Consider the following 284,540-nt stretch of genomic DNA (forward strand, 5'->3'; position numbering starts at 1 on the left):
CTGTGAGGCCCTCCGGGCAACCTAGTGCGTGCCCCATGCCCGCACCACGGCATCACAACGCTGGCCTCCAGGCCGAGCAGTCAGCTGGTATGACTGCTGTCATTATCATGCCTGTATGAAGCTCTGGGGCCCAGCCTGCCAACACACACCCATCTCGGGCCCAGGCACACTGTATCAAGGTCTGTCATCCCAGTGACCCCAGTCGCGGCAGCCTGCCATCCTTGAGCCCGTCTACCTTGCATCCCTGCAGGCGCCCTGAGGCTATCCCCCAGACAGATGTCATGAGGATCTCAGCATGAACGCCCGCGGGAGATCCAGCTATGGCGGACTGAGGTCGCCCCCCCTGCGCCTCGGTCAGGTTGGCGCCCCTCTAGGCTCTGGGCAGCCCTAGGTGCGCCACCAGAGATGGCCGCAGGGCGTGGTGGCGTGGCTTGATGGCGTCATGGCGGCGTGTGGCAGAACGGCGCCGTGAGGGCGTCCGATGACTGCAGGGCCCTGCTGGCGTCGGGTCGGCCGCCCTGCTGACATCCCACTCGCCCCGCTGTGTACTGATACATATCAACGTCGGTCCGTAAGGCCAAGGAGCCCAAGAAGAACGCCGCGTTACTGCGCACTTCGACGTCGTCGTCCTTGGTGGCTTTCACGCCAAGCGGGAGCAACTGCTCGGTGAACGGACCGACGGCTACTCCGAGCCTGTTGATCACCTGTTTCGGTCCGTAGACGAGAAACAGGGGTCGTACTACTTCGAAACAGCCGGCAAGAATTGGTGGAAGGCTCGGGCAAAATCAGGCCCAAGCACAGTCGCAAAGGTGGCTGTCGAGAAGTCGGTTGCAACCGATGCAGTCTCGGAGCTGTTCGGGTACACCAAAGCCATTGCCAAAAAGGTCACCGCGAATCCTGTGACCCTCGATGATGCTTTCAAGTTACCCCAGGGGCAGGTGCGGGCCATCTTGTGGAAGGACATGAAGAAAGCCACCCACCCCCATTGGTAAGTTGCTGGGCTTTGAGCGGATCAAGAATATCATTCTGAACATGGAGCCGTTCTCAAATGAGAACGAGCCTCTGACACCCACCTCCAAGCTGAAACATTCCGTTTCCTCTTTGAGAAAGACATCATTACATTAGTTTTCATTGTGTTAGTCTGTGGATACTTCCAAACTCAAGATCAACTGTTTTGATTGGTGAAAACTACCATGTAATGAGCATTTATATCAGTGAACTTTAGTTCCATCTGCCTGTGCCATTGAATCTGTCTTTTGAGAAATGAGTGCATGTTGCACATATGAGTTTCTAATCAGGCACTGAAAATTGGATATAGATAGGCTTGTTTTTTTAAATAAACCATGAAGATAGTCTTATGCAACACATCAAGAAGAGACAAAGGAAACTTAATTTGCAGCAGGAAATGTTCAAATTGATAACTCAATGATTCTGATTCATATATAAATCATCACATCATCAAAACCTTTCATGGAACTTATTACCCTAGGGCTTTCATTTGTTCCAGAACTCACTGCTACTCCCTCTGAGAAATTGTATTGAATTTGACATCTTGACTTGTCTTCATGAGACTGAGTAAACAAGATTGACATAGATGGTGACTATACCAGTTTGCCATCACCTTCCTTGGTTTGAAAAATCATACTGTCAAAAACACTACATAAAATTTTGCCCTATTGTACAAAACAATCTTCTTGGCCCCATTTGCATTAAGTGCTGCAGCGGCGCAGCCGCCTTGAACTCTAGTCCTATACCAATATCTGTATAGTAAAGGCCCATTGTTGGTGGAACCAACGTGAGCAACAAGCCAATGTGGTCTCCACATGTTACAGGAGTGTGCTTCGTGGAACCAATGGGGAAAAGTGACAAACCCGTTGGTTCCATGGGGAAAATGATGTTCTGTGGAACCAACAAGCTTACCAAGCACTTACCCAGCCGATCCTTGTTGGTTCCACGGATCAACAGCTCCTTGTTGGATCCACAAACCTGCTTGCAAGGAAGTACCCCCGGTGTGTATGTATGACCCTCCAGCTGTGCCAAAGCAAAAAGCAAAAGTGGGCTGGTTGTTAGAGTAGTCCAGGAAGGCCCTAATCAAGTGATTAGTGGGCTCCCAGGGAGGGGGTAGGACAAAACTGGATCCCCTGGGGGAGACATCCTCTGGACAAACCCTCCTTAAATACCTGTCTTCATCAATTCATCCACCAGTTTTTTGACCTCTTGATGACTCAACACAATTTCAATCTTTTTGGACCATCCATCCTTATTGGGACAAGATTCACCACAACTATTAGCAGCATATTATGGGACATGCCACCCAAGTAGGGTTGGAACCTAGTGGTTCTTTTGGAAGGCACCAGGGGAGAAAGTGTGGCACTCTCTAGAGAGTGCCAGACCGTAACTTCCTTCAGCAACCCTGGCTGGTATCAAGCATGCAACATTTGTGCCACATACACAACTTAAGCTTGTGTCAATAGTGATGTTATGTTCAACTCAGGCTGATATCATCTTCATCCTAACCTCATGGCAAATTCCATAACTTCACCTCACCCAATGCTCAACTCCAGCTTGACTCAACCTGGAACACATTCCATGGGTGTTCCAGCTGAGGATCCTGAAATTCATGTGTCCATCAGAAGAGGCCAATCTTGGTCAACTTCACTGTGACCAGGCAGGCTCAACTGATCAAGCCACAAGGGGACCTCAAGATGTATGCATCTCCTGGTTATCATTTCAGGGTGGTACAATCCAACTTCTCTTTCAGATAGACCCAAAGTGGGAGGAGGTGGAAGAAACCATAATCATCTCTTACCTGCCTGGCGTGTTGCAAAAATTGTGTTCAGGCCAAACATTGTTCAAATGTGATGGAATGAGCATCAATTTTTCAAATTGCCTGACCACTGGAAAAACATGATCCCCTAGGCTCCACAGTTTAACAGTTAATCATCAACAGACCTGAGTAGTGGCTACCTTATCCAGGATTGTACCTTAATTTATAAAGTGCGTGGACAAGTGTGGTCTTGGAATCACTATTGTTACCAACCTCATTTGACAGAGTTTTGATGCCAGGGTTGTACTGGCCATTTGAGGGAGTGTCTCCTCAATGGCCAACACAAACCTGCCATCAAGAGGAATGTGCACTCTGTTTAATGGCAGAGTTGTACCAGCCTTTGAAGGGAGTGTGTACTCCCTTCAATAGCTGCTACAACCCAGCCAATGAAGGAAGTGTGAATTTCTCCTCATGGATGGTACAGAGGGCTGGTTAATTGGAGGCAACCTGCTTATGATGGCTGATTTATACCAGTCATTGATGGGATTGTCAACTCCTCTTGATGGCAATTACAACTTGGACATGAATTTCACCCTCAAATTTGGGCAAACTTTGGGGTAGAAATGGTTGAACAGGATCTTGTGAAATTTCTGGCCTACTTCACAGGTGGACCTGTAGGATGCACCTAGTGGGAAACTCCCTTTGATGGCCAGTTTTTACTGGCCATCAAAGTGATTGTGTCTCCTCAATGGCTGGTACAACCCAGCCATCAAGAGGATTTCCCACTCCCCCACTCCCTTTGATGGAAGAGTTGCACCAGCCATCAAAGGGGGAGTGTACTCCTTTTGATGGCAGATACAGCCTATCAATCAAAGGGAGTGTGAGATCCCCCCAATGGCTGGTATAGCTCAGAAATTGGATGCAGACTCCCTTTAATAGCTGTCTTTTGTGAAAATTCACGCCTAGGTGAACAGTACCTTTCTCATAAATTGAGAAAGGTGCTGGGAGCTAAAACAGCTGCGGCAACAGGTGAGCAAAGTGATCCTGTTCCGCAGTCCAAGCTGCGGCGTGAGGAAGAAAATACTGACTGAATTGTCACAATGAATGCAGATACTTCCTCCGCAACACGTAAGCTCAGATCAGTGGTAAATCCCGGTCCTCAGTCACTTAGAGATCAAATCTCAGCCATCACCAAAGGTGAGCAGCTTTGTCTTTCTTTCTCTATGGACTAACTAGACGTGTGGCTAAAAGCACCGTTCTCATTTCTCTAGACAAAGTTGAAGTAGAACAGACCAAACAAGCTGATTTCCCTAACAAAGAAGGAAAGAAAGTCGGTGAGTTGAAATGGTTCTGAGCTAAGCTCAAGAAAAGCAAAAGGCTAAAAAGGAGTTGTGTCGCTGTTATAGATAATATCACAATCCTCCTTCGTCGCTTTTCCAAAGCAAACGAGAAGGATCAATTTGATCTATAGACTCATCAAGGCAGACCAAGTAAGGAAGACAATGTCTGTCCACCCAGCCTCACGAGGAAACTAAGCTAACTGGAAATGTTGGAAACAGATCAGCTGCAAAACTCGCACGGTCAAAATCTTGATCAACTGTTTTCTTATTATTGTTATCATTCGAGTAGAGAGCGGTCAAACGTCTACTCCTAGGTAAATAGCTGTTTAACAGTTTCCCTCATTCTTAACTTAAGTACAGAATATTGTAGTTACAAGCAAAGCCTAACATAAGAAATAAATCCTAGTCTTTTGCATTCTTTCATCTTTCACCATACATTGAAGGGAGTTCAAAATTGGTTTGATGGCTGTTAAAACTTGGCCATCAAAGCCCTTAGATTCAGTGCAGTTAGATGGCTGAGTTGTAACAGACATTGACCAGGATGTGTACTCCCTTTGATGGCCAGTACAACCTGGCCATCAAAGGGAGTCTACCTCTGATGGCCAAGTTGTACCCACCATCAACTCCTCTTGATGGCGGGTACAACCTGGCCATGAATTTCACCCTGATGTTTGGGCAAACATCAGGGTGACAATTTTGAGCAGGATCGCCTATGTCACGGATAGACCTGTAGGATGAAACTAGCAGGCAACTCCCTTTGATGGCCCGGTTTTACTGGCCATCAAAGGGAGGGTGTCTCCTCAATGGCGGGTACAACCCTTCCATCAAGAGAATTTTCCACCCCCCCACTCCCTTTGATGGCAGAGTTTTACCAGCAAAAAAGGGAGCGTGTACTCCTTTTGATGGCCGCTGCATCCCAGCAACTGAAGGAAGTGTGAACTCCCCGCAATGGCTCGTACAGCGCGGAAAATCAATGAAGGCAGCCTCCCTTTGATAGCCGGGTTGCACCTTTGATAGCCGGGTTGCACCGGACATCAAAGGAAGTAAAAAATCTGTTTGATGACTGTTACAACTTGGCCATCAAAGCCCTTTGATGGCTGGGTTTCAACAGCCATCAAACAGGTTGTGTACTCCCTTTGATGGCCAGTGGAACCCAGCAATCAAAGGGGGTCTGCATCCAGATCAATGGCCAAGTTGTACTTGCCATCAACTCCTCTTGATGGCGGGTACAACCTGGCCATGAATGTCACCCTGATGTTTGGGCAAACATCAGGGTGACAATGTTGCACAGGATCTTCATGTGAAATTGCTGGCCTATGTCACAGGTGGACATGTAGTATGCAACTAGGGGGCGACTCCCTTTGATGGCTGGGCTGTACTGGCCATCAAAGGGGGTGTGTCTCCTCAATGGCCAGTACAGCCATGCCATCAAGAGGATTCCCCAATCCCCTGAATGAGCACCATCACCCACTCTCCAGGTCATCATGGCCAAGCAAAAGCTGCAGGAAACCACTAGGAGACAAACAATATGGGTCATAGGGAGAAACCAGATAATCCACATCTGCTTCCACAAAGCTCATGTGAATAAGGTGGCTGAATATGGTTCATGAGGAAGCCAAAGCAAAATCTTCACAAATCACGCAAATGGCCTGTAATGAGGACAGAATCAGACAAGTTTAGGTAAGTATCTGGCAGTCATCATGACTTATCTTCAAATCCAGATGCCTGAAGGATAGAATAAAATCCCAACTGATACTATCAGGAGTTACAGATGAGTTGCACTGAACTCATCATAGTCTTATACAATAGTTGCTCATAATTTCACCAACAAAGTTGAACACAAGTTACCCACCCACATTGAACTGACTTCTGACCAAGTCAAAGATAAAGTTACGGTCTGGCACTCTCTAGAGAGTGCCACACTTTCTCCCCTGGTGAGGGGGTTTGGAAAACTCAATTTTAAGCTTTTTGGAAAGGGGAAGGGATAAACGTGGAAGGGGATAGAAGATCTACAAAGGCAAATAGACAGGGAGAAGAAATGAAAATACTTTTTTATTTTTGCATTGTTTTTTTAGGATTTGAAGGTTGATGCTGATGGGTTGGAAATGTGGTTGGTTTTTAGTGGTTGAAGTTGAGTTTTTTTTTTTGAATTAGCACTGTGAAGGCTGTTTTGGTGTTTCCCAAAAAGCAAAACAGCTCACATCTTTCAATCAGGATGTTGTGCACAACAACATATTTATAAGATCAAGGAGTTGAGGTTTGCCCAAGGATCCATCATCTGGGAAGTATGAGCCTAGAGAAGATGAGCTAGGGTCACTAGAAGAAAGAAATCCTACTTCTTTATTAGACCACAGCAACATTGGGTGTATGAGTGAATCACCCAGAAGCTGCTGCAAGACAAAATTGAACTTGTGCTGTTGATTATATTGGTCCAACTCATGACTTGCAAAGGGCAGCTCATTCTGGAAAAACCAGGCAATCTCTGGCATGCTGTCATGCTGAGAGGAAGAACCCGGCTAGGGAAAGACAATTTTGTTGCGGATCCTATGGATCAAGCAGAACGCATTGGATTTTCTTGCCACAATGACGGACCAAAAGGGTTGCCACGCCGCTGAAATTCAACACAAGGGCCTTTTTTTTGGATAGACATACTATTTATTCCAGGACCCAAAACAAAGAAACAATAGCCAAACATATCTAGAATGAATTCGTGGACTAACTTCCAAAAAATAAGGTGATAAGACCACATAAACATGTCACTAAGAGGCAGATAACCTCATGGTAGTGCTGTAACTGGACATAACATTGAAAGATAAAACTGACTGGCCATGAAGGGGGAAACATTAAATAGCAAGCCAAATTGGATGTGATATTTGTGATAAATGTTGACATGCATACTGTGAATTTCACCAGTTTTTGAGAATATGAGGTAAATAGATATGTAGAATCTGATGTTGTCTAAGGAAAATTAGTATTCCTTGTTGTTCTTGTTCAAGATGATGTGAGAAACAAGCTGAATATTCAAGAATGGAAATTGCTTGCATTGTTTTCTTCAATTTCTTGGAAGGAATTTCTTTTTTGTTTCCTGAAGTGTTTCTTTATAAAAATCCATGGAGTCTTGGATTACCTGATTCATAAAGAAGGAATCCATGGGATTCATACTTTTTGAAATAATATCTTGATATTTTCTAGTAAGATTCTCAGCATATCCTTCAATGCATGGAAGAATTTTTTTTGCATGGCTATATCTGCTTTTAGGTCCAGATTCCAAAATCCAGTAATCTTTCTTCTGCTTATCGACCTTTTGTAATAAATAAGATTTCATATAACTAGAAATGTTGTTTATTTCTGCCATGAACTCAAAAACTGAAGCTGAAAATTCTAGTTTCTCCTTCAAATGATGATTGCTTATTTCTTGATCCTTGATTTCAAAGACATCTTCCCCAATGTGATCATGAAGAAACTGCAGCATAAAGAATGCTACAATTCTTCTTCCAGGTGTGATTTTTTCCATATTTGTCATAGGATCAGACAGAAAGGAGTTGATTAATATTTGATAGGCTTTGTCCATTCTTTGGATACATGAATAGTCTTCATATTTTATTTCGCCTCTTTTGAAACTTTGCAATACTTCAATTTGTTTCCAATTGCTGAATTCTCTTACACAAGCACTAAATTCAGGAAGATAGAATGACCTTCCTGAATACATGTGAAAGATTGATCTACTAAGAGAAAGATGTGAAAAAATCATCTGCCCCCTTTGGCTCAAAACTTTGCAATTGTTCCCATTCCAAGATGAAACAAAACTTAGATTTAATCAGTCCAAGAAGAGTATTTGGGGATAAGAAAATTTTCCTGACTCACTCTCTGTGAAAATGCTAAAATCTGAGAATTCCCCAGTTCCAGGCATTAATTTGCTGCTAGGAAAGCTATACAGTATATCAGTGGTACAAGCAATGTCAACAGCTCCATGTTTGATTACGTAGTTCATGACCATTGTTGTTGCACATATATCCAGGGTTTCCCAATCGTCAAAGTGATAAACAAAATCTGCTTCTTTGGTCATTTTATACTTGAGCATGTAATTAATCACAAGTATTATAATTCTTCTTAGTTCAAATTCTCTTCTGACTCCATCATGTTCGTAATCAATTGTACTGTCAAACTTATAAAAAGGTCTAAATTCTTCAAAGCTTAGTAAGTGTTTCATGTATCCAGCAACGAAATTCTGAAGTTCTTCTAAGGTTATTTCCGTCTCATGGGATGCAATCTTTGTTTCTGGAAGGTTGGTGGGTTGGTATATCTTGTTCTTTGCAAGGGTTCTGTAGATATTGGCCCTCTGTAATGGGCTCAATCTATTCAAAGAATGTTCATATGACTCTTCACCAGCTTGCACATCAAAGTAATCACGGCGATAAAAGTGCTTTTTTGGTGAAATTATTTTAATCAGTTTGAGTAGAAACTCAAATGTTTCTGATATTTTCTCTTTATTCTTCCAGCGAGTTTGTTCAAAATAATAATCAATTTTTGTTTTGACAAAATCACCGTTCCATCTTACCAGGATGTTGTGAATAAATTGGTAGTCATTTTTGATTGAACTCCCTTGATCTCCTTGATCTTCAATGTATTATTTATAAATCATGTTTAAGTGAGGATTTTTTTGGGGGGAGATTATGATAAAAAGAAGTAACACTTGTCAGCTCATTGAATCTTAAAAAATGTGCACTAAAAAATGTCAGCTTACCAATTGTAATTTTACCAAATTGTTTAGAAAATTGCCTGATAGGCTTCAAGCCGTTGGCAATTCTCTTCTCTTCTTCAGTTGAATCAAACACTAAACCTGTACTTCTGAAAGGTCTTGATATACTGCTACTGGTTGCTTCAAAATCCATACTTCTTTGTTTTCATCATCTTTGATTTCATTAAAACCACTGGAAAATGAATCTGTTTTAATTTTTTTGCCTCTTTCTGAGGTTCTGGATACTGAATTGCTACCAGCCAAGCGACTTTCATTGCTGCCTATTTTATCAGACCCTATTGTAGTTAGTCCAGTAACATCTGGAATAGTTATCAGATGTGTAAAGCAACATCAGTTTTTGTGTAGAGGAATAGGGGAGGATCAAAGTAAATTACCTTCCAGCTCCATGCATTGGATTAATTTGCAAAGAGAAAATATCCACAATCCTTTCTTTTGAAAGACTGAAAGAATCTTCATGGTATAATGGGGTTAGAAAATGAAGCAGTAGTTGAGTCAATAGGGACCAGAGAGTTATGTGTGGTATTTACTATTTCTTTTTACTTTGGAATAAACAGGGAGAGGGAGCAGAATTATTTGGCTAATGCCACAAAAACAGGCTGAATCTGCTAGAGGTGATATTCAAAATAAAAGAAGAATTTGCAGAGGTGAACCAGAAAGGAAATGAGAATGGAATGAAAACTCAGGAAAGAAACACGGGAGGAATTTAAGGCTTATAGATGCACAAAAATTGAGGTGAAACAATGAGATAAAACAAACAGAGAGCCACATCCATGAGCAAGCCTCATTGAAGGGATTCAGGGCTAGGAAGGATCAATGCTTGTTTTTTTCTGAAATGGCTAGGGTCTGAATGAGGTTGTTTTGTAGCAACTGTAAGCCATACATTTCAAATGAAATATCCACATCAAATAAAGTTGAAACAACAAAATGAGCCACACATGGAAAAACTGCCAGATGTGGATAAGGGACAGGCAGGACTGACTATTATTGATTTCTATAATCTTTGAAATGGGTGTGTTGGGGTGGGGGCTATGTTGAAAGGGAAGTCCACATGCCATTCTTTGATCCCCACATTCAAGACTGGCAGTAGAATTTGCACTTTGCATGAATTTGTTGAGTGGCATTGGCAATGCAAGGTTGTTTGAGATGGTGTTTATCCCTTTGATTCAATGAAACTCCTTTCCCCGTCACAAAATACAGCTTTTGCTACTAGTTTTAGAGGACATTGGAAAAGCAGTATGAGACCTTGGTGAGGAAAGTACACAAGAGAGGATTTACCTGTATGATGAAGCTTGGTGCCATGTATGCAAGCAAAGCCCCTTGGCTATACAACATACTGATTTATCAGATAGGGTCTAGACTGATGATTGCCAATGCTGTAAAAAAATGATAAGCAGAAATTGACCGATCCTAAAACCTTAAGCAGTTGTTGGTGGGACACATTCAACAATTTTTGGGGTCTGTCTGGGCTGAACTGTTTGAAAAACTCAGTTTAATGATGGCTTGGTACAACATTCTGCAAAGAGGTAGAGAGAAATTGCCAAAAAGTAGCAAAATTGCATGAAAGCCACCTTGTTCTACATTTTCTGTGCTGCTCACTAAATATATATTTGTCATTGCCAAGGGTAACCAAGAAAAGAAAGGATAACAAGGAACTTGGAAAGTTTATATTGGGTTCATATACGTTGTTCTTTTTTTCACAGTGACTCGAGGAAAGAAGAGAGGGAGGAAAGAGACAAGACGCACAAGACAAGAAGAAAAACAAGACCAATGACACAAAAACAAACATAAGATTTTTGTGGGGCAGGAACGCTCTGCCGTCAGGACAGGACCGGTCGTGATCAAACATGGAAACACATCACAGCACACACGTCACACCAATACATATATGTGTGTATCTAAGATATAGGACATATGCCTCGACTTCAGTAAAAATGAATAAAGAACATGTGGGAAGGTGGGGGAGGGGCGGAAAACGCATAGGCTGGGTGAGGTACTACTTCGAGTGTAAGACTAGAAAAGACGCTCAAAAAGAGAAATGGTACTTCAAAAATATATATAAAAATACTATGAGGGTTAGGGGGTGAGGACAGCAGAGCGATGATGGGCGATGATAGGGCGGGGAGGGAAATAGAAGAAAAAGAAGTGAGAATAATTAAGTAATGGGACGGGGGGATCAATATTCGTCGTCCTCGATTTCGTCGGAAAGCTCAGGCTGATCGTGATGCAATCCGCGGGGGACGTCGTCATCGAGATCCTCGTCCTCGAGCTCTGCGTCGTCATCCTGCTCGAGGTCGATGTCGTCCTCGTTGTCGAAGAAGTCCTGGACGCGGCGGGCGGCACGTTGGGCGCCAGCGGCGGTGGCGCGCTTCTTGGCTGTCTTGGAGGAGCTGCTCCATTCCTCGAGCTTGTCCCATTCGTAGCCCGTCGGGGTCTCGAAGGTGTATCGGTCCACAGCCCAATCACGGACGATCTCGCTCACTCGGAAAAACTGCATCCGCACAAACACATGAGCGTTGGACTGGGAAGGGTAAAAAACGAACGAGACTGACTTTGCGGGTGGCATATTTCTTGAACAGGTTGGCGTGTTCGTTGCCGCCTTCGTAGCTGGCCTGGATGACAAAGTTGGGGTCCAAGCCCATGCCGAGGTTCTTACACCCGGAGCGGAGGATGTAGTCGAGCATGAACTGGGCAGTCGGCAGGATTTCGGCCTGGTCGTAGCCGGAGTAGTGGCGCAGATTGGCGTCCCAGGGCCCCCGGCCGAGCAGTTTCCTGGCAAGCCAGATCGACGCCGCCGCCAGGAGAGAGGGAGGGGTGGCTACGAGCCGGTAGTCGACAATCGAGATCTCCATGAAGTACTGTGTGGAAACTCGTGGTTAGCAGCCAGACACTTCCGCCGTATCTCTATTGTATGAACAAACCTTGGCAAACGTGCGGCTCTGGATGTCGTAGTTGTCAGCCTTCGATACTCGGCGGAGAAAGTTCAACGGGTTGGGGTAACGGAGGTCCCATTGGAGCATCTCGAGCATGTAAGTCTCGGCCTTCAGGATCTCGTCGCAGTCGTAGCCGCCATCAGTCATGTACAAGAAGTTGGTCACGCTCGGGCAGATCACTTCTTCGTACTTGGAGGCCAGGAAGAGCGCGGTGACGCCGACGAGTTGGAACTTGATCAAAGCAACCGATCGCTTGGTCAGGAAGCGATCCATCAGATTGATCGCCAGGTACAGCGTTTCCGGGAGCAGGCGGAACTTCGAGTGCACTTCGATGATCCAGTCCACCAATACGCCGCGCATCTTCCAAGTTAATTCAACTTGTCGCTGCATGTATTGCGAGTCAGGAAGTGTTTGCATCTGGAGGGAAAAGATAGCCGGGTAAGTCACAGCCGAACGCGTGGGTATGTGGTAGAAACAAGCAGTACTTACCTCCAGTTCCTTCATGTAGTGGTAGATTTCAACAACGTACTCTTTGACCATCAGCGGATCTTCTTCATCGCCCTCGTCAAGGTCTTCCCAGTCTTGCTCAGCAATCTGCTGCTGGATGTGCGAGAGCTGAGATTTGCCAGCCCGAGTGGCGTCTTTTTTGGAAGGTTTCTGCTTGGCCAAGTTTTGCTCCGCCAGGTTCTCCTTGCAGATGTCGTCGGGCTCGCTGGTCCGGACTTTCTTGGCAACATGGCCGGCGTCGTAGGGTTCTAGCAGGCCGTTGTCAGTAGAGGTGGACGCGGCGGCCTTGTGGAGACGTAAAGCGTTGCGCCGGTTAGCTGCTGGTTTGGATGCTGCGGCCTTGCCCTGTCCGGAGGGGCCGGCGAGGTCGCCCAGGTTGGCGTGTTGCTGGGCGTCGGCGCCTGAAGCTCTGCGTGTGACTGGCCGAGTGGAGGATTCTTTTTTGATCGGCTTGATTGTCCGCTTGACGGAGACTTCAGCGGGTTTGAGCTCGTCTAGTACCATCATGGGCTTTTTGGCCGCTGCGTTAGAGTTCTTGCGCGTCAGTGGGGCGGCTTTGGTCGTCGGTTTGGCATTAGCGTTAGATGCTGTAGAAGTCATTTTGACGTTGTTGGTCCGGTCGTCTAAGATCCTCTTGCGGGTATTGGTTGTCGATACGCCCGAAGCTTTTGAGGTGACGGAGATAGCCTGGCAAAGGTAGTTGAGGTTTGTTAGAGAGTACTTCAGAAAGTACAAGAGGGGAAATACTTACTTTGGTTGAGCCATTGGTAGCCATCGAGGCCAGATCCTTGCGTGCTCTGAGGACTTTACCAGCAGGCTGGCGGCCGATCAAGTTTGCCCCCGCGTTTTCGTCTTCCTTGCCAGCAGTGGCCATCGCAACACCGCCTAAGCGAGAGGAGTGTCTTGTGGGAGGCTGAAAACAAATCTAAAAAACTATCAGTCGGGGGAAGAGAAGCCAGCGGGGGGAGTGTATCGTGGACTAACAGCCATCGATGCGTGCGTCTAAATTCCTGGGACCGAAGCGCGTCTAGTGCTTAAAAACGAGCCAAATCCAAGTCCACAGTCTCGGCAGACGCGACCAGGGGACGGGGTGAAGGGCGAGTGGGGGGAAAATCGACCGAAGCCCAGATGGTTGGAGATTTACGAATGGAATGGTGTGCGGTTAGGTGTTATCGTGCCTGGTTAAGGTCGAAGGAAATCAGCTCGGACAGACTCTCGGGTTGGAAAGGGAAATGGTACCTACTAACAAGGAGGGGCAAAGAGGATAGAGAGACACAAGAAGAGGACTGGGATTTGTGACTAAGGAGCCGAAGATGAGATGTTTTGAAAACAAAAGGCGAAAAAATAACTGGCTGAGTGTTGGATGATTAACGGAAAGCTTAAGTTTCAAGAAGTGGCACGTCAACCCTGAGCCAGAAGGCCGTGGGTAATATCCGGTAGACAATCCGTGTTACCCGCTTTAGCCCACAGATCAGGCCAGGTTTCTGCGGTCCGCATGGTTCGCACCTGCGGATATGGGTGAGATATGCGGATACCCGGGCATGTTTCCTGATCAGGCGGGCCCGCCGATGGGCCGCCCGAGCACGTGCCGGCTTTTGGGGGGAAATTTGTCTTGGCCCGACTCAACAGACACGCAACCCTAGTCGGGCGGGCGCGGCCAGCTAAATACCAGTACTGGTGGTCCAATTAGAAGTCCCAGAATGACTGCATGTTTGACGTTGACCACGGGGTTTTCCCAGCCAGCCTTAACATCAAGTCTCGGAGTCAACTCAACATGGCTGGTTCTGGTGATTATTTTGTACTTGAGCATGTAATCACATGAATGAGAGTTCAAAGTCTCTTCTGTGTCCCTCATGTACTAAATCAATTTCACCACACCCATCCTCTCCTAGCTCCATTAAAGCGGAGGAAAAGTTTCATGCAACCAGCCAAGAAGTAACTTGAGTTGATCTAAGGTAATTTTTATCTCATCATATGACATTTTCATTTTTAGAAGGTTTGCCGGCTTAATAGTCTTTCTTGCAAAATCTCTGTAGACATCAGTCTTCTGGATTTCACAAGAACTTTTTCCAGATTGCACATCAAATTAATTGAATCTACAAAAAAGTCAATTGATCTAGGGAATCCAGAAGAATCTCCAAGTTTCTGATGTTTTTTTTTGTGATATCTGATTATTTCCTCTAGGACTGCTAGAAGGACTTAACTTGTTCTCTTTTACAATAGCAATGGCATCATCAAAGACGCTTGGACCTCCAAAGTTCCTTGGCAAGATTCTCTGCTCAAACCTTCTCTATTATTCTTCTCACATATTTTAATTAAACTCTCTCTCTTTTCTTTTCCTTGCTGTATTGCCTAGGGGAACCAACAACTCACTTTGTTGTCTATGTTCCTCCACATTCAACATCTTCATTATTCAAAATCATTTTTACTACTGTTCCTCCACAATTCAACATCTTCATCACTGTCAGTCAAAATCTTCCTCAAAGAAGATCAATAGTGTCATTGACTTCATCAATCTTCTGAGCTCAGTTATCTCACTTCCTGTCCACTCATCCGCCAAAATTCCAGAGCAGAGTTCTTTTGTGATTCTTATCACTTCCCTCTCACTCCGACCATCCACCAATCCTTGATTTCCTGCTCTGACATATCAGTAGGTTCTTATTCAACAGTTCTTACTTCAACACAGATGGTTTATTGACTATTTCTTTTTTCCTATTTTGATCTTTGTGTGTTGCTATTTATTGTTTTGTCCATTGTCATTGTGTACTCTCCTTCTGTTCTCTTTGCCTTAAGGTAGCTTTTGTTTTTGTTTTTATCTTTCTCTCATATTGTGTATTCTCAATCAGATTACTTATAGGAGCTCAGTACCGGTCTTTGTTTCCTCCCAATGATTCGTCTGCACCAATCATTGAGAGCGTTTTGTATGTATGTACTGATGCACTTATTTCCTCAATGGCTGGTCTGTGCCGGCCATGGAGGAGATTGAAATGCATTGCACTCCCTTTTGAGTGCTGGGGTTTTCACTCCATCCCCACTAGAGCTGGTAAATTTGAACCTGGGTACCTGAAGCCTTTTTTGCCTAAAATGAGACACTCCCACCTGCAGAGCAGGTACCGGTGGTACCCGCGTGGGTATTTGCAGGTACCTGCCACTCTAGTGCCTACTTCTTTGGGATTTGCTCATGTGATCAAGGCATCTTTTGGGTGTTGGCTAGAGTGGACAAGCGCACAGCTGAGGCCTTGGAACCCATCAGATATGAGCCCCGACTGCGTCGGAGGATGGGTGGTCCGCAGCCTGCACAGCTCAGCTGTATCCATGAGCGGGTGTGGATGACCAATACCTGGGTACCCGCATGGTTTTTTTCAGAATCCCAGAAATCTGCATCCAAACCCACACATGTTGGCGGGTACCCACCAGAAGATAGCAGGTACCTGCAACGGGTTTGTTTCAACCAGCTCTAATCTCAACCTGGAATGCAGGGTTGTGTAAAAGGGCTGGGTTTTGAGTGAACCACATCCCACTCCAAATGTATTGTAGTGGTCAAATGTCCATGTACACTTTTTTTGGTGTGCATTTAGTAAGGGTTTGGTGTGCCTAAAGCCTGCTCCAATGAAAAAAACTCAGGGTGAGAAATTTAAGGGCCCATTTGGACATTGAGGGGCCTGAATCTCAGAGACCTCAGCACAAGTCACCCTGGCAGTTGGACATAAATTCAGCTGCAAGTACATTAAAATCTACTGTAAAGTAAAGAAAAATTGTAAGACAAGTAAAAAAAACATCTTCACTCTAAGACTCAATAAAGGAATGTTAGTCAACATCCACCACTATACCTGCTTTGGCTGCCACAGCTTCCCCTGGTTACACAAGCACTTGTGGTCCACAACCCCACAAACCCATCCCAGCATATTTGAGTCCCCAACCTGACTACATCACTACAAGAATTCAGCTTAGCTAAGTAGCCAGTGTCCCTCCTCCAATAGAGGTACTTAGTTTTAATACATGTACCATAATTGTTTCACCGTTGGGTTAATGAAACTGGAAAATTTGGAAAATTTTCCAAGCATTACATATGCAAAAGACAATACATGTTTTTTGCTACAAGATGTTGTTGGATTTCTGGTTAACAGCTTTGAAGTTGCCAGTCAGCACCTCAGCCTCCGTGTGGGCATGCAGCATTTGGCTGGTTGCAAAGTGACCCTGACTGCCTCGCATACCAAAACACCCTTCTGGTGTGAGCCAGATCCAAGGTTTTGATGGGAGTGTGTCCTTGTTTCCATCACCACACCTCCAATATGTTGCAGATCCTTTCTAGAATTGAAGATGTGATACATATATGTACATGTTCTTGTTTTTTTAGTATCTGTTTTACTACAAATTAAGCTTGATTGCATCAAGTGAAAAAAACTATTGAAGTTATAGATTTGAATTGTGATTTGGCTTGCACCTCATATGACAAGGACAGTCATACTACTTCTTGTTGTCAAGTTACAAATATGAAGGGGTGAGAATACAACAACAAAAAAATACAGAACAGTCCAGCAGATAGCAAGCTTCACACAGTCCCTCAAGACTTTGGGGGTGAACTTGCCAAGCAAGCCACCGTCAGGAGGCAGTTACCCCTTAGCTCGCTAAACTTGCGCACCAAGAATGGATTTTGAAGGTAGTTTGTTTATTTTTTCTACAGCTCACCTACCGCATCCAATCCTTGTTTATTAGCTCAATGTCAATGTAACATGCTGCAGAAAAGAGTAAAAATTTCATCTCTACACTCTGGTGGAGCGCAAACTGCGGAAACTGAATTGGTGAGCACAGACCCTCTCTGTGCAAAATCCTCACTTGATGCAAGTACATATGCAGATTTTTTTTGGACTGGAACTTGGAAGGAACATTGTCAAGCTACCCAAATTCTGTAGGTTGGACAGGCCCAAGCTTCTTACTGTAAGCTTCTCTGGTGAGGCTAGACCCGCGCTCACCATGAGTGGCTTTAAGCTCCAGGGCTCACAGCGTTGTGCTGGGTGGTGTGTAATCCCAGCCACAACGATAGTCTACTGACAGGCCTCCAGTTCCGCTGCTGGTGTCGACGCATCCGGACACCAGTTGATGTGATGGCTATGAATTCCCCCAAGACCAGTCTGACATTGAATCCCATCCCTCACAGGAACCGCTTCCGCTCTCAAGCCACAGACAACGCGGGCTGGTCTGTCCTGTTTGGTTTGAGTCCTCAGAACTCTGAACAGAGAAATTGCCCACCGCTGACCGTGTATATTGCTCGTCATTGGCATTCAAGCCCATGGGCCTGGGTCCTTAGCGGTCAAAGCGAGTGTACCACACAGCTGACTGCTAAGCTTATCCAGAAAAAATCGGAGTTCACCGTTTGGTAACAAAACAACGGCCGGGTTTGTCGATATGCTTCCAATTCCAGTATCACTTTCTCAGCAGCGTTTTTCTTCACATCCCACCCATTATCACAAAAGCTATCTGCCTTCATCAATCGATATCAGTCCATTAACACTTTCTTGAAAGCTTATCCTGTCACTTCCGGTATCCGAGCGAAAACTTCACTCGCCAATCCCTCCTCATTTGCTCTCAAACCTCGAGGAAACACAAAAGTTTGTCCCTGATACCAGCTGTGTTGTATAAGCGTGCACCTACTAACGCCGTTTGACCATCTGCTTGAAGCGCTTGAATCCTGCCCCATTGTACAGCAAGCTCTTTTGTCCAATCCCTCCATTGTACTCGTTAGCCAGTCACTCTTTGCTGCAGCTGGTACAAACTGTATGTGAAGTTACCTTATATAGCGGGGACCTAGTGCGCTCGTCGTCATCTGATTTTTGTTTTGAAAAATTCTACTTATCCAGGCTCTCTGAAGTTCCATCCACCAATCTCAGCTATAAAAATCATGCCTCGACCATCATCCCAGTCACGTCGGCACCGTAATCAATCCCTTACCTCGCCTCTCTTTCACTGGCGGCCCAGAGTGTCTTCGCCTCTTACCAGCGAAGTCACGTTCCCTAGCCTCGATGAGAAATGGCCGATATCTGATAAATCCGCTGCTGGCCTGGTTGAGGAGTTGACCGTCACCCGGCGTGCCAGTAGCACACAGATCGGCATGAGTCTAGTTGTGGATGCCTTGATGTCGGTATGGCTGTGCCGGGTCGCCATGGACAACTTCTTGACGCTTCGGTTCCTTCTTGCTGCCATCCCGCCCCCCTTCAACCAGCCTGGAACAATCCTATTCTGCAACTCAAACCACCATTATCACAATCCGCGAGATTATCCGGTACTCGCTCCCGGCGAGTCAGCCCTTAACTTAGAGGAGCTTCCAGCAAACTGTGTCTTTCTACCTCGTCTCATCGTGAAGATTGGGCAATCACAATCCCTGGCCGGACTCATTCCCCTAATTGTGGCTTGTGCAATCACCCTCAAATTGACCTTTGGCTATCTCCTACTCCGTACCTCTAAACGATCCAACGCGGCTTTCTACTACTTCAAATCCACCGCGGCTTTACATCTCTTGATCGCATACACCACCTTTGTCTACATCCACGTCCACATTGACTTACTCATGCATCAGTATCCTCGACTCGAGCAAGCCTTGCGGATCTCGTCCGAGTGCATCTTTTTCCTGGCAGGTGTCACAGTGTGTTTCTTCTTGCTAGCCATAGTAGTCGTTCCGCTTCTTTGGATCTGCAGCAGCTACACCCACTCACCAGACCCACGCTCAGCTAATGGAGGCGAGAGAAAATTAGACAACCAAGCCAAACAATTCAATCACCATCAGCAGAACACAAGGCACCTTCGCATTGGCTCTCCTCACAAGAAACACACCCTTTCTCACAAGTTCTAATCATCCCAACTGAAATTGGGAGTTCAATCTATCGGTGCAAACATTCACTACTTGTGCTGTAAGCGAGTGCGGGTAGAACCAAACTTACGCCTAGTCTTCATTATAGTTTAGTTCTTTTGTTTCTTCAGCTGCAAGCCGTCTTTGCCAGTATCAGTTACCTTTCACCCATGTCTCCAACCTCTTACCGAGATGTTTTTTTCGCTTTCAACCTATTACTTTCACCGTGTGCAGCGGGTGGTTCACACCTCTGACAAACTCACACATCATGTTCTTTATCTCTCTTTCTCTACTTGAAAATTTAATTTAATTATGATTATATGCCCAAGCTGGTTATGAGGTCCTGCTACAAAGACCCTCCCGAGCCTTTCAAATTGAGCTGCTTCAGCCACCTCTGGCCAAGCCTGATCAAACTGGAGGCTGGTCCATGTTCTTATTTAACAATCTGTGTGGATGTGCATTGTGCTGTGTCATTTGCCTGGAATTTGGGAAGTTTAATTCCAATTTAAAGGATTACTAAATGTACCTGGTTTTTCTACATTCATACCTGGTTTTTACATACCCCTTTTTACGCAGTTGTGCCTATTTTTTTGTACTCATTCTGCAATGCAAATGGGCTCAAAATTCACCTAAGACTGTGATAATAACTAGGAGCCGATATTTGTGGTTTTGCCACTGCAAATCTGAGGTGCAATTTTTAAGGAAAAAGTAAAAGATAGCACACTAACTGTCTCTTTTCCAGACCACAAGTGGGAATGGATGCTCACCCAATGAGCAGAAGCTATCTGGAAAGTGGGGAGATAAAACATAATATTGGGGGGTTTCAAGTGGCTAGGTGCCCCTCACAATGCACATCCACTTTTGTGAATTGATTTTCAAGTTAGTACTCAAACACTGAGGCAATTAAAAGCACATCCAAGCCAAGTTGTACTAAGTACATCCCCTGGGCAGCTTGATTTTCTTTTCCAACAACATTCTTAAGCACCAATCTGAAAAGTTAGATGCAAGCACTTTTTTATTGTCTGTGCTACATAAGCTATAGCACTTCCTTTCTCTTTTTTGCTGTGTTCCAAGGTATGGCCAGACTGCCGCTGTACCCACAGTCAACATGAGGCAAGTGAAGCTGTTTTGATATCTGTTCTCATCAACTGATTATCTGTGCATTCTCTGTTCACACATTGTTACTTCAAGTGGCATATTTAACCTCATGAGAAAAAAAGGAAGGGAAATTCATCTTTCAAAAACAAACAATTTGTTTAGAACAAAACATCAACTGCTTATTGGGTGACTTCCTGTCAAGATCTGCGGGTCTCCCAGAAGTGATCTAGAGCCCAAAAAGCTAGATTTCCCTGAGAAAATCTAGACTTTTTGGGTCTGAACCAACATCTGCAGGGGTCCCAGATTGCACAGGGAGTCCTCCATTACTGAAGATTAGGGATGCCAATCAGGCGGGCTCGGGCCGCCCACAGGCCAGCCCAAGTTGGGCCGCAATATTATTGGGCGGGTTGGGCCAGGTCAGATCAGCCAAAAGTGCTGCCCGACCCAAACCCGCCCAAACACGTTTAAGTGTTGGGTTGCCCATGGGCAGCCCGCGGGCCCAAGCCAAATCTTTGAATACATGAATTTTTAATTTTTTTTTGTTCAACGTTGGGTGATTTGAGCATATCAATTTCTCCCTACACCATTGTGAGGGAGTAGCTAGTCATAAATAGAAGGGAAAAAAGTGAATTATAAGAAAAAACAAGAGAAACGCTTTTAACCAGTCACTTATCGGCCACTAGCTTGCTTGCCTCAATCCAATCTTGAGTGCAGATTAGCGCCTCAACAGATTCATCACTCAAGCGCATCCAATAGTCGTCCAGGACCCGTCTGCTTGTTGAGAACACCGACTCAGATGCCACTGAGGTCATTGGAACCATCAGTAAACATCTGGCAAGCTTGGATAACAATGGGAATCTTGTGGCATTTGATTTCCACCAGTCAAGTATTTCAAACTGGGAACTGTTGGGGATGATGAGGTTTTGTTCCTATAGATAGAGATCTAATCTGGCTGCTGGCGAGTTAACTTGAGATTGATCACCCAAGCCAGCCATGTACTGATGGAAGGCATAGAGGTCTTGATTGACCATCATCACAGTAGAGTTTGCTTTGACTTGGCTTCTGACTGATGGTGTTGGAACATAAAGGTCGCAGAGATCCATTAAGGAAGACCTTACAATTTCAACAAGCTTGCTGACATCTTCCCCACCCGCCTGCTCAAGGCTGTATCGGAGATATTGAATCTTGTACCAAGGGTCAAGGATGAGTCCAATTGCCAGCAGGTGCTTCGAAGGCTGCCAGTATTGCTCAAATTTTTCTTGCATTGGTTTGATCATATTGGCCACAAGGGGCAGTGATTCACCTTCCTTTAGTTGCTTGTTGATTGCTGACATCACACGGTAGGCTTGGTTGATGGTTGGGTAGCAAGTTCTGCTTAACAAGACAGACACTAAATACAGGAAAAAGTCAGTGACAGCACAAATAGAAAAAGCCAACAGAGTATTAAACTTACCTTGGGAAAAAGGTGCAATAAAATTTTCCATGACCACAAGTTCCTCCCACTGAAGCTTGGTTGGGCAATCCTCAAACTTCTTGTCCTGAATTCAGTGAATAGCAAGCTCCTGGGAGGCCAACTTGCATGGCAGCAAGGACTCAATCATCTGATAAGTCGAGTTCCATTGGGAGGGGACATCCTTTGAAGGATGTTTCTTCCTGACGTCAATGTTAACTTCAGTGAGGGCCTTTTCAAAGGCATCCATGCAAGAAGGGGATCCACAGATCCAATGGACGCTGGAACGCAGTTGATCCACAGCAGCACCGGCAAACTTGATCCCATCTTTAACCACCAGGTTGATGATGTGGGCTAAGCAGCACACATGGAAGTAATTGGAGGTTGCAGAGCCCGGTGTGAGAATAAAGGCTGGTTGGTCAGTAGAAATATCCGCTAACGGCCCTCTTCAAGAATATATGTGTCTGACAGTCTGGGCTGAGTGATTATTGCCAATAATCACTCAGCCCAGAAAATTGGTGTCTTGGCTCTGCACTGCTACTTTCCGCTAGTCTTCAGCGCCTGATCTATAGTGTAATAATCTGCAAGTGAATAAAGCTCTGCACTCAGCTAGCACAGAATCCATAAGTAATCCATAAGTAAAGATAAGGTCACGTAAAACTCTCCTAATACTCTAGTATGTCCGTAAGTGTAAGTACAATAATGAGTGGCAAGTGAGAAAACTCAAAGAACTGGAAGATGTATTTCCATGAGATTCATTATCTATTTACATGTTGGAGTAGTATTAGATAATGAATGAGTGGAATTTCCTCTTTACCTGGAAGCAGGTTGAGGGCCGCTGTCTAGTTTTGTGTGCGCTTGGGGTTGACTTTTTGTCCTGCAGAGTTGCAGTCCGTCTGTCGCAGCATTCGCGCCTAGTCAGTTATTTCAGACTCTCTCAAGCTCGTACTCAAGTTAGGTCAAGCTTACGGAGCCGTGAGTCTTTGCTCTTGTTGGCCTAGCTAAGGCGCGATGCTGGGAACGTATTGCCGAGTTTATCTGCAGTTCAGATTCATCGGCGTTAGTTCTTTTCAGCACGCTTGTTCCTAGCTTGGATTGGATCAGGCTGCTCACCTCCTTCGGTTACTTTATGGTACGAGGCGGTGTCTGCTCTGATCTTACTTCCGGGCGTTTTGCCTGTTGAAGCGGGGAAGAGCATTTAGCTTCATCCTTGTCAGTTATCTGGTCGGGAACTCGAGTACTCACCTAGGGTGCCTATCGAGATCCTTTCCAGTAACGACGGTCGGCAGTTCTTGTCCGCTTTTTTGACCTTGCTGCTTGTGTAGTTGGTACCTGCTTTCATCCAATTGATGCTATCAGTTTTCCCGACTACGCGGGCAGCTGGGGCTGCGGAGGGAGGTTTGCTTTGCTTACCAAACTCTGCATCTGGTGTTGTTTGGAACACCCGCTTTAGAGCATTTCCACCGCGGGCCCTAAATCGGGGCCCTAGTTGGAAATTTCAGTAGTTTACCGTCTCAACCCGACCCACCGCGGGCGCTATTTGCGTCGAAAATTTACGGCCGTCCCTAAATATCGACCTCGAGTCCCTACATGTAGGGACTCCGAGGGACTCACCAGGGACTCATTCATCCCCACCTCAACTCCCTTTCACACACCAAACTCCTCGTGAAACTACAGCTCACACCCCCAAATGTACAATCCCTTCACATGATGGCCAAGTCAGGCCGGCCATCAAGAGGTACTCCCCTCGATGGCCCGTTTGTTCCGGTCATCGAGAGGAGTACATTCTCCCCTCGATGGCCGGTTCCTTCCGGTCATCGAGAGGAGTAAATACTCCCTTTGATGGCCGGTTCCTCCGGTCATTGAGAGGAGTACATACTCCCCTTGATGTCCGGTTCCTTTCGGTCATCAAGAGGATACTCCCCATGATGACCGGAACAAACTGGTCTGTTCTGATCATCGAGGGGAGTTGGCCGGTTCGTTCCAATTATCGAGGGGAGTATATACTCCCCACAATGACCGGAACAACCCGGATTGTTCAGACCTCATCAAGGGAGGTACATATTTACTCCCCTCAATGGCTGGTTCGTTCCAGTTATCAAGAGGGTATATACTCCCCACAATGACCGGAACGACCCGCTTTGTTCCGATCATCAACAAGAGAACTCCCTTTGATAACTGGGTGGATTTGACGGGGGAGTGGACCGGGGGCGACGCATGCCTTTCATGACTTTTTACAGACTCTCGCGGTGTATGCCGCAGCAGTTTGGGGCGCTAAAACTGGCTGCGCACTGCCAGAGATCATATTTTAGCGCCCCGAAAATACCGCCCGCGGTGGAAATGCTCTTAGCTTGTGGACTGGTGACCGGCTCCCTTGGCCTGGATTCTTACAGCCTTCTGTGCTTCGAGTCGCTAGATTCGAAGCAGTTTGCGAGGCTTGGACTTGGGTGACATGGATCTTCTCCAACGCTCTGCGGATGATGAGCCGGCCTGAGGGTTTTGTCAGAAAGTTGGTGGCATTATCGGATGTTTTCACGTAGAGTAGCTTGATCAGACCCTCGAGAATTAGTTCTCTCAGGAAGTGTAAGTGGATTGACATGTGTTTTTTCCTGAAAGAGTTTTGCGATGATTCGCTCTTGGCCAAATCAATGGCCCCTCTGTTATCCATATAGACTTTGATCCCTTTCAGGTCCGGAAATATGATTGTCTCGCTAGCCAGACTTGCAGTCCATGCCAGGTCCCTCCCAAGGTCGGAGAAGGCCTTGTATTCTGCCTCGGTTGTCGATAGCGAGACCGTCGTCTGTTTAATAGACTTCCAACTGATCAGATGGCCCCCAGCTAGGACAATGTAACCGGTCGTTGAGCGTCGCGTGTCGGGGCAGTTCCCCCAGTCTGAGTCCACATATGCTTGCACGCTGGTCCGCTCCTCCTTCGCAAAGGTCAAGCCCAGGTGCCTGGTACCGCTGAGGTAGCAAAAGACCTGCACAGCTGCTTGATAGTGTCTGATGCCCGGATTTTCAAGGTATTGCGAGAGGGTGCTGACGGCGTATGCGATGTCGGGTCTTGTCCATATGCTCAGGTAGTTTAGTGAGCCCACTAACGCACGGTAGTTGACACCAATTGCAGCGAACTCCTTGATTTCTGATTGAGTAGCCTTTTTTAGATACTCCCTTGGGTTGAGCGGGCATGACGCCAGGTGAAGACTTGCCAACCCAAATTCTTGCAGCTTGCGATCGATGTATTGCGTTTGGTTCAATTGTAGCCCGCTATCAAATCGGTCGATGTTCATGCCGAGCAAGAATTCAGCATCTCCCATGTACTTAATCTCGAACTCCCGCTCCATTTCCGACTTGAAAACTTCTGGGGCATCGCTGATTATTACCAAATCGTCTACATGCGCAAAGATCCATGTAGCTGGTTTACCGGTCGTTGCCGTCCGCCAGAATACGCAAGGGTCAGAGACTGCTGCCTGGAAACCGATTTTCAACAGATAGGTCGACAGCCTTTTGTACCACACCAGCGGGGCCTGACGGAGTCCGTATATCGCCTTCTTGAGCTGCAGCACCGATTTGGGTGGGAAATCGAGGCCTGGAGGTGGTGTTAGGATCACTTTGTCCTCTAGAGGACAGGTGAGGAAAGCCGACCGCACATCCAGTTGGTGAATCTTGAGTCCATGGTTCACTGCGAAGGACAGTAAGAAACGCAGCGACGACGGCTTCCCAGTCGGCGCATACTTTGCCTCAAAGTTTAGGCCGTGCGTTTGTTTGAATCCCTGCGCGCATATGCGGGCTTTGAATTCAATGGCTTGGTTCTCTGATCCCAGCTTTTTCCGGTACGCCCAGGTCAACGGAATTGGGTCGTCGCTTTCCACTCGAACGCGAACAATCCATACGTCATGCTTATGCATGTTGTTGATCTCCTTTAATTCGGCCTCCTTCCAGCGTTGGTGATCGGGGCAGGACATGGCCTGCTTGTGATTCTTTGGTTTGATGGACACTGACACCGTATACGCTTGCTTTCTTGCGCGCTTCCCCGTAACAATGTTTTGAGGGTCGATATCGCCAATAATCAGGCGAGGCTGCTTCTCTTTATCCTCAGCTTCCCATGTTTGGTCTCCTTGTGTTTCCGCGTTCCCCTGCTGCTCGGCGCTGGCCGATCGGGTACCTTGTAGAGTCGCAAGAATTTGCTTGATCTCCATTTGCTCCTCCGCCTCCGCCTGCTCTTCCGTTTGCAGGTTCTCCGTTGGCTCATCCTCAAAAGGCAACTCAGCTTGCGCGTTGAAGATTGGTAGACGGTTCGCTCCCGCCGGGATTCGACCGCGGTGCAGCGCTTGGCACTCCGGAAAGGTTGTTTCGTTGAAGTGGGCGTGTTTGGCTGTGATGACCCGTTTATCCTCTAGACGGTAGACCTTGTAGGACGAGTAGTCGTTCTCATATCCTAGGAGACACTACCAAGATGGATGAATTTGCGATGTCGTATATTGATCAATATTGCGTATATTGATCAATTTATATTGATCAATTTTTTTTTTATTGTTCTTCTTGATACCTTTGTCTGTTTTCCATGTCTCCTTAATACTATTCTATAATCTCTCTCCTTCCCCCTGTGTTAGCTTCAAGGCACAGGCATCTTGTTTTTTTTTGCCGGATAACATTCATAAATTTCTACATACACCATTCAATTCTTCCTGAAACAAGTTTTAGGATTAATCCAGGGTGGCTGAGGGTTGTCAATTTTTTTTACTTCCACCATTGATCTTTTATCCGAAGTCTGCAAATCAACTTTTTTTTCAAAATAGGAAAAACATTGACCCCTGACCTCTCTCATGATACCATCCTGCACACATTTTTAATTTGGTTGGTTGAACTTGCTCAAGATATTGCATATCATACTTGAAGTGCTACATGCATAGGAGGCCTTTTTGAAATTGGTTTACCATGGTTTAGCATATTTTTGTCAGGTTCTTTTTTTTTATCTAATTTTGTTTTCAACCACAGATTAATGAGGAATATTTCCACCTAAAGTTTCATTGGATAATTTTTCTGCATATAAAACCCAGAAATAATGTATTTGGGGTCACATCCATTATGCAGCAGCTACAATCTGATCAGTTGCCAAATCTCACTACTTTGTTAGTTTCTTGGTATTTCTGCAACTATATCTCAACACAGCCTGGGAATTTTTCCATAAAATTGGTAACAAAATGTTAAAAGCCCCCATAGATTCATTGTGTACCTTGAATGACCACAAAATCCCCAAATGTAGCTGCTAAAATCTGATCAATGGCCAAATATCACTAATTTGGTAGTTTCTTGGTGTTTCTGCCACTATATCTCAACACAGCCTGGGAATTCTTCCATGATATTGGTTTCAAGATGATCAATAGTCCCCAAGGATTCATTGCGTACCTGAAATGACCACGAAACTCCCTAATGTAGCCCCTACGACCTGATCAGTTGCCAAATATCACTAATTTGGTAGTTTCTTGGTGTTTCTGCCACTATATCTCAACACAGCCTGCGAGTTCTTCCATGATATTGGTATCAAAATTTTTACTAGCCCCCAAGGATCCATTGTGTACCTTAAATGACCACAAAACCCCCAAATGTAGCAGCTACAATGTGATCAGTTGCCAAATATCATTAATTTGGTAGTTTCTTGGTGTTTCTGCCACTAGATCTCAGCCCAGCGTGGGAGTTCTTCGATTATATTGGTACCAAAATGATCTAACAGCCTTAAAGATTCATTGTGTACATTGAATGACCACAATACCCCCAAATGTAGCAGCCACATTGTGATCAGTTGCCAAATATCACTAATTTGGTAGTTTGTTGGTGTTTCTGCCACTATATCTCAGTGCAGCATGGGAGTTCTTCCATTATATTGGTACCAAAATTTTTAAATGCCCTCAAAGGTGAATTTTATACCTTGGATGACCACAAAACCCCCAAATGAAGCAGCTACAATGTGAATGGTTGCCAAATATCACTAATTTGGCAACTGATCACATTTTGGCTGCTACACTTGGGGTTTTTCTGGTCATTCAAGGTACTCAATCAATCTTTGAGGGAGTTTGATCATTTTGGTACCAATATCATGGAAGAAATCCCATGCTGCGCTGAGATGAAGTGGCAGAAACACCAAGAAACTACCAAATTAGTGATATTTTGCAACTGATCACATTGTATCTGCTACATTTGGGGGTATTTTGGTCATTGAGGGTACAAAATGAATCTTCAGGGGCATTTGATCATTTTGGTACCAATATCAAGGAAGAGCTCCCATGCTGCACTGAGATATAGTGGCAGAAACACCAAGAAACTACCAAATTAGTGATATTTGGCAACTGATCACATTGTGGCTGCTAAAATTGGAGGTTGTGTGGTAATTCAAGGTACACAATCAATCTTTGAGGGCATGCAATCATCTTGGTACCAATATCATGGAAGAACTCCCTTGCTGCGGTGAGATATAGTGGCAGAAACACCAAGAAACTACCAAATTAGTGATATTTGGCAACTGATCACAGTGTGGCTGCTACATTTGGGGGTATTGTGGTCATTCAATGTACAGAATGAATCTTCAGGGGCATTTGATCATTTTGGTACCAATATCATGGAAGAACTCCCACTCTGCGCTGAGATATATTGGCAGAAACACCAAGAAACTACCAAATTAGTGATTTTGGCAACTGATCACTTGTGGCTGCTACATTTGGGGGTTTTCTGGTCATTCAAGGTACACAATGAATTTTCGGGGGCATGTTATAAAGTATGGTACCAATATCATGGAAGGACTCCCATTCTGCGCTGAGATATAGTGGCGGAAACACCAAGAAACTGCAGAATTAGTGATATTTGGCAACTGATCACATTGTGGCTGCTACATTTGGGGGTTTTGTGGTCATTCAAGGTACACAATGAATCTTCAGGGGCATTTGATCATTGTGGTACCAATATCATGGAAGAAATCCCACGCTGCGCTGAGATGTAGTGGCAGAAACACCAAGAAACTACCAAATTAGTGATATTTGGCAACTGATAACATAGTAGCTGCTACATTTGGTGGTTTTGTGGTCATTCAAGGTTCAAAATGAATCTTTGAGGGTGTTAGATTATTTTGGTACCAATATCATGGAAGAACTCCCACGCTGTGCTGAGATATAGTGGCAGAAACACTAAGAAACTACCAAAACAATGATATTTGGCAACTGATCACATTGTAGCTGCTACATTTGAGGGTTTTGTGGTCATTCATGCTACACAATGAATCTTTGGGGGCATCTGATCATTTTGGCACCAATATCATGGAAGAACTCCCACTCTGGGCTGAGATATGGTGGCAAAAACGCCAAGAAACTACCAAATTAGTGATATTTGGCAACTGATCACATTGTAGCTGCTACATTTGGGGGTTTCGTGGGCATTCAAGGTACTCAATGAATCTTCAGGGGCATTTGATCATTTTGGTACCAATATCATGGAAGAACTCCCACGCTGCGCTGAGATATTGTGGCAGAAACACCAAGAAACTACCAAATTAGTGATATTGGGCAACTGATCACAGTGTGGCTTCTACATTCGGCGGTTTTGTGGTCATTCAAGCTACACAATGAATCCTCAGGGGCATTTGATCATTTTGGTACCAATATCATGGAAGAACTCCCACGCTGCGCTGAGATATAGTGGCAGAAACACCAAGAAACTACCAAATTAGTGATTTTGGCAACTGATCACATTGTGGCTGCTACATTTGGGGGTTTTGTGGTCATTCAAGGTACACAATGAATTTTCAGGGGCATGTTATAAAGTTTGGTACCAATATCATGGAAGAACTCCCATGCTGCGTTGAGATATAGTGACAGAAACACCAAGAAACTACCAAATTAGTGATATTTGGCAACTGATCACATCGTAGCTGCTACATTTAGGGGTTTTGTGGTCATTCAAGGTGCACAATGAATCTTTGGGGGCATGTGATCATTTTGGTACCTATGTCATGGAAGAACTCCCATGCTGGGCTGAGATATAGTGGCAGAAACACCAAGAAACTACCAAATGAGTGATATTTGGCAACTGATCACATAGTAGCTCCTACATTTCGGGGTTTTGTGGTCATTCAAGGTTCAAAATGAATCTCAAGGGGCATTTGATTATTTTGGTACCAATATCATGGAAGAATTCCCATGCTGGGCTGAGATATAGTGGCAGAAACACCAAGAAACTACCAAATATATTAGTGATATTTTGCAACTCATCACATTGTAGCTGCTACATTTGGGGGTTTTGTGGTCCTTCAGGGAACACAATGAATCTTTGAAGGCGTTTGATCACTTTGGTACCAATATCATGGAAAAACTCCCATGCTGCGCTGAGATATAGTGGCAGAAACACCAAGAAACTACCAAATTAGTGATATTTGGCAACTGATCACATTGTGGCTGCTACATTTGGGGGTTTTGTGGTCATTCAAAGTACCCAATGAATCTTCAGGGGCATTTGATCATTTTGGTACCATTGTCATGGAAGAACCCCCATGTTGCGCTGAGATATAATGGCAGAAACACAAAGAAACTGCCAAATTAGTGATATTTGGCAACTGATCACAGTGTGGCTGCTACATTTGGCGGTTTTGTGGTCATTCAAGGTACACAATGAATCTTTGAGGGCTTGTGACCATTTTGGAACCAATATCATGGAAGAACTCCCATGCTGGGCTGAGATATAGTGGCAGAAACACCAAGAAACTACCAAATTATTGATATTTGGCAACTGATCACATCATAGCTGCTACATTTGGGGGTTTTGTGGTCATTCAAGGTACTCGATGAATATTAAGGGGCATTTGATCATTGTGGTACCAATATCATGGAAGAAATCCCATGCTGCGCTGAGATATAGTGGCAGAAACACCAAGGCACTACCAAATTAGTGATATTTGGCAACTGATCACAGTGTGGCTGGTACATTTGGTGGTTTTGTGGTCATTCAAGGTACACAATGAATCATTGGGAGCATGTGATCATTTTGGTACCAATATCATGGGAGAACCTCCATGCTGCGTTGAGATATAGTGGCAGAAACACCAAGAAACTACCAAATTAGTGATATTTGGCAACTGATCACATTGTGGCTCCTACATTTGGGCGTTTTGTGGTCATCCAAGGTAATCAATGAATCTTTGAGGGCGGTAGATCATTTTGGTACCAATATCATGGAAGATCTCCCATTCTGGGCTGAGATGTAGTGGCAGAAACACCAAGAAACTACGAAATTAGTGATATTTGGCAACTGATCACTGTGTGGCTGCTACATTTGGCAGTTTTGTGGTCATTCAAGGTACACAATGAATCTTCAGGGGCATTTGATCACTTTGGTACCAATATCATGGAAGAACTCCCATTCTGGGGTGAGATATAGTGGCAGAAACACCAAGAAACTACCAAGTTAGTGATATTTGGCAACTGATCACATTGTGGCTGCTAAATTTGGGGGTTTTGTGGTCATTCAAAATACACAATGAATCTTCAGGGGCATCTGATCGTTTTGGTACCAATATCATGGAAGAACTCCCACGCTGCGCTGAGATATTGTGGCAGAAACACCATGAAACTACCAAATTAGTGATATTTGGCAACTGATCACAGTGTGGCTGCTACATTTGGCCGTTTTGTGGTCATTCAAGGTACACAATAAATCTTCAGGGGCATTTGATCATTTTGGTACCAATATCATGGAAGAACTCCCATGCTGGGCTGAGATATAGTGGCAGAAACACCAAGAAACTACCAAATTAGTGATATTTGGCAACTGATCACATCATAGCTGCTACATTTGGGTGTTTTGTGGTCATTCAAGGTACTCAATGAGTCCTCAGGGGAATTTGATCATTTTGGTCCCAATATCATGGAAGCACTCCCATGCTGCCCTGAGATATAGTGGCAGAAACACCAAGAAATTACCAAATTAGTGATATTTGGCAACTGATCACATTGTGGCTGCTACATTTGGGGGTTTTGTGGTCATTCAAGGTACCCGATGAATCTTCAGGGGCATTTGATCATTTTGGCACCAATATCATGGAAGAAATCCCACGCTGCGCTTAGATATAGTGGCAGAAACACCAAGAAACAACCAAATTAGTGATATTATTTGGCAACTGATCACAGTGTGGCTTCTACATTTGGCGGTTTTGTGGTCATTCAAGCTACAAAATGAATCCTCAGGGGCATTTGATCATTTTGGTACCAATATCATGATCATGGAAGAACTCCCACGCTGCGCTGAGATATAGTGGCAGAAACACCAAGAAACTACCAAATTAGTGATATTTGGCAACTGATCACAGTGTGGCTTCGACATTTGGCGGTTTTGTGGTCATTCAAGCTACAAAATGAATCCTCAGGGGCATTTGATCATTTTGGTCCCAATATCATGGAAGCACTCCCATGCTGCCCTGAGATATAGTGGCAGAAACACCAAGAAACTACCAAATTAGTGATATTTGGCAACTGATCACAGTGTGGCTTCTACATTTGGCGGTTTTGTGGTCATTCAAGCTACAAAATGAATCCTCAGGGGCATTTGATCATTTTGGTACCAATATCATGGAAGAACTCCCACGCTGCGCTGAGATATAGTGGCAGAAACACCAAGAAACTACCAAATTAGTGATATTATTTGGCAACTGATCACAGTGTGGCTTCTACATTTGGCGGTTTTGTGGTCATTCAAGCTACAAAATGAATCCTCAGGGGCATTTGATCATTTTGGTACCAATATCATGGAAGAACTCCCATGCTGCGCTGAGATATAGTGGCAGAAACACCAAGGCACTACCAAATTAGTGATATTTGGCAACTGATCACAGTGTGGCTGCTACATTTGGCCGTTTTGTGGTCATTCAAGGTACACAATAAATCTTCAGGGGCATTTGATCATTTTGGTACCAATATCATGGAAGAACTCCCATGCTGGGCTGAGATATAGTGGCAGAAACACCAAGAAACTACCAAATTAGTGATATTTGGCAACTGATCACATCATAGCTGCTACATTTGGGTGTTTTGTGGTCATTCAAGGTACTCAATGAATCTTCAGGGGCATATGATCATTTTGGTACCAATATCATGGAAGAACTCTCATGCTGCGCTGAGATATAGTGGCAGAAACACCAAGAAACTACCAAATTAGTGATATTTGGCAACTGATCACATCATAGCTGCTACATTTGGGGGTTTTGTGGTCATTCAAGGTACCCAATGAATCTTCAGTGGCATTTGATCATTTTGGTCCCAATATCATGGAAGAACTCCCACGCTGCGCTGAGATATAGTGGCAGAAACACCAAGAAACTACCAAATTAGTGATATTTGGCAACTGATCACATCGTAGCTGCTGCATTTGGGGGTTTTGTGGTCATTCAAGGTACACAATGAATCTTTTAGGGCTCTAGATCATTTTAATACCAATATCATGGAAGAACTCCCACGTTGTTTTGAGATATAGTGGCAGAAAGAGCCAGAAACTACCAAATTAGTGATATTATTTGGGAACTGATCACATTGTTGCTGCGGCATAATGGATGTGACCCCAAATAAATTATATTTTAAAATATTTCTGGGCTTTATATGCAGAAATATTGTCTGATGAAATTTTATGTGGAAGTGGAGGACTTCCCGTCGGCATTTAGAGAGCTCCAGATGGCCCTCTAACTCCTAAATTAAGACCTCTACCAAATCAACAATCAATGCACATGAAAGTCATGAGCTGTAGGATTAGGAAATCATTTTCCCTTCTACCAAAAATTAAGAGTCTGGGTATGTAAATTGAGATCTGGGAGGCTCCCAGACTCGACGGGAAGTCCCCCAGTATTCCTCATTAATCTGTGGTTGATAACAAAAGTAGATAAACAAAAGAACCTGACAAAAATATGCTAAACCATGGTAAACTAATTTCAAAAAGGCCTTTTATGCATATAGCACTTCAAGTATGATATGCAATATTTTCAGGAAGTTCACCCAACCAAATCAAAAATGTGTGCAGGATGGTATCATGAGAGAGGTCAGGGGTCAATGTCTTTCCTTTTTTGAAAAAAAGTAGATTTGGAGATTTCTGATAATATCAATTGTTGAAGTAAAAAAAAAAGAAAAAAAAAATTGAGACCCCTCAGGTACCCTGGATTAATCCTAAAACTTGCAACGTCTTTTTTTCAGGAAGAATTGAATGGTGTATGTAGAAATTTATGAATGTTATCAGGCAAAAAAAAAGAAAGATTCCTGTGGCTTGCAGCTTATAACACAGGCAGAAGGAGAGAGATTATAGAATAGTATCAAGGAGACATGGAAAACAGACAAAGGTATCAAGAGGAATAAAAAAAAAATTGATCAATATAAATTGATCAATATACGCTATATTGATCAATATACGACATCGCAAATTCATCCATCGTGGTAGTGAGAATGCCTTCCCAGGATATTGGACCAAATTTGGTTCCTCGGTTTGCTTGAGGTTTCACCACCCAGACTCTGCATCCAAAAGGGCGGAAGAAATTCATGTTCAGCGCCGTGTTGAACAGGAGTTCGATGGGTGCCTTCTTGCTTTTTGACAGGGATGGTAGACAATTGGTGGTGGCCGTCGCCGTTCTCACTGCCTCTCACCACCATTCCGGGGCCATGTTGGCCTGCATCATCATGCACCGGGTCATGTCAAGAATGGTTCGATTAGCTCGTTCCGCCAGTCCTTTGTTTTGCGGAGTATACGGCAGAGCCACGTTGTGTTGTATGCCGGCCTCACTGAGGAGATCTCCTAGGGTGTGGTTGCAGAACTCACCCCCTCCATCCGTTATGAGCTTTTTCATGAGGCAACCGGTCTGTTGTTCAAACAGAGTTTTGAAGTCATTGATTGCCGAAGATGCTTGCACCTTATCCTTCAGAATGGCCGTGTGTATGTAGCCGGTGTGTTGGTCCACCAGCGTTAGGAAGTACCTTGCACCTCCGTTTGTCGGAGGGGTTATCGGTCCTACCAGGTCTCCATGCACAATTTCCAGCGCAGAGGTGGCTCCTTTGAAGTGCCCAGAACACGGTTGACGCGTTATCTTGCCCTGCATGCACGCGTTGCACGCGTGGTTTTTCTTCAAGTCCAGCTTTTCAGGGAAGGCTGTTGCTATTTGTGGCAAGCAGGCATGGTTGAGTCGATTGTGCCATTTGGAGAAGTCCAACAAGTGGTCCTTCTCAACGAGCATTCCAACAGATAGGTTAACTGGGTTGATGACTCCTCTGATTTCAAGAAGATCGTTGGTGATGTTGACCGCAAAGGGTTTTCCGTTGTCAATTCGCACCGCAAAGTCACCCCGTTTCTGGTGGATCAGCGCGCGTCGCTTCATCAGTTGCACAAACGAGACAAGGTTTTGTGTGAGTCGCGGTACGTAAAGTGCATCATGTAACGTGAGCAAGCCGCCGTGCTCTAGCAGAAGGATTGCAGTGCCTCTTGCTGTTGCTACTAGTTTGCCTGATCCGCTTCCTGTCATGATGCCGATGTTGACTGATTCCGTTTCCTGAAAGAATGCCAACGAGTTGAGCATATGGTCGCTAGCTCCTGAGTCCAGGATTGTTGTTTGCAACCGGGGTGCCGTGGCTGCGTTTAGGTGGTAGCTAAACAAAGGTTGAATGTTGGTGTCTGCCGCTTCAGTTGGTCTGTCTTGCGCGGTGGTGTGCAGAGAGGTTGCTGCTTCTCTTGCCTTCCTTTTGTCTTCTTGCTTTTTCTTCAGTATACCGGGGTTTAGGGTCCAACATTCTTCTGGCGGATGGGATGAGGCTGGGTTGTGTGTGCCTATACACCTTACTGGATTGTAAGGTTTCTTGCGCTTGGTTCCTCTGCTGGTGGATGCGTTGGTAGCCAAGGCGGTCGTCGCGGGTACAGGATCTAGAGGTTTGTCTTTTGCAGTCTTTTTGAACCTTCCTATCTCACGCAGTTTGACCAGCAACACTTTTGGTTTACCGAGTGCGTTGATGTCACCGAAGAGGTTTTGCATTAGCATTGGTCGCTTCTTTGTGATCCGACTGATGATGCTGCAGCAGATGACGAAGTCGGGTACGATCATGCCTAACGAGTCAAATTTAGCTAGGCAGTCTTCAATGCCCTCTATGTATTTCGCCATGTCATCGTGGTATTGAGTATCCTCCCATCGTGCCCAGACTTCGTAGCTGGCTAGAATTGAGTCCAATGCATACACAGATTTAAACATGGCCCATAGCGCGTAGGGATTGCTGGTGTTGTCCTTTTTGATGATCGTGTTAAAAACGCCATCAGTTACATTTTTGCATAGTATGTTGGCTGGTTTGATCATTTTTCGTCTCATTTTGCTGGAAGGGTCCGGCATTGGGGGATCATCAATGAATCGTAGAAGGTTGTGTTTGTCCAGCGCCATTCACACCTTCCGTTCCCAGATTTCAAAGTTATTGCCGTTGAATTTTGGAACTTTCATTGAGGACTTTCCATCATCGGTGGAGCTGTTTGAGTCTCCATCGGAATCGGCCATTTTTCTACCGCCTGCTTCCTGTTTTTCGAGTCTGTTGAGGTGCGAGCTCCGAGACTGTAAATCTGAGAAAACTCAAAGAACTGGAAGATGTATTTCCATGAGATTCATTATCTATTTACATGTTGGAGTAGTATTAGATAATGAATGAGTGGAATTTCCTCTTTACCTGGAAGCAGATTGAGGGCCGCTGTCTAGTTTTGTGTGCGCTTGGGGTTGACTTTTTGTCCTGCAGAGTTGCAGTCCGTCTGTCGCAGCATTCGTGCCTAGTCATTTATTTCAGACTCTCTCAAGCTCGTACTCAAGTTAGGTCAAGCTTACGGAGCCGTGAGTCTTTGCTCTTGTTGGCCTAGCTAAGGCGCGATGCTGGGAACGTATTGCCGAGTTTATCTGCAGTTCAGATTCATCGGCGTTAGTTCTTTTCAGCACGCTTGTTCCTAGCTTGGATTGGATCAGGCTGCTCACCTCCTTCGGTTCCTTTATGGTACGAGGCGGTGTCTGCTCTGATCTTACTTCCGGGCGTTTTGCCTGTTGAAGCGGGGAAGAGCATTTAGCTTCATCCTTGTCAGTTATCTGGTCGGGAACTCGAGTACTCACCTAGGGTGCCTATCGAGATCCTTTCCAGTAACAACGGTCGGCAGTTCTTGTCCGCTTTTTTGACCTTGCTGCTTGTGTAGTCGGTACCTGCTTTCATCCAATTGATGCTATCAGTTTTCCCAACTACGCGGGCAGCTGGGGCTGCGGAGGGAGGTTTGCTTTGCTTACCAAACTCTGCAGCTGGTGTTGTTTGCGACACCCGCTTTAGCGTGTGGGCTGGTGACCGGCTCCCTTGGCCTGGATTCTTACAGTAAGTAAGATGATAGAAAAGAAGAGAGAAGAGAAACCGCAAGCCTCCACGCGCATTGCCGTTCCCAACCGATCCCGCAGATCCAAAACTTTCCCGCACTAGTCCATCAGCTCCGCCTGCTTTCTGCACGTCATTGTCCCAGACTCTGCTCCTCTCCAACGCTTGACCTCCCACCGCCCTCTGTCTAGCCCCCACCAGCCAGTCTCTCACCACAGCCTCCGCCCCATTTCCACCCGCTAGTGGAACCCGCTTCAGCTGCCGTGGCTCACCTGCTAACGCGCCACTGCTACCAGTCCACGTGTGTAGTCTGCAACAGTCCAGTTCTGTCTTTCCGCTCCGGTCCCAATCCGCAATCCGCAATCCACAATCCGTGCATTCCATCTGCGCGCAACTTTCTGTAAGCTTTCTCAGCGCGCTTTCTGACATCATCCTCAGTGCTTATGTCACCGGAATTCACTCTGCCTGAGCCTCTCTGTGCATTCCCGCCTGCACTATCTCTGAGTGGACATTCTACCACACATGCCCATATGAATCACTACACCGGAGTTGTGCTGCGATCTTCAACAAAACTTTTCAATCGTACCATCACCACTGTATTTTAACCTACGTTGTCAAGTGTGACAAATGCCAAATTTCCAACAATCTTCCAGTCACAGATTACTTGGCTGAGACAATCGGAGATGACCGCGGCAGAATGCGGAGGAGGAAGCGGTTGGAAACCAAGGATAAGCTTGTCAAGATTCCAGTTCTTGTCAATGTAGTGGCCGGTCACAACCATGTATCCAGTAAGATCGGAGGAGGTCCATAAGTCAGTCGTCAGGGCTACATGTTGAGCCTGCTGTTTGACCTTGCGGATAAGAACTGCTTTTTGATCGTGAAAAATCTTGATGCAGTATTTTTGCACTGTATTTTTTCCAGGAACGGTAAACTGAGGCTGAGCCTCCTTCATGAACCGCATTAATCCTTGGTTTTCAACCACGGCAAAAGGAAATTTGTGTTTGATGATCATTTCTGCAATGGTTTGACGGGTTTGCTCTTGATTGTAAATTTAGACTCCGTGTCTGCTAGCAGGGTGACTTGACGAGCTGAAGTTTAAGAGGACTCGTTGGTTTCTGACAACACCTCTCTTTTTGGATAAGCACTTCTGTGCATGCCTTCAAAGATGATTGGTTCCAGCTGACAAGGCCCCCGTGAGTTTTGTATGGAAGTAGTTGCACTGCACATTTTCCTTTCCATCATCTGTTTGTTCAATGTCATACATAAATGAGAAAATGGATCTATTTCATGAGTTGTTGGTCTTGATGGGCTGAAAAGAGAAGATCTTACCAATAATCTTTGAGAAGTGCTCCCAAACACCGCTATTTATCTTTATTTTTTTGGATTGAGACTCTTCTTGTTCTTTGCTGACAGTGTTGGTGGGTTCTGGAGTTGGTGTCCCTGTATTCTGGGTAGTAGTAGCTTGGGAATTGGACAGGGGGACAACTTTGATATCTTTTTGCCCGGGGTTAGATGCCGGCATGTTGAGGGTAATTGCCAAATTGGGATGATGACCAGTTCCATTCAGGAGCTGAGAACCTTAGTGGCACAGTGTTCACCATTGGGCACCCCGGGTGGGGAAATGGGTGAGGCCCAAGTACAGGCACCTGACGGGCTGCCCGCCCCGGCCCAACTGAGGTCGCGGTTCTGATGGGCTGGGCCAACTTTGATTATTTCCCTCAAAAGCCGACGTGCACCTGCCGCAAACCCTGCCGGGTGTGGGCGGCCCGTTGGCAAGCCCGCCCAATTGGCATCCCTACTGAAGATGTTCACCAGAAAAGGTTTTCAAATTTGAATAGATCTGTGTGAGTCAGTGGGAGGCAGTAAGAGTCTAATGGAGAGTTGGCAGGATGATGAGGGTGTGTGGTACACTAACTTATCAAAGTCCCTCCCCAATCCATGCAACAGGTTGGATTTCAGAGCTCAGCTGGTGGTTTGGGTGGTATCTCAATGAATACTCAATTTGGGTTTAGTCCTAGGGTTAGCGGGGTCTACATTTAGACCTCACTAGCTCCAAATGGAACTACAGGTCAATTCAATCCCCAGTTAATCCAACCCAATGTAGTTGTGAGGTAAAACTAAGTGCCCTAATCCGGGTTAACTTGGTGCCTGATCAGTGATGCGGATGCTCTGAGTGATTGCCCATGTGCAAGCTGAAGAGGCTGCATCTCCCACGGTCCGGGGTTTTATTCACCAGGAAAATAAAATAGTCAGTTGATGACAAGTGACATCACACCAGCTCCAGCCAGCTACCCAACATCTATCCAATATCTATCCACTATCTACCCCAATCTCCCAACTGTCTCCTCAACTTCCAAAATTTACCAAGGAGGTCCTGTTCAGTTTTTGATGAGCCCAAATGATCCTTAGTTCTTTCCAGCTGATACTCAGCTTTGGTACCCAGCTCATACTCAGCTTTTTTGCTCAGCTCATACTCAGCTTTTTCACGCAGCTCACTCTCAGAATTGGAATAAAAAATTATTACCAGTCCTTGCCTAGCTGATTCTCAGCTTTGTACTAGTCCTGGCACAGCTGATGCTCAGCTTTGTACCAGTCCTTTCTCAGCCTTTTCCTAGTTCTGTCCCAGCTGATGCTCAGCTTTGACTCAGTCCTGGGCCAGCTGGCCAGGTGATGCTCAGCTTGCTGAGTATCAGCTGAGCCAGGCCAGGGAAAAATATGGGAATTAGCTTGAACAGGACCAGAGCTGAAAATCAGCTAGGCTAGGTCCAAAACCAAGCATCAGCTGAGCCACGTCCAAGGCTGGGCATCAGCTGTGCCAGGGTCAAAAATGATCATCATGTGGCCGGTGCCAAAGCTGAGCATCAGCTGGGCCAGGGCAAAAACTGAGCATCAGCTGAGCCAGGGTAAAAGCTGAGCATCAGCTGGGCCAGGGCCAAAGCTGAGCATCATCTGGTTTTGTCACATTGAGTGCTTTGATCCTGACATCTGACATGCAAGCCCTAGATGTTCTGTTGGAGAGGAGCAGCATTGGAGCAGTGTTGGAGTTGAAAACAAAGCTGTGTCATGTCACTTGCCATCAAGTGACTACTTTTTTTTCCTGGTGATTGGCTTGCCCCTGCAAGCAGATTTCCCAAACTGTCACTGATGTGTCACAGTAGTCAATATTATGGAGAGTTCATGCGGACAGGGGTGGATCTCAGGCTACCAATGGAGGACTTCCTGTTGCAATCTGGGAGCCTCCCAGAGTCCCAAAGCCTAGATTTCCCTGTGAGATTTGACTCTGATCTGGGCCTAGAAGGGGTTCCCAGATTGATGGGAAGTCCTCCATTCCAAATCCTAGATCTGCCTAGATTTCCCTGTGAAATCTGAGAAAATCTGTGTTTCCAGATGGACAGGAAGTCCTCCATTGGCTGTGGGCTACAAGTGTCAGACCACATTGCGGGGTGTTTCCCAGATTTTCCAGCAAAATCTAGGCAGATCTAGGATTTGAGACAATTGAGCCCAGATTTCCCCACAAAATCTGGAAAAATCTGAGTTCCCAGATTGACAGGAAGTCCTCCACTAAGTCCCACCTGAGGCTTTGCCGTAGGGATTTATGCCCTATCAGGAATTCTTGCATGAGACTTTTGGATATTTGACCCGTGAACTCATTACATTACTTGTCACTCCTCCAGTCCTGATCCCCTTGTCTTGGAACCTGTTTTTCCTGAAGCACCTCCTCATTCCCATATTTGCCATATTTTTCCCAATGTTGATATCTCAACTCAAATGTTTTTATAAAAATACTTGTAAAATTCTGAATAAAACACAAATAATTGCCATATCCCAGCATACCACTGGGATTTCAGAGCACATACAACGCTATCACATAGCGCCAAAAACTCGGCCGTTTTGAGGATTGACAAAAGTGAAAAAAGAAGGGTGCACATACGTGATATCACATTGTATCAGATCTGCCAATCGCGCACGGGCTTTGTTGTTTATGATTCGCTCCAAACCTGGGAAATTGTCTTTTGCAAAGTTTTCAAAAAATAAAATAAGCATGCAGAAGAGGAGCTAATGGTCCCAAACTGTATCAGAAGAAAGAGAAGATGTAGGCCTATCTTACATTAAATCAATGGTGAGAGGCTGCGCTGCGCTACCAAAAGCGCCGGTTTTAGCGCAGCGCAGCGGGTGACCGCTATGTGCCCGCCCCAAAAAGCTGTAGCGCAGCCTTTAAACGCTGCGCTACGGCTAAATGTAGCTCACTTGCGCTATTTCCTCAGGTGAAAAAGCGCAAGCGCAGCGGGAAAAGCTGCGCTTTTGAGCTAATATAGCGCAGCGCAGCTAAAGTAAGCTTTTTGGCACTAAAGTTGCGCTACATGCGCTTTTCTGCTAAGAAGGCGCAATAGCGCAGCAGCTATGATTTGTTTTGCTGTGGGCAGCATAGCCCACAGTCGAGGTCTTGGATATGATGGATCCCAAGACCTCCGCTGTGCGCTGCGAGAGACTCCGGAGAGGGTGGCCGCTGGCTTTGCAAATATCCTGCTGTGGTTTGGTCCCTCAAGTTCTACTTCTCTCCCCTTCCTCAGTCTGTCACCCCCATCATTTGTAACCCCAAATTTGGTGAGGCCGCAAACATGGCAAATCAAGGAACATCAAAATAGATTATTGGGATGAATAGCTTGTTTAATATCTCCCCCATTATATGTTCCCCCTCTATAAATTTCTTCCTCTTTCTCCATACTACCAAATCAACCATTAAAATAAAATAAAAAAGCTACTTCCTCCCTTCCCCCCGAAAAAAAGCGCAGCTTGCTGTTTAAAAGCTACTTCCTCCCCTCCCCCCAAAAAAAGCGCAAAAAAGCGCTATAAAATAGCGTAGCGCGCTATTTATAGCGGCAGCGTAGCGCTTTTGCACTATTTTATGGCTACAAATAGCGGCTAAAAAACAGAAAAGCTACAAGCTTGCGCCAAAAAGCGCAAGCGTAGCCCAAAAACGCTATGAAATAGCGGGGCGCACACGGGCCAAAAAGCGCTGCGCTATGCGCTACGCTGCGCTATCCGCAGCGCAGTGCTTTCACCATTGATTAAATTTTTGAACCAGTAGAAAATAATCTAGGTTGAGCTCTGGGCACTCAAAGTTGAGTACCACCAAAACTCAGAATAGTCTCACGCAAGAATTCCTGAGAAGGCACAAGTCCCTCCCCTCCGGCAAAGCCTCAGGCGGGGGAGAGACTTAGTTAAGGTCGATTGCGGGGCAATGGCCAATAATCATTATCCTAGGGTGTTGTTCAATGATTGCAAAGAGGTAGATCTGGACCTGGTGTGGGTATATATATAAGTCCAAAATTGGTAGAATCAATCCAAGCGAAGACGACAAAAATGAAACAAATGCATGTTTCCTAAACAACAGTTCAACTGAATAAAGTTCCTGACTGATACAACAAATTTGCGGATAAAACGAGGTTCTTTCGATCGAAAAAGGAATAAGAAAGACTGCGTCGCAGGACCAAATGGTACAAAGTATCTTTTTCTCATCCTGAGCGAGAAAAAGCTGGTCAACTGACAAAGAAAGACAAAGGGCGAGCAGAGAACCGTTGACGGGGCTCCCCGGTACGGTCGAAGAGTTGCTCAATGCTCCGATTCGCACACGTCTAAGTTTCGGAAAGTACCGAGCCGGCGGCTATGGGGATCAACGCCCAGAATCCAGGCGTTGAGAAACTGTTGCAAGTAATCCTATAAGGTACACGAATTATTAATATGACTTGTGTAGGATGGCGTGAGTGATAGAACGAGAATGGCTACATACCAAGTTTTGTTGACAGACACAGCATCCTTGCTTTCTAGCCTCCATCGCTTTATCCTTGGTAAGGCCTTCAAACCACCCTGAGGAACGATCAGCCAAGAAATGAATTAAGCTGAGTCAGTATGAGGACTGGTAATCATGAGTTCGTATCAAACACACCATTGTAGGCGCCTAAAGCTTGTAAGCTGATGTAGAAGAAAGCATTGAACAGACAATTAGGAAGGGTTCGTCTCAGCGACAATTCTGCTATAAATGACCTACACGTTTCCATTGGCCTCGGCAAGTCCATCAGCGAATGTTTTGGCGCCCATTTTAATGTTGTAGTTGGGATCAGACTGAAAAAAACACCACATTAAATCGTTGGGCTTCAACCATCTGCATCTGCAGGAACACAAAAGCTAATCAACCCTTACACAGTTTCCACCGGGCGCACCACCACATTTGTCTTTGGTTATTTGCATTAGTCCGAAGGCTCCACCTTGATCACCAAGGACGTCGGGCCTACAACTTGACTCCTGCATTGCAAATGCTGCTAAGAAGATTGCTGGTACTGTCGGCCCGAAGAAGAGATTGTTTTAGAGCTTGTGCGGGAGGATCAGGGAAAAGGCATTGGAAGTAAACTTACTTCCGTGGTCTTGACCATGTTTTTCAAACAAGGGGCGAAACTTTTGGCATGGTGCGAACGTGCTTTTGGCGGGCTCTTGATCGAGCGATATGTGCGTTAACATTGAGATGGTGACATGAGCTGGTTTCCAACCGTCTCCAGTAATGCCACAGTTCAGGAACCTATCCACGGCGTTAGCCGAAGTAAATCAGTAACCTATCTGGATTGTGGAATCTCATGGCGAAACCACCTACGATTCACTTCCGTTGGGGCCTGAACTCTCCGTGATCGACCGAGTTGGCTGGGCGCTTCCGCAAACTGAAGTAGCGTGTAAGATTGAGCCGAGGGCTGGGGGCTGAGTTGGAAGCAGGTATTTCTCTTTCTCTTGATTGAAGTTGTCCTTCGATTTCGTTTTGTGAGCTTTGGATTTTTTGGCATGCTGGGTCTTGCATGCCTTCTTGCCTTTTGCCTTCTTGTGAAATTGAGTATTTTTTCGATGGATGTTTTTCATCTTGTGCTTGGTGGCTTTGCGGTAGGTTTTGAGCTGATCCGTAACCGCCGAGTCATCGTTGCCTCTCGGCAGAAGCTTGGAAGAAGATAGTTGCGGCGTTCGACCCGGGTCTGAAGCCAAGGAGGATAACGATAAATATGAGACTAGCACCGTAAAAGTGAACAGCCGCAAAATTCGAGAACGAAAGCACATGGCTGATTGGAAAACAAGATGAGACGTTATGCAAGTTAGGAAAAATGAACGGGATTGGTTGCGACGTGGCCTTGTAGGAATTGGAGGATGAAAGGGGAGAGCGATATAACAAGAAGCGTGGCTTTAAATGGTGACTGGAGTGCCTTTGTGCTTCACAACTTTGGGGTAGACCCGTTGGCAATCGGACGAGGTGGTGAGATTAGGGTACTGGGCCCGTCTACATGTGATGTCCTGGTCCAAACAAGCCGTCAAAGGTCTGACCGTTGACTGAGCCTCGAATATCTGCCTTTGAAATTTGAGTGTACCACTAGCCTCAGTGTCAAGGAAATATGCCGGTGTTTGTGCTGGAAAAGCGATCCTAATTAAATATTTATATTGATACCTTGCTTCGGGAAGAATTTTCAAAAGTTAAAGCTTCCATGTCTGCGAGACAGCACTGAGTCTGCTCGTCTGCCTCAGTGCTCCTTGGAACATTTGAGGACTGCGGACCACGACCGAACCATCTTCGATCTTTGATCCCATAAAACCTCACGTGGTCAGACTCAGTCACCTTTCCTGGGGCCATAAGTTTGTTGCGCCCTACATAGGGCCTCCTATGGGACTCGGCACAGATGTGATGGATAAGATCCAAAGTTATCGCCACTCGCCAACATCGGTATTGATCATGTCATGACTCAGTGCTGTGCAAAACTATACTCAAATCCACCTGCAACAAGGGTGAGACTTCAGACGCAGCACATGGACGCAATCATGTCTGACGTGTTACATCATAGACAGTTCGAGTGAGTTCACGTTTGCTGACAATACAACATTTGCCAAGTGCCGGGGGCCACCGGGACTGGGGCGTGAAAGTGATACAGTGACCCCGCCATGTAAGCATAAGGATGGTGGACAAAAATCCTATGCTTACATCGCAGTATGCTTCTTATCGAGGTAAAATCCCAGCAAAACCAAGAGAATGGTCGCGGGAAATCTAGATTTATGCTATGCTCACATCGTGATTATGCTTACATTGTGAGAGCATCCGCATCCGTGGCTAGATTAGCCTGGGCTAGCTAGCTCGGATTACGATCGGAATAGGCTAATCCAATCGGCCATCCGCATGGGTGGGGATTAGCGGGTCCGAGGCTGTCGGAGGTTATGTGTTTAGGTGCCTATATGTTATGTGTTTGGCACCTAAACACATAAAGCTCATGCTAACAAGCATGATGAATATTCATTTTGGGATTAGTCCCAGGATTAGTGGGGGCTAGATTTATACCCCACTAGCTCCAAACGGAGCTCCGGGTTAAGTTGATCCCTGGTTGATCCAACCCGATGCGGGTGCGGGGTCGAGCTAAGTGCCCTAATCCGGGCTAACTTAGCGCCCGGTGCGGATGGTCTGAATGCTTACATGGCGGGGTCACTGTAGAGTGAGGAGCCGGATCTCTCGAACTCAGCATGTGCTGCCTATAAATATTGATTTATGACGGTTGACCCCTTCAGCCCGCCTATTCATCACAAGTCCTGTGTTTAGGGCAAGGGGCTTGGCCTAAGCGCCCTGGCGGCGCGGCCGGGCCCTGGCGGGATCCCTGGTTGTGCAGCATACCTATTGCCCAGGGCCTCTCCGGCTGCCCCACAGTGAAATTGTCCTCGCTGGCGATGTGCGGGTGGGGCGGCTTCTTACTCCGGATAGTACCGCTGCGCGTGGGGTTCAACCTTCTCTGGACCTTCCGTTTGAGGAGCTTTCTGTACATTTAGTCAAACAGGATCCATTATGCTCTTAATGTGTTTTAACTACGAACCATCTTGCCTCGTTTGTTAAAAAAAATGCTGTCATGTTATACTTGTACAGCAAAAGCAAAAAAGCTTGTGGTCCGGCAGGCCCAATTTTGGAATCTCAGCCACTGCCCTTCAAGCCTGTATAGGTCCTGTATGTCAAGCTGCATACAGGAATATCATCGGAAGAAAAATGCTATTTCCTTCATTATTAACATTGGGGTATTGAGGGTTGCACCGTTGGAATCCTGGTGCAATTTTTGTTACAAGTCAGAGCATGATTGCATACTACATAGGCATACTATGTACTTAGTCATCAAACAAACCTAACCTTGTGAGACAGCTAGACACTCAAACCTAACCTTGTATCTAGTCTATATGTATCCACCCGGCCCGGCTCCCTTCTCTCTCCTCATCAAGATTGGAGACCGGACCCGGGAGTGTGGAGAGCTTACACATAGGACTGTTATCACACAGGTTAGTTAGTACATATTTGCAATATCATCGAGATTGGAGACCGGACCCGGGAGTGTGGAGAGCTTACACATAGGACTGTTATCACACAGCCACCTTGAGCTTCTTATAGGTTAAAAGCCGGCTCGTCCGCTTCACACAACCGTTATCCCAAATTCTCCGAGTGAGCGTTAAGTTCGCTGGTGAAGATACTGCGACAGCAAAAGAAAAACTTAAATCAAGAGATATATATATATAAGAGAACTTTTTCAAAAATAAAAAGAGAAAGAAATCTTACTGCTGTCCGGACGACACCCTCTCGAGATGGCACAACCAAACCCCGCTGCCAACCAGCAACAACCCAACGCTGGCAATCAAAATGCTTTGGCCGTCCTGCAAGAGCAAATCAACAACCTTAACGCCCAAATTGCAGGTATGCTTACTGCTTGTGGCACCATCCGCCCCAATGCGCAGACGAGACAAGACATCATATACTCAAAGTTCTTGAAGACCCCAGTTGCGATGCATAAAGAACTGAACCCTTCACATCCGACCCTCGACTCTGATGGAGTTCGCTTCCAACCTTGGAAGAAGGCCTTGGACTGCACTTTGATGCATGCCTTCAGTCGGGTTGTATCTTTTGTCGACGACCTCAATGTTTTCGATAGTCTGGAAATTGAAGAAGCTACGACCGTTGACAGTCTCATTCGTAACACTCTTGAGACTGACCTTCTTTCCATTGTCAGTTCGACGACTCACAAGTCAACTCGTGCACTATATGAGTTCATCGTTGCGCAGTGTCAACATTCGGATCGGCGACACAAGATCGGTCTGCTTGATCAAATCTACGACTTGATGGCGGATCCGAACCCATCCAGTGATGCGACCCTGTCTGTCAGCCTTAGAGTCATCACAGCTGACCTAAAAGCTGCCTGTTCTACCTTTGTTACATATAAATTACTTTATATCTTTTTCATCTTAAGAGATAACCTTGTTTTGACTTCAGATTCTGTTTCCTCATGCAATTTTGACCCTAGTTACAACTTATCAATTCATTGTAACTATACTCCTTCCCTGAGTTACTGAGTTGTGGCGCGCTTGCGCAGTTGTGACGTGTCAGCACTACCTGGCGCGCCAAACCACATGTACATATGTAAATTACATAAGCAAACTGTGAAAATTTTCGTAGTCAGAATCCCCCTTGCCTGAGGCGGATCCACAGACTTCAGCACACCAGAACCACCACCCAGATAACCCCAGGATCACCACCAAAGAGCCTACTCTACTCCCAGTATACCTACCGTCACAGGCGCCTAGGATATTGACAGTAAGTAACCTCTTTCACTGAACCTTGATTATCTCAGAGGTACAACTCTGTGTCTTGTTTGATCTGCCTTTTCTTCTTGCTTTGCCTCCTCCTTGATCACAGGGCTGTCCCTCCAATTCTACAGGCCTTTGCCTCTATCTTGATCACAGGGCTGTCCCTTCAATTCTACAGGCCTTTGCCTCTATCTTGATCACAGGGCTGTCCCTTATAATCACTTGGCCTTTGCCTCAAAATCTAGGTTGCAGGGCTGTCCCTCAGGTTTCCCATTAAGAACCTTGACTGTCCAGAGAGAAGTCTAAAAAACTGTGGCTGGATTAAACTTATCTAATCCAGATACCCTCCTGAGAGGAAGCTGTAGCACTTCTAGCACAGATTAGCAGCACTCTTCTGAAGAGTAGCATTGCCAGTGGACGTGCATTCCCACTAGAATAACCTAGTACTTCTCTTCTATCTTATCCTGCTTGGTTTCTTTCTCTCTCTTTCTCTTTTTCTCTTACAGTTGTATTTTCTTTATCCCAAGAAATCAAACTGTTGTCCCCCATTTCTTGTGTCCTGCTGTCACTATAGAGACTCAGGCTCACACTGTCGAAATGGTCACAACTTGGTGCTGACATCAAACAACTGAAGATGTCCGCGGATGAGCTCCTTGGTATCTTGCTGCAGAACACTTTCAAACCTCCGGCCGGCACAGATAATCTTACCTTCGAATTCAGTGTCACTCAGACACTCGACGCGAAGAAATGTCCATCGCTCAAAGAGGTCGTGACTGTGATTCAGTACGCCATCAGCAAACATTGTCCTAAGGCCAGTGCTGCCGACGCCAATGCGATGGATCTTGACCGCATCCATGCGTTCCAGAACCGAGCGTTGGGTAAATATGTCAACCCGCACCGGCGACAGGACGCTGATCTCCCGAAAGCAAATCACCCGAGATTTTCAGTGGAGCGAGCAAACCACTTCCGTGGTAAAGGCCAATCCCCTGAACTCACCACCAAGTACGGGACGACCTGCGCCTACTGCTCAAAGAACGGGCATTGGTATGCCGACTGCCTCGACTACTGGCGTGCAGTGGCCACGGGGCAGCAAGAACAACCGCCAGCCGACTACAGGTCAAAGTCGTCCACCTATGTTCCGCCTCGCAAATCTGAACATCACGTGCGCAAGGTAGAATTCCCCAATGTCAGCGAAGGTGTCTTACTTGACTCCGGCGCATCCGCTCACGTGAGTGGCGACTCATCGCTGTTCATTCCCGGATCAAAGCTAACAAAACCACGAACCTTCTACCTGGCCGTCTCTGAATGTCATGTGACGGTTGATAGGATTGGGACGGTTCGGATTCCGACGCCAACGGGGACAATCACAATCCCTAATGTGTATCATGTTCCCGGAGTTGATGGTGTTATTTTGTTGACGGGACGCTTGCTTTCAGAGGGTTGGAAATTGAACTATGATGGGACGAAGGCAACCTTAATAGATCCCCGCTTAAATAGTTACTCCACCTTGTTTCATAATTACTGTTGGACCCTGAATACTTCTATCAACAATACAATCAAGAAAGTCACTCAAGTCCCTTCTTTTGACCCATATGTATGGCATGTGCGCCTAGGACATGCGTCCAAAGAAATAGTCAAAACTTACCTAAGAATCAATTTCCCTGAGTTGGAGCTTAAATGGTCGTCATTCTTCTGTGACCGATGCGCAAAGTCAAAAAGTATTGATAAGAAGGCGATGGTCCTTGGTACCCAGATCCCTTGAGATAAACCATTAGACTTCATGGTGTCAGATGTGGCCGGTCCTTTCGATTATGACATTAGCGGTCGCCGGTACATAGTAACCTTATGGGACCACGCTAGCACATACACCTATTGTACATCGATGATAGCGAAGTCAGATGTTCCATCAAAGATAATGGCCTGGATGCATCATCTCAAGAACAAATTTGGACGTTACCCTGCTTACCTCCGTTGTGACAACGCACCCAAATATGTTGAGTCGCTGAAACCAATGCTTGAGGAGGTTGGCGTTACGCTGGCACCAATTACACCCTACAGTCCTCAACAGAACGGTGAAGCTGAAAGGTTGAACAGAACCTTAGGTGACATGGCTCGTACTATGTTGCACGAAAGCGACTTACCTCAAAAGTTTTGGAGCTATGCCTATTCAACTGCCGCGTACATGCATAATCGGATACCTAACTCGAGGACTGGCAATCACTGCCCAATCCAGTTGTTCTATGGAACGGACCCTGATCTGAACTCTATATACCCTTTCGGCGCGAAAGCAATTGTCCATATCCCAAAAGAACACCACAAGAAATTAGATGAGAGAGCTCAGGAGGGTTTGCTACTGGGGTATCCCAATGCCGGGGTTGGTTGGTTGTTTTGGCTCCCACAAGAGAAGAGGATGGTTCATTCAGCGTTGGTCAAGTTTCCCGATTTTCAAGCTTTGCCGGTTAAGAAGGACATCAAAAAGTTGGACCTTGAGTTCATTTTGAATCAGATCATCCTACAACTTGGTGAAGAGAAAACCGAGGAGTTTGCGGCAGAAGAACAAAGGCAGTTAGCGCACTTGCATATCGGACCGGAACATGAGCTCCCGAAGACCATCAAATCAGCGTTGTCGGGGAGTGAGGCGAATGAATGGAGACTGGCTGCGCGGTATGAAATGGGCAAGTTTGGTGAATTAGGCGTCTGGGAGGCGGTCGAGGCACACAAGGGCATCAAAGTACTGGGGGCTAGGTGGGTTTTCTCGATAAAACGCAAGCCGGATGGGACAGTTGACAAGTTCCGTGCGAGATATGTGGCAAAAGGCTTTAACCAACGCATGGGAGAGGACTGTAACGAGACATACGCACCTACGGCTTCGTTGAACACATTGCAAATATTGATATCCATCGCGCTCCGCCACAATTTTCCGACAGCAACCTTTGATGTTAGTTCCGCGTACCTGTATAGTCCGATCAAGGAAGAAGTTTATGTTCAGCCGCCTGTTGAGATATGCCTCGAACTGAAAGGAAAAGTGATGTTACTCAAGAAAGCTATGTACGGCACTAAACAGGCCGCGCGTTGTTGGTGGAAATTCTTCAAGAAAACGGTCGAGAGCTTAGGATTTGTTGCGAGTGAAATTGAACCATCGCTTTACCTTTTTAAGAAGAGTGGTGGTTTTGTTGTGATTTGGCTCCATGTTGATGACGGATTCGCGCTGGCTTCCGACCCTGGATTATTGGACCAGTTGTGTGTTGGGATGACGAAAGACCTTGAAATTAAGTGGTTGGCAGACGTTGAAAGGTTGGTCGGTATTGATATCAAGAAGATTGGAAAGTCGGTCGAATTGAGTCAGAAATCCTTGGCACGTCAAATTATTGAGAAGTACAAGAGGCAGGCTTTCATGAAAGACTCACCGCTCAATGATGCCGACCTCAAAATCTCAGCAACAGATCCAATTGACCCAACCGAATACCGGTCTATCATCGGGTCACTCATGTACCTTTCCGGCGGCACTCGGCCGGACTTGTCTTTCCCGGTAAACCTGCTGGCAAGATTCAGCTCAAAACCCTCTGACAGGCACTGGGCGGCGTTGGACGGCGTAATTGGCTACCTGAAGAAAACGGTTGATCGGAAGCTTGTGTACAGGGGTGATGGCGAAGGAATGCGACTGTGGACCGATGCCAACTGGGGAGGGGAACATGAACGATCGACGACTGGCTATGTCATCACACACTGTGGGGACACTGTAGCTTGGGGATCACGGCGTCAAACGGTGGTAGCGCTATCAACCTGCGCGGCTGAATATGTAGTGCTGTCAGAAGGCTCTCAAATACTCTCGCACATCATTAACATTTTCGAAGACCTTGATTACCACATCCCAAAGTCAATCCATGTAGATAATCAAGCCGCGATACTAATTGTGACCGATAATGCTTCAAAGAAAAAAACAAAGTACCTCAAGAGGGCGTTTTATTTTGTAAATGATTTGATTCGCGAAGAAGGCATACAACTTTTGTGGACAAGCACCCTCGACCAACTAGCTGATGTCTTCACGAAGGCAATGGGACCAAAGAAGATGATCGGCGCGACACACAAGCTCGGACTCACCGGGTGAAGTATGCAATCGTGGGAGGGGGTGTTACAAGTCAGAGCATGATTGCATACTACATAGGCATACTATGTACTTAGTCATCAAACAAACCTAACCTTGTGAGACAGCTAGACACTCAAACCTAACCTTGTATCTAGTCTATATGTATCCACCCGGCCCGGCTCCCTTCTCTCTCCTCATCGAGATTGGAGACCGGACCCGGGAGTGTGGAGAGCTTACACATAGGACTGTTATCACACAGGTTAGTTAGTACATATTTGCAATATCATCGAGATTGGAGACCGGACCCGGGAGTGTGGAGAGCTTACACATAGGACTGTTATCACACAGCCACCTTGAGCTTCTTATAATTTTACCCCCATCGGCCGCTTCGCCTAGATTAGCTGCCCCACCCAACAGTCGGCCCGACACGCAAATCAAGCTCAACCAGTCGCCCGGAGGCGATGTGACATCCTGTACAGCGGAGCTGTACAGGTGGGGCTGAAATGCAGCAGGCAATTTTCGGCCTCCCGCACCCGCAAGCTTTTTCGCTTTGGCTGTAGATGATGATGAGGACTGAAAAATCCAATGATTGTTTTTATGATGGACTGGTATCAAATCCAACTGTGCTTTAACAACGGAGGCTTCCTCCATTATTTGTCTTTCAATCAACTAGCATATATATTCATGAAAGTAAGGGGAGATGGTGATTGGTAATATGGGCAATTATCATTAATATGGTAGGTCTCTGCTTCCGGGACTCGGTTGTCTCGTTGGCCAGATCTGTGGCAGATCAGAGAGAGAAGAGCCGCAAGCTGTACCCCGCAAATTTCAATAGTTAGGCTCCGTACATATCGAGTCTACCAAGTGAAACATTTCGAATACCAAAGAGTTTCGTAGGTTGTATATCAAAAAGCACAAATATCGATGAGCCATTACTAATTAGACAGTCAGTGCTCAATACAAAATGATGTTGTCATGCGCACAAGCCTCTACTTGTGCCAAGCATTGGTTCAATGACTTAATGTTACAATGCGAGATGAGTGAATGATCGTTTCTTGTTGGTGTGGATAACATGACACCCGACAAAATGACAAGCAGCTGTCCCGTGCTTGGGTGATTTGTCCCGATCAGAATGGAGTGAGAAAGTCCGTTCTTTTGAGATGCGGGCACGGGTTCAGCTGACGAACAAAGAGCTGCTCCCAGAACTGCCTTGCAGTATATTTGGTTCAGTCCGATTCAGGCAAGAGAGAAAAAAAAAGTCAATGACAGTAGAGCTAGTTCATTTCTTGTTCTTCTTCTTCTTCTGTTGGACTTGTTTGGGTTTTTGAGAGGAAAGATCAGTTGAGGGAGGAAGAACGGCCGAAACTGATCCTTGTGTGGCGAGTTTTTGTTTGGCCTTGTTATTCTTGGCAGAGCGTTTCGCAAATTTAGTAGTTTCTTTTTCCCGACGGGGGAGCCAACGTTCGGGGTCGGGAGGAGGTCTTGAAGGGTCGAGAGGTTTAACGGCTTTTAGCTTACGGGATTCCGTGGTTCGGGGGTGACGAGGGCCAGAAGATTGGGGGAAGTTCGGATGAGAGTGGAAGAATGAAGAGGTGATGGGCACCGCTTCCAGTTGATCTACATTTACCAAGGCAGCTTTGCTTGGAATTTGGTTTTCGAGAAAGTCGATCCGCGCTTCACAGGCTGCTAAGTTGGCAGTCAGGTCAAGATGTTCGGGATGGTTCTTAAGAAATCGCGATCCAGCCAAGGAGAAAGACAAAAAAAAGATTAAACGGATGATCTCAATCATGTACAGGCTGTAATGAGGTTCGTACTGACTGGATCGGAATCAAGCAACAGCTCTTCCAGATGTGCCTTAGCTTCCTGAGGCCGCCCGAGTTTGAAAAGCTGGAAGATCAATTTGAAAAATGAGTTTTCGATTTTCCTCTCCCTATCCGAGACAGCGCCAAGCTTACGATCTGGGACTCTAGGGCAAGTTTGGCACGGCTGATCTTTTCCTGATCGGCTATAATCGGATTCGCTAGAATCTTGTCGGCCTTATCAAACTGGCCGAGTTTGTAAAGACAATAAGACTCCAACAGCTTGAGTGCTGCGCTTTCAACGGCCTGATTGGAGATGAATTCAAGGGTCTCCTGGTATTGTTCGAGAACCGTAAGCAGCTTGGCCTTTGTGTCGATCAACGTATCATTTTCGGTGCCTCCCTGTTCCAGTACTGCGCAAAAAGAGAGCGAGTTTTGAGAAGATTGAGAGAAAAACAGATCAGTTATTGGGATGTTTCGGTTAAGTAAGAAGCATGTCGCATACGTTGATTGCAAGTTTTCATGGCATTCTGGTAGAACCCTTTGTCGAGTTGTTGGTACAGTCGGTTGCGGCGGGCTAGGAGAACTTGCTCTGGGCTTCTTCTCTTCCTCGACTCCGGTTTTCGTTTGACCTGAGGGCGTTTGGGGTGTGGTTTGCGGCTGGTTTTTGGTGCCATTGAAGAGTGTAATGAACGCTTCTTTGCAAGCTCGGTGCTGTCTCCTCTCCACGCCGGACACGGCGCCACCCCCGGAAGCCCCCGGAGGCCATGTAGGTACTCCCCGAGTCTTGATGTGGGAAGCAAAGCAATCCGCGGATCTGCGGATATCCACTGATGTCCACTGATTTGGAACCTCCGTAATGCACATATCTGGCGTCTACGGGATGCCTCGGATTGTCTACCGGATACCCTGAAGTGTCTGCCGGATAGCGCGCACGACATGTGCATGTCACGGGCCCCGCCCAGCCCGAGCCGAGCGCTGATCACGTTTCCTTCCAAACCCTGTCCAATCCCACCAGCATCCTCCTCAGCCATCCGACGACCACCCCCCACCGCCACGCTCCAGGACCCGCTAGTCACCCTGATCGACGCGTCAGCTGCACTGGCCCGCCCCCACCAGACTACTACCCACCCTGCTCGGTCTCCAATCGGTAAGATTGCGTCCCTGATCACATCCTCTCCAGCTTCGTCCGATTATATCCCCATACAGACCTTCTCCCCCATCCCCCCTCATCCACTTCTTGAAACTTAATAGCTTTCCGTTAATCATCCAACACTCCGCCTGTTACTTTTTCACCTTTGGTTTCGAAAACATCTCATCGTTGGCTCCTTAGTCAACACTGCTACTCCTTTTCTTGCGTCTCTCTATCCTCTCTGCCCCTCCTTGTGAGTCCCTTTCCGACGCGAGAGTCTGTCCGAGCTGATCTCCTCTGACCTTCAATCACTCACAGGCACAATAACACAACCGCAGAGCATTCCATTCGTCAATCTCTAGCCATCTGGGCTTCGGTCGACTTTCCCCCCTCTCGCCCTTCACCCCGTCCCCTGGTCGCGTCTGCCGAGACTGTGGACTTGAATTTGGCTCGTTTTTAAGCACTAGACGCGCTTCGGTCCCAGGAATTTAGACGCACGCATCGATGGCTGTTAGTCCACGATACACTCCCCCCGCTGGCTTCTCTTCCCCCGACTGATAGTTTTTTAGATTTGTTTTCAGCCTCCCACAAGACACTCCTCTCGCTTAGGCGGTGTTGGGATGGCCACTGCTGGCAAGGAAGACGAAAACGCGGGGGCAAACTTGATCGGCCGCCAGCCTGCTGGTAAAGTCCTCAGAGCACGCAAGGATCTGGCCTCGATGGCTACCAATGGCTCAACCAAAGTAAGTATTTCCCCTCTTGTACTTTCTGAAGTACTCTCTAACAAACCCCAACTACCTTTGCCAGGCTATCTCCGTCACCTCAAAAGCTTCGGGCGTATCGACAACCAATACCCGCAAGAGGATCTTAGACGACCGGACCAACAACGTCAAAATGACTTCTACAGCATCTAACGCTAATGCCAAACCGACGACCAAAGCCGCCCCACTGACGCGCAAGAACTCTAACGCAGCGGCCAAAAAGCCCATGATGGTACTAGACGAGCTCAAACCCGCTGAAGTCTCCGTCAAGCGGACAATCAAGCCGATCAAAAAAGAATCCTCCACTCGGCCAGTCACACGCAGAGCTTCAGGCGCCGACGCCCAGCAACACGCCAACCTGGGCGACCTCGCCGGCCCCTCCGGACAGGGCAAGGCCGCAGCATCCAAACCAGCAGCTAACCGGCGCAACGCTTTGCGTCTCCACAAGGCCGCCGCGTCCACCTCTACTGACAACGGCCTGATAGAACCCTACGACGCCGGCCATGTTGCCAAGAAAGTCCGGACCAGCGAGCCCGACGACATCTGCAAGGAGAACCTGGCGGAGCAAAACTTGGCCAAGCAGAAACCTTCCAAAAAAGACGCCACTCGGGCTGGCAAATCTCAGCTCTCGCACATCCAGCAGCAGATTGCTGAGCAAGACTGGGAAGACCTTGACGAGGGCGATGAAGAAGATCCGCTGATGGTCAAAGAGTACGTTGTTGAAATCTACCACTACATGAAGGAACTGGAGGTAAGTACTGCTTGTTTCTACCACATACCCACGCGTTCGGCTGTGACTTACCCGGCTATCTTTTCCCTCCAGATGCAAACACTTCCTGACTCGCAATACATGCAGCGACAAGTTGAATTAACTTGGAAGATGCGCGGCGTATTGGTGGACTGGATCATCGAAGTGCACTCGAAGTTCCGCCTGCTCCCGGAAACGCTGTACCTGGCGATCAATCTGATGGATCGCTTCCTGACCAAGCGATCGGTTGCTTTGATCAAGTTCCAACTCGTCGGCGTCACCGCGCTCTTCCTGGCCTCCAAGTACGAAGAAGTGATCTGCCCGAGCGTGACCAACTTCTTGTACATGACTGATGGCGGCTACGACTGCGACGAGATCCTGAAGGCCGAGACTTACATGCTCGAGATGCTCCAATGGGACCTCCGTTACCCCAACCCGTTGAACTTTCTCCGCCGAGTATCGAAGGCTGACAACTACGACATCCAGAGCCGCACGTTTGCCAAGGTTTGTTCATACAATAGAGATACGGCGGAAGTGTCTGGCTGCTAACCACGAGTTTCCACACAGTACTTCATGGAGATCTCGATTGTCGACTACCGGCTCGTAGCCACCCCTCCCTCCCTCCTGGCGGCGGCGTCGATCTGGCTTGCCAGGAAACTGCTCGGCCGGGGACCCTGGGACGCCAATCTGCGCCACTACTCCGGCTACGACCAGGCCGAAATCCTGCCGACTGCCCAGTTCATGCTCGACTACATCCTCCGCTCCGGGTGCAAGAACCTTGGCATGGGCTTGGACCCCAACTTTGTCATCCAGGCTAGCTACGAAGGCGGCAACGAACACGCCAACCTGTTCAAGAAATATGCCACCCGCAAAGTCAGTCTCGTTTGTTTTTTACCCTTCCCGGCTTAAGTCTGACTTGGTTTTTGTGCGGATACAGTTTTTCCGAGTGAGCGAGATCGTCCGTGATTGGGCTGTGGACCGATACACCTTCGAGACCCCGACGGGCTACGAATGGGACAAGCTCGAGGAATGGAGCAGCTCGTCCAAGACGGCCAAGAAGCGGGCCACCACCGCCGGCGCCCAACGTGCCGCCCGCCGCGTCCAGGACTTTTTCGACAACGAGGACGACATCGACCTCGAGCAGGATGACGACGCGGAGCTCGAGGACGAGGATCTCGATGACGACGTCCCTCGCGGATTGCATCACGATCAGCCTGAGCTTTCCGACGAGCTCGAGGACGACGACTACTGATCCCCCCCCCCCCCCCCCCCCCCGTCCCCTCACTTAATTATTCTCACTTCTTTTCTTCTACTTGCCTCCCCGCCCTATCATCGCCCCTGCCGTCCTCACCCCCTAACCATAGTATTTTTATACATATTTTTGAAGTACCGTTTCTTTTTTTGGGCGTCTTTTCTAGTCTTACACTCGAAGTAGTACCTCATACAGCCTATGCCCGCCCCTCCCCCACCTCCCCAGATTTTCTTTATTCATTTCTACTGATGTCGAGGTATATGTCTTATATCTTAGATACACACATATATATTGGTGTGACGTGTGTGCTGTGATGTGTTTCCATGTTTGATCACGACTGGTCCTGTCCCGACGGCGCAGCGTTCCTGCCTTGTTCTTGTGTCCCCTGGCCATGTTTTTCTTGTCTTGTGTGTCTTGTGTCTCTTTCCTCCCTCTCTTTCTTCCTCAAGTCACTGTGAAAAAAGAACAACATATATGAACCCAACATAAATCTTCCCAAGTTCCTTCTTATCCTTTCCTTTTCTTGGCTACCCTTGGCAATGACAAACATATATTTAGTGGGCAGCACAGAACGTGTAGAACAAGGTGGCTTGCACGCAATTTCGCTACATACTTTTTCGCCAACTTTGAAACTTCCCTCATAGAAGGTTGCACCAAGCCATCATCAAACTGAGTCTTTCAAACAGTCTGTCATGTGCACAAGAAATGGCTGAACTTGTCCAGCAAAATCTGTTCTACAACTGCTTGGGCACCGTTTTAGGAGCAGTTTCTGCAAAGGATACATCATATCATTTTCTACAGCATTGGGAATCATCAGTCTAGACCCTATCTGATCCTGCAGAGGCTATATGTTTTGCTTGCATACATGGCACCAAGGTTTATCATACAGGGAAACCCTCTCTTATGTACTTGTCCAATACTGATTCTCCAATATCCCCAAAACTAATAGCAAAAGCTGTATTTTGTGACTGGTTGGAAAGTTTTGTTGAAGCAAAGGGATATCCCCCATCTCAAACAGTGGTGTATTCCCACCGGAAGACGTCATGCAAAGTCCCAAGAGTAGTACTTGCAGCCTTCAATGTGAAGATTGAAGAAATAGGATGTGGACTTTCCTATTAACATAGCCCCCACCCCAACACAGCCACCCTTTTATGTCAAAGATTACAGAAATCAATGATAAGTCTTTCCTGTCCTGGATTCACATCTGGCAGTTTTTCATGCATATGGCCCATCTTGTTGTTTCACCTTTATTTGATGTGGTTATTTCACTTGACACACATGGCTGCCAACAATACAGTTACTACACAACAACCTCATTCAGACCCTGGACATTTCAGACACAAACAAGTATTTATCCTTCCTGGCCCTGACCCCCGTCGATGAGGCTTGCTCATGGATGTGGCTCTCCATTTGTTTCACCTTATTGTTTCACCTTATTGTTTCACCTCTTATCTATCTATAAACCTTTGACTTCCTTGCATACTTCCTTCCTGGGTTTTCATTCCATTCTCATTTCCTTTTTGGTTCACACCTTCAAATTCTGATTTTATTTTGGAGATCCATTAGCCAAAAAGTTCTTCTCTCCTATTTCCTGTTTATCCCAAAAAACTAGTACATACCACATATAAGTCTCTGGTCCATATTGGCTCAACTACTGCTTCATCTTATAACCTCATTATACCATGAATATCCTTTCAGTCTTTCAAAAAAAAGGATTGTGGATATTCTTCCTTTGCAAATCAATCCAATGCATGGAATTGGAAGGTAATTTACTTTAATCCTCCACTGTTCCTCTACATAAAAACTGATGTTGCTTTACACATTGGATAACTATTCCAGATGTTCCTGGAGTAACTAAAATAGATTCAGATAGAATAGGCAGCAATAAAGGTCTCATGGCTGGTAGCAATCCAGTACCTGGAACCTTAGAACAAGGTCAAAATATGAACAAAGATTCATTTTCAAGTGATTTTGATGAAATCAAAGATGATAAAAACAAAGGAAGTATGGATTCTGAAGCAACCAGTAGCAGTACGTCAAGACCTTTCAGAAATAAAGGTTTAGTGTTTGATTCAACTGAAGAAGAGGAGAGAATTGCCAAAGGCTTGAAGTCTATAAGGCACTTTTCTAAACAATTCAGTAAAATTACAATTGGTAAGCTGAAATTTTGCACTACAAATTTACAAAGATTCAATCAACTGACAAGCTTCAATTCTTTTATCATAACCTCCCCCCAATAATTACCAAATTAAAACTGATTAATAAATTCTACAATATAAGATCAAGGAGATCAAGGTAATTCAATCAAAAATGACTACAAATTTATTTACAAAATACTGGTGAGATGGTACCAGGATTTTTTGGAAACCAAAATTGATTATCTTTTTGAAAAGACTCACTGGAAGAACAAACAAAAAGTATCAGAAACATTTGAGTTTCTGCTGGAACTGATCAGAGGAATCTCACCAAAAAAACACTTTTATCGCCGAAATTACTTTGATGTGCAAGCTGCTGAAGAGTCATATGACCATTCTTTGAATAGATTGAGCCCATTCCAGAGGGCCAATATCTACAGAACCCTTGCAAAGAACGAGATTTACCAACCCACCAACCTTCCAGAAACAAAGATTGCATCCCATGAGATGGAAATCACCTTAGAAGAACTTCAGAATTTCTTTGCTGGATACATGAAACACTTACTAAGCTTTGAAGAATTTAGACCTTTTTATAAGTTTGGCACAATTGATTACAAACATGATGGAGTCAGAAGAGAATTTGAACTACGAAGAATTATAATATTTGTGATTAATTACATGCTCAAGTATAAAATGATCAAAGAAGCAGATTTCATTTATCACTTTGACAATTGGGAAACACTGGATATATGTGCAACAACAATCACCAGGAAAAATCAGTAGTCACTAGATGACAACTGACATGACACCTGCTCCAGCTGGCTATCCAGCCTCTAGTGCAATTTTCACAAGCTGATCCTCAGCTTTGTCCCAGGCACAGCTGCCTCCAGTCTTGGCACAGGACAAGCCACTGCTCAGCCTTTGCCTGAGCAAGAACAGGCATTGATAAATGCACACCTGTCCTCCGGGGGCACGCCCACGACCACGCCCTTTGAACAGGGCGTGTGGGACCGCGCACCCTTTATCAAGGGCGTGCACGCCCCCACATAGGCGTGCACAAGCGTGCACCGTGCCTGCTCGCCGAGAGCCCCTCGGTGGGCAGGCGCAAGTACATATACCTGCTCGCCGAGAGCCCCTCGGCGGGTATGGTGTATGTATCCCTGCTCACCGACAAGGATAACTCTCGGCGAGCAGGTATACAAACACCTGCCCGCCGAGCCTGCTCACCGAGAGCCCCTCGGCGGGCAGGTGCATCTATACCTGCTCGCCGAGAGAAATCCTCGGCGAGCAGGCATACAGATCCCACCTCCTCTCGGCGAGCAGGTATACATACACCTGCCCACCAAGCCTGCTCACCGAGAGCCCCTCGGCGGGCAGGTGCATAATTTATACCTGCTCGCCGAGATAAATCCTCGGCAAGCAGGCATACATATCCCACCTCGCCAAGAGCCTCTCGGCGAGCAGGTATAGTTGAACCTGCCCTCCGAGGGGCTCTTGGCGAGAAGGTATACTTGAACCTGCTCGCCGAGGGGCTCTTGGCGAGCAGGCTCGGCGGGCAGGTGTTTGTATACCTGCTCGCCGAGAGTTATCCTTCTCGGCGAGCAGGCAAGGCTCTCGGCGAGCGGGGATATGTATGCCTGCTCGCCGAGGATTTCTCTCGGCGAGCAGGTATACATGCACCTGCCCGCCGAGCCTGCTCACCAAGAGCCTCTCCGCGGGCAGGTGCAAGTATACCTGCTCGCCGAGAGGCTCTTGGCGAGGTGGGATATGTATGCCTGCTCGCCGAGGATTTCTCTCGGCGAGCAGGTATAAATGCACCTGCCCGCCGAGGGGCTCTCGGTGAGCAGGCTCGGTGGGCAGGTGTATGTATACCTGCTCGCCGAGAGGCTCTCGGCGAGGTGGGATCTGTATGCCTGCTCGCCGAGGATTTCTCTGCGCGAGCAGGTATACATGCACCTGCCCGCCGAGGGGCTCTCGGTGAGCAGGCTCGGCGGGTAGGTGTTTGTATACCTGCTCGCCGAGAGTTATCCTTCTCGGCGAGCAGGCAAGGCTCTCGGCGAGCAGGTGCATGTATACCTGCTCTCCGAGAGGCTCTCGGCGAGGTGGTATCTGTAACTGCCCGCCGAGGGGCTCTCGGCGAGCAGGTATACTTGCATCTGCCCGCCGAGGAGCTCCCGACGAGCCATGGTGCACGCCTGTGAACGCCCATGTGGGGGCGTGCACGCCTGTGAACGCCCATGTGGGGGCGTGCACGCCTGTGAACGCCCATGTGGGGGCGTGCACGCCTGTGAACGCCCATGTGGGGGCGTGCACGCCCTCGCACGCCCATACAGGGGTGTGCATGCCCTTTCGCCCTTTATCAAGGGTGTGCGGTCCCACACGCCCTTTTCAAAGGGCGTGGGCGAGGGCTTGCCTCCGGGGGACGGGTGTGTGTTCATCAACACCCGTTCTTGCTCAGGCAAAGGCTGAGCAGTGGCTTGTCCTGTGCCAAGACTGAGGGGCAGCTGGGCCTGGGCCAAGGCTGAGCAGCAGCTTTGCCTGGGACAAAGCTGAGGAGCAGCTTTGCCTGGGACAAAGCTGAGGAGCAGCTTTGCCTGGGACAAAGCTGAGGAGCAGCTTTGCCTGGGACAAAGCTGAGGAGCAGCTTGTGAAAATTGCAAGCTAGAGGCTTCAGCTGTGCCAAAATGGGCACTGAGCTGTGTGCCAGCCAGCCCTGAACTAGCAGATGGAGTAGCTTTGGAGCTGAAACCAGAGCTGTGTTATGTCAGTTGTCATCAACTGACTACTTTTTTTTCCTGGTGAATGGTCATGAACTATGTAATAAAACATGGAACTGTTGAAATTGGTCCTGGAACTGATATGCTGTATAGCTTTCCTAGCAGCAAATTAATGCCTGGAACTGGGGAATTTTCAGATTTTGGCATTTTTACAGAGAGTGAGTCAGGAAAATGTTCTTATTACCCAATTCTCTTCTTGGACTGATTGAAAATATACTTTGTTCTATCTTGGAATGAAAAAAAATGCAAAGTTTTGAGCCAAAGGGGGCAGATGATGTTTTCACATCTTTCTCTTAGTAGATCAATCTTTCACATAGATTCAGGAAGGTTGGGCTATCTTTTTCAATTTAGAATATGTTTAAGAGAATTCAGCGATTGGAAACAAATTGAAGTATTGCAAAAGTTCAAAAGAGGGGATATAAAATATGAAGACTATCCATGTATCCAAATACTGGATGAAGCCTATCAAATATTAATCAAATCATTTCTGTCTGATCCCACAACGGATGTGGAAAAAATTGCACCTGGAAGAAGAACTTTAGCATTCTTTATGCTGCAGTTTCTTCGTGATCACATTGGGGAAGATATCTTTGAAATCAAGAATCAACAAATAAGCAATCATCATTCGAAGGAGAAACTAGAATTTTCAGCTTCATGTTTTGAGTTTATGGCAGAAATAAACAACATTTCCAGTTATATGAAATCTTATTTCTTACCAAAAGTTTATAAGCTGAAGAAAGATTACTGGATTTTGGAATGCGGACCTAAAAGTAGACATAGCCATGCCAAAAAGATTATTCCATGCATTGAAGGATATGCTGAGAGTCTTAATAGAAAATATCAAGATGTTATTTCAAAAAGTATGAATCCCATGGATTCTTTCTTCATGAATAAGTTAATCCAAGACTCCATGGATGCTTATAAAGCAACACTTCAGGAAACTAAAAAGAAATTCCTTCCAAGAAATTGAAGAAATCAATGCAAGCAATTTTCATTCTTGAAGATTCAGCTTTGTTTTCACATCATCTTGAACAAGAACCACAAAGAATACTACTTTTCCCTAGACAACATCAGAATATACATATCTATTTACCTCATATTTTCAAAAACTGGTGAAATTTTACCTCATATTCTCAAAAAGTGGTGAAATTCACAGTATGTATATTGATATTTATCACAAATATCACATCCAATTTGGCTTGCTATTTAATGTTTCCCGTTTCATGGCCAGTTAGTTTTACCTTTCAATCTTATGTCCAGTTACAGCACTACCATGAGGTTATCTGCCTCTTGGTGACATGTTTATGTGGTCTTGTCACCTTATTTTTTTGGAAGTTTATCCACAGCCTCACTCTGGATATGTTTGGCTATTTTTTCTTTCTTTTGGGTCCTGGAATAAATCGTCTGTTTATGCACAAAAAAATGCCCCTTTTGTTGAATTTCAGCGGTGTGGCAGCCCTTTTGCTCCGTCATTGTGGGATGAAAGTCCAATGTGTTCCGCTTGATCCATAGGATCCGCGACAAACCCGTCTACCCTAGCTGGGTTCTTCCTCTTAGCATGCCAGAGATGGCCTGGTTTTTCCAGAATGAGCTGCCCTTTGCGGGTCATGAGTTGGACCAATATAATCAACGGCGCAAGTTCAATTTTGTCTTGCAGCAGCTTCCGGGTGATTGACTCATACACTCAATATTGCTTTGATCTAATAAAGAAGTAGGATGTCTTTCTTCTAGTGATCCTAGCTCATCTGCTCTTGGCTCATAATGCCCTGATGATGAATCCTTGGGAAAACCTGACTCCTTGATCTCATATGTTGTTGTGTGCAACATCCTGATTGAAAGACATGAGCTGTTTTGCTCTATGGGCAACACCAAAACAGCCTTCACAGTGCTAATTTCAAGCTGAGCCCCTACATGAGGGAACTGGAGGTCAATACTGCTTTCTCTACCATACGCCTACCTGTTTGGCTCTGACGTATCTGGCCCTTTATTGATCCTCCAGATGCAAACTCTTCCTGACCACTCACCATACACGCAGCAACAAGTTGAACTGGCCTGGAAGATGCACGGGGTATTGGTAGACTCAACCATTGCAGTGCGCTGATCAAAGTTCTGCCTGATCCTGGAAACGCAGTACCTTGCAATCAATCACCAATTCCTGACCAAGCAATTGGTGGCCTTGATCAAGATCCAACTTGTCGGTGTCACCACGCTCTTCCTGGCCTCCAAGCAGCAAGGGGCCACTGCACTACACTAACATTATTGGACAATAGCTGTTAGTGTAGCCATTTTATTGACTCCCAAATTCATGTTATTCGTTATCTCAGATACAAGTATCCATACCAACACTAACAGCAAATAACAGCAATAACAACAGTAACAGGCATTTTATTGCTACTAACAGGATACAATAACATTTATTGCTGTTATCCATCACTAATTCCTGGGCAAGTCCCTGTATTGCTAGCAACACAAAAAACAAGATAACAGAAATGTTGTTATTGTTAGCTGGTTTTTGCTAAAATACACTACACTAACAAATAACGTTAGTGTATTGGCCCAACGTTGCTCCAAGTATGAAGAAGTGATCTGCCCGAGCATGACCAACTTCTTGTACATGACCGATGCAGGCGGCTACGCCTGCGACAAGATCTTGATGGGAGGGAACCGGTGCGCAGCAAAGCGCAGCGAGGTCCCGTTGTCCATGGGCTGAAACCCATAGCAACGATCCTTGGGACACAGCTCCGAAACCTTCCACGCCCTCCATTCCCTAGGAAGAACGAAGCCTCAGCTGGCGAGGGAAACGCCCAAGTTTCTTCCAAACACCTAGACAGCCGTTGATACGGCGACTGGGGCGTTTGGCGCCTCGGAATCGCGTGGAAGAATGAGTGGCCCAAGGGCAGGCCCCAATGGGAGTACAGAGCCGGGAAGGCATAAAAGGAGCGCTGTTCACGCCCTTTCCTGTGGCCCCAGCTCTCGTCACTTCTCCCATCGCACCGAGCACCATTCCACGTTTCCATCCCCTTTTCCTTTTTAGCAAAACTAAAGCTACGTACCATTTTAGTGATAACTTTCTCGCTATACACGTCCAAAAATGTCCGACCGCCTATCCCAACTTGCTAACCGAGTCCGAGCAGCCGCCTCTGGCGCCGCTCCACCAGTGGACGAGGCACAAGCAACAGCGAGCACCCCGACAGCGACCAGTCAAGGAGACCCATCGGCAAGCTCCCAGGAGCTTGCCAGCGATCCAAGACAAGCCGAAGGCCCGCAAGGGAACCAGGCGTCAGCCACGGCGAAAGCACCAAGCTCGAAAAAAGGAGGCGTACAAACACGTAGTGCAGCCAAGATAGGGGTAGTCCCTGACAACAACGAACCAGAAACGTCAAACGCCGGTGCGGCGACAAAAGGCAAAACCAATGCCAACAAACCGATCGATGGACTACCGGAGACTATCTCCCTCCTAGGAGACAAGAACGGTAAGCCCAACACGGCATGATACCTTCATTCAAAACCTAAACGGTTAACTGATATGTACAACTGTCATGATCAGCGAATAAAGAGAAAAGCCGATTGACCAACAAAGCCGAAAGGACTAGCGATCGAGCTACCATCCTGGCTGAAGTGATGGCAGCGACCAAGGCGGGCGAAAAGGAGAAGGCCACCATGTTGTGGGATGTATACCTCTCGATCACGACCGCCTCGACGGAGCCCAGCAAGATCGTGCCATCCAAGCACGCTTGGGAGGAGTCTGTGGAGTTGCTCGAGCAGTCCATAGACCAACCTGCATCGCGGCGGGAACAAAGAGAAGTAGTGGTACTACAAGAGGGAGAGCTCGATTTTGGTAAGCATCCTTCAAACCGAAAATCTTCTCTCAGGTCGCATAGACCCTAACGTGTCTTGTCCGACAGCCGTCAATGAAATCAACTCCCATAAGGATGTAGGCTTTACGCCTTATTTCGACAAAAACCTGAAAGAACTTCAAGCACCCATCCCACTGACCATCTTCAACAAGAAATGGCAGGACAAGGCAATAATCCACTGGGTGGAGAAAAGACCTAAGAGCGAGGAAACCGGGTTAGTGCAATGAGATAATGAGTGTTACAACCACACGCAGAAACTAACCAGAGCAAACTGCAGATCGGAAAACCGCAATCGCTACACGGGCCTCCCATACCCCTCGGAATGGACCCAAACGTTTAGCGAGTGGACCACGAACCACCAAGGCTTTTACATCGCCTTGCGGGACGTCTACCACTTCCGCACATTCGCGGGCTGGGTTTTGGTGCACAAGAGCCACTGCGACAAAATCCTGGCTCGACACGGTTTCATGGCAGCCCTGCGGTACGACGTCAACGTGAGGTCGACGGTATTTGCACACCGGGTAATGGTAAACGGTAGGCCATCCGTGGCAGACATATCAGTTTTCAGGCAAGACATTGCAGAGGAGACCTACTCGGACGCGAGAAACTTTGGTGAAATCGGCATGACTGATAATCCTTACGCCGAGAACGGGACCAGAGCAGGATGGGACCCGCTGACAGGCGCCCAAAAACCGCAAAAGGCCTACAACCAGAAACAGGGCTATACGCGGGCTCCCGAGGACGGCGATCAGCCAAACCAACCAGGAGCAAAGAGCCAGAGGACCAGCGGGTATAAGGGGAAGAACTTCAACCCCAAATACAAGGAACAAAAGGCCGCTACCGGAAACGGAGGAGGGGGTAACACCGCTAAGGGTCAAGACAGCACGCCGTAAGTGGCCACTTTTCTGTTAGCTACACCCCAGAGCACCCCCGTGAACCCAGCCTACAAAGTATCTAAAGGCAAGGGAAACTCCTATTTTTCGGGCACAACAGGAAGCAAACCTGAGGGCGACACGAAAACCAAGCAGCACAGGAGTTGTTTTCTAATCTCCATGTTCCTGCATCTATTTTTGTACATAGAACCTTTGATTCTCTCATATGCGGAAATAACACAGCCTCTCAACCCCACGGGGTAACGAGCAGCAGTTTTAACATCAAGTCTTGGCCAGAGGCAGTAAAGTGCAAGATGATTATCCCAGAATGGGAAGACGCGCTCTCGAAAGCCAATCTACTCCCTGAATTCCAGGATGTATTAGATGGTTTTAAACATGGATTTCCTCAAGGGATTCCGCAGCATACAATAGAAGGAATCAAACATTTCACCCCTCCAAATCACGCGTCGGCTCTTTTAGCCAGAGACAAGATAAAGGAGTCAATCCGGAAAGAGGTAGCGGCGAATAGGATGTATGGACCATACACCCACGAGGAAGTCCACAAACATTTCCCGTTCTTCCGATCTAACCCCCTGGGAGCGGTCATCAACGGTGATGGGTCCTTAAGACCAATTAACGATCTATCTTTTCCAAGAAACGATCCAATTGTCCCGTCCGTAAACTCTTTCATCGACGCCGATAATTTTCCCACAACCTGGGACGATTTTAACCACGTTGCCAGTTTTTTCAGGGGACAAACAGCGCCATGCCTACTAGCTCTGTTCGACTGGGAAAAGGCGTACCGCCAGATTCCCACAGCCCAAGACCAATGGCCATATTTATTGGTACAAGACTTCGAGGACAATCTATATCTCGACACAAGGATAACCTTTGGTGGTGTTGCCGGCTGCGGCTCTTTCAGCCGCCCGGCAGATGCATGGAAAAATTTGATGATGAAGGAATTTGACCTAGTCACCGTTTTCAGATGGGTCAATGACAACCTCTTAGAACAGAATAACTCAGATTCGCGAATTTCAAACCCCGAAGAAGAAATTCTCTTACAACGAAGTCGAAGTCCTGGTGGGCAGACTCAACCACGTCTCTTACCTTTTACCCCAGCTGCGATGTTACCTCTGCGGGCTATACGCGTGGTTAAAGAGCTGGAGGAACAAGAAAGCCAAACGCCCGGTTACAACCACAGTACAGTTAGACCTGGAACACTGGATACTCACACTCTGCTCTTTTAAGGAGACCAGAATGATCCCCAACCCAGAACCAACTGAAATCGGATGGGTGGGAGATGCGTCAACAAGTTATGGCATTGGTGTACTGATCGGCCGCCATTGGACCCGATTGCGGTTGGCGGAGGGCTGGGAAGGCACGACAAAGCCAAAGAGAAATATTGCTTGGGTGGAGACCGTCGCGATTCGAGTCGGACTATGCATGCTCCAGAAACTGGGTGTCCGAGAAGGGAAAACATTCATAGTATGGACAGACAATACCACAACAGAGGCTGCTATCCGAAACAGAAGATCAAACGATCCGCATGTGAACGAAGAATGGAAGGCCATACAAAAACTCCTAGTAGATCTACAGGTCGACATCATCGGCAAAAGAGTAGTTTCAGCCCAAAACAAAGCAGACAACCTCTCAAGAGGAGACAGCTCGGGTCTAGAGGCACGGGACCGAGTTCTTTTGATGTTGCCGTTAGATTTAGACTCTTTCTTCTGGCAGTATTAATAACCCAACTGAGACCAATTGTGTCGATACGTGTAGCGTGTAAACATTTGTTTTAGATAAGACTCAGAAATGAAGCAGGTGTCAGAACTTGTAGGCAGGACGCAATTTATGTCGCCGAAGTTGAGGGGGAGGAGTTTTCAAAGAACCCTCCCACCGACCCATTACCACCGCACCCGTAAACCTACCACTAGCCATGGAGGTAGAGAAAATCTCTGATTTCACCTCAAACGGGACTACAAAACTCACGCCTTCCGAACAGGAGTTGCACTACCTTAAGGGGTACGCTTGGAATACACTGAAAGGGTACAATGCGGCAGTGAAGAAACTCAAGAAATGTCTTGCCCAAAAATACCCGCACGGTTTCGAGCTCCCCCTCACGGAAGACGACATCGAGACGTTCTGTTGTTGGGCTGGACGAGACGCGGATAAACCAGAGAGTCAGGATGTAGCGTCTACCACACTAGTGAAATACCTCTCGGGTTTGAAAGCTTGGCACCTATACCACAAGAAACCGTACCCCAACACATGGGAGGGAAGAATTGAAGTCTTCCTGAAGTCATCAGCAAAGGCGGACGCCGTCACACCAAACAAACCACGGAAAGAGGCGATCCACTTACACCAGATGGTCTTCTTAGCGGAAGAATTGATTTGCGGCACAGCGGAGGAACAAGCAGTTTTAGACCTAGCACTTGTAGCTTTCTGGGGCATGGCACGCTTAGCCGAACTCACGTACGACAAAGGAGAAGGAACGTTAAAGAAATCCTTAAAACTACTCACCTCGGATGTATCAAGGGAGGACCCAGAGCAAACCATCCTAACACTCCGTAGCGCGAAGACATGCAAACCAGGAGAGACTCAATTGATCAAACTGCCAAGCCTGCCGAACGCACTATGCCCAGTACTAGCGGTCAAACGACGTTTAGATGAGGCACGCAACGGAGAGACCTCGCTTTTTGGCTACAACGTCGAAGGGACACGCCGTCATTTAACCAGATCAGCGGTAATCTCGATCCTCACAAGAATCTGGGAGAGAGGAGGATATCATAAACTCTCAGGGCACTCCTTCAGAGTCGGAGGAGCGTCTTTACGGATGGCGATGGGAATCAACGTCAAAGAGATACAATCACTCGGGCGTTGGAAATCAGATTGCTACAAATTGTACATAAGACAGTACACGCCAACCCAGATCAAAGACACCCTCACACTGTTGTCAGACCTACAGGAGAAGTGGGAGAATGGAAGTTAAAGCACACAACTCAGTCAAAGACCGTAAGGTTTGGGGTATCGAGCAAGGCTCAGGCTTCTGGTCATCGCCAGAGTTGATGGGTCTAGCACCGATCCCCCAAGAGCGTGCTCCTTTTTCTTCTGCTCCGGGGGGTTTTTCACCCCTCTCGAGCCACCGAGACACAGAGTAGGATCTGGAGAGTCGTCGGAAGCTCGAGAGACTTGAAAGCCCCCTGACCCACACACGGCCGGCTTGGAACCCCCCCAAAGGGGTTCAGGCCGGCCTAGGGGAGCGCGGTAGCAAACTCACCGCGTCTCCCTGAACCTGTAAAAAAGAAGAGTGAGAAAAGAGTGGGAACCCCTCTCCAGCATTCAAGCAAAGAGAGGCCCCCACGATACCACCACAACCAAGGCCCTTGAGGGGCCTACGTTGCGGTAGGTACGTAGAATGGAAGGCCGAGACTTGCTGCTCGAGATGCTCCAATGGGACCGCCCCAGTGTTGAAGGCCATCAACTACGATATTGCCAAGATTTGTTTTGCGTACATACATGGTTGCTCCAGACCACCGAAAGTGGCTGCTAACCATGAGTTTTCACGCGGTACTTGATGGAGATCTCGGTTTTTGATTACCGGGTCCTAGCCAGTCGATCTGGCTTGCCATGAAACTGCTCGGCCGGGTACCCTGGGACGCCAATCTGCGCCACTACTCCGGCTACGACCAGGCCGAAATCCTGCCAACTGCCCAGTTCATGCTCGACTACATCCTCCGCTCCGGGTGCAAGAACCTCGGCATGGGCTTGGACCCCAACTTTGTCATCCAGGCCAGCTACGAAGGCGGCAACGAACACGCCAACCTGTTCAAGAAATATGCCACCCGCAAAGTCAGTCTCGTTGGTTTTTTACCCTTCCCAGTCCAACTCTGATGCGGTGTTTGTGCGGATACAGTTTTTCCGAGTGAGCGAGATCGTCCGTGATTGGGCTGTGGACCGATACACCTTCGAGACCCCGACGGGCTACGAATGTGACAAGCTCGAGGAATGGAGCAGCTCGTCCAAGACGGCCAAGAAGCGGGCCACCACCGCCGGCGCCCAACGTGCCGCCCGCCGCGTCCAGGACTTCTTCGACAACGAGGACGACATCGACCTCGAGCAGGATGACGACGCTGAGCTCGAGGACGAGGATCTCGATGACGACGTCCCTCGCGGATTGTATCACGATAGATCATGATGACCCTGACCTTTCCGACGAGCTCGAGGACGACGACTACTGATGCCCCCGTCCCCTTATTTAATGATTCTCACTTCCTTTTCTTCCACTTGCCTCCACACACTCTCATCACCCATCGTCGCTCTGCCGTCCTCACCCCCTCACCCTCATAGTATTCTTATATATATTCTTGAAGTACCGCTTCTTTTTTTGGGCGTCTTTTCTAGTCTTACTCTCGAAGTAGTACCGTTTCGTCGAGCCTATGCGTGTTCCGCCCTTCCCCCACCCTCCTACCATTTCATTATTCATTTAGATTCATTTCTACTGATGACGAAGTACACATATATATGTGTATTAGTGTGACGTGTGTGCTGTGATGTGTTTCCATGTTTGCCAACTTTGAAACCCCTGCTCGGAGCAGGTTGTCCCAAGCCATCATCAAACTGAGTTTGTCAGATATGCAGCCCAGAACCCAAAATTGCTGAACATGTCCAACCAACAACTACTCGGACCAGGTTTTAGGATCAGTCAATTTGTGCAGAGGTTACATTGTATCATTTTTACAGCATTGGCAACCATCAGTCCAGACCCTATCTGATACTGCATAGCCTATGTGATTTGGTTGCATGCATTGTACCAACCTTGATCATAAAAGTGAATCCCCTTTTGTGCACTTTTCTCACTAAGGCCTAATACTGCTTCCCCAAAATCCTCCAAAACTAGTAGTAAAAGCTGTATTTTGTGACGGGGTGAGGAGTTTCATTCTTGCATACATGGCACCAAGCTTTATCATGAAGGTGAATTATATGTATGTACTTCCCTCACCAAGGTCCATTACTGCTTCTCCAATACCCCCCAAAACTAGCAGCAAAAGCTGTATTTTGTGATGGGCTGAGGAATTTCATAGACTCAAAGGGATATGCCTTATGTCAAACAGTGGAGTATCACCACTGGAAGACTTCATGCAAAGTGCAAAGTCTACTTCCAGCCTTCAATGTGGGGATTGAGGAAATGGTATGTGGACTTCCCTTTCGAAATAGCCCTCACCCCAGCACAACCACCTTTGTACATCAAGGATTAAAGAAATCAATAATATTTAGTCCTGCCTGTCCCTGATTCACTTCTGACAGCCTTTACATACATTTGGCTCATCTTGTTGTTTCACCTTTATTTGATGTGGATGTTTCATTCAAAATACATGGCTGGCACCACAGTTGCTACAAACAACATCATGCAGACCCTCATCATTTCAGAAAAAAAAAACAAGTATTGATACTTCCTGGCCCAGACCCCCTCCAATGAGGCTTCCTCATGGATGTGACTTTGTTTTGTTTCATTTTATTGTTTCAACTCATTGTTTGTGTATAACTAAACCTTTAACTTCCTCACATGTTTCCTTCCTGATCTTTCATTCCATTCTCATCTCCTTTCCAGTTCAACTCTGCAAATTCTTCCTTGATTCTGAATATCATCTGAAGCAAATTTAGCCTCCTTTTGTGGCATTAGCCCAATATTTCTGCTCCCTTCCTGTCTATTCCAAAGTAAAAAAAATAAAAAATAAAAAATAAATAGTAAATAACACACATAACTCTCTGGCCTGTATTAGCTCAACTACTGCTTCATTTTCTAACCTCATTATACCATGAAGATCCTTTCAGTCCTTCAAAATAAAGGATTGTGGATATTTTCCCTTTGCAAATTAATCCAATGCATGGAATTGGAAGGTAATTTTCTGTAATCTTCTGCTGTTCCTCTACACAAAAACTGATGTTGCTTTACACATCTGATAACTATTCCAGATTTTCCTGGATTAACTACAATTGGTTCTGATAAAATAGGCAGCAATAAAAGTCTCATGGCTGGAAGCAATTCAGTATCCGGAACCTTAGAACAAGGCAAAAATATCAAAACAGATTCATTTTCCAGTGATTTTAATGAAATCAAAGATGATGATGAAAACCAAGAAAGTATGGATTCTGAAGCAACCAGTAGCAGTTTATCCAGGCCTTTCAGAACTACCCCTTCATTTTTTGAGTCCACTGAAGAAGAGAAGAGAATTGCTGATGGCTTGAAGCCTATCAGGCACTTTTCTAAACAATTCAGTGAAATCAAAATTGGTAAGCTTTAAGTTTGTAATACACCTTGTTGGAGATTTAATGAACTAACAAGACCTCTTTGTTACTATCCCAAAAAAATGCCAAACATTAAACTTTTAATTTAACCATCTTTCAAAGATCAAGAGAGGTCAATTAAAAATGACTATGACTTCATTCAAAAAATCATGAAAAAGTGGCATTCTGATTTCAATAAAACCAAAGCTATTATTTTGGTGAAGAGAATTCCATGGCATAGCCAAAAGCAAGTATCAGAAACTTATGAGCTTCTTCTAGATTTCATTGAATCAATTCCACCAAAAAACATTTTTGGTAGATACAATTGCTTTGATGTGCGATCTGGTGAAATCTCTTATGAAAATGCTGTCAATAGATTGAGCCCATTCCAGATAGCTGCTATCTACAAAGAATTTGCAAGCAAGAAAATTTACACACCCACAAACCTGCCACATATAAAAAAGTCACGCCGTGATATGAAAATTACCTTAGATCAACTCCAGAGTTTTTTGGCTGGTTACATGAAGAAGTTACTCAGCTTCAAAGGAGTCTGGATTCCTTGTGATGGTTGCACTAAAATTGATATAAAGAATGAGGGAAAAAGGAGAGACTTTGAACTCAAAAGAATAATAATTCATGTGATTGATTACATGCTCAAGTACAAAATAATCAAAGGAAATCATTTCAATAAACACTTTGAGAATAAAGAAACACTTGATATATGTGCAACAACAATGGTGATGAACTACATAATACAACATGGAAATCTTTTCATCTCTGACATTGATAAATGGTATCAATATCCTAGCAGCAAATTAATGCCTGCAATTGGTGAATTTTCAGATTTCAGGATTTTCACAGATGGTGAGTCAGGATGAGGAATTGATGATGGCCTTATTCCAAAATTATTTCCTCTGAGTCTGACTGATTTGAACTTCATTTTTATTATTTTTTGAAATCAAAATACTTGCACAGTTTTGAGCAAAAAGGGGCAGATGATGTTTTCACATCGCTCTCTTGCAACATCAATCTCTCACATATATCTTGATTTACACAATCTTTCTGAAATTGAAGAGCATTTAAAATATTTCAGTCATTGGCATATTGTTGAAGTACTGCAAGATCTCCAAAAAGGCAGGATAGAAAAGGAAAATTCATTGATCCAAGGCCTGGACAAAGCCTACCAAAAACTAATCATGTTATTTCTGTCTGAAGATATGTCACATGTGGAACAACTTGGACAGGGAGCAAGAGTTTTGGCATATTTTATGCTGCAGTTTCTCCATGAAAACATTGGCAATGGGAAGGAAATCTTTGAAATCCAGAATGAACAAATAAAAAATGAATTGCAAAATAAATTGAAATCTTCAGCCTCAATTTTTGAATTCTTGGCAGAAACAAACAACATCTCAACTTATATGAAATCTTACTTCTTACATGACATTTACTTGAACAAGCCAGATTATTGGACTTTGAAATCGGAACCTAAAGCTAGATATAGACATGCAGAAAAGGTTCTTCCATGTATTGAAGAATATGCTGAGAACCTGAAAAGAAAATATCACGGGACTATTTCTGAAAGTATGGATCACGCACATTATTTCTTTTTGAACCGGGTCATTAAAGACTCCACAGAACATTATCAAAAAATATTGCAGGAAGCTAAAAAGGAATTCCTTCCAAGTTGGTTAAGAAATCAATCCACATGATTTTCATTCTTGAATATTTGTCTTGGTCTTCTCCACTCATCTCCAAAAAGAATACTATTTGATCCTAGGAATCATCAGATTATGGAAATATGATAAACAAATGTAATATGATGGGAAATTAAATTCTCTACTATTTCCAGTTCTTGATTTTTTTTTCTTGCAGGGCCAGTTATTGCATCACCTGAAATTTTTCAGCCTTTTAGTGAATTGTTAAGTCAACAATTTTTTAGTTGGTTCACAACATCATTCTTATACATACATGTATGTTTGGTTATGGTGTCTCTATTTTGGTTTCTGGAATCAATTGTCTCTTGGTGGATAAAAAAGTGCCATTGTTTATTTTGGGTTATGGTTTCTTTATTTTGGGTTATGGTTTCTTTATTTTGGATTATGGTTTCTTTATTTTGGGTTATGGTTTCTTTATTCTGAGTTCTGGAATAAAGTGTCTGTTGATGCACAAAAAAGTTTCCTTGTTTGTGACGCGTGATGAAGAGCCCCAAAAAGTAGATTCCCCACACAAATCTAAAATTTTTGGGTCTCAATCAACATCTATGAGGGTCTCAGATTGGATGGGAGATCATTCATTGTGGTACATAACCCTCTTTCTCTCTTGATCTTGGTTGATGAGTTTGGATGCTCCCAAGACTTCAGCAAGCATGTAATACCATGAGTTTATCTGCCTCTTAGTGACATGTTTATGCAGTCTTGTCACCTTATTTTTTTGGGAGTTAGTCCACAGCCTCATTCTAGATATGTTTGGCTATTGTTTCTTTCCCTTGGGTCCTGGAATAAATCGTCTGTTTATGCGCAAAAAATGCCCCTTTTGTTGAATTGTAGCGGTGTGGCAGCCCTTTTGCTCTGTCATTGTGGGATGAAAGTCCAATGTGTTCCGCTTGATGCGTAGGATCCGCAACAAACCGGTCTAACCCTAGCTGGGTTCCTACCTAACTTAACTAAGTCCCACCCTCCTACAGGTGGAGTGGTAAAACACTGGTTTAGGATTTGAGTGTGGATGAGTGTTGGGTGACTTGTGAGTTCTGGGTGAGGAACTGGGGAGCAGGCCACTGGGGGTGGAGAGAGCTCCTTTTATAGACAAAAGTGGAGCCCCAAAGGGGCTTGTGGGTTAGGGTTTCAGCTAATCTAGACAACAGGGTGAGGGATTTTAGCTGGTGGGAGTAGATACAAATGATGTCATAACCCCTCAGGGGTGCATGAATGGTGTCAGAATATACCACAGAACATTCTAAATATGCCAGGGGTGCATACATGATGTCAGAATATACAAAAGAACATTCTAAAGCATGCATGAGGTGACAGTAGACTGCATGAGCTGTCATACAGGGGGAATTAGTGTATACACAAAGTCTGAGGCTGCAGAAACAGTGTAAATGATGTCATACTATGTATATAAATGAGTGTATTTAGCTACTATGTAATGAGTGTAGCCTGACAGGGAGATTTATGTTTGTATCCTGTGATATTTATAAGTTTACTACTGTGAAACTTGGGTTGAAGCAGGTGACAGCTGGGTTACTGGGGCTGGCCGTGTGATAGGTGTCCATGAGGTGTAACTTCCACACTAGAGGGGGTCCAGGGGTGCTTCCAGTTGTGACTAGGGGTGAAATTGGCCGTAGAATCCATTTTTGGGGTCCATTTGATGTTATCTTGAGGCTTAGTATGAGTAATTATGTGGCATAGAAAAAACTTTTTATTTTTCCACTTTTCCGTCTACCACAGCGCATGAATTCCTGAATAGTGGGAGGGGGGCAAGGCGCAAGGACAGGTGAGAGAAAGCGGAGAGAGGAGCACTTGGCGGGCAGGGTTAACATACCCTCTCGTTGCCGTGGTAATTGAACCGGCGGATCTGTTCCGCCTTGCTTGGGGCCGGTGGGCGCGGCCCCAGGCCGGGCTCCCCCACGTCCAATAAGGAACTGCAAGGAGGACATTATAATGACGGCCCGCTCCGTCTCAGTCATCTGCAATGGGTGTGGGGGAAGAGGTGCGTCACATCAGCGACGCCAGAAAGGATGGTGGAGCACCCGCTCCATTACTCACCAACTCGAGGGCCGCAACTTTGGCCTGCGGAAGGACTGGGACGCCAATACACTACAAGCATGGATGAATTTGGGAAGGCATATATTGATCAAATTATATTGATCTTTTTTTTTTTCAAAATTTCTCTTGAATTTGTTTCCTTCCTGCAACATCATAACCCTTCTGTCATCTCTATTTCTCTTGATTTCCTCCTTTCTCACTTTTCAACCATAGCAAAAGCTTCATTTTGTTGCCAGATCAAATAGGTCATTTTTACATACTCAAATGAATTATTCCTGAGAAAAAATAGTCTGTTAAGTTAGGCAGGGAGGGGGAGGGGGGAGGAGGAATGGGGAGGCATGAATTATTGTTGCATGAACCTTGCAGAAGTGTTGAAATATACTTTCAAAAAAAACAAAAAAACAATCAGTCTCAATATATCATGCTACATCAATTTTGTTCAAATTTAATGGCTTGTATATATGACTCATCATATCCAATATTGTAAATTTCTACTAGGCCTGAGATTGATTTAATGTTTGTACCAGATTTGAGTAAGGTGTCTTTTGCTTCTGTTGTTCAATCAAAGACTAATGGGAGGTGTTTCCCCAATATAATCAATGGGTAAACTGATTTTATCTCAGAATCTGAGGGTCAACATTTTTTGAATCTAAAGAGATTGATTGAGTATGGTTGGTTTGAAACTATCCCCTAAAATTATCAGGCAGTGTTTTTTGTGCTTCTGCCACTGTGTCTCAACCAGGGCTAAGATTTATTTCATGATATTGGTACTGTGAGGATCAGCAATATCTGAACAATAATCTGAGAAATTTTTGGTCCATGAAAGTCCCAAAATGTTGCAGTTACATTCTGATCAGTGTGAAATATTGCCTAATTGGTTGGTTTTGTTGTGTTTCTGAAACTATATCTCAACTAGCAATGGGGATGAATTCATGATATTAGTACCATCATGATGAGAAAAGTTGAAAGATTAATTTAGGAAGGCTTTTTGCCAATGAAAATCTCCCAATGTAGCAGCCCCATTTAATCAGTCACAAACTATTGCCTCATTTTTTGTGTTTCTGCCATTATATCTCAACCAGGAATGTTGATTATTCCATGATATTGGTACCAGAATGTTCATCCATTTGCAAAGAGTATTTTGGTGTAGCTTTCATGGATTAAAATCCCAAAACCGAGCGGCTAAAGTCTGATTAGTTTCAAAATATTGCCTAATTGGGTATTTTTTGGTGTTTCTGCCACTGTATCTCAACCCGCAATGGGCATGATTTCATGATATTGATACCATTATGATAAGATATTTTGAGAGATTAATTTGGATCAGCTATTGCCCATGAAAAATCAAAAATGTGGCAGCTACAGTCTCATGGGTCTCAAAATATCACCAAATTGGGGTTTTCTTTGTGTTTCTGCCACTATATCTCAACCGGTAATGTTGATTATTTCATGATATTGGTACCAGAATATTCATTCATTTCCAAAGATTATTTTGGTATATCTTTAATGTATGGAAATGCCCAAAAGGAGCTGCTATAGTCTGATTAGTCTAAAAATATTGCCAAATTGGGTATTTTTTGGTGTTTCTGCCACTTTATCTCAACCCAAAATGTGGATGATTTCATGATATTGATACCATTGTAACAAGCAATGTTGAGAGAGTAATTTGGGTCAGCTCTTGACCATGAAAATCCAAAAATGTGGCAGCTACAGTCTCATGAGTCTCAAAATATCACCAAATTGGGTTTTTCTTTCTGTTTCTGCCACTATATCTCAACCAGGAATGGTGATTATTTCATGATATTGGGACCAGAATATTCATCCATTTCCAAAGATTATTTTGGTATAGCTTTCATGTATGGAAATGCCCAAAAGGAGCTGCTATAGTCTGATTAGTCTCAAAATATTGCCTAATTGCTTTTGCATTTTGATCTTGACCATTGCCCGTTTCAAGGTAAAAGCGGCCGCAGTTAGAAATTGCTGGATTGAAGGGGTGTCCGTCGCAAGAAATGTGGCCATGTTTTCAAACACAGTGTAGCCTAGTATGTAGCACTGCCACTCGAGCTCGCCGGCCTGTTCCGCGGTAGACATGATGCGGCATATATTGAAGATCTGGGTATCCTCAAGGGCTTTGATCGCAGCCTTCTTGAAAGCCTGGATGGACCAGTTCGAGGAGGCTGCTAACGGTGGTATTCCGTCGTCTTCAACGCGCACGTAAGTGTTTTGCTCTAACTCAATCTGGGATTTGTCAAGCCATTGCTTTCGGACCCAGACGGAGTAAGTGAGGTGGATCGTGGAGGAGACGGAGTCGCATGCGGCTATGGGGTCTGTTCCGTAACCTGTGGCGCCGGTTTCAAAAGTTTCAGGGAGATCTTGCGAGTCGGGGATGACCACATCAGAGGCCAGCTTGGTCCGTGAATCCATAGTGGTTCCGGTAGAAGGACTTGCCAATAATCTTCAGTGCTGTCCCCCGGGGAGCTTAACAAAGCCCGCGAGCCCCGCCTCTCCCCGGGGATAAAAGCTGCCCGCGCCGCCGCGTGGACGGGGGCCTGGTTCGGGACCCCGCATTGCCGCGGGGGACTGTCACCCGCAGAGGAGAGCCTCTCCAAGTTAAGCTGAACATTAAATCGGGTTTGACCCGATAAGCACCCAGCATCACGCCTACGAATCAGCAGATGTTACCCGGATTCAGGTAAGTATGACCTTCCGTCAGGTTTCCCTCGGTACCGTTAGTCCCCTGTGCTCAAAGGCTCACACAGGCGCCCCCGTTATCAGTCCAGCGAGCTCCTCGACGCACATGTCCAGTCCGGATCCGCCCCCGCCTCGTGCTACTGGGCCAGCCGCTTGCAGCAAGAGGAGTAGGCAGTCAACTGAGGGGTCACCCACATTCGCGTCCCCTACAGCCCCATCCGCCTGCCAAACGCAACCGAGATGCCGAGCCCGACGAGAAGCTCTCGCACCACGACAGTGACTCCGATTGGTCTCCTGTTCCGGTGCAGTACGCACACTATCACCCGAGCCAACCACGAGCAAACCAGGCCCCCCGAATACTGGAGCCCAATGGCAAACTGGGTTCATAAGGGTGTCTTTCCCTGTCACCTACTCGATCTGGTTATCAACCCCTCGCGCGACCGACCAGACCCGCGGGCCCCGCCGAGACCGTGAAGTGTCTGCCTGGACCCACGTCAGCGAATCCGGCCCAGGTGGCATGCGCAGAATCCCACCACGGCCCACCTTCCGAATCGAGGGCCAGGTTGCGGCATGCACATGGGACACTTTTCGTCAAAAGGTCATCAAACGTGTCCGAGAATTCTGGCCAGTACACGCTGCAGAGCTCCGATGTTGCCATGAATCCGATGAACTAGTATGGCAGCTCATCAAGACCGAATGCGATCCAGCCCCCAGAATGCAGTTTGCGACAATTGCAAACACACAGACCCTGCTCGCGTGTCTCACGGAAATCTCCCAGGCCGGCGTGCGTGTAGAATACGAGCTCCACATCAGCACGGACGAACCCCCAGAGAGGAAGAAAAAGGTACGCGCCCCTTTGTATTCTCATATTATTGCTAGACTTGCTCACTGACGTCTAACCGACTTGACCCGTCCCCCATACACCAGACGATTAGAGATGGGCGCTTCGCATCCGGGTACCCGCGCGTGTTCGGATACCCGCGCGTGTTCGGATACCCGCGGCCAATTTTAGCCATTTCCTGGCATCCGCATCCGACAGCGGGTACCCGCGTGCCTGGGCGGATACCCGCGCGGGTATCTTCGGATACCCGCCCCTCAAAACGTGCTTACCGGTTGACTGCTGCATGTGTCAGTCAACCGGGAGGCACTTCTCCCTGCCGACTATTCCATATGGCTGTTGACCGGGAGGGACGCCTCCCGGTCGACTGCTCAATATATGACTGTCAACTGGGAGGGATTCCTCCCGGTTGACTGGTGTGTATAGTCGTCGACCGGGAGGAATTCCTCCCGGGCGACTGGTATGTCTAGTTGTCAACCGGGAGGGATTTCTCCTGGTGGACTGCTTGATACATATGCCTGTTGACTGGGAAGGACTCATCCCAGTTGACAACTAGACATACCTGTTGACTGGGAGGTATTCCTCCCGGTTGACTGGTGTGTATAGTCATCAACCAAGAGGTATTCCTCCCGGTTGACTGGTATGTCTAGTTGTCAACCGGGAGGGATTTCTCCCGGTTGACTGCTCAATACATATGCCTGTCGACCGGGAAGGACTCATCCCGGTCGACTACTTTATGTTGCTGTTGACCGGGAGCAACTCCCCCCGATTGACAGCAACATAGAACGGCTTTATGGCTGCCGACCGCCGCAGCTCCCACACCCTAGGGAGAGCGGATACCCGCTGGATTCTGCCGGAATCTCAGACATCCGCATCCGCTGGCGGGTACCCAAGGGCCTCCAGCGGATAGCGGATACCCGCAACGGGTTTCGTGCGCCCATCTCTACAGACGATTGCCAGCGCGTCATTGGCTCTGTCAGCCTTAGAGATACATCAAGTATCCAAAAGACTGCAATAACTTAGTAAATAATAATAATTAGTGAATTATTATTGCAGAATCAGATTCCTCATCATAAATTAAGGGGGGTCACCCACTCAAAGTACCCCCTTATTCCTATTCCTTCATGTACTAATTGTATAAATAAGAATTGGCCCCAGAAAGCGCCCAAAAATAGTATTACATACAAAAATTTAGTAAAACAAACAATGTACATAAAAATAAACTGTTGTACATTCATGAGTAATATTACTCGTGTAAAAATACCCCTTGAAAGTATTATGTAGACTTCTACTGAAGCTCTTTCACATGACAATTGGTTATAAATATGTCATGTGACAGAGTCAGGGAAATTAGTCTATTATAATACAAATAGTTTGCCCACAGCCAAGCTCTGTTCACAGCTACACCTCAGGATACTCCCATAGGGAGAAAAGGACTTAGTGTTTACACCCACTGAAGTCCCCTCTATAAATAGAGGCCTATTTGGCCCTCAGGAAAAGATCCCCCAGACCATTCACCGCCCATAAACTGTAAGTTTGCCGTGAATATTCTCTCTTGCTACATTTGTAGCCACTTTTCCTTATAAACCATCCCCAGCACGTAAAATCCACTGGATTAAACCCTTTAAATCATCAAAAATCCCTTATTAGCATATTTGAAGCTTTATCCTTATAAGTAGTTGCCGTAAGACCACCACCTCTGTCAAGCAGCCAATCAGTTTAAGCGCCTACCACCTACTTTTACGCCAAATTAATTCCCTGTAATTAATAATTACATAATTAATTCCTCCTCTGTTACAGAGTGTTAAAACCCTTGTAGTGGCCATATTAGACACGTAAAAAGTTTGGTAACTTAAATTACCAGTGTTTATATCAGTACAGTTGTAGTACTAGGGCCTAAAACCCTTATTTTGACGGGTTTTCTGCCCTAAGTTTCATAAACAGAGCTGTCAGGCTCCTGCCAAAGCCGCTAATACCCCCGTCGCGCCTCGGGGGACCACCGCAATGGCCCCCAGCACTTCCGTTGTGGTAGACGGAAAAGTGAAAAATCAAAAGTTTTTTCTCATACATATATTTACTCACCCTTGGCCTCAAGATACCACCAAATGGACCTCAGAAATGGATTCTACGGCCAATTTTACCCTTAGTCACCACTGGAAGTGTCACTGGAACCCCGCTGGATTGGAAGTTACACCCTCTTGGACCCTCATGGACACGGCCAGCCCCAGTCATCAACCTGTCACAACCCTCAAGTCACCTTTCCCAGGTATACACATACTCAGACCCAGCCAAACACATACTCTTTTCTATCCCTCTTATCTCCACTGCTTATGCAGGGGACCAACCCCATTTCTTCTGTATTTGATATTTCCCCGCTTTGTTTATGCACTCCTTGCATCAGTATGACATCATCTTTCATTTCTCACCCCACTTTCTGCCTGTATTTAGTATCTTCTGACACCACTTGTACGCAGCCCACCAGCTAAAATCCCTCATCCAGGGTACTCCTTGGAGCTAAAATCCCTCACATTTGTCTATATAAGGAGCTCTCTCCCCCAGTTGTTTTTCCCTCAGTTCAGTACCCACCAGTTGTACAGATATCACCCATTAGCCATTATCATCACCCTTACACTTTTATAACATACCCTATCATCCCTCTTATCTGCAATAACCACTGAGCTCACTCTCATATTCTCATACTCTCATATCACTGGTTGCATATCACGCACCTGTCACAAGTTACCTGGTTCTTGGTTCAACTCCCGACTGAGACATATACCCTTCTCAGCCCAGACACTCCTCTCAACTTCTTATATCACCCTCTTGAGGACCTGTGTTCAACCCCCACCGGAAACATCAAGTCAACTTTCACCCTTTCCGTCATCATAAACCCTCTCAACTCTCACATACCTGTCATTGAACAACTTCATCTGGAACTAGACCAGACCTATCACTTGATTAAAACTTGCCAAGCTTAGCTTGGTGGGTCTTGTTATCTGATAGTATAGAAGGGCAGAGTTTGCACCTCCATCATCCCCTTCTCCATTCAGCAAAAGGTTCTCAGGAACACTTTTGAGTCTTACACCGTGAAACCGGGGCACACGTTGACCTCAATGATCCATCACCCGCCCACCGCAGGGCAAAGTCATTGCCAAATGATTGCGGACCCAAACTTGCTCAAGATCCCGCAGTTTTTGAAATACTGCTTCATCTCCCCCAAGGACGCCCATGTCTTGAAGATCATCAAGGACAAGTAAATCGTGCACTGGCAGGCTCTTAGGGGGCTATCTGAAGAGCAGCTTGAAGCACTGGGTTTTGGGTGGGGCATTTGCCGCTTACTCTTCAACGGCCTCAAGACTCTCAAGAGCCCCTGACCCTACCACATATCAATGTATATAGTTTAATCCATGCTCCCAAGGAAATGTGAGACCACTACATTGCAATTTGAAAATGCGTGATGAGGAAGCACAAGCAATCACAACCAAGGCAATGAGGACACCTTACATGAGCAATTAAGAAAGGAAAACAATTGAAACACCTCCCTCCTGGGTGTCAGACCCTTCATCGGAGGATTGGTCAGATCTCTCACTGTCTGAGGAAGTGAGGTCATCCTCTGAATCTGGAATCCCATCTGCATTGGCTTCTGAATCCGTATCGCCCTCTGCATCCGCATCTGCCTCTGAGTCTGAGCTGATTGAGCCACATTTGTCATCGGAAACCACAGGTTGCCCGTCGGTCCACATTGCCAGCCCCTCCGCAATTGCGTTAACCCAGTTGGCCCCTGTGGGGTGATGCACTGGGAGATTACCCAATTTTTGGTGTAGATGGGGATCATGTAATGATGCCGCATTGATGATGTAGTTTTGTGTGTTGGTGTGAGCAATTTCCCACGTCTTGATGGCAGAGTCTGTTCGTTCCATGCGCACTGCCTTTGTCCTTTCAACGGGGCACTCGCCTAGATGGCAATTGTGTTGCACATTAATGCATCCCCAAATGTACTATGAAATCCCCCAAATAATCAGTATAATCAACTCTAGAGTGTGATTGCATGAATATGAGACCAGATGCACACCTACCTTTGCGTTAACAATCACACTCTCTGGAAATCTCACCAGTTGCCTCACCTAGTAATAGTCATCCACATCACCCAATTTGAAGACTGTCATGTCCGCAAAGAACGTGGGCACCCTACCGGGGGGTGTCACGGACCACAATGAATCAAACAACCCAACAACCAACTCCCCATTGATGGACCACCCAATCTACCAAATGATTCAACATTGAAGTCAGCCAAAAACACACGTACCGACACAATGCGGACCCTGTAAAAAAATCAAGCCACTAACTGCCACAAAGGAGCCATGGCTCACTTAGCCATGCTTGTTGATTTGTATTTGGGCAACCTGGGTGGTTGGATTTCCGCCATGCGCTTCTTGAAGCTTGATTGGGATCGGACGCTTGAGATTTTTGGCCAGAGCAGACCACCATAAAAATAAATTATTCAGTTGATGACAAGTGACATTACACCAGCTCCAGCCAGCTACCCACCATCTATCCAATATCTATCCACTATCTACCCCAATCTCCCAACCATCTCCTCAACTTCCAAAATTTAACAAGGAGGTCCTGTTCAGTTTTTAATGAGCCCAACTGATCCTCAGTTCTGTCCAGCTAATACTCAGCTTTGGTACCCAGCTCATACTCAGCTTTTCTGCCCAGCTCATACTCAGCTTTTTCACACAGCTCACTCTCAGAATTGGAATAAAGCCTTTTGACCAGTCCTTGCCCAGCTGATGCTCAGTTTTGTACTAGTCCTGGCGCAGCTGATGCTCAGCTTTGTACCAGTCCTTGCTCAGCCTTCTCCTAGTACTGTCCCAGCTGATGCTCAGCTTTGGCCCAGTCCAGGGCCAGCTGGCCACCTGATGCTCAGCTTGCTGAGTATTAGCTGAGCCAGGCCACGGAAAAAGATGGGGATCAGCTTGGACAGGATCAGAGCTGAAAATCAGCTAGGCTAGGGCCAAAGATGAGCATCAGCTGAGCCACAGCCAAGGCTGAGCATCAGCTGTGCCAGGGGAAAAACTGAGCATCAGCTGAGCCTGGGTAAAATCTGAGCATCAGCTGGGCCAGGGCCAAAGCTGAGCATCAGCTGGGCCAGGGCCAAAGCTGAGCATCAGCTGGGCCAGGGCCAATACTGAGCATCAGCTGGGCCAGGGCTAAAGCTGAGAATCAGCTGGGCAAGGGCCAAAGCTGAGAATCAGCTGGGCCAGGGCCAAAGCTGAGAATCAGCTGGGCCAGGGCAAAAGCTGAGAATCAGCTGGGCCAGGGCAAAAGCTGAGAATCAGCTGGGCCAGGGCCAAAGCTGAGAATCAGCTGGGCCAGGGCCAAAGCTGAGAATCAGCTGGGCCAGGGCCAAAGCTGAGAATCAGCTGGGCCAGGGCCAAAGCTGTGCATCAGCTGGGCCTGGGCCAAAGCTGCTCATCATCTGGTTTTTTCACATTGAGTGCTTTGATCCTGACACCTATCATGTGAGCCCCAGATGTGTTGGTGGAGAGGAGCAGCATTGGAGCTGAAAACAAAGCTGTGTCATGTCACTTGCCATCAAGTGACTACTTTTTTTTCCTGGTGGACTGGGTTTGATGAGGGAATAAACAGTCCGGGGATCCTTTGGCCAGAGAAGCATTGTAAACCATTGATGCCTGGACAGACCGGTTGTTTTTGAAAAACGCAGTGACTTCTGGTCCAATGTTGTGAGTGGTACCTGAAACCTCGTCATATATCACACTATCAGACATCACTAACCACAGTGAAGATAAATTTGCAAATGTGGTTGCTATGTCCCTCCCAGGTGCCAATTTATTTGAGTGAACCGAAGCCTTGCGTAACACTCCATTATAGGATTCAAATTTTTCAGTTGAGAATCCTGGGGCTGGGCCAAACCTTTCAATTGATTCAGGGAGATGGAGGAGCATGTGAAGCTTTGGTTTGTTCACCCATTGAGCTGTTGATCTGATCAAGTGATAGAGAAACTGGTTGATGTGTGCCTTGATGTTGACCAGGAACTTCTTCATGTCATTGATCTTGGTTTGGAATATGAATGGAGTCAACTTGCAGAGGGAAAGCCAGATAGACTTCTGTTCAGCACTCATATATTCCACAAACGCAAAGGGTGCTGCTTGAAGGAGAATTTTGAAATCCCTTCCAACCAAACTTTTGACGTGCTTGATGAGATACCTGGGCTTGAAAGACTTGAAATTCAGGCCTGACAAGTTGAAACCTTGAAGTCGCTCAACCAATTTGTTCTTATCCGGTTTGGAAACGCCTGCCAATAGATCACGCGCCAATTATTTCACCGCCCCAAGTAGAACCACGTGTAATACCTCAACAGGAGTGTCAAGGACCCCATCAAAACCTCACCACAGTCAACAGGAATTGTCAGCAGCGTACGAGATGATACAAGCAACTAGAAACTCATACCTAACAGCTCCAAAATGGGATTATACACTCTGAGTGAATTATCTGATGCCAAACTCATCATCTTACTTTTAAGTGTTGCATCCAACGCAGAATCAGTCACAAATTTTGTTGTAATTGGATCCTTAAGGCCAAATTTCTTCCCCCTGATTGTGAATTGGTTCAGGCTTTTTGAGGTTGCAATTTCAAACAATTTGTGGCATTGGCACCTGGTTTGACGCCAAGATCAATGCCTTCTTACAGCCTAAAGAGATTATGACCCATCAGCACATGAGACAGGCCACAAAGGAATGAATACACCCAGGAAAAAAATACCTCTTCACCCATAGGGCCCTGCTGTAAGAAGTGTTGGAGGAAAGTTTGAGTCTTCCTGAATTTTTTCATCCTGACTGACAGATGACACATCCTGCAAGGGTTCAGTGCTGCCCCAGGGTTTGGGGTGCATGTAATTTTGGCATGCATGGGAGAGTCGCCAAGGAAACAAAACACTGTTGAAGTCACCCAGACGGCCTGACCAATGCTATGATTGTATGCTTCAAACCCTGCAGTGGCCATTTTGCTAACAGAAAATCATCAAACAGCCAAACAAAATCAACGACAAATAAAAACCTTCCTGAGAAGTCATGAGAAAGCAAACACTTACTTAATTTCACTCACTATTTGTTCTCCAAGCTCACATGCACTAGCCAAATTTGAAGTTGCCAAGAAGTGGCAGTTGTACTCCTGGTTTGAGATGTGGGGCGGAAGGCCGGATAGGTTGAAATAGTATGAGATGTGCTTGTTGAATTGCTTGGAAACATTCCCTGAAGTGTCATCAGAATATAGAGTTATTGGAACGGTGCGGAGAATTTTATTGCCGGCTTTTTTCCTCCAAGGATTTGGAAACTTTATCTTTTCATTTTTGAAGGAGCTCTGTGCCACTGCAAAAATATTCCAGATGTATGAGACCATCAGCCCACAGGAATAAGTATTGTAAATTGGGTAAGAGTGCGTACCATAGAAATACCCATTGCATGCATCAACCAGGAACCGGCCATCCTCCCAGCGCATTTCAGAGTAGTTGCCAGCGAACTGATCAACCAATATAGATTGCAGACGGGTATCATGGAAATCAGGAACAAAAGGCATCCAAATTATCACACCAGTAGTTGTGTGGCCATCAGTAGTTTTGATGACATGTTCAGTCGCCTGGTTGAGAACCTCCCAGCATGTTGCTTGTAATGTACCTGCGCAGGTGAAGAAATGAATTGGTATTACAACCAGACCTGAGACAAGTTGAACTGGCTCAAAAATATAGAAATCCTTTTTATTTGTTTGGCACATTTGAGGTCGGTGTTCTCGTGACATGCCTGTCAGCCATTTGCCTAATTGCAAGAATTTGCTGATCATCAACCCATCTGTATACTCAGGATAATGGTCCATGTGTCCTGCCACCAGAGGATTGGCCAAATCCTTGCAAAGCACCAAAGTAAACTTCAGTAAGAGGATTGGTTGGATACCTCCCAGATCTAATGTGATAGTGGAAGTGATAACAAACATGACTATGGAGTGCTCACTTGACTTATAATTTTCTTGGCACTCAGAGCATAGCAAGGGATGTCAAAAACTGAATCAGCACATTGAACCTTGCTGCCCAGCAATTCACAAATCCTTTTGTGTGACGCGCGAACAGTATTCCAATATGGAAGGTTTAAACCACATAATTCCAGTATATCTTTGATCTTGGTGTACAAACTCCTTGATAGCATTGGGTGGGTGTGGCCAATCAAAAGGGATGCCACCAGGTCCTGTGAACAGATGAGATGGGCAAAACAGATGTCAGTGATGCAAACTTTCCAAAATAACCAAATAAGGGCCTAAATCCCATGGAGCCAGTCTTACCATCTTGTTTTTGAATGGGTACCATGCGCTCATGTCCACGCGGTCAGATCTCTTGTCAATACACATAATGGGGGGCTCGGGTGCCGCAGGCGTGTCTTGTCCACCCATCGGATTGTCCTTGTTGGCTACGATGGCAGTGGCCTCCGTTGCAATTATGCCAGGCCAACTTGAACCCTGTGCAGTCTGATGTCCAATGTTTGGTGCATCATCAGTTTGCTCCGAAGCGCTGGGCGGCAGAGCACGGTCGCGTGCATGCAAGGCCACGAGGTCGGCATCTAAAGACCTCGGATTGTTGTCTGGGCCAGGGAGCCCGTTGTTCAGCGACATCAAAGCGGTCAGCCATGCCCAAACACGCTGCTCGTATGCAGCGTCCTGATGACCTTCTTGAAGCTGTGGATGCGAGTCGTCCGGGTTTAGATCACCCACCGAAGCCGGCTGGGGAGGTGCGGGTGCGGTCCGTTGCCTCAACTCGTTGCGGCGCCGGAGGTTGGTTTGGTGGGCAGGCGTCCGGGCGTGCAGCTTCCAAGACTTCGCGCCTCTGGCTCGGGGCACACGTTACAGAAGTACAAATCACCTTTGAAGGTGTATTCTACACAGCGGGGCAAGAGACATCAGTTTGAATTTGAGGAGACGCCTCAAAAGAAGTGGGACACCGGACCTGATTCTGCTTGCTGCATAGCGGAGTTCTCGGGCTGGTCGGTTCGTCGGTAAATGGGCGTGGGGGCGGGTCAATCGATGGAGGGTGAGGCCCGCAAGTACGCCCACTTGTTGGCGCCATGGGGGCGGATGCGACCCCAGAACGCCGGAAAGCTGACGCCCCGGATTACCCATCAGCCCGCCCGGGCCGTCTTAGTGACACCCCACCGGGACGGCCCTATGGCGCCTAGCCTGGTGGTGCCCCCATGGCGTACATGAGGGGCCGTCCATAAACGGTGGCGTCCCAGTGTACGACAGGAAGGGCGCCAGCGTGACTGGGGGTCATCGTGACGCACTCCTTGGCGCCTGTACTGCGGGGGCGCCGTCTGGACGGTGAACTTTTATTCGATCTGCCCCGCTGTGTAATACTGCTTCCCCAAAATCCTCCAAAACTAGTAGTAAAAGCTGTATTTTGTGACTGGGTGAGGAGTTTCATTCTTGCATACATGTCACCAAGCTTTATCATACAGTTGAATTATCTGTATGTACTTCCCTCACCAAGGCCCATTACTGCTTCTTCAATATCCCCCAAAACTAGTAGCAAAAGCTGTATTTTGTGATGGGGTGGAGAGTTCCATAGAATCAAAGGGATAGACCTCATGTCAAAAAGTGGAGTATCACCTCTGGAAGACTTCATGCACAGTGCAAAGTCTACTTCCAGCCTTCAATGTGGGGATTGAGGAAATGGTATGTGGACTTCCCTTTGGAAATAGCCCTCACCCCAACACAACCACCTTTATACATCAAGGATTAAAGAAATACATAATATTTATTCCTGTCTGTCCCTGATTCACTTCTGGCAGCCTTTACATACATCTGGCTCATCTTGTTGTTTCAACTTTACTTTATGTGGATGTTTCATTTGAAATACATGGCTGCCACCACAGCTGCTACAAAACAACCTCACGCAGACCCTGACCATTTCAGAAAAAAAACAAGTATTGATCCTTCCTGGCCCAGACCCCCTCCAATGAGGCTTGCTCATGGATGTGACTTTGTTTTGTTTCATGTTGTTTTTTCACCTCATTTTTTGTGTATATATAAACCTTTAACTTCCTCACATGTTTCCTTCCTGATCTTTCATTCCATTCTCATCTCCTTTCCGGTTCAACTCTGCAAATTCTTCCTTGATTCTGGATATCATCTTAAGCAAATTTAGCCTCCTTCTGTGGCATTAGCCAAATAGTTCTGCTCCCTTCCTGTTTATTCCAAAGTAAAAAAACAAAACAAAATAGTAAATAACACACATAACTCTCTGGCTCGTATTGGCTCAACTACTGCTTCATTTTCTAACCTCATTATACCATGAAGATCCTTTCAGTCCTTCAAAATAAAGGATTGTGGATATTTTCCCTTTGCAAATTAATCCAATGCATGGAATTGGAAGGTAATTTTCTGTAATCTTCTGCTGTTCCTCTACACAAAAACTGATTTTGCTTTACACATCTGATAACTATTCCAGATTTTCCTGGATTAACTACAATTGGTTCTGATAAAATAGGCAGCAATAAAAGTCTCATGGCTGGAAGCAATTCAGTATCCGGAACCTTAGAACAAGGCAAAAATATCAAAACAGATTCATTTTCCAGTGATTTTAATGAAATCAAAGATGATGATGAAAACCAAGAAAGTATGGATTCTGAAGCAACCAGTAGCAGTTTATCCAGGCCTTTCAGAACTACCCCTTCATTTTTTGAGTCCACTGAAGAAGAGAAGAGAATTGCTGATGGCTTGAAGCCTATCAGGCACTTTTCTAAACAATTCAGTGAAATCAAAATTGGTAAGCTTTAAGTTTGTAATACACCTTGTTGGAGATTTAATGAACTAACAAGACCTCTTTGTTACTATCCCAAAAAAATGCCAAACATTAAACTTTTAATTTAACCATCTTTCAAAGATCAAGAGAGGTCAATTAAAAATGACTATGACTTCATTCAAAAAATCATGAAGAAGTGGCATTCTGATTTCAATAAAACCAAAGCTATTATTTTGGTGAAGAGAATTCCATGGCATAGCCAAAAGCAAGTATCAGAAACTTATGAGCTTCTTCTAGATTTCATTGAATCAATTCCACCAAAAAACATTTTTGGTAGATACAATTGCTTTGATGTGCGATCTGGTGAAATCTCTTATGAAAATGCTGTCAATAGATTGAGCCCATTCCAGATAGCTGCTATCTACAAAGAATTTGCAAGCAAGAAAATTTACACACCCACAAACCTGCCACATATAAAAAAGTCACGCCGTGATATGAAAATTACCTTAGATCAACTCCAGAGTTTTTTGGCTGGTTACATGAAGAAGTTACTCAGCTTCAAAGGAGTCTGGATTCCTTATGATGGTTGCCCTAAAATTGATATAAAGAATGAGGGAAAAAGGAGAGACTTTGAACTCAAAAGAATAATAATTCATGTGATTGATTACATGCTCAAGTACAAAATAATCAAAGGAAATCATTTCAATAAACTGTGAGCCTGGGTCTCTATAGTGACCTCAGGACACAAGAAATGGGGGGGCAATGGTTGGATTTCTTGGGATAAAGAAACTACAACTATAAGAGAAAAAGAGAAAGAGAAAGGGAAACCAAGCAGGATAAGGAAGAAGAGAAGTACTAGGTTATTCTAGTGGGAATGCACATCCACTGGCAATGCTACTCTTCTGAAGAGTGCTGCTTATCTGTGCTAGAAGTGCTACAGCTTCCTCTCAGGAGGGTATCTGGATTAGATAAGTTTAAACCAGCCACAGTTTTTTAGACTTCTCTCTGGACAGTCAAGGTTCTTAATGGGAAACCTGAGGGACAGCCCTGAAACCTAGATTTGTGGCAAAGGCCAAGTGATAATAAGGGACAGCCCTGTGATCAAGATAGAGGCAAAGGCCTGTAGATTTGGAGGGACAGCCCTGTGATCAAGAAGGAGGCAAAACCAGAAGAAAGAGCAGATCAAGCAAGACACAGAGTTGTACCTCTGAGATAAACAAGGTTCAGTGAAAGAGGTTACTTACTGTCAATATCCTAGGCGCCTGTGACGGTAGGTATACTGGGAGTATAGTAGGCTCTTTGGTGGTGATCCTGGAGTTATCTGGGTGGTGGTTCTGGTGTGCTGAAGTCTGTAGATCCGCCTCAGGCAAGGGGGATCCTGACTACGAAAATTTTCACAGTTTGCTTATGTAATTTACATATGTACATGTGGTTTGGCGCGCCTGGTAGCGCTGACACGTCACAACTGCGCAAGGGCGCCATAACTCAGTAACTCAGGGAAGGAGTATAGTTACAAGGAATTTATAAGTTGTAACTAGGGTTAAAATTGCATGAGGAAACAGAATATGAAGTCAAAACAAGGTTATCTCTTAAGATGAAAAAGATATAAAGTAATTTATATGTAACAAAGGTAGAACAGGCAGCTTTTAGGTCAGCTGTGATGACTCTAAGGCTGACATAAACACTTTGAGAATAAAGAAACATTTGATATATGTGCAACAACAATGGTGATGAACTACATAATACAACATGGAAATCTTTTCATCTCTGACATTGATAAATGGTATCAATATCCTAGCAGCAAATTAATGCCTGGAATCGGTGAATTTTCAGATTTCAGGATTTTCACAGATGGTGAGTCAGGATGAGGAATTGATGATGGCCTTATTGCAAAATTATTTCCTCTGAGTCTGACTGATTTGAACTTCTTTTTTTTTTTTTTTGGAAATCAAAACAATTGCACAGTTTTGAGCAAAAAGGGGCAGATGATGTTTTCACATCGCTCTCTTGCAACATCAATCTCTAACATATATCTCAATTTACACCATCTTCTTGAAATTGAAGAGTGTTTAAAAAAATTCAGTTATTGGCATATTGTTGAAGTACTGCAAGATCTCCAAAAAGGCAGGATAGAAAAGGAAAATTCATTGATCCAAGGCCTGGACAAAGCCTACCAAAAACTAATCATGTTATTTCTGTCTGAAGATATGTCACATGTGGAACAACTTGGACAGGGAGCAAGAGTTTTGGCATATTTTATGCTGCAGTTTCTCCATGAAAACATTGGCAATGGGAAGGAAATCTTTGAAATCCAGAATGAACAAATAAAAAATGAATTGCAAAATAAATTGAAATCTTCAGCCTCAATTTTTGAATTCTTGGCAGAAACAAACAACATCTCAACTTATATGAAATCTTACTTCTTACATGACATTTACTTGAACAAGCCAGATTATTGGACTTTGAAATCGGAACCTAAAGCTAGATATAGACATGCAGAAAAGGTTCTTCCATGTATTGAAGAATATGCTGAGAACCTGAAAAGAAAATATCACGGGACTATTTCTGAAAGTATGGATCACCCACATTATTTCTTTTTGAACCGGGTAATTAAAGACTCCACAGAACATTATCAAAAAATATTGCAGGAAGCTAAAAAGGAATTCCTTCCAAGCTGGTGAAGAAATCAATCCACATGATTTTCATTCTTGAATATTTGCCTTGGTCTTCTCCACTCATCTCCAAAAAGAATACTATTTGACCCTAGGAATCATCAGATTATGGAAATATAATAAACAAATGTAATATGATGGGAACTCAAATTCTCTACTATTTCCAGTTCTTGATTTTTTTTTCTTGCAGGGCCAGTTATTGCATCACCTGAAATTTTTCAGCCTTTTAGTGAATTGTTAAGTCAACAATTTTTTAGTTGGTCCACAACCTCATTCTTATACATACATGTATGTTTGGTTATGGTGTCTTTATTTTGGTTTCTGGAATCAATTGTCTCTTGGTGGATGAAAAAGTGCCATTGTTTATTTTGGTTTATGGTTTCATTATTTTGGGTTATGGTTTCTTTATTTTGGATTATCCAAGTTTATTCAAATCACAGAAACACAGAAGGCAAGATCAAAGTTTTTGCCTGTGCTCATTAACAAAAATCCCATAAAAGTTGAAATTAATCCCCAAACACCCAAGAGGGCACCTCGGATTGACCCTCCAGCCCGTGCCGGAGCAACGGGCAAAAGAAGGTCGGTCAAAAATGTCATCAAGGAGGCCCTAATCAAGTGATTATTGGGCTCCAGGGAGGGGGTGGGAAAAAACCACATCCCCTGGGGGGACAAACAGCTTCCCCCACACCCTTTAAGTATCCGACCCAGCTGCACATGACCTGGGCCTTCATGCTTTGCACCCTGAAGGTTGCCAGGGCCCTGCGCCTTGGCAGGCACAATGCTGGCCTGTACACACACTCATCCGAGTGGTCACAGGTCAGCTCGAGGGCCTAAAGAGGGGGCTCAGTATGTATTAGTACAGATGGTCTATGACCAATATGGACCACCGGTCTGTACTGGTCATATGGACTCACATCAACTCTTCTACCAGTCATCAAGAGGACTGACCACCTCTTCAATGACCGGCAAAGCCCGATGATTGGGAGAACTGACAGCTGAGGGGACTCACATCTCGGCTCCTCTCGATGACCGTTTAGACCGGTCATTGAGCTGAGGACTCACCACCTCTTGATGACCGGTGTGGTGGCCAGATGGGTACAGGGCCTCAAGATCATCAAAATCCAGAATTCATCAAGATCAGACATCTCAATAGCAAGACTCTTCAGCCTCAAGATTCTCATCAAGCCCCTCATTCTCAATATCCTTCAAGATCCCTTCCCCCTTCTTTCTCTTTATGCTCTTTTTCATGTTTCTTGGTCCTAACACATGATTCATGTGGGTTTCTTTCATCTTGTTTGTTTTATATCTTCTCTTCTGTTGGTTGTTGTTGTGTTGTGTTTTCTTTTCTCTCCTTGTGGTGTTGTTTTGTAGTTAGGGATGTGATGACATGTCCTGTGACATGTCACTCCCCAGAGTCCAAGTTTGAGTTTGAACTTGGAGGATGGGGCGGCATGGGACTTGCTCTGATCCAAGAGAAATTCCATCACCCTTTTCTGATCCGCTGGCAGTATCCCCAGCACTATTCTTGATCCTTTATCTCTGATCCTGATCCCTTATCATCATCTGATCCTTAACAAACCAACCACCGCCAACGGTATTCCATCCCCGTCGTCTCTCAAAAATCCCCCCCCCAACGCTATCACTTTCTGATCCTCATTGCTCTTCATCCAGACCACCACGAGGGCAGCCTCAACAGCACCTTTCCCCTCGACGCTCTGCCTACCGCCTGGCACGGTAGGAGTTCCACATTTGGTCCCCCGAGCCGGGATCGAACCAGCGACCTCAAGATTTACAGTCTCGCCCTTACGGATTTAGAGACGATCGGCGGTTGAGGCGCTCTCTCTTTTGATTCCTATCATTGATCTTTGCTTGTTCCTGCTCCGGTGCTCTTTCCCCCGATCTTCTTTTCCTTTTCGCCTCTCAGGCACTTCGGCTCAGGCGCAGTAGGCGCTTTGTGGTTTTCGTGGAGGACTGGAAGACTAGAAGTAAGTCCTTTCCAGTCGTGCACCTCCAAGGGTATCGCTACACATCGTCAAAGCATCACTTCAGCCACATACGTGAGCCTCGCCGCGCTCTCCTTCATCCTTGTCTAGGTTCCCGGGTTCTTCCTTCCATCCTCGCAGAGCTCGTCGTTTGAGGATTGGTCCGAGATCGTTTCAGGACCCGAAAAAACTCAGAAGATCAAGCCCAGGCCGATTGTTCAGATTGCATCTCTTTGATTTTGATCTCAATCTCTATCTGTTCTTCTGCGTGGTCAACCAATTGGAAAGCACGAATAGCCAGACCGGAACAATCTTTTGGCTCTCCTTCCTCCGCTGACCTGTAGAAGTCCACTTGATTGCCCCTAGACGGATTGCTCGCGGCCTCGCCCCTCACCTTCCTTTTGGTTGCAGGAACCAAACGACCAGATAGCCTGAAGACCTGCCCACCGGCCTCAGGAGGCAACCGAGCCCACAGATCATCTATCAAGCCTCGATTGGCCCTGCCGATCATCTCAAACGGCCTCTCGAGTCCCTCCCGTTGTTTGAAGGGCCCTCCAGCTGGTATACCTCCCCGGTGGGGGAATCTTGTTGTCGGAAGTTTTGGAAGTCGTCTACAGAGCCGTTCTGGCCTTTGTCCTTTCGTTCTGACGCCCGACAGAGCCACGATCGTTTTCAGACAGCCCACCCTCGTCTCAGAAGCGGATCTTCGCAGGATTATCGTTTTAGGACTCAAGTACTTTCCGAACTGATCTAGGGCCTCGTTTGATTCCGAGCAAGATCGATTGATCAACGGTTTTTGTACTTGCTTGTGCGTTGCCAGTGCGGCAGTGGAGTGTAGAGTTCTCCTTTGATTGAGCTGGTGATGGCGGACGTTATTCCACGACCTCGGATGGTCCGAATTGTTCCTCAAGACCGGGAACTTTGTTTTGATGGTACGGCCGTGGAAGAGTTTCTTGATTCGTACGAGACGGCCGCTCAAATCAATGGTGCCTCCGAGTATGATAAGGCGCGGCAGATTATTCTATTTATCCTCCGCAATTCTGACTTGAGAACAATCTTGGAAACTCTCGATGGCTTTGAATCAAAGGATTGGCCAAGGTTGAAAGCCGCGATGTTGTCTTATTGGGGTCGGAGCGAAGTGCCCCACATGCAAGAGGTCGGCAATTCAGCTCTGATTGCGTCAGTCAGGGACACCAACAAAGTTATGCCAACAATGGAAGCGGAGCCGTTTCCCCAGGACGTTCCGGCTTCTCCCCTCGATTCTGTTACCGTGGAAGAAGTCGCCAAGATGTTCAAGCAGTGTGAGGAGCGGCTGCTGAAGAAGTACGCCGTCGCTTCTGCTCCCACCTCCACCTCCGCAATTCGTCGGCCGTTGATCTGTTATTATTGCCATCTCAAAGGTCATGGTACAGCCAGCTGTCATCCACTTCAAAGGGATAAAGCCAACCGCCTTGTCAAGCAGACTGGGCAAAATTATCTCCTTCCAACTGGTGCCTTGATTCCCTTCGATCCTAGCCGACCGATCCGAAGAGTTGTGATGGCCTTTCAAGCTTCAAGTTCCTCCACCTCTGCTCATGCTCCCTATAGCATTAGTAGCGGTGCTCTTCATCCGTGGTATCCGCCAAATATTGATCAAATTTCATATCAAGCTGCGCCTGTTGCCCAGCCTTATCTTTTCCGCTCAATCCGCAAGTCGCCTACTGTTGAGACTACCCGATCTGAAGTACAGTCATCTGATCCATCCTCTCTGCCGCGTCCTGTCAAGTTCATCAATGCCTTCGATTCTGTTCTGAGGAAGATTGCCAATCTCATGGTTCCTGGTTTTTCCGCCTCCAAGCTTGTTCGTACTGCTTCCGCCAGTGCTGATGGCAGGAAGAAGGCCTCCCAAAGCTTCTCCAATACAGTATCAAATGTTAAACTGTCTGACCCGTCCCGTGGCGCCAAAGCCCTCCGAGACGAGGTTAAACTATCTCCAGATTCTTCTTCCAGCCCGATTTCAGATTACGAGTATATTGGCCAGCTCCACCCAACTGCGGAGCCCTTTGTGTCTTTTCCGATCCGCCTCCGCAATGAGGCTACACTATCCTCTCAATCCCCATCTCCTTCCATTAATCCTACCACCTCATCTGAGTCTAAATCTTCTTTGATTTTTCTTCGATCTCCCCCCGAATCTCAAGTTCGCCAATCTCTGTCTTCTCCGACACCGATCCGCCTCCGAGATGAGGTAAAACTAGATTCTCCAACACCGATCAGCCTCCGAGATGAGGTTAAACTAGATTCTCGATCCTCCCATTTGATTTTTCCTCAACCTCCCTCCAAGCATCAAGTTGATCAATCTAAGTCTTCTTGATATTTTTCTGATCATCCAACCAATTCTCGGGCTCTCTCCCCATCTCCGATCCGCCTCCGCAATGAGGATAAACTACCGTCAGCTTCGATCTCTGATCCCCTCCGCAATGAGAATAAACTACCATCAGTTGAAAGTTGTCTCCGCAATGAGGGTAAACTAGGTTTGTTGCATTTTGATGAGAATGAAGGATGGTATTTACAGGTTCCTTGTGGAGGCATAGGAGTACAGAAGTAAGTCCTCCCATGTGTATGCACCTCGGGTAGCTACTACCATTGTTTTGAAAACATCACATTTGCCACATATGTGAGCCTGGCGGGAATCTCTTTTCTTCTTCTTTTTTTTCAGTTCTTAGGCTGGCGTGGTGGAAGGAGCAGACTAGGGACAGTCTGCAAATGGTGGGTGGATGTGGTGGCCAGATGGGTACAGGGCCTCAAGATCATCAAAATCCAGAATTCATCAAGATCAGACATCTCAACAGCAAGACTCTTCAGCCTCAAGATTCTCATCAAGCCCCTCATTCTCAATATCCTTCAAGATCCCTTCCCCCTTCTTTCTCTTTATGCTCTTTTTCATGTTTCTTGGTCCTAACACATGATTCATGTGGGTTTCTTTCATCTTGTTTGTTTTATATCTTCTCTTCTGTTGGTTGTTGTTGTGTTGTGTTTTCTTTTCTCTCCTTTTGGTGTTGTTTTGTAGTTAGGGATGTGATGACATGTCCTGTGACATGTCACTCCCCAGAGTCCAAGTTTGAGTTCAAACTTGGAGGATGGGGCGGCATGGGACTTGCTCTGATCCAAGAGAAATTCCATCACCCTTTTCTGATCCGCTCGCAGTATCCCCAGCACTATTCTTGATCCTTTATCTCTGATCCTGATCCCTTATCATCATCTGATCCTTAACAAACCAACCACCGCCAACGGTATTCCATCCCCGTCGTCTCTCAAAAATCCCCCCCCCAACGCTATCACTTTCTGATCCTCATTGCTCTTCATCCGGACCACCACGAGGGCAGCCTCAACAGCACCTTTCCCCTCAACGCTCTGCCTACCGCCTGGCATGGTAGGAGTTCCACACCGGTTAGACCGGTCATTGAGGGGACTCACCCCCTCTTGATGACCGGTTAGACCGTTCATTGGGAGGACTCATCACCTCTCAATGACTGGCACAGACCAGTCATCGAGAGGACTCATCACCTCTCAATGACCGGTTAGACTGGTCATTGAGAGGACTCATCACCTCTTGATGACCGGTTAGACCGGTCATTGAGAGGACTCATCACCTCTCAATGACCGGTTAGACCAGTCATTGAGAGGACTCATCACCTCTTGATGGCCGGTTAGACTGGTCATTGAGAGGACTCACCACCCCTTGATGACCAGTTGGACCGGTCATTGAGAGGACTCACCACCTCTTGATGACCGGTTAGACCGGTCATTGAGAGGACTCATCACCTCTTGATGACCGGTTAGACTGGTCATTGAGAGGACTCACCACCTCTCAATGACCGGTTAGACCAGTCATTGAGAGGACTCACAGCTCTAGATGACCGGTTTGTGCCGGTCACCATGGGGAGTAACAGCTCTCAATGACCGGTCTTTGCCCGTCACCGAGAGACTCACCACCTCTTGATGACCAGTCAGACCTCATGATTTTGTGAATGAAGTCATAGTCATTTTTAATTGACCTCTCTTGATCTTTGAAAGATGGTTGAATCATGAGTTTAATGTTTGGCATTTTTTTGGGATAGTAGCAAAGAGATCTTGTTAGTTCATTTATTCTCCAACAAGGTGTATTACAAACTTAAAGCTTACCAATTTTAATTTTACCGAATCTTTTAGAAAAGTGCCTGATAGGCTTCAAGCCATTGGCAATTCTCTTCTCTTCTTCAGTGGAATCAAAAAATGAAGGGGTAGTTCTGAAAGGCCTGGATAAACTGCTACTGGTTGCTTCAGAATCCATACTTTCTTGGTTTTCATCATCATCTTTGATCCAAGTATATTAAATCCACACTTTTGTGGAAATTGGAATCATGGGTTCTCCCTGCATTTTTCTGAAAAGGGGCTAAAAAATTAGCCCCACACCCACAAATGGAAAATTGGAACTCCTGTCCAACCTCCAATTTTCTCAGGTACCAGCACATTACGCTTAATGCCGCAAGAAAATAAATTTAAAGTCCCCGAACATAAATGCCTTGTACTTGCCCCCCAATTCCTGAACCAGAAATGAAAAGGGGCAGGATTCAACCCCCTCGTGCCTGTCGCAAATGCAAGGGCAGGAGGGGGGCAAAAGTTAAATGTGCCCAGCGCCGAAATGAGTAAAAGCACCTCCCTTGGTCAATTGCAACTGCAAATGACGGGGGAGGGGCTGAAAACCTGCGCAAACGCGACAGGGAAGTAAAAGGGGTTATGTCCCCCCCGGGCCTAATGCAACTGCAGAGGCGGAGGGGAACAGGACGAGGTCTGCTCAAGCTGTGCAAATGCAACAGCGGAGCTCAACCTGTCAAGGGGAAAACAGTTGGCAAGGGGGGGGGGGGTCGATATATATTTGTTTACTTACTCCGCCGAAAAAATGTTTCCGGCAGGAAACTCTCCGTAGGAGCATTTCAACCTGTATTCTGTGTTGTTTGCCCAAACTGGGAACCAGGGGCTCCCGCTTCAGACCGCCCTCCCAACCCACAGTTTAATTAGCGGCTCCTGTTTCAATGAGCCCTTCAAACAGGAGTGCATGCGTGCAAACCTTCCTTAACCTGGAATATTCTTTTACCAGGAGTGAAACGCGAGGTCGGATTGGTCCACGGGGCCGTTACCCCGTACGAGCTGGCAGAAGTGGGTCCGAACACCTAAGCGCCGGTACAGCCAAGCACCAAGGCGGTTGAAGCATACAGGGGCATGCCTCGCCTATCTAGCAAGAGGCGGCAACACGGCGAGTACAGGGAGGTGCCTCCTAAGAGAGTCCAGACTCGAGCTTGACCAGGTCTCTCTCTCTCGTCCCTGCTCTCCTCCCTTCCCCTCCACTTGGCTCCAATCCACTCTACACTCCCAGGCTTGATTTTTCCCCCTTCCGATCAGATCGAATCCGAAGATGTATTTAGATAGGGTGAGGGTCTTACACCCTTGCCAACACACTGCCGTGTGTGCTGCTCCAGAGAGGAAGGTACCTCCGCTCCCATCTCTTCCCCTTGAGTTGCCACAAGGCGCTGGGCTTCTCTACCCGAGACTCCGAGCCCTCTTGCAACCTCTGGGTGGTTGAAAGAGAGAGGCGGAGTCCCTCTAGCCACCCACAAGCGACATTCCTCTCCTATGACCCGTAAACAGCGATCTCAGGGGGCCACTCCCGTTTCCCAGGATCTCCTAGAAACTGCAAGGTATCAAACATGTTCTGCAGCATACTCTAACCCCTGCACCCTGTGCACTACGCGGTAACACTCGCGCCTTTTAAACATAGGCCCGGGACTCCATGGCTCCTCCCGTCACCTGAGGCCAGAGTGGATTGGTCGCAAGACCGCTCTTTTTGGGTTTTAGAAGTGAGCCATACTCCTGCCGGCTCAACCCGGGGAGACGGTTGGGGGGACCTCCTCTCGTGTCAGCCACCCGGACCCGGGGAAAGGATAGGGGAGGCGTGGTTGTCGTACTATACTAGCAACTTCATCACCACCCCCTACACTCGCAAGCGTCGGCAGGAACCTCTTCAACGGTGCAAACCTATTTGAGTGAACCTCCGCGGAATGATGGTGCAGCATACATACAACTGACAGTCAAACCCCCCCCATTCAAGTCTGCCAGCAACTGACAGTCAAACACCCCCATTCAAGTCTGCCAGCAACTGAAAGTCAAACCCCCCCATTCAAGTCTGCCAGCGCCTCAGGCAAACTTCCCCTGTGGTAAGTGAAACTCTCAGCAACTTGGAATCATGGGACCATCATCAAATATTTATTGTGGGGCACCCCTTCCAACAAGGCGCCACGGGGAGCGTGGCATTAAGATTGTTGTTAAACCTGAGGGCAACGGCTGCTTGAGGAGGGTTTCTGCCCAACACAATGAGGTGGTGTGGTTGGTTGTTCAACTAATCTTATTGCCTTAAGTAGCTACCACCTTGAACCGCGACAAACACTGAGTACAATCCGTAGTCTGGCCTTCAACTTCAATACCACAAATCAGACTAACTGAATTTTAATCTTCTTTGCTTCAACCTCACCAAAATGCTCCTAAAGACAAAGATGATATTTGCCTCAAACGGTACGTTTACTGAGGAGAACAGATTACACTTTGTCAGGAAGTTCATGGCGGTCACCGTGGTAAGTCATCTTTATATTGCTCTCTCAAAAGAGACTACTACAATTTTTCAGGCCCGCCAATTTTTCAGGCTGCCCAATGGTAGTACTCCGCTTGCAAGTAAAAGCTACATTACTTTGTCGGGAAGATGGACTCGCAGGATAAAAGTTTGTCCTGTGAACTTGACAACAACGGACTACTTGGACACACCTCTCAAAACAGGCAAATTGTATGTGATTCAAGGGGAAATAAAAGGTGTGAACTTCATGCGGGTGCCTAAATTTATGTGAAGCGCAGGTGACAAGAGGCAGTCCAATCTGAGCAAACATCACTCTAAGTGGGAACGGGTCCGTGTTTCCGGTGTTGGCACGGTAATTAAGATTGAGACCAAAATACCTGGCCGGATAGAAATGAGATTTTGGTTGACATAACGGTGGAACATTTAGGCGGGGTGGGTGTTGGACTCAATTTGCTCAGGAATTGTACGCTGAGTTATACTAATAATTTGAATAGCTTGCCGACAACGGAGTCTTTTGCGTCCATTGTGTTTCAGGGTTGGCTTCTAAATTTTTGGCGAGGGATGCTTTTATTCAACAGCAGCAAGATCAAATATAAGGGTTTATTGGATGGGTTTGGCAGGAGATCTTGTCAAATGGTCATTGAGGTGAGTGACTCTCTTAATTGGTGAATCAGATGCCCATCCTCCGGTTTTAAACCTTCACTCCCTTCAGGTAGCCCATGCAACGGTCTTGTTGGAGGATCTACTCAACAATGATTCCAACGGCAGCTCCAGCTCATTGAACATTGATTTCTGACTGGCCCATTCAGGCACTTCTTCACCCGTAAATCTGTAGGCTGATTGATGAGTTGGTGTTTTACTTTAGGGTAGAAAGTCTTGGCTTCTGTTTGTGTAGGAATTTTTGTTAACTGTGTGAGGTTACTATGCAAACTGGGGAAAAGTGTCACATCCCATCCTTCATACATTTCTGGTAGCCTTCCCGCTCAGCGGTTGCAGTGCTCAGGCCTCTACCTACCACGCTTTGCACGTTGTGATCTACTGGGGGTGTGTATGAGTACCAGTAGCCATTCCTTTGAGGAGGGCTACTGGAGGGCTGTGTATGCCAAACTTTGTGGGTGCGGCGGCGAAGCCGCTTTGAACTCTAGTTTTGTTAAAATCACTGGAAAATGAATCTGTTTTGATATTTTTGCCTTTTTCTAAGGTTCTGGATACTGAATTGCTTCCAGCCATGAGACTTTTATTGCTGCCTATTTTATCAGAACCTATTGTAGTTAATCCAGGAACATCTGGAATAGTTATCAGATGTGTAAAGCAACATCAGTTTTTGCAAAGAGGAACAGCGGAAGATTAAAGTAAATCACCTTCCAATTCCATGCATTGGATTAATTTGCAAAGGGAAAATATCCACAATCCTTTATTTTGAAGGACTGAAAGGATCTTCATGGTATAATCAGGTTAGAAAATGAAGCAGTAGTTGAGCCAATACGGGCCAGAGAGTTATGTGTGTTATTTACTATTTTGTTTTGTTTTTGTACTTTGGAATAAACAGGAAGGGAGCAGAACTATTTGGCTAATGCCACAGAAGGAGAGGAAATGGTATGTGGACTTCCCTTTGGAAATAGCCCTCACCCCAACACAACCACCTTTATACATCAAGGATTAAAGAAATACATAATATTTATTCCTGTCTGTCCCTGATTCACTTCTGGCAGCCTTTACATACATCTGGCTCATCTTGTTGTTTCAACTTTACTTTATGTGGATGTTTCATTTGAAATACATGGCTGCCACCACAGCTGCTACAAAACAACCTCACGCAGACCCTGACCATTTCAGAAAAAAAACAAGTATTGATCCTTCCTGGCCCAGACCCCCTCCAATGAGGCTTGCTCATGGATGTGACTTTGTTTTGTTTCATGTTGTTTTTTCACCTCATTTTTTGTGTATATATAAACCTTTAACTTCCTCACATGTTTCCTTCCTGATCTTTCATTCCATTCTCATCTCCTTTCCGGTTCAACTCTGCAAATTCTTCCCTGATTCTGGATATCATCTTAAGCAAATTTAGCCTCCTTCTGTGGCATTAGCCAAATAGTTCTGCTCCCTTCCTGTTTATTCCAAAGTAAAAAAACAAAACAAAATAGTAAATAACACACATAACTCTCTGGCTCGTATTGGCTCAACTACTGCTTCATTTTCTAACCTCATTATACCATGAAGATCCTTTCAGTCCTTCAAAATAAAGGATTGTGGATATTTTCCCTTTGCAAATTAATCCAATGCATGGAATTGGAAGGTAATTTATTTTAATCTTCTGCTGTTCCTCTACACAAAAACTGATGTTGCTTTACACATCTGATAACTATTCCAGATGTTCCTGGATTATCTACAATAGGTTCTGATAAAATAGGCAGCAATAAAAGTCTCATGGCTGGAAGCAATTCAGTACCCAGAACCTTAGAAAAAGGCAAAAATATCAAAACAGATTCATTTTCCAGTGATTTTAAGAAAATCAAAGATGATGATGAAAACCAAGAAAGTATGGATTCTGAAGCAACCAGTAGCAGTTTATCCAGGCCTTTCAGAGCTACCCCTTCATTTTTTGATTCCACTGAAGAAGAGAAGAGAATTGCCAATGGCTTGAAGCCTATCAGGCACTTTTCTGAAAGATTTGGTAAAATTAAAATTGGTAAGCTTTAAGTTTGTAATACACCTTGTTGGAGAATAAATGAACTAACAAGATCTCTTTGCTACTATCCCAAAAAAATGCCAAACATTAAACTCATGATTCAACCATCTTTCAAAGATCAAGAGAGGTCAATTAAAAATGACTATGACTTCATTCACAAAATCATGAAGAAGTGGCATTCTGATTTCAATAAAACCAAAGCTACATGTTGTGTGAAGAGAATTCCATGGCATAGCCAAGATCAAGTATCAGAAACTTATGAGCTTCTTCTAGATTTCATTGAATCAATTCCACCAAAAAACATTTTTGGTAGATACAATTGCTTTGATGTGTGATCTGGTGAAATCTCTTATGAAAATGCTGTTAATAGATTGAGCCCATTCCAGATAGCTGCTATCTACAAAGAATTTGCAAGCAAGAACATTTACACACCCACAAACCTGCCACATATAAAAAAGTCACACTGTGATATGAAAATTACCTTAGATCAACTCCAGAGTTTTTTGGCTGGTTACATGAAGAAGTCACTCAGCTTCAGAGGAGTCTGGATTCCTTATGATAGTTGCACTAAAATTGATCTAATGAATAAGGGAAACAGGAGAGACTTTGAACCCAAAAGAATAATAATTCATGTGATTGATTACATGCTCAAGTACAACATAATCAAAGGAAATCATTTCAATGAACACTTTGAGAATAAAGAAACACTTGATATATGTGCAACAACAATGGTAATGAACTACATAATACAACATGGAAATCTTTTCATCTCTTACATTGATAGATGGTATCAATATCCTAGCACCAAATTAATGCCTGAAATTGGTGAATTTTCAGATTTCAGGATTTTCACAGATGGTGAGTCAGGATGAGGAATTGGTGATGGCCTTATTCCAAAATGCTTTCCTCTGACTGATTTGAACTTGATTTCTTATCTTTTGAAATCAAAATAATGGTACAGTTTTGAGAAAAAAGGGGCAGGTGATGTTTTCACATTGCTCTGTTGCAACATCAATCTCTCACATATATCATGATTTAGACCACATTCCTGAAATTGCAGAATATTTAAAAGATTTCAGTTATTGGGATGTCATTGAAGTATTGCAAGATTTCCAAAAAGGCAGGATGAAAAAGGAAAATTCATCCAAGTTTATTAAAGACTCTGAATCACAAAACAAAAATTCAAGGGTTTCCCCTACAAATCTTCAAAAAATCACAAAAACAAGGGTTTCCCCTTCACAACCTCCAGGAAAAAAAGAAGAAGGGTTTTCCCTCTACAAATGCCAAAATCAACAAAAAAAGCACAATATTACAACAACCAAAAACAGAGCAATAATCTGCACCCAGCCACCCAAAATCAGCAAGCTGATGCACCGTGGCCCACCATCCATCCCTGTCTAGCAGGGTTAAAAAATGGTGAGAGGATGACCCCCAGCGCGCCGCATTGAAGGCATTAAGCAAAGGGGGGCCACCGAGTAGAGCCCCTCAAAATGCGCAAGTGCAACAGCGGAGGGGTTGAGGGCGAACCGCACGCTGGAAGTACAGCGGCAGAGGACACCCTGGGGGTTAATCAAACCCACTGGGAGGACCAGCTTTTATATCCCACTTGATACCTGGGTAGCCTATCTCTTCCCCTCAACTCCACCTATTGTTGACAACCATCTGCGACTAGTAACCCACTGGGGCCTGCCAGATCCAGCCGCACTTGTTGCCACAGCTACGCCATTTCCAGCTCAACTTGACCCCACAATGCACCGTCTCCGCCGTCTTGGCCATCCGCCAATCAACTGTAACTATCCAGTAAGACAGGGTACAAATTGGATATCAATGCTGTATGGTAAGCCCCCTGCTTTTTTTTACCCGGTCCAACCACCTCAATCCTGAAACTCATTACAATCTGCTTGTCCACCACAATCCTGCTTCTTTCCCAACAGGGATGCATTTGCGACGGACTCGGAAGACGCCTTGTGCCGGCTGTTTGACCTGAGGGCTGACCGCGAGCTGAATCAGTACACACACAACAACATGCTCTGCAGGATCACCTCAGGCAGGATCCTCTTTGCGGGTATCCCAACAAAGCGCACGACCGCAGCAAGTCGGTGTGAATCTGGGTGATCCCTCGGCTTCCACTAGGGGAGAACGGCAACCGGCCAGGAAGTCTAAAACCCCGAAGCAAAGCATGAAGTAGATGAGCAAAGAGGAGCGGAGAGCCGTCCAGGACAAGCAGTGTGCCAACAAGAGAATGCCGTACGCCAAGTAAGTGATTGGAAATTCACTAGAAGGCTCAATCTTGCAGTTATCTCATTTATTTTTACCTTTTGGTGTGCTTCAGCTCGTCGATCATTCAGACAGTCCTTCTACAAGCCCCCCAGGAAGGAGTGAAATTATGGTGGTTTTAGTGGACTCACGGCCGGCTTACGAGGCGAGGAACTTTCTCAAGCTGCTGTGCAGCAAGGGCATACATTGCACTTATGTTCTCCTTGCCGCCATTGGTCCCATTCTCCGCACTGTGAACTCCGTCTTCCTCGGCGCCCATGCTATGCTCGTCAATGGCGCTATCTATGGCCGCGCTGGAGCGGCCATGATAGCCCGGGTCATGCTTGATAGTATTCTCAGTAACAAGATCAGTAAGTTCCTTTATTTTTCTGCTATGTTGGTGTCTGCTATTCAAAAGAGATCTTCAAACTCAACTCGGGAATTGACTGATTGTTATTTTTTTGGCTATGTATTGCAGGCACGTCCCAATCAAATATCCCGCCGGGTTCATACCACCATCTCTTCAAGTTGCTGTCTACGTTGCCGACTGCGCCCCAAGAAAATAAATAAGACACAGAGACCCAAGAGCTTTTGCTGTTATGTGATTTTACCCGGCTGGAAGACATCACGATGGTGATCAGGACGACTTCAAATGCAACGTCTGGGACACGCTGAAGGGCAAAAGAGTTGGTGTTCTGGCCAGCCATGAGAACCGTTTCATCTGTCTTGGTGTCTTTTCTGACCAAATGACAGTTTTTACAGGCGGCTGGAATAGCATACTCAAGGTCAGCACTTCTTGACATTGTCTGCCCGGCTTGTCTTGCTCACCTTGCTCATTCTCATTGTGCTCCCTTCTGTATAGGTCTGGGCATGAACAAACACATTGGCATTGAAACCCCACTGCTTTCAACCACACAGAACCAGCGCACCCCACCATCATGTTGATCCAAGAAAGCCTTGGCGCCTAAGCTCCTCCTCCGCCCAGTTATTTTCCTTTCACCACTCACACACACACATATATATATATCTATAGTATATACATACACACTCAGCCAAAGGCAGTCCCCCAGCCAGCAGCAAGCATTGGCCTACCGTGGAGTTGAACTGATTTATGTAGACAATTGTGGACCTGTTCATGCTGCTGACAGCCCAGTTTGGCCAGCTCAAGCAGAAAATTGAGGCACTTGTCCTCTCAGACAACCACTCACTCAACTCAATTGAAAGCTGCTACCTCCCCTTGCTCCAGCAGCACAAAAAATCTTCGGCCCCTCTTTGTCCTCCTCATCTCCCAGGTCTACGCACCCTCCACTCCCACCGCTTCCAGTCAGCCTCAACCAGCCACATCCTCAACAACACCAAGCCCACCAAGCTCCAATCACAACTTTCCTGGCTGGAGTATCTGAGTGAAGTACATGGTTTTATACACAGTAATAAAATCATCATTCCTGTGATCTATATCCTCAAAAAAAATGTGTCCTAAGGTTTTGGAAATTTCAATTGTTGTTAACCCCTCCTGCGTGATGGAAAAATGATGTTTGGCAATTGTAGGTAGGTGAAGTTGTTTATTGTTAGGGTATTTGGTTGTGCACCACATATGAATCAAACTGAATTACAAATATCTCAAGAATGTCTAAACATTCAGAATTCAAAAGCATGAATACATGAGCTACTGTGACAGAGTAGACAGTTGAGCTGGTAATTTGGGCGCTGCAGCGGCGCAGCCACCTTGTCCTCTAGTTGATCCAAAAACTGGACAAATCCTACCACAAACTAATCATGTTATTTCTGTTTGAAGATATGTCACTGGTGGATTGGCATGGACAAGGAACAAGAGTTTTGGCATTTTTTATGCTGCAGTTTCTCCATGACAACATTGGCAACGGTAAGGAAATCTTTGAAATCCGGAATGAACAAATAAAAAATGAATTGCAAAATAAAATGAAATCTTCAGCCTCAATTTTTGAATTCTTGGCAGAAACAAACAACATCTCAACTTATATGAAATCTTACTTCTGACATGACATTTACTTGAACAAGCCAGATTATTGGACTTTGAAATCGGAACCTAAAGCTAGATATAGACATGCAGAAAAGGTTCTTCCATGTATTGAAGAATATGCTGAGAACCTGAAAAGAAAATATCACAGAACTATTTCTGAAAGTATGAATCACGCAGATTATTTCTTTTTGCACAGGGTAATCAAAGACTCCATAGAAAATTGTCAAAAAATACTGCAGGTGTCAGCCCTTGGCTAGTCCAGACAGCGCCAAGGCTGACACGGCACGCACCACAGAAGAACTGTGTGCGCATAGTGCTGCCCCAACACGCGCCAAAGGCAACGAGTGCGCGCGCGTACGCAACTGAGTAGAATGCCTTTGAGTGTCATACCCGGCTGGGTAACACTCACGAGTTGTTGTGCTCGAGTGAGCACAATCCACGCGCATGTTCCACGCGTGGATTTAGTTGTCAAGCTCGAGTGAGTACAATCCATGCACGCGTGGATGTAGTTCAACAAGAAGCGTCGTGGAAACACGGCGCCAAAGTGCGGCCTTGGTATTTTGGCTATAAGAGACCTGGGGCCTCCGCCCCACGAAAGGTCGACCAGATTATTTTTTAGATTACAACGCCCGTCACCCTTGTTTGATACAAAACGACCGGGGCTTTCATCTAGCTATATCTCACTTCCTTTTACATCTTCAAACCCGTCCTTCTATCACCTTCCTCGCTTCCGCCTCCGCCGTCTCTTCCGCTACCACCTCTCCCTCCGCCGTTACCAGTTCTCTCCACCTTCTGCTTCTTTCCACTCGCTACCGTTCCCGGTAAGCTAGAGTTTCTTTTCACGAACCTTTTCAGGTTCAGGTACGACTCAGCTCTACCAGCCCCTCCACCGGAGGCGCGGCTTTCTCCTCCCGCTCCGCGGTCGAGTTTGAGCGTGTTTTCCTTTTTAGGAACTCACCATTTTTTCATTTCTATTCAGGGCGTCGCCACTTTAGAGACGCGCCCCAACATTTGGGGGCCTCATCGGGAAATTTTTCCCAGACCCTACAAGTATCCAAATACTGATACTCGTCCTTTTACATTGTTAGTTTCTTTGATAGAAACCCAGTTCGAAACCAACCTTTTTGCGTTGTTGGACAATCGAAAACTGCCCATTGTCATTAGTAAGCCGCAGTCTCCGCTAAGAACGCTCACCAAGGTGACGTTGCAACTGACAATCATCACTTTAGTGTTGACTCGTCAGACTTCCCTTCTTAATTTTTACAGTCCGAACGTAATCAAGCGGTTTCTAACCGCTCGACAAGAAGCTCGGCGCCTCCCGGGGCAATTAACAACCCAGGCCCAGCCGATCCTGCAGGTAGCCAGGCAAATAACGGTGTGGGCAATCTTTTTGATCGGCTTTTCCATCCCACAGGTGCCACAGCTCGCAACAGCACTCGCGCAGCTACCGCTCCAGCTCTAGGAGCTCCGATTCAGTTGCGCAACTCTGCGGCTTCGTCTACTGGTTCTAACGGGAACTCGGTTCTCCGGGCTAGCTCCGTCGTCCAGCGTCTCATAGACGACGTCCGTTCCAGGCCATCTCCAGGAGCCTCATCCGCAGCGATAGAACGACAGTTGGTTGGCGATAATCCTTGCGTTGGGTCCGATAATCTGAACCAAGAACAGCCGCAATCTGAGTCCATTGCTAGCATAGATATCATCACCATCGGTGAAGGTTTGTCCAGTCCCATCCATCATGACTCCTCCCAAGAAAACCAGTAGTAAACCCGTTTCTCGTGCATCCTCCACTAGGTCCTCCCAACCAGCCCTCATTCCCCCGGGTGAATTTAAACGCGGCGGAAGTACGCCGAAACTGGAGCCCGACAACGGAGTTAGTATTCCAAACTCACCTCAGATACAAGCAGGCGTATCTGGAAGCCCTGGCGGGAGCAAACCAGGAAGCCATGGGAATCTTGCGAGACCAAGCAACGGCGACCCACCAGACTCTGGAGCAGTTGATCGGCCGCGAAACCTTGCTGGTTCTAACCGAGGGTTGGACTCCTCCATCCACGCGCCCCAACCACCGGGCAGCGAGGTTGGCGAACCAACAAAACCGCGGCCGAAACCGCCATCAAGCCTATGCACGCCCCAACCAAGAAGCAATTCCACCGGGAGCGCCCCAGCCAACCCAAGCCCACGGAAATTGTCCGAGCAGAATGCGGGGTCGTCAGAACTACAAGGCGTCAATCTACGCGGAGTTGTTCTGCATGGGCAGGACGATCCAGGGAGGCTATCAGGCCATCGATCAGTCACGCTCCAGGAACCAAGGGCACAACAACTGACCTTATTAGAGGTGAGCAGTGTGTTGAACCGCATGTTCAAGGAGCTGGAGAAGATTACTGACGGTAATTCTCGTCTCATAAAGGATTGCATTGATATGTCTTTGACGTCCCTCTCGAAGCAAGGCTGAAACGCTGCGCTGCGCTACAAAAAAGCGGTCTTTTAGCGCAGCGCAGCGGAGAACCGCTGCGCGGTCAGCCCAAAAAGCGGTAGCGCAGCGCCAGTCCCGCTGCGCTACCGCTGCAAATAGCGGGGCCCCGCTTTTTCCCCAACCCAAAAAGCGGTAGCGCAGCGGGCGGGGCCGCTCCTTTCAGCGCCGCGCAGCGGCCACCAAACAAGCTGCGCTTCGCGCTGCGCTGCGCTTTTTTGGCTGGCAGCGGGGGAGCGCTACGCGGCCAGCTTAAAAAGCGCTAGCGCAGCGATGGTTCCGCTGCGCTACCGCTGAAAGTAGCGGGTCCCCGCTTCTTGCCAGACCCAAAAAGCGGTAGCGCAGCGGGCGGGGCCGCTACTTTCAGCGCAGCGCAGCGGCCACCAAAACCGCTGCGCTTCACGCTGCGCTGCGCTTTTTGAAGCGCAGCGCTTTCACCCTTGCTCGAAGTCCTTGCTCAAAGACATCTCTTCCCGTATCTCAAATAATGTCCAGATTGTGAAAGATTTTGTCAATGAGCAGTTTAAGGCTGTTAAATTCTCCCTTACAGTAATACATACTACTAGTAATTCCATATTGTCCAGTTCTACTTATATGACAGAAGTGCTTGATCGTCTGGCGGCGAGGATCCGCGCCATTGAGGATATTGTGAGAACTACGCGCCCAGATGAACCTAAGAAAGGCGAGAATGACTTGAGAAATTTTGTCCAGACAGCTCTTGACACCGCTGTAGCTCAAGTGATCAGTGGATTGCCTGATAACAGCAAGGTAATACAAGTGATACAGGAGGTCAGCGCCCGCTTGTCCTCTGTGGCTGATCAGAACAGGGCAATTCTGCGCGAGATTGAATTCTCCAGGGAGACGGCCGTTCTGGATGACATGTTATGCAACCTGTCCGCTATAATGTCAGCCCATATTGATAAGAAGTTCGCCAAATTAAAGCTCGTGGGGAGTCTTACTGCTACCATGCCATCCCCGCACATCCCTTTGGGTGCCTCCAGCGTTAGTGCGGAAGTTGAGCAAAAACTGGAGGAGCAGAGCGAGAATCAGCGCGCTGATTTTCTTAAGCTTAGTGACAAAATTGACCGTATGATGAGTCAATACTGTTCAGAAGGGGCTCGGCTTAGGGAAGAAATAGCCGCGCTTACCGACTCAGTCACTAAGCTACGCCAGTCTGATCAATACAAGCAGACACCGCCTCATTTCCCCCAGCCTGAACACCAATCTCCTAGATATGCGCAGGAGGGGATTGATCCTGAACTAAAGAAGAGGCTTAATAATGCCATTGCTAAATCAGACTGGCCAACGTTTTCTGGCGACGGCGAATACGACCACTTGCGGTTTGTACGGTGGATTGACACTGCTAAAAATGACAGCCATATAGATGACGAGGTTATTGTCCTCAAGCTCCTTACTATGCTCACTGGGTCCGCGCTGTCTTGGTATGAAACCATGCGCTTAACTCACCAGAATACTACCTGGGCGTTCTGGAAAGCCGAGATCTGTAAAAAGTTTGGGCACTCTGCCTGGAAACAAAAGAAACAGGACGCCTTCTCGGCAGACAAATTTGTTCCAGGAGAAACCACACCCGCCCAATGGGTGACCCGGCAGTATAATCGCCTACAATGCTTTGAGCCTGGCATCGACCAGGAGGCCATTAACTTCAAGCTCCTAAATCTTATGGAAAACAAGGTAGAATATGCCGCCAAGAATGCGATGCGACGGCCGGACGCAGACCTTAGCAGCTTTATAAACATTCTAGAGGATATCTGCGATAAGACTCGCCTAGGCAGGCGGCGGTTCCCCCCAAAACCCTTTTCCCCCCCAACCACTAAAAACCCCGCCGCACACCCAGACAAGGCCAAGCCTGCGATGTCAGACATCAAGTGCTTTTCATGCAAAGAGACCGGTCACACGTCGCGCAACTGCCCCAAGAAGAATGTTAATAATGTGGGAGACGGCGACGACGCCAGCCAGGGCGACGAAGCTGGTAGTGACCCTGAGAATGATGAATCCATCATTGGTGCTATATCCGATAGTTTGGAGGCCGGGGGACACGCGAGGGGCCGGAATAATTTGGTGCAGATGACGTGCTGTGACAAGGAATGCATGGCCCTGTTGGATAGCGGGGCCATGAGGTCAGTGGTGGGTAAAGGCTACCTTTCTCGATTTTGTCCGGGATGGGAGAAATTTATCCTCCCCGTGCAGGCCGGGAAGTTTTGTAGCGCATCAGGCGCTCTGATTTCACTCGGGGTGGTGAATGTTAGACTTGTTTTTAGTGGCATCAAGATGGTAATCAAGTTTGTTGTCATGGATAACATGGCAGCTAAGTACTTCATTATTGGTAATGACTATCTGCTTCATTACAAAATATCACTGATCAACTCGGAGAAGCAACAATTCACAATTGGGAAGCGGACCTTCGATTTCGACGAGACAATCAACGCAGTATCAGCTGATAAGGGTGATGATCTCACGTTTGAGGACAAAGTCCTACGAGACTCAAAGATTAGTGGGGATATTACCAAGGCACAGCGCGGCGAGCTGTCACGAGCCCTGGCCAATAACAAGTGCGCCTTTGCAACTGCTGATCAGCCATTTGGGTCAATCAGGGGGCACGAGGTTGAGATCACCCTCACAGTCGACAAACCATATCCATTGGCCCTGCAGAAGTCTCCGTACCCGGCCAGCCCGCGAACTCGAGCGGCCATAGAGGAACACATTGCCTTGCTCATCAAGATGGGCATACTCCGCAAAGTGGGTTCCAATGAGGGATTTGCAATCACAACTCCGGTGATAATTGCATGGAACGAGGAGAAATCACGGCTCGTTGGTGATTTTTGCTCCCTGAACACGTATACCACTCCAGACCGGTATCCCATGCCTAAAATCACGGAGTCTTTGACTAAACTGCACGGTGCAAAATACATCACGTGCATGGATGTCCTCAAGGGGTTTCATCAGAACACGGTCAGCGAGAACAGCAGGCAGTTCCTACGCATTATATCACACATGGGGATCCACGAGTATCTCCGCATGCCGTTTGGGATCAAAAATGCGCCATCGCATTTCCAGCGCATGATGGACACCAAATTCCGGCTGAAATTGAGCAAACTCTGGTTAATCATCTATATTGACGACATCATAGTATTTACGGATACATGGGAAGAGCATGTGGCAAAGCTTTGCATTATCCTCCAGCGTGTTATTTGCATGGGGATGAAGATCTCTCTCACCAAGTGCTTGTTTGGGTTTTCCGAATTGAAAGCTCTGGGCCATATTGTGAATGGTCTCTCCCTTGGCATTGATCAACACCGGGTGGCGGCAGTACTGATGAAGCCCATACCGGTCAATATCAAAGAGCTACAGTCCTTCCTTGGATTTGCGGGCTACTACCGGTTGCATATCAAGGATTTCAACCGTATGGCTTCCTGCTTGTATAAAATCTGCAGCCCTGACGCTGCTTTTGAGATGACCCTGGAGAGGATCAAGGCTTATAAAGCGCTGCGGGTAGCACTGACCACAGCACCCCTGCTTTTTCACCCTGATCCTAAACGGCCTTTCATACTGTATGTAGACGCTTGTATGGAGGGCATAGGCGCAGCCCTGCACCAAATCCAATTGATTGGAGACCAGGAGCAGGAAGGCCCTATTTGCTTTATATCTCGGCAGTTGAAAGACTCGGAAAAGCGGTATGGTGCCTCACAGCTTGAGTGCTTGTGTCTCGTTTGGGCCCTAGAAAAGCTGCACTATTATCTGGATGGATGTGTTTTCACCGTCATCACAGATTGTGTTGCGCTGAAGTCGTTGCTTAATATGAAAACGCCTAGCCGCCATATGATGCACTGGCAGATCTCCATCCAGGAATGGCAAGGCTCTATGACTATCATACACCGGGATGGCTTGGTCCATAAGAACGCCGACGGGCTGTCGCGATGGGCCCTTCCTAATGACAAAGACAATCCCGCGGCAGACAAGGAGGACTCTCCTAGGGAGGTGCCAATAATGGCTATTAGTGTAAGCGGTCTGTCCAATGAATTCTGGGACTCCGTAGAACGTAGCTATGAAGGTAATCGTAACACGGCGGCTCTAGTAGGAATACTGCGCTCAAAGCACACGCAACAGGATTTAGTGGCCCAGCTAGAGGAACCCTGGAAGGCGAATTTCAGCGCAGGCCGTTTTATACTTTTGGACGGTTTGCTGTATCACCGCACCGGAAATCACTGTGCACTGGTGTTAGTCGACAAGGACCATATACAGAAAATGCTGCATGAATGTCATGATAACATTGCCGCCGGCCACTTTTCCAAAGACCGCACGGTGGAGAGGTTGCGAGTCTTAGCGTGGTGGCCGGGATGGACCGTTAGAGTTGAGCAGTACTGCTCCAGTTGCAATCGCTGTCAAAAAGCGAATTGGGCCACAGGCAAGAGGTTTGGGCTCCTCCAGTTGATTGAGGAACCCAAGCAGCGCTGGGAAGTTATTAACATGGACTTCGTAACAGCGCTGCCTGCTGGAGGAAAGGATAGCTTCAATGCAGTTCTTGTAGTCGTTGACCGGTTCTCCAAACGCGCACGGTTCCTGCCGTGTTACAAGGACAATACCGCCCTGGATGTGGCACTTATCTTCTGGAATAACATCATCCATGACGTTGGATGTCCAAAAGTAATAATTACGGACTGCGATCCGAAATTTACTTTGGAGTTTTGGCAAAGCCTGTTCCAACTGGTAGGAACTAAGTTGTCATTCTCTACGGCCTATCATCCGCAGACAAATGGCCTGGCAGAACGGATGATTCAGACGCTAGAAGATATGATTCGAAGATACTGCGCGTTTGGTCTTCAATTCAAGGATAGCAAGGGATACACTCATGATTGGGTCTCCCTGTTACCCGCGCTGGAATACGCTTACAACTCTAGCATACACGCGAGTACTGGTAAAACGCCTTTTGAACTTGAGCGCGGCTGGATCCCGCATATGCCGCGTGATCAAGTGCTCAGCAAGGCGGTGACATTACACCCTTCAGCCGAGTGCTTTCAAGAAATGATGCTCAAGGCGGAGACACAGGCAAGCAATTGCTTGAATGAGGCAGTCGCGTACAACAAGGAACGCTGGGACAAGACCCATTGCGACCACGACATAACGGTTGGCGACCGTGTCTTAGTATCAACCGTGAATTTTCAGAACTTGGGGGGTAACCGCAAGCTGAAAGACATGTTTGTGGGCCCCTTCTTTGTGAAAGCTCTCCACGGGCGGAACGCAGTAGAGGTTATATTGACGGAGGGCTACGACCTCAAGCACCCCACGTTCCCTGTTAGCCTACTGAAAAAATATGTGGTCCCAGGAGATAAACGGGAGGCTCCGCCACCCGTGGTACCTGAGACGCTGGCGGAGCCAGATTCGGATAAAGTTGCTTTTTGGATCTTGGACGAGAAGATGACCCGTGTCCAAGGTCAAGATTGTTGTCTTTACCTGACAAGGTTCAAAGGATTGACGGCAGACAATGATAAGTGGCTCCGGAAGGAGGCCATTGCTAATGCCGATGTTTTACTGCGTAAATTTCGCGCCACAAAGCGACGCAACCCCGGCACAACTCCTATCAGAGCCGTGCTTTTTTGTGGGGGCGAATGTCAGCCCTTGGCTAGTCCAGACAGCGCCAAGGCTGACACGGCACACACCACAGAAGAACTGTGTGCGCATAGTGCTGCCCCAACACGCGCAGAAGGCAACGAGTGCGCGCGCGTACGCAACTGAGTAGAATGCCTTTGAGTGTCATACCCGGCTGGGTAACACTCACGAGTTGTCGTGCTCGAGTGAGCACAATCCACGCGTGGATTTAGTTGTCAAGCTCGAGTGAGTACAATCCATGCACGCGTGGATGTAGTTCAACAAGAAGCGTCGTGGAAACACGGCGCCAAAGTGCGGCCTTGGTATTTTGGCTATAAGAGACCTGGGGCCTCCGCCCCACGAAAGGTCGACCAGATTATTTTTTAGATTACAACGCCCGTCACCCTTGTTTGATACAAAACGACCGGGGCTTTCATCTAGCTATATCTCACTTCCTTTTACATCTTCAAACCCGTCCTTCTATCACCTTCCTCGCTTCCGCCTCCGCCGTCTCTTCCGCTACCACCTCTCCCTCTGCCGTTACCAGTTCTCTCCACCTTCTGCTTCTTTCCACTCGCTACCGTTCCCGGTAAGCTAGAGTTTCTTTTCACGAACCTTTTCAGGTTCAGGTACGACTCAGCTCTACCAGCCCCTCCACCGGAGGCGCGGCTTTCTCCTCCCGCTCTGCGGTCGAGTTTGAGCGTGTTTTCCTTTTTAGGAACTCACCATTTGTTCATTTCTATTCAGGGCGTCGCCACTTTAGAGACGCGCCCCGACAGCAGGAAGCTAAAAGGAAATTTGTTCCAAGTTGGTTAAGAAATTAATCCACATGATTATCATTCTTGAATATTTGACTTGGTCTTCTCCACTCATCTTCAAAAAGAATCACAAAGAATACTATTTGACCCTAGGAATCATCAGATGATGGAAATATGAGGGGAACTTAAATTCTCATCTATTTCCAGTTTTTGATTTTTTTTTTCTTACAGGGCCAGTTACTGCATCACCTGAAGTTTTTCTGCCTTTTATTCAAGTGTTAACTCACCAATTTTTTGATTGGTTCACAACCTCATCCTTATAGATACATACATGTTTGGTTATAGTGTCTTTATTTTGGTTTCTGGAATCAATTGTCTCTTGTTGGATAACAAAGTGCCGTTGTTTATTTTGGGTTATGATTTCTGGAATAAATTGTCCGTTGATGCATATTAAAGTGCCCTTGTTTGTGACGCGTCATGAAGAGCCCCAAAAGCTAGATTTCCCTCAAAAATCTAGAATTTTTGGGTCTCAATCAACATCTATGAGGGTCTCAGATTTGATGGGAGATCATTCATTGTGGTACGTAACCCTCTTTCTCTCTTGATCTTGGTTGATGATTTTGGATGCTCCCAAGACTTCAGCAAGCATGTAAGGACTGGCAGAATGTCCAGTCTCTTCTGATCCATCGCACGAGTATTTTGCTGCAAAATTATTAACTCAGGCTATACTGGACAGGGATTGAGAGGGGAAACTCTTTCCCCAGCTAGGTCCCGGTCCCAGCGCTGACCAAGTAGCTGGAGTCAGGACTATCCGCGGCAACGTAGTCTACCCCTCGGAACTACTCATAGCTCCTTCTTCCCCAAAGCATGTGGGGGAAGGTCGAGTTGGTCCTCAATTGGCTGCACTTGGTTACAAGCATTGCGAGTCACTTTGACCATCAACGGCTCAAGTTTCCTTTTGTCTTTCAACAGCTTCTAGGTGATTCACTCACACACCGAACCCATTATCGGCATCAAGCACCGTAAACAAATACCAGGATGTCTTCCTCTAGCGATCCTAGCTTCTCAGCTCTCGACTCCTCCGATCCTGGCCCCCAGATGATGAATCCTCGGGTAAACCTCGACTCCTCGGTTTATGTTGTCGTAAGTATCACTTTGAGCACTTGGACATGGATAATTCACAAGAGACAGCAGCTAACGTGCTTTTTAGGGCTTCTACAGCCAGCCTTTACTCTCCTGAGCTGTATAGCATTTGTGCAGTACGCCAACTTTTGTTTGAGACCTGCTTCAGAGCGCTCACAGCAGTCGTTCCGTCTGGCAACTGTTGGGATGTCAATACATTCGGTCCAAATTGCCTTGGACATGTGGGTGAGTAAAAACCACAGAGAGATCATGTCTGAATACTTCTGAATATTACTGAGGCAAGTGCGAGCCATTTCTAGTATATGTTTTACTCCTTCCGCTCTTACCTTTTCGGCCAGGACACCGTGATTTTCCTCTACACTTCTCTCGAAGTGTGTTTAGCTGTCGGCGTAGCCGCAACTGTTCAGTGAGGACTTTCAGTTTACCTTTTTCCCGTCTTGGCCTGACCCCCACTTTTATGATCAGATACCATTACTTTTGTCTCACTCAAGCCATGCCAACGCTTTCTCGATGGTGGACCATTGCAATTGGATTCTTTGCAATAGCCAGCTGTGTGGGTGGGTTGGGAACAGGCGCGGAGTTCGAAAATATGAGTCAAACACCACCTGGAGCCCCACCCGTAATCAGCGTTGTGTTCTTGGCCTTTTATAACATGTGGTTAATTGCCACTTGTTTGACGGATGGTACAATCAGCATTGCAATGATTTTAGCCGTCCATCACAATCGAAGCCCTATTCGCCATCAATCACTGGCAACTACTCTGCACCGGTTGCTATTTCTGACCGTCAGGTAGCCAAACTTCATATCTGATGTTGATCTCAACAGAGCGTTGAAGAGCTGATATTCTTTTGTCGACAGTACATTTGGACTGACCTTTATCGTAGCCCTGCTATCCCTTTTAGTCCCAGCCTGTGAGCTGCTTATAACATTTACTCCCTAACAGACCAGAACCTCGAAAGAACAATGCTGATTTTACTGGCTTTGTGTAGTACCCCACTTGATACCCGCAATGTCCATTCATGGACAAGAGATATGTCGCCTCGCATCATTCATTTTAAACGGCATCCTCCCCAGAATTTACCTCAATTCATTTTGTAAGTCAAGCAGCGCATCCAACTTATCTCAGCCGCTGACCGATTCTACTTGCGCGTCTGAAGTCTGTAGCCTTCAGTGTGCCCGGGGCACAAAGACGGACAAGGAAAATATACCACCAAAGTCTCATTTCTAGACTCTAGAGCCCACACCCGACGCCTGTACCAAAACCTGTTCTATAATTGACCCTTCAGTCCCAAACCAGATTTACGTCGCATTAGGACGACAGTACCCAGCTTGTTTATATCTTACTTTTACTGTTCACACTCTTACTGTTAAGATCCCGTTTGTTACCGGACGTATTCACTTTTTTTTCTTGTTGCCTGTTTGCATCCGCAAAAGATTGCTCTTTGCCTCTGTCATTCTAGGGTTTTACCTTCCAAACACTCCCTCATTTAATTTGTAGAGCCTACAAGATTGTCAAAACATTGGGTATTACTTTACACATCAAAGCGTGATCCGCCTGATCTTATTTTGAATAATTCCAGATGATATGTAGTCATAATCATTTAAGGATTTCATTCGTTTATCCTAATCATTCACAAACCTTTGATTGACATCGACAACTTGTATTGGCTAAAATTGAGACTCCAGCAAGTTACTTCCCTTCCTTTCGTAAAAGCTCTATGACAACCTGTCGAGCAGCATTTGGTGCCTTTCTTGAAAAAGTACATGGCAGCTGGCAATGTCCGAGTAGCACAGGGCGCTTGCGGCTAGGCGGCCCAGCAAGCTCTTACCATACTACAGTGGAATTATGAAGCCTTTTCACGTGTTTTTAGGAATGATGGGCCAGAATCGAATTCTGAAACTGGAGGTGGGCATGCAAAGTAGACTGACTGACACACACTGTATGATTACATATATCCCCAGAATGAAATACTTTTCATTTGAAGTCGATCTCCAAGCAGATGGCCTTCACTCTGTATAAAGATAGCGTGGACAGGATCTTGGGATATGAAGACAGAACTGAAGGGGTACAATTACAATTTTTTTCACAATTGAAGTGATGATGAGGATGATGATGATGATGATGATGATGATGATGAAAGAAGAAAACCCGAGGGAAGTCTTATTGATGTGCTTGTTAGTAAAATTTTGTTAAGCTGGCCGTACTTGCTTTGAGGATATGTGTTTTCCTCGTGCTCCACTTGAATGAGACAGACGACAGTATATACATAGATCTGTGAGGTGCGTGTAAGTAATTGGGAAAAAGAGCGATCAGGACTCCAAGCTGGGCATGATCCGGACGGTTTTGTTGGAGTTCGAAGTATGGATGCGCAATTGGTCGAGCAGATCAGATTTGAAGAACTCGGACTCCGAAGGAGGGTCTTGTTTCTTGACCAAGTAATAGTATAAGTCCCAGTCGGGTAGCATCAACAACTTGGAGTGATGAAAAAAAAAATGTTATGATCGTCAGTCAATCAAGTTTTTTTTCTTCATATCTTTGAGTCGAGGAAAGGCATGTATCGGTTGGTGAGCAGATGCTCACACGACTGTATTGGGTTAATTGCTTCAAATCCCAATCTTTCAGCCATCGTTGAGTCTCGATGAAAGTGGACAGGAGGAGCTCGATTTCGACGATTCCACGTTTACGGGATTGATAGACCAATCGAGCACGGAGCTTATCGATAGTGGATGCCGACAGACTGTCGTTGTAGGATTCAGCATGCTGGTCTTCGAGCTGTTTCAATTGGTCGATTTGGTGATAAATTTCCTGGTTGACGCTAGTCTTAGCCTCCTTTTGGGTGGTAGGATGGGCTGGATTCTGGAGGGGGATCGGGTATGGATCCGTCTTGAATGACGGTATTGGTGCTGGCTTGGTCTTCGAGAATATCGGATGAAGCTTCTCGTCTTGGTCAGTGGATGATGTTCCAGATTTCATTCGGCAGGATCCGGCCTGGTGATGTATGGCGACGCAGGTCGGCGGAAGTCGCTGAGAAAACAACCGATCTACCCGTTTTACGATTCGAATTCTGTGCATCTTTTCGTCGCCTCGCTGCAGAGATCTGCGTTTCTTTGTGTGCCGTACGGTTTGAAAAATGGCAGGGCGGGTAATTGGTGGCTTGCGAAGTTTTGGTTGAGATTAGAAAACAAATCGAGTTCGGGTGGGCTCGGGAGACTAACCCCTTCGGTCGGGGGTCTCGAAGGACAATTGGACTTGCCAGGGCAAGCCCCCCAGGAGGGTGCTGACAAAACCGGGATTTGCCCAAAATTTGTACCCTAGATGGGCCAATACCTTTTCAAGCGTAGGGTTCTATAGGTTTCAGGACAGAAATCCCTACACTTTATACAGCCTGCCGAGGGGGTGCAGACCACTAATGGCCAATTGCTGTCAAGGGGAACAGGGTATGATTAAGTATCAAGCAGTACCAAAGCTTGGAAAACTGGTGTAACCTGCAATTTACCTCCCTGCAATACAACATGTGAAAAGTAAGCTCAGAGCCAGTTTTCCCTACCATTTTTACCAAGGAATGATGTCTGAACCATTTAAGAAAGGTAAAGTTTGAAGTGCCATCAGCAGTTTATTTGGTACCATGCACCTGGCAAACTTGAATACACATTGCACAATTTTCATAACTTTACCTCCACCCCTGTGGTCACACGCACTGACCACTGTTCTATTTATTGATGTACATGTGTATGCTAACTTAACAAAGTCCCTCCTCTGCGGAGCAGAGTGCCGCCGACCGCAGGGAGGGACTTAGACCCAAAGCGGGGGTGCTCGCCTGAGACCATCAGGCAAAATCCTGGTTCAACTTTGAGAGCCTGTAGCTCGCTCGTTATGCGAGCTACATATGAGGTCCTGAGCATCAACAGAGGCACCTGCACCTCATCTTCCTTCCTGTCAGCTCAGATTTTCAAAGGAAAAAGCATAGCAGACAAGCAAAGCCAAAATAAGAGAAACAAAAACTTGACCCGCACAGGCCTGCGGGGCCAGGCACCGCCTGTGAAGACCGCCGTCTTGAGTCTGGGTGGGCTTTACAAAAATTTATCGAAAAAAACTTGGAAAATGTGATGTTGATGTGATGAGCTCAAAAAATCAACAAAGTATAAAGCAGCTTAAGTTCCGATAATGGGGGGGGGGGGCAGCATTGAAGCTGCAGGCTACAAAATTCAAAGAGTGATTTTCCATCACTTTTTGGTGGGTGGTCTCCCACCCAAACAGTTGCTTTAGCCGTAAGTCCCTCCCTGCGGGAGGGGTGGCTTCGCCACCAGCCAAACTTAAGCTCCACCCAAATGAGTCACCCCCCGGACCACCACCCAAACTCCGAACTCCAACCTCCCGCATGGGGAGGGACTTTGATAAGTTAGATGTGTATGTACCCATCCTCATCCACCCATCTGTACCCCGCCACCAAGCAAACATTGGCACCTGCATGCATGTGGTGGCAGGTACTGACCGTCCATCTAAGAACTTGTTACACATCATCAAAGACAATGAACGGCACAGACCGGTCATCAAGCAACCTAGAGATCGCCAAGTGGACCCGGGTACCCGCCGCGTGTCCGGGTACCCGCGGTGTTTTTTGTGATATTCAGACACCCGTACCCGTACACGGCACCCGCGGGCGGGTACCGGCGGTACTTTTTGCGGGTACCGCGGGTACTTCTGCTTTTTTTTATCCAACACCCTCACTCGATGACAGCTACAGACTGTTCATCGGGAGTGATGGTTCCTCCCGATGACCGGGCTCTGTCCCAGTCATCGGGAGGGTTGTTTCCTCTCGATGACCGGGGCAGATCCTGGTCATCAGGAGTGATGGTTCCTCTCGATGACCGGGATAGACCCCGCTCATCGAGAGGCTTGTTTCCTCTTGATGACCGGGGTCTGTCCCAGTCATTGAGAGGAAACAACCCTCTCGATGAGCGGGTTCTTTCCCGGTCATCGAGAGGGTTGTTTCCTCTCGATGACCGGGTCCTGTCCCGGTCATCAAGAGTGTTGTTTTCTCTCGATGACCGGGTTCTGTCCCCGTCATCGAGAGGGTTGTTTCCTCTCGATGACCGGGATCTGTCCCGGTCATCGAGAGGGCTAATTCCCCTTGATGACCGAGATCTGTCCGGGTCACCTAGAGAGTTCAATTCCTCTCAATGACCGGGGTCTGTCCCGGTCATCGAGGGGGTTGATTCCTCCCGATGACCAGGATCTGTCCCGGTCATCGAGGGAAAACAACCCTCCCGATGACCAGGACAGATCCCGGTCATCGGGAGGGCTGATTCTTCTTGATGCGGTCATCGAGAGGGCTGTACTATTCCTCTCGATGTCATCGAGAGGGCTGATTCCCCTTGATGACCAGAATCTGTCCCGGTCATCTCGAGGAATCAACCCCCTCGGTGACCGTAAAAGCGGGTACCCGGGTGCCATGAAGACCCGCCTGGCGCGGGTATTTTTGGCGGGTATCCGGGTACCTTGTGCTTTTTTGCCAGAAATCCCGCACCCGGACCCGTGCACGGCACCCGCGGGCGGGTACCCGACACTAGGTCGCGGGTACCCGCGCACGGGTGCCAGGTACCCGCCCGCGGGTCCTGACGGCGATCTTTAAAGCAACCCCTCTTGATTGGTGGAACTTCCACCAGCCATTGAGAGAATTCAACTCAACTCAATGACTGGCACAGTCTCAGAGCAGTCATCAAGAACACTAGGAACCCCTCTAAATGGGTGGAACTTGTACCAGCCCACTCACATTAATGACTGGCACATACCATTCATTGAGACAGGTACATACCTCCTGATGGCCAAAACTGGTACCAGCAATTGAGAGCAACTCACTCCTCTTGATGGCAGGCATAACTGGTCAGCAAGAGGAGTACACACCCCTGTCAATGGCTGGCAAAACTGGTCATCAAGAGAGGCACCTGCCATTGCTGGTAGGCAAAATTGGTTGTTGACATGGCTCCTCTCAATGACTGGTTGTGCCAGCCATTGAGAGGAGTGAGTTACTCTTGCTAGACAATACCTATTTCAGCCATCAAGAGGTATGTACTATCCTCAATGAATGGGCTGTACCAACAATTGAGGTGAGTGTGATGCTCCCAATGTCCAGCAAAAGTTCCAGCCATTGAGAGAGGTTTCTATTTCCCAGTGACCAGTCTGTTCCGGTCATTGAGGGGAGTTGGTTGCTCTTGATAGCTGGTACATGTGCCCGGCAACAAGTGCTGTGGTGAGCAAAAGTGGCCACTGCGCAGAATTGGCAGGACACCACCGCTACAAGACTGTTCCCGGATAAATTTGTTTGAACTGGAGAAATCTGTTCTGCTCTGAAAAGGAGTGGAGAGACGTGATAGCCATAATAAATCAAGTAAAGTGATGTATAAGTAACCCCAAGTACATAGAAAAACCCGCCGTAAATACAGTAAGAGAAAAACTCCACAAGTCAAATAACTCTGCTGCAAGTATGTGAAAATCCCCGCACGTAGAGAATCTGTACTAGAATAATAATAATCATAATGAATGTCCGTCAAGTAACTCCCTCCCCCCTCTGTAGAAAAGGAAAACATGAGAGAAAGAAACCCATCCTCCTCCGCCTGCCTGCCACGCACTCAATCTGCCAAGCCAAGCCACGCTCCCACAACCACGCGCATCATCTGTCCATTTGGTTCCCACACAAATCTGCTGTCAACTTTGCCGCACATCATTGCCCGCTGTTGGACTCCTCTTGCCATAGCTTCCCTGCCCCTGTCTAGCCTACAATGCCGGTATCCCACACGCTGCCTCCACCCCAGCTATGCCCGCTGACGTAGCCCGCTTTGGCTGCCACGGCTTCCCGCAGTCACCACCACTACTAGCCAGTCCACGCAGTCCAGCTCCGCCGCCGCCGCGCCGTGTACAATTGCTCCGCACTCCGCCTCAAAAAACATCCTTTGTGCCAGCCTTGCGGAACCGCAGTCCGCAACCGCATAGTCCCCAAAATCCGGGACTCCTTGCGCCCCCCTGTCACTTTGACACCAGTGGGCACCTTAAATCACCACAGTGCAGTGTGTACACCTCTCAAAGCAGGGTTGTGCTGGTTTTTGAATAGAGATGGCACTTGGCACCCGCCAGCGGGTACCCGCCACACTTCAGCACATAATTATGTGTGCTTGTAGGTACCCATTGCGCGTGTGCAGCTCCCTGTATGTATTTTTACTAAAATGGAACCCCTGGCACCTGCCATGGGCGCCTGCAAGCACATAGAAATATGTGCTGAAGTGTGACAGGTACCTGCCGGCGGGTGCCAAGTGCCATCTCTATTTTTGAAGGGGCAATAAATTTCCCTTGATGTCAAGAAATAGATTAGAGATTACTGTGTGAGAGTTGATTAACTGTGCATGCCGGTGTGGTGATCCAGATCTGTTGCGTGCAACAAAACTGTCAAAACCTCAACTTACAGCCTACAATACTAGCATATGATAGAATATTATTAGAGAAATAGATTCTACATACAAACTTAACCCTAGTCACTCACTTCAACTACCCAGCTAGCTCTTTTAGTTTAGAAGTTAGTTACAATTATAGGTTTAGTACAGGCCATACCCAGGTGGAAAGTCATATAAATCATAAAAGGCATGCATGTATAGAAGAGTATAGTTAGATTTACTAGTTAGGCAGGCCTCCACTATTAGCTACAGATCACCTCACGCAACCTGCGCGTTGGAAACTGCAGCAACTAGGCCTCCACTCAACAACTCAACAGATTTGCGCGGACCTTACATCGATGCATGCGGTCAGAAAGCCTCCACTTTGGCAGTGCAACCAACCTAGGTGGACTTTGCCTTAAAAAGTACAAATCACACATGGTCATGCGGAACATCAGTTTAAGTTATGCACCCCTTGCAGAAGGCAGTGCAATCCACAGGGTCACCACCAGCAGAAATGCCTCGAGTGCAGCCCTCACCAGCAAAAATAACTCAGAAAAGAATATATAAGGAGGCCCTCCTCCCACCATTTTTCCATCATCACCCAGGCACCCCAGCTCAGTGGTCAACAGTCATCCTTTCGCCATCAGCACGGAAACACAGTCATCAGGCATCAACATAGAAAACTCATATCACACTCCATCATCACTTCACTCTGCTAAAACCATAAAAACCAACAAAACAGATTCTCACTTGATTATATTCTTCACCCATCTCACCATATTAAGGTTGTATACACACCTTGTACTTGTTAAAACTGATCTAGGTCTGATAGAGACTACTACATACAAGTTTTCTCCATCATAAAGTCACACCACAACAATAAATAAATTTGTTGTCAGAATTCTGTGTAGTATAATAGAGGGGCAGGTCTTTCAAACCACCCGTAACAGTAGTATTACTTAGCCGGAATATCATATTGTTATTTCCCCCTCAAAGGACTGCCAACCCATCCCAAAGAAGTTCTCACACCGGCCATGGAGGGGACAAAATGTGTGTTGCCCTTCATTGCCGGTACTTTTGTATTCCACATATCTACAGATCTTATATGTGGTTTGTAGAAGTAGCTTCTCACGGTTTCTTGGTGACCAAAGAACACCCGGTGTGGTGATTCATATAGGCAGGTGTGGTAAAATTTCCACTTGGAGATAGCGCGGGCGGGAATGCACAGAGTGCATTCTGGTGACATAAGCACTGAGGATGATGTCAGAAAGCACACTAAGAAAGCTTACGGAAAGTTGCACGCAGATGGAATGCACGGATCGTAGATCACAGATTGGAAAGACAGGGCTGGACTGCGGCGGACTACACTTGTGGACTGGTCAGCAGGTGAGCCAAGGCAGCCAAAGCAGGTGGAACTGGGGCGGAGGCAGTGGCAAGAGACTGACTGACGGTGACTAGACAGAGAGTGTTGGAGAGGAGCGGAGTCTGGGATAGTGACAGCTCTGTTTATGAAGCTTAGGGCAAAAAACCCGTCAAAATAAGGGTTTTGGGCCCTAGCACTATAACTGTGCGGATGTAAACACTGGTAATATAAATTACCAAGCTTGTTACATGGCAAATATAGCCACTACAAGGATTTGAACACTCTGTAACAGAGAAAGGATTCATGATATAATTATTGATTACAGGGAATTAATTTGGCGTAAAAAGTAGGTGGTAAGTGCTTAAATTGATTGGCTGCTTGAAAGAGGCGGAGGTCTTACGGCAACTACTTATAAGGATAAAGCTTTAAATATGCTAATAAGGGATTTTTGATGATTTAAAGGGTTCAATCCAGTGGATTTTGCGTGCAAAGGGTGGTTTAAAAGGAAAAAAGGGCTACAATAGTAGCAGGGGAGAATATTCATGGCAAACTTACAGTTTCTGGGTGGTGAATGGTCTGGGGGATCTTTTCCTGAGGGCCAAATAGGCCTCTATTTATAGAGGGGACTTTAGTGGGCGCAACCACTAAGTCCTTTTCTCCCTATGGGAGTATCCGGAGGTGTAGGCGTGAACAAAGCTTGGCTGTGGGCAATTTATTTGTATTACAATAGTCTAATTTCCCTGACTCTGTCACATGACATGTTTATAACCAATTGTCATGTGAAAGAGCTTCAGTAGAAGACTACATAATGTTTTCACGGGGTATTTTTACACAACTAATATTACTCTTTGATATACTGTAGTTTATTTTTATGTACTTTATTTATTTTACTAAATTTTTGTATGTAATCCTTTTTTGGGCGCGCTGAGTGGCTCATTCTTAATTATACAATTTGTACATGAAGGAATAGGAATAGGGGGTTACTTTAAGTGGGTGACCCCCCTTAAAGCAAGGCAAGGAATTCATTTCTGCAATAAAATTTAAGTATTTACAATTATTTATAGAGTTATTGCAGCCTTTTGGATACCTGTAATATCTCTGAGGCTGACAGATAGTGACGTGAAGGAAAGCGGGCGGAGCTGACAGACTAGTGCGGGAAAGTGTTGAATCTGTGGGATCAGGTGGGAAAGGAAAATTGCATGGAGGGGAGGTACAAGGTTTCTCCTTCTTTTCTATCATCTAACTTACTACTCATCATTGTACTTACGCTTACGGACGTACTAGAGTATTGGAAGAGTTTTACGTGACCTGATCTTTACTTACAGGATTACTTGCGGAGTGTGGAGCTTTATTCACTTGCGGATTATTACACTATAGATCAGGCACATTGAGGAGCGCTAAAGGCTAGCGGATAGTAGCAGTGTGGAGCCAAGACACCAATAATCACTCAGCCCGGACACATATATTCTTGAAGAAGGCGGCTCATGGACATTTCTACCCACTGACCAGCCTTTATTCTCACACTGGTTGGAGTGAAAAAAGAGTTTAATCTTGTGCAAAACTTTTGGGATGCTCTAGGGGTGTTGATTATTTCTACACCCAGAAAGTCCCAGGAACTGGGTGAGGATCAGTTCATATTTGGCAGGAATTTATTTTCCTGCTCCTGGAACCTGATTTCAGTCCTGGGTGCGGTATCTGCCAACTTTGAAACACCCTGATGGTGGTGGGCTGAGTACCAAGAAAAACTCTGGGGGAAACTCCTTCCACAAAAGAGTCCCCTTACTATATGGGAGAAGGGAGATCCAAATTGCGGACCTCTCCTTCTTCTATATTCTTACCTGCTGTTAAGTGGAAATACAACTAAATCACAGAACAGCTGTGTAAGTCAGCGCTGTGATAACTGCTCTATTGCTGAATTGCCCGCATTCACTGTCTCCTTTCTGCCTGCGCTTCATGCCAGTGACAAAGGAGACACATTTTTGGCTCCTTGTTGGCTCTCTGTGCTGTCTGAACTAGCAGAAGGCTGACATCAGCTGTCTTTGCAGACATCCAGGAGAGAATTGTGTCACTCTCAATGGAAGGTACTGACTGGCCACTATGGGAAGTGTGTCATTGAGCAGAGGCATTTGATGCCCTGTCCCAATGACTGGTTTGCACCAGCCACAGACAAGCAGTCCCTAATCCCCTCAATGTCCAGTCTGTCCAGTCATCAAAGTAATTTTAAACTCCTCTCAATGTCCAGCTTGTGCCAGTCAGTGAGGGAAGTTGATACATACAGTTTTTATAGTGGTGCCCTACAAGAAAAACTTTAGAAACTGCCAGCAGTGGACACAACGGTGAAACAGATACAGTCATGTTAGAAAAGCTTGCTTTTGGGCAGGCCCAACTTTTGGGCTGCTGATTTCAGCCTCAAAGCCTGTATGGCTCCTGTATGTCAGGAATGCCATTGGAAGAAAAAACCTAGTTTCTTTGTTTTCCACTTTGGGGCCTTGAGGGCCCCACCATTGGATTCCTGGAGTGATTTTACTTTGATCCGGCCCTTCGCCGCCCCTGCCTCCCTCGCCCCTCGCCCGGCCCGGCACCCATGTCAAGCAAAACCGGCTGCCCGAACGGGTTTTGTCTGCCTGTACAGTGAAGCTGTACAGGCCTGTGGCTGAAACGCTGAAATCGTTTCAGCCACACGAGCCGGCAAGCTTTTCTAACATGGCTGTACTATACAATACAATATCTTCAGATACTTGTGTATTTTATCTGTTGAGAAGTACAAAATTGTAAATACAAATGTATTTATGGTGTTCAAAGTTGGTTTGCATAATTGCTGCATGCATAAATCATAAAATCATAAAAATATTTTGGCGAGGAAATGTTGTATTACATAATCAGACAGTCATATGCCCTGCAAAAAAGATTCTATGATTTTATGATTTATGCATGCATAAACTTATGCAAACCAACTTTGAACACCATAATTGTATCTACCTGAAGATACAATACCATAGTATTGTATCAATAAAGTATTAAAACCTGATTTTCTTTTTTTTGGCCACTGTGGACTGTAAACAGAAAAGGTATCAAAAAAAATTAAAAATACAGTATCTTGGATTGGGCTGTATTTGCAACAAGATACCAAAGTTTGAATAAATTTGTATAGTATTGGTCTTTGAATGTGATAAAAAAAAATAGTATTGGGTGCAAAACAGATACAAATACAGGCAGATACAGATACATGTATTGTATATTTTTCACCGTTGGTTAACATGTGGCATACTCTGTGTAACTGCCATTGTAAATCCACATAATTACATCATACTCTTTCATGCACAGTGACTGTGCATTCAACCAACAGTAGGCCAGCTACGCTAACCATAGCGTTAGCGTGGCGTAGTGTAGCGGAATTCCGCTAAATTTTAGCGTAGCATTAGCAAATTGCGTCTTCTCTGCGCTAACGCTACGCGCAAAGGGTGCGCAGGTAATTTAGCTGTTAGCGTAGCGTTAGCGCAGATGCGCGCAATTGCGCTAACGCTACACACGCAGGGCGCAAAAGAGCGCGCGCTACGGTGCGCCACAGTGCTTTTAGCTGAAAAAAAGGCCTTTTTTTCCGCTAAAAGCCTAAAAGCGCTGTAGCGTAGCGTCAACGGTGGTTCGCTACTTTACTCTACGATAACCAGGCCGGGAGAGTAAAGTAGCGACCTTCAGTTATTTTTTTCACAGTTATTGTTATTGCTAGCGCGCGGATAGCCGTTTCATGGTTATTGTAACTGGCCTTTCTTCATAAGGCTGTTGCTGGTAAATTAACAAGTTATTGTAATAGGGGGGTTCACATTAGGATAAAAATAAAACTTTAAAGCCAATTTTAAGGCCTTTATGCACAATTTTTTAAAAAGTGAAGAAACTCTGCTGATTGTCAGCGGAAACCCAATCCCATGTGTCTTGCCAGATTTTGCAAAAAAAAAATTTAAAGGCCTTAAAGTTGACTTTAAAATTTTACTTTTATCCTATTGTGAACCCCCCTGATGAAAGGCCAATTTTGCCCTAAAATGGCCCTTTCATACAGCTGTTACTGGTAAATGAACGCATTAATGAGCAATGAAAGGCCAAATTTGCCCTAAAATGGCCTTTTATTGCTCAATAACTGCTGCTCTGCGCATAGATATCGTAGCTTCCTTGAAAAAAAAAAACTCTCCCTGAGTATGTTATCAATATCACACCATATTTCACAGTGGTTACCAGTCCGGTTATCGTAGAGTGACCAAAAATTGCTACGATAACGCTACTTTACCAATAACTGTAAAGTAGTGACCCACCGTTGGTAGCGTATCGTAGTGACTGTAGCGGCGCGTTAAGACTAACAAACAATTGGCGCGCTGTTAGCGCCGCTGAAAATTAGCGCAGCGTAGCAGCGCTAACAGCGCGCTAACGCTACTCAAAATGGGCGGGCGCTTTTTGCCGCTACGCTAACGCGGCCCTGTAGCGTAGTGTAGCGTAGCGGCCCACCATTGATTCAACTATGGTTGAAATAAACTTTGAGAATAGCTTGAGTTTCACCGCAAGCCTCCTTTGAGCTTCTACATCTCAACTGCTAGCAGTTTTTTGAGTTTTTCTTGTAGTGGTGCACTTCCCTCACCAAGTTGGGTATGCAATTGGCTTCTTAGGTTGTTTCTTTTTTTGTTTGTGATTGTCCCCAATTGTCACAGGAGCAGTGTAGTGTTGCAATTGTGGAGTGCAAATTGTGTCTATTTTACTGGCTCTAAAGCATTGAGAACATTTTGAGCAGCAAGGCGGAATTCACCCCGGGAAAATTGGGGTCATGAGAGCTGTACAGGTTGCATGGTCCTGTATGCACATCAGGTCATGCAGGTCCTGTCACATATACATGACAAGCTGTCCGGATCATGACATGCAGCTCACATCTCCAACATATCACATGCACAGTGACTGTGCAGAGGCTTTCACAGACCTGTCAGCTACAGTTCACATACATGAAAGCCAGTCCTGCAAATGATGCATGACACAGGGCGCGGGAATTTTTTATGTGACGTGCAGGACTGTGCAACCTGTATGCCTGTCATGACCCCAGTTTGCCCGGGGTGATTGATCATCCAATAAGGAGAAATAATTGTCAAGAAAGCTTTCAGATACCGCAAGACTGGGCTGGGGATGTGTAGGCTCAACATGGAGGCGTAATAGATTTATGTTGTAAGGAAACGAAGATATAGATCGGTCCATGACCTCTTTGGCATGATTTTAATAACCAGTGGATACAAAATTCCCGCTAAGGATTGTTGATTGGTACCCGTGGCGGGTACCTAGTACCGCTTGGCAGGTACTGCTTGCACCCACCTTGCACCCGTGTAGTGGTGCCGGGTGTGGTACTAGGTACTTGGGTTGGTGCCCAAAAGCAGTGTGGTACCCTGGTACTGCCCACAAATACCACATGTGGAGGGTACCAAGTACTGCTTGGGGGGTACCGCTTGCACCCCCCTTGCACCCGCCAGGCGGTACCAGGTGTGGTACTAGGTACCCAATTTGGGCCAAAAAACAAGGGGGTACCCAGGTACCAGTTGGTACCAGGGTCTAGATCAACAATCCCTAATTCCCACCAGCATCTGTAATATTTAAGCCTTTGGTGACTGCGGATAAATGGTGCAGATATGCTACTTCAAGATGCACAAAAATGCCGGAACTCGGCAAGGAAGTGTAGAAACCAGCCGCAATTGGGATATGTGGTTGATACAGGAAGAGCTGGACCAATATAGGGGGGGTGCAAAAAAAAACTGTGGCATCATATCCTCATTCTCATACATTTTTGGTTACTACCCCCCTTGTCCCCCAAAAAACTTCATACAATTGGGGTGAGTACCTTATCCGCCAAATTTCCCATTCATACATCTGGGGTGCATACGTTTTTTGTTTTTTGACCAAAAATTCATACATTTTTGTTACTGTGTTCCATGGGGGCTTTCCTGGGTCCTGTAGGAATATATGAATCTGACAAAAGGTCGGCTCTGATAATATACGCTCGGTCTCGCCCTTCAATCTCGAGGATGAGGTCCCGGCCGCTCAGGCGAAACATGCGCAGCCGCAGTCTGAGCCAGAAATACGGTGTGGCTGAGCCAGCTTGCCGCCTGAGCTACGGCATTTTAGCTAAAAATAAAATAAAACATTTATGGCTTTAGTTTCTCTATTTTGGGTTCTGCATCTGGCGGAACTCACCTTGTTCCTTGGAAATACATAGCATGCTGGGGAAGGTCGAGCTGGTCCTGAATGAGCTGCTCGTGGCGACACGGGCAGCAGTGACACTGCAAGTTTTTTTTTGTCTTTCAGCCGCTGTCGGGTGCAGACCCTCGGTCTATGAGCATTGATGGTGTGGTGAGTAAGATTGCGAGCGCTTGGTCATTCGTCCCTCTTCTCTGCGCACACAGTGAGGCTGCTCTGCTGCTCCAGTGTTGCCGAAGGTTTTGGGATGTGAGCATCATCAGATGCATGCTGAGCCATGACGGAGTGACCAATACCCTGCACAGTCCGTCTGGTGCTGACTCCCTGCATACACCCTGCCAAGGGAAGGAGGGTCCGTCGATCGATGGCCACCTCTTCACCAGAGCAGGCGGAATCGGATCGCCACTCGACCCTGCCTCGGCTTGAATCCGCGCCTTAATTTAAGCCCGTTTCAGACGCACGCTTGTCCGCAATATTAAAGACAGCCTCATCTCTTCCCGCATCCCGAGCACTTTTATTATCCCAAGAACGCGGGGCCCGTACAACACCCAAGACCTCTCACCCAGAAGACAGCAGCAGGATGGGTGTCGGAGCTCGGTCGCTGACGATTGCGCTGTTCAGGAACGACCTGCGTGTGCACGACAACCCGATCCTGAGCCACGCCCATCTGGCGACGGTCAAGGAGGGCGACTCGGTGCGAAGAAACAAGGTGTCGGACTACGTCTTGCCGCTCTACGTCTTCGACGAGCGCCAGGTCGAGCTCTCCGGCCTGGAGGGCTATCAGTCGCAGGCCGGGCCTGCACGCACCGAGGTCTGCGGGTTCTGGCGGACTGGCTGTCATCGGCTCAAGTATGCGCTCCGCCAACCTCATCACCCCATCCCAATAATCACTGATCATTAATCCATCTTTCGCTCTGGGCGCTGCTGCAGTTTCTTGTGTCAATCAGTCTACGAACTCAAGCATCAGCTTCAAAAGAGGGGCAGCGATCTTCTCGTCAGGTTCGGAGTCGTCGAAGCCACCACCATCAAGATCATCGAGGAGCTCCAACGGAACGGCTTCACTGTCGATCATGTGTATATGGCCAAGGAAGCCGCGTTCGAGGAAGTCGGGACCGAGAAACGCTTGGCGGGTCTGTTGGCCAAGTTGGCCCACAAAGTCCCACTCACCCTGTTCCATTCACGATCTCTAGGTATGAATCTCTGCGTGACACCCCTAAAGAAAGTGTTTAGCATTCAGCCTTTTTTCCCGCATCTAATTTCAGTGTGTGTGTATTTCCTTAGTCCATCCGGATGATCTGCCCTTTACGATCAACAAGACGCCGGACGTATACACGCCCTTCCGATCGAGAGTGGAGTCATTACCGGCTGCCAAGCTATGTCGGCCGCTGCTCCCGCTGCCGGAAAAGCTGGTCCCGTTCCCGTCGCTTCCGGACAGTATCCTCAAAGCGCCGGCGGAGCGGGGATACTCGGGATCGCTCTGTGAGGGCGAGGGCATGGAGGCGGTGTTCAGGAAACTGGCCGCCCCGTTGCTCGCAAGCCCCAACATCCCCCAACCAGACTCCCAACAAGATCACGCCGAATACACGCCCGATCCCAGGTCGGCTTTCCCCTACCAAGGCGGCGAATCAGAGGCCTTAAGAAGACTTGATGATTACTTCTTCAAGGGCGACCAGCCCCCCGTTAGGACCTATAAAACCACCCGAAACGGCCTGCTCGGCCATGCTTATAGCACCAAGTTCTCTCCCTTCCTCGCCCTCGGTTGCATCTCTCCTCGGAAAATCATCCATTCGTTGTGGGATCATGAGGCTAAGCTTGGATCTAATAAGGATACTTATTGGGTATTGTTCGAAATCTTATGGCGAGATTATTTCATCTTCATCAGCCAAAAGTTAGTTGCCCATCTTGTTCTCTCGATCGGTCAGGGTCTACTGAGCTGATTTTCTATGCCGGCGAATGCAGGTTCGGCAGGACGTTATTCTTGCTGAAAGGCTTCGAGGGGCGAATGGATCCCAAAGGCGCGGCGCAGAAGCTGTCGTATTGGAAGCCATTCAGAGATGAGAAGATGAAGCAAGGATCCAAAGGCCAAGCGGCGGTGAACCGGAGTGCATTGGCCTGGCTGAAGGGCACAACCGGCGTCCCGTTCATCGACGCCAACATGATCGAGCTGCGCGAGAGCGGGTTCATGAGCAACCGGGGGCGCCAAAACGTCGCGTCGTTCTTGGCCAAAGACTTGGAGCTGGATTGGCGGATCGGCGCGGAATGGTTCGAGTCCGAGTTACTGGACTACGACCCCTGTTCGAACTACGGTAATTGGCAGTACGGTCAGTCTTCCCCCCATCCACCCTGCTCTTTCTCGTTGTCTTTCTCTTATTATTCAACCTGCATCTATTCTCAGTCGCCGGGGTCGGGAACGATCCGCGAACATCAAGACAGTTTAACCCCATCAAACAAGCAAAGGATTACGACGCTCAGGGCGAATACGTCAAGCATTGGATCCCCGAATTGAAGAACTTCCCAGCAAACAGAATCCATTGTTGAGTCATACCCTCATTTGACCCCTCACATAAGAGAGAAACTTGCAACCCGTTTTTCTCACCCGATTCTTTGAAACAAATCTTTGCTTCTTCGTAGCTCCGTGGCTTATGAACAGTCAAGAATGGGACAAGTATTTAGCCGGGCCTCATAAAGGAGACACTCACGAGAAGGGCGCCGGGCAGGAGTATCCTAGACGGCCGATCTTGGAGCAACAGGCGTGGAAAAAGCATTACCAAAGACGTTAACACTTCGTTTCCCTCATTTTGTTTGCTGACCTTGTATAACGTTCCTCAACCTTCTCAATAGATTTCTAATTTGCGGCCTTTTCTTCGTAAAGCTCTTAGTAGATTAAAATCATTGCCATGTAGCATTGAGGTGTTTTGAGACCTATTTCGTCTTTCATGTGTGTGCAGGCTGCTTGCAAAGCAAGGCTTTTCTGAACTTCTCCAAACTATGTATGCTTCTACAAAGCAGGCAACGCCCGTTTGGGACATTTGGATAGATGCTGCCTACACAGTAATACTACTCGATGCCTGATTTTTCACACAACTTTCTCACAGTAGACTTACACAGGTAGAGTACATGTTGAGACATACATGGATCATCGAATGATCCGACGACACAAATAAAACTACAACACACAGTAAGCAGCACAAATAAAATAAACATACATCTGCTGGTATTGACTGAGGTTAAAGTGTCCTGAGAGTTTAATGAGATGAGTGCAGTCCATCTTAGTTATTCAGCGTCGGGAGAAGCGTCCTTGGTGCGCTCGTTCATGTAGGCATTGGCCCAGTTAACATCCTGCTGCATTTTTATCCGATACTGCTTGACGTCGTTGTGGTACTGCTTGTATTCCTTTTGTGTTTGCAGTGCATGTTGCGCGATACCTTCTTTGATCGCTTCACTATTTCACCCATAAGAATTACAGTTAGCACCAAGCAGACTGTTTGAAACGGATCTCAAGTGATGAAAAGCTGATGGACCTTTGCTCGTCGAATTCTTTGATAATATTGCTGGCTGAGGTGAGGATACCTAGTTGAGTCGTGGCAGCAACACCTTTGATCTTCACTTGCTTATTTCTGATGCCCGCAACAGCCATCTGTCAAATCAAATCAATTATTCTACGGAACGAAACAATCAAAAATGAACGTAATACGATTCCATGGGTTCCCCTGCCTCACCTCTGACAACTGATTCATGTAGCTTGACGCATCTTCTTCCCATGCATTCACTTTTTCATTCCTGACTGGATCCGAATACTTGGAGGGAGACGCAGCCGTTGCTTTTTTCGACCAATCTACAAGCTATGGATCGGTGGCAAGCCAGGTTAGAGCTTTCATAAAGCATAAAATGCTCGAGTGAAAATCGCGTGCTCAACTTTTCCAGACGTGGATGAACTTTGGTATAATCCAACAGGAGCCTCCTGGTCGATTCCAAGTATAGACGAGCCGCGAATCTTCTGATTTTCTGGATTTGCTTGGAAATTTTCGAGGTTCGACCGAGCAGCCGCTCGAGAAGGCGTGCTTGTCTTCAGCGCAGACTTCAATAGGTCTTTGCTATCCTTCAGAAGAATGTCTGGTTGGGCCCTCTTTCGTTTAACGGAATGTAAAATTTCGTTTTCACCAGCACGATCTCCCTCGACGGGAGATGGAGTATCCCTTTGCGAAGTGTCCCTGTTGTTTGACCTCGAATGATTAATCTTTCGTGGTATAGGAGCGCTGCGAGGCGACTCGAACCTAATGCGTTTCGGTTTGCGCAGATTTTCACCCTTGCCCATGAATTCATTACTCCTCTCAGAGCCTTCCAAGCGCATTCTGGATAAAGGAGTGCTTGAAAGCTGATCCACGTCTATCGTTCTTCCAACACGCTTTGAGCCGCTGGCCTCGGAGCTCTTTATGGGTCTTAGGCTTGCCTCGAATGGATTGAAGGTTTTTTGAGCGGTCGAATCGACAGATGACGGGGTTTGAACTGTCTTTTTGATGGCAGATAAGATTGGATTGATTGAGTGTTCGGCTGATTTTTTGGGTTTCGAATCTTGAACCATCCTGAGATTACTCTGATCCGGCTGGAAGCATTTTTTCGGTCTTGTGATGAGATTTTTCCCCAGGTCAGAGATTCGAATTCCCCGCTTAGTTCTTTGTGTGTCTAACTCCTCTTGATCGGTATCCTCTTTTCGACGATGGAACTTCTTCAAGACATCTAGGCCAAAAGCAGTTTTACGGACGGACGGACGGGCTTGCTCGATGACATCAATTTCAGGTGAAAAAGTACTACGCTCGAGACGACTTTTGCTGGGTGATAGTCTTTTCAGTTTCGACCCCGGGTCGGTTTTCCGATTTTCGAGAAGCCCAGCCTTTTCAAGGTCCTTTGGAACTTTTTTTTGAGCTTGTTGGGGCTTGCTTGATTCGTTTTTGCGAGCCACTGATCGAGACCTACTCGCCATGCCCGTAATGCTGCGGTGATCGCCGTCCGCATTCCTCTTTCCCGGGAGATTCTGCGGCATCTTCATTTCCAAAAATTGAGCTGAAGATTTGGAAAATCTGGCGTCAAGGTCGTCTGAAAGGATTTCGTCTTCTACTTCGGGATCACTGTGCGGGATTGGTTCAGGTTGATTGCTTGTCATGATTTGGTCGGAAACTTCTTCAATCGAGGCAATACTCTCAGATCGAGTCAGATTTTTTTCATCTTCGGCGTCAGAGCATGAATCGATGATCTCTTCCGAGGCAAATCGAGCAGATGCCTTCATTTTTTTTCTTGAGAGAGTTGAATACTCGATCGTTTGGGGCGTATCCGATTTTTCCTGGGTATAATCGTGAGACTTAGCAGGCTTGAAGGATTTGAGCGAAGGTATTTTTGCCAAGGGAGATTTGGCTTTTGTTTCGCGTGCTTGACGCGTAACTGAGGGCGGGGCTTTCTTCAATTCGTTTCCGGAACCTTGCCGAAAATGGGACATGGGTGACGAACGGATTGAATCATCTGGCGACTCGATGATTCGAGTACGTTTAATTTTCTGTGATCGAGTGACTTCCTTTCTTGAACACGAGGCTTCAATTGGAGAAGATACTCTCGGATGGCCTTTTCTTTTTGGAGACATCGGTGTTCCGGTGTGAACAACGCTTGGGGAGGATTTGGAGTTTAATTCTACAACAACAGAAACAGAAGGACTTCGATCATTTATTCTGCCCAGATCGGTGGGCTGTTCGGAAAAGCTGTTTGAGTCTTCTTCTCGCGAGGAGTTGATTCCCGCTTCCCTCTGGACTGATTCAACTCTTTGACGCGAATTTGTATGCGGCGGATTTTCGGAAGAATGTTCAGCTTCCCAAGAGCAAACAGGTTCCTTGGAAATTGATATTTTCGACGTTTGTCGTGTCATCTTTTCACCAGGAACGGGCAGCGGTGGGTCGGAATCTATCTCCACTATCTTCGTATCCTCATCATCTGTCTGGTGAGATTCAAAGTAACTCCCAAAACGAGAGAATTTCTACATTGGATGGAGGATAAGCATATCTTGAATGAAGCAGTTCGTAATGATATACATATCATGTGTAAAACTCACGATTTTGCGCTGCCTCAATATACTTGAAATTGCATCGGCAAATTGTGGCTGCAATCTCATGTTCAGTTTCGCTCGCACGTCACTGTCATCTGGAGCGTAATAGACCGTTGGAGAACAGCTTTCGATAGGAGAATTACTGCTGAACTCTATGGATAAAGTCAATTCCTCGCATTCTTTTCTCAAATATCCGAAGTGTCAAAAAAACATCCCACAGAAACACATGTTAGAATCTTGATTGTAGAATCAGTTGTGATGTTTTTTGGTAACCTACGAGGTAACGGTGCCCTAGATTTCGATATTCCAGTGAGCTTAGCTGATGCAATTGCCTCGTAGCAAATTTCGGCAGTCTTTTCTTCATTAACAGTAACTGAATCGTCGCCCTTTCAAATAAATCAAGTCAACAATTCTGATGGATGTTTTGGAAAACAGGCGATAAAATTACCAGCTTGGAAACCAAGCTACTCCACGTCAAGGAATGCTTATTGAATTGGACCGTATTTTTCATAGGCGATGCTGCAAAAGTGTTAAATTGGATCTCCCTTTCCCCAACGGTCCCGGATTGGATTGGCACGGCGCAAGCCCTACAAAGATAATGAAACGAGAAAATTAATATTCCGACTTTTGCCGGTTTAGCTTGCAAACATCGCGTTAGAGTTTCTCAAACTGACCTTGATTCATCGTTCTCGAAAATTTTCTCCTGGATATCACCGAGGCCTGTCCAAAACTGTTGACTTGGCAGGGAAGCTAACCGGGAGACCATTTGCTCTTGAAAGCTTTTACCAAATTTTTCAACTGGGAAAATCTGCCTGAACCAATCTTTCCTAGCAGTCTTATTATCTAACGGGATCCTGGCGCTTTTAGACCCCCCTTTGCCGATTTTGTGAGGCGGCGCGACTCCGTAAGCTATTTGTAAGGCTATGTTGGCGGTGATAAAGTCTGCAAGACGAAAGCAACCACAATTAGCATTGATCCATCTCTGGCCTGGATGTCTCTGAAAGCCTACCCGAGTGGTTGAAGATGTTATGGGATAATATCGCACTTGAAAAGGAAAGGTTCAATACTCTTCAATTTCTTCTATGGAATCAAAGCGCTTCTTCGAGCTTACGGGCCAAATATGGTGGGATCTCGTATGAGGTCCTTGTTCTCAGCACATGTCCCGCTCAGAGATTCTCCGGCGTCTAAAAGCTGCAATCCAAAAATAGGTATCAGTCATACGTGTGCTTCTAGATGCGACTCAACAAATGTTAAAGATAATTTCTTACTGATCTCTTGGCGTAGTCGCTCAGCCTGTGTGGGTTACTTGAGTCCTGGAAGCCCACCACTTGAGCTAGAAAGGGATAAAAAACCTTTCCTACCATAACTTGGAATTGGCTGAGTTTTTTACCCTGTTGTGCGTTGATCATGAAAAGCTGGTGCGTAAAAAGTTAATGTTAGCTATCAAGTTTCGAATGACTAAGCCGATTCGGTTGTGAGAGTTTGGTGTGGACCCAAAGCTACCTGGGGAACGGAGAAGGCCAAAGTGAGAAGCTTCTTACCCTTATTCCGTCTCCAAAAGCGGCCAAGATACTCTCCCAGCATTGGCCGATATTTCTCCCGTCATCCTTCCAGGTCTCTGGAACAAGGGCGGGTGCAGCGCGACATTCTTCAAGTTTGACGTGATAAATGTAACTCATAAGACCCAAGATTGGCGAGCTCACGACCGGGAGCGTAGGTTTGATGGCGACGAAGATAATTTTGAGTGGCAATAAGCTGAAAGGAAAGCTCTAGTCAATTGCAGTTGTTCGCATTGTTCGGAAACAGATTAAAATTCACTATAGGGATGCGACCTGATGCCGGAAGAAATCACACAGCCGGGGGCACTCCTCGACCAGCCGAGCATTGTCTAGCCGGCTGTCTATCTACAAGTTAAAATAATCACATCAGTCATTCTTGTTCGCTGTCTGCCTGGAGAGGAGTAGCTAACTCACCTGATGGTCGATGATCGTTTTGAAATGCTCCATAAATCCTTCGAAAATAGGAAAGTACGTGGCGCCTGCGGCCCGATCGGGGGGCACGTTCCGGGATTTCTCCTCGACGGTCTGTTGGAATTTCTTCAGAACTTCATATAATTCCTTCAAGAGTTCTAGGGTACCAGTATGGTCAACGTTGACGGCGGGGACCTTTTTCTTGCGGGTAGGCATTCTGATGGGCTGATTGAAAGATTTAGATGAGGACAGCTCTCTTGGGTTGGTCAACAAGAGGACGATGAATATGGCGGCATGTACGGTCAAGGGAGTCAAGGTTTTGGTTGAGTGGAAGGCTGCCTGGGATTATGTATTACCTAAATTTTGTTGCCCGCTCATCTCGAGAGCCGACCGATTCCTCCGGTCATCGGGACGGATTTGGTCAGTCGGAGTGGTCAACAGGCGCATACATCCACTGTCGTCATCAAAACTTCAATCCACCCTGCCTCACCTGGCCGGGATCGAAAAAGGGGAAGGCCTAGCAAGAGAACAGCTTGGTCGCATGCTCTTGACTGGGCCTGTATTATCTGCTCCCATTCGCAAACATCTCTATCTATGGAACACGTTTATGAGACTCGCCGGAGAACTACTTACCGGTCCAAAATCTCAACGCAAGTGCAAGCTGAGGGCTATCCGAGCTCACTGAACTGCCGTGTCACCCACCACGTCTGGATTCCCAGAGGAGAAAGACTACAGTCGCGCCGGATAATGGCTCCTTTGGACGGAGAAGTCAAGTTGAATCTGTTCTTCAAGCTTGGTAGAAAGGGTCTAAAGCCAGAAACCTTCATCAACAGCAGTCTATTCGCTGAGGTCATCAACTCTTTGAATACGGTAATGTGCAGCTTTTCAAGTTTCTTTTCTATTTTCTATTCTACCAACTGACAACTTTGGCGCTTCGATCATATAACCAGCTTGGTACCGATGAGACAATCTCTATACAGGGAATCGGAGAGACCGAGGTAGTATCGGACATCTCAAGAGCCTATGCTTGCGGTTAGTACAATACCCGCCCGTATTTTCCGATCCGACTCCATATAGTTTTTGCAATAATTTTGAGCGGAAACTATGTCTTGTCTGAAAAGCAGTTCCGTTGAAATTGGTGCCTCTAGAAGAACCTCTGGAAAAGTCCCTGGCTCGTCGACCGATAGCAAGACTATCATCAATTGACTTGGAATTTCAATATACCCCAGCTAGAAAGGAATCTACTATGGACGCTCCGACAAGACCTTTTACGGCCACCGACTTCGACTCGCTCATTCATGTGCAACCTTTGGTGCTTCCGTTAAAATCGTCATTGCAAAACTTTATGAAGCGCTTTGTAAACCGCAACCTACGGCATGAACTCCCTTTAGTTTTCAACTCCCAATGGCAAAGAGTGAGCAAAAATACTCAAGCTATCCGGTTGTAAAATCAACCTACGTACATGTTTTCTGACGATGTGTCCGTCTACATGACTAAAAAAAGAAATTACAAGACGGAATACTAGAAGAAAGGAAATTTGCACGTATCCTAACGCGGTTTTCCAGACAATTTATCTCTGACGACGTTAGGGTTGAGATTAGTAATTTGTGCAAAGTAAGAGATCAAAGTTCACAGCCAAAGACTTCAAGAAGCTGATCGAATAAATATATCATGATCAATGGAGGACGAGGATGAAACTAAAAAGGCAAACGTGATACTTGAAGAAGAATGCCCGGAAGACAGAATAGCGCGCAGGTTATCCGATCTCCAGATAGACGTGAGCAAGCTCCCGAACACGACGGTTCCCCGCCCAGGTGGATGTAGAAAGCGCTCCTCCGGCTCTAGTCTCGATTTGGAAGCGGCCCCTTCAGATCAAGTGGCGGCTAGTGATCACGAGGATATGTGGGTAGATGAGGAGGAAGAGGAGCAAAGTCACATGGCGGACGAAGAAAGTAATTCGGATGTCTCTATATTCAAAGCCGCAGGGCTTAACAGCGATTCAAGAATGGACTTGTCCTGAAAAGCTGTAAGCGGGTTTTGGACGTGGCTTTGTTTCTCATAGGAACTGACAACGCTTGACTTTCACAAAAGTCAACAATGAATTTATTAATTTTTTTCTCATGTAACAATACTTTTTCCAAACTACCGCGTTCACCAGTTAATTGTAATCTGTTGATGATAATGCTACTAGTCATCTAGTGATTTTCAATCTATCTTTACCAAAATGACCCGAGTACTATGATTTATAATTCCTTTCAGAATGGTTCAGATAGGCTGGATTCCTCTTATTATCATCATCATCCGAAATGGAAGTAAAATAGGCGGAGCGATGATAGCTTTGCACTACATCTTTTTCAAATCAGGAAACGGCCTCTCATTTGCATTCTTTGGAGTTGATATATATGTTAATGCAGTATATATGCACAAACTAAAATAAATTTTACTCCCACTGAGGAAGGGCAGGAATAAAAAGTATGCGCCTGTATGCGCTCAAAAGAAGAAATATCTGAAATTCTCGACAAGATTTTTTTTGTAAAATATGAGTTTTCTAACGTTTTTTTAATATTTTCTATCTATGTTTTTTAGGGCTTGACTGGAGGACTTCCCGTCACTTTTGAACAGATCTGGAATTCCAGATTTCGCAGGGAAATCTGGAATCTGGAACTCTGGATCACTTCGGGGATCTTCGGGGACCCAGATTTCCCTGCAAAATTTGATATCTGGTGGCTCAGATCTGACTTTCCAGATCGACGGGAAGTCCTCCACTAGAATCTAAATGTGATAAAATTGATGAGAGTAGGACTATCTCTGTATTGAGATATCACTGATCTGATCTGAACAATTGCAATATAAACGTGTATTCTTCAATGAAAATGGTTTAGAAATAAGCAGGTAAATAGAATGAATTCTTGGGATAAGGGAATTTATCCCTCGAGCCCCACTGCGAGGCTGGCTCCATTCAAGCACGGATCTTCCTTTCAAACTCAATCCCATTAGCCCGGTTCACCTTGGCCGCTTTAACACTATTTATCAAATTTTACCAGTCATATTGCGTGGGGTATTCAAGATATATCTGAAAAATCTGACCAGTTCATAAAATTTGGAAAATTTTAATCATAAACGGGTGAAAGTTAGTGCCACAGTTCCACCGTGAACCGGGGTATTTGAATTTCGCCGCGGCAGTGTGTCAAACAACATTCGACCAAGGTGCCGCATGCGATCAATATCTTCTCTCTCTTTTAGCCAAAGGTATAAAGAATCTTTCGGTCCCCTCTTTAGAACTTCATCGCAGGTTGCTTCAAATTCCGGAAGGAATTTTGTTCCTTCTGTTATGAAATTACTCACAACCGATTCAAAGTCGGTGGGACTGATACACTTTTCCAAAACTTTAGCCCCTTCAGACCGGAAGGCGTAATAATTACTGATCATCCTGTTGGATTCAAAGATCTTCCAGTACATTGATGTCAACTTGACTTTAATTTCAAGATCTTCAGCAACTTCTGATTCCGCGTGTTCTTTTTGACCCTCTGGTATATATTTGCCGCGGATGAATTCCAGGACTCCGCAAATCGATGCAATTAGATCCTTTTCAGGACCATCGATCAAAGAGGGACCCAATGGATCAGATTTCCACTGAAGAAGCTTGAACAGTTTTGCAATGTCACCTTGGATTTCTTCCGCTTGCGGTTTACCGAGGTATTTGCTGATTGTGAATGAATTTAAAGTTTCCTCAAACTCTGCGGAGGGGATACCATGAACCTTCATCTTTTGAAATAAGAAAGACAAATCCAGAATCGCTGCCTGTTCATCACCCATGACTGGTGATTGTTTTAGCGTAGAATAATGCAAGTCAGTACAGCCCAATAAAAGCTATCTTGCTTTTTTACGGATTTCCTCCTCGCACGGGGGAAAGCACGGAGATTGCTACCGTAGAGGTGTTGCCACCCTCCCATGCGCCCCAAAAAAGGAAGCTCGCCTAGAAATCGGGTGAGGCTGTACCACTTTCCTGAAGCCTGCACCAGTTTTCCAAATTAAAGAAGCAACCCATCTCTGCGAGTCTGAGATGCAGAGGCGCACGGGAGCGTGGCAACGTCGCGACGACAGAAAGCCTCCTCGGGCAGTGTTTTCTTGTGTGCGCATGTTATTATTTTGAAACTTCAGAACCAACTTGCGTGTAAAAGATCGATGCAGTAATCTCAGGTACCAATGTTCAGTCAATTTTATATGCTCTTTCCAAATGTTCTCGGCGATTTCAAGCTTGAAGGACTTGGAAGCATAGGCAACCACTTGCCTGACCCGTTCTTCTTTTTGGAAGAGCTCTCGGAAGGTTTTTTCGACAGACATTGCGCGCACCATTCTACTTTTTACTAGGTAATCAATGTTTTCAAACACGTACTTCCACGCTAATATAGAATCAAATGAAATGGACCGTGTATCTGATTTGAAAAGATTGACTTGAAAGTTGTACTCGATCATCAACTCTTTCAATCCTTCCAAAAATTTTATCCCACGACTATGGACACCTTGTCCAAGATATTTTCCCTGTTTATTAATCAACGCAAATACCCTTTCAAATTTGTTAATGTCTTCATTGGTAAGGTTATTTTCAGAAAACCTTTCGCCTATCTGACGAGCAAACTTCGTTCGCAAAGTCGCCAGATCCTCTAATTCTTCACTTTCTGTTCAAGTAAGTCTCCCAATGTTAGCACTATTTGATCAATTTCATCAAAACATATCATATCCAATTTACCTTGAACATTGCTCGCTCGGTTTTCGCGCACTCCTAAATATTCTACTTTCCAATTGTCGTAAGGCAACCTCCTTGGTACAAGCATGCCTTGAGTGAATAAATCAGACATTTTTCATAATACTAATCAATATATTGGAGAACTTGTCATGGGGATCTATGAACTCATGAAAATGCATACCAGAATACCATCCAGTGCAGGATATGCCTGAGAAAAACCACAAGCACAAAAGAATGGATTGAAAATTCATCTTATGCGCGGGTTGGGAAAAGGACTGAAGAGATAAATTCTGATAGATAGAATAAACACAAAGTGGGAGATCCAGCTTTATATAACGCAATGCATCAGCCCATTCCTCACATTCAAGACCAAGGCGGCTTACTTCCGAAGTTGAAATATCACCCAAACCTAAAAAATTCGACATACGTGTCAATGTACAGTACCAAGTTCCACGTCGATGCCCCCATAGCTGAGACACGATGGTACCTTGCTCCAGAGGACTAGCTTACGTACTTGCCCATACTTGAGTTCCAACTTCCGTAAATTTCATAATTGTTTCAGATTTCCAAGAAAATATTTTTACCAGGCATTGCTTTCTGGTAGTATTGTACCGCTGAAAAAGATAGGGTATGTTACAGTTGCTTCGATGAGATCACAGACACTGTCGCGCGGCTCGTCTCACCAAGAGCATACAAAATGCGCTTGCATATGCATAGACCTTACGATGTAAGCTTGATTCTGGCGTAACGACATTCTGACCCTATCCGCAGTCGGCAAGGCCGCAACCGGTGAGCTCAACCGGTGTGAGAAACGTGTTGTAGTATGTCCTAGTATGATTCTTGGGAAGAGTAAAGAGATAGGTATTTCCATTTCCACAAACTGGTTGCCTCAGATTTATAAAAAATATTCCTACTGATTTCCGCACAACAGATATTTGTCTGGCAGTGCTTCGATGAGATCACAGACACCGCGGCGCGACGCGACTCCCCTCGCCAGGATTGTAGATCTGCATACGTTACACGTAGGGGATGTGCAATACTCAGTACAAGATTGGCATAACAACGTGTCCATCACATTCAATTCTGAAGGCGGAAGGGGCCACGGTATAACTGGTGTGAAAAAACGTACATACAACTGTAATGTATGATTATTGGGCAGAGTAAGATAAGTCTTTAGGGGGTCTACGGGTCTATGTCAGGTCTCTGTTGAGTCCTCCCTTTTTGTCAAAGGGGCACAGCCTCAGGGAGACAAGGCGGGAGGGCTGTTGTTTCTGCCCTAGTTCTAAAGTGGTGCTAAATTGCAGTTAGGACTGCAATAGAGAGATGAAGGGAGGGGCTGGGATCTCTCAATATTTAGTATGTAAAACTATATGAAAAGGGAGAAAAATATCTGGCCAATAAAGAGTTAGGAAAAGGGTCCGGGATCTCTACCAGCCAGGAGAAAGGGGATGATCTCAAAATAAGTACTCCTGTCCTATCACAATATTATGTAGTCTTGACATACTCTTGTGATATTCTTTGTGCTACCCAACCAAAGGTGGGAGCTTCACAGTCTACCAGCACTTCTTCCTGCTTGTTACACCATGAAACAACTTAGGGGACTAAGCCAGGTGACATGAAGCTAACTTAAACCTTTACTCCAAGAATACACTTTGGGAAAAGTGGTAGAATCCCCTGATGATGACAAAGGGACCATTTTTGACAGCTCTGTTTATGAAAATTAGGGCAGAAAACCCGTCAACATAAGGGTTTTGGGCCCTAGTACTATAACTGTACTGATTTAAACACTGGTAATTTAAATTACCAAACTTGTTACGTGGCAACTATGGCCACTACAAGGGTTTCACACTCTGTAACAGAGGAGGGATTAATTATGTAATTAATAATATGTAATTATTAATTACAGGGAATTAATTTGGCGTAAAAAGTAGGTGGTAAGCGCTTAAAATGATTGGCTGCTTGACAGAGGCGGTGGTCTTACGGCAACTACTTATAAGGATAAAGCTTTAAATATGCTAATAAGGGATTTTTGATGATTTAAAGGGTTTAATCCAGTGGATTTTACGTGCTGGGGATGGTTTATAAGGAAAAGTGGCTACAATAGTAGCAGAGGAGAATATTCGCGGCAAACTTACAGTTTATGGGCGGTGAATGGTCTGGGGGATCTTTTCCTGAGGGCCAAATAAGCCTCTATTTATAGAGGGGACTTCAGTGGGCGTAAACACTGAGTCCTTTTCTCCCTATGGGAGTATCCAGGGGTGTAGCCGTGAAAAGGGCTTGGCTGTGGGTAATTTATTTGTATTGTAATAGACTAATTTCCCTGACTCTGTCACATGACATGTTTATAACCAATTGTCATGTGAAAGAGCTTCAGTAGAAGTCTACATAATACTTTCACGGGGTATTTTTACACAAGTAATATTACTCATTAATGTACAACAGTTTATTTTTATGTACTTTGTTTGTTTTACTAATTTTTTGTATGTAATACTATTTTTGGGCGCTTTCTGGGGCCAATTCTTATTTATACAATTAGTACATGAAGGAATAGGAATAAGGGGTTACTTTGAGTGGGTGACCCCCCTTAATTTATGATGAGGAATCTGATTCTGCAATAATAATTAAGGGTGTTCAAAGTTGAAATCATAAAATTTTCAATGCATAAAATCATAGAATCATAAAACTTTCAAGTGATGATTTCATATGTACCATTCTAGAAATGTTGCTCTAATTTGAGTGCTTGGGTTCAACATATTTTTTCATCTTAGAATTTTATGATTTTATGGTGTTATGATTTTATGCAAGTCAACTTTGAACACCCTAATTTAATAATTATTATTATTTACTAAGTTATTGCAGTCTTTTGGATACTTGATGTATCTCTAAGGCTGACAATTTTTATTCAAGGGGAGGAAAGTTGGAGTTGCCACTGGATTTCAACATATGTTACTGAATTTCACCTGACAACTATTCACATCAATTTTTCATGGTATTTGCTAGAGATGGCATCAAAAAAACCATTGTGGGTACCCAACAGCAGATGCAGGTGTGGTTGCTGGTTTAGGTATCTGTAATACTTCCAAAAACAAAGTGAGTATTATAGGAGCGGTTATCTGGGGTGTGGTTCTGGTTGCCTGAAGTCTGTGCATCCTCCAGCTGCATGGGGGATCCTGACTTTAAAAATTTTAACAGTTTATGTAAGCTTACATAATTACATATGTGCAAGTGGTTGGAGGGCTCTGTTTCACCTACGCGCTGAGGGCGCCGCACGCATTGGGAAACACAAAACTCTATGAAGTAGTTGAGCTTTTTAAAAGTGAATAGTGTGGAGTAGGGCTAAAATTTCATGATAAAACAGAAGCTCAATTCAAAACAAAGTTAAACCTTAAATGTAAAAAGATGGAAGAGAGTTCAGGTAAAATTGATGATGAAGGAAGACTTTAGGTCAGCTGCGCTGACTCAGGCTGACAGATACTATGTGCCTCTGATTCTCATCATCATTTGGAATGAATTGAAGTAAAGGAAGCATGTCACTGATAGATTTGTACTGTTGCCTTGTTTGACAAGGAAACAGCTTCTCACTTTAATTGTTTGGGAGCACTGGATGATCAAAAAACTTCTTACTGAATTATGCAATGACTTCAAAATATCCACCTCACACTGACAAAATTTAGCAAGAGAAAACATTTTCTAAGAAGAAGGAATATCTACAATTGTCAAGAGGACTTTTTTTGTAATTGATATGTTTCATTTTTTTTTTTTTTTTGACGCTTTTTCAGGACTTGATTGCCATCTATATGTGATAAAATAAAAATGAGTAAAAAATTCTATTCATTGAGCTACAGCTGATCTGATATTTACAATTGGAATCTCTAATTTCTTTGGTAAAAGAAATTGTTAGAAAATAAACAAATAAACTAAAGTTTTAGGCCCCGTTTGGAGCCAATATAATTTGGGCAATATATGAGTTTTTTTGCGTGAAATCCTATGTGACATCTGATCAGGTCCACCAAAACTTGATCAGATGTCACAAAATTCCAGATTATATCACACAATTATATCGGCTCCAAACGGGGCCTTAGGTTTTAAAAAGCTAATATCTCTTGAGGTACAAGCGTGAAGCTTCATTCAGGTAGGGATCTGCCTTTCAAAATGACTTCTCTTTGAATTTCTCAGCTGCTTTTGAAGTATCAATTGTGTTAAACAACATTTTACCAATGCTTTGCATTCTAGTCATATGCTCTCTATCATTTAGCCAAATATATAAAGAATCTTTTGGTCCCCTTTTCAGAACTTCATCACAGATTTTTTCAAATTTTGGAAGGAATTTTGTCCCTTCTTTTTGGTATTTTTTCACAACCAATTCAAATTCTGGAGGACTGATAGGCTTTTGCAAAACTTCTGCCCCTTCAAACCAAAAGTTGTAATAGTCACTGATCATCCTGTCGGATTCAAAGACCTTCCAGTACATTGCTGTCAAATTTATCTTAATCTCAAGATCTTCAGCAACTTCTAATACCATGTCTTCCTTTTTTCCCTCAAGATTATATTTACCACGAATAAATTCCAGGACTCCGCAAATTGATGCAATTAGATCCTTTTCAGGACCATCAATCAATGACGGACCCAATGGATCAGATTTCCACTGAAGAAGCTTGAACAGTTTTGCAATGTCATCTTGTATTTCTTCCGCTTGCGGTTTACCAATGTATTTGCTGATTGTGAATGAATCCAAAGTCTCCCCAAATTCTACTGAGGGATTATATGTAATCCACTTATTACCATGAATCTTCATCTTTTCAAATAAGAAAGACAAATCCAGAGTGGCGGCCTGTTCATCACTCATGACTGAGGATTGGTTTAGCATGGAAACATTCAAGTCAGTACAGACCAATTAAAGCTATATATCCTTTGTTTTTTTCCCACTCTACACAGGGGAATCCCTGCGCCTAAGGAGATTGCTTCGGCAGACTAGTTGAAAGCCTACCATCTGCCCCCCCCCCCCAAAAAAAAAAAAAAGAAGAAGAAGAAATACAAGAAGTCTGTTGAAGCTGCAACCCTTTGCTGAGTAAGTTATATTATGTAGCTTCAGCCTGCACCAGCTTTCCAATAATGTAAACCTTATTGGGCAATTCTGGGTTGCAGCGGCGCACGGGAGCCGAGCGCGGCAACTTCGCGACGACAGAAGGCCCGATGCGCGAAGAGTTGAGTGCTGAGTGATTTCAAAACTGTAAAACTAACTCACCCTTAAAACAATCATTCAATAATCTCAAGTACCAATGTTCAGTCAAATTTATATGCTCCTTCCATATGTCCTCCTCGATTTCAAGCTGGAAGGACTTAGAGGCATAGGCAACCACTTGCCTGACCAGTTCGTCTTTTTTGAAGAACTCTTGAAAGGTTTTTCTCACAGATTTTTTGGTTACCATACCATTTTTCAACAAGAAGTCAATGTTTTGGAACACATACTTCCAAGCTAATATAGACTCAAATGAAATGGACCATGTATCTGATTTCAAAGGATTGACTTGGAAGTTGTAGTTGATTATTAATTCTTTCAATCCTTCCAAAATTTGGTTCCTACGCTTACTAATACCTTCTCCAATATCTTCTTGCTGTCTATCAATCAACGCAAATGTCCTTCGGATTTTGGGCATATCTTCTTCAGCAGGTTTATTTTCAACATATCTTTTGCCTATCTGAATAGTAAGCTTTGATTGCAAAGTCGCCAGAGCTTCTAAATCTTCGTTTTTTGTGAAGAAAACTTCAAGCCTCCTAATGTTAGCACTGATTGGTAAATTTCATCAAAAACAGAACACATTAAATTTACCATTACTATTACCACGCTGGGTTTTGCCTACTCCTAGATAATCTTCTTTCCAATTATGGTAAGGCAACCTCCTTGGTGCAACCATGCCTTAAATGAATAAAGTAGAGATGAGATAGAATAATGATCAATATATTATAGACCTTCTCATTGATATCTTTAGACTCATAAAGATGCATACCACCATATAACTGTTCAGTGCAAGATATGCCTGAAAAAGACCACAGGCAAACAAAAATAGATTGAAACTTCATACTATTTGTGGACCGGGAAAAGGAGTCAACTCTGCAAGATAGGAAAAACACAAGAAAATCCATCTTTATATATTGCAATATTTTGATCTATTCCTGACATTTAGGGATCTGAAAGCCAAAAACATCAAAACCTATTGTATTACAACATACTGCCTTAAATACCTTTGTTGAAGGAAAAGATTTGACAGCTTTTGACAGTCCCTCCAAATAAGGTTTTATGTTTTCATGACATATGCCTGCATGTCATAACTTTGAGAAACCTAATTCAAATTGAAAGCAGCTCACTTCTGAAGGTGAAATACCCCCGCCCCCCCCCCCCCCCAAACAATTTGACAAATGTGTCAATGTACAGTTCCCAAAGTCTCAATTTGATTCCTCCCTATCTGAGACACAATGCATTTTAACTATTTACTTGCTCCAGAGTGACAGTTACATACTTTCTCAAGAGTTCTGCCTACTGAATTCTGCAAAATTCATCTTGTCTCTGATTTTTCAAAAGAAAAATACATGGATCAGATTTCTATGACACTGACAGACAGATCTGTGACACTGACAGATAGATCTTTGTATCTGGCATTAAAGTGTTCAACAGTAAAGTGCCTTTTTATGATGTGTTCACAGACCCTGCTGTGTGGCTTGCCTCACCAGGAGGCCAATGAGCGTGTATACATAGAGGCAATGTAATGGAGGACTTCCTGACACCTAAATGATTTGATTTATAGGGAGCCACTAAGCCTTGTTTGCCAGTGAAAACTTGATCTTGATCAATTTTCACCAACCAGTAAGGTTTATGCTTTCCCGCCAGATCAAGCATTTTAGATCACAGGAAGTCCTCCAAATTGCAATGCATGTAAGCTTGATGCTGGCGTGAGCCCTGTCAGCATCCAGCAGGGGAAACAACCGGTGGGGTCAAATGGTGTGATACTTATACCACAGCATGATTCTTGGGGAGATGAAGAGCTATGAAATTTCAATTTGTTACTTGCCTCAGATTTCTAACAAAATACCAATTGTTTCATATTTCATCACAACAGATACATCTTGTACTTCTCTGGCAGTATTGAAGTTTTCAGAAAGACAGAGCCTGTCAGGGCTTGTCCATGCCAATTTGATAAGATTACAGACACTGCGGCTAGTGTGGCTTGCCAGCGCTTACCTCACCAGGATTCCAGTGAGTCTAAATATGTTACATTTAGGGGATTTGCAATAATTGTTACACTAATGGAATTAATAAAGAATCAACCACAACAAGATTTGTGGCCTGCAGGGTCCTGATAAACTGGCATGATATTTGAGCATAGCTTGGTAGTATTTGAGCCATTTTTTTTGGGAAATTTACTTTTAAGTGTTTTTGAGGTTTTTCCCCCATACAGATCCTGCATTGAGAAAAAAAGGCATTAAATTTCAAATTATTTGATGTTCAATTGATATTGAAGGGTATTTCAAGGCCAAAAAAAAAACAGGTCAAATACCACTGTGCTATGCTCTGCATGAGAAATGTACCACAGTACAATTCTTGTGTAGAGTAGCAGAGGTATTTGGGAGTCTCTTATTCATGTTTGCTGCTTGTTGGCAGAACCTGAAATCTGAATACACCATGTTGTTACCCTCATACTCAACTGTCTTCTGTGAGTGCTGTTTCTGAGCAATGTGAGGGACCCATTGGTTCATTTGCAGGAGGTCAACCAATATCACATGCATTCTCACATTTCCAGCCTCACAATCCAATTTTCTACATCAAAATTACTTCCAAAGGACATAGATATATGCTTGTATATAGGAGAAAATGCAGAAGCAGCTGATTCTAATGTTGCCAGAGGTAACAAGTGAATCATGCAGTTAGAGGGTGGTACATAATTTGGTTAGAAGGAAATTTCAGCCAAGCCAGCTTCAAGTTTCAACCCAACTTCAAGATATTTGATTCAATTCCCTCCCTCATACTATAGGAGGGTACTTGCGGCCTGCAAGCAAGGTGGGAATTGTGTTAAGCTTGGCTTGGGCCCCCACCCCACCTTCTGATAGGATAAATAAAAACTTAAAAGGTCCTAGTTGGAAATAGGGGGGTTGAGATTGCACCAATGGCAAAAATGTTTGCTAATTTTAACCAGGTGTGGTTGCTTATGCACAATTTTTATGAAGTAGTGGCAGAACGGAGGACATGCGGGTACGGTTCACGGGCGGCCCGATTGATACCCGTTGGTGAGAACGGGCGTCGGCCAATCAGGCCTGACTCGATCCGCGGTGCGCACCCAGCCGCACCCGCCCCCCTTAAACCAAGGAAGAGCTGCCGTTGGCATTTCAGATCACACAACATCATGGTCGCCGCTATCCTACCCGTCCATCGAGCAGGAACACTCAATCGACTCTCCCTCAGATTGGGTGCTCAACCCCGAAAACAAGGCTCTTGTCGGCAATCTTCTTCTCAAACTCCGCCGCCACCATCTGATCATCGGGTTCCTACTTCTCAAGCTCGGGCCCTTCGATCGATCATCTCCCTCTATCATTCCTCTGAAAATTTCGCTCCGCTCAATTCCAAGTTGAGTATCTGCAATTTCTTCTGGTTTTTCATGAATTATGAAGCAAAATAACATCAAACGGATGTATCTGTATTAACCTCGTTTGAAAAACAATGTTTTTTTTTCAAGTGAACGACTTGTCCAATTTATAGATGATTCGCTGCTATTCAAGAAACCGCCGAGTCCATATTCAGCGACACACAGTCCGAACTTTCTAAGTACGACGATCAGGAGTTTAACATTAAACAAGACAATTTTGAGGGCGGGAGAGACGGAACAGGATCTGAACCCGATCGTCTCATCGCATCGGATCCGAGCAGGAAACCAGCGATGGATGGCCCTCAAGGATGCACTTTGTGGAACCTGTCAAAGCGAAACCCTTCTCGACACCCCACGTCCCTCATCCAGATTCGCTTCTAAGTTTGGCGCGCATGATTGGTCATCTCCCTCATCTTCGACTCAGTCTTCCCTTCCTAAACCTAAACCTGGTCTAGAAGTTGTACAAGAAAATTGGGAGGACCTACAGAAAATTCCCACTTCTTGAAAAAAATGATATAATTTCCCCTTCAAAGGCACCTCCACGAGTCTTTTCTATCAATGACACCAGCCAAACTCGCATTCTCAAAGACTCGGTCCCTCTGTTAACTATTTCTTTTCTGATTATTACATGTGCCAAAGACCAAATAAGACCAAAAGTCACATAGCCCTCGGGATTTCCTAGTCGAACATATGGCTCACCCACCAAATGGCTCCCAACCTAGTTCTGGGGCCTATGGTAATATGAATTAGCTAGTAGTATTTATCCTTTACTATCTGTTTAACAATCTGAGACGGCAGGTTGCTAACACTACGGCGTTAGCGATCAAATAAAGAACTGGTACGCCAACGCTTTGTTGCGAAAAATGTAGCGTAGCGGCCTATCCTTTGTAAGAGACCTGGGAGCAACAATACTCGAACTCAATTACTGGGCGTGTGGTTGGACAAGAGGAAACAGAAGGAACAAAAGAAGTCCGATGATCTCAACTATTGCAATTAATTGACTATTTAGAAGCTCTGTCTGATCGTAATCTGTTTGCAAGGTAGTATGACGCCATGCCGGGAGGTGTAGCACTCAAATCCATGGCCCAAAAAAGAACACTCCCCGGGGGCGGGGCCTCTCCTTGCCGATAGAAAAATTATGTACACCGAGCGCTCGGTTTGGGCGGTGAAGTCACAGCGGCGATCAATTCTCGAATTAGTGGAGTTTCGACTCTTCATCTCGCCATACAATTGCAGATGGCAGCACAATTGTGGATTACAAAAAAGGGCACATTTGTTGGTGCACACTTGCAAAAGCCTGATCACCTGGCACCAGCGTTGCTTCGGATGGCATGTGTCCCCTATAAACATCTCGATGGAGTCTGGACCATTCTCTCCGTTATCACCTCGAGGACAAGATGCAATTTAAATTAACCCAAACGTCATCAAGTGACAAATAGGCTTTTAACAAGGATGAGAATGGATTCCAAAAAATCGGCTCACCGAACTTCGGAAGCTTGGTAGCTCGGTCTCCCGCGCCAATCGCTGTCGAATTTAAGGAGTTCCATTAGTTCCATTGAGTCATGGAATTTATAAGGTCAAGCAGCTTTTTCGTGCAAGCAGTTTGCACCAGTCTCATGACCGTTCATGACCTCAAGCTCTTCACTCAGTTGAACATTTGAGGAATCCCCGCGACTCGAGCTGACTGCAGTTTGGAATTTCCTAGTGTATCGACTTCTCCTATTTTGCTTCCGGCTTGATATATCGGTACAAGATGTCTCGCCACCAGCCCTCCACGAATGAGAGCAACACTCCAGCTCGTCAAGTTACTTCTGCAATCCCACTTGCTCAAGGCATGACAAAAAGCCAATCAAATGTACGTCAACGCATGCAGCATGTATGCCACACAAGACTTTTGAAAATCATTGCCGGTTTGCTCAATGCTCATGAAGTCGAGTTATCCTCCGTGGGATGTGGTAACATTTTCATTGCAGAAATCCAGTCATGGTAGGATTCGAACGCATCAGAAAACAGGCTGTCAAGGCCCACATATACGGACAGCCTCCAGCTCATCAGAGGTCGCTTCAAGTCATTCGAGCATCATACAAAAAACACCAAGAAGTGTGTTAACTTTTATACAAGATGGCCAATTTTTGCTAGGAATGCTGATAACCATCTGATACCTATGCAGTCATCTACAGCGATCATCCAACGGTCTGTTCTCCAGTGCCCTCAGTAATATCAATCCCAATAACCTTGAGTGATTGTGACACGGATAGTGATGATGGGTCCAACATGGAACAGTTCAGTGGTTTTTAATGTCTCTTTGTTAAAGCCGATCGCTAACGCTTGATGCATCAATTTGTCAACAGTGGCGTCTTGGACGCACCATCAGAACCGACCGAACGCGTCGAATTTCCTAATCAACCCTTGAGAATTTTCAATTCTTCAGATGATCGGATGGAACATAGCCTTCCGATGCCGCGAGCCATGAATCTGGGTAGCAGTGCTTCTACAGAGGTTACTGTTCCAGCTGATGCTCCGCTCGAAACAATGTATGGGAAAGAACTAACTTCTTATCCTCACCAAACTGCCATTGAAGAGGAGATGAAAGCGAGTCTACTCTCGTTATTAAGTCTTGAATCTTTCACGTATATGCTGTCAAAACCCGAGACTCGCAACGTTTTTCGAGAATGGTTGATCGTTCAACGAGGCGAAGAAAAGCTAGATCGATGGACTGAAGAGTCTCGGATCAACCAACTGCACACAGAGGCCCAACAAAGCGCCAAGCATCTACTGCGTAAGCAAAACTCTTTTTAATCACTGGATGCATCGTCCTGATCAACTTTTGTCACAGAAAATTATCACGAGTACGATGGCAAAGACGGCACCAGAACCAATCACATTGACATGCTCAACGACGATGCCATCAGGGAGACCATCAACCTGGCGCATTCATCACAGGTTTTGGTTGCCAGTCGGCAACACTTACTCGAGTCTTTGTATAATGATACCTTCAAGGTTTGCTCACTACTTAATATCGTCAACCCGTGTTCAAATCCAACTAACACAAACATTCCTAGCAATTCATAACCAGCAAGCTCCTGGAAATCACTAAAATGAAACTACGCAGCGGCGTAGATGAAAAAACTTGTAAAGGTTTAGGTAATCAACAAGTCATATACCTGCATAATGTTCCCCCGAAAAATATTGACTTGATTGCGATGTTCCTTGACTACATTCCAGGCGATTCATTTGTTGTGAGCAACCCACGTCTTAGGTGAGCTCTAAAACGGTTTCGACACATCATCTCGAAATTGAAAGAAGGGCATCAACATATTTCACGCTTTTCCTCAGGGACAATCCAGTGGTCATGGTTTCACCCAGCTTTAGGTTAGGGTTACCACTTGGTTGTTTGATATGCATCAATGTTACTTATCAAAGGGTTTTTATGATTGGGTGCGACAGCGCAACTACAGGTAAGTCTTTTTCTGGTTTTCCAGATCAGAGAAGATATTTGGTCTGAAATGCCGTTCTGAAAATATCACTGCAATAGGCCACGAAAGAAATTCGATTATTGGCATGAATTGTCGGTTCCTACAAGGTAAACGGTTTCGCATTTCTTCATCCTTCCACAACAGCGTGGAATTAAGCATGTCTTGCGTATGTGTTCCCCCTCAAATTCTTCAGGGCCTGGAACCAGTCCGCAATCAATTCAACGTCTTCGACAAGCCTTAAAGCAAGGCCTCCCTTGCGTGGAGCTTCTTCTCAATTATAAAGCCGATGGGACACCTTTCTACTGTCTCCTGAGTATCATTCCATTGTTTGATGGAAAAGGCTATCTCAGTTGTAAGCAAAGCACTTCGTCATCCCTTGACATGGCTTCTTTCCTGATTTCAATTTCGGCTCCACCAGATTATATAGGTGGACAAATCGTACGCGACATTCTTTCTAATTGACTGTTTGCGTCGCGTTGCTCAAATTTTGATTTGGGAACTACGTAGAACGTCACCGACGAACTGCGCAACAATCAAATAATGTCTTTGATTTCACAAACCAACTCTGCTCCCGAGAAAATCACATCGGCAGATTTTCAGCTTCCAACGCGTACACTAGCTCGCCAAGCCACATCTAATAAAATTGCTACTATCAACCCGAGGCTTTTAAATGCGCAATATGGCAACCTTGATTCTCGTGCTAGCAATCTTACCCTCAACGCGAAAGCAAAAACCCCCAAACCTCTTTCTCTCAGTTGGTTTAGTTCCAAGATCAAGCCGGACAAAAATAGCGAAGATGTCGAATTTACCAAGCCAGATGATAGACTTGAATTTAAGAGTTCGGACTTGCACCAGAGTCTTTCAGCTTTTCAATCCACGTATTCAAGGGTTAGCTACATCAATTATTCCAATATCTATTTAGTGAAACGCGCCAAGCTGACCCAACTTTTCACTGCGAATTGTTCATCAAGCTCATATTATTCAACAAGACCACTCGCTCGATCGTTTTTGTTACGCCCCAAGCGTTGGATTTTTTAGGTTAGATTTGCATTTCCACTGATTTCACTTGAGGAAAGGCTGTACTTAAATGTATATCAAGCCTATCGAATCAATGCGCCTTGCTACTTTTTTGCACTGCTAATCTAAATCAAATCCTCACCCTTTTGAACGTTTTTGATTACCCTGCGACGCCAGGTTTTCCGACTGAGACGGTCGAAGAAACTTACTCATCTGCACTCCTTCATCACGATTTCTTCGACTTGGTGGAAAACTGCAAGACTACTCGCAAAACCCCTATCACCAAAAAGGTCTTGAAAAATATAATTTCCAAGTACGTTTTTAGTGTTACTTGTCTTTTATCGCACAAATACCCTGCTAAAGTTACATGAAATCTCTCTCGTAGGGATGCTTCTGCATCCTTCCAATGCGAGTTGTGTTGGTCTTATACGTTGGATGACCAACAGTCAGCTTGCATGTTCTTTCGCATCATGTCACTAAGCCGGACATCCTTGAATTGACGCGCTTCTTCTGCTGCAGCACGCGAATTATTTTGAAACAAAGAAAAAAGGTTCAAGTTGTTGAAACCAGTGAGTTGGCTCGGTTCAGATTCCTATTTCATGTTCCCACTACTAACCACGTGATGTGCTTCTTTCCTCTATCTAGGTGTAGTCCATGTGAGTGTTTGGATTCCTAACTGACCACGCAGAGAACTTGATACTAATTCCCGTGCCTACATCGGCTAATGGGGAGCTTAGTTGACCCCTTTGATGGTGAGTTGGCTCATGAAGCAATCTACATGGCATAAGAAGACTAACTTGACCAATCATTCAGGACCGAACTGGCAATTGTGCCTCTTACGTTGCAATTCTGAGCTAATTGCATGGACCTTACACTTACAGTATCATTAAACCACTCTTCATTCTGCCAATGCTGCTCACAATGGAACACATCACACAGCAATCGAAGAGAGCACCCGTCAATCATGAAAATCAATGTAAAGTAATGAAGCACTACTTGGCGGGAAATTAATGAACGCCGCTTCCAATGGATTTCATTCCAGTCATCTATCCAAATGAAGATCTCTTCAATCAAATATGTATGTAGACAATTTTTTGTGCACAGTGTATAAATTAGATGTAATTTTTGGTATATTCGAAGCTTATCATAGTTTTCAAGACCCCAAAGTGACAATTATGTATTACAGACAATCTGCACCGTCTTACAAAAGTATTTGGCTACAAAATACACAGTGAAGGTAATGGTAGTGAGGGTTCGAACTTCGCAAAGTTCCCTGGTTTTTGTAGACAAATCAGATGATGAAGTGCGGATGAGAAGCATGTCAGATGACTGATCTCTCTTAGGGTTGACTTGGCGGCGGTCACCTTGCCAACACTTGCACAAGCCTTGAGTGCAATTGAAATAATACGTTGGATTTTTCACGTTTTCACAATATCAATAATCGCCTCTAAAAAGATGGTTTGCGAGTCTAGAAACAACCGGAAAGAATCATAATTAGTAAGTTTCTGCAAAAATATGCGACAAAAGACAATAAAATAGTAAACACTACAACCAAAACAACACTCAAATACTGAGATACTTCTAAAGATTAAAATAACAATATGTAAGGGGAATGTATACTGCATTATATTCAAAGAAAGATCTATACATTATATGTCAAGTACACACATACAAAGCGCATAAAGAAGCAAAAAGCAATGTAAAAAAGATAATTATACGTCGTAATATACCATGAAAACAACCAAGCGTTCAACAAGAGATGAAAAATTGAACAAATCCGAGCCGAGAGAAAGCTAGGTAAAGAGACGGAGATGAGAGAGGGAGAGGGAGGACAGAGGGGAGAGGAGGGCTGCGGGCGATAAGTCACGTCCTTCTAGGAGGACCTGGAGAGCGACTGAGGAGGCCCATGGATTTATACCTTTCCAACTCAACTTGAAGCCTGTTTTATTATTATTATTGTTATTTTATTTTCATCGGTTGCAAGAAGAGAAACACGTTCAGCTCTCAAATCTTGATGTCGACATCAAGAGAGAGAGAGAGCTAACCTTGATATCTTTTCTTGTAGATCGGCTACTTCGCGTTCAGCCCTTCGTTTAGCCAGCTGGGACTCCGTTTCAGAAGATTGCTACCAAGAGAAGACCGACAAGAGCAATTGGGTAAGCACAACCGTATTCGAGTGGAAAACCCCGTTGCGAAGAGGTAAAAAAACGAAGTAGGACTCAACCAGGTCTGAATTTAACTTCCTCAAGCTGAACAGCTTATTTTCGAAGTTTTTGATTTCGTCTAGGAGGCGATTTTTAGAGCGATCAGAGTCGACCAATTTGAACTCGAGATCTTTAAGGCTCCGTTCGGATTTCTTGGCGAGCTTGTTCAAGTTCTCTTTCTCCTGCTCGAGCTGGTTGAGCACTTCCTCGTACTGCTTCGGCTCGATCACGCTCAGATTGTTTCGGTTCTGTTGTGAATTGAGTTGGCGTGGGGATGAGGTCATCGAGCGGGTTTCTAGATCAACAATCTTCAGGTTCAATAACTTGATCTTCCGTTCCAACTCAGTCTTCAAGGCCAAGCAAAGATAAATTTTTGAATCCCGATCAGGTCTCTCTGCCTCCTGAATACAAGATTATAAGAGCCCCACATACATTGGCTTTCAACAATTCTGAGCTTTCGGACCTCTCTCGATTGGCTTCCATCTGACAACTTGAAACAAAATTCGGAGCAAAGCAATGGACTATTAGACTCGACTCGGGGCAGAGCAAAGAGGAGGACACATGAACTCGAAAAGAGGACTGACTCGTTCGCAAAGGCCTCGGCTTTCTTCTGGCGTTCAAGGGCCACCGAAAACAAGTCTTCTTTCTCCTCCAACTGTCTCTTCAGGTCGCTACGCTCCTGCTGCAGAGTCTGCATTACTCGATCGTTTGATAATCGACCTAGTGACGGCGCAAATACACAAAGGGTTTGATGATTTAGCCTTCGCAGGCCTGGATTGGGTTCATTGATGATTAGCATTACCTGAATTAGCCGAAAGGAATTCCGATCCGATCTCCTCCAAGCGCTGCTCTAAAGATTTCTTGGCTGTCACTAGGGCCGCCCGATCGGCTTCAGCCTCGTCTCTGGCCGCCCTCAAGTCGCGCACTTGGCTCATCAGAGTGACGATCTGAGAGGATTGCTCTGCTTGGGCCGCAACTGCCTCGTCGTAGGCTTTGCTGATATCTTGTACTCTAGTCACTCGCGAATCGTACAAACGGCGTATGTCATCAGTCCCATGACAAAGACTATACGAAAGTTGCAGAGTAACGAAGGAACCAACAGAGGTCGAAGAGTATAGTAAGATCACTCACTTGGTCTCTAGTCTTTCTTTTTCCTTACTGAACCCTCCTCTCGAGTAGTGCCTCTCGTCGTTACGGATCTGCAGCTCATCCCGCTCAGTACGCAGTTGCCGAACCTCCTCTCTGACCTTCATCGTTCGTTCTCTTTCCGATTCCAGCTCTTTCTAAAAAATAAAAATAAACATTTTTCCATGAATACCCAGGGTACATCTTCTTGTATTGCGAAGGATGATGGAGTTGGGCTAACTGCAAGATTTTCCAGTTCGTGCTGAAACCGCTGCCTGGTTGCTTCAACCGTATAATCTCGGTCATTCATAGCTCGATCATACTGGGCCTTGAGCTCATTCAACTCGGCAAGTGTCCGCTCGGTCTCCCTCTGAGCTTTCGTGAAGTCCCCGCCTTCGTCCTCCAAGTAGGCTTCCAACTCTCGCACCCTCTGCTCAGCCACTCGGGCTCGTTGCTCGGCCGCCTCCCTGTCTTCCGCCGCCTCAGCCCTTCTTCGTTCGCTGTCAGTAAGAGAAACCTTGGCAAAGGTCTGTTTTTTCCCCAAGAAGAAATAATAAAACCCTTATCAACCGACTGCAAGGCTCGAAACACTCTTTCAGGAAAAAAACACCCACTTCGCTTTTCTCTGCTTTGAGCCGGGCTACCTCAGCTGCCTCGACCCGATCCCGGTACTGATCAGCTTTCCTGAGAGATGATGAATGGTTTGACCCAGGACAAATAAACGTTAAGAAATTGTTCCAAAAATATGTCAATCGACTTTGTTTTTTTGGGCAAGGAAAGGTCTGAAGGAGTCGAAACCTTAAACCCACTGCTTCCAAGAAACCAAGGCGTTCTCGAGGTCGCCAGAGGAAGCCCTTTCGATCTGAGCCTCCTGTAACTCGGCCAGCATCTGTCGTTTATCCTCCGCTTCTTGCTCGATCATCTGAGCATAGTGTTCACATCTCTGCTTGTAATCCGTTAATTCTGTTTTAATGCAGTTTTTGAAGAGGAAGTAAAATGCGCTATCAATATTTTCATCCTAGTGATGAGATAGAGATCAGCCTGTACCTGTTTCTAACATGGTCTTAGTTTGTTGGAGTTCATTCTGTAATCAAACCGAAAAAAAGGTCAACGATGCGTAAGGAAGCGAGCTAATGTATAGGATGACGAACGATGCGGCTCTTCTGGTTTTCGAGTTCGTGAACACTGGCCCGGTTTTGAGAGAGGAGGTTAAATTGATTAGATTCCAGCTTAGAGAACCTATCATCCATGGAGTTAGTGAGCGAGTTTTGGATCTCTTTGAGGTTTTGACTTCCTTTCAAGCGGGACTGTTCAGCAAGACTTCTAGCCTCGATTTCTTCCTTCAAAAGTTCCTGTAGCTGCTCATTTTCGACGTTCAACTTGCGCTTGATCTCCTCGATGGTGATAGAAGAGTTGGAGTCCTCGCTATTCAGGATCTTTAACAGGCCGCTTAACTGGGACTCAAGATGGTTCCGGATGACGCCCGACTTGATCTGCTGGATACTCATCACCTGCAAGTCTGCCTGCAAGTCATGGTTGGCCCGCTCGTGCTTCCGGATCGTCTCCTCCAGTTGGATCATCTTGAAGCGGTCTTGCCCAAGCGCATTCTGGTCGATCTCTCGCGACATCCGGGCCACCGAGCCAGGTCGACCGTGGTTGCGCTTGAAAGCTGCCCCATTGGCGAAGCTTTTCATCGGTTCGATCACCGGTCGACCTAATGAATCAAGAGAGGAAGCCCTGAAAAAAGTAGAATGAGATCCTATTAGATGTAGAAAGGGACATTATAATCTTTTTATCACACAACATAGTGGATGGAAGGAGACTTACATCTCGTCCTCTAACTCCTGGTTAGCTTGTTGTAACTCTGCCAAGAGTTTGTTCTTGAGTTCGTTCTCAGTCTTATTGGGGTCGGACTTGACCATCTGAATAAGATCGGTATAACGTTGTTCGACCTGTTTCTTCACCCGGTCGATCGTTGCCTTGTTCAGAATCGCATCCCTTTCATGCAGTTGTCGTTCCAGATCTGCAATCCGATTCTCATACTCCTTCTTGGCCGTCCCGCTCATTTCGGTACTCTATGAAAATGGTTACCAGGGGGAGATGGTGGTTAAGGCTGGGGTTCCGAAAAATAAAATAAAAATAAAATGCTCACCTCCGCATGCGAACGTCGTCCAACATTACCCATGCTAGTGACCCCTTCTTGAGCTGACTTCAGCTCAGCCTGCAGCTTCCTCACTGATAATACGGGAAGGATTCACGCGACGCGTTATTAATAACAAACTTTGATTTGATGGACAGTGGGAGGAGATGATACTACGGACCATTAGCCTCAGCTTGAGTTCGAGCGACCTTTTCTTTGTCAAGGTTGAGTTTCAGAAGATGGACCTCGTTCTTATTATCGTTTGCCCCACTGACGCGACGATGCTGGGCATGAGATTGTCGATTTTGGGCCTTCTCCTTCTGCAGCTCTCTCGTTAGATCTTCAGCTTCTCCCTTCAATCTGGCAACCGTCCGATCAAGTAATTTCAACTGTCCAGTTTGATCTCTGAGCAATGCTTGGGCTTCACTTAGTTGTCGGTCGGTATATTTCTTGGCTTCTTCCAGGACGTGAACATGTTCGACGATCGTCTTATCTTGCAATAAGATGGCCTTACGTAACTCTTGATTCTTGAGCGTCAGTTCTTTCCGCAAGCTAGCCGAATTCTTCTCGTGGTCTGATACGGTATCTTTATGGACTTTAAGATCCTTCTCTAAAGTCAGATTATCATGTTCTAGTTCGACGCGCTTCGTTAATTCGACCTCCAACTTCGATTTCAGATCTTCGACCTGACGACTCCATGCAGATCTTTCCCTTTCAATCTTCAGCATCGCATCCTCCATATCTTGAAATTTCAAGACACTAGCCGACAATTGTTTCTCAAGGCCCTCTTTCTCCTTAATCGTCTTGTCGAGATAATCGGTTGCCTCTAAATGTTTTGATCGGATCTCTTGGAGCTCAATCTCGACTGCCTGTTTTGCTCGATCGGCTTTTTGCAATGTGAGCTCGAGATTCGAGATTTTCTGAGTTTGAGCTGTAATTCGCCTGAACACGGATAAATGAAATAACAAAAATAGCAATCAATCTCGGTTTTCTGTGGCTCAGGGTGAAAGAAGAAGAGGAAAAGAAAAACTACAAACTCGGTGGCTTCTTTGTGTGCTTGAGTAGCCGATTCAAACTGTCGCCGCACTTCGTCACGATCCGACTTGATGTCCGCCACAGCTTGGTTACCTTGCCGTTTGATCTCCGACATTTCACCCAACAGTTGATTCTGCTGTTCTCTGAACTTGGCCAGTTCCTCCTCTCGAGCTTTTGAGACTTGAGACATCATATGTTCCTCACTACACTTAGTCTCCAAGAGCGCTCGGGTCTCGTCAAGCTCTTTGCTGATCGACTGTTGATGGTGGATATGCTGCTGGATTTCACCTCTGGAATCGGCAAGTTGTTGGTCCAGGGATTCGACTTGGATCTCTAGTTCCTTGGTCCGCTTGAGGTTGGTTTCTTTTTCCTTGAGGACCATAGATTTCTGATTCTCCAAACCGACCGCTTCAGCCTCCTTGTGCTTCAACTTGGACTCGTATTCCATGATGGTCTTCTTCATCTCTCCTAATTGAATCTTCAAGTTCATGTAATCCTTTTCAAGTTGCTCAATCTTATTTTTGAGCTTGAGAGTCGAATCATTTTCGAATTCCAATTTGCCTTCCAGTTCAGCAATCACCATCTTGAGCCTTTTTTCGTTGCGTTCTAGATCTTCTTCGCTTTCCGCTTGTTGTCGTTTGAGGTCTTCATGTACTCGGTGTAATTCATCCTTTTCCTTCTCAAGTTTCTCGATCAAGTGTTGTTGGTCACTAATCGTGGACTTCAACCGGCGCTCATCATCGACCCATTTCAACTGTTGAGCCTCTAGCTCAGCAATTTGCTTACTGAGATCCTCTTTCCGATTATCCATCTCCTTGACGGCTACCTGAGTGACGTGGTGCAGTTTTACCTCGTTCTCGAATTGATCCTCAAGTGCCTCTAGTTCCTTTCGTGTTGCCTCTAGCTCCTCCACCAAAGCCATTTCCATCTCCTTGGAGCGAATCAGTTGTTCTTCTTTATTTAAACTGACCAGCCGCTCCTGTTCTAACTCGTTCTCGACCTTCTGCTTCTCCAACTCGACCGCGTTCTTCATCGCCTCAAGCTTCTCTCTCTCTTGCCTCTCTTTCTCATTCTTCTCCTTGAGTTGATTCAATTCATTTGCCTTTTTCCGCAGCTCATTGTCATCTCGAGTAGCCGCCAGTAGAGGTCTGACGCGGGTATAGAGCTGCCACCATGGCCAAGATTTCAACTCATTGTAGATCCTTGCGTTCCGTTGGATAGTTCGAATCGACATCGCCTTGTTCAAGATCTTCTTCATCTTTCTTTGGTGAATAAACGATCGACAGTTGGCCTGTAGATTGGTGAAGATCTCATATAGATACTCATCTCGACGTTCTTCAAGCTCGGCCAGAACGCCAGATTTGAAGAAAACCTTGGTCAGGCCGATCTTGTAAACTGATTCGTCCAATTCTAGGGAACCGAGCATCCGGATACAGGCCTTCCTGCCGTCCAGATATCCACTTGGGATGATGCCAGGCGTCAAGACTTCATAGCGTTGACGAAACTCGATGAACGGCAGACGATTGGGATAACCCAAACGAGCGATCCGAATACCCTCGAGGACACCGTTACAACGCAGCTGATCAAGTACTAACTTCACGTCGATCACGCCGGGCCGCTTGTCAGGATTGGGAACAATACATCTGACGAAATGAGGTTGGGTGGATTGGAGTTGGTTCATCAGCGAGGTGAGCTGCTCCTTGTGCCTTTGACCGACGGTCCGAAACGCGCCGCGTTTCACGCCGCGACGCTTTCCAGCACCTGCCATCTGTCCACCAGCCGCGTCGGGATTCATGCCACCCGTGGCAGGACCAGTTGGGTCGCTGCTAGGGTCTCGATACTCCTCAAATAGAGTGGCGATGAACTTATCATTAGAGCTTGCCAGTACGTTGGTCAAATTGCTGTTCAGCGGGTCCTTGTTCTTTTCCAACCAGCCTTCAGTACGATATTCGACTTGACCGGCGTAATGTTGAATGATGAAACCGGCGGTGGAATTGAAGCGAGATTTGATAAACTTTGGATTGGGGTTCTTCGCCACCAGACCCATCAGCTTTTCGGTGAACGTGAGATCGGTAGCCCTAGGCATGATACATTCCTCGTCAAGGCAGCTTAGAATGCCGATCGGATCGGATGAAGATTCGATCAAATCGATCGTAGGTTGAAGGTCAAGACCAAAGTTGACAAAGTCCCAGTCTATATCTTCCTTGGAATACTCTTCCTGCTCTAGTACAAACATGTGGTGGTTGAAGAATTGCTGTAAACGTTCGTTAGTGTAATTGATACAGAGCTGTTCGAAGCCATTGGTCTCAAAGATTTCGAAACCGGCAATATCGAGTACGCCAATGAAGGTCGATTTAAAAGAGGAGAGACTGTTCTGGTTGCCCTTGTTGCTCTTGTCGAGCATGGCGTTGATCTTGTCGATGAGCTTACCGAATGATTTCTCGTAAAGAGTGGTACACAGCGAAGAGAGTTCCTCCTTGACCTGCTTCGCATTACGTTGCTGAGTGACAAACTCGCGACCAGCCTTGATCTTGGGGCGAAGAATACTCTTCTTGAACTCCTCCAGATTGGGCAATCCTAACAGATGAAACGCCTGTTCGAGGTTTGCCAAGGATTCATTCTCTGTGCCAGTATGGATGTAAGCCACATCAGATCGATCGGACTGCACGGTGATGTTTCCGATGTGCAAAATGATCGAAATGATCTTAAACAGATTGACTTGTTCCTCGGGACTCAACCCGACCACGTTAAGACTCTCTCGAAGGTTCTTCCATTCCTCTAGATCGTCCATGCCATCGACTACTAGTTTGGTTTTGTTCAGATAGTCATAATCTTTGGGGTCGGTGCTGTTGAGCAATAACTTTTCAGCTAGCTCCTCGTCTCCACCGCCACCTGATCCCATCGAGCTACACCCGATCAAAAGCTGATAGAAGATATGAAACGTCCGTTCTTTCTCGCTGCGAGAGGTGACTCGGGATTTCTCGAGTAGATACCAATCTATATTTGCCCCTGAGATAGCTCCAAGCGCGTTGAACTCGATTCTGACAAATTTCCCCTGCGTGCGTACGAAAAGATCAGGGGGGATGGCGCGCATGTTTTGGCTATAGGTAGAACAAAGAACTACTTACGAATCGGGACGAGTTATTATTTCTAACCGTTTGAGCATTGCCGAAGGATTCTAAGATCGGGTTGGCTTGTAAGATTTGGCGCTCGAGTTTACCGAGTCTCTTACCGACCAGATCGACCACTTCGACCCGGGTACTGGTATTTGACCGGCTTCCCAGGGTAGGCCGATTGCTTTCAGCCATGCTATTCTCACTACCCGATGCTGGGAACTTGTGAGCACTGGCGATCGCGGTCAGATAGGAGATCACCCGTTTGGTGTTCTCAGTCTTCCCGGCTCCCGATTCACCGGTGATCAGGATCGATTGATTTTCGCGTTCGCCTAGCATGTGTTGCCAGGATCTCTCAGCGACGGCGTAGACATGAGGTGGGTTTTCTTCGCGTCGCTTGTTTTTGTACTGAGAGATCACTTGAGGGGTGTAGATTGGCAGTGGATGATATGGGTTGATGGCCACCAGGAAGAGTCCAGAGTAAGTCTTGAGGATGTAAATAATAGAATAGAAAAGAGCAAGTTGTCAGCATTGCGAGAGGGGACATAAAGGGGGTGATTATCGAGTAGACTGACATAGATCATCTTGGCTTCGTAGCGTTGTCTGAGGTTGTGGACGACGCTAGGTTCGTTGAGGAAGGTGAGGTCGGCGATATCTTCTACCTTGTCGAATTTTGGCGGGTTCATCTTCTCGAGTATGTCGAGTTTGACCGTCCGCGTCTTATCGTCGACACACCCCACCTCGACGAGTTGCTGGTCGTTAGATGTTGAGGCGAGATCTTGTGGGTCTTGATCGGTGCTGGTTGTTGCTGATGATTGATTATCCTTGATGATCCAGCAGGCGAGATAGCCCTTCTTCTCATGAGGTAACCAGAACCATCTCTTTTCGTTAAATTCGGCGGTCGCGGCTGCATCGGCCATGACCTGTCCGGGTTTCTTGGCCGTCGATTTCATGGCTGATGAGGCGAGGGTGGGTGACAGGAGCTGGTCCTGGGTGCTTGTTGAGGAGTAGAGACCGCGTAGGCTTTGGCCTCGATCGGTGTTGGCCATCTTCTGACACCGACCAGGGTGGATTTCGGATTATGTACGCGTCTCTTGCTGATGTAGCTGTTGGATTGGCTGGGTTCCTATGGTTCGAGTCCCATCCAGTGTCCGCCGTCTTCCAGCAGTTCGGTTGGTTGGGTTAAGGTTTCTCGTGCTTGCCTTTCCTCGGATTGTTGGCGGACAGTCTATGGGCACCACCAACCACCGGGGGATCCGGGGAGACGCTGGATCCTTCCCGGGGAGCCATCGAGCCAGGACCGAGGCACAGTCCCGAACCGAACAAGCATCCAAGCCGGAATCATCGCACCTATCCCATGGCAGCACCCACGACAAACCTAGTCCGGTCAGCACGAATCTGTCCCGGTTTGTTCCAAGCCCGAGATGATACTAACCGCCGAGGAGCTATGCTATATTCACATGAACCGGCAGGCTGATAGTCGAGGCAGGGAAAGCGTCGCCCTCTCCTCCCGTCGGTCCCGCGCTTGGATCGAGAGGAATCAAAGCAATGGAGTAAGCTCAGAACTTGGTCTTCAAACAAAGCACAACCCATCGGCCGGGCAGAGACTGATGGCCACTCGCAACCAACCAGTTTCTGTAAGCTGTTCAATGCACAGACGAGCCACATCGAACCGACGATCCCGATCCGAGTGAATATGACGATCAACGGGAAGGATAAGTCGTACAAGTTCAAACTGAACTCGCCAGCAACGACCTACTTCATCAAGAAACATCTCAACGCATCATCCTCATCAACACAATCCCCCTCATCCTCATCATCCCCACCCCCCGCCAAGAAATCAAGCGCCGCCAGCGATTCCAAGGCACATAGCTTCATCGGCTCCGAACTCAGCCTCAAGTTCATCTACCATCTCGCCCTCATCAAAAAATCAGTCGATCATGAGGACCTGGAACACATCCCTCTCGAATCTGTAGCCCGATCAATAGCCGCTCAAGTGAGAAATATGGGCATCAAACTTGTACCTTGACACTCAATTTATTTCTTTTCTTTTGCTTCTTCCTTGCACACTGAAGCTCTTAAAAATGTACATAGACCAGTTGCCCTTTGACTGGACTGATACCCTTGAGTGCAGACACCTTGCTATGTGCCTTCAACTCTTCCAAACCAAGCTGCCAAGCTAGACTCATGGGCTGATGACAAAACATCAGGAATTATAGTGTCCAGTCATTGGGGAAAGCCAGTGGCATCCGCATACATCTTTTTCCATACTCAGGCTCAGCAGAGGGTTCTTACAAACACTTTTGATGGAGACTAAGACTGGATGTGCCACATCACAAGCATTTGATTGGGTAAGGGTCTTGGCATTGCTGTCAAAGTGTAACTTGGCCATAGATTCCAACTCAAACTTAACTAAGTTCCTCCTGGGCGCCAAGTTCCTGCCTCCAAAGGAGGGACTTAGGAAGTGAGGAATTTTTTTGGTGTGAGAGGTACACAGAATTGCACCTTCTCTGTTTGGCCAAAAACTCATCCAAGCATCCTCATAGAACACATAATGAGTACCCAAGAAGCTCAGGTACATTGTACAATTTTTCTTTTATTCTTCCTCCATCTTGCACCACAGGTTTTCCAGGGGCTTGTGCAGAGCCTGTTTGAGCTTTTGTTGGCACCCAAAAATCACAAGGCCTGCATACACCCAAACAAAATAGACATCAGATATCACTGTTTGAAGGGTGTGACTGGAGGGGGGGACTTATGGCCCAACCAAGTGGAAGATCAGGTCAAGGACCTTGTGCAGGTTTATGTGTGTAAGATTAGCGGTCAACTCTTCACTTGAAAATACTATTAAGGCTTTGAAGGGGATCCTAAGACCAAGAAAATTTAATGATGCCAATCAGTCTTGTGAAAGTTGAGAAATCAGATCTGAGCCACCAGAAGATTTTGCAGTGAAATCTTGGTTCCTCAAGATCCCTGAAGTGATCCAGAGTTCCAAAGTTCAGATTTCCCTGCAAGATCTAAATTTCCAGATTTATTCAAAATTGATGGGAAGTCCTCCAATGAGCATATCAAAGATATATTGGCATTGATTCAGTGAGGAGGAGCATCTGAATCAGTGCTGAATTAAAACTAAGTACAAGGTATGCTTTTATAGAAGAATCTTGAGACCTTATGTTGGATGATGATGAAAATGATTCAAGAGGCCACCAGATTACTTGAACCATGCTAAATTGGAAGTTGAAAAAATCTTGGTCATTTTGGCAGTGGAAGACTATAGTGTACTAACAATTTTTAGCATTATCTCATCAAGGAGGGAAAACTCTCTTCTCTTCTTGATTACCAACACGGGTATCACCCACCGAGAAGGGAGTCTTGCCGCCTTGATGACCACCTGATTTGGTAATCAAGAAGGGAAAGCTCCCATGCCAATGCCCATTAATGTGTGTTGACCAGAGAAGGAGAGGTCTCTCCTTGGCGACTTTATTTTGATGAAATCCACGGCGTGTGTGCCGAGTCGTGGATCATATCGGCCCAGCGCTTGATCTCGGCCAAGCGGGACTTGGTTATGTGCCAAGGTCCGCCTGCCGCCCAACCTCCCCAATCAAGCCCCCTTGACACACCCACCATGGCACTCGGCCAAGCGGGAGTTCATGGGTGTGTGCCCAGACGGGCTTGATACCAAGTTGAAAAAAATGTTTACAAACACTTCAAAATGGGCTCTCCTTTGGCACCAATGTACTGCGCAATATAATTTGGATTCTTGTGACATATGACCAAGTTTTGCCGGACCCTATCAGATGTCACATGGGATGTCAGGGAAAACCCACACATTGAGGGCGAGGCATTCTTGGTGAAACCTCAAGTTTTGTGGAGCGCTTCCTGTGACAGGTTGAGGCTGGGTGGGTGAGTTGTGACAGGTCGAGTGAGATTGGTGGCAATGGCCGAGGATGGCCCGAATGACGCCACAAACTTCCTCGGTTCTCTCTCCACAACAAAGATGCCCTCGAGCATTCCCTCGACTTCTTCGCACAATTATGGTCTGGCCGCCTATGCCAGCCTGGCCATCCCCATCATCTCGATCTACCGATACAGACAGGCGATCAGCTCGTTCATCAGCCCGGACAAGAAGCACAGCCATCCTGCACCCCCACAGACGCCGGCCTATCTGACGACCCCCCAGTATGAGATCGCCCAACGGGAGATGTTCAAGTTCCGGAGCGACGGCCAACGCGAATTGTTGATCCCTCATCGCGGCAAACTCAGGAAAATCGTCCTCAGACCCACCGCCCAGTCGACGATCAAGTTACATGCGAAACACTTCATCCCGCCTAAAACCTCCATTCGAACCAACGGCAAAAAATCAGTCGGCGTCAACCGCGAATTTTTCAGACGTCAGTACTCGCATTATAATTGCTCTCTTTGGGTGTTATTTTTTTTCTCCTGTTCAGGCTGTTGCTGATATGCCTGCTTTCATCAGAATTGAAATGCTTGTTCATGATCATCATTCCCCGATCAACTTCCAAAGAAGTCTTCATGGTTCTAGTACACACCTTCTTCCTCTTAATGAGAACCTATCTCTCGTTTCTTGTGGCAAGGTTGGATGGGATCATCGTCAGAGATCTAGTCTCTGCTGATCTCAAAGGATTTGCAAAAGGCCTTCTCTACTGGTACTTACTCGCCATTCCGAGCACTTACACCAATTCGATGGTTAGACTCCTCCCCTTACTACTCATTCAAATGATATATTACAATCAAACTGAAGAAAAATGTTTGATTTCCGTTTTTGAATCAGATACGATTTCTGCAATCTAAATTGGCCCTCTCATTTCGAACGCGCTTGACGAGATACGCACACGACTTGTATCTCTCGTCGAACCAAAACTTCTACAAGTTAACCAACCTTGACTCGAGAATCACCGCAGCAGATCAATTTCTTACAGCGGATATAGCCAAGTTCTGCGATTCGTTATCATCACTCTACTCTAACATATCTAAACCGGCACTGGATCTGATCCTCTTCAACTACCAACTTGGTAAGAGCATTGGCAAAGTGGGCTCGATGGGCTTAATCATCAACTACTTGATCACCGGATGGATCTTGAGACAAATCACGCCGGCCTTTGGCAAACTGAGTGCCGTCGAAACCAAACTGGAGGGCGATTTCAGATTGACCCATGCACGGTTGATCACGAATTCTGAAGAGATTTCGTTCTACAATGGCTCCCGCTTAGAGAAAGATATTCTCAACCGAACCTACCTCCGCTTGATCAGACACGTCAACTCGATCTTCAAGATCAGGATCGCTTACAGTATGGCTGAGGACCTAGTAATCAAGTATGCTTGGAGTGCCGTCGGGTATATGCTCGTCAGTATCCCAGTCTTCTTCCCAAACCAAGCGAGCCAGCCATCCCGCGCTCCGATCGCCGCTCTCGAGAGCTCCACCGTTCATTCTTCAGTCGCCAAGCGCACCGAATGTATGCCCTCCCCATTTCCCCACCGGATCAGAAGTGTTTTTCCAAGTCTGACAACCGTGTTGATGATATTTTTATCATCCCGCCCGTCGTGTAGCTTACATTGCCAACAGACGATTAATGCTCTCTCTTGCAGATGCGGGAGGTCGGATGATGACGTCAGGCAAGGATCTGGCTGAACTAGCAGGCTACACGTCACAAGTGTACACCCTTTTAGCTACCTTACACGATCTCAACCAGAATCGATTCCAGTCCATCCAAACCGAAGCAGGCAACTGCCGATTCGACATGGGAAATTTCAGCAGTCAAATCATCGAGGGAGAGGAAGACGTCGTCGAATTCTCCCACGTGCCTATCGTCGTCCCGAGTTTGATCCCAGGCAGGGATGGTGAGCTCCTGGTGGACGACTTGTCCGTCAAAATTAGAAGGGGCGAACATTGCTTGATCACCGGTCCGAACGGAGGTAAGTCGACTCCCCTTCGGCTTGAGCGTGTCTGCTCTGACTAATCTTCTACATACGAAAACTCTAGTGGGCAAAACCGCGATTGCCAGGATCTTGGCAGGCCTTTGGCCGTGTTTTGAAGGCGTGATCAAGAAACCTCGTGCCGACCAAATCATGTACCTCCCACAGAGACCATACTTAAGTTTGGGAAGCTTGCGTGATCAGTTAAGTTTCCCCCGTTCTCTTTGCATCCATCCAAAAATTGCGAAGATATGCTTACGTGCCATATCACATTTCGTTCAAATAGAGTGATCTATCCCCACAGCTTCCCGGAATTCGAAGCCATGGGTGGCACCGATGAGGAGTTGATGAGGATCTTGGAGCAGGCTCATTTGGGATACATTCCTGCCCGAGAAGGAGGCTTCGATACTGTCAAAGAATGGAAAGATGTCTTGAGTGGGGGTGAGAAACAAAGGGTAAGTTTTGTTTTCTCGATCCACCTTTTGCTTAACTTTGTGACATAAAAAAAAGTGGATGAAAACCATTATCTCCAAACATTATTCAGGTTGCTATTGCCAGATTGTTTTATCATTCACCAAGGTTTGGGGTGATGGATGAATGCACCTCCGCGGTGTCGACGGATGTCGAGGGTTTGATGTACCAACACGCGAAGGAGCTAGGGATCACCCTGATTACGATCAGCCACAAGCCGTCCTTACTGAAGTACCACGACTATCTATTGAAGTTGGGCATCTCCACCTCCGACGGACAGAATGGGTGGGAGGTGAGCAAGATCGGCTCGGAGGCGGAGAAACTCGGGACGGTCGAGAAAGAAGTCGACGAGTTGAAGAATCGGTTGGCGGAGGTCGATGATTGGAAAAATCGCCTGCATCAGATTGCTGTCGAGCTGGCTTTCCAAAAATAATACATAGAATTCTTCCTTATCTTTAATTTTAGAAATCTCTCCGGTATTAGTACAACTGTCAATAATAAGTCTTCCACGCATGCATCTGCAAGCTTACTTAGACCCATCTACTACTAATCATTTTGTAACATCCCTCATGATCATTGCATTCATTTCAATATCTTCTTCTCCCTATCAGTATGTGTAGACGTCTGTATGTTGTATCACTCTGCTCATAGGCTTCAAGGCCATCGGCCCCTGACCTTGTCCACAGGTGGGTTAATTTCCTGTACAATTGTCTATCATGACATCATCTGCATCATTGTTTCTCCTCTCCTCCTTCATATTTATCTACATAGATAGTCTGCTTTCTAATTGTTCAATAGATCTATAATGTATTAAAACTTTTTACAGAAGCCAAGTCGTGCAAATATGTAAAGTAGATCAATAGTCAAGAGTTTAAAATGGGCCTTTTTGCACACCAAATTCCCCCGCGCACACCCAAGAAGGGCTGCACTCCCCTTAGGCTTGATGGCTGGTGCATAACAACTTTAAGGAACTAAGAGCATTGATTACTTTAGTATGTATATGCGGACAATCTGACATATTCAGAGACTGAGAAAAGGAAAGAACAATATTTCTTACTGGGATGCCAGTGATAGAGAAGCAAAAGAGAGTTTGAATTTTGGCCATCAAAGAAATGAAATTGAAACAATGAGAGAAAAAAGGGAAAAAAAGAAAACCTGACCTAACATACCTGGGATGCCAGTGATAGAGAAGCAAAAGAGAGTGAGAAAAAGAGGGATTACCACCACCACAGGAAGGAGTCTTTGAGAGAAGAGAGAAAACACACTACAAGCATATAACATACAAGTATGCCAATGATGAAATGTAACACCATACCACAACAATTAGTGGTTTAACATTAAGCAGACCAAAAGGAACACCACAAAATTACAGGTACAACATGTGTCCTGGACCACTTGGCTCTTTAAGCAATTGGCACCGAGCAAGAGCCAAGCGGTGACCTCCACTACTCCACACAGCTACTATTCATGTCAGCATTGCTTGACCCTGACTTACCACAAGTCCCTTTCTTTGGAGGGCCCTGGTACAGCCTGGGCTGGCGCAAAGTGCAACCTCCAATCCCATTGGGAATGGGAGATGTTTCGCATCGGGGTGCTCCGCACCCCCAGTCCCAGGAGGCTTAGTTAAGTCAGGCTCAACCTACACGCCGGGGTGCTTCCTGGCCCGCCAGTTTCTGGAGAAGACGGGATCACTGGACACGTGAAACCCACGTCAAATTCACTACTCCCCCCGTTGTCTCCACCCTCCCATGGAAAATGGGTGGAGACGACTTATGGTATTCAAAATTGCATAAGATTTTTTTACATAAAATCATAAACTGCAATTTTGGCTGGGAGATGTCACTTTAAGTTTTATGCACGCTGACATCTCCCAGCCAAAATGGGCTTTATGATTTTATGTAAACAGTGGCATATGCAATTTTGAATACCATAACTGGTGATTTCCTTGTCATTCCACTGGGGAAAATCACAACAATTCCACGGCCGCCTCTGGGATCCCAGTGGAAACGTCCCTGTGGGTTCCTTGTTGTTCTCAACAGCAAGTAACCCACGGATGCCATCACGTTGCCAGTGTTAGGGTTATTTCAGTTATATCCGCTGGCTCGTGTGTGTTTTGAGGACACTCAACGGCTCCCAAGGGAGGCAATCCCCGGCCCGCCACCCCGCCCTCTGACCCTTCAGTCCCACTTCCTCACGGCTCCCGGAGGCTCACCTTCACATCATCAACCCCACACACCTTTCTTCCCAACCCAATCCACACACACCCACCATGGCCGCCCCCTCGCCCCTCCTCCTGGGCCTCAGCTGGATCCAGCAAGCGTGCGGGAAGCAAATAACAATTGAGTTGCCGGCGAACGGTGCCGTCTTGCGTCCAGGGCAGCAGGCCAACATCATCCTCAAGCTGACCTGTGAGTGCCCCCAGCAGCTTGCTAAGGGCTGAGAGGACTGTCCGTGCAGACCGTTGCGCTCTCCCTCGGCCTCAAAGCCGCCGCCCCCCAGGCCTTGGAAGCTGCCCTCAGCCACCTCGTGCTCAAGACACTCTACGCCAGCGACCTGCACATTGATCCGCGCAACTACAGCTACCGCCTCTCGCTCATCCTCCCGCACAAGCCCTCTCTCTCCCTGTGCTGACATCTTCCCTGACCCGCGCCTTTTTCCGCGCATAGCTACAAGCTCGTGCTCTCCCAGTACCTCCTCCTTGGAGTATGCTCACTTGCTCCCTCTTTGTGCCGCTCAGCGCGCTGACCAGCCCTGTGTGCTTTGTGTTTTCCCCAACAGGCCACCCAAAGCCTGATGCTGTACAGCAACTCCACCATTGTCAAGCTGCAGAAGTAACACCCACTTCCTGGCTGTTGCTCTCATTTCTCTCTTTGTTTATTTTAATTTTTCTCCATCAATATCTTTTTTTTTTATGTTTTTACTTCAACAGCCACTTGAGATATGCAATTATGGTGTTCAAAGTTGGTTTGCATAATTTTATGCATGCATAAATCATAAAATTGTAAAATCTTTTTTGCAGGGGATATGACTGTCTGATTATGTAATGCAAAATGTGGTACCCTGGTGGTACCACATTATGCAATATTACCCGCGGATTTGATCCGCTCCGCCCCTCCCCCCCCGGGTTACCTCCCCGAACCACAGGACCACCGTTGGTGGTTCGAGGCACGTGGTGTACACGTCATCAGCTCAGGATGGCCTCTCGTGGGCTCGACCCGCCCGTGGGTATCACGGCGATTTCTCGGCGAGTCCACGGTTGAAGGAGCCGTGATCCACCCGTGGGCTCGACCTTCACGTCGGGATCACTGGGAGTCCACGGGGATTCCACGCGGAGCCGAAAGCTGCCGTGGAATCCACGGGATGATCAAGGGGTGGCCGCGTGATCCTCCCGGTGGTGACCCCATGTTTCCCTGGACCGAAAGCCGCTGGTCCGCGCACGGCTACAGTCCTCGTGGACTCCAAGTGATTTCCCCTTGGAGGGACTCCCCGGGTGTAACTTAGCTAATTCCCTACTCGGGGGAGCGAATTCGGAGGGTCCCTGCGGGAGGGCTTCCCCCCTAAAGTTAGGTTTGGCGACGTGGCTCAGATTGCGACGGGAAGTTCCCCATTTGTTTCCAAAACACCTTCCATCTGCCAAGCTTCCCGAGAGAACATGAACCAAATTCCAGCATGTATTCAGACTTGAAACTCGGGGTACCAAGTAGTATTCAGCGGTGCATGCAACTCCGCTAAAATCTTCCGGAAACATATATATATATTCACGTTCCTTGGCCCTAGTGTCATCCTCCTCCCGTTGAAGGAAATCCAGCCCAAAAAGTACTCTAGTAGAACCATCAAGAATGAATCGGCGTTGGGCTTTGCTTCTGATGTCCGTTTGGGATTTTGATCAAGTCACGTGTAACGACTTGCCTCCAGCAATCCGATTACCACTTATCGACCGGGCCGGCAGTACCTTTGACTTCATACCACTCTCGGGAACAGAGAGCCATGAGCAGGAACACTTTTCAATGGCCGAGCCTCTGCCACTGTTTCCCATTTCTGCTGGGGGAACAAAGGACGACCGGAATCGATATGAAGGCCATTTTCCAGACGCTAGTACAGGACCATCAACCACCCTTGGCGAACATCGTGCAAACAAGTATCTTCCAGATCTCTCCGCCAACAATGAACAGCAGTCAAGCCGTGAAGAGATTCTGTCACTGTTTCCTCTCGCTCCTGGGGGAGCAAAAGATCTTCGCGAACGAGTATGGAACACTCCCGCCGAGCAAGGCCATCTTCAAAACAGTCCAGGAGCAAGCAACCGCGAAAACCCCAGCTTACCGAGCTTGACAACTCGACGCGACACAGCCAGGCTGAATTTAGTTAACCACCAAGGACCAAGCCAGACGTCTGGGAAGGATCTCCAAACCGGCGCGCCTATGGATTTGATAGCTGAAACGCCTCCCCGTGATTCGAAAATGACGGCGTTCAACCCTCCACCGGGCTCTCCTGCAACGTCAAAAACGAGGGTTGAACAAGAAGAAACAAGACCATCTGTCCAAAGTCTCGCTGAGGCAGGCCATGTTCCGACCCCCGGATCTATCAACACCGTCGCCCCTGAGGAAGGAACAGACAGCCAGAAACGATTTCGAGATATAGTTTCTGAGGCAGACCATGATCGCAAACGTCTGAAGTACACCGGATCATTCAATGATCTGTGTATTGAAAATCTCTTCGCCGCAGATAGATGGTGGCCACCCTCCGATGGAAGCCGCAGCTTTTGGCCCTGGACCTCGGATTCTCGGAATCTAGAAATAGCTGGCGCGCCTATGAATTTAGCAGTTGAAAGGGCGCCTCCCAGCGATTCTGAAAAGACAGTCACAGTAAGTCGAATGATTGATCTGATCTTGAGAAATGTGGTCATGTTTTGACCCCCCCTCTCTTGCGACGAAATCTGTAAGTTTTGGAACCAACTGTCAAAGCAAACTCTCGAGTGGAAGCGGCCAATGGAGAGCGAACAAGCTAACCTTGCTGCGTATTTCATGGCGATTCACTTCAAACTAGCACTGTTGAACATTCCCAGTCAGTTTGAGTTGGAAAAATTACATGAATCCCATCATATCTTGATACCGTTCGCGTATAGATTACTGATGAAACCGCTGAGTATCGAGATCTGGGGAAGGATCCTTGTGGTGTGGCGCAACCTGTGGCACGAGGAAAGGGAGATTGTAAGGCCAAGTGCAACTAGGAAACGGTCGACCGATGAAGTCTTGAAGAAGTTTCTGTGGATCTCCAATTTCATCTGTGAAACAACAATCCCCGAACTATTTAGGGACTCATCCGCCGGACTCCCAGACTCGTCCCGTTTCCGACAAGCGACAAGCAAAATTATAAAGATATTATCGGACGGAAGAGTAGAGACCAAATCAGTATTAATTGGCCCGCGGGAATCGGGAATACACCACGTGAGAGGACAGATGGTTAAAGAGCTCGGTTTGGTGAATAGAAATTCGGAGGTCGAGTCGGAGTCAGAGCGTTTAATGCGGAAGTCGGTCCTGGATGCCATGGCGGCACAAGCAGATCCAATCACCCCCGATGCTGCGGCAGTCAAGAAGGTACCAACGAGTGACCTGTTCGACAAGAATAGCTGGACTACAATCATAAAGCTATCCAACGGAGTGGCACCCCATGCACCATGCCTCTACATGCGTAGAATGCCGCGAGAACTCAAGCCAAACCTCAAAACTCTCTTCGCAAGGGTTCACTTTGACTATGCAGCCGACCTTCGCGGGTCTCCGATTCCTAGCTTAAAAATGGACGAGCTCATCAGTTTTGATCGGCAGTTCGGTGTCCCCATCGGTCCTGAAAGTGTCCCTCAAGACCAAGTTGCACATCTCCCCAATCCTTCTCCTTTTTTGCCCCAAAGAATAAATCGTTGGTTTCATCATAAATTCGTCGAAATCCTCCAGGCTGAGAAATATGGAATGGTCATCAAGAAATCACAACCTCGGAAAAATTATAGAAGAAAATCTATTGCCTTCACCTCGCGGACATCTGCACCTAAATCTCAAGCATTAGGTTCCTCTTGATGGTTCATTAGTTTTTAGAGACCATGTGCTTGATTTAATCTTTATATGGTCTTGCAAGCCAGTTTGGGCACATGCCAAAGTTCGGCCAAAAAAAGGCCAAGCGCGCGTGGCCGATCCCAAACCCCAGAGTAGGATATTCATGGTTTCTGCTTCCGCCTCTTGAATTTCCAAGCTACAGCCTACATTCTTTTCTTTCTCTTTCCTTCACTGTTTCTCTTTACTCTCATTGTCTCCTGTCCAACGGCTTTCCTTTCTCTACTATCCTTTCCCACCCTTTGTGTCAGCCTTAGAGATACATCAAGTATCCAAAAGACTGCAACAACTTAGTAAATAATAATAAATTAGTAAATTATTATTGCAGATTCAGATTCCTCATCATAAATTAAGGGAGGTCACCCACTTAAAGTAACCCCTTATTCCTATTCCTTCATGTACTAATTGTATAATTAAGAATTGGCCCCAGATTCAAAAGCGCCCAAAAAAGGATTACATACAAAAAATTAGTAAAATAAACAAAGTACATGAAATTAAACTATAGTACATAAAAGAGTAATATTACTTGTGTAAAAATACACCGTGAAAACATTATGTAGTCTTCTGCTGAAGCTCTTTCATATGACAATTGGTTATAAACATGTCATGTGACAGAGTCAGGGAAATTAGTCTATTATAATACAAATAAATTGCCCACAGCCAAGCCTTGTTCACGTCCACACCTCAGGATACTCCCATAGGGAGAAATGGACTTAGTGGTTGCGCCCACTGAAGTCCCCTCTATAAATAAAGGTCTATTTGTCCCTCAGGAAAAGATCCCCCAGACATTTAACCGCCCAATAAACTGTAAGTTTGCCGTGAAAATTCTCCCTGCTACTATTGTAGCCCCTTTTCCTTTTAAACCACCCTCAGCACACAAAAATTCACTAGATTAAACCCTTTAAATCATCAGAAATCCCTTATTAGCATATTTAAAGCTTTATCCTTATAAGTAGTTGCCGTAAGACCTCCGCCTCTGTCAAGAAGCCAATCAGTTTAAGCGCTTACCACCTACTTTTTTACGTCAAATTAATTCCCTGTAATTAATAATTAGGGTCTTGAAAAATTGACTCCCAGAAATTAATCTTCCGACTCCCAAATGTCACGGATGTCGCGGAGACCGCTTCTGGACGTCTCCCGCGGGTCCTCAGAACCCAATTTTGGTCCTGGCCCATTTGGGAGTCGGAAAATTAATTCTGCCATCCCAAATGGGAGTCGGAAAATTAATTTTGCAAAAATTGACAAAAAAAAAAAAGAAAAAATTTGTATCTTCTCACTGGGAGGCCCAAAGCCCCCCAAATTTTGACAGCGCGCAGAATACACCCTGAAGCTCCCATGCTGAAATTTTGGGCATCACCCCACGCCATGAACGGTGTGTGCTACTGTGCCTCTAATTTGGCGGATTTCCTACTAAGGAAATCTACCAAACCCTTAGCTACGGCGCCCCAAAGTGAGCTATAATTTCACAGCACAGATTTAAATAACCTCTCTATAAATGGTTAGCTTATGGGCAGTACTCTACTAACAGAAATTAATTTGGAGGGGGTGGCGGCCTCCGCCACAGTTAATAGTGGCTCCGCCACGTTTGATAGTGGCTCTGCCACAGTTAACAGCGCCTCCGGCACAGTTAAGAGCACCTCCGCCACTATTAGCCGTAGCCACTGTTAACTGTGGCGGAGGCGCTGTTAACTGTGGCGGAGGCACTGTTAACTGTGGCGGAGGCGCTGTTAACTGTGGCAGAGGCACTGTTAACTGTGGCAGAGGCGCTGTTAACTGTGGCAGAGGCGCTGTTAACTGTGGCAGAGGCGCTGTTAACTGTGGCGGAGGCACTGTTGTTGGAATTTTTCCATTTCCTCTTACTTACACCTCTAAAAAAATGTTTCATGTCATTCTCAAAAGCATTGCCAGTATCCTTGTTAGTACAGATTTTATTACACCATGTAGTCATTGAACCGTGAGTAGTAGATAATATTTTTTCATACTTGTTATCACGCATAGTCTCAGAGATAGTATAGATGAAACTTGTCTTGATCAAAAGTTTTTCATTATTCTAGTGTTTTCCAACCACTTGTTGGCCGCTTGTTTTTAGTCTATTTAAAGCCAGCCTACAACAAGAAATTACACTCATTGGTTCTCCTCATTCTTTCTCCGCGCCCCGCTGAGCCGCATCGGGTGAGAGAGTCATCCTCACTGCCCCAATTCTTGAGTTTTTATCAATACTCATCTTAGCCCTTTTATTTCTCATGCCTGAAAGTTCTAAATTCTAACAACTGTTAACTGTGGCGGAGCCACTATTAACTGTGGCGGAGTCACTGTTAACTGTGCCGGAGGCACTATTAACTGTGGCACTAGAGTCACTGTTAACTGTGCCAGAGGCACTATTAACTGTGGCAGAGCCACTGTTGACTGTGGCGGAGCTACTATTAACTGTGGCGGAGGCCGCCACCCCCTCCAAATTAATTTCTGTTAGTAGAGTACTACCCATAAGCTAACCATTTATAGAGAGGTTATTTAAATCTGTGCTGTGAAATTATAGCTCACTTTGGGGCGCCGTAGCTAAGGGTTTGGTAGATTTCCTTAGTAGGAAATCCGCCAAATTAGAGGCACAGGAGCACACACCGTTTATGGCGTGGGGTGATGCCCAAAATTTCAGCATGGGAGCTTCAGGGTGTATTCTGCGCGCTGTGAAAATTTGGGGGGCTTTGGGCCTCCCAGTGGGAAGATACAAATTTTTTCTTTTTTTTTTTGTCAATTTTTGCGAAATTAATTTTCCGACTCCCAAATGGGCCCCAGACCAAAATTGGGTCCTGACGACCCGCGGGAGACGTCCAGAAGCGGTCTCCGCAACGTCTGCGACTTTTGGGAGTTGGAAAATTAATTTTCAGGAGTTGATTTTTCAAGTCCCAATAATTATACGGACCTACTTCACGCAGCAGCGAAAAACTCTTCGCGCACAGAATGGACCGTCCCCCGACGTCAAGCCCGCTGTGCGCGCAAGCCAAAAAATACTTTGCGCACAGCGACTTCTCCCAAAAGAAGGAGGGAGTTTTTCCATATTTTTTTTTGATGGATCAAAAGAGGGGGTCTTGCTTGCCCCCTCCAAAAAATCTTGGATTTTTTGGAGGTGTCCTCCATCATGTAATTTTTTTTATAATATTAATCCAAAAAATAAGCTCCCCCTGCCCCAATAACCCACCCCGGGGAATGTTGACCTGCCAAAACTCAATCGGTCGGGTATGCAGCCCCTCAAAAAGAAAGTTCGAGGGGCAGCAGCTCCGGCTAACTCCGAGCCGCCGTGCCGTGCCGATGGCCAGCACAGGCCATCGAGCGGAGTTACACGCTCCCCGATGACCGGCCAGCACAGACTACCGGCCATTGAGGGGATCATGTACTCCTCTCGATGGCCACTCTGTTCCGGTCATCGACAGGAGTACAAACTTCCCTCGATGACATTCCGGTCACGAGGGGAGTGTTCACTCCTCTCGACAACCGGAGCAACTGGGCCTTCAAGGGGAGTACGTACATACATACTCCTCCCTCGATGACTGGAACATTCCGGTCATCGAGAGGAATAAATCCTTCCCTTGATGACCGAGTCCGTTCCAGTCATCGAGGTGGGTGCTCACTCCTCTCAATGACCGGGTCCGTGCCGGTCATTGAGAGGAGTACATACTTCCCTCAATGACCGGGTCCGTTCCGGTCATCAAGGGAAGTGTTCACTCCTCTTGATGACCGGAGCAATCGGGTGATCAAGGGGAGTATGTAATCCTCTCGGTGACCGGGCCTGTTCCGGTCATCGAGGGGAATGTTCACTCCTCTCGACGACCGGAGCAATTGGTCATCAAGGGTGTACTCCTCTCGATGACCGGAACGTCCCGGGCATTCTTGGAGGAGTACGTACTCCTCTTGGTGACCTGGTTGCTCCGGTTGTCAAGAGGAGTGAACACTCCCCTCGATGACCGGAACGGGCCCGGTCATCGAGGGGGTGTTCACTCCTCTCGATCGAGGTGAACCGGAACGGACCCAGTACCGGAACGGACCCGGTCACCAAGGGAAGTATGTACTCCTCTCGATGACCGGGTCCGTTCCGGTCATCCAGGGGGTGTTCACTCCTGTCGATGACCGGGTCCGTGCCGGTCATCAAGAGGAGTACATACTTCCCTCGATGACCGGGTCCGAGTGAACACCCCCTTGATGACCAGCAATTTGTGCCACATGCACACAGGTGCTGGACGGTCATCGGGGGAGTGTGTAACTCCGCTCGAGGGCCTGTGCCGGCCATCGGCACGGCGGCTGGGGGATAGCCGGGCCCGGAGCTGCTGCCCCTCGAACTTTCTTTTTGAGGGGCTGGGTACCCGACCGCTGAAGTCCTAGCGGTGAGAAGTCCCCGGGGTGGGCTATCGGGGTAGCGGGTGCCTTTTTTTTGGATTAATATTATGATTTTTTTTTTACATGACAAGGACACCTCCAAAAAATCTAATATTTTTTGGAGAGGGCAGTTAAGACCCCCTCTTTTGATCCACCGAAAAAAAAACGGGAAAAATCCCCTCCTTCTTTCGGGGGAAGTCACTGTGCGCGAAGCATTTCTGCGCTTGCGCGCACAGCGGGATTGACGTCGGGGGATGGTCAATTCTGTGCGCGAAGAGTTTTTTGCTGCTGCGCGAAGTAGGTCCGTAATTATATATTATTAATTACATAATTAATCCTTCCTCTTTTAAAGAGTGTTTAAACCCTTGTAGTGGCCATTTTTGCCACGTAACAAGTTTGGTAATTTACATTACCAGTGTTTACATCAGCACAGTTATAGTGCTAGGGCCCAAAACCCTTATTTTGACCGGTTTTTAGCCCTAAGCTTCATAAACAGAGCTGTCACTTTGTTCCTTTTCTTGTTGTTGATCTCTTTAGCGGTTGTTGTTGATCTCTTTAGTTGTTGTTGCGGAGCATCTAGCGTGTTGTTGTTGTTGTTGTGCAGTTGTGGACGTGCGTCAGACATGAGGGTTTGGCGCATAGCAAGCTCCGCCGGAGTCAAAGTCCGGAGGGACTGAGACTTTTTTCCCCCATGCAATTCCATCCTGATCCAAGGGGGAAGACCATCATTTTCTGAGCATTCTTGATCCCTCTCCGGAGTTTTCCTGAGCCTTATTCCGCAATCCTGATCCCATTTCTGGCTGATTCCACTTACTCCGCACGCATTCCCTGATCCTCAAACCTTGCTTATCCCGCTCCGCAATTTTTTGCAGATTCTGCTCTGCATTCCTGATTCTTTCTCTCCCCCAAAACAACCGCCAAGGGTATCCATCCCCCTTGCTTTTCTCAACAAGTCCCCCACAACTCCACTATCATCTTTGATCCCTTATTTCCGCTTGATTCAACGGAACGCCACAAGGGCAGCTTCCCAGCACCATCCCCTCACAGCGCTGCCTACGGTCTGACACCGTAGGAGCTCCATACCGCCTGGTAAACTCCCAACCCCCGCTTGGCACATTGCAAAGCTGGCGGGGTTGGGGACAAATCCCCCGCTGGGCCGATTTCAAGCAAGGGTGCCACACACACCAAAAGCTGTTCCGGCCATCAAGAGAGAAGTTTCCCTTCTTGATGGTTTTCTGAAGACTCCCTTCCTGATGATCAATACAACTAGTGCCCGCCAAGAAAGCAGTCTTTACTCCCTGATGACCAGCCTACAGACTGACAATCAAAAAGGAAAAGCTCCCTTGTCAATTTCTGATGTGTGTTTTAGAGAAGGGAGAATGTCTCCCCTACTCAAGGGCAGGTTTTTCTTGCCTTTTGAGGCAGAGACAAGGGTCGGAGTCTGATGACCGGCATCAACAGTGAAACTGATACAATACATGTATTTGTATCTGTATTGGCAATAAATAGTTTTGGAAAAGTGTGTATTGTATCTGATATCAGATACATCAACAATACATGTATTTCAATACAATACAGAATGTATTTCCCCTTATACATGTTGTATTGTATTGTATTGGGCACCCAAATACACAGTTTTAGAAAACCATGTATTGTATCTGATAACCAATACATCCAAAATAAATCTATTTTGATATGATACACTCATGATACTATTACTGATACTTGTAAAGTATCAGTTTCACCGTTGCCGGCATGTTGCATGCCTACTCACAGATCCCATCAGCCCAGAGCTTGATCTTGGCCAAGCAGGACTTGGCTGTGTGCCAAGTCCTGCCTCCTTTTCATCCTGCCCAATCAAGCCCCCTGAGTACATACCAAACCCCCAGTGGCACTTGGCCAAGTGGGAGTCGGGTATGTGCCCAGACACGCTTGCAAGACCATATAAACTATTTGGGTTTTTACAATTTTGGGCATTCTCACAAGAATTTTCCTTTTTTTTTCTAATCAAATATACTCCAGATACTGGTCTAGATCATCCACTTCGGTGCCTTTTGTAGGGCATTTGAATGTTTCTGGTTTCCCATGGCCAGGTTTCTCATCAGATTTTTTGGGAAATTACTTATTAATAGAGCCTGACAAACAATAACTTAGATCATCTCCACCATGGGCCCTATATATACAACCAAATAGGGCCTGCGGGTCCCAAAACCACATCCACTACAGTCCTTATAATAAGGACAAGGGCCAGAAGTTTCAATTGAGATGCATATATACAGCTCAATAGGGGGTTTGACAATAAGGAAACCCAGGAAGAAGTTTAAGCACTTTAGAGTATTTTTATGAGGTTGCTTGGTGCAATTTCTTGCTTGAATTGCAGGCCAAATTTTAAGCAAGTATTTCAACCACACTAGAGATGGCCATTTGGACCTGGGTACCCGCAATGGGTGCAGGTACTGCCTGCAAATTTGTCACTATTTGGACATGTGCACCTGCCAAAGGGTACTGGCGGTGCTTGAGGCGGGTACCACCACTATATTTTGAAAGTGACAGGTCATCAAGTGGGGTACACACCCCCTCTCAATGGGTGGTACACATCCCTCTCAATGATCACACATCAAGCGGGGTACACATCCCACTCAATGACCGGTGTGGTGCTCCATCCCAAGCCACAAGTAGTATTTTTAGTATCTTCCCTTTAAATACTTGGATTCTATTGGATTTTGACACTGGACTCTGGATTTGGACTGCTACACAGGACTTTGGATTTCACCTTTTGGAGGAAGAACACTGGACTGATTTTTGGATTCAAAATTCTTCAACTCTTTCTGGATCAAAATTTTCTTTGTTGCATTGCCTGGGGACAGACAATAAGTTGGGGGAGGATGTGGTGCTCCATCCCAAGCCACAAGTAGTATTTTTAGTATCTTCTCTTTACATATCTTCATCATTACATTGCCCATTAACCCATAAAACTTCACAAATACTTCATTATTATTTCATATTCATATTCTACGCCTCATTTAACCTATAGTCACTCACACATAGTGCCCCTTTATCTTCAATGGTTCAATAGTTATAAAGGATATAAGATTTACAGAAAACTTACAATCTTCATTAGTTACAACATTCACCTCATTAGTAACTTAATTAAATCATTGTAGTACATTCCTTTCACAGAATGATTCCCACACATTAAACCCTTTACATACATTGCTCATCGTGTACTATGCCTATTGTACACATTACATCATTGGATCTGTGCTTACCTCTTTCAGTAGTGCTCATCATTACAAGTGTTACTTTGTTCACATCATCTTCCCCATTTGTACAGTCCTTCTTCCCATAGCTAGAATTTCTCTTGATTGCTCATCTTTCAGCTGAACATAAGACAAACTGTGTCAGCTGTGGGCTGCTCCGGGTTGGATTGAGTCCACTCGATAGAATTTATACCGGTCATCCTGATGCTCCTAGTCGTAGATGGGTTTGATCCAATGGAACTTACACCCAACAGATGATGAATGTGAGAATTTCAAGGCCAATGTTCTGAACAGTGATATGGTGATTTGATGAGAACGACAATCTTAGAAAGTGATGTGGTGATTTATCTTAAGATGAAGAGGTATGTAATTTTTGGTGAAATATTGTCTCTTCTTGAATTTCTGAGGAGGGTAGAAATTAAGAAGTACAGCTTATAATTAGAAAGTGATGAAGTAACTCTACTACAAGCATGAGATATGTTAATAATGAAAATGAATGTGAAATGTTTGTGAAAAATAGTTTTAATTAAAGATAACTATTACAGTCTGTAGTAAATTCAAAGCTAACTTGTGAAAGGTATGTTGAATATACTAGCAGGCTGACAAACTGTCTTCCCCCCCCACTAGTGAAGAATATGCAGAAATTATAGTAGAAATTCCTCATCAACCATTGCTTGTTGACATCATTACTATTGCTTCTCAATCCATTTCTATTGAACATTTCCCATTGCACCTCAGAACTCACTATTGCTATTGAAATATTGCCATTGCTTTCACTTCATAAATCATAAACCCAACCCTCTCACTTTCAGTAGTCAAACAGTAGTTAAAGCTCATAGTACTAGCCCCTAAGATCAAGTAGAAATCAGCCACACCTTTATTCTTTTTCTTAGTGTTACTCTCATCCCCTCAGCATTAGTCAGGAAGGCAGCCTCACCAGCACCCTTGCATAGCTTACATTAGTACTAGTGTTGCTATCCATCTCTCTTCCAAGCTCTATTCCCACCTCAAAGTAGTTCCACACCGGCCATCCAGTGGTATGTGCACTCCACCCAATTACCAGCCATCAAGTGGAGGTGTAGGCTGGTCATTTATCAGAGTAAGCTCAATAGCCAGCCATCATGATCACCCCTCTCAATGTCTGGTCATCAAGTGGGATGTGGGGGTGTGTACTACACTTGACAATGTCCAGTAATTGGGGGTGTGTACCCCAATTGATGAAAGGCAATTGAGTGGGGTGTGTACCCCACTTTATGGCTTTTCAGTGAGTGCAAATCCCACTCAATGGCTGGTCATTGAGCGGGGTGCAGTGTATCCCACCCAATGTCTGGGGGGCACTCCCCAAGGAGTGCCTTACCTTGAATTTTTTTTCATAAATCAGTGCAATGTATACTACATCATATGTATAATCAAACATGAAATGATATACAACTATATATTAAGTATCCATAACGCAGCTGGAACTCATCTTTAACTCAGTAGTAACTAAACTGGACCACTGAACACAAAGTGTCTGTAACCAAACTTTAACTCAAGTTTAAAGCACCACTCTAGGTTTGTCCCTCTTTTCCTTTTCTCTGTCCTTTCCTACGGCCTCAACTGTGAGTGGCCGGGAACAGGTCTGGAAATTGAAAAGGGACTCGGAGGGGCGCCTATGCATACTGGTAGCATGGTGTGTCTCCTCCCTAGGAACCTCTAGCAGGAAGGTCGCAAAAAATTTATCCCGTATTGGCGATAAACCAGCAGCAAGTCGTGATCTGTGAAATTTGGTGATTTTGCAGTTCCGGGTCGGATGCTGCTACTGGTACCGGTTGCCCTGAGGCGAACTAGGTTTCGGTATATTGCCGCGACTCTGGCTGCGGAGCAAGGTGCCTCCCGGGGGTAGTTACTCTCCCTTGCCGCGCTATAGCGCAGTGAACGCCCTCTCGGTTGGCGTGTCTCAGACTCTGCCCACATCCAGCTGCGCTCCCTGTAAGCGGACATGAAAAATGCAGTGCCAAAAACATTAGGGGGGTTCACAATTGAAATTTACAAAACTTTGGGACTCATTTTAAGGTGTTTATGAACATCCAAGTATATATATATTAAAGCCTCAGTTTTGTGGAAAAAAAAATTAGGGTTTCCCCTACAAATGACCAAAATACAAAAAAAAAAAATCAAAGGTTTCCCCTTTTACAAAATAAAAAAAAAAAGACTAGAAGGTTTCCCCTTTTACAAAATAAAAAAAAGACTAGAATACAACATGATAAAACAAGCCCACACCCTGCCACCTAATATCAGCAAGCTGATGTATCATGGCCCACCACCCATCCCTGTCTAGCAGGGTTAAAAAGTGGTGAGAGGAAGAACCCCAGCCCATGAGCACAGGGGGGTCCACGAGTATCCCCCGCCGGACTGCGCAAATGCAACAGCAGACGGGGGTGAGGCGACCCTGGGCTGGAATTACAGCTTGAGAGCCGCCTGGGGAAATATGGATGCCAGTGTCCTCCTATTTATAGGCAATCCTCTGGTGAAGCTCCATCCCACCCATCAAAACGGACTCACCGCTCACCTTTGAACTGTTGCTTTGTGAATGCCGCCACGCTGTACGACACACCCAGCTCCCTACCCACCGTTGCACCTTGTTGCGCCCTGGCCTTGACTCCAGGTGGACCAATTCCAACTCAACAGACAGCAACCCTCCAAGCAATCCTGGCCATGACAGAGACCAGCTTGTCCAAGCAGATGATCAAGTGCGCCATTGGCATCCCGCTCGAGTCCATCGTCGTTGTCGAGGGCCACCTCCAGGCGCCCGTTGAGGATGTCAAGACCTGCTCGCAGTCCAAGCTTGAGATCAAGCTTGAGCAGCTCTTCCTGCTTGCCAAGGCCCCCGCTAAGCTGCCCTTCCTGCTTGAAGACGCCAGCCGGCCCGTCAACCTGCTCCCCAAGGAGGTCAAACAGTTTGTGACCGTCAGCACCAATGCCCGCTTGGATAACAGAGTCCTCAACCTCCGAGTAAGTTATAAGCCAAAAAAAAAAAAAAAAAAACAAGTGAACTGACCAAGATGGTCCCCGCCCCAGACACCGGTCAACCAAGCCATCTTCAGGGTGCAATCACGCAAATGCAACCTGTTCCGCCGCTTCCTAGACGACGAGGGGTTCATTGAGATCCACACGCCCAAGATCCAGGGCGCGGCGACGGAGTCCGGCGCGAGCGTCTTCAAGCTGGGCTACTTTGAGCAGACCGCCTTCCTGGCCCAGTCGCCCCAGCTGGCCAAGCAGATGGCCATTGCCGCTGACTTCGAGTGCGTCTACGAGATCGGCCCCGTCTTTTGGGCCGAGAACTCAAACACCTATCGTCACATGAGTTGAGTCCCACCTCTGGCCCCTACACTCTGTGAGAGAGACTGATGGGTGTGTGTGTGTGTGTGTGTGTACAGCCGAGTTCATTGGGCTTGATCTTGAGATGGCCATCAACGAACACTACCACAAGGCCGTCGACCTGCTCAACAGACTCTTCCTGTCCATCTTCAGAGGTCTCCAGGCCTCCTCCGCCCTGGAGATCCAGACCATCAAGTCCCAGCACCCCCTTGGCGGCTTCACCTTCCTTGAACAGACCCTCCACTTGGCCCACAAGGAGGCCGTCCAGTTCCTCATTGACAACGGCATCAATATCTAGCTCGGTCAGGATATGGGCACCGAGCAGGAACACATCCTTGGTAAACTCATCAAGGAAAAGGTCCGTCCTTGTTCTTCTTTTTAGCAGCAGCAGCAATTGCTGAGCTCCTTCTTGCCGGGGAAAAACTTGCTCCTCAAATATAGTATCACACCGGTAAGCAGCCATTCCAATAATTAACATCAGCAAAAAAACAATTGCATACTGATCAACTCTTTCAACCACCAGATTACTACATAATTAATAAGTTTCCATTAGCCATCTGACCCTTCTACACAATGCCAGACCTGGTCAATCCAGTTGAGCTTTGTTCTCTCTGTTTTCTGCTTAAAGAGTTAACTAACCTCCAAAACCCAAAAATCCTGAATGTATTTGTCAGACATTGAGTAACAGCTACGGTTTCTTCATGATTCAAGTATCTCCCTCCCCGTTAGAAAGAGAGAAGAGAGAGGCTAACGAGAAGATGGGTCTGGCAAGCAGGAGGCAAAGAGATAATCTCGGGCGCCCAGCGGATCCACAACCCGGAGCTCCTGACGGCCTGGATGAAAGAAGCGGGGATCAATCCGGCGCAGATGAAGGGATACCTGGACGGGTTCAGACTGGCTTGTCCGGCCCACACCGGCAGCGGGATTGGCCTCAAGCGCGTCGTCATGCTCTTCTTCAGCCTTGGCAATATCCGCAAGGCTTGCTTGGCTGTGGCCAGTGTGCTGGAAGTCAAGGCATCCGCCTTTGTTGCTGTTGCTGCCCTCTGGATTCAAACAATTAGGGTGGACTTGTTTTAATGGATTTTTTCCATGAAATTTATCTTATGTGTGGGTGTAGACTGTGAGAGTTGTAGGAGAGTGTCAATGTTGAATGGAAGTTGGTAGTGCACCTGGTCTGTGACATGAATCTAGCTTGAATTATAAAGTAATTTCTTTTTCCTTTGCCTTTCATTTTCATGATTTTAGTATGGTAGTATCTGTGAAACCTTTTTCTTGACATGCCCATCCATAGAACCTCCTCCTTTGACCTCAAAAATGTTTTCTATGTATTATGATCCTTTTGCTTTGAAAGATAATTTATCAAAATTTTTAGGTTGTTTGCTATCACTGTGGAGCTGATCTTGATTGATAAATTGATTCTTGATTTAAATTCTGAGGGAAAGTTGACTGTAACCATCACAAGACCCCCACATTTCAACTTGTGTAACCAAGTTCAAATCACATTTTAAATTTTGAATTGCAGTGTATGATGCAACTACCTGTTTGCACAGATTTGTTTCAAGTATTCAAGGGGTAATTGTGAAAAAGGGTTGGAATATATTAATCTTGGATCTGCAGCGGCGAAGCCGCCCTGGCCTCTAGTTTGTTTAAAAAATTGACAATTTCACTGATTGATCAGTACAGCCATTCTCAAAAAGCTTGCAGTTGGGTAGGCCCAAATTTTGGACTGCTATTTTCAGCCTCAAAGCCTGTATAGCCCCTGTATGACAGGCTGCATACAGTAATGTGATTGTAAGAAAACCACTACTTTCTTTGTTTTTAACTTTGGGGCCTCAAGGGTTGGACCATCGGAATCCTGGACCAATTTTACACTCATCGGACCCTTTGCCGCATCCCCCTCCCCTGCCCTGTGGCCAGCCCGGCACCCTCATCGAGCCAAACAGCCGCCCAAAGAGATTTTGACTGCCTGTACAGTGAAGCTGTACAGGCCTGTGGCTGAAATAAAAAAAAATCTTTTTTTGGCCTCGAGCCCGCAAGCTTTTCGAGAATGGCTGTATCACCTGCTGCTGTGCATTTTCCCAAAATTTCATAATTTTGTTCATAAGGGCCTTAAATTTGGCTCCAAAGTTTAGTAAAATTCAATTGTGAACCCCCCTATTAGATGACCCACTGTACATACACATGTGTTTAAACTCCCAACTTGGGGTATGTACATACATATTTAGTGGATTGGGAATACAGGAATTTGGTTTCGGTATCAGGAATTCAACATTTACATAGGGCTTCGGTACGTCAGAGCCTTTTTTTAGAACCACTCAAACTCTTGTCGTCCGCCGCTTCAAGCTTCAGAGAGCATGAGACAGATCTCAGCTTGGATTCATAGAAAGCCCCCACTTCACTGGAAACCCCAGGTGAAGCATTCGGCAGTGATTCAATTGCTTCTTTGTTCTTTCGGCCCAACGGAGAGAGGTGTCTTAATACCCGCCCGCTGAAGCTCATTGAGGGGCAGCAAAACTTTTACGATAAAATCATCAAGAATGAAACTTCGGCATTGTGCTTCCCTTCTATTGTCTCTTGGGGCTTTCGAAAAAGCTTCATGTAATGACTATCCAGCGATCAACCCACTTATCGGACGGGACGGCAGTAGCTTGGACTTCATACCGCTACCGGGGCGAGGAAACCAAGAGCGCCAACACTTTACAATCACCGAGCCCCTGCTATTGTTTCCCCTCGCTCCTGGGGAAGTAACAACCGACCGCAAACGAGGTGGGGTCACTCTCGCTGAGGAAGACTTTATTTCAAAGCGTCCGCGACCAATCAACACCGACACACACTGTGCTGACTTTTACGCCAACGATGAACGCCAACTAAAATCCGACCCGCCTCTGTCAGCAGTTCCCTTCGCCCCTGGGGCAGGAACGGGCAGCCAGAAACGCGTCCAGGAAACTCTCGCGGATGAAGGCCATGTTCTCAATGTTCTAAAGCGTCCAGAGCCAGTCACCACAGGCACCCGTAACGTGCCTCCGCAAGTAAATCACATCGCCACTGGGGCAGGAGTAGACAGTCGGGAACAAATTCAAGCCATTTTTTCTCCGGAATGGCGCCCACGTAATTATTGGTATCATCACCATATTTTCGCAGACAATAGATGGAAGCCACCTCCTTCCGCGAGCCGCGGCTTCATGAGCTCCACAACTCCGTTCGACAAGACTAGGCTGGATTTACCAAATCACGAAGAGGCAAGCCCAGTGTCGCGGAACAATCCACCAACAACTGCGCCGACGCATTTCATAGCTGAAACCCCTCCCAGTAATTCGGAAAAGACCCTGCTTCTTCCTCATGTGGACTCTCCCTCCGTGCCAATGAGGAAGCGTGAAAAAGAAGTAAGTCCTTCTTCTTTCCAGAGTCTACAAATCGTTATTCTTATATTGTCTGCATGTACTGACCCCTGTGCAACCCAATCGCGTCTAGTTTTGGAATGAGTTGTCAGAGCGAACTCTGGAGTGGACACCACCCATGGTTAGCGAGCAAGCTATCCTTGCTGCACATTTCATGGCAATTCACTTTCTGAAAGCACTGTCGAACCTCCCCAGTAGAACAGAATTGGAAAGTCTACACCAATCAGATTTTATCTTGATTCCGTTTGCCTACAAATTATTGATGAAACCACTTGGAATTGACCATTGGAGAAGGATTCTTGTGACATGGCGTAACCTGTGGGCTAAGGAAAATGATACTGCAACTGCAACTGGGGCACGATCGACCGGTGACGCCTTGAAGAATTTTCTTTGGATCTCGAATTTTATATATGAATCGACAATGCCTGAATTATTTACTTACCCGGAGACCAAAAAAACATTGTTCCGGTTCAGCAACCATGAGAGCAGGATTATCAAATTTCTGTCAGATGGAAGAAAGATACCGACAGAAGTGTTTGATATCTTTCAGCGAGACGCGCTGCGTCACTTGAAAAATACTTTAACTCAGGAATGTTGTGAAGGAAAACAAAATTTGGTTGAAGCTGGTTCGTTGGAACCAACGCCTTGCTGGAAGTCAATACTGGCTGATTTGAATTTGCAAGCATCTCCAATCACTGCCACTTCCGAGCAACTTAAAAAAGTAGCCGCTTCAAAACAGGAGAAGTTCTTCCCCGCTCAGACCTGGTGCTCAACATATATGGATGGAGGGGCAAGTAAACCAGTCCTGTACCTCAAAGGATTCCCGTCAGGCCTTAGAGAAAACCTCCTGTTGCTATTTGAAACAATCAATTTTGATCATGCAGCAGAACTTCGAAAGTTTCCGCCGATTCCTAATCCACAATTTATAGAACTCATGCGAACTTATGATCAACATCTCAGCAAATCAACTACATCTCCTAGTAAAAATGTACTTGTACGCTTCTTGCCGGAAAGGATACATCAGTGGTTTGATGAAAAAATCAAGATTCTGATGCAAGAAGAAAAATGAAAATAAAGACAGAATGGAGAATTTTTGGTTGCGTCTTTATATAGCTTTATCTGCACATGCAACTTCCAAATAAAGCTCCTCTTGACTTTGAATTTTACATCCCTTCATTCTGATCCATAACTCTTTATGGCTTTTCTTATTGTGAGCGCAAATAAATTATTAGACTTACTTTGCATACTGCAAAAAACTCTATGTGCACTGTACAGTGCGCGCATTTCCAAACACTTTGCGCACTGCGGGGGAAGGAAGCAACATTTTCAAGGTTTTTTTTGATGAATCAATAGACAGGCCTCTGATGGTCCTCTGTGAGTTTTTGTGGATTTGTTTGAAGCTTCCTTGTATACTGAAAACACCCATTGAGAAAAATAACAAGTACAGTCATACAGGGAACTAGAATTCATGTTCCTGCATGCCAAAAATTCCAAATATTTTATTGAATCATGACAGATATATTTATATCAAAGTTTTTCAAAACCTTTTGGACACTTTGTGCCAGGATGATGCTTTGGTATAAATTAGGAGATTGCACCACATACTGGCACACTTTGACAGATTTCACACAAAACTTCTTGATTTTTCAAAGCCATATTCTTGTAAAAAGTGAACAAAAAGTTCTGAAACATTGAATATATCCAAGTTTATTAAATTCACAAAAACATGGCAAAAAGGATCTAAGTTTTGGTGTGCAGCTACATGATGGCCACTGTTGAATAGATTATCCCCAAACACTATGTGCCATGGATATACCCTCCAGCTTGTGACAGTGCAACAATAAAAAAGGGCCAGCATTTTCTAAAACAAGCAGGGGCCTATCCAAGCAAAGTAGGGGTCCAGCAGGGAGGGGCCAGGACACAACCAGAAACCCTGGGGAGACAATGGACACCAACCCACCCCTCCTTAAATATTCAAGCTCAGCACCCCTTTGTCTGAAGACTATTGCAATAGCTGCCTTGGCACCAGGCACACTGTATCCTTGCCAATGCCACGCCCAGCGCCACACCCACCATATCCTTGCCAGCAATATGTCAACCCATGCCACACTGGCACACCAACACCCTCAGCAAGATTCTCAAAACCTTGTCCGGGTCTTGGTCACATTGGTCCACTCTGTTGAGTTGCCCGCCCTCTCCCCCGCACTCCCCAAATCATCCCCAAGCAAAAAACAACAAGAGCAGCAGCAGCAGTATCTGGCCCATCTATTCTCACCCTGCCCCTTATAACACCGCCAGCAAGCCTAGCGATGAGGATGAATTTTTGGAAGTCAAGCTCTCTGAATCAGAGCAACAGTGGGCCAGCTACGCTAACCGTAGCGTTAGCGTGGCGTAGCGTAGCGGAATTCCGCTAAATTTTAGCGTAGCTTTAGCGGAATTGCGCCTTCTCTTTGCTAACGCTACGCGCAAAGGGTGCGCAGCTTATTTAGCTGTTAGCGTAGCGTTAGCGCAGATGCGCGCGATTGCGCTAACGCTACACACGCAGGGCGCAAAAGAGCGCGCGCTACGGTGCGCCACAGTGCTTTTAGCTGAAAAAAGGCCTTTTTTCCGCTAAAAGCGCTGTAGCGCAGCGTAGCGTAGCGTAGTGACTGTAGCGGCGCGCTAACACTAACAAACAATTGGCGCGCTGTTAGCGCCGCTGAAAAGTAGCGCAGCGTAGCGGCGCTAACAGCGCGCTAACACTACTCAAAATGGGCGGGCGCTTTTTGCCGCTACACTAACGCTAAGTGGCCCTGTAGCGTAGTGTAGCGTAGCGGCCCACCGTTGATCAGAGGAACAGTATATGAGTCAGATTGAGCTTGCAATCAACCACCTTGAGGACCAGCTTGGCCACTACCTGACTGCCCTGGCCCAAAACCTCTCTCTTCCTCCACCCGGCAAGAATCACTTCAGACCACCCCAGCCAGCGGCGCCGGCGGGAAACAGATATCAAATTTCATGCACCAGGAAAAGTAAATTGTCACTGGACTACAGGTGACATCAGCCTAAGTCCACTGAGCTACCCACCAGTTGCACAGTTGGCCCCATGTAAAGCTCCCTGTAGGAAACAAAGGGGCCATTGTAGCCTAGTTGTGGTAGTTCCAGAGCTGGAAAAAAGTGACAGCCATTGTTGCTTGATGTCACTTGATGTCTGGTGACAATTGATTTTTCCTGTTGATGTGGCAGGTGTTCTTCAAGGTTGGCAAGGATGACTTGCAGCAAAAAGGCAAGCTCCCATTTACTGGCCTCAAGCCTCAAGGGCCAACCATCCATTGCTGTCGCTGCTGCTGCTGCTACGTCTCCCTCGTCATCCTCAACAAGCAGCCCAGCCAAGCACCCACCAGAGACAATCAAGAGCCATCCGGCGCCTATGAAGCACATCCAGTCCGACAAGATTGTCTACTCCGTCGCAGCCGTTGGTGCAGCCCAGAGACAATGGCAGCCTCCAGCCCCCCTCCCAAGCCCATGCTGGCGGAAGACATTCCTACAATCACCTTTCCCCGACGCTATTGCTTGAACCCACCTTGCAATTTCTTCTCAGCCCTACCATTGAAGAGTCATCCAGCACCCACACACACAATTTGTTAGAGGAGGAGCTCTGACTGAGCCCCACGGACGCCAAGTACATCAACCAATGGAAGCCTGGTGTGGTGGACAGCTTGTTACACGTGGCAAATGCAAGATTTCTTTGCGTGTGACGAGCGCCAGAGTACTTCAAGGTCCAAGACAGCAAGACATCTAGTTCTCAGCTCTCAAGGTGTTTCATGGATCATCAGCCCGGCGTACATCACATCAACAGTGCAAGAGCTACGCTACTCAAAGCGGCAGCGTAGCAAAAGCGTAGCGGTTTTAGCCTTGCTTTGCTAAGCTTTTTGTAGCGGGCTTGGCGCTTCGCTATTCACTACATTTTTTAAGGGGAAAAAAATAAAGAAAATAGCGCGCTTTTTCTAGCAGAGAGTAGCGGCAATTTGCTACGCTTCTCGCTATAGTAGCGGAAAAAACGCTACTGTAGATAAAATGATGGAGGATTGATGTTTGTGTACTATTTCTGGCATCTTCAACCAAAAGGCAGACATGCCCGCTATGCTTTTGGCACAAAAGCGACCCGGTTCGCTACGCTTTTGGCGCTAAAAAGCGCTATTAGCGCCAAAAAGCGCCAAAAAGCGTCAATTTTTCCACTGCGCTATACTGTAGCAAAGCGGCAAAAAAAAGTGCTTTGCTACGCGCAGGCCAAAACTGCAGTAGCAGTTCTGGCGCTTTGCTACCGCTCAAAGTAGCGATTTTTTGCTAGTGCTAACGCTACTCTGGATTCAGAGTAGCATGTTTCCGCTTTGCTACGCAAAAGTGCCGCTTTTTGTAGCAAAGCGTAGCTCTTGCAGTGTTGAGATTCACATCCACAAGGTGTCTCAAGCTGTCCCTTCTTTTTATCCCCTTGTTATGTGTTGGTTTGTTTATTTTCTCATTTTTTGTTTCTTTATGTCATGTTCTTTTGCTTTTCATTCTGCTCCCATTGGATAAGTTTTGAATGGGGAGGGTTGGTTTTATTTCATGTTGTGTATTTGTTTTGTTTTGTGTTTTGTTTTGTTTTTTGTTTTGTTTTGTTTTGTTTTGTTTTGTTTTGTTTTGTTTTGTTTTGTTTTGTTTTGTTTTGTTTTGTTTTGTTTTGTTTTGTTTTGTTTTGTTTTGTTTTGTTTTGTTTTGTTTTGTTTTGTTTTGTTTTGTTTTTTGTTTTGTTTTTTGTTTTGTTTTTTGTTTTGTTTTTTGTTTTGTTTTTTGTTTTGTTTTTTGTTTTGTTTTTTGTTTTGTTTTTTGTTTTGTTTTTTGTTTTGTTTTTTGTTTTGTTTTTTGTTTTGTTTTTTGTTTTGTTTTTTGTTTTGTTTTTTGTTTTGTTTTTTGTTTTGTTTTTTGTTTTGTTTTTTGTTTTGTTTTTTGTTTTGTTTTTTGTTTTGTTTTTTGTTTTGTTTTTTGTTTTGTTTTTTGTTTTGTTTTTTGTTTTGTTTTTTGTTTTGTTTTTTGTTTTGTTTTTTGTTTTGTTTTTTGTTTTGTTTTTTGTTTTGTTTTTTGTTTTGTTTTGTTTTGTTTTTTGTTTTGTTTTTTGTTTTGTTTTTTGTTTTGTTTTGTTTTTTGTTTTGTTTTGTGTTTTGTTTTGTGTTTTGTTTTGTGTTTTGTTTTGTGTTTTGTTTTGTGTTTTGTGTTTTGTTTTGTGTTTTGTTTTGTGTTTTTTGTTTGTTTTTTGTTTGTTTTGTGTTTTGTTTTGTGTTTTGTTTTGTTTTGTTTTGTTTCTTCTGTCTTGGTTGTTGTAGCGTGCGTGTGTGCACTAGGTTGTGATGAGCTGTCTGCCAGATTCCACAAACACCAGAGTTTGAGTTCAATTTGGACTCAGACTTTGAGGGTGGCATGGAACTGGCACTGAATCATATTTTCCAGTTATCTGTACTCTCAGATTTCCCACAACTTCCAAGTTCTAACCCCGCATGAGGATCTCCCTCAGTTTTATGTTTTAGATCACATCCTAGCCGGCAGTATCCCCTGAATCCTCTTCTCTCAACAACAACACTGCCAACGTGCTTTCCTGCTATTGTAAAATCATCCCCCCCCCCCCCCCTCAACACTATTAGCTCCTTTTTCTCAACCCATCATCCCGGAGGGCATACGCAGCTCCCACTCTGAATTTACATTTCCCTTCCACCAGCTGCCTGCCATCTGACACAGTAGGAGTTCCCCATTTGCTCCCCTGAGCCAGGATGGAACCAGCAACCTCAAGATTTACAGTCTCGCCAATTTGGATGGTTTTGAGATGCTTGGCAGTCTTTGTTTTCTTTTAAAGTTTTTCTTTTCTTTTCTTAGGGTTCAGTGGCAAGGGCACAGATATTAGAAGGAAGTCCCTCCAATATTGAGTTTTATGTGAGGATTTGCGCTGCACATGTTTCTTGAACTGATGGGTCTACCTTATACACCCTCATACATGAACCCAAGGTCATGTGCAAATTGTATTTTTGTTTATAGTCAGCATTATTGGGAGGAAGGTTTACTGCAAGATTGGATATTGGACCTCAGCAATTGAGTTTACATTGACGTGACAGTGTGCATGGGCACGCAAGACTTCAAATCACTAACTGTTTCCTAAGATCTTGGTTAGGAAGAAAAACCATCCTGCCTGCTATTTAAACTTAATCACCTGGGATTAGTTGGAGCTGGTGATAATTTGAAAACCTTGGGTAGACACAACACTGGGTCGCTACGCTACGCTACGCCATTTCAGCGCTACGCGTTAGCGCAGCGGCAAAAAGCGCCCATCTATTTTGCATAGCGTTAGCGCGCTGTTAGCGCCGCTACGCTGCGCTAATTTTCAGCGGCGCTAACAGCGCGCCAATTCTTTGTTAGCGTTAGCGCGCCGCTATAGTCGCTACGCTACGCTGCGCTGCGCTACAGCGCTTTTAGCGGAAAAAAGCCCTTTTTTCCCGCTAGAGGCGCTGTAGCGCAGCGTAGCGCGCGCTCTTTTGCGCCCTGCATGTGTAGTGTTAGCGCAATTGCGCGCATCTGCGCTAACGCTACTCTATCAGCTAAAATAGCTGCGCACCGCGTGCGCGTAGCGTTAGCGCATATGCGTGCAATTGCGCTAACGCTACGCTAAAAAATAGCGCATTTGCGCTGCGCTACGCTACGCTAACCGCTATGGTTAGCGTAGCGACCCAGTGTTGGTAGACATTACTAATTTGAATGTTGGCTGTAAATTATTTTACATGAGAAATATGATAAATAATCCAATAATTTAGCCGAGGGTATAGGCTGAATATCATTTCAGGAAGTACATTGAGTTTCTTGGCCCCTGGGCCCTGCAGCGGCGAAGCAGCCTTGGCCTCTAGTATCTACTAGGGAAATCGCGGCTGCGCCGCGGAACATAGATCAAAACTGTAGAACGAGAAAAGGTCTGGCATAGCCAACAAAAACATACCAGAGATTCCCCTGAGCTATGATGGCTTGTAACGCACAGAATAAAACAGCCAAGGACCTGTCAGAACAATGTTGATCCCTGGTCTGGTAATGTGATCCAGTTTTTCCTGGAGTCCTGATTCCCAGATTCAACAGTGAACATAATTTTCTGTATGATGCCGGGCTGCTGCCCTGCATTGAGGACAATTTCTGTGTCCTGATAATAATAATTAAGAACCGGGGGGTGCGGATATTTCGGAGGTCTGGCAAAGCTTGATCTTATAGAGAGGATGTAGAATTGTTGTTGTGGAGGGATGGATAATGGCTGCGGATGTGGCATATAGAAGTAAGAGGAATTGGGATCAAGAGGAGACATGGCGGAGGGATGACAGAGGAAGATAGAAGTAAGAGGAATTAGGATCGAGAGGAGACACGGCGGAGGGATGACAGAGGAAGAATAGTGGTAACGGTAGGTGGAGGAATCGGCATAGCTGTGTGAAGATTTGTGATGGAAGACAATGGGTGTTCGTGCAGGTTGCAATAAAGCTTAGAAGTTTGGTATTTATGAGGTGAGAAGAGGATAAATTTTGGGACTTTTGAGAATTAGAGGCGGATTGGGTGTCAAGTAGTTTGCCTGGAAAAATTTGGCTGGGGAAGAGTCGGAGTAAGAAGCGGAAGCCGTAGAGATGATTGAATTTGGGGATGAGTTGTGGAAGAGTTTCCAATCCCAGTCATGATTGGGAGGAGGATTACGGACAGTAAAGTTGAGTTTAGCTTTCATTGTTTGGGGTGTTGAAAGAAGAATTTCCAGTCCCGATTTTGAAATAGAGGAGGATTCCGGATGGAGGAGAGACAAATTACTATGACTGGTTGGAATTGGAAGCACGAGAAAGTCAAATATCCGGATAAGGGGTGTGCAACCTGTTGGTTTTATCTGTAATGATTGAGGATAATGCATGACACGACTTCAAAAATCGGGAAAGGAATACACTGGATTCTTATAAGTTGAGGATTGTTGGATCAGGAAATAATAGCTAATGAAGACGTCAGGAGGAATTTGAATTGGGTAAAATTCATGATAGATTATGGTATTATTGGTTTGAATCAGATGAAACATCTGGGCATTAAACAAATGTGCGTGTAAAGAACAAGAAACAAAACAATGGGCTGAGGAGTACAATAGAAATGAGGGGAAAAATAGTGGGTGCGATGGTGTTGTTGAGCAAGAGGTTTCGAAAGGTATAAATAGAGGGTCTTTATGAGGAGAAATGGGCCAAGGCTCCGGAGTTCCAGACTCACTATGGAAGCCTTCAATATGGGGAAATGCTGCATTTTTTTTTTCAGAAACTGGTAAATCTCTGTTTGGGATCATGATTCAATAAATTATTTGGAATTTGTGGCACACAGGAACATGAATTCCAGGTCCCCGTATGACTGTACTTGTTTTGTTTCTAAATAGGTGTTCTCAGCATACAAGGAAGCTTCATAAAAATCCAAGGAAATTCGCAGAGGACCATCATAGGCCTGTCTATTGATTCATAAAAAAAAAGCTTGAAAATTTTGCTTCCTTCACCCACAGTGTCCAAAGTGTTTGGAAATGCACACACTGTACAGTGGGTTATCCAAAGTTTTCACCTCCACAATTTTCAATGCAGAAGCTCAGGCCACAGACTTTGATTCATTAAATTTGCCACAAGGGTGGAAAAGAAGTTCCCAAGAATGATTATGAAATAAAAAAAAGTAAAAAAAAAAAAAAAAATGAAAAATGTGAAAATTATTCAAGGGCCTTACTAAAAAAACCCGGTTTTTCCGCGTTTACACGCTATGGTTAAAATTGCTGGCCCACCATTGCCTGTAATCCATAGCAGTGGGGTGGCTTCAGAACATGAGATACATGGGATGTGTTGCGGGGTTAATAGTACTAGAGGCCAAGGCGGCTTCGCCGCTGCACTATCATGGGATATAGTGTTGGAGCCAATTGCAAATTATGGTACCACAAATAGGTTTGGGTTTTTCAAAATTAATTAATTAACACTTGCTACAGATTCAAAAAGATACCCATGAAGAGAGCATGAATTATGAGGCCAATGGACATGTTACCATTTATATCTTTTGGATACCAAACATATGCACATAGAAGCCAATCAGCAGTAGATTGATTCACAGCTTTGTATAATGCATTCTCTCCAGAAGCTTGATTTTGCTTTTTGAGACCAGTTATCCAGCCACTTATCCAACCCTGGAAAAACTGAAAATGTGTATGGTATATTGAATTCCTCACAAAAAAGGTGAAATTTTCATTACAGCTGAGGAGGTATTTATGTAAGAGGAAGAAAATTATGAGAAACTTTCATTCTTCTGAACATCTCCACAAAATGATATGGTGTGAATTTGAATGCTAATTACAGATGAAAGATAGATAGAGATAAGAAAGGAACACTGTAGACAATTGTGGTGGGGTCTGGGCCTCCACAACACAGTTGGCAAGGGCCATGCATAGGCACTGAGGATGGAACTGTGTCTGTGAACAATGATTTAGGTTATGTCTATGGTTTAGGCAAACACATCCCTTTACCCTAACACACTCAGGACATGCCTTGAAGTCCCGGAGCCGCACACTTTTGCCAAGGAGCAAATCCTTAGCAACAAAAGAAACAAATGTTTGGGGGGGGGTTTTATAATGGCAAAGATGTTGAAAGGAAAAGCTTCATGTACACTGACCCCCAGGAAACCTTGTAAATGCTGAGGTTCTGCTACCTATTGCAGTTGATGCTTGTCTGGAGCTGCTTGAAGAGGGTCCTGAAGGTCTTTCTGTCCAGCTCCTGGTCATATTTGTGCACAAATATTTCATGGAAATGCCCTGGGATAAGCTTGTCCTGGAAAACATGAGTGTTGGTGAGGGCCTAGGCTGACCCTTTGTGAATGGTAACTACTGGGTTTTACCTCAGTTTGATGGGAAAGATGGGATCAAACCAATCACCCCTCCCATTCTGGCAACAAAGCTGACTTCCAAAGATGCCAAAGGCTGGTTAACGTTTATACAGAAGGGCCTAGCTCTATACAACCAGGTGCTTATGTTAACAATGTGATATTGCTTACTTTGGAGCTGTTTCTTGTGTTCTTTATTGATTGTTAGTATAGTAATAATACCTTCAAATTCTTTTGATGATCTACACTCAAAATCTACTTTTTTGTAGTTGTTTTCTTTGCACTCCAAAGTTTCTGGAGTGAAGCTCTCTGCACTCCATCAAGTGTCATCATGTGTACTCCAAATTCCGGTTGTGTAGAATAAACTGGGAGTGTAAGTGGAGTGCACAGTCTGCCACTCCAAATTTATTGGAATGGCTTGCTCAGTACTCCAAAGACCAATGACTCTGGAGTGCACAGTCCACCACTCCTGAATCTTTGGATTGGCGGACTGTACACTCCAAGGAATGATGGAGTGCACTCCATTTTTGGAGTTCACATGGTAATTATTGGTAGTGCATGAAGGATGACCCAAAAAAGTGGCCTGTTACATTAATTTACGTGTGGTTCTCCTGGCCAAAGGAAATCAGAAAAAACTTCACAACAAAATCCTTGGATGATCAAGACCATGGCTGTATTTGAGAAAAAAATTGTTGATGATACCCAAAATTCTAAACCCAAATAGTTAAAAAGAAACAAAGGTTTGTACAGCTTTCTGTAAGTCAATTGAACATCAAAGAGAACCTAAGCAAATCTTGGGACTCAGAGGTGGAGATGTCAAGGGCGAGTCAACTGATTCAATTGATGATTTTTAAAAGTTTTCCTTTTCTTGATCATCTTTCAATTTTCTTTAGTTTGGATGATTTTCATGTATTTTTCATTAAACCAAACATGCAACCTGTCATGCAGAAAACCAGATTGTCTTTTGATTTGAGGGGATTTCTTGTGATATCCAAGCTCCCTATCAAATCTGATGAGGAGCTCGAGCAAGCCTGAACTAGGAATTGGAGAATCTTGGAGGTCGGCTGCATGGTCAAACTTAAAGTCAAGCCTTTTGAACAGAGTCTTGATATTTGACTTGACTTCTGTAGGAAAACTGATCAGGTAGAGGCATGCCTGATGGGGGTCCACTCCGTTTGATTTCTTTTTGATTTTAGCCCAGGTATCATTGGCTAAAAGATCAATCGTTGGTGCTACTTTGCTAACTTCTGCAGATTCGGGCTTGAATAGATCTGCTTGTGCCTTCATGGCATCCAGGACCGACTTCTGTACTAAACGCGCTGATTCCGACAACACGGCTTCCACCTCCGTCCCTGGTTCTCGTAATCCTAGTTCCTTACCCATCAGTTTTCTCAAGTGTTGCATTGCGTGGTTTCGATTGCGATTCAATGGATTTCTCATTGATATTCTTCCATCCGATAATCGTTCTATAATCCTGCTTTCTGCTTGTGTCAAATGGAAACTTTTTAATTCTGCAGTAGATACACCCCTAAATAATTCAGGTCGTGCTGATTCACAGATGAAATTTGAGATCCACAGAAACTTCTTCAAGACTTCATTGGTTGACGATGTCCTAATTAAAGTATCGCTTGTAATCTCCCTTCCCTCGTGCCACAGGTTGCGCCATACCAGCAGGATCCTTGCCCAGATCTCGACCTTCAGTGGTTTCATCAGTAATCTGTAAGCGAACGAGAGCAAGATATGATGTGATTGGTGTAAATTTTCCAATTCAAGCCGACAAGGAGCGTCCCACACCGCTTGCTGAAAGTGGATCGCCATGAAATGTGCAGCAAGCTTAGCTTTTCCGCACATCTTCGGGGGCTCCCACTCTAGAGTTCGCTTTGACAGGTTGTTCCAAAACTTATAAGTTTCGTCGCAGAGGAGGTGGGTCAGAATATGCACACAATTCTCAAGAAAATTGGTTGGACTTACCTCAGGTGTTCCATCATCACTGACAGGCGGCCTCTCAGGGATCATGTCCATCGGCGCAGTCGTTTGTAGGGTTTTACGAGACACGGGGGTCCGACTGTGATTGCTGCGGCTTCCATGAGGGGGTGGCCCTCGTCGATTTTGGGCGGAAATAGATTTCACATACCGATTATGATCTGGTCCACTGTATATGAGTCGGTTTAGGGCATGGCTTTCCGCAGAGAAACTCTCTCGAGCTTGTTTCTGACTGTCTGTTCTTTCCTCAGGGGTGATGATAGCTACTGGCTGAGGGGTGTCACGGGCGTCGGTTTTGATTGGCGCTAGAGAAGTGCCCGATTGAGGATTAGACGTTGTCTTTTTAGATTCAATGGGAGGCGTTTCAGCTATCATATTCATACGCGACGCTGTTTGTAGATCGTTCTCAGATACCGGGCCTGGCTCCTCGTGGTTCTCTTCCAGGTTCGGTAAATTAAGCCTGGGCTTGCCGAAACGGGGTGTCGAGCTACGAAAGCTGGGGCTTGGGATACTTAAGGTGGACTGCTCTAAATCTGTGGCGGAAAGATCTTGATCGTGCCCATCATTGTATGGTCCGCTTAGTCTAGGACGGGTGAGAACGTGGTCTTCCTCAGGTAGAATCTCCCGAACTCGTTTTCGGCTGTTCGATCCTTCCCCAGGGGCGATGATGGCGACTCGAGGAGGCTCTTCAGAGGTTGACTGCTGTTCGTTGTGGGCGAAATGATCTTGAAGATACTCGTCGGCATGGTGTTGGCCGAAGATGATTGGTCCTGGACTGTTTGGAACATCGCCTTCCTTAGCAATGGTGTTCCAATCTCGATCGCGCTCGGCTCTTGCTCCCCCAGGAGCGAGGGGAAACAGTGACAGAAGCTGGTCATGGGCTGACTGCTTGCAGTTCGCGGAAACAGTTTGAGGGTACTCCTCTCCACGGTATCCGCCTGTCAGTCGTCCTGGACTGGTCGGAATGTGGACATCATCTCGATTCCGGTCGTCCTTCGCTCCGCCAGCAGAGAGGGGAAACAGTGAGAGAGGCTCGGCGATTGCATTAAAGTTTTCCCGTTCATGGTTCTCTGGTCCCGACAGCGGGATGAAGTCAAAGCTACTGCCGGCCCGGTCGGTAAGTGGTTGGATCACTGGATTACAGGAGACTTGGTCAATGGCCCAAACGGACAGGAAAAGTAAAGTGCAATGCCGACGTTTCATTTTTGATGATTTCATTGAACGATTCATGCTGGAGCTGGGTGCAGCAGGCAGAGGAAGGCAGCCCACTCTACTGGGCCAATGAAACTTGAATACATATATAGAACATTCCAGCTGAGATGCATCTGTCCTGTTTCCGGTGGAGCAGGGTTTTCCCCTGGATCCAAGCTGAGATCTGTTTCATGCTAAGCTTGAAGCCGCAGAGCATTGGATGAGAAGAGTATTGGAGACCATTGGGCTATTCTTGTACTAAGACGTGAGTCAATTCCAGACCGGCAACTTGCCGCCGAACGTCGCAAAGGTCGACCCAACTTTGGGGTCCGGCCCCATGCTGCTCATTGCTTACACTTCACCCTGTGTTCCCAATGAAGCGTATAGATCCAACATTTTCTCCTTGCTCTCTAGTGACGGTTGAATAAGTAGATGAGAACTAGATCAGGCTTGGAAACCATTTGGTTGTTCTGGTGGAGGGGCTCTGAATATCAGGTGAAGTCATGAATTGATTGGTGCCAGCAAAATTTGAGTTTGTCAATTATTGAGAGCATTTCCACCGCGGGCCCTAAATCGGGGCCCTAGTTGGAATTTTCAGGAATTTACCGCCTCAACCCGACCCACCGCGGGCGCTATTTGCGTCGAAAATTTACGGCCGTCCCTAAACTGGGGGTATGGTTCTGGTTGTCTGAAGTCTGTGGATCCCTCTGATGCGTGGGGGATCCTCACTTCAAAAATTTCAGTTTGCTTATGTAATTACATATTGTGATTCCAGGAATGCTTGGACAGATTTTTGAGCTGTGGACTCAAAATCATGGAATCCTGACATTTGATTCCAGGTTTTCAGTGTTCCTGCTGGGCAACAATAGGGGGCTGACATGCCAAGTTTGCAGCTGTGTTGGTCAGAAAACCAAAATTTTACCGGTGCTGTGGCTCAAAGGCCATAGCTTTAGCCCACTGAAAATCTTGAATTGTTCAAGCTTAAGCGGAATCACAATATGTACAAGTGGTTGGCGCGCCTGGTACTCTGGGGCCTGTACCATACAACATCTGTTTTTTTGGTGCAGGTAAAATATATATTTTTTGTGCTTTTCCGTTAAATTATGTTGAAAAACACATCTGAAAAAACAGGATGTGATAAATGTGTACCACAAACATCCCCAATACTCCAGAATTTCCACAATCAACCACCACCACCAGGAAAAAAAAATAGTCACTTGATGGCAAGTGACATGATGCAGCTTTGGTTTCTGCTCCAGAGCTACTCCAGCGCTGCTCCAAGTCTGCTCCACCAGCACTTGTAGAGCTTGCAGGACTGCACCAGAGCACTCAATGTGGCACAGTCAGCTGATCCTAATTTTTTCCCAGGAACAGCTGATGCTCATCATAAGCTGAGCAGTAGGCATTGACTGAGCCTGGGCCAAAGCTGAGCATTGGCTGAGCCTGGGCCACAGCTGAGCATTGGATATTCCAAGCCTGAAACAAATCCAAGTGTCAGCTGGACCAAGAATATTCCAAATCTGAGCATCAGCTTAGCCAACAATGGTCCAAAGCGGAGCATCATCTTGGAAAAGGCTAGTCCAGAGCTTAGGATCAGCTGGGACAATACTGTTCCAAAGATTAACACCAGCTGGGCCAAAAATTTTCAAAAGCTGAGCATTGGCTGAGCCAATGCTGGTACAAGCTGAGCATTGTCTGAGCCAAGGCTGTTCCAAAGCTGAGTATCAGATTTTTTGAGACTATTCAAAAGATTAATATCACCTGAGCCAAGGTGTTCCACAGCTGAGCATCAGCTGAGCCAAGGCTGGTCCACAGCTGAGCATCAGCTGAGCCAAGGCTAGTCCACAGCTGAGCATCAGCTGAGCCAAGGCTGGTCCACAGCTGAGCATTGTCTTAGCCAAGGTTGTTCCACAGCTGAGCATCAGCTGAGCCAAGACTGGTCCACAGATGAGCATAAGCTGTTACAGGAGTGGTCAGACTCAGAATCTGAGCATTGGCTGGGCCAAGATTTATCCAAAGCTGAAAATCAGCTGAGCCAATACTGGTCCAAAGCTGAGCATTGGCTGGGCCAATGATAGTCCTAATCTGAGTCTAAGCTGAGCCATGACTGGAATAAAGCTGAAAATAAGCTGGGCCAGGACTGGTTCTGATCTGGGCAACAAAGCTGAGAATGAGCTGGGCACCAAAGCTGAGCATAAGCTGGGAGCTAAAGCTGAGTATCAGCTGACCAGAAATGGGGATCAGTGGTGCCCAGCAAAAACTGAGGATCTCCTGTGGAAATTCTTGGCCTGGTTAGATGGTGGGTAGATGGTGGGTAGATGATGGGTAGATGGTGGGTAGATGGTGGGTAGCCCGCTGGAGCTGGCATGATGTCACTTGTCATCAAGTGACTATTTTTTTTTCCTGGTGCACCAGTCCGCATCCACATCATCAAACAGAGACCCCCAAACAATTGCTAAAACAAAAAAATTGACCAACATGGCGCCTCCATAGATAAAGAAATTTGAGAAAGCAGTTAACAAAGGAAAATTCATGAGGGTTCCCAAGATCACAATGCTTTAATAGTTCAAGTTAAAAAACATTGTTCTAGCATCCTAAAACCATCAGAAGGAACTTGACTTGGGATTTGTTTATGGAGCTGAAGTCAAGTCATTGTTTTTCTTTTTTCTCTTGCTTGCAGTATTTCAGCTTCTTGTTTCAGCATTATCTTGATTTTTTCATCAAACCATAGATGTAACCTTTCGTGTAAAAAATGAGCACGCTTATGTATTGAAGGAGCCAAAATCCGACTATTAAGCTGATTATCCAAAAGTGAAATAAGTGAGTGCAGATTTGAAGAAGTAGGGAGCGGAGAAGTTCGGACTTGAAGGTCCGCTAAATGATCAAATCCAGTGCATTCAAAGAGATTTTTAAGCTCTGTCTTGAGTCCTCCGGGTAATTTGATGAGGTGGCAGCATGGTCTGCTTATAGGTAGCAGTTGATCTGATGTCCCAACTATATGACCCCAGGTGGCTTCGCCGAAGAGATACGTTGGCTCCAAGTCCTGGACTACTTTCGCAATATCCTCAGGTTTGGGAGTGATTGGAAATGCTTGCGTCTTCAATTCAGTCAGTACCAAGCTCCAGACTGAAGGCTTTGATTCCCACGACGCAGCTTCGACCAAATTTTGATTTCCTTCGTAGCATTCCTGAACTAGGAGTTTTCTCAAGTAGTCCATGTCGGTTTGCCGATTGCCATTGATTACCGATACCAAGTTTGTTCTTCCATCCGATAATATGTTCACAATCCTACTTTCACATTGTGTAAATCGGAACCTGTGTGATCCTGCAGTCCTTGCGTACCGAAATAATTCAGGCAGTGTCGATTCACAGATGAAATTCGAGATCCAAAGGAACTTCTTCAAGACTTCACCGAGTGATTGCCTTCTAATTCTAGTTGCAATACTATCCGTTTCCTCAATCCATAGGTTACGCCATACCAGAAGGATCCTTGCCCAGTTCTCAGTCTTAAGCGGTTTCATCAATAATCTGTAGGCAAACGGAATCAAGATCTGATTTGATTGGTGTAAATATTCCAATACAAAACTCCCGGGAATGTTTGACAGGGCTCGTTGAAAGTGAATCGCCATGAAATGTGCAGCAAGCTTAGCTCCCTCGCTAATTGTTGGTGGTGTCCACTCTAGAGATCGCTTTGACAATTTGTTCCAAAACTATGTAGATTGGGTCGCACAGGGGTCAGACGATGCGCACATTTCAACATTAATGTCTGGAGAAAAGGGCTCACTTTTGCTTGCTCAGAGGGAGAGCCCAAACGCGGATCAAATGTGGTCTTTTCAGAATCACGGAAAGACGTTTCAGCTAGCAAATCCCGAGGCGCAGGTGCTTTCCGAGATACCGAGCCTGGCCCTTCGTGATTTTGTGAATTCATCCTTGTCGAGATCGGAAATTCGCGGTTTGCATAAGGGTTTCGTCTATTGTTGGAAAGGAAATGTTGAGGGTATGACCAAACATTGTCATGGAGTTCAATTGGTCTTGGACGGTTTAGAGCATGGTTTTCCTGAGAAAGAATATTCCGATCTCGTTTCCTACTGTTCGTTCCTCCCCCCGTGACGATGGCAGCTACTTCAGAGGTTCCATGCTGTTGGTTGTTGGTGAAAAGATCTTCTGCATGTTGTTTGCCGGTGTTGATTGGTCCCCGACGATTCGGAACATGGCCTTCCTCAGCGAGATTGTCGCAAACTTTTTTCTGGCTGTCTTTTCCTCTCATCGGCTCGTTATGGGTTGACTGCTGGTCATTATCGTCGAGAAGAACTTGAAAATTATTGTCTTCATGTTTTTCGGCGAGGATGATTGGTCCTAGACCGTTTGTAAGATGGCCTTCCCCAGCGAGAGGGTTGCAGCCTCGTTCGCGCTCGGCTTTCGCTCCCCCAGGAGCGAGGGGAAACAGTGACAGAAGCTGGTTACCGGTGGACTGCTCTTCATTGTTGGCGGAAAGATCTTGACGATACTCGTCTGCACGGTTTTTGCCGAGGGTGATTGGTCTTGAACTGGTTGGAACACGGCCTTCATCTCGTTTCAGGCCGTCTTTCGCCCCCCCACTAGAGATCGGAAACAGTGACAGAGGCTCGGCAACATAGTCCTCTGGTCCCGATAGTGTTATGAAGTCAAAGGTACTGCCAGACCGGTCGTCAAGTGGTTGGATCACTGGATCAAAGTCGTTACAAGAGACTAGGGCATAACCCCAAACGGACAGCAAAAGTAAAGCGCAATGCCGACCCTGCATTCTTGATGATTTTATTGAACGATTCATGCTGGAGCTGGGTGTCCGTCAGGTAGCGGAAGGCAGCCCAAGCCAAAACAACTTGAATACATGTATTTAGCTGAGTTGCATTTTTCAATCAATCCAAGATGAGATCTGTTTCATACTCTCTGGAGCTTGAAGCAGAAAAGTTCAAAACAATTGGTTTATCTATAGCAGGCAGGGCTTCAGGAATGTTACTATTAGCCAGTTCAGGGGTTTTATGCCGGTAAATTGCCGGCCAGGGACCGGCGAACTTGTGAAGTCCCTCTTCTGCGCGGGGGCGGGCAGCCCGGTCGCGGAGCGACCCCTTCCGCGACCTCCGAAGGAGGGACTTGAGTCTATGTAAAACCAAACTTAACCCAAGGCCCTCGCTGCTGCGGGCGTGTGTCTCGCGAAGCGAGCCTCCGACAGCCCTCGGCAGGGCGCCCTATCGCCCCTTTTTGCGGGGGCTAGATTCTAAATTTAGGTGGCAGGAATTTTCAACCCTCTATAATTCCTTACTTCCTTAACTTTATTTGCAATAAAATTGCTTAGGTTGAAGACTAGCTTGTGCCTGTCAAACCTAGAGAATTTGGGTAACTTCTCAACATTCCTTCCAGTCCAAAAAAAACCTTTAAAAACACTCAAAACATGGATTTTGCACGGAGAGGGTCTGTGTTCCCCAACTCAGCCTCCACAGTTCGCTCTCCACCAGCACACAGAGGGGATCATGGGAGGTAAAAAAATGTGTATGCTTTTCTGCAGCATGTTCCGACAACATTGAGATAATCAAATTGGAGTGGATGTGGTAGGTGAGCTGTAGAAAAAATAAACTAGCTACCTTGAAAATCCATTCTTGGTGTGCGAGTTCGGGGAGCTAAGGGGTAAGAGCATTTCCACCGCGGGCCCTAAATCGGGGCCCTAGTTGGAATTTTCAGGAATTTACCACCTCAACCCGACCCACCGCGGGCGCTATTTGCGTCAAAAATTTACGGCCGTTGTGGTGGTCAAACTGGTACAGGGCCTCAAGATCAAGATTTCAAGATTTTAGATCACTCATCAGAAAATCCTCAAGAGAAGAATTATCCAGCCTCTCAAGACCCTTCAGCCTCAAGATCCTCAAGATTCATCCTCAAGATGATCCCCTCCCTCACTTTCTCACTTCCTCAAGATTCTAAATCCCTCCCAGATTCTTTCTTTTCCTTTCTTGGTCCTAAAACATGAGTCATGTGGGTTTTATTTTGTTTCTTTTGTCTTGTTTTGTTTTCTTTTTTTAGATTCTTTATTATTTGATTGTGTGTTTCTTTTCTTCCTTATTCTCATTGGTGTTGCTTTATCTTTGACTGTTGTGGTGTTTTCTTCTCTTTTCCTGTTTGATGTTTGTAGTTAGGGATGTGATGACATGTCCTGTGACATGTCACTCCCCAGAGTCCAAGTTCAAGTTCAAACTTGGAGGATGGGACGGCATGGGACTTGCTCTGATCCAAGAGAAATTCCATCACCCTTTTCTGATCCGCTGGCAGTATCCCCAGCTCTATTCCTGATTCTTTATCCCTGATCCTGATCCATCATCATCACCTGATTCTCCTCAAAACCAACCACCGCCGACGGTATTCCATCCCTGCCGTCTCTCAAAAATCCACCCCCAACGCTATCACTCTTTTCGATCCTCATCTCATTTCTCGGACCACCCATGAGGGCAGCTCAACAGCACCCATCCCCTCGACGCTCTGCCTACCGCCTGGCACGGTAGGAGTTCCACACCGTCCCTAAATATCGACCTCGAGTCCCTACATGTAGGGACTCCGAGGGACTCACTAGGGACTCATCCATCCCCACCTCAACTCCCTTTCACGGAACAAATGTCTTGTGAAACTACAGCTCACCCCATCGGTCACACCCCCAAACACAACATACAATCACTTGATGGCCAAGGCAGGCCCGCCATCAAGAGGTACTCCCCTCAATGGCCCGTTTGTTCTGGTCATCGAGAGGAGTACATGATCCCCTCGATGTCCGGTTCCTTCCGGTCATCGAGAGGAGTACATACTCCCCTTGATATCCGGTTCCTTCTGGTCATCGAGAGGAATAGTACCCCATGATGACCGGAACAAACCGGTCTGTTCTGATCATCGAGGGGAGTACATACTCCCCTCGATGGCCGGTTTGTTCCAGTTATCGAGGAGTATATACTCCCCACGATGGCCGGAACAACCAGGTTTGTTCCGACCTCATCGAGGGGGGTAAATACTCCCCTCAATGGCCGGTTCGTTCCAGTTATTGAGAGGAGTGTATACTCCCCACAATGACCAGAACCGAGCTTAACTAAGCCTCTCCGAGGAGGCGCAAAGCGTCTCCAAAGGAGAGGCTTAGGACTAATGTCCCATATTTGGCCTGAGGCTGACAGGTTTTTTCAATGAAAATGTGTGATTTTGTGTTTACAACTCTCCTACAACTTGGTATCACCTCATAATGCAAATCCCAGTTGGCCATGTCTAGCCCTTGATCTCAGCTGTCTTGTACATGTTTTTTCAAGTAAATTCATCAAGAACTGGCCGCTCAGCAGCCATTCTTGTAAGGGCATTTTCTGAGCAATGTGACAGACCCGCCGGGCCATTTGCAGGTCAAGTACAGACACTTTCTCACGGTTTCAGCCTTGCAAGGCCTTGCAAGCCATGCTTTTACAACAATTTTTTTTTCAAGGGATGGGGGTAGGTGTTGTGTTAAACACACCAGAATATGTAGAAAGAAAATCTGATTCTAATGATGCCAGAGGCTGTGAAGAAATCCAATGGGTATACGGTGATATGGGGGATATAAGGAATTTTTAGATGTTTGGCTGGGCAGCCTCAGGCCAAATATCCGACATTAGGCACAAGTCCCTCCCGCAAGCGGGAGGGTGCTTGGGCCCCGCAAGCACAGGGAGGGACTTGTGTTAAGTTCGGACTGGAACGACCCGGTTTGTTTCGATCATTTCATATGATTGACGGGGGAGTGGAACGGGGGCGACGTATGCCTTTCATGACTTTTTAGAGACTCTTGCGGTGTATGCCGCAGCAGTTTGGGGCGCTAAAACTGGCTGCGCACTTGCAGAGATCAAATTTTAGCGCCCCAACAATACCGCCTGCGGTGGAAATGCTCTAAGTCCCTACTGACGGAGGCTCGCTTCGCGAGTCCCCCGAAGTCTCGAGGGACTTTGTTAAGTTCAATGTAAAACTGACTTACAACCGCGTCACGGTTGGCCTTTTTTTTTTGAGTTTTGGACGGCTGCACCTCCTGTCCATCCGTCTCACCGTGGGCAAAAAGTTAGGTTGGAGATAGAGGAGAATGGTGCAGACCTCCTCATCCAATTTTCAAAGGAAAATATTAAAAATTGGACCAGCAGGAATTCTTGCAAGATCACAAAAATCTGAAAATCTGACTCTTTAAGATTGAACTGAAGTTGATTCTTGGCTTCTCAATCAGCATTCCTCCTTCATAAAATCCCTCCAAAATTTTTCTATTTACCATCCTGGGATGACAGTCTTGTCCTCTATTGATTACATCAGGAATGGTTTGGTTTAAAGAAAAAAAAAAGTCATGTTGGACTAAAATTGGCTTGTAAAAAATCCTACACATACAATTTTTGAAAAATTCAAAATCCTTCTTGATGGGGATGAAGGCCCCCATCTTAGGCACACCCTGCGCAACATTATTATCCACTGGGTGGTTGTGTGTATTTTACATGATTTTTACAAATGAAAAGGACCTCAGAAGCCCAACCATGACACGCGAGCATGTGCGTTTTAGACACAAGCCTCTCCTGCACTTTGTGCGGTCAACGGAGAGGCTGTACACGCTTGAGGGACCGGTTAGTTTCACTACCCGCGGGCCACCACCACCACCACCTCTGCCGCCTCCACATAATCAAATGAAGACCATGTAAAATATCAACACTTGCATTTTAGCATCTCCTGTCCTATTAAAAATGTAAATCAAACAAGATATGAATGGGTACTAGTAGACAAGTTGTTTCACTATAGACTTTTTTTTTTGGATTACAAGCCAATAGCCCCCAAATTTGGGGCTCCAGGGAGTGTTAAATCAAACGGACTCAGGGGCACAGGCCATAGGCTGAAGGGTTGCAGGTTGTTCATGACCATGTGCAGTAATTTTTGGTTAATACAAAAGCATGGCATCAACACCGGTGTTATTTGCATGCCAATGTTGGTGTTGCTCTTTTTTTTAGTGAAATTTGGCCTATGGCATTGCACACTATGAATCTGGGTAACATCTACGTGACATGGGGCGGACACAATACTTTGAATAACACAACTACAGGACTGCTATTGTTTTGAAAAGAAGGCTGGCGTTACTCGCATGACAGATATTTTTACTGGTTTGTTAGGCCCCCAGGGGCTATTTCTTTAGTTGCATGTAGATAGTGTGATATGTGAAATCAATCGCACTTTTTTTTAAAAAAAAGAAAAGAGGTGGCCCTACGTGTACCCAAACTCTGGCCTTTGCCCGTGTTCCAAACATACCTGCACCTAATCACTCTACTACAGCAGTTTTTGTGGGGGTACCCACCGGGATACCCTAGCACATGAAAAAATAAACATCCTCAGTTCTAAAAAACAATATGCTCAAAATCCTGTCCTGTAAGCCTTGCCTGGGTGCACCACCCTTTTACCAGCCAATGGTGCACCCCTGTTTTTTAGGCGCCCATTGGTACGCGCCTTGCTTTACAAGTTCAGCCTACCCCCAGGGATCCCAAAGTCTTGAGGGACTTTGTTAAGAGCATGCTTACTGGTCAAGCTCAGTTCTTGCAAGGTTTGACTTGCAGCTAATATTGCTAACTAAAGTAGCAAGGTTTGATTTGACTTTATTGGTGTGTCAGCTTTGTGATATTTGGGGGTAGATAGCTAGCTTGTGAACTAACCATTGCTATATGTAGTGAGGGTTAGCTCAAATCATAGCTTCTTGCTAATTTAGCTGAGGCTTAGCTCATCCCGGTGTGGTTGAGTTTGATTGCTAAACTAGCTAGCTCCAAGCTAAACTAGCCACCGGTAAGCATGCTCCAAGTTTGAACATATCACCATCGCTCTTTGTGGCCCTATAATAGGGACAAGGTTGAAAATTCCCTGTTGAGCTGTATATATGCAGCTTGATAGGGACCAGCCCTATTTCCCTATCCCATGTGATACCTGCCACCTTGGGTGGGGGTCCTTTCACTGTGACAGTGGGTAGTTACTGAAAAGTTACTCAACTTTCATCTGGTGATATCTCATGCAAGAAAAAGTTTAAAGAAATTCTGAGTAGGCCAAAATTGCTGTGTAGAGTTGTTTTATGATGTACAGACCAATTTTCATGACTTGAGAGTATATAAAATACTTGTAATTCCTAATTTTGTGACAAAATTCCAGTTACTAGTAACTAGTTTTGAATTCCCTATTTTGTTACTAGTAACTAGTTATCAGTGACTGCAATTTTGTCACAAAATAGGGAATTCAAAATGTGTAATCCATTCAAAAGTCAGAAAAAAGGTATTTGAAATAATAAAACAACCTTCAATAAATAATCGGGTTTACTTCGCGCACGGAGGGAAACTCGTTGCGCACGGGAATTTCCGTTGACTCGACGTCACGTGACGTCGGGCCCCCCTCCGTGCGCGCCACCAGCTCCCCTCAAAAAACTATCCGCACACGGGGGTGCCGTGCGGTGACAGGTGGCCGGGGTGAAGCACTCCGGCCATCCGGAGGAAACAATCCCCTCGATGACCGGCACAGACCGGTCATTGAGAGGGTATATCACATCTCTCTCGATGACCGGCATTCCGGTCATCGAGAGGACTAATCCCCCTCGATGACCGGTACAGACCGGTCATCGGGAGGCTACATCCCTCTCGATGACCGGTACAGACCGGTCATCGGGAGGCTACATCCCTCTCGATGACCGGTACAGACCGGTCATCGGGAGGCTACATCCCTCTCGATGACCGGTCTGTACCGGTCATCGGGAGGCTACATCCCTCTCGATGACCGGTACAGACCGGTCATCGGGAGGCTACATCCCTCTCGATGACCGGTACAGACCGGTCATCGGGAGGCTGCATCCCTCTCGATGACCGGTACAGACCGGTCATCGAGAGGACAAATCCCCCTCGATGACCGGTACAGACCGGTCATCGGGAGGCTACATCCCTCTCGATGACCGGAATGCCGGTCATTGAGAGAGATGTGTTCTCTCGATGACCGGAATGCCGGTCATTGAGAGAGATGTAGCCTCCCGATGACCGGTCTGTACCGGTCATCGAGGGGGATTTGTCCTCTCGATGACTGGTCTGTACCGGTCATCGAGAGGGATGCAGCCTCCCGATGACCGGTCTGTACCGGTCATCGAGAGGGATGTAGCCTCCCGATGACCGGTCTGTACCGGTCATCGAGAGGGATGTAGCCTCCCGATGACCGGTACAGACCGGTCATCGAGAGGGATGTAGCCTCCCGATGACCGGTCTGTACCGGTCATCGAGAGGGATGTAGCCTCCCGATGACCGGTCTGTACCGGTCATCGAGGGGGATTTGTCCTCTCGATGACCGGAATGCCGGTCATCGAGAGAGATGTGATATACCCTCTCAATGACCGGTCTGTGCCGGTCATCAAGGGGATTGTTTCCTCCGGATGGCCGGAGTGCTTCACCCCGGCCACCTGTCACCGCACGGCACCCCCGTGTGCGGATAGTCTTTTGAGGGGAGCTGGTGGCGCGCACGGAGGGGGGCCCGACGTCACGTGACGTCGAGTCAACGGAAATTCCCGTGCGCAACGAGTTTCCCTCCGTGCGCGAAGTAAACCCGTAAATAATTTGGCCTACTAAGAATTTCTTTAACCTTTTTCTTGCATGAGATATCACCAGATGAAAGTTGAGTAACTTTTCAGTAATTACCCACCGTAAAAACTTTCACCAATCAAAACATTTTGGGGCCCTATCCAAGCCATATAGGCCCTGAACATATATAGGGCCCATGTTGGAGATGCTTTAAGGTTCCATATTAACCACCACACTGGTTGGGCTGTTAATGTGGGCATTGTTAAATTGCTGTGTATTAACTTTTCTACCTTTTTGCCAGTGAAAATGGGCTCGAATTCCCCTGATTATCTTGCAAGAGGACCCCAAGAGCCCCCGCTGGTGCTATTGATTAACCGTGTGAAACCCCAATGTTACCGCCGTATCTACTAAAACAAACTCTGTGTGCAAAGTGCTTTTTGTGAATTATGTACACACAGCAGTTATTGACATCACATCTACAGGACTTCACAGTGAGCAAAGGGTTTTTTTTCTTGAGGCGCAAGGTAAATCCGTATATGAATATACCTCCACTCATTATGTTTGCTATTTTTCCTGTTGTGAATACTTAACACTGTGTTTGATCAGTTTAATCACAACACTTAAATATTACTGCATAGGGTCACATGAGCGAGGAATTGATTGGTCGAGTAAAGAGAGAAAAAAAGGCCAAAAAAATTGCTTGGAAAAGTTATACGACCAGTCTATGTATTAGCTGAAGAGAGCGTGCCCAGTAGTAGGGCACCTTCCACGCTCAAAGCATTGTGGGCGGGTGCACGACGAGGTCGGGAAAAAGGACAGGCGCATGGAACGGCTGCCGGCTCTCCGGGCGTAATTCGGATGAGGGTTGGCTAGTTCACTCGGACTCCGTTGACAAGTCTCCACGTTTTGGGGGGAGGTCTGACGGGAGGAGGATAAACGACTTTTGAAGTTGGGCTGAAAAAGATGTGATCTTCGTGTTCTTTTAAGATTGATGAAGGGATACTCAAGCTGGCCACATACTCGCCGGAGCGAATACTTGAGAACCTTCGAATCATCGTTGGTAATGGTGTTGCAGCCTGTACTTTCACGACTTGGTTGGCGTTTTCTTCCGTTGTGTCGATCGGTCGGCCAGCGGTTTTCGTGGAACCTTTTGCTTTGCCAACCTGTCCCTTCAGTAGGCGATTGATAGTTTCGGTTTTCTGTTTATAGATACATGCAAGTTGTGAGTATGGTCATCTAGAAATGGTGGCTCAGATGGCAATCAAATAACGCAACTTCATCCTCCAATTTCTTTTCGTTTTGATGTTTTCTTTTCCGCGACTTTTCAGCCTTTTCCATTGCCCGATCGGCCTCAGTTAGTTCTTTCTTCTTCTTAGAATCAGCTTGAATTGAAAAAAGGTCGGTAGGTCGATGATTAACGACTCAAATAATGATCGATTGATCCAGAAGATCGAGACTCCAAGAAATGTCAAGTCGTGCTCACTCATCGGTAGTGACTGAAGTTCAGTGACTGGTTCGCCATACTCTTTGGCACGTTGTCGCACGGTGAGTTGGCCAGCAGTTGGCATCGTGTCGTCGCCTGAAGAAGCTCCATCCGATCCATTCGATGCTTGATACGCGCCCGCTTGATTACCCGCTCGATCTTCGTCGCCATCGCTGTATCCAAGTGATTCTTCCGCAAGCTCGTCATCTTCTTCATCTAAAAATCTCATCCATTGGGTATCAATTTGCGTCAATACTTTTGTAGAGTCTTTCTAGATTGAGAAAAAGTAACGGACCAGACGCAGTACTTCGGCGTTTGTTGCTTGAGTTGGCTTTCTTATCGTTTGTAGAACGAGAGCGACCGGAGGGTGATTTAGAGACAGGGGCCTTTCTGACATATTTCCGCTTGGCAGGCGGACGGGAAGCGGCGGGCTGAGTTGCAAGCTTGAGCTTGAGCTTAAGAGGCTTCTTGTTAGACTGCGAGCCATGTTGATGAGGTTGATCAGAGAGTCGTGAAGGCGGTGAGGGGGGTGGAGAGGAAGCGTTTTCGTCAAGGTCCATCTCTTCACCACTGTCGTCTTCTTCCTCCTCCTCATCCTCGCCATCTTCATCTTCGTCTTCTTGCCCAGACTCATCGCCACCATCTATACGAGCTCCATCGACATCCTGCTGCTCATAACTGTAGTCCATCGCGTCATCATCTTCGATTCCATCTGCATCTGCATCAAGGTCATCTGGCTCTCCCTCGGCATCTGCATCGGGATCTTGCGCCTCAGATAAACTGGAAGTCGATGAGGCTCTCGTAGGACCATCGAGAGCTTTGCTGGTTCCTATCGTAGTGGTAGCAGGCGCTTCGTCTTCCTCGGAGTACGGGTTTTGTGGGTTTGCTGGTCCATTGGAGTTATCTGCCATTTCAGGGAGCTGCTCGGCAAGATGGGAAAGGTGATATGTAGTGTTAGAGTGTAGGGGTGACACGTTTGTGATATGTTCAGATCTTATAGTCATACGCCGCAGCACCTTGTACATACATGGCGGGGGTACTTCCTGCCCCGCCCGTTTGTGGAACCGACCAGAGGAGGGTAATCCGTGGAACCCCTCGGTAAGCTCGTCGGTTCCACGAAACGCTATTTTTCCACGTGGAACCGATGGGCTTCACACTTTTCCCCGTCGGTTCCACGATGTGCCTTCCTGGCACGCGTGGAGACCACGTCAGCTCGTTGCTCACGTCGGTTCCACGGCATTTTTTTTTTTTTTTACTTCCAGCCAAGACCACCTCAGGCTGGTCCTGAGGTTTTGAAAGTCCGACAAAACTCGATTTTGAAGAGAGGAAAAAAAAACTTGAAAAAAAAAACTTAAGAAAAAAACCTGTCGCAAACACGATCGCAAACCATTGTTTAGGGGGTTGATATCGTGTAAAAAAGCGGGATACAGGAATGTGAAATGGCTGCGCTGTGTAGCACTCCCTCTCACCCAGGCTCCCTGTGCTCGGTGTGGGTTCGATTCCCAATTATGGCAAGTTTTGTCGGGCTCCTCCCGCTATAGTTTTCAGCCCCGCCTACGTGGCCACGTGGATTCCACGGGTACACATCTGTAAGTATCCGTGCAATCCTTGGGGCCATCATGTTAGAGTAGTCATGCACTTATGCACGAACTACAGCTTAGAGACTATGTACTTACTTAACATGTACATAGTTTCTAACCTTGTCGGTGACAGGCACCGAACCTAACCTGTCACCGACACGCGCCTACAGTCCCGGCTCTCACCTGCCCGGGCTCTCCTCTCTTTCCTCACCGAGATTGGAGACCCGGGTACCGACACGTGAGAGCTGACACCACCGCCGGACTGTATCGCGCAGGTTAGTCAGTATGATAGCAATGCACCGAGATTGGAGACCCTGGTACCGACACGTGAGAGCTGACACCACCGCCGGACTGTATTGCGCAGTTTCCGAGCCTTTATAGGTTAAAAGCCGGCTCACTCTAGGATCACGTTTTGTCGTAGGAAAGGGTTTGTAAATCTTCGGGAGGTCGGATTAACAAATTTACATTAGGATCTAGGATAACACTATAACTAGGATCATAAACAGGCTTTACAGGTTTAACTCACTCCAAACATCCTGTACCGACCGGTATGGCAGCAAATCAGAATGATGTACTTGCCAACCTTCAACGCCAAATGGCGGACATGACGGCGGAATTGAATCTTCTCAAGGCAGCTCAGCCTCGTGAACCTCGGGAAGAAGACCCTGTTGCGGCCGCCGTCCGGGCCCAGGAGCATCGTCAAGGCGTTATCCTTGGAAGCTTCTTGAAATCACCTCTCAAGCTCCACAAAGAGGTGAACCCGGATCACGTCGTCCTCTCCTTCAACTCGGCAAATTGGGCACAATGGGAAGAGTCGATCGATGGGACCCTCCAATACGCTTTCTCTCTCACCAAATCGATGATAAAGAAGTCCAACAATTTTTCCGACCTGGCAACCGAGTATAATCATGCAATCACGAGTTTGATGAAGAATACGATTGAAAAATCTTTGCTCGGGATTATCAAAGCGGCTGGACACAAAACCGCGAAAGCCGTTTTCAAAGCGCTGAAGTTAAAATGCAAGAGGTCAGACCGTCGTCACAAGATTGATCTCTTGAGTAACCTATTGGAATTGGCGAATGAGAATGGATTGGCAAATGAGGTCACCATGTCAGCCTGGGCGAAGGTCAATACCAAACTCGAGGCAGCAAAACTCACCGTCGACGAGCTTGTTGGGATCTTACTGCAGATGAGCTACAAACCAGCGGTGGGAGTCGAATTGACCAAGTTCGAATTTACCGTGGATCAAAACCTCAACGAAAAGAAATCACCCTTGTTTGCTGATGTCGCCACCGTAATCCAGTCGGCCTGCGGAAAAGTCAATAAGAAACAGGCCGACCATGTCCCAATGGACCTCGACCGGATCCAAGCCTTCAACCAGCGCCCGAAAGGGAAATATGTCACTCCGCAAAGACGCAGTTCAGTAGACAGGTCCACAAAGCTCAGTCATCCGCGCTTTGCTGTTGAACGAGCTGAGTACTTCAAAGGAAAAGGTCAAACGGAGGAACAAGAGAAACGTTACGGGACAGAGTGTGCTCACTGCGGCGAAGACGGCCACTGGTTTGCCGACTTTTCAGAATACTGGCGAGCGGTGGCACTGAAACAGATTAAACCACCACCGGCGGACTTCGAGTCGAAAGGCTCGAAATACATACCTCCGTGCCGATCCGAACACCACGTTTGGAAAGTCGCCTTCCCTAACTTAACTGAGGGCGTTTTGCTTGACTCGGGGGCCTCTGCTCATGTGAGTGGGAAGTCAACACTCTTCGAGCCAACCCAAAAACTAACGACTCCTCGTACCTTCTATCTTGCCGTCACCGATTGCAATGTATCTGTGACCGATGTCGGTAGGGTAACGATTCCGACGCCAGCCGGGAAGATCATGATTGAAGACGTTTATTTTGTGCCTGGGGTTGATGGCGTTATCTTGTCGACTGGAAGGCTGGTTGCATCAGGCTGGAAGCTGGAATATAAAGGGACCGAAGCTACTTTATTAGATCCATGTAATAACCGTTACCCCACCATCTTCCACAACTATTTTTGGTCCTTGGAGACGGTTCCCAATTCCATTAAGATCAACAAATTTTTGCAAATACCTTCTTTCAAACCGTACACTTGGCATGTTCGCCTGGGCCACGCGTCCGATGAAGTCGTCAAACAATACCTGAGAGCCAATTACCCTGACGTGAGGATCAAGTGGTCCGCTTTCTTCTGCGATCGGTGTGCGAAGTCAAAGAGCACAAATCGGAAGTCGACAGGTGTTGAGTCACAGATTAGCCGTGAAAAGCCATTGGATCTCATGGTTTCAGATGTTGCAGGACCGTTTGAGACGGATCTACACGGGATGCAATATAGTATTACGCTCAGAGATCATGCAAGCACATTCTTGTTCATTGGTGCTATTGAGCGGAAATCGGACGTACCTGACAAGATAATGTCGTGGATTGCGCACATCAAGAATTACTTTGGGAAATATCCCGTTCATGTTCGCTGCGACAACGCCCCGGAGTACGTTCATAGCCTCCATAAGCGTCTTGATGAGATCGGAGTCAAGACTGCCCCAAGCGCCCCGTATACGCCTCAACAAAATGGCGAAGCTGAGCGGCTCAACAGGACGATTGGGGACATGGCGAGAACCATGTTGCATGAAAGTGGTCTTCCTCGACGTTTTTGGAGCTATGCATGGTCGACCGCTGGGCATATTCACAACAGACTGCCAAACTCGAGATCAGCTGGAAAATTCCCTGTCAAGCTTTTCTATGGAGTTCGGCCGAATCCGGACGTACTGTACCCATTCGGGGCAAAGGCTCTCATCCACATTCGCAATGAACGCCGCAAGAAACTAGACGAGCGCGCCCAAGAAGCCGTTTTGATTGGCTACCCGGACGCCGGAGCTGGTTGGCTGTTTTTCTCACCAAGGGAACACAGAGCAATTCATTCGACCGCAGCAGTTTTTCCTGATTTTCAAAACCTGCCAGTAGAAAAGAAAGTTAAGAAATCAGATCTCGATTTTGTATTGAATCAAATAATGCTGAAACTCGGAGAAGAACGGACTGACCTTATTGCGGCGGAAGAATCAAAACAGCTACGGGACCTGGAAATTGGGCCGGAGATTGACTTACCAAAGACCATCAAGATGGCGCTTAACGGTTTGGATGCGGATTCGTGGAGGGCGGCGGCGAACTACGAGATGGATAAATTCGGGGAGCTGGACGTTTGGGAGGCGGTTGATCCGTTCAAGGGAATGAAGGTTCTAGGAGCTTGTTGGGTTTTCTCCCTCAAGAGGCAACCTGATGGGTCAATCGAAAAGTTCCGCGCACGATACGTGGCAAAAGGCTTCAACCAGCAGATTGGAGTTGACTGTAATGAGACTTACGCGCCCACCGCCTCGCTAAACACGCTCCGTCTACTAATCTCAATGGCAAATAAGTTTGGACTGCCGTCAGCAACATTCGATGTCAGTTTGGCTTACTTGTATAGCCTGATTGAAGAAGATGTTTATGTTCAGCCGCCGGTCGAAATCCTACCCTGTTTGAAAGGAAAAGTGATGAAACTAAAAAAAAGCACTCTATGGCACCAAACAGGCCGCAAGGTGCTGGTGGAAATTCTTCAAACAAACTGTAGAAAAACTGGGATTCGAAGCGAGCGAGATTGAACCTTCACTGTACCTTTTCAGGAAAGACTCTGGTTTCGTCATTATTTGGCTCCATGTCGACGATGGTTTCGCGCTGGCGTCAAATAAATTTCTCTTGGATCAATTGCGGGATGGAATGACGAAAGACCTGGAAATAAAATGGTCAGCAAGAGTTGAACGTCTAGTAGGAATCAACATCGAACAGCGATCAGAGGGCGTTTTCTTGGACCAAAGCTTGATGGCGAACAAGATTGTTGAGAAATACAAACGGAGCGCTCACCTGAAGACCAGCCCGCTGACCAATGATGTTTTAGAGATTTCGACGGCGGACCCCATTGACCCAACCGAGTTCCGCTCAGTTATTGGCTCCCTCATGTATTTGTCTAGCGGTACGCGACCAGATATCTCGTATGCGGTTAATTTGTTGGCCAGGTTTTGCTCGAATCCTGGTGAGCTGCACTGGAAAGCCCTTGATTGCCTAATTGGGTACGTGCGACAGACAATCGGAAAACGGCTGGCGTATAGGGGGAATGGTGACGGACTTCAACTGTGGACGGATGCGAACTGGGGGGGGGAGCACGAACGATTGACAACGGGATATGCGTTGACTTTCTGCGGTGATGTCATTGCGTGGGGTTCTCGGCGACAGACGGTGGTGGCTTTGTCTACTTGTGCCGCAGAGTATGTGGCTCTCTCAGAAGGTTCTCAGCAGCTTGCGCATTTGATGAATATCCTTGAAGATCTCAATCATTATCCTCAAACTTCAATCCATGTCGACAACGAAGCGGCAATCTTAATTGCGACGGATAATACATCAAAGAAGAAAACGAAATATCTACAACGGGCATTCTATTTTGTTAATGATTTGATCAGAGCGAACAACATCAAACTCGAGTGGACCAGCACAGTCAATCAGCTGGCGGATGTATTCACCAAGAAGCTTGGCGCGACGAAGATGATGGAGGCAAGCAGGAAATTGGGTTTGATTGGGTAGTTTGTGCATGCGTGGTGTGGAACTACTCTGAGGGAAGAATAGAGCTTGAGAGGGATTTGGTGCTTGAAGGGCTGCCTCTCAGGGGAACAAGAAAAAGAATATAAGAGTATGGACTCTTAAGGAAAGGTGTGGCTATGGAGATTCTTGAGGTATGTCTAAGGGTTTACTTTCTACTAATCTAATAGCAAGGTAAAGGTAATGTAAAGTCTGTCCAACCTGATATATTTGGCATAGACTTATCAAGCTTGTCCACTCTGATTTAATGGCATAAGCTAGGCTAGTGAATGGTGACCAGTTATCTGAATTTCTGGGGCAGGATCTGATGGGGAACAAAAGGTAGGGCCAAAGAGGGCAGACTATATACAAAATATTATGGGGCTGAGTTGTGGTTGGAAGAAAAGATGAAACAGTGAAAATTCTCAATCAAGGGGCTGAGGCTGAAAATGCTATGGGGATGGAAAGTTCTGGAATGAGGCTGGAATGTGGAGAGACAATGAAACATCAGAAGAAAGGGATTACATATCATATCAGTGGCTGAAAAGGGAAGGGCTGAAACCAAAGGGGACAAGGGGTAACCAAGATGAAATCTCTATGGTTATTACATGTGTGGCTAATGCCAAGATGGGGTTGTTATGCTGGATTGGGAAGGGAGGAAAAGGTGATGATTATTCAGGGTCTTTCCTAATAGTCTGGCTCTGTCTGATGGGTGACTTTCTCCCACTTGTGCCTAGCTGGGTGCTTGAGAAATACTGAGTTGGTGTAGGTGGGTATCCAGAAGGTGGGGAAAAAGGGTTAAGAGAGAATGGGGGGCCTGTTGATGGGTATGAGCTGTCCTGGCCTTGATCCTTAAGGGAGGTGGGTGCTTGAGTATTCCAGAGAGGTTTATATTGAGGTGAAAAGACTTTTGATTTTGGTGCCATATTCAGGATTGGCTTACCACATCCACCCCCAACTTTGATGATGTCCCCATCATCCAAGCCAAAGAAAAAGCCAAACTGGATATGGGAGGAAAAATAAAAGAAGAGGAAAAAAGGAATATGTAGCAGAAAATGAAGCAAAGAAGGTAAAGCATAAAAAGCCAACAAATTGAGGGTAGGAAATTGTTTTTGAGATAAGGGAATGTTTAACTAATTTTATTAATGGTTTTTGTGCTTTTTGAGTGTCTTATCTGTAGATTTTTTTTTGTTTATATGTGTGTGTTTAGTAGTTTAATGATTTTCTGAACTTTTAGCTATATTTATATGATTTTGTTCACCCCCAACTTGGGTGAATGATGCTGGGTTTCTAAGATGTTTTTAGAAGGAAAAATGGCTTAGAGAAATTCAGAGAAGAAAGATTTTTTTTTTTTGGAAATTTATGGTATGCTGAGGAGAGGCGATTTTTGAGGCTAATAGATTTCCTAAAGCCTGCAAGTAGTATCTACTGGTGATGTGATTTGTTTATTCTTGATCCTAAGTTGTGCAAGGGTTTCGTCGCCCGCGCGCCAACAAGGCTTGCACATAAGGCTTCGGCTCGGAGGGGATTGAATTTATTAGAAGGGACAAAAGCCAAAGGCGAGGTAGCTAGCAAAGCGGCTCATCGCTATTGAAGGTCGTCTGACCGTCTTGATAGTTTGTAGCTCTATTGACTTCGTATTTGATTGTATATATTAGGAGAGACCGCGACGAGGGCCTTTGTCAGTTATGTACTGGTTTGGTTCAAGGCGGGATGACTCCAAAAAGTCTCTGATAGTGTCCGATTGATCACATTGACCCAGACGAAAAGCTGCTTTGAACCTGATTGCCTCGAGGATTGATTTTGTACGAGTTCCTCAATTCCAGCATGTCCTCCAAAACGCCAACTCGGCGGCCTCGATCCGGGATGTAAGAGCTAGAGATCGAGGTAGAAGACTTTAAAAGAGCCCGGCTGAGCCCGACCGACCAAAACAATCCCGGACGGTGTATTTGACCGCGTCGGATGCGACCGCAAGAAGGTTGATGTAATGATAGTCTAGGCGAAAGCCAACGCACTGAGGGTTTGGGAACTGTAGAGTGTCTATAAAAGAGAATCCCTTGACCCTGACATTCCCCTGTTCTTCGTAATTTTATGTTCCATTGCTGCTTCTATTTGTTTCGGAGTTTTACAACGACAACACCAGCCATTGATCCAAGGATAGGTGTTCCTTTCAGCTCGTGAAGACAACCACTTTCCTGCTCTCTCGGCGAGGTTGCAAAGTTCCCCGATTCCTGTTCGCCCTTTTCTAGCCTGTTTTACGACGCCGACGCCATTCATTAACCCGCTGTCCACTGCCCGTCGAGTCCAAACACCTGCGCGGCCTCCTGTCAACAATATTCCGCACGGAAAACTCCAAACAATCCGTTTCCAACGTTGCGAAAGAAAACCAGTCGGCCTCGTGCCAATGGATCCTTTGATTCTGTCTTCCTTCATTAGTTTCTTCTTCAGTTTAGGTATGAAATTTCCTAGATTATTTGCTTTAGGAATTTCAGAGAAAATTGAGCTCCAGGGTTCTTTTGGCTGGTGTCAGGGGGTTTGAAGGGTGGAAAATCAGGATGATAAGGGATAAATTGGTGAGTTGGAGGATAATGGGATTCATGTTGATTGTTTTTTAGAGATGCTGATTCTAATTTTCTTTTTGTGGTTTTACCAAGGTCTTTGTGAAAAATATGTCCTCCCAAACTATTTAATGGAGGCAAAGTTGGGAATAAAGTTTTAAATGGTTCTGAAAAAGCCCAACTGTAGTATATGAATAGAGATGAGTGAGGGAGTTTTGAATGAAGTTTTTATAAGGAATTAAGTTAAAAAAATGAAAAAAGGTATGTGAATGTTGAACTGACTCCCCACTTCTACTTTTTTTTTTTTTTTTTTTTAAGAACAGCAGGCCTATACTCTTGAGAAAAAGGGCTTCACATGTGAAGAAGCAAAACTTCTTTTTAAACTTGTTCCATCCAGTTCATCCAGGTTGTATGAGCCTCCTTTTTTCTGCTTGGTAATTCTATATGGACCATTCCATTTATTTTCAAACAACTTTCCATGCTGAGAATCCAGGGTTTTGTTGTAAGCAAGGACAAGTTGGCCAATTCCCAAGGGTTTTCTGAGATTCTTTTTCTGGTATTGATTTTCCAAAGACTGGGATCTGGACTCCTTTAATTTTTTTGTAAGCTTCCTGTAAAATTTCCTCTCTTCTTTCCAGTTGGAGGACTCTTGCTAATAATAATTCTTCTGTTGTTTTAATATCTTCCCAGTTGGTTCCAAGATATGTTTCTAGTTCCAGTTCCAAAGGTAAAATAGCAGGTTGTCCAAAGAGTAATTCATAAGGGGAGTATCCAGTTTTCCTTTTAGTTGAAATTCTGTCAGCAAGCAAGACCAGAGGGAGGTAATGTCTCCACTTCTTTCCATCTGTTGCACACAGCTTGACCAGAGTATCCATAAAATAATTGGTGGCTCCTTGGGGTAATCTGGTGAGTTGAAATCTTCCAAGGGGGTTTTCAAAAGTAGTTAAAGGTCTTGATTCCATGGCTAACTCCCTCTCATCATATCCTCCCATTATATCACCCAGACCATAGCAGGCCCTTCCAGTGAAAGATTCAATGAGTTCTTCAGGATTTGGTGGGATTCCAGAGTCTTTGATGGTAACCTTGTTAAGTCTTTGTAAGTCATGAACAACTCTGAGTTTTCCATCATGCTTTTTGACACAGAAGACTGGGGAGGAGTAAATGGAGCAGTATTGTTCATAGAGGCCAGTTTTGACTCTTCCTTTTACTAATTCCACAAATTGGTCCTTAATTGCTGCAGGGATGGGGATTGGTTTATGTTGCCAGGGGTTATGTTGGATGACTGGGATTCTGTAGGGTTGTCCATAGGTGTGTTTGGGTAGGTCTCTTCCTTTAGCACAAAAGTCAAGTCCTAAATAATTACTTTGGGTGGTTGCTGAATGGGTTGGGAAATCTTTCTCCCATTTTTGGTGTTCTGGATGAGCTATGGGTACCAAGTAAGTTTTACCTGCTTTCATAATTGAAAGACTTTCTGATCCTTCCCTGTTGAATCTGATGGTTGCTGATACATCTTTGAGCCAAGGTGTTCCTAAAATTGGCTGGATATCTGCTGCTGAAACATAAAAGTGAGTGTTCATTGACATATTACCTAATTTGATGGTGACTCCTTCTGCAATTCCAAGGATTTCACTCTTATGGCCTCCAATTCCTTTTAAGTTCATGTTCCTTTGGGTGACTATTAATCCCATTCTTGCTGCAAGATTCCTGGGAAGTAAGTTGACTTGTGATCCATTATCCAAGAGGGCCTGAAAGTTTTTTCCATTTATAGTGGCATCTACATATCCAAGAGGGCAAGCATAGTGGGGTGATTCTGGTTCCAGTTCTTCTTCTTGGTCCTGGTCTTCTTCTACATCTCCAGAGTTGGTTGTTTTGGAAGGGGGTTCCAGAGGTATCCTTCTAGGGCTGATCTTCTTCTTTAGGACATCCACAGCTCCAGGGGAAATGGCCAAAAGTTCTGCATATGATAGTTCCAATCTGCCATCAGTGAGCATCCTGCTAACTACCCTTTCTTCTGCCTCAGGGTATTCCTTAGCTAATGGTTTCTCTACATAGGTCTTCCTAGTTGGTTTTTCCTTGGGAGTTTGGGAGTCTTCAGGGGTTTGGATCTGGACTTTCTTGGCTGGGGATTTTCCTTGAGAGGTTGGAAGAGTGGGAAGGGGGATGGGGTCCTTTTTGGCATATTCCAGAGGTTGGTCCATATCCATGTGGTCTTCCTTTTCCTTTCTGACCTTCTTGTTGGTAACTACCTCTTCTGGGTATTCCATACCACTTCTAGTCCTTTTCCCAATATCACAGTCATAGGTGGATAGGTCTTCAGTTGGGTCTATTTCTTCCAGTTGTCCTAAGGAGGCTTGAGGTTCAGTAGAGCTGCCAGTTTTGAGGGTTCCAGCAGGTAAGTTTAGTATTCCAGGTTGTTTCTGTTCCTGGTGGTATTGGTCTACAGCAAACTTGTAAGCTCTGTTCCTTTCCCAGGGGACTATATTTCCATCAGGCAGTCTTACATTATTACCTTCTTTTTTGAATTTTCCATTGAGTTCATCCAGATTGGCCAGGTTGCACCTAGAAAAAGAGTGGCCCATTTGGTGGCAGTAATTGCACTTTACAGTTGTCCAGTCCTTATCCTGCTGGGCTGGTTTGTATGGTACATGACTTTTCATGAAGAAGGGGGAAGGTTTCTGGGTATGCCAGCTAGATAGGGTTTTAGTGAGTTCCTCAACTTCCTTTTCCTGTGTTTTGTATTTGGGAGAAGCATTGTTAGTAGTAGGATTGACATAGTCAATGCCTTTCCAAACCTTTCTCCTAGACATTACAGATTTCTGATGGACTTCTTTATGGATATATGAGAGAAGAACTTCAGTTTCAGGCAGAATGTCACCACCATCCTTGGAGGTAAGCATCATGTTGTTTCTGACCAGCTCCTTTGTGACAGCTTGCTCTATTTCCTCACTAAGGGCTTCTAGCAGGTTATCTCTGAATTCTTCAATACTGGAACTGTATCCCATTCTTACCAGGTAGTTAGTGATTGCTGCAAACTTGGTCCTAAAAATTTTAAAGTGTTCAGTAGTACTAATACCCCCTCCCTTAATGGCAGAGTGTACTAGGTCCTTAAGATCATGTCTGGTATATCTGACTAAAGGAAGTGAAGATCCAAACCTGTTGAGTAACTCCTTTTTTAGCAATTCCCAGTCTTGGTCCTCATAGCCAGTCATTTCTTCAACTTCATCCTTCAGATCCATGCCTTTGATAAAAGGAGAAATTTGGGTGACCAGGTCTAAGTGAGTGGCTCCATCAGTTCTTCCAGCTGCTTCATATCTTCTGATAAATTTTTCTATGGGCATGTTGGATCCATCAAAGCATAGGTCCTTATCCAGTGGTTTAATCTTGATTGCTTTGTGATTTCCCCCGGAGTACCTTGGCATAGCAGGTTCTCCTTCCAGGTAATGACTAGTAGTAGGTATATCTGATCTAGAATAAGATGGTTGATTTATGGGAGCTGATTCTGAGTGTCTGGGCATAAAAGGTTCAGGAAGAGGATCCAAAGCAGGGCTTCCAGTAGTAGAGGGACTTCCATTTCTCATTGGTCCAGGGTTTGCAGGTATGTTGTTTCTTCCAAAGTGTGTGGGATTAGGCTGATTGAAAAATCCTCCAGTATGGGCTTCAGGTTGTTGAGTTGGTCCAAGGTTGGGTTGTCCTCTAGGTTCCATATTATTTGCTCCAAAGTTTGTAGGTAAGTTGTTTCCTCCAAAGTGTGTGGGGTTGGGCTGATTGAAGACTCCTCCAGTATTGGATTCCAAGTCAGGTCCAGGTTGTTGAGTTTTTGGTCTAAATGGAGGGATGACCATTTCTTCCAGGGTCTTGATGATTAATCCAGTGTGGGAGCTACTTCTGGCAGGTCTAGGCATGGTTAAGGGTTGATTGTTAAGTGAGTGGATAGAAGGGGTTGGGGAGTTGTTCTGTAAGCTGATGATATGGTTGTTAAAAGTAGATAGCCTAAAGGTTTGTTCTGAAGAAGTTGATGAAGGTATTTTGTTGAAAGTGGTAGGTTTATAAGGTGTTAAAAGTATGTAGTTTAAGGTAAGTAATTTGTTAAGTATAAAGTTTTTATGAGTTCACTAGCTAATCCTGTAACTATATTAGACTAGGAAATAAAAGTAAGGACTGAAAAATAAAGATCTTCAGGCCACTGTTGGGACACAACTTGTGGAACTACTCTGAGGGAAGAATAGAGCTTGAGAGGGATTTGGTGCTTGAAGGGCTGCCTCTCAGGGGAACAAGAAAAAGAATATAAGAGTATGGACTCTTAAGGAAAGGTGTGGCTATGGAGATTCTTGAGGTATGTCTAAGGGTTTACTTTCTACTAATCTAATAGCAAGGTAAAGGTAATGTAAAGTCTGTCCAACCTGATATATTTGGCATAGACTTATCAAGCTTGTCCACTCTGATTTAATGGCATAAGCTAGGCTAGTGAATGGTGACCAGTTATCTGAATTTCTGGGGCAGGATCTGATGGGGAACAAAAGGTAGGGCCAAAGAGGGCAGACTATATACAAAATATTATGGGGCTGAGTTGTGGTTGGAAGAAAAGATGAAACAGTGAAAATTCTCAATCAAGGGGCTGAGGCTGAAAATGCTATGGGGATGGAAAGTTCTGGAATGAGGCTGGAATGTGGAGAGACAATGAAACATCAGAAGAAAGGGATTACATATCATATCAGTGGCTGAAAAGGGAAGGGCTGAAACCAAAGGGGACAAGGGGTAACCAAGATGAAATCTCTATGGTTATTACATGTGTGGCTAATGCCAAGATGGGGTTGTTATGCTGGATTGGGAAGGGAGGAAAAGGTGATGATTATTCAGGGTCTTTCCTAATAGTCTGGCTCTGTCTGATGGGTGACTTTCTCCCACTTGTGCCTAGCTGGGTGCTTGAGAAATACTGAGTTGGTGTAGGTGGGTATCCAGAAGGTGGGGAAAAAGGGTTAAGAGAGAATGGGGGGCCTGTTGATGGGTATGAGCTGTCCTGGCCTTGATCCTTAAGGGAGGTGGGTGCTTGAGTATTCCAGAGAGGTTTATATTGAGGTGAAAAGACTTTTGATTTTGGTGCCATATTCAGGATTGGCTTACCACAGTGGGAGGGGGTGTTAGAGTAGTCATGCACTTATGCACGAACTACAGCTTAGAGACTATGTACTTACTTAACATGTACATAGTTTCTAACCTTGTCGGTGACAGGCACCGAACCTAACCTGTCACCGACACGCGCCTACAGTCCCGGCTCTCACCTGCCCGGGCTCTCCTCTCTTTCCTCACCGAGATTGGAGACCCGGGTACCGACACGTGAGAGCTGACACCACCGCCGGACTGTATTGCGCAGGGTAGTCAGTATGATAGCAATGCACCGAGATTGGAGACCCGGGTACCGACACGTGAGAGCTGACACCACCGCCGGACTGTATCGCGCAGTTTCCAAGCCTTTATACATCACGAGGTGCCCCCGTGATCCACTTGGTGGAGGTCACGTGAACGTGTGGACCAGCAGCCGCTGGTCCAACCTCGCGCAGGGGCACTACGGGGAATCCACGAGGATTCCTCGAGATATCCTCGTGGAAGGACTCCCCGGGTGTAGTTTATCAACACGCCGGGGGTACTTCCTTGCGAGCAGGTTCGTGGATCCGACAAGGAGCTTTTGATCCGTGGAGCCGACGAGGATCAGCTCGGTAAGCTCGTCGGTTCCACAGAACATCATTTTCCCCGTGGAACCAACGGGTTTGTCACTTTTCCCCATCGGTTCCACAAAGCACACTCCTGTAACTTGTGGAGACCACGTTGGCTTGTTGCTCATGTCGGTTCCACCACCACAACCTTTTTTTTCACTTCCAACCAGGACTAGCTCAGGCTGGTCCTGTGGGGAGGGCGTTAATCAAGTGAACGACTTCGAAATAATACGACTGAAAAACGTGAAAATCATGGATTTCGAATCCGAATCTACGAGCAGCGAAGCATTGATCGACTTTGTTTACAGGGACATTGCATCAGTCCAACTAAAGCCGCGTGAGGAAAGGGTGAAATACCTCAACGAGCTATGTATCCTTGCGCCCCTCAATCGGGATGTCAAGCAAATGAATGACGTGATAATGTCAATGCTTCCTGGTAAAGCTGTAACATTGAAGTCGGTTGATACCCCAGACCCAGATTTATATGATAGCCTGCCAGAAGAGTTTCTCAATAAATTGTCTCCATCTGGCCTACCTGAGCACATCCTTAACCTCAAAGTTGGGATGCCAATTGTTGTGACGCGGAACCTCAGAATTGGAAGCGGAATCTGCAACGGGACCCGTATCTTGCTCACGGAAGTTGAACAGAATTACCTATCGGGAGTTTTGATGGGTGGTCCGTTTGCGGGAGACGAAGTCACTTTGCCAAGGATCAAACTTCAAAACCGGTCGTCCCCGGGGTCTGGCCATTCATTTTTTCGACTTCAATTTCCGGTAAAACCAGCCTACGCCATGTCAGTCAATAAAAGCCAGGGACAAACTCTATCGCGCGTTGGTGTTTTCCTCCAAACGGACATATTTGCTCACGGTCAACTATACGTAGCACTCTCACGAGTATCAGATGTTGAAAACTTGTTGGTAGCGAAGCCGAAAGCGCGAGACGGGATAATTAATGTGGTTCACAAAGCTATCTTCAAGTCTAAGAGGCGAAAGAGTAAGTCAGTTTGAATTCTCTGGGTTAAGTGGGAACCTGACAATTGGCAATTGCAGATAAGAAACGGGATGCGCTAAGGTTGAGGAATGGCGACGGTTGAGGCTAGCTTTGCGGGTTGGGGTGTGGCACCGAACTTCAGCTCAAACGGGAGTTGAGAGGGTAGACGTGTTATGCGTGGCGTCTCTTGTGCGAGCAATTGAATTATCGGGTCTTGGTATGATCTGAGCAGAGGCTAAGTTGATGGGGTTTGGGGCCTCTCGCCGCGTATTTGGTGGTGGAGAAGCTCAATCCCTAGGTTTCAATTTGAGCGTAGCGGTCGCCTGGTGGACGGCTCTGCAGGGTAATCGGAAGGATAGCTCAAAGTGTTTAATCCCTTTAGTTGCCCAGGGGGGCCAGGTTAATGTAATGGGACTCATTCACAGTTAATCTTATGCCTGACATTGGTTTGATTTATGCGATTAGCGGGTCAATGAAAGTCTGAATTTGCATTATGAACATGATTTACACGGTTCTGTGTCTTGTGTTCAGTGTTCGGGGCATGAAGGAGAATGAGAGTTGAAATGTGAACAATGTTTTGGGGAGGGGGGGGGGAAGGAAGGTAGGTCAATAGAGGTCGTTCAGCGGACTGTAGCCCCTCTCGCTCCCGATGAAGCTTGAGTTGTCGTAAGCAACTGTTGCTTTTGAAACCTATCGAACTCAAGGGTAATTGTTAGTTTAATATTTCTGCGGTGGGAATATAGGCTGTGACTTGCTTTGATTGCCATGCAGCCCAGGTCACCACCAAATCCATCCAAAATGCCCTTGTACGCGATGCGGCTTCCGGGCAATAGTTCCATGCCTGGTTGCAACTGGGCGTACCTTGATCCCATCAGGCAACGAACCAAGAATATTCCTCCAGCGCGGATCTGGTAAACGGTGGTCAGCAATTTCGGGATGGCAAATTATTGGTAAGGTTTCTTTTTTTTGAGGGAAGGCATACTTCACCAATGTGTTCGACCGTGACTTCCACGAGTGGTGAAGGGGTAATTGTCGGGCTACTTTGAACTCGGACGTCGATGATGGTGCCGAGGCCGGAAACGGAAATCCGGCTCCAGTCGTGAAGCCGGGTCTCGAGGTTTGAAACTCTCTCGTCGCCGGCGGTCCAAATCAAGTTTGGGACTCCCATGAAGTTTGCCCCGGCAACGTGTCCCTCTATCACGTAAGTTTTTCCTATACGGAGTGGGCTATTGGATGAGTCAGAAGGCCTCATGTGGATGGGGAACACGGCCTTGCCGTTAGTCCAAAGTCCAGTCGACCGGGCGAACGCCTTGCTGGCAAGTTGCGTGCCGCCGTTGGGGAGCCTGAACGTGCGGGGAGCCTGGGAAAATCAGCGGGGGTTGGAGTATTTTGGACGAGGTGTACTCACTGGTCCAACTGCCTTGAACCTCCCGTGGAATCTTAAAATTTCGTCGCCGGTGAGTAGGGGTGAAGCCGGGTCCATGACAACGGGCATCGTGGTGGTCGCGGGGGGGAAGGGAGGGGGTGGGGTCGGTGTATGTGGTGGTTGGTGAAGCTGGTGGAGTGGTTGTGGCAGCGGTTGAAGTCTGAGGGGCGGTGTGGTGGCCAGATGGGTACAGGGCCTCAAGATCATCAAAATCCAGAATTCATCAAGATCAGACATCTCAACAGCAAGACTCTTCAGCCTCAAGATTCTCATCAAGCCCCTCATTCTCAATATCCTTCAAGATCCCTTCCCCCTTCTTTCTCTTTATGCTCTTTTTCATGTTTCTTGGTCCTAACACATGATTCATGTGGGTTTCTTTCATCTTGTTTGTTTTATATCTTCTCTTCTGTTGGTTGTTGTTGTGTTGTGTTTTCTTTTCTCTCCTTTTGGTGTTGTTTTGTAGTTAGGGATGTGATGACATGTCCTGTGACATGTCACTCCCCAGAGTCCAAGTTTGAGTTCAAACTTGGAGGATGGGGCGGCATGGGACTTGCTCTGATCCAAGAGAAATTCCATCACCCTTTTCTGATCCGCTGGCAGTATCCCCAGCACTATTCTTGATCCTTTATCTCTGATCCTGATCCCTTATCATCATCTGATCCTTAACAAACCAACCACCGCCGACGGTATTCCATCCCCGTCGTCTCTCAAAAATCCCCCCCCCAACGCTATCACTTTCTGATCCTCATTGCTCTTCATCCGGACCACCACGAGGGCAGCCTCAACAGCACCTTTCCCCTCGACGCTCTGCCTACCGCCTGGCACGGTAGGAGTTCCACATTTGGTCCCCCGAGCCGGGATCGAACCAGCGACCTCAAGATTTACAGTCTCGCCCTTACGGATTTAGAGACGATCGGCGGTTGAGGCGCTCTCTCTTTTGATTCCTATCATTGATCTTTGCTTGTTCCTGCTCCGGTGCTCTTTCCCCCGATCTTCTTTTCCTTTTCGCCTCTCAGGCACTTCGGCTCAGGCGCAGTAGGCGCTTTGTGGTTTTCGTGGAGGACTGGAAGACTAGAAGTAAGTCCTTTCCAGTCGTGCACCTCCAAGGGTATTGCTACACATCGTCAAAGCATCACTTCAGCCACATACGTGAGCCTTGCCGCGCTCTCCTTCATCCTCGTCTAGGTTCCCGGGTTCTTCCTTCCATCCTCGCAGAGCTCGTCGTTTGAGGATTGGTCCGAGATCGTTTCAGGACCCGAACAAACTCAGAAGATCAAGCCCAGGCCGATTGTTCAGATTGCATCTCTTTGATTTCGATCTCAATCTCTATCTGTTCTTCTGCGTGGTCAACCAATTGGAAAGCACAAATAGCCAGACCGGAACAATCTTTTGGCTCTCCTTCCTCCGCTGACCTGTAGAAGTCCACTTGATTGCCCCTAGACGGATCGCTCGCGGCCTCGCCCCTCACCTTCCTTTTGGTTGCAGGAACCAAACGACCAGATAGCCTGAAGACCTGCCCACCGGCCTCAGGAGGCAACCGAGCCCACAGATCATCTATCAAGCCTCGATTGGCCCTGCCGATCATCTCAAACGGCCTCTCGAGTCCCTCCCGTTGTTTGAAGGGCCCTCCAGCTGGTATACCTCCCCGGTGGGGGAATCTTGTTGTCGGAAGTTTTGGAAGTCGTCTACAGAGCCGTTCTGGCCTTTGTCCTTTCGTTCTGACGCCCGACAGAGCCACGATCGTTTTCAGACAGCCCACCCTTGTCTCAGAAGCGGATCTTCGCAGGATTATCGTTTTAGGACTCAAGTACTTTCCGAACTGATCTAGGGCCTCGTTTGATTCCGAGCAAGATCGATTGATCGACGGTTTTTGTACTTGCTTGTGCGTTGCCAGTGGGGCAGTGGAGTGTAGAGTTCTCCTTTGATTGAGCTGGTGATGGCGGACGTTATTCCACGACCTCGGATGGTCCGAATTGTTCCTCAAGACCGGGAACTTTGTTTTGATGGTACGGCCGTGGAAGAGTTTCTTGATTCGTACGAGACGGCCGCTCAAATCAATGGTGCCTCCGAGTATGATAAGGCGCGGCAGATTATTCTATTTATCCTCCGCAATTCTGACTTGAGAACAATCTTGGAAACTCTCAATGGCTTTGAATCAAAGGATTGGCCAAGGTTGAAAGCCGCGATGTTGTCTTATTGGGGTCGGAGCGAAGTGCCCCACATGCAAGAGGTCGGCAATTCAGCTCTGATTGCGTCAGTCAGGGACACCAACAAAGTTATGCCAACAATGGAAGCGGAGCCGTTTCCCCAGGACGTTCCGGCTTCTCCCCTCGATTCTGTTACCGTGGAAGAAGTCGCCAAGATGTTCAAGCAGTGTGAGGAGCGGCTGCTGAAGAAGTACGCCGTCGCTTCTGCTCCCACCTCCACCTCCGCAATTCGTCGGCCGTTGATCTGTTATTATTGCCATCTCAAAGGTCATGGTACAGCCAGCTGTCATCCACTTCAAAGGGATAAAGCCGACCGCCTTGTCAAGCAGACTGGGCAAAATTATCTCCTTCCAACTGGTGCCTTGATTCCCTTCGATCCTAGCCGACCGATCCGAAGAGTTGTGATGGCCTTTCAAGCTTCAAGTTCCTCCACCTCTGCTCATGCTCCCTATAGCATTAGTAGCGGTGCTCTTCATCCGTGGTATCCGCCAAATATTGATCAAATTTCATATCAAGCTGCGCCTGTTGCCCAGCCTTATCTTTTCCGCTCAATCCGCAAGTCGCCTACTGTTGAGACTACCCGATCTGAAGTACAGTCATCTGATCCATCCTCTCTGCCGCGTCCTGTCAAGTTCATCAATGCCTTCGATTCTGTTCTGAGGAAGATTGCCAATCTCATGGTTCCTGGTTTTTCCGCCTCCAAGCTTGTTTGTACTGCTTCCGCCAGTGCTGATGGCAGGAAGAAGGCCTCCCAAAGCTTCTCCAATACAGTATCAAATGTTAAACTGTCTGACCCGTCCCGTGGCGCCAAAGCCCTCCGAGACAAGGTTAAACTATCTCCAGATTCTTCTTCCAGCCCGATTTCAGATTACGAGTATATTGGCCAGCTCCACCCAACTGCGGAGCCCTTTGTGTCTTTTCCGATCTGCCTCCGCAATGAGGCTACACTATCCTCTCAATCCCCATCTCCTTCCATTAATCCTACCACCTCATCTGAGTCTAAATCTTCTTTGATTTTTCTTCGATCTCCCCCCGAATCTCAAGTTCGCCAATCTCTGTCTTCTCCGACACCGATCCGCCTCCGAGATGAGGTAAAACTAGATTCTCCAACACCGATCAGCCTCCGAGATGAGGTTAAACTAGATTCTTGATCCTCCCATTTGATTTTTCCTCAACCTCCCTCCAAGCATCAAGTTGATCAATCTAAGTCTTCTCGATATTTTTCTGATCATCCAACCAATTCTCGGGCTCTCTCCCCATCTCCGATCCGCCTCCGCAATGAGGATAAACTACCGTCAGCTTCGATCTCCGATCCCCTCCGCAATGAGAATAAACTACCATCAGTTGAAAGTTGTCTCCGCAATGAGGGTAAACTAGGTTTGTTGCATTTTGATGAGAATGAAGGATGGTATTTACAGGTTCCTTGTGGAGGCATAGGAGTACAGAATTCTTAGGCTGGCGTGGTGGAAGGAGCAGACTAGGGACAGTCTGCAAATGGTGGGTGGATGTGGTGGCCAGATGGGTACAGGGCCTCAAGATCATCAAAATCCAGAATTCATCAAGATCAGACATCTCAACAGCAAGACTCTTCAGCCTCAAGATTCTCATCAAGCCCCTCATTCTCAATATCCTTCAAGATCCCTTCCCCCTTCTTTCTCTTTATGCTCTTTTTCATGTTTCTTGGTCCTAACACATGATTCATGTGGGTTTCTTTCATCTTGTTTGTTTTATATCTTCTCTTCTGTTGGTTGTTGTTGTGTTGTGTTTTCTTTTCTCTCCTTTTGGTGTTGTTTTGTAGTTAGGGATGTGATGACATGTCCTGTGACATGTCACTCCCCAGAGTCCAAGTTTGAGTTCGAACTTGGAGGATGGGGCGGCATGGGACTTTCTCTGATCCAAGAGAAATTCCATCACCCTTTTCTGATCCGCTGGCAGTATCCCCAGCACTATTCTTGATCCTTTATCTCTGATCCTGATCCCTTATCATCATCTGATCCTTAACAAACCAACCACCGCCGACGGTATTCCATCCCCGTCATCTCTCAAAAATCCCCCCCCCAACGCTATCACTTTCTGATCCTCATTGCTCTTCATCCGGACCACCACGAGGGCAGCCTCAACAGCACCTTTCCCCTCGACGCTCTGCCTACCGCCTGGCACGGTAGGAGTTCCACAGCGGGGTGAGTTGAGGTTGGGTAGTGCGATGGTGTAGCTTATGAATTGTTGTTCAGGGAGGCTTGGGGGAGTCGTGTGGCTGGTTGAGACTGGTCTTCTCGTCTCCGGATTCGGCGATTGTGCCTGTGGTGGCTAGGGTGCAGGGCCCTGTGGCGTCCTGGGGGGAGAAGCCGTGGGGGTGGTTTTGTGGAGGGTGTCGAGCTGTGGCGTTGGGGAAGATGGTGGGGGCGAGAGACGTGGTGCGAAGTGAATGTCCGGTTAGGGAGCGGTGTGAGTTGAGTCGGGAGCGGGGATGGCTCCTGCGGTGGGAGGCGTTGTGTATTGGTGGAGGGGGTTTCGGAGGCGTCGTGGGTCCTCAGGGCCGAAGTCGGGGCGGGGATGTCTGGCGCCTCGGTGACATACTTCATGGCACGAGGGGGTTGTGCCCAGCTCTCCGCTGAGGGCCGTTGCGAGGGTGGCAAAGGGTCCAGGGCTTGTTCGGGACGATGGCCTCCGCGCGTGGTTGGCCGATTTGGCGAGAAGGGGTGAAGTGAGGGTTTAAGGGTGGGGTGTAGGTCTATAGGCGAAGCGCTTTGCAATTTCCTTAGGCCTATAATCTTGACGTCAACAAGGATAATAGCTCGCCAGCGCTTAAACCAGGGATGGGGTCGATTGTTTTCGCAGCCGGGTTAAAATATCCATCCGGACGGGAGCAGTTGCTGTTTTTGGGCAAGTTCCAAGCAAAGTCGCGGGTAAGTGGTACTGGAGGCTGAATTTTTGATGATAACATAATCCAATTGCTTCCTTCGATTGTAGGTAGTCATGGATCAAATGGCCCAGTTGGATAAGGCGATCACGAGGTCTTTTGCGATGCTAACGAATCACTCCGGTCACTTAGTCCCGCGGATGGCGGTGAGTTTACGGCCGCACTCGTCTACCTGTGAGTCGTTGGACACCGGCGAGTTCTATGATCTTGAGGGCGAGGTGTTGGTCGACGACGATCGAGGGAACCAGCTTTTCGACTACTACAAGTCGGGATTTAGGAGGAGGCGTTATACGAGGGCAACAGCGGGCGAACTGCCTGTTTCGATGGATGGGTTGGGAATAATACGGCGAGTTCGAGTTGGGGCGAGGCGAGGGGATTTGGCCGATAGATGGATCGAATTAACTGTGGGGCACGGAGGAAGTGTGAGTTTTCGGAGCCCAATTGGAGTTGTTGTATATCACTAACTGTTATTTGCAGTCAATCGTTGGCCAGGAGTTGTATGCGAAATATATCATTGATATAGGGCTGTTGATCATCGAACCGAGCATTGCGTTCAAGGCCGGTGTGCGGGTACAACTGAGGGGATTCCTTGCGGGTTACTGTGCGGAGTCCGGGATGATGATTATTGACGTGAGTATAGTGTTCCCGCGTGATCGATTGGTTGTGTCCTACTGACTTTGGGTATAGGTGCGCTCCGGTGCGGTCGGGCCGAGGCCCGACTTTTCCAACGGTCCGAGGCGAGAAGTCATTTCATTGTTGGGGGAGTTATGACGGGGTTTTTGGCGTGTGCTTTGGGTCGTTGGGTGGGTTGGGTGATCATGTCTGTGGCCTGCGGGTTTTGTGTCCCGGCGTCTCATTGGGGGCGGGTGGAATGGCATTGAAGTTGTTTGGTTTTGTGGTGGTGGAGTGATCGCCGACGTCAAGTAGTCGGGGGCGTGGCCCGTGGCTTTGATTTTCCACGGGGTCAGACCTTGGGAGTGTCCCTTGGCCCCCGGGGATTCAAGGAGTAGGCCACGTGCTGCCCGTCCCGGGGGGTCGTACCCTGGGGGTGCGGCGGCGTAGCCGCCTTGTACTCTAGTAAGTAATTGAAAGGAAGAAAAAAAAAGTTGAAAAAAAACTTTGATGGAAAATTGACTCGCAAACGGCTTCCTGAGTGGGTGGAATATTTGGAAACAAAGGCTGTTCAAACTTAGCACAAGTCCCTCGCCTGCCGGGGGGCAGGGGCACAAAGCGCCTCGCACGAAGTGCGACCTCCCGTCAGGGAGGGACTTGCGTGCAATCCACAATTCCTGGCATGAGAGCCCCGCATGCAGTTGGTGTTTTTTGCAGGTGGCCAACTTTGTGCCCCCAAATCCCCCACTTCCCAGAGGGCATGTTGCCCGCCTCTTGAACCGGTGAAAGACCTGCATCTCCTCTGCAAATTGGTGGTAGGCCTGCCACCATTGCCCTCCTCCCATGAGCTGGAGATTGGCTCAAAGGAGCTCACTTTCCGAGAATCCTTTGAGATGACTAATAGAGTTGTACAGTTCTGTACAGTAAATCTCACTCCCTACACAGCCACTTTTCCTCCATGATTGGAAATTTCAACCGGGAGGATCAGGCCTTATATTGGGAGCTACAAGGCTCAAATTGCATCAAAAGAAGCGCAATGCCGAGCACTCCTTAAGTCCCGAGGGGCGACTTCAACAGATGAACGTTTGATTTTTAAAAAAGGAAAATGTGAAAAAAAGCCTAATACAGGCGGATATTCCTGGGGCTCTCAGGCCAGGTACAGGTTTTTCCAGGTAAGCCTCTCTGTGAGACAGAGACCCTGCAGGGCTCTCACAGTGAGGCTTTGTTAAGCTCGAAGGCTGTTACGCAATCTGGAATAGCAACATACACAGCGGGCAATCGGATGTCGCACGCAGCCCGCAGCAACACCCAAGCCAAGGGGACCCCCTTTATGCGGGTGTTGCTGCGGGCTGCGTGCAACACCCGATTGCCCGCTGTGATAGCTGCTAATTAGACCAACACTGTTGAGTATGCCCTGCCACACAGGTCAGGTTCGAATCCCAAAGGCATCATTTTGTTGGGCAGGCCTTTTTTCACCAGCTTGGTACCGTGCTCCATGTGGATTTCACGGCGGTCGAACCCAAAGGCATCATTTTGTTGGGCAGGCCTTTTTTCACCAGCTTGGTACCGTGCTCCATGTGGATTTCACGGCGGGCGGAATTGGTATCCTCGGATGATCATCACGAGGTGCCCCCCGAACTTAGTCAGTCCCTCTTCTGAGGGGCGGGCAGGGGCCCCTTGCGCAAACATCCGAAGGAGGGACTTGGGACTAAGCGGCGAAATTTGGCGTGAGTCCTGAGTACAGCTTTCACCTATTTGGCTGGTGTGAAAGTTTGGCACCACTTTTCTATAGCATCCTGGTGGCCAAATGGGCCGCCCAGATGCCAAATTGAAGGTCTGCATCTGGCCTTCAAGACTAAATAGGCCACATGTTGATGCCTTGAATGGCCTTAAAGCTACAAGGATGTAAAGTCATGGAATCATGATTCCAGGATTGATCTTACACCATACTATTGGATAAGTACATGAAGGTTTCAATTACTTATAATAAGTACATGAAGTATGTTTATTGTTTGAATTCAACAATGAACTACATTTGGTATGCAGGCCAAACATAAAATGTGTACAGGAGTTGAAAAGAACACGCTCTGCTCGCTGGGACAAGATTGGCATGGTTTTTGAAAGCATTTCCAGCAGCTCTACAAGGGGCTTGATGGATGGTGGATGGCTGGCTGCCAGCGCAAGAAGCTAGGCTTCAATGCCATGCCACTCATGGGCCTATCCCGGCAGTGGTTGATGTGTAACAAAGGATTTAATGAAATTTGGGTGTTGGCCAAGCCTCGGGCCCGTCAGGATTCACACCAAACCTTGCCGCTTGGGGGCAAGCCTCTCTGTGAGACAGAGACCCTGCGGGGCCCTCCTCCAGAGAGGCTTTGTTAAGCTTGGGTGCCCCCATGATCCAATTGGTGGAGAGCACGTGAATGTGTGGACCAGCAGCTGCTGGTCCAACCTTGCGCAGGGGCACTATGGGGAATCCACACGCAGCGGTAGCTAACCGCCAGACACGGGACATCTGCAGTGTTGCCCGTTTACTTCTTCACATATGGATGTTAGCTTCAATCAATTTTGTAGATGTGGGAATTGGTGATTTTGTACATGACCAACCCAGCAACCACGTCCCAACAGGTTGAGCCCACCCGGCTATGGCAACAGTCTTGACTGAACCAAGACCGAGGGATGCTGTCCCGCAGGGGCCTTTGGAAGGAGGGACTTGAAGTATTTTGACCCTGCACAAGTAGAGAATTAGCCCTTTTGGTGGGGACTCTTTTAAAATCAACCTCACAAAGTGTCTGCTACTATGTTTTTCACTTCTGGGATGGCTAAAGCTGTGCCCACCTTTATGCCTACTTCCCCCGCAGATGTTGGCTTAGACCCAAAACGTTGAGATTTTTGCAGGAAAAGCTAGCTTTCTGGACTCTCAAAACTCTAGAAGGACCTGAACTTAACACAAGTCCCTTGCTGCTGTGGGCATCTGGTCTTGCGAAGCAAGCCTCCAATAGCCCTCGGCAGGAGGGACTTGCGCGCTATCACCCCCTTTTGCTGAGCCTAGAATCTCAGTTTGGCTGGATGGTTTTTTCAAACCATCACAGTTCCTTGCCCTCAATACTTAAAACCTTAAACATTTGCTTGGCACAAAGCCTTGCTTCTTGTGTGTCATCCTGTAGAATCTGAGTTATGTCACACCACTTCTTCAAGGTGAAATAAATTATCAAAGCAAATAAAAACTTGGATTTTACTGAAGCCGAGTAACAGAAGAGGTCTGTGCTCAATGACTTAGACACATAGTTTTTTTCAACTTACAGTCCAGCCTCTGAGCCCTTGATCGCCGGCACAGACCCGCCATTGATACCATATAGCTCTCTGGATGACCGGTAAAGACCGGTCATCAAGGGGATATATACAACACCCTGGATGACCAGTACAGGCTGGTCATTGACTGGATATGTACAACCTCTTGATGACCGGTATGTTCCGGTCATTGAGAGTATACAACCCTCTTGATGACCAGTCTGTGCCGGTCATTGAGGGGACTTGAAACTTCTGATGACTGGTATTGACCGGTCATTGGGAGGACTCAACCCTCTCAATGACTGGTACTGTGCCATTCATCAAGAGGGTTTCATCCTCTCAATGACCGGAACATACCGGTCATTGGTCATTGAGAGGGTCAAGTCCCATCAATGACCGGTTGATCCCGCTCATCCTCAAGCTAGCTGGGTGTCAAACACGCTATGTATTGACCAGAGAGTCCGTGCTGTCATTTCATAATTACTTTCTGCAGAGTTGGGCTATAGGCATTTCCCCGCAAAAATTAAGGCCCCCTTTGGAGCTGATATAATTGCACAACATAATCTGGAATTTTGTGACATCTGATCAAGTTTTGGCAGACCTGATCAGATGTCACATAGGATGTCAGGCAAAAAAACTCATATATTGCCCGGATTATATCAGCTCCAAACAGGGCCTAAGGTTTTCTGGATGCAGATCTGCTTCTGCAGGGGGCTGCAGATTGACGGGAAGTCCTCCACTGGGCAACTTCCCATAATTATGGAGCCCCAAAAGCTATATTTCCCTGCAAAAATCTAACTTTTTGGGTCTATATCCACAACTGCAAGGGTCTCAGATGTAAAGAGGAGTAATCCACTACAAAATCATAAAGTTTTAATCTGAAAAAAATATGTACCACCCAAAATTGTATGGTACTCAATTATCACTCAAAAGTGTTATGATTTGATGATTTGATGATGAAAATTTCATGATTTCAAATTTGAACACCCCAATTTTAGATTCTGTACAGTGCAAGATGTGTAATTTTAGGACACAGGAGAGCCCCTACTAAGACAACTGATATAGCATGTATCCTTAGGGCCTGTACCATAGCTTCCCCTCAAAAATATTTTCCACCAAGTTTTTTTTCTGGCTTGGTTTCCCTGCATTCATAATCCAAGGTGTGCCACAGAACTGTGGATTCATGAGCAGCCCTGGAAGCACCACTCCCCTTGGTTAGCCAGCACTTGCACACTGGCCACCAGGAGCAACATATTCCCTTTGATGGCTGATCCATTTGGTCATGGGAGGGAGTACCTACTCTCCTTAAGGGTCAGCCTGTTTGGTCATTAGGAGCTCCCATTGATGGGCTGTCCTTTGGTTCATTGAGAGGAGTATGTACTCCTCAAGATGACCAGAACAAACAGTACGTCATTGAGAGGGGTATGTACTTCTCTAGATGACCAGAACAAGCCGGTCATCAATGGAATTGATTACTCCTCTCAATGACCGCAGGAGTACATAATCACTTTGCTCAATGACTGGTTTTTTCTGTTCATCAAGAGGAGTACATACTCCCTCAATGGCCAGCCCTTTACGGTCATCAAGAGAAATAATCACTTCCCTCAACAACTGTTTTGATCCAGTCATCCTGAGGTGTACTTACTCCTCTCAATGAACAGTTTTTTCCAGTGATTGAGAGGAACATACTTCTCTCAATGACTGGTTTGTTCTGGCAATCAAGAGTAACATACTCCTCTTGATGACTGCTAATTTGTTCCTGTAATGAAGAGGACATACTCCTCTCAATGACAGCTTCATTCCAGTTATCAAGAGGACATACTCCTCTCAATTACAGCTTCATTCCAGTAATCAAGAAGACATACTCCTCTCAATGAATGGAACAAACTGGTCATTGAGAATGTGATGAGTGGCTGTTGATGGCTAGTACAGACCAGCAATCAAGAGAAAGAAAGGTGTAATACTATTGATAACCAGTCTGTACCAGCCATTGAGAGTGAAGAACAGCCTGACCAGTCATTGGTGGAGTTTGTGTGTACTCTGCTCAATGAATGTCTTGTGCTGGCTATCAAGGGTGCAGTGAGCTGCTCTCAATGAAGGGTACTCACTTTTATATATAGGAAAGATTATGCAAAGGTATGTTTGATAGGGGAGGTGGAATACAAGGTGAAAAAATAGGTGCAAATTGTTTTTCAAATCTGATGAAAACAGACCTTTTTCCTTGGATTATGAGGATCTCAATTAGGCACTGCGGTAAGCTGGATCTTGGGTTCTGTGAATGTTGAAGAAATTTGGGAATCCCATGTGAGATCCTTGGAATCTGCGGGCTATAGTACAGGCCCTAAATGACTTTTTTATTTTGCAAAATGCTTCTTATTTAAATCCCTGGCTTTTTATTGGATTTTCACCAGGGGAGATATGTTCCCACTCCCCAGGGAGTGCCTTACCATAACTTTTTTCCATAACTGTGCTGGAGGCCTTTGGTAAAGAAATATTGAATAGGTATGAACAAGACTGGAAGTCAGCTTGAAATCAGTTGGAAATCATCCTGAAATAAACCATAACTTGCCAAGGAATAATCCAGAACTCATCTGGAATTCATCCAGAACTCATCCAAAATATAGGCCTTTCTTGGCTCCATGACCAGTGTGTCCTTTTCATGGGGATGTGAAAGGCGCAGTATGTCCTATTGTCCCCCTCATGTACTCGTGTACATCAGGGGGACAATTGTTGCCTCAACACAAAGTTTTTACTTTTCATGTGGCTGTGAAAGGCCCATCCTGTGATATTTCCACCTCAATGTACGCGCGTACATTAGGGTGACTATTAGCAAAGTGCAAAAAAGTTCACTTGCATGTGCACATGTGGATTTTGAAAAGCAAAAAAAACAAAAAATCACACAATCATTTTTGTGAAGAGGCCAGGATATGTGGCCAAACTGGGGTGGCACTGCAATTCAACCTTGACTTACCTCAGACTTTTACCCCAATACAATAGTTTATTACCATTTCTTTAGCCAAATTCAAATTAATTACAGCATTTCCAAGAAAATGGGTTTCACTACTTTTACTGCAACATTACCACATTCCAAAATTCTAAACCCGATAATAACAAGTTGACTTTTACTTTAATTTTGTACATGAGGGCATATAATGTGAATTACAAGAAAATCGTTTTTTTTACAGGAATTACATTCAAGAATGGCAATTTTGCTTTCCTCTCCTTCGACATCATCAAACAGGAGCAATTGATGAGTTGGACTTGGGTTAAATATCATTTTATCATATTTTTTCCTCTAGTTGTACCTAGAAAACAAAAGAATTCTACACAACATTGTGTTGACTCCCAAATCAATTCTGACTGACTTTTGACTCACTTCTGCATACACTTCAATTCATTTAGGGATGAGTTACTGATGCACATCAGGCTCACATCTGACCAAAACTCACATCAAATTCAGCTCTGGCACTCCCTGGGGAGTGGGAACATGTCTCCCCTGGTGTTTATTCCTTTTTCCAAAATTTTCCTGATGTGGTTTGTATTTTTATTTTAGGTTTGCTTGAGAACAAAAAGCAAATGTTTAGGTCTTGGGTTCAATTCCCACCCAGAAAGTCTTTTTGTGTCCAATTTCCCTCTTGTAAAAATTATCCAAGCCCTGTAGGGCCTTTCTTGTAGAACATATTCCTTATGTACTATGTATCCAAACCTGATCTGATTGGGAAAAACCCCATTTCCTCATGTATCAAAAACCCATAAAGCCCAGAATTTCAATCAGTAGGCTTTTAGCAACGGTGAAACAGATACTATACAATACAGTATCTTCAGATACTTGTTTATTGTATCTGTTGAAAAATACAAAATTGTAAATACAAATGTATTGTATCTGCCTGAAGATACAATACCATAGTATCCAAGTTTATTAAAACCACAGTTTCACAGAAACTGACTTCATGGGTTCATGCTGCATTTCATTGAAATTGCAGGCAGAAGAAATTAAAAGTTTGAAATTGGTGTTCCTTAAGTTTAAAAAGTTTAAGTTTTTTTTTTTTTTTTTTAGTACAGAGTTTATGGTTTGTTTGAGTTTAAATTATTGTTTTTGTGTGTTTTGATTGTGTTCAAATTTTTTTGTTTTGTGTGAGTTCAAAGTTTAAATGTTTTTGTGTTGTGTGAGTTCAAAGTTTAAATTTTCTTGTTTTGTGTGAGTTTAAAGTTTAAATTGTTAAATTTTGGTTTGGGTTTGGAATTTTTGTTTTTTGAAATCAAGAAGGGGCCTACTCAAATGAAATAGGGGGCCTTCAGGGAGGGGGTGGACAAAACCAGATCCCCTGGGGGGACAAACAGCTTCTCCCCAGCCCTTTAAGTATCCAACCAAACTCACACACTGGGCCCTGACATCCTTCAAACCAAAACTTGACAACTTGGTTGTCAGGGCCCTGCGGCCTGTACAGGCCTGTACACACTCACCCAAGTGTTTACAGGTCAGCTTGAGAGCTTTAATCCTCAAGATGACCAGTCAGGTGGCTGTGAGTAGTTGTGTCCCCACTTGCCGGGGAGGTATCCTCCCCGAGGTCTCCATCTTGTCTCGATGCCGGTCTGTAGTGGTATTGGGCTCACACCTCTTCACAACCGGTACAGACCGGCATCGAGCAGATTCACTCCTCCTCTCCGATGACTGGTCTGTGCCGGTCATCAAGGGGAGTCATAGCTCTTGATGACCGGTCTGTGCGGTCATCGAGGGAGGTAACACCTCTTGATGACCGGAACAGCCCGGCATCAAGGAGATTCATACCTCTTGATGGCCGGTCTGTACCGGTCATTGAGGGGATTCTGCAGTATATTACCCGTTGATGGCCGGTCCGACTGGTCATCAAGGGGTCTCACACCTCTCAATGACTGGTCGGACCGGCCATCAAGGGGTCTCATACCTCTTGATGACTGGTCGGACCGGCCATCAAGGGGTCTCAAACCTCTCGATGGCCGGTTGGTACCGGTCATCGAGGGGTCTCACACCTCTCAATGGCCGGTCGGTACCGGTCATCTGGACCGGCCATCGAGGGGTCTCATAGCTCTCGATGGCCGGTTGGTGCCGGCCTGTGCCGGCCATTGATCTCTCACCTCCCAATGACCGGTTGGACCGGCCATTAAGGGGTCTCACACCTCCCAAAGACTGATCTGTACCAGCCATTGACAGGTCGCACGCTGCTCAATGACTGGTCTGTACTGCTCATTGAGAGAGTTGCACATTATAAGCTGGTCATCAAGTGGGGTGTGCCCTGCTTGATGACTACTCCAGTTCATATTTGAACACTGGAGTGCAAAGCCAAAATCAGGGTGGAGTGCATCCCATTTTGGTGTATTTTGGAGTGCCCAGGCATGTGCTCCAACAAACATGGAGTTAAGAGTAAAATAGGCCCTCCAGTTTTTTTGGAGTACCAGCTTCCTAACCCACCCCCCCAAAGCCAAAAGTTAGTACAAGTTTGGAGTACATTTAGGCTCATCCTATTGTTAATTCAGAGAATAATTTGACATCAATACAAAGGTACATCTACAGTTGCGCGCGGCATTCTACTGTACAGAGCTACCCTCAAAACTTGAAACCCCGACTAGGTCGGGGGTGCAGCACTCTAACAGAGTATATTTTTGGAGTCTACAGAGTGTGTAGATTCCAAATCTAAAGTGGCAACCAATTTGGTCCAGCCAATTTTGTTTTTTTTTGTTTGTTCAAGGCCCATATTTTGGGACCCATCTCCCAAATACGGGCATAATACATATGTATGGGCTCCTAAACCAATACTTATGCCTTCTGGTTGGGCACTAAACCCACACTGTCACATAAAGGCAGAAACTGTCATGCAGTTCTTTCAGGAGTATCTGGTGGGTCTAAAATCATAGCTAGGACCATGTCCCAGCCGCCCAAAAAAACGTGAAAAAACTGTATTTTTCAGGTTTTGGGCCCCAACATTTGGGACCAGCCAGAAAACTTGTACAGTGGAATTCTGCGCGCAACTTTACAGCCTAAAGACCAGTCTGAGAGAACTTGGGGATCTCAATCATAGAAATATATTCCACCTCCTTGTGGATTAAATAAAACTTTGAAAACAGTACTCTGGTCAGATCAATGTCTACAATCAACCAATCTCTTTCCAAAGTATGTGTGTATATCCTGAGGAAGAGGATTTCAATTTTCAGACTTAGGCTAGGAGTATAATTGTGGCATCATAATAAATAGACAGTCCAGAGAGTACTCCATGAGTACCACAAATATTCCATGAAGCTTAGATACTGGGACCTGGGAGTGCAGCGGTGAAGCCGCCTTGGCCTCTAGTTGTATCAATAAATTATTAAAACTTGATTTTCTTGTTTTTGGCCACTGTGGACTGTATACAGGAAAACTATCAAAAAACATAAAAATACAGTATCTTGTATTGGGCTGTATTTGCAACAAGATACCAAAGTTTGAATACATTTGTATAGTATTGGTCTTTGAATACAATACAAATAGATAGTATTGGGTGCAAAACAGATACAAATACATGTATTGTATTTGTTTCACCGTTGCTTTTAGGGGACTCTCTGGGGTCCTGTAATTATACAATGAAGTGGGGCACATGTTGGTCACAAAAAAGGACCTCAAGAGCATGGTTCAGGTTGTCAGTGCCAGGGGTAGGTGCACGCCAAAGTGCACCGGGCGCGCACCCTCGCACCTGGTGTGGAACTACTCAAGGGGGAGAATAGAGCTTGGAAGGGAAATGGATAGCAACACTAGTACTAATGTAAGCTATGCAAGGGTGCTGATGAGGCTGCCTTCCTGACTAATGCTGAGGGGATGAGAGTAACACTAAGAAAAAGAAGAAAAAGGTGTGGCTGATTTCTGCTTGATCTTAGGAGCTAGTACTATGAGCTTTAACTACTGACTACTGAGGGTAAGAGAGTTGGAGGAGTGATGAGTGTGGGGAATGCAATGGCAAGGTTTAATGGCAAGGGGTTGATGAGAATGGGCACTTATAATTTCTGTATCTAAAATTATATATAAATTCTGCATAAGGTACAAGTGAGGGGGGAAAGACAGTTCTTATATGAAGGAAGGATGAGCACAGACAATAAGGAGTTCTGGCTATGAGAATGAAGGTTGTACAAATGAGGAAGAGTGATGTGAACATAGTAACAGTATGTAATGATGAGCAATGCTGAAAGGGAAATGCTGGTTATGGGAATAAAAGAATGTACTAATGGGGAAGAGTGATGAGAACATAGTAACTACTTGTAATGATGAGCACTACTGAAAGAGGTAAGCACAGATCCAATGATGTAATGTGTACAATAGGCATAGTACATAATGAGAAATGTATGTAAAGGGTTTAGTATGTGAGAATAAATATGTAAAAGGAATTTACTGTAATGATTCAAGTAGGTTACTAATGAAATGAGTATTGTAACTAATGAAGAATGTAGGTTGTCTGTAAGTCTTATATCCTTATATAACTACTGAACCATTGAAGATAAGGGGGTACTATGTATGAGTGACTATAGGTGAAATTTGGCGTAGAATCTGAATATGCAATAATAATGAAGTATTTGTGAAGGGTTATGGGGGAAATGGGAAATGTAATGATGAATGTATGTAAAGAAAAGCAATAAAATACTACTTATGGTTTGGAATGGAGCACCACATCCTCCCCCAACTTATTGTCTGTCCCCAGGCAATGCACCAAAGAGAAGAGTGATCCAGAAAGAGTTGAAGAATGTTGAGTCCAAGAGTCCAAAGTTCCAAAGTCCAGTGTTCTTCCTCCAAAAGGTGAAATCCAAAGTCCTGAGTAGTAATCCAAATCCAAAGTCCAGTGTCCAAAGCCAATAGAATCCAAGTATAATCCAAGTCCAGTATATCTGAGTCCAAGGTATCCAAGTCCAATCCAAAGTCCAATAGTCCTATGTATCCAGAGTATCCATAGTCCAGTATCCAATCCAAAGAGTCCAGTATCCAAAAGAAGGTCCAATTATCAATGAGGGGTGAATGTTTAAGAAGATCTAACTCTGCTGAAGGCAATATCCTTGAGACAGACACATATTAGACTAATTTCCACTCTGAAGGATACAATAATTTTCCTGCCTAACTGAGGCCAATGGAAGAATGCAATGATTGATGATGAATGATGGGGTTGATAATTGTAGTTTCTGAAGGTTGTGAATGATTTGGGGTTGAATGGCTGAATTTCTGAGTATCTGAGTATATAATGTAGAGTTCTGTGAAGAGAATTTGAAGTCCAGGGAGGCTGATAAGCTGTCCAAAGAATATTCTTGCTCAAGTTGGGTGGCTTCTGAGCTGCAATGTGTTGGAAGAAATTGATTATAATGGTGAATGAATGAAAGGTTGGTTTGTTGGCTGAAGAATACCTAGAATACAGGGTGAAGATGATGATGGAGGAATGATTGACGTTCAGGAATTAATGAATGATGATTTTCCAGAAAGAATGATTTAGGATGATGATGATGATGGAGGAATTGAATGAATGACTGGATTATTCGATTTCTTCATGGAGGAGTCAATTGAGTTGGGGTTCAAAATGAATGATTGATGGCAGGGAATAATGATGGGTGCTTAGATTCCTTTCATGGAGGAGTGAATTATTGATGGATGAATGAATGATTATTTTTCAGAAAGAATGATTTAGGATGATGATGATGATGGAGGAATTGAATGAATGACTGGATTATTGGATTTCTTCATTTTGTCCAGACGGGGAATGGAACATGTGTTTGTTGTGTGTAATGTCGAAAGAGGGGTCCTGTTGTCTGAGCGGGGGCTCCAAGCGGGAAACGCGCGTGCGGAACGTCAACAAAAAGAAAAGGAAATGGTCGACCCGTATCTTCGGAACGGCTCGATGAATTTTCTTGAAACCAAGCTCATTCGAAAGAGCCGATTCTCCAGATTAAAATGGTATATACTGATTATTTTTAAGGGTTGATTTTCGGTTGTGTAGGGCCGATTAAAGATCCAAGCGAAATCCGCGGGCGCGCATAGTAGTAACACCGCGTAAATATAAGGTAATATGTTTTCGGTATAACTTGGATTTCCTTCGATGAAAAGTTCTGATTCCGGGCTCATTCGAAAGGCAAGAAGGAGGAGATGAATGGACAATCGAGCAATATTAAAGATTAATTCGGCCGATGGGCCGCCGTGGACGCTAAATGAAAGCCGTAAATGAGGCCGCGTAAATCCTAAAAGACTTCGAGCGCTTATAATTCCAAAACCGCTCGATAGAATCGGCTGAAACCAAATTCAGACGAAAGCCAGGATCGGAAAGGTGAAACTGGAAAGGTGTAATATGTATTTTGAGGTCGGCCGAATCGTTATTGAAACACTCCAAAGTTTCATTACAATTTCCGCGGTTTCCACCGCAAAGAAGTTGAAATCCAAGGGCTACATAATGAAATAAACCAAAGGTACCGCCGAGGGACTGCCCAAATGAACTCCTGCGTCTGAAAAGGGTGTTTAGATGAAATGATTGCGGTATTTACGCGCCAGGAGATATCGGAAAAGGGTAGATTAAACTGGGTCGAACACCAGAGTCAAAAATTAAAAGAATGAAAGAGAATCCGCGCCAAACGTCTTCAAAAGGTGAAGGCGTCCATGACGTCATAGAATGAAGAAGAATGAGTATCTATAAGGCCCCAGGTCGTCGGCCAACGGAAAAGTTCCGTTATTGCATTCGATATCCGTAATGTTTGCCTCCAGCGCCACTTCCACGCCCTCATCGCCGAAAGGTATCATTGAAAACTCGATAGATTCTTCGTCCAATACGTCCATATCATCTTCGCAGCTTGACAAAGAGGCCGTCATTAGAACTTCCTACGAAATACCCTTTTCTATTCGCAGAGCGCACTCGTTTGTTGACAACATTCACGCGTACAACGCCGGTATGAGAGATTCTTTTAAACCTGAAGAAGTCGATGCCTTGCGCCACTATATCCAACAAGGACTCCTTGCCTTCGCTCGTGAGGACCTTGACGACCCGGTTGCCGCACGAAACGCACGCCTTAAATTGTATAGCTGGTTCCACGACGCTTTTACACATGTATGTCGAATGGATTCCGTATGTATATGAATAAGAATTTGAAAAGAAAGAAGATTGATTATAATACTGATATTTTTTCCCTGTTTCTATTTTGATTTTTAGATGGATACTCATTCCATAATAGATGCCATGATAGAGGAAACTGAGGAGAGGAATGCCCTGGAATTATTAAGGATGAGGGACCAAGTGGAAGAGGAGGAAGATGGTTGGAGAGTAGAAGCAGAAATGGAGAGGATAAGAGCTGAGGGTAAGTTCTAATATATTCTATTTTTTTTTTTTTTTTTTTTTTTATTCTTTATTGAAGACTTTTACTAATGTAATTATGCTTTAATTTTCTTTTTATGTCTTTTGATTTTTATTATTTTTTTTTTAGATAAGGAGAAGGGAAAAGAGAAGGAGAAGGAGAAGGAGGAAAGTGAAATGGAAGAGGGTGATGTAGTGATAAAAGAAGAAGAGGTGAGCTTTTGATTTTATAATTAGTTATTTTATTTGAGAGTGTTTGAAAATGATTTTTATTGATTTTATTTCTGATTTGTTTATAGATTTGATTTTATTTTGTTTTTATGTTATTGTGTAAGAAGATGAGAAAGAGAAAAGAGAAGAGAAATGAATTGATTATTCCTTATTTATTGTTTTCACCTGGAGTGGTATTCCTTGACATGAGTTGCAGCAAACCTTCTGGCCAATTCTGTGCCATCCAATTCTTCCAAGATGTAAGATCCTCCTGGGTTTTGAGCTTTGATTCTGTAAGGACCATTCCATTTATTTTCAAAGAGCTTGCCAAATTGAGAGTCCAGAGATTTGTTATACACTACTACTAATTGACCTTTCTTTAGTGGCTGCCTTGATGTTTTCTTTTTGTTCCAATAATCCACAGAGTTTTTCCTGGAATCCATGAGCTGCTGGTGTGCTTGCTGCAAGATGGTATCCCTGTTTTCAAGCTGCTGAGTCCTAGCCAATAAAAGATCCTGAGTTGATTCTACCTTTGACCAATCCACTCCAAAGAAGGTTTCCAATTCTAAATCAATGGGTAAGATGGGGGGCTGTCCAAGAACTAGCTCATAAGGTGAGTAACCAGTTGATCTCTTGGTGGAAATTCTGTCTGCAAATAAAACTAAAGGTAAATAATTCCTCCACTTCTTGCCTTCTTTTCCACAGAGCTTGACCAAGGTATCCTTAATTGCCTGATGTCCTCTTTCTACCATACCATTTGCTTCAGGATAATAAGGGGTGGTGACTTTGATTTTGATTCCAGATTCCAGAAGGGATTTTTAAAATTGTTGTCCAAATTCAGAGCCTCCATCCACTGTGACTGACCAAGGGGCTCCATATCTGTAGATCCAGTTGTCCAAGAACCACTGAGAGATTTTCTTTGCCTGAATCTTTTCTAGTCCAACTGCCTCTACCCATCCAGAAAGGTCATCTCTTGCAATTACCAGGTACTTCCATTTGCCAGCTTTGATGTGAACTGTATCCAAACTGACTCTTCCAAAGATGGTTGCTGCTCCTGTAGGTTTCTTGGGTTCCATTGGCAATTTTGAACTCCTCTTCTGGCAAGCTTCACAAGACTGGACCCACTTGGTAACACCTCTCTTGAGACCTGGCCACCAAAATCTGAGTTTAATTCTTCTGTAGGTTTCAGCAATACCTCTGTGGCCTAAGGATTCATGAAGGGAATTGAGGATGGATTTCTGAGCTGAAGGAGAGGTGACTACTATCTGGGAGAATGGTTTGTTGATCCTGTGCAAGACTCCATTGGAAAGGAAAAAGTTGGCTGATTTGTGCAAAATTTGCTTGAATTCCAGGCTGCTGCATCCTGGAGGTTTGTTCATGGTTGAAAGGTATTCCTGGAGATGCTTCCAAATTCCTTGCTGCAAGTTACTTACCCCCTCCCCCAACTGAGCTGATGTCCCCAGAAGCAGGCCAAAAGAAGAATGTTTAGTTCCAAATCCAGGGTGAGGTTTGATCCAGGTTTCATCTTCATCAAAGCTAGGACAATCATCTTCATCAGAATCAGGGGGTCTTCTTGAAAGTCCATCAGGTAAGGTGAAATTTTTTCCAGGAGTGTGAACAAGGTCATAGGAGAATAACTGAATAAATCCAATCCATCTGTTCATAGGGGCATTGGGAAGTGAAGGGTTGTTGATCATTCCAATAAGGCACTGGGCATCCACTCTGAGTTGAAAATGTTGACCCCACAGTTTGGTTTGAAGTTTCTTGAGGATCTTGGCAACACCACAGAGTTCTAATTTGGATTGTGAGTACTTTGATTCCCTGGGTGAAAAGACTACTGACTCATATAACACAGGCCTATCCAATCCATCAGAATCCTGTTGAGTAAGAACAGCACCTGCAGCAATAACACTGGAGTCCACTGAGAGTTTGATTAAGCCAGCATCAGGTCCATAGTCCAATTTCTTTAGGGTGATATCAGTTCCAACAATCCTTTTAAGGTCCTCAAAGGCATCCTGGCAATCTTCAGTCCAATCCCAAGAGGAGTCCTTCCTGGTGAGTCTTCTGAGTGGAGCAGTAATGGTTGAGTAATTTTTAATTAACATTCTAACATATACACAGATACCTAGGAATCCTCTGACATCTGAAGGAGTGGTGGGAGTTGGCCAGGTTTCAATTTTGTTGAGCTTCTTGATGGATATCCTTCTGCCTTCCTTACAAACCACATGGCCAACCAGATCCAGAGCAGGTACACAGCAAGCAAATTTCTTCCCAGAGATGGTGAGTCCAGCTTCTTCAATCCTGAAAAGAATCCTTTCCAGAGTAATGGCATATTCATAGATAAATCTTCTGATCTGGGGGTTGTCCTTTAGAGTTTCTTCATTGTAGTCAGAGGTTGGTCCCTTTATACCTCCATCATCCACAAAGATTCCCATATGTTGAGGTAATTCATCCTGGAGTATCCACATCATTTGGGCCTGGTAAACTGCAACTGAATTGGTGGCTCCTTGGGGTAATCTGGTAAGTTGAAATCTTCCAAGGGGTGTTTCAAAGGTGGTCAAAGGTCTGGATTCTGGAGCTAATTCTCTTTCATCATATCCTCCCATAATATCACCTAGTCCATAGCAAGCCCTTCCAGTGAATGATTCAATGAGTTCCTCTGTCTTTGGTGGTAGTCCAGCGTCCTTAATGGTGACTTTGTTGAGTTTCTGAAGGTCATGTACAATTCTGAGCTTACCATCCTGCTTCTTTACACAAAATATAGGGCTGGAATAACTGGAAAAGGATTTTTCATAGAGGCCAGTGCTGAGTCTTTCTCTTACCAATTCTATAACCTGGTCTTTGATGGGTGCAGGGATTGGAATTGGTTTCTGTTGCCAAGGTTCATGGGGAATGACTGGAATGATATAAGGCTGTCCATAGGTGTGTTTAAGAAGGCCTCTTTCTGTTTCTACAAAAGCCAAAGCACCTTGTCTAATCACAATTACCCATACCAGCAGGAGATATTCTTGAGGAGAAAGCCATCCAGGAGTTCCAAAATTGATGAGGTCCAGCCTTTCTTGAGTAATCTTGGAGGTAGGAGTGAATGGTGGAGGAAAAGGGCTTAAAGGAGTGAGGTAAGGATCTCTTGAGAGTGGTGGCCTTGATAATGGGGGATTGAGAGATAATGGCATTGGTTGGTTTACTGGTTTTATTTTTTTTAGAGTTGATTTATACTTTGCTGAATGAGTGACTACAGTGTGTTGCTTTTGGTTGTTTTCCAGGGTTGCAGTTGTAAGGGAAGGGAACTGAAAACCTGGTCTCAATCTAAAAAATTTACCAGTCCAGAATTGGAAGGTATGCTGGTTTCCCACTTCTGATTACTGGGGAGTATGATTGGAACCAAAAAAGTCTGACCAGCTGAATCCATGATTGAAAGTGCTTCTCCTCTGGCTCCATTGTAGTTGATGTTAGCTGAGACATCCATCAAGAAAGGCTTTCCAATAATCATCTGAACTGGTCCTTTGGCTACCCAGAAATGAACTGTCCTGACTACTTTCCCAATGGTTACCTCCACATCTTCAGCAATTCCAGGTATATCAGTAAGGTGACCTCCAATTCCTTTGAGCTTCATAGATTTAGCAGTGAGTACTAATCCAAGTTTATGTGCAAGAGTTTCAGGAATAATGTTGACCATAGAGCCAGTATCCAAGAGTGCTTGATGTTTCTCTCCTCCAATAGTGATGGTGATGTATCCAAGGGGGCAGGAGTAGTGACTAGTGGGTTGCTCCTGTGCTGGTTCTTCTCCATCCTCCATGTCTGTGAAGTTTGCTGATTTGACACCATCCAATGGGACCCTTCTGTTGGTTATCTTCTTCCTGATACAGTCAGTAACTCCTGGTGATATAGCAAAGATTTCTCCAAAGGCCAACTCCATCTTTCCTGCAGTCAACATCCTACTAGCCACTTCCTCCTCAATTCCTGGGTACTCCTTGGCCAAAGTCTTTTCCAAATAGGTCTTCTTAACTGGTTTGTCCTTAGGTGCAGTGGTTGAATCCTTGTCCTTATCCTGGAATCTGACTTGAGGGGAGCCTTTTGAAGTAGGGGATTTGGAAGCACTAGGAGTAGGGGGCTGTGTCATGTGAAGTAATTCCTCTGTATCCATGTCCATTAGGTCCTGTTTCTCCTTCCTGATCCTTTTGTCTGACTTGGCTGGTTCCTCCTCATCCTGATCCTTAGAGTTGTTTCTGGTCCTCTTTCCAAGGTCTGCTTCATAACTGTGGGTTTGATAATAGGCTGGGTCCTCCTCTAGTTGGCCAAAAGAAGATGTGAGCTTAGTTTTAGAGTACTCTTCCACTGGGGTTCTGATTGGTCTGCTTGGAATCCAGGGAATAACTGATTTTTCTGGAAGTCTGTAATCTCTGCCATCCTTGATAACAGCACCACTAGACATGTCCTGGGCAAGTTGAGAGCAGCTGTTGGTTCCATGGGTTTCCTGATGACAATAATAGCATTTGAATGGCCAGGTCCTAGCAGGTTTGTCCATGTGGGGAGGTAGTCCTTTGCCAGCAGTGAGGGATGCAAGTTGTTTGGTAAGGAGTTCCACTTGTTTGTCCAGAGAAATAGAAGCAGTAGGAGCAGTTCCCTGAGTAGCAGGTGTGGGTTTGAAGGTCCTAGGTGAGTTGTCCAAAGTGAATTTCTCTTCTGCCCTCCATTCAGTCCTTCTGTTGACCACTGATCTTGAGTAAACTTCCTGGTGAATGTAGGTAAGAAGAGTTTCAGTGTCTGGCAAGATATCACCTCCATCCTTTGAGGCTAGCATTTGATTGTCCCTCATCAAGCTCCTAGTAACTCTTTGATCCAGATCCTTGTGAAGAGTTTCCAAAAAAAGGTGTCTGAATTCCTCCAGGCTGGTACTGTACCCCGTTCTTACCAAGTAGTGAGTGATGGTTTCAAACTTGTTTCTGAATGTGTTGAAGGTTTCCAAGGTGCTGATTCCTCCATCCTGGGCAGATTTGTAGACTAGTTTCCTGAGATCCTCCCTGGTATATCTGACCAATGGCTGAGAAGTTCCAAACCTGGTGAGTAGCTGTTTCTTCAGGGTTTCCCAATCCAAGTTTTCATGGCCTGACATGTCTTCCACTTCATCCTTAAGGTCCAACCCTTTGATAAAAGCAATGATTTGTCCAGCCAGTTCCTTAGAGTTAGCACCATCATCTCTTCCAGCACTTTCATACCTTCTAATGAACTTCTCCACAGGCATGTTGGTTTCATCAAAGAAGAGCTCTTTGTCCATGGGTTTGATCTTTACTCCTCTGCTGACAGGATCCTCATACCTAGGCATAGCTGGTTCCCTATTTAAAAAGTGAGTGTTGGACCTGGTAGAGTGTGTTGAGTCATCCCTTTGGCGCTGGAACCTGGGAAAGCGGGGTGGTGGTGCATTTAAATCTTCTGAATCTTCTGAAAGCTGATTGGTATCTCTATATCCTGTGTATCTAGGGATACTGGAAGTCTGAGGTCCAGGTGGAGGTCTGTAAGAACTGGAGTTGACTTGTGGAGTAGAAGAACCCTGGGGATCTGGAGCATTGGAAGAAGGTTGATAACCTGGACCATTGGGAGGAACCTGAGTCTGACCAGTGTTGGAAGTGGTGGAGTCCTGAACTGCAGCATTACTGGATGGATCCACTGGAGGGTAAAGACTGGGAGCAACATTGGTGTTGGGAGATCCTTGGGCAGACATGATTGAAGCAGATAAGTTGACTCTAAATCTGAAGGGTGTTGAAGGTTGATAGTGGAGATGCTGATAGTGTTACTGTTGGTTGAAGTTGATTCTAAAAGCAGGGAGTTGATTTGTAAAGAAAGGAGTATGAGGAGTGTAGGTGAAGTAGTATGTAGCTGATGGTAAGAGTGTTACTAGAGCTGAAGATATCTGAAGTATAGAAAGGCCACTGTTGGGACACCACTTGTGGAACTACTCAAGGGGGAGAATAGAGCTTGGAAGGGAAATGGATAGCAACACTAGTACTAATGTAAGCTATGCAAGGGTGCTGATGAGGCTGCCTTCCTGACTAATGCTGAGGGGATGAGAGTAACACTAAGAAAAAGAAGAAAAAGGTGTGGCTGATTTCTGCTTGATCTTAGGAGCTAGTACTATGAGCTTTAACTACTGACTACTGAGGGTAAGAGAGTTGGAGGAGTGATGAGTGTGGGGAATGCAATGGCAAGGTTTAATGGCAAGGGGTTGATGAGAATGGGCACTTATAATTTCTGTGTCTAAAATTATATATAAATTCTGCATAAGGTACAAGTGAGGGGGGAAAGACAGTTCTTATATGAAGGAAGGATGAGCACAGACAATAAGGAGTTCTGGCTATGAGAATGAAGGTTGTACAAATGAGGAAGAGTGATGTGAACATAGTAACAGTATGTAATGATGAGCAATGCTGAAAGGGAAATGCTGGTTATGGGAATAAAAGAATGTACTAATGGGGAAGAGTGATGAGAACATAGTAACTACTTGTAATGATGAGCACTACTGAAAGAGGTAAGCACAGATCCAATGATGTAATGTGTACAATAGGCATAGTACATAATGAGAAATGTATGTAAAGGGTTTAGTATGTGAGAATAAATATGTAAAAGGAATTTACTGTAATGATTCAAGTAGGTTACTAATGAAATGAGTATTGTAACTAATGAAGAATGTAGGTTGTCTGTAAGTCTTATATCCTTATATAACTACTGAACCATTGAAGATAAGGGGGTACTATGTATGAGTGACTATAGGTGAAATTTGGCGTAGAATCTGAATATGCAATAATAATGAAGTATTTGTGAAGGGTTATGGGGGAAATGGGAAATGTAATGATGAATGTATGTAAAGAAAAGCAATAAAATACTACTTATGGTTTGGAATGGAGCACCACACCGGGCGCGCCCGTTTTCCCAAAAAGGGGGGGGGGGGGGGGTGGCGCGCACCTTGTAGCACAAAAGTTTGCAGGGGGGGCGGCGCGTAGCCTAGAGCACTTTAGCTTGAGAATTTATATTTAGATACCCCTGGTTGTAAGGACTCCAATTAGGAGTCCTTCACTGTCCGTTGAGTGGGGGCACAGAGAGGGGGACCTTGAGACAACATCTAGTTCACAGGGCTGTATATTGCAGATGGAGGGGACAATCTGGCTCAGAGAGAAGGGGAATCAGTTCTCTGCTAAGTACAACTAGAAGAAGGAGAGAGTAAAAAGGAATAAAAAGGCTTACCTGGCTCAGAGAGAAGGGGAATCAGTTCTCTGCTGAGCCAGGGAAGGAAGGGGAACTGGCTATGTATCTAAGTGTGAAATGTCTTGTGTCACCTTGTGAACCCCAAGTGAGGGAGGGGGTTTACACTGGAATTTTTGATATTCATTCAACTGAGTACTACTGACGGGGGGAATGCAAGAATCAATGAGAGTATCAAAAAATTCTTGTGCAGTTTGCTTTTCACATCAAAACTCAGCCCTACTCATACCCAGTCCACCGTGATTGGAGTCAAGAGATCTCAAGCACCTGATCTGTAGACCAGTTCTCCTTCCCTTCATCTTTTTTATTCTTAGCTATCATTATTCCACCAACTAGAACCTGGAGTCAAGGGACTGTTTTCAATGATGATGGCAATGAAAACCAAAACATGCAATAAAATTTTGCCAAAAACTTTGAAGATGATGGCTCAAATCAAATTACATCTTCTTCAAAGTGACCCCTTATTAGGCTCCAGAAGAATGAAAAGCAAAGCTGCCTTGAATTCAACCAAAGATAGCTTGGAATATGAAAACATTTTACAACTTGTTTCTAACACCAGCAGAACTTAAACTTGAGTCTCTGCAAAGAAGGAATATTTACCAAGAGCCAGAACTCAACACTTACTTCAAGAGAAGATGCCTCCATGGACACAATATTTGACTCTGATTTGATGGAAAATCCTCCTGAGCAGCACAGAAATGTAATTTACATTAATGCAATTGAAGACAACATGTTGAGGTGGAACAGGCTAAGAGAGGACTGAAAGTCACAGACGCTGGGTCTTGTGACAGTGACTGGACACAAAGATAAAGTGGTGTGGTATGCTTTATGGTTACCCATCTAGCCCATTTCAAAATTTCCTTTTTTCTCATGTGTACACTCTCAAATCAACCAATACGGCAACACCAATGGATTCTACGGCCAAAACTACACAGTACACCATGGACAACACACCTTACACCCCTCTGGATCAGAAGATGCAACCCCTTCAAGACACCATGATTCAGTTACATACACACAAAACACCATACTCAGGTCATGTAATCCGTTACATGAACCACACTTAATCAGGACATGTAATCAGTTACATGGACCACCCTGACAGCTTGTGTACCCTTTACATGTACTTTACCTCATCAGCTGCACTCATTACATTGTGCTATGCACATGTCATGCAGTGTCATGCAGTGTTCTGCACAATTGATGCAGGCTTATGCAGTCTTATGCAGGTGCATGCAGACTAGTGTAATAGGGGCTGCAGTCTGACAGTTGACAGATGACATTAGGCAGATGTCAAGATAGCAAAAACCCCTCATGCAGCTTGCAGATGACATCATTTGATAGGCCAGGCCTGCTAAAACATCTCACCTATTATCTCTCACTAGCCAAATTCCCACATATGACCTGTCAACTACCAGCCAAAATACCTCATTGTAGCTTTCAGGGCAGCTAAAAACCCTCATTTTCTTGCTCCCCTGGAGCTAAAATCCCTCACTCTTTTCTATTGAAGGAGGCTCTCCTCCCCCCCCAGTTGTAATTTCTCTCAGCAAACTACTTGCACTCAGCTTACCCCATAACAGTACAATACTTGCTCACTCTACAGTATTAGCCCCACTCTATATTGTGGTTTTACACCCTTACATACAAATTACAACTTCATTACAACACTTACACATCAGCTACATCACCATAACCCTTAAGCCACCTGCTCAAAGTAGGCTATCTTTTGATACACCTCCACTATCACTACATAAACCTTCCAATTGTAGATTGGGGGGCTTGTTTTAGTGTCTAGTGACCCAGGAAAGGCAGAGGTAACCTCATTCATCCCTTTCCGCACTCAGCAAAAGGTTCTCAGGAACACTTTTGAGCTTTACAGTGATTCTGATTCAGTGAGGAGAGCACCTTGGATCTGAGGCACCATAGACTAGATACAATGTGTAGTTTGGATAGAAGCATACACTAAGTATAAAGATCTCAACACAACAAAGCTTAGGAATCCAACTGGGATCCACAAGATCTCTGGGTCTCTCAATCTCATTCCCTATCATGTTCTCTCCCTTGTGTTGCATGTACCTACTTAGAACAGTGTTATGAAAACAAAAATATCATCTCTTCTCTCTAAAAAGAAAAAAAAAACACCGAAACTGGGGCCCCGGCGCGCCCGGGGCGCCCCCTGCCAAAGGCGCCATGTTTTGGCACCAAAGTGCGCGCCCGCAGGAGCGCACTTTTTCAAATGTGGCGCCAACAACCATACTCAAGAGGCCCTCAAGGCCCCAAAAAAATTGAAACATATTTAGAGAGACACTTCATTATCTTGTGCATCTCTTTTCCCCCCAAAACTTTATCACTTAATGAGATATTCAATGCATGTGGCCAGAAAGGATTGAAAATTCTGTTTTTCTTATTCTCTACCCCTGCAGGGGTGTCTTAGAACATAGATCCCCCCTTCAAAGGTTCTCTGCAGGACAGCCCCCCCCCCCTTCAAATATGGTCAGGCCTAGGGAAATATTACTCCCACAGGGACCCTGTGATAGAGATAACAGTGTTTTACCACTCTGTAGCAGTGTTTCACTTATTGTACACGGCACATGCTGTCTACCAAAAACTGCTTGATTGCACATTTTCCCTTTTCACTACACCCACAGTTTTTTTCTCCTGCTTTCTCTCCATCCCAAATCTTCTAACAAACTGATCATCTCATTCAACAAGATCAGAACTCGCCATAAACCATTCCAATCATAAAGAAAAATACCAATGACTAAGGCCCACCACCTTCTGTTCCTTTTGGGCATCATTATTGATTGTCATGCAATGCAGGATTTTCTTGAAAGTGTCAATACTAGTACTCATCCATCTGGGCTTAAAATACACTCCCAACAGAAAACAAGCCAAGATAATAGTTTTAACATTCAGATCAAAGGACAAGAAGATATACGTCAAACACCATTGGCCCAGGTCAATGATGACATGTGCTTACCTACACCAATAGATCACAGAAATAACAAAATGAAGCTGATGGCATCTCCATTTTCAACTGTAAAAACCCATCCAAATAAGGTTCCTACTGAACTGGGGGCCCAAAAGCAAGTAGATCATCAAGGATCTGGAATTATTTGTGACTATCCTTCATCATTTTCAGCACAAAGGGGTACTAGAAATCTTAACATTCCTCTTGATCATAAAGGCAAAATCAACCAGCCAAGCACCATTTCAGAATCCTATCCACATCATGTCACAGAAATTCAACCCATTGCTAACAAAAAACCACTGGCTGGCTTAAAAAATTGTATCACTAAATCACAACTGCACAGTCAAAAAAATAAAGATAATCTGTTAGGTAATTTTTTAGAATCTTCCTACATAGAAGATGCACTTGAGAAAGGATTGGGAAATAAAAGGAAACTATCTTCCTCCAAAGAGCAGGGTACATCAAATCAATTGAATTTCAATGCAATGAAGAAAATTGAAAGCCCAATAGAAAGATGTAGAATGGGGGGAGCTCCTGAAAATCAACTCTATAGAAAAGTGGGCTATAATCCTACCAATATTCAGCCTTTTCCAAAATATGGAGTGAAAAGAAAATTTTATGATGACATGGTTTTGGAGAAATCAAAGACCAAATTTAGTTCTCTTGAACATGCAAGCACTTCTGCTTCCAAACAAGGAAAAAAAATCAATGGTGCTTCCTTGGATACTGAAATTCATTCTAAAAAGGAAATAGGATCCATTTCAATCCAGGTAGATAAATCAAATCACTCAAGACTCATGAATTATAACAGGAAAAATTCTTACAGTATGGGAAATGACAAAATTAGAAAAATTTCTTTTAATCAGGATGAAGAAATAGTTGCAAAAACAATAAAAACAAAAGGACCACTACAAGCTTCACAAAAACAAATAAATCACAGTAAAAGTTATGACATGTGTTCTTCAAATAAACCATCAACTACATCATCATCAGTCCCTCCCAAAGAATCAATCAGAAATAATTGTGCTTCCATGGCTAGATTCATGAATTCAGAGGATAAAATTTGGTCTGATTTCTTTCAAGAAGTTGATAAATCAATTTCTTTGAAGAATGTGAGATCCCAGTATCCTAACTCTAAAAAAAGGTCTCAATATAAACCAAATTTGAAACCTGCTGGTAATCAGATTTTGCCTACTTCATTGAACAATCAAAAACTCAACAGGGATTCCACAAATCTTGGCACAAAATCTCAATCAAACAACCATCATGATACAACTGGTCCTTTGAAAAAATCAAGTGCTATCAAAACCTCATCTACAGAAATTGAGAATACATTATGCAGACAAGGTGAGCTGGAAGAAACACAGAAATTGAATTCATTACGGAACACCAAGTCGACTAAGGTAGTGGATTCCAGCCATCACACTCCCACACTTATGGATTCTTCTCCAAACAGCATGAAGATATCTGATGAAGAGCTTGTGAAAAAACTAAGGAAAACTCACATGTCTGCCAATGAAAGGTTAAGAGCCATTTCATGTTCAATTCTCCGCAATAAGAAATTGCCTCAATTTCAGCTTAGGGATCTTGCAAAGTCAAAGATGAAAATTTTGTATTTCAACAAGTACAGCATTGTTGCTGAAGACCCATACAGGCATGTTCAAGATGAATTTCAGAAAATTCTTTCTTCAATACCATCTGGTCCTGGAACAATGGGAAGTATCACGTTAAATTCTGAAAATTTCTCCATGCTTTTAAGTGCTGTAAACTCAGTTTCTCGCCATATAGTTTTGACTGACCTTTTGGAAAGTGGATTAAGTTGCAGGAATAACCTCAGCCAGCGGATTTGCTTGCTCAAATTTGATATTCTCCTGAAAAACCAACAAATATGGTTCAAATTCTGGGAAAGACAGACTAAAATTAACTTTAATAATGAAATGGAAGATCCAATATTCTCATCTGAAAGTGTGAGGGACATATTCATATGGTACCTATTCCAGGTCCAAATGATTGATCACATCATGAATCCTTGTCAATCCTTGAAGGATAAAATTGAGAATGTTCCAGGCTTGATGAAAAAGGCAATTGGAGATTTCAAGGCTTCTGCAATGAATGAGCAAGTTCACCAGAGCTATGTTAAATCATCTTTTACTGGTTGGGTTTGGAACCTAGTTAAGTACTGGATCAAGAGCTCATGCACACCAGAAATGAATGATATTGCTTTCCAAGGATCAGAAGATTTATATATACCATTCAAAACATTTTTCAACCTAATTATGCTATCATCATCTGAACAGTTGACCAATCACCTAAGGTTTACTTGCAAATTTCAGATGGAAAGAATGTATTTTAATGAACACAGCTTTTCTCTGGAATTTGCAAATAAAAGCATTCAGGAGAAGTTGAATGGTATATTTGAAAACATGGGAATTGGCCCACAAGAAAGTATCAGGCTAAGTTGTAAAACTGCCCCCAAATGGTTCTCTAAATTGAGACATGCTTTCACATTTGAATATGAACTTGATGAAAATGGTAAATTGGAAACCCAGAAAAATGGTGTGAAAGCCCTACATAGATTCAATGACAATGCTTTTGATGAATTTTTGAAAAATGAAAGTCTGTGGCTAGCCTTCTGGGAAAGTCAGAACAAAATCAAACTTGATCTTGAAATTGGAATAGAGCTGTTAGGAATAAGAGAATTCCCATTAATTCTGGTGGAGAAAACATATCCATTGTTTCTATTTTATGTTCAGATGATTGATACCATATTTATACCACTTGGATCCATCCAGAAAGATGAAAATTATCTTCCAGATCTTTTGAAAAATGCAAAGAAAATGTATAAAGAGTTTGTAAGCCACTCTTTGAAATCATACAGAAGGACTAACAGAACCAGTTTGGTCCCCCATCTGACATGGCATTCTTTGGAGTACTGGATCATGAATAACTCACAGAATGATGCATTGAGGAGGATTGCTTTAGGAAAAGATGACAAAATAACAGTAAATTTCAAATTATTTTTTAACACAATCTTCAGAGCCTCAATTACCAAGTTGAACATTCACTTGAATATCTTTGAAGTTTAGACCATAACAGAATATATTTTCCATTCAATTTACTGGCAAAGCTCACTTGCATTTTCAAACTATGTATTCTTCACTCCCTCTGATCATTGGTATTGAAGGCTATTGTAAACACATCATTTTATTATGTAAAGTTTTCTACATTTATTCAAGTTTATCAAAAACAAATTTTCATAGTGTGAAGCCTGCATGCACTGTGGAGTTCACAAATATATCACAGATCTGTCCACACATCTTTCACTGCCAAGGGGGTTGTATTTGTGACAACCCCCTGCAATAAGATTGACCAGGGGCAACCAATGTAAGATTGGCCATAGCATATTGGTTGCCCCTGGTCCACCTCACCATGCTGATGCAACCCCTTTTGCAGTGTCTCCTGTGCTGTGTTAGTGTAGTTATGTAAAGTGGACCCTCTCCCCCCTATCTAGCTTGGCAGAGAACTTGAGTAGCACTTCTCTCTGGTGATGCTACTCTAGGTAGGTCCCCATTTCCTAAAAGGTAGAAAAGATAGAAAGACCAACAGTTCTTGCCTTGAGTAGAAATCATAAACAATCATATCCTTTGGAGGTGCTGGTACCAGCCAGGTGGTGGTGCCAGCCCAGGTCTAATTTAACATTCTTCTGGTACATCAGACTGACATCCAGCTGTTGACATGCCAAAAAGATGATTAGACTATAAATTGCCTTAAAGAAGAGAGACAAAGAGGGAAAGATACAATAACTTAAATAGTACAGATGATAAATAGTAGGGATGAGGGGGGATGGGACAGAATGAGGTCTCCACAACGACCAAGGGAGGATAAACGCTAGCGAAGAAGAGACTACAATACGTCAAGAGGATAGAGTGATGTGTGTGTACAAGTTATGTGATATCCTTCATTTGATGAGCTCGATTCGGGGGAGTTTTTTGTGCTTGCGGGTTCATCGTGAGATTTCTTGATGAAGAAAGAGAGCGCGCGTAGATTGGGAAGTTTAAGAGACGGTCTGCATGCTTCTGTGTGTGTATTAGAAGTCGTGGGTGGAATGAAATAGTTGAAGATTCAAGAAATCTCTGAATTAAATTTTCTTCTTTGGTTTCTCTTCGGCTGAAGGAGACGAAAGGGCGGTCCTTGCTTGTGTGGTTCTTGTTTCTTTTGGGAAAGGTGACGGAAACGACGTGGAGAGGGGTCCGATGTGACGTGTTTATAATCGGGGAGAGGTCGGACTAACTGCGGGTTTTTTTGAAGTTTAATGTATCATCTAGTGGCAAGGGGAAAGCAGTTATGAGATATGCGTATGAATATTGGTCGGCAAGTGCAGCATTCTCACGTTACCAGCCCCGCCTCTGCCTACATGGACGGTATCAAGTTTATGGCGATCGTCGTATGAGGCTTCGATTGCCTTCTCCTCTTCCTCTAATATCTTGATCCGATTTTGTTCTTCGGCCCTCTTTTTAACGTCACTATGTCATCGATGAAAGTGCGGAGACAAGCGGCAGATGTGATCAGCAGCAGAGCGTAGCCAGCGGAGGGGAAGTGGTGTTTGGTCGAAGAGGGGCTGACCGGCTGGGACTGCGGATGTTACCCGCTCCTCCGCGGCCATGGGAACGGGGCAAATCTGCCTGTTTCTTCAAGAAGCGTTCGCCAGCCTGGTGCTCCTGCTGGCCAGAGATTTTGGCACCCTCTCGGCTCTTCGAGGAGACCATGTTGCCGGCTCCTCCACGTCCAGTCGAGGCAGTTTGGCACTGCCTTCTGTCAGGTGATCTGCCCCGACGAGTGGTGTCTATGTAGATCAAAACAAGATAGAAGGACAGCAATCAGATTGTGTTGCGTCAAATGAACGGGAGTCGGTGATCAAGAGGCTCACTCAAGCTGGTGTCTGATGGGGGTGGACTCATGGCCTCCTTGACTCGATGGACGAGACCGTTGATAGATTCTTTGATTCGCGAACCACTTGGGGATCGAGTTTTAGCCCTTGAGGGCGGTTTCGAGACTGCTGAGGGGGGTGGGATGGCACTCGATTCGTTTTTCATCGCAGACAGAGTGGTACTCGGTCCGAGTTGGTTTGCAAGTGGAGGTGGGGGAAGTTGTTCTTGAGAGCGCTTGTGAGGGGGAAAGAAGCCCGCCATGCACAGGAGATGGATGTATGTATATGACGCCAGGCGAATGCAGTTATGTAAAATAACATAACAGCACTCCGACTGTCGATCGCCACGCCACGGTGTTCCTGTGATATGAGCACCTCGATGTCGCCATTCGTACTAAATAAATAAATGTGTACTCTTTTGTATGTACGTGGCCTGGGGAATCTGATGGATACGTACCCCGCACCGACTGCCAACTGGTCAGCAGGGCAGCAGTTCATTGATGAGCTCCGATCAGGGGCGAGGGGCTGCTTTGGATGACTCGGATCGCCCATCTCATCAGCCGAACATCGATCCCGATCCACCGAGACCGGGATCACAAGTTCACAAGAGCCGGTCAGCTATGCCACCCCACAGGCCAGGTGCAGTCCCCAGCGAGCGTGTACAGCCTCTCCGTCGAGCGCACGAAGTGCGGGAGAGGCTTGCATCCAAAACGAGCATGACGGTTGGGGTTCTGGAGACCTTTTTTTTCGTATTTTAGTCGCCTCCGAAGGAGAGGCTGGACTACCGCCTCAGGGAAGCTCGGAGCAGAGAAAGAAAGGAATCAGATCGCGAGTCATTACAATTTACGATGGACCCGGTAAGATACCCTATCTCACCATACACGCTCTCCTACTCTCAGCTAACCCAGATTACGCCCATCAGCAGTCAACAGGCGAATCACAACAGCAGCCTATCGAAGCCGACATCAACGAATACAAACATTTTGTGACCCTGCACAGCTATAAAGAAAACCAACAAACCGAACACTTCGCAGTAGTTTCTAAGGTTGTTGGAAGTAAGTAAATGGATTTGGTTAATGATTACCAGATAATAAGCACCACCTGATATTCTTTGGCACACCTGACCACTTCCAAAGTCGAAAGACTACGAAACTATCATGACGACCTGGAAGAGATCCTCAAACTGAAGTCGCCCGATACAAATCAAGAAGACGTCATATCCCAATGGGTAAAATTCTTCCAAGGGTACAAAGGCTCCTTTACCAGGCTCAAGAAGATTCTCAATCTCACTGATGCAGATCATGAGGATCAAATCGAGCAACTTGTCGAGCTTGCTCACTTCATTCGATTCCCCACGGTGAAAGAGCCCTCTGGAATGTCGCAAGAAGAGATGCTCACCAGAATTGTAAGATCCCACACCCTCTCTCTCTCCTCTGCATCACCTGCAGTCTCCTCCTTCCAGCTCAACCCACTGTTGATATTTACAACGGCTAAAATTCCTACCTGTCAACCTTGAACAATCAAATCACAATAGAAAACTCTTCACCCCACAGATCGCGAACGCTTTGGGAAGCTTCACTGCTGCGAGGGAGCTATACTTGTCGAATCATTCACAGTCCTTTTTGAGGCCGTTGGAAGTAAGACAATCCATTTGATTGGTCCCAAGATCCTAACCACCAACTGATATTATTCTTTGGAACCCCTGACGACTTCTGAAGTAAAAAAGCTGCAAAGGTACCTTACAAAGCTGGAAAACATCCTAAAACTGAAGCCGCCCGATACAAAGCAGGAAGACGTCATATTGCGATGGGCAAAATTCTTCCAAGGGTACAAAGGCTCCTTTACCAAGCTGAAGAAGATTCTGAATCTCACCAATGCAGACCATGAGAATGAAATCAAGCAACTTGTCGAGCTTGCTCACTTCATTCGATTCCCCACGGTGAAAGAACCCTCTGGAATGTCGCAAGAAGAGATGCTCACCAAAATCGTAGGCTGCCCCTCCCTCTCTCTATTTCTCATTCAAATGTCACATTTCCAGCTCGATTGACTAAATTCATCCCCAGCAGCAGTCAACCGAAGAATCTCGCAAATCTCAAGATGAACTTACTGAATTTGAGCACTTCAAGAAGCTTCATGCGTATCGTGAAAAAGTTGAAGAAAAAATCATTTTGATTGTGGAGGCTGCCGGAGGTAAGGGACTTCATTTGATTGATTAGAAGCTCTTAGGCACCCACCAACAATCTTTGCCACCCCTGATAACTTTCGAAGTGGCAAGGCTGCGAAAGTACCATGAAGACCTGGAAATGTTCATCAAGTCGCTCAAAGGAAGCCTACCTGCTTTCCAGTACCTCTACAGAAGATTTTACGAGGGAGGCAGTGACTCACTCCGCGAGCTCAAGGAATATGTCGGACTCCAGGATGCAGTTCATCAGAATAAAATCGATAAACTCACCCAGCTCGCTTACTTCAAACGATTCCCCACGCGGCAAGACTCCGGAATGTTGCCAGACCAAATGCTTCTCGCACTCGGGCCTACAAAGTCTCCACCTAAAACAGCAATTGACACTGTGGAACGGCTCGCGCGGTCTGCCGAAATTGTCCGGGAAGGTTTCAAGGTACCATATGTGGCGTACAATTCTATTGTGACACCAGCTCTCGAGACCCTCCGTGATTACATAGTAAAATGGGAATCCAATCTGTATAGGGCACCCTACACTTCACTCGTTGGCCCAACAATGTCCGGTAAAACTCGATTAATCCTTGAGTTGGCTAAACACGTACCCGTAGTCTACATCTGCCTCCGGCCTCCCAACTCGACCGGCCAACCCCCTCGTTCTGAGCTTGCCGACTTGATGCTCCCAGATCGGGCAGTAAAGGTGGACTTGGAGCAACACTACACGCACCTCTTGACTGCGATTTTTCGCGTGGTGGCCTCATTCTTTTCCAAACCCAACAGGCGACGTCAAGCCATCAACGACCAATTAAACGCATGGAACAAGTATAGTTTCCAACTCGACAACGTTCCAGTTCAATTTGCTTATGATGTGCAAGAAAAAATGAAGATGCTAGCCGAATCAAAAAACTCTCGTTTCCGAATCAGTGCCCTTCGAGATGCCGCAAAGAAGATGAATCAGGGTATCCCCGGCGCAAAAGGAGTGGCCCCAGTGCTATTGGCCATAGACGAGGCCAGAAACTTGGCTGATGAGAAGAACAACGATGATCTTTCGTACTTTCATCTGCTTCGTCGGATTTTAGCCGAGCTACCAACATCAGGAGGATTCTTCAGCCTCTTCATCGATACAAGTTCGCGGCTGGCCAACTTTCCTCTGGCACTAGACGATGTCCCAAGTGCAAGGCCGGATGGCCATGGTGCAAAATTATTTGAGCCAATCTATCGAATTCCATCACTCGACTTGTTTGTCCCGGGCCCGCCGAAAAATTGGCTTGAATTGCTATCGCCGGCTCGGCTGCTCAGTTATGGCTGCCCATTTTACGGGTTGTATTACGAACACGCAACCAAGAAGGGGGGGGCTAACCAGTTGGAAAACACGATGTGCATTGCCGGTCTCAAACTCCTGTGCCGATCCGAGTTCCCTACTTCCAAGATGTTGACCCAGCCGCAAATCTTCGCCCTACTGGGCTCGATAATACACACCCGACTTTACAACGAGTCGGCCTTACACACGCAGCTCGTTTCGAGTCATGCAGCCCACTGCATGTTCATCGACCCAGCTGGAGAGTTTATCATCAGCGATTATCCTTCTCAGTTCCCCTACGCATCAGCGGCCGGTGCTTTTCTTGCCCGCTCTCCTTGCAGCTGGGAACGATGTATCGATGTACTTGCTCTTGCAGTGCAAGATGGTCTCCTCGCCGACGGAGACGCCGGCGAAATGGCCACCAGATTGATCTTGATATATGCTATGCAGCAAACGAAGATTCTGGATTCTGGGAACGAATTCACTATCAAACAAGGACATTCGGTTCGATTGAGAGACTTCCTTGGCACGTTGACTGGGAAAGACCCCCAGGAAATCATGTTGGGCGCGGAAGATCCCAAGCATCGGACGAGACTCTTGGCTGAGGGGCGGATCTTTTTCAACCACTTTACTCGGATTGGATACACGCCCAGCGCAGAAGAATTGATGGAGTTTCTGTATGAAGGCCTAGCAGTCCAATGTAAGCCTGGGCAAAATGGACTTGACGACCTTTTTACTATCTATCTCGCCCCGGAATCGGAACCGGATCGCGAGCTAGATTGTAAAAACACAACCTTTTGTGGTGTTCAAACCGAAAATCAAGAGGACAGCATCAAGTGGAAAGAGAGTTGCAACTGGTGCAAAAGCTTCGCTGGAATTGAAGGCATCGACAATCCCTACCTTATTCTGTTATTCAGCCTGAAAGCCAACACTGAAAAAAAACCTGAACCATGGCAGAAGCCTGGCGACAAGAGTGACACTGGGAGAGTTCATTTTCAGTTTCTTGGTCTGGACGAGATTGCTTGTCTCAGTGACAAAATGCGCACTGCCATACGGAAATTGATTACTGCAGTGCCTGAGGACTTGTCAAAGTTGCATAATCTCAAGGTTGCCCATACGCGTGGTTGGATCAAAAACGTGGCCCGACATTACCACATGACTCTTCCCCCAGTTCCTCAGCAAAGACCTGATCAGAAATCAACTAAACGAACCGGGCCGTCAGATCGCACAAACACACCCGTAAGTTCTATTTCTCAGTTAACAGAGCGGTATGTATGGATACCAGCCCAGTCAGAACACATGATACTCATTCCCTTCTTGAGCAACAACGTGCTTGCCGATGAATCTGACGGCCGAGAACCAGAAGTCGCCAAAGCGGATCCGTAAGTTTTATGCTTCACTGAACAGGCCAGCACGAGTACCAGTCCAGTCCAGTCCAGATAAGGTACTCATTCCCTTGTTTGCAGGGCTAAGCGAGGAACACTAACCAAAAACGAAACCAACAACTGCAAAGTGATACGGCACCCAAGCAGAAGAGTGAGTGCCACTTTTTATTGACCAGGCTGGTAGGAATACTTGCCTAGTTTAATTAAGATACTCATGGACTTTGGTTCCGCGGCTCAATCCAGGAAACATAAGTCCCAAACAAATCAGCTAGAGGCTCAGAATTGTTAAAAAAGGGATACAGATCCAACAGATACTGGGCATCAGAGCCAGATACGTCGGGATGAGATGTTGTAGAGACTCATGCGAACAAATACGAACCCAGAGAGCTAGATTGTAACCATAATCGCATCCATGTAGTAGCGCTGGGCCTCAACCCAAGGCCGGGTGTGTATACCCAAATGGATTTGTAAAAAAAAAAAAACAGCAAGGCTCAACACCACACTTTTGTCAGGTGGTGCGGGGCAGGTTGTCTCTTTTGCTTGGAGACAGTTTCTTCACAATCTGACTCAATGGAAAGAAACAAGAGATTCAAACGCACCTGTTGATGCTCTCAAAAATGAAAGATTGAAGCACAAAACTATGAGAAAAACACAACTATTTTCTTCATTCTGAATGTGGTAGGAACATCTTATTTTCTGCATTTCATGAACTGTGGAAAGATTGAATCTACAAAACCATCAACTCCTTGTTTTAATCACCAGAGAAGAATTTGTGGCACTCTCTGGGGGAGGATCCACATATTTTCCCCTGCTGAATTTACATAATGCTCCCAAACATAAACAGTGATGTGTTGAAAACAAATCCAATGCTCAGGTCAGGGGGCACATTAAGGATGGTTTGGAAATTTTTGGTGCTGAACTTTTATTGCATAGATGCCACTAGTTTGAATAAATCTGGGATCAATTAAACTTTGAAATTATTCAATTGGGTGTTCAAATTCTTGATTGAGGCTCTAAAAACTGTGTTGAAGAATATCTTGAAATTGCTTTTTATCTGGTTATCCGCACCCAAGGCAATTTTCTTCAATTCTTCATTCCCTGAGGTCTTCATCCAGTAATCAAGAGCATGCCACATCAAGCTGGGGACATACTGGATGCCATTATTCTTTTTGTATGACCTTAAAGAAAAAGTTGCATACTCTTCAAAAGTCTTCTTGGCATTTTTCAAAAGATCTGCAAGATAGTTTTCATCCTTGTGAATGGATCTGAGTGGTATAAAGATGATATCAATCATCTGAATATAAAAGAGAAACAATGGATAAGTTTTCTCCACAAGGAATGTTGGGAAGTCTGTCTTTTGCAATAGTTCTATCTCAAAATCAAGATCAAGTTCTATTTTGTTCTGCCTTTCCCAGAAGGTTAGCCATAAATCTTCAATTTCCAAAAATTCATTGACATGAGAGATACTAAACCTATGAGAAGTTTGCAGTGCTTGACTTCTGGTTTCCTTGTTCTTACCATCTTCATCTGCATATTCATATTCAACTGCAAAAGAATTTCTCATTTCAACAAACCACTTGGGAGCAGTTACAAGATCCAGCTTAATATTTCCTGTGGGACCTTTTTCCATTCTTCTGAATATACCATTGACTGCTTTCTGAAATTTTTTATTTGGGTCTTCAAGAAAGAGGCTGTATTTATCAAAAGTCATTTTTCCCATCTCAAATTTGCAAGTATATCTCAGGTGATTGTTCAACTGGTCAAATGATGAGATCAAAATTAGGTTAAAAAATGTCTTGAATGGTATTTTCAATTTTTTTGATCCTTGAAAAGCAATATCATTCACTTCCTTTGTACATGAGTTCTTGATCCAGTATTCCACAGAATTCCAAATCCAGCTAGGAAGGGACTCTTTCACATTGACCCGGGTACGGGGTAGATCCAATAACTTTGGAACAAAAGCTTTGAAATCATCTACGGCCTGTCTCATCAGCCCTTCAACATTCTCAATCTTTTGTTCAATAGGACAAGGATTCATTATGTGATCAATCATTTGGACATGGAATAGGAACAACAGAAATACCTCCTGTAGGATTCCAGAGGAGAAAATTGTATGTTTCATCTCTTTATCATAGTCTATTTTGGTCTGTCTTTTCCAGAATTTAAGCCACATATATTTGTTTTTCAGGAGGCTGTCAAATTTGATCAAACACATACGATGGCTGAATTTATTCCTACTAGTCAATCTGCTTTCCACAATGTCACTCAAAATTGAGGTTCGGTGGGAGACCTGGTTAACCGAATTCAAAATTGGGGTGAAATTTTCAGAATGAAGCATGATGCTTCCCACTTCACTGATTGGTATTGAAAGAAGAATGTTCTGAAATTTATCTTGAACATGTCTATATGGGTCTTCAGCAACAAGGCTGTACTTGTTGAAATACAAAATTTTCATCTTATTCCTGGCAATCTTTCTAAGCTGAAATTCCGGCAATTTTTTATTACGCTGAATTGAACATGAAATGGCTTTTAAACGCTCATTAGAAGACATGGGATTATTCCTTAACTTTTCCAAAAGCTCTTCATCAGGTTCATTTCTGCTTTCTGAAGAAGGCAATCTCATCACTGGTGTGCAATCATTTGATTTCAAAACTTGATCCAATTTTGGTCCAATGTTCAGTGATGGATTGAATTCCCTTTTCTCTTCCAACTCACATAATCTAGCCATTGGTCTTTCACTTTGCACAGAGATCTTGCTAGTATTTAATGATTTTTTTACAGACTTGTTAATCAAGGAAATTTCTTCATCATGTTTTTTTACTTTGGATTTTGAAACAAATTTTCTGAGATCATGATTGGGTTTTTTGTTGTCCAAAGAAGTAGGTAAGATCTCATTATCACCAGGTCTCATATTTATTTCAGAATCAGAACCAGGTTTGAAGGTAGAAGACTTGGATCTCACTCTCTTCAGAGAGGTAGACTTATACTCTTGTTGTGAGAAACAGCTGTTGTTCATTTCCTCTTCCAATTTCTTAAATTCATGTATCTTGGTACCAATTTTTCTATTTGATATTTTGGTATGTCCTGATGGTTCTAAAATTGACTCTGAAGACCCAATTCCATCATTGCTATTTTGAATTTTTTTTGTCATATTCTTGTTGGGTTTGATTTTCTTTGGGAAGCTTTGTTGAATAATATGACTATCACAATTTTTTCTTGTCTTATCATTTCCCATACTTTTATGAGTTCTGTGTTCAAAATCAAGTATCATTGGTTGATTTTCTCCACCACCTTGGATTGAAATAGATCCCATTCCCTTTTTTAAATTGATTGATGTGCCCAATGAGCTTGAAGCAACATTTGATTCATCTCCTTGTCTAGAAGTGCTTATCTGTCCCATAGACCTGCCTTCTTTCCTTGATTGTTTGAAAAAATGATTATCATCATTGTTTCTTTGTACACCCATTTTTGAAAAAGGATGTAACTTTTTAGGCTTCTTGCCCACTGGTGCAACTCCAATAAGCTGGTCATCCACAAGTTTCTTGACCTGAGAATTTTCTCTTGAGCTCCTGGCATTTCCCATGGAACTGAATTTCAATTTCTTGCAGAATTTCTCCTTGTAGGAAGATTCTCTCCTGTGCTTCCCCAACACTTTGTTGGCTGCTGTTTCCATGTAATCTGAATCCAAGAAACTACCTAAAAGATCCACTTTCTCATCTTCATTCTTGGGTTGGAGTTTAGTGATGGAATTCTTGGAGCAAGAGTGTAGCTTTGTGCCACCAGGTGGTTGGAGATCCATACAACCTGCACGTGAATTAGAGTCTGTACTGGTGCTTGGCCGTTCATCTTTGAATTCATGATCAAGATCAATGTCTTGATTTACGGCCCTTCTTTCTACTGAAAATGATAAAGGACACTCAACAACAGGGCCAGAAATTTGATGCAGTGTTTGATCTTGAGCTTTCATGTGCAGAGGAACACTTTTCCTTGTATTCCAGGATTGAATGGTTGAAGGACCTGGCTGTATGTTGGTATTTCCTAGATCTTCTGGTGCACAGAAAATTCTGTCATGATCCACCTTGGCTATTTTGTTTTGAACTATATTTTCTCGGCCCTTATTGTATATGTTTGATGAGATGTTAGAGCAAAGGTCTTGGCTGTTGGACTGTTGGACCTGATTTTCATGACTGGATAAGCAACTGGTATCAAGAGGTTCAAAAATATCCTGCATTGCATTAGGAGCAATAAACATCCCAAAGAAAGCTAGAAGGTGATTAAACGTAGTCATTGCTGTTCTTCCTTGTTACTGGACTGGCTTGTGTTGAGTTGGAGAGCCTTAATTTTTCTTCCTGGTGTGTTATTGATATTTTGGTTGTAGTCAAGATGAATAAAGCTGAATATGGTCATGTGTAAGATAGAAAGATTAAAGCAGGGACAAAATGATTGGTCTTGGGAGCCAGAAAGATGTATGTTTAGCTACACAAGATCTATTTGCAACAAGTTTCTCTATAAGATTCAGTGTGTATGAGCTCCCCTAACACAAGCCATATAAATGTGTCAGACAACACAAAAAAAAGAAACAATGTGCAAGATTTGAAACAAGCGCAGTGAGCGCACTGTTTGCCTGCACTTATGTCTAGATTTTGCTGGGCCGTGGTGAGTGGTGAGTGAGGGTTTAAATTCCCAACCAAAATTCCATGTAGACTCAAAACTCTATCCCCCACCCACATCACCTGCTTGGAAAACACGACACCCTTCACTTGTAGGTATTATGGATGTGAATATAGCACAT

General features: G+C 45.7%; 33 protein-coding genes across 33 annotated transcripts in view; 19 read left to right on the plus strand and 14 right to left on the minus strand.

The window, feature by feature from the left end:
• The window catches only part of PtA15_13A445 (uncharacterized protein), a gene marked incomplete at both ends in the record, with an annotated part of 2,334 nt that extends 1,268 nt beyond the window's left edge, over positions 1-1,066 (plus strand). Inside the window, 2 exons of the mRNA XM_053162644.1 lie at positions 577-988; positions 1,060-1,066. Of these exons, the coding sequence (XP_053026600.1) occupies positions 577-988; positions 1,060-1,066 (419 nt within the window). The remainder of the gene's footprint in view (positions 1-576; positions 989-1,059) is intronic.
• Positions 1,067-11,039: 9,973 nt separating this feature from the next.
• On the minus strand, positions 11,040-13,293 carry PtA15_13A446 (uncharacterized protein; the record flags this gene model as incomplete). The annotated part of the gene is made up of 7 exons (XM_053162645.1): positions 11,040-11,078; positions 11,193-11,354; positions 11,416-11,721; positions 11,785-12,213; positions 12,286-12,990; positions 13,055-13,216; positions 13,288-13,293. 7 exons carry the CDS (start codon positions 13,291-13,293, stop codon positions 11,040-11,042), a joined length of 1,809 nt encoding a protein of 602 aa, XP_053026601.1.
• A 4,909-nt stretch (positions 13,294-18,202) lies between these two features.
• On the plus strand, positions 18,203-19,150 carry PtA15_13A447 (uncharacterized protein; the record flags this gene model as incomplete). Its single annotated transcript, XM_053162646.1, has 1 exon — positions 18,203-19,150. One exon carries the CDS (start codon positions 18,203-18,205, stop codon positions 19,148-19,150), a length of 948 nt encoding a protein of 315 aa, XP_053026602.1.
• A 23,537-nt stretch (positions 19,151-42,687) lies between these two features.
• PtA15_13A448 (uncharacterized protein) lies at positions 42,688-44,169 on the minus strand (the record flags this gene model as incomplete). The annotated part of the gene is made up of 7 exons (XM_053162647.1): positions 42,688-42,792; positions 42,866-42,942; positions 43,022-43,047; positions 43,124-43,197; positions 43,276-43,412; positions 43,488-43,648; positions 43,721-44,169. The coding sequence occupies 7 exons, from the start codon at positions 44,167-44,169 to the stop codon at positions 42,688-42,690; spliced, it is 1,029 nt and encodes a 342-aa protein (XP_053026603.1).
• Positions 44,170-54,525: 10,356 nt separating this feature from the next.
• On the plus strand, positions 54,526-55,178 carry PtA15_13A450 (uncharacterized protein; the record flags this gene model as incomplete). Its single annotated transcript, XM_053162649.1, has 3 exons — positions 54,526-54,736; positions 54,920-54,971; positions 55,037-55,178. 3 exons carry the CDS (start codon positions 54,526-54,528, stop codon positions 55,176-55,178), a joined length of 405 nt encoding a protein of 134 aa, XP_053026604.1.
• Positions 55,179-55,222: 44 nt separating this feature from the next.
• Positions 55,223-57,479, plus strand: PtA15_13A451 (uncharacterized protein; the record flags this gene model as incomplete). The annotated part of the gene is made up of 7 exons (XM_053162650.1): positions 55,223-55,228; positions 55,300-55,461; positions 55,526-56,230; positions 56,303-56,731; positions 56,795-57,100; positions 57,165-57,326; positions 57,441-57,479. The coding sequence occupies 7 exons, from the start codon at positions 55,223-55,225 to the stop codon at positions 57,477-57,479; spliced, it is 1,809 nt and encodes a 602-aa protein (XP_053026605.1).
• Positions 57,480-70,744: 13,265 nt separating this feature from the next.
• On the plus strand, positions 70,745-71,464 carry PtA15_13A452 (uncharacterized protein; the record flags this gene model as incomplete). The annotated part of the gene is made up of 3 exons (XM_053162651.1): positions 70,745-70,966; positions 71,031-71,192; positions 71,306-71,464. The coding sequence occupies 3 exons, from the start codon at positions 70,745-70,747 to the stop codon at positions 71,462-71,464; spliced, it is 543 nt and encodes a 180-aa protein (XP_053026606.1).
• A 5,469-nt stretch (positions 71,465-76,933) lies between these two features.
• On the minus strand, positions 76,934-79,587 carry PtA15_13A453 (uncharacterized protein; the record flags this gene model as incomplete). Its single annotated transcript, XM_053162652.1, has 2 exons — positions 76,934-77,042; positions 79,088-79,587. The coding sequence occupies 2 exons, from the start codon at positions 79,585-79,587 to the stop codon at positions 76,934-76,936; spliced, it is 609 nt and encodes a 202-aa protein (XP_053026607.1).
• Positions 79,588-79,838: 251 nt separating this feature from the next.
• On the plus strand, positions 79,839-80,746 carry PtA15_13A454 (uncharacterized protein; the record flags this gene model as incomplete). The annotated part of the gene is made up of 3 exons (XM_053162653.1): positions 79,839-79,855; positions 79,913-80,161; positions 80,245-80,746. 3 exons carry the CDS (start codon positions 79,839-79,841, stop codon positions 80,744-80,746), a joined length of 768 nt encoding a protein of 255 aa, XP_053026608.1.
• Positions 80,747-88,928: 8,182 nt separating this feature from the next.
• PtA15_13A455 (uncharacterized protein) lies at positions 88,929-90,026 on the minus strand (the record flags this gene model as incomplete). Its single annotated transcript, XM_053162654.1, has 4 exons — positions 88,929-88,950; positions 89,067-89,582; positions 89,703-89,854; positions 89,976-90,026. The coding sequence occupies 4 exons, from the start codon at positions 90,024-90,026 to the stop codon at positions 88,929-88,931; spliced, it is 741 nt and encodes a 246-aa protein (XP_053026609.1).
• Positions 90,027-107,865: 17,839 nt separating this feature from the next.
• PtA15_13A456 (uncharacterized protein) lies at positions 107,866-119,498 on the plus strand (the record flags this gene model as incomplete). The annotated part of the gene is made up of 4 exons (XM_053162655.1): positions 107,866-108,106; positions 110,835-110,932; positions 111,001-111,448; positions 119,332-119,498. 4 exons carry the CDS (start codon positions 107,866-107,868, stop codon positions 119,496-119,498), a joined length of 954 nt encoding a protein of 317 aa, XP_053026610.1.
• Positions 119,499-119,601: 103 nt separating this feature from the next.
• On the plus strand, positions 119,602-120,934 carry PtA15_13A457 (uncharacterized protein; the record flags this gene model as incomplete). The annotated part of the gene is made up of 7 exons (XM_053162656.1): positions 119,602-119,706; positions 119,785-119,931; positions 120,006-120,112; positions 120,172-120,495; positions 120,565-120,617; positions 120,696-120,800; positions 120,864-120,934. 7 exons carry the CDS (start codon positions 119,602-119,604, stop codon positions 120,932-120,934), a joined length of 912 nt encoding a protein of 303 aa, XP_053026611.1.
• Positions 120,935-122,016: 1,082 nt separating this feature from the next.
• Positions 122,017-122,779, minus strand: PtA15_13A458 (uncharacterized protein; the record flags this gene model as incomplete). Its single annotated transcript, XM_053162657.1, has 2 exons — positions 122,017-122,178; positions 122,288-122,779. 2 exons carry the CDS (start codon positions 122,777-122,779, stop codon positions 122,017-122,019), a joined length of 654 nt encoding a protein of 217 aa, XP_053026612.1.
• Positions 122,780-135,293: 12,514 nt separating this feature from the next.
• PtA15_13A459 (uncharacterized protein) lies at positions 135,294-137,493 on the plus strand (the record flags this gene model as incomplete). Its single annotated transcript, XM_053162658.1, has 6 exons — positions 135,294-135,562; positions 135,644-135,903; positions 135,995-136,601; positions 136,673-137,034; positions 137,109-137,246; positions 137,345-137,493. The coding sequence occupies 6 exons, from the start codon at positions 135,294-135,296 to the stop codon at positions 137,491-137,493; spliced, it is 1,785 nt and encodes a 594-aa protein (XP_053026613.1).
• A 493-nt stretch (positions 137,494-137,986) lies between these two features.
• Positions 137,987-142,987, minus strand: PtA15_13A460 (uncharacterized protein; the record flags this gene model as incomplete). Its single annotated transcript, XM_053162660.1, has 14 exons — positions 137,987-138,155; positions 138,235-138,350; positions 138,433-138,555; positions 138,630-140,732; positions 140,808-140,980; positions 141,079-141,187; positions 141,250-141,388; positions 141,476-141,743; positions 141,811-141,845; positions 141,913-141,992; positions 142,070-142,216; positions 142,343-142,556; positions 142,620-142,705; positions 142,775-142,987. The coding sequence occupies 14 exons, from the start codon at positions 142,985-142,987 to the stop codon at positions 137,987-137,989; spliced, it is 3,975 nt and encodes a 1,324-aa protein (XP_053026614.1).
• A 378-nt stretch (positions 142,988-143,365) lies between these two features.
• PtA15_13A461 (uncharacterized protein) lies at positions 143,366-144,791 on the plus strand (the record flags this gene model as incomplete). Its single annotated transcript, XM_053162661.1, has 5 exons — positions 143,366-143,641; positions 143,722-143,803; positions 143,896-144,185; positions 144,275-144,385; positions 144,456-144,791. The coding sequence occupies 5 exons, from the start codon at positions 143,366-143,368 to the stop codon at positions 144,789-144,791; spliced, it is 1,095 nt and encodes a 364-aa protein (XP_053026615.1).
• An 11,123-nt stretch (positions 144,792-155,914) lies between these two features.
• On the plus strand, positions 155,915-156,659 carry PtA15_13A462 (uncharacterized protein; the record flags this gene model as incomplete). Its single annotated transcript, XM_053162662.1, has 2 exons — positions 155,915-156,135; positions 156,245-156,659. 2 exons carry the CDS (start codon positions 155,915-155,917, stop codon positions 156,657-156,659), a joined length of 636 nt encoding a protein of 211 aa, XP_053026616.1.
• Positions 156,660-157,907: 1,248 nt separating this feature from the next.
• Positions 157,908-161,505, plus strand: PtA15_13A463 (uncharacterized protein; the record flags this gene model as incomplete). The annotated part of the gene is made up of 19 exons (XM_053162663.1): positions 157,908-158,009; positions 158,128-158,254; positions 158,325-158,436; positions 158,506-158,933; positions 158,991-159,154; positions 159,217-159,298; positions 159,380-159,413; positions 159,491-159,612; positions 159,690-159,737; positions 159,824-159,982; positions 160,049-160,068; positions 160,138-160,518; positions 160,602-160,668; positions 160,825-160,960; positions 161,033-161,092; positions 161,167-161,216; positions 161,293-161,303; positions 161,385-161,399; positions 161,461-161,505. The coding sequence occupies 19 exons, from the start codon at positions 157,908-157,910 to the stop codon at positions 161,503-161,505; spliced, it is 2,163 nt and encodes a 720-aa protein (XP_053026617.1).
• A 1,005-nt stretch (positions 161,506-162,510) lies between these two features.
• PtA15_13A464 (uncharacterized protein) lies at positions 162,511-171,313 on the minus strand (the record flags this gene model as incomplete). Its single annotated transcript, XM_053162664.1, has 18 exons — positions 162,511-162,586; positions 162,693-162,772; positions 162,872-163,198; positions 163,284-163,341; positions 163,436-163,571; positions 163,654-163,862; positions 163,983-164,134; positions 164,218-164,505; positions 164,591-164,660; positions 164,786-164,939; positions 165,024-165,060; positions 165,128-165,713; positions 165,804-166,051; positions 166,129-166,211; positions 166,298-167,058; positions 167,154-170,206; positions 170,280-170,750; positions 170,840-171,313. The coding sequence occupies 18 exons, from the start codon at positions 171,311-171,313 to the stop codon at positions 162,511-162,513; spliced, it is 7,263 nt and encodes a 2,420-aa protein (XP_053026618.1).
• Positions 171,314-171,621: 308 nt separating this feature from the next.
• Positions 171,622-172,293, plus strand: PtA15_13A465 (uncharacterized protein; the record flags this gene model as incomplete). The annotated part of the gene is made up of 3 exons (XM_053162665.1): positions 171,622-171,650; positions 171,737-171,817; positions 171,897-172,293. 3 exons carry the CDS (start codon positions 171,622-171,624, stop codon positions 172,291-172,293), a joined length of 507 nt encoding a protein of 168 aa, XP_053026619.1.
• Positions 172,294-174,258: 1,965 nt separating this feature from the next.
• On the plus strand, positions 174,259-177,099 carry PtA15_13A466 (uncharacterized protein; the record flags this gene model as incomplete). The annotated part of the gene is made up of 7 exons (XM_053162666.1): positions 174,259-174,652; positions 174,739-174,968; positions 175,054-175,735; positions 175,830-176,195; positions 176,263-176,398; positions 176,482-176,650; positions 176,740-177,099. The coding sequence occupies 7 exons, from the start codon at positions 174,259-174,261 to the stop codon at positions 177,097-177,099; spliced, it is 2,337 nt and encodes a 778-aa protein (XP_053026620.1).
• A 3,406-nt stretch (positions 177,100-180,505) lies between these two features.
• On the plus strand, positions 180,506-182,734 carry PtA15_13A467 (uncharacterized protein; the record flags this gene model as incomplete). Its single annotated transcript, XM_053162667.1, has 2 exons — positions 180,506-181,528; positions 181,607-182,734. 2 exons carry the CDS (start codon positions 180,506-180,508, stop codon positions 182,732-182,734), a joined length of 2,151 nt encoding a protein of 716 aa, XP_053026621.1.
• Positions 182,735-192,049: 9,315 nt separating this feature from the next.
• Positions 192,050-194,053, plus strand: PtA15_13A468 (uncharacterized protein; the record flags this gene model as incomplete). The annotated part of the gene is made up of 3 exons (XM_053162668.1): positions 192,050-192,067; positions 193,456-193,741; positions 193,815-194,053. The coding sequence occupies 3 exons, from the start codon at positions 192,050-192,052 to the stop codon at positions 194,051-194,053; spliced, it is 543 nt and encodes a 180-aa protein (XP_053026622.1).
• A 275-nt stretch (positions 194,054-194,328) lies between these two features.
• On the plus strand, positions 194,329-194,832 carry PtA15_13A469 (uncharacterized protein; the record flags this gene model as incomplete). Its single annotated transcript, XM_053162669.1, has 3 exons — positions 194,329-194,349; positions 194,430-194,448; positions 194,531-194,832. The coding sequence occupies 3 exons, from the start codon at positions 194,329-194,331 to the stop codon at positions 194,830-194,832; spliced, it is 342 nt and encodes a 113-aa protein (XP_053026623.1).
• A 1,460-nt stretch (positions 194,833-196,292) lies between these two features.
• PtA15_13A470 (uncharacterized protein) lies at positions 196,293-198,222 on the plus strand (the record flags this gene model as incomplete). The annotated part of the gene is made up of 2 exons (XM_053162671.1): positions 196,293-197,138; positions 197,227-198,222. 2 exons carry the CDS (start codon positions 196,293-196,295, stop codon positions 198,220-198,222), a joined length of 1,842 nt encoding a protein of 613 aa, XP_053026624.1.
• Positions 198,223-207,932: 9,710 nt separating this feature from the next.
• Positions 207,933-208,457, minus strand: PtA15_13A471 (uncharacterized protein; the record flags this gene model as incomplete). The annotated part of the gene is made up of 1 exon (XM_053162672.1): positions 207,933-208,457. One exon carries the CDS (start codon positions 208,455-208,457, stop codon positions 207,933-207,935), a length of 525 nt encoding a protein of 174 aa, XP_053026625.1.
• A 208-nt stretch (positions 208,458-208,665) lies between these two features.
• Positions 208,666-210,266, minus strand: PtA15_13A472 (uncharacterized protein; the record flags this gene model as incomplete). Its single annotated transcript, XM_053162673.1, has 4 exons — positions 208,666-208,770; positions 208,848-208,931; positions 209,025-209,118; positions 209,188-210,266. 4 exons carry the CDS (start codon positions 210,264-210,266, stop codon positions 208,666-208,668), a joined length of 1,362 nt encoding a protein of 453 aa, XP_053026626.1.
• A 2,723-nt stretch (positions 210,267-212,989) lies between these two features.
• On the minus strand, positions 212,990-215,009 carry PtA15_13A473 (uncharacterized protein; the record flags this gene model as incomplete). Its single annotated transcript, XM_053162674.1, has 4 exons — positions 212,990-213,016; positions 213,091-213,487; positions 213,569-213,936; positions 214,011-215,009. 4 exons carry the CDS (start codon positions 215,007-215,009, stop codon positions 212,990-212,992), a joined length of 1,791 nt encoding a protein of 596 aa, XP_053026627.1.
• A 7,671-nt stretch (positions 215,010-222,680) lies between these two features.
• Positions 222,681-223,854, minus strand: PtA15_13A474 (uncharacterized protein; the record flags this gene model as incomplete). Its single annotated transcript, XM_053162675.1, has 4 exons — positions 222,681-223,010; positions 223,087-223,193; positions 223,295-223,510; positions 223,590-223,854. The coding sequence occupies 4 exons, from the start codon at positions 223,852-223,854 to the stop codon at positions 222,681-222,683; spliced, it is 918 nt and encodes a 305-aa protein (XP_053026628.1).
• A 15,508-nt stretch (positions 223,855-239,362) lies between these two features.
• PtA15_13A475 (uncharacterized protein) lies at positions 239,363-240,251 on the minus strand (the record flags this gene model as incomplete). Its single annotated transcript, XM_053162676.1, has 4 exons — positions 239,363-239,446; positions 239,512-239,664; positions 239,739-240,116; positions 240,165-240,251. The coding sequence occupies 4 exons, from the start codon at positions 240,249-240,251 to the stop codon at positions 239,363-239,365; spliced, it is 702 nt and encodes a 233-aa protein (XP_053026629.1).
• A 4,365-nt stretch (positions 240,252-244,616) lies between these two features.
• On the minus strand, positions 244,617-246,166 carry PtA15_13A476 (uncharacterized protein; the record flags this gene model as incomplete). The annotated part of the gene is made up of 5 exons (XM_053162677.1): positions 244,617-244,721; positions 244,801-245,153; positions 245,482-245,565; positions 245,622-245,711; positions 245,986-246,166. 5 exons carry the CDS (start codon positions 246,164-246,166, stop codon positions 244,617-244,619), a joined length of 813 nt encoding a protein of 270 aa, XP_053026630.1.
• A 28,103-nt stretch (positions 246,167-274,269) lies between these two features.
• PtA15_13A477 (uncharacterized protein) lies at positions 274,270-275,149 on the minus strand (the record flags this gene model as incomplete). The annotated part of the gene is made up of 4 exons (XM_053162678.1): positions 274,270-274,281; positions 274,351-274,483; positions 274,584-274,803; positions 274,888-275,149. The coding sequence occupies 4 exons, from the start codon at positions 275,147-275,149 to the stop codon at positions 274,270-274,272; spliced, it is 627 nt and encodes a 208-aa protein (XP_053026631.1).
• A 272-nt stretch (positions 275,150-275,421) lies between these two features.
• Positions 275,422-277,872, plus strand: PtA15_13A478 (uncharacterized protein; the record flags this gene model as incomplete). The annotated part of the gene is made up of 7 exons (XM_053162679.1): positions 275,422-275,500; positions 275,646-275,942; positions 276,024-276,292; positions 276,614-276,874; positions 276,951-277,077; positions 277,156-277,554; positions 277,844-277,872. 7 exons carry the CDS (start codon positions 275,422-275,424, stop codon positions 277,870-277,872), a joined length of 1,461 nt encoding a protein of 486 aa, XP_053026632.1.
• Between the last annotated feature and the right edge of the window lie 6,668 nt (positions 277,873-284,540).

This window comes from Puccinia triticina, chromosome 13A (assembly GCF_026914185.1).
Source record: "Puccinia triticina chromosome 13A, complete sequence".
Lineage (NCBI taxonomy): Eukaryota > Fungi > Basidiomycota > Pucciniomycetes > Pucciniales > Pucciniaceae > Puccinia > Puccinia triticina.